The sequence below is a fragment of the Mustelus asterias genome, chromosome 18 (genome assembly GCF_964213995.1).
Source record: "Mustelus asterias chromosome 18, sMusAst1.hap1.1, whole genome shotgun sequence".
Taxonomy (NCBI): Eukaryota; Metazoa; Chordata; class Chondrichthyes; order Carcharhiniformes; family Triakidae; genus Mustelus; species Mustelus asterias.
The window spans coordinates 53,892,714-54,181,071 of record NC_135818.1 but is presented as its reverse complement, the minus strand read 5'-3'; the positions used below and the strand labels follow the sequence as shown (position 1 = coordinate 54,181,071).

At 42.6% G+C, this 288,358-nt stretch overlaps 3 protein-coding genes and 1 long non-coding RNA gene across 9 annotated transcripts; 1 reads left to right on the top strand and 3 right to left on the bottom strand.

Annotated features, from left to right (window-relative positions):
* The first annotated feature begins 37,926 nt into the window (after nucleotides 1-37,926).
* arf6b (ADP-ribosylation factor 6b) lies at nucleotides 37,927-43,258 on the top strand. The gene is made up of 2 exons (XM_078233969.1): nucleotides 37,927-38,064; nucleotides 38,163-43,258. The coding sequence occupies exon 2, from the start codon at nucleotides 38,448-38,450 to the stop codon at nucleotides 38,976-38,978; it is 531 nt and encodes a 176-aa protein (XP_078090095.1). The 5' UTR covers nucleotides 37,927-38,064; nucleotides 38,163-38,447; the 3' UTR covers nucleotides 38,979-43,258.
* Nucleotides 43,259-49,576: 6,318 nt separating this feature from the next.
* Nucleotides 49,577-160,667, bottom strand: LOC144507158 (uncharacterized). 3 transcript variants are annotated; one of them, XR_013500041.1, is made up of 4 exons: nucleotides 160,031-160,667; nucleotides 158,203-158,342; nucleotides 107,818-115,250; nucleotides 49,577-52,810 (listed from the first exon to the last, which is right to left on the bottom strand). It is a non-coding gene; the product is annotated as an uncharacterized LOC144507158 (long non-coding RNA). The 3 variants fall into 3 exon arrangements; XR_013500040.1 differs by lacking the exon at nucleotides 49,577-52,810 and adding an exon at nucleotides 102,352-104,490; XR_013500039.1 differs by lacking the exon at nucleotides 49,577-52,810 and having other exon boundaries at nucleotides 107,394-115,250.
* A 1,895-nt stretch (nucleotides 160,668-162,562) lies between these two features.
* Nucleotides 162,563-180,277, bottom strand: vcpkmt (valosin containing protein lysine (K) methyltransferase). 2 transcript variants are annotated; one of them, XM_078233967.1, is made up of 5 exons: nucleotides 179,841-180,277; nucleotides 175,537-175,647; nucleotides 170,033-170,105; nucleotides 167,483-167,602; nucleotides 162,563-165,383 (listed from the first exon to the last, which is right to left on the bottom strand). In XM_078233967.1, the coding sequence occupies exons 1-5, from the start codon at nucleotides 180,083-180,085 to the stop codon at nucleotides 165,273-165,275; spliced, it is 660 nt and encodes a 219-aa protein (XP_078090093.1). In that variant the 5' UTR covers nucleotides 180,086-180,277; the 3' UTR covers nucleotides 162,563-165,272. The 2 variants fall into 2 exon arrangements, with proteins under 2 accessions (XP_078090093.1, XP_078090094.1); XM_078233968.1 differs by lacking the exon at nucleotides 167,483-167,602 and having other exon boundaries at nucleotides 179,841-180,202.
* Nucleotides 180,278-187,289: 7,012 nt separating this feature from the next.
* On the bottom strand, nucleotides 187,290-287,313 carry sos2 (son of sevenless homolog 2 (Drosophila)). Of its 3 annotated transcripts, XM_078233966.1 has the most exons (25): nucleotides 286,755-287,297; nucleotides 259,595-259,720; nucleotides 250,913-250,997; nucleotides 248,298-248,429; nucleotides 245,340-245,504; nucleotides 242,027-242,230; nucleotides 232,135-232,278; nucleotides 229,294-229,404; nucleotides 226,888-226,986; nucleotides 220,768-220,895; nucleotides 219,123-219,778; nucleotides 216,452-216,533; nucleotides 216,083-216,205; nucleotides 214,981-215,084; nucleotides 213,970-214,192; nucleotides 209,627-209,746; nucleotides 203,806-203,968; nucleotides 200,168-200,285; nucleotides 199,700-199,872; nucleotides 199,468-199,584; nucleotides 196,651-196,894; nucleotides 196,076-196,129; nucleotides 194,285-194,326; nucleotides 192,252-192,355; nucleotides 187,290-189,718 (listed from the first exon to the last, which is right to left on the bottom strand). In XM_078233966.1, the coding sequence occupies exons 5-25, from the start codon at nucleotides 245,352-245,354 to the stop codon at nucleotides 189,236-189,238; spliced, it is 3,507 nt and encodes a 1,168-aa protein (XP_078090092.1). In that variant the 5' UTR covers nucleotides 245,355-245,504; nucleotides 248,298-248,429; nucleotides 250,913-250,997; nucleotides 259,595-259,720; nucleotides 286,755-287,297; the 3' UTR covers nucleotides 187,290-189,235. The 3 variants fall into 3 exon arrangements, with proteins under 3 accessions (XP_078090092.1, XP_078090090.1, XP_078090091.1); XM_078233964.1 differs by lacking the exon at nucleotides 250,913-250,997 and having other exon boundaries at nucleotides 286,755-287,313; XM_078233965.1 differs by lacking the exons at nucleotides 196,076-196,129; nucleotides 250,913-250,997 and having other exon boundaries at nucleotides 286,755-287,313.
* Nucleotides 287,314-288,358: the final 1,045 nt, after the last annotated feature.

Genomic DNA, 288,358 nt, shown 5'->3' with positions numbered 1-288,358 from the left:
GGAGATGGTGTCTGCTGTGGACCTGTTGTGGCGGTAAGCAAACTGTAGTTGATCCAGGAGGCTCCTCAGATATCCCTGTGCTCAATGATGGGGGTGCCAACACATCAGTGCAAAAAACAAGCATTCGCAACTATCTTCAGCCATAACTGTCAAGTGGATAATCCATCTGAGCCTCCTCCAGAGGTCTCCAGCATTACGGATGTCTGTCTTCAGCTTATTTGATTCACACCACTTGAAATCAAGCAATGAGATAATTACCAAATACAGTTTAGTGATGCTGATTGAGGGATAAATATTGGTGAGGACACAGGGAAAACTTCTCTGCTCTTCTTTCGGATCACGTCATGGGACCTTTTACGTCCACCTGAAAGAGCAGACTGGGCAGGGTTTAACATCTCGCCCGAAAGATGGCACTTCTAACATCTGTCCTCAGTACTGCACTTTAATATAACCCTTGATCTGTGTGCCCAAGTCCTAGAACACAGAACCTGTGACTCAGATAGATGGAAACATCTCAGGAGTATTTAAGTCTCAAAGTTTAGCTAGTGGAATTCTCGGTATACTACTGTAGTGTTACTTTTATAGAATCCCTACAGTGCAGAAGGAGGCCATTCAGCCCATCAAGCCAGCACTGACAACAATCCCACCCAGGCCCTATCCCCATAACCCCAGATATTTACCCTGCTAATCCCTCTGACACTGAGGGGCAATTTACCACGGCCAATCCATGAAACCCGCACATCTTTGGACTGGACTTTATTCTGGAGCAGCTCCCCACCACGTAGAAACTCAGCTTGTGCTTGAAAGACCTATAAAATCATGCGCCAGAATTCTACTGCTCCAATTCCGTGGCGGTCGATGGGGCCGGACAATGGAAATGTCCGTTCACAGATTTTCGGATGGGATTTTCCAGTCTCGGGTCAAGTGAGGCTGTAAAATCATTTAGTCTCCAGAAACAATTTTAGGCAAAAAGGTTTCAGTTTCTGATAAGTTTATTTGTTAATCACAAGTAAGCTTACATTAACACTGCAACGAAGTTACTGTGAAAATCCCATGGTCGCCACACTCTGGCGCCTGTTCAGGTACACTGAAGGAGAATTTAACATGGCCAATCCACCTAACTTGTACATCTTTGGACTGTGGGAGGAAACCAGAGCACCCGGAGGAAACCCATGCAGACACGGAGAGACCCAAGCTGGGAATCGAACCCAGGTCCCTGGCGCTGTGAAAGCAGCAGTGTTAACTACTATGCCACTGTGCCGTCTCGATAAATGGATAGGCTTCATATTAGATACAAGGAAATTTTGATAAGTCAAGTGCTACAGGAGATAAGAAATTCTGTAAAATTTATCTCCATTACTATTCATGCCTTGAATAGTCAAACATAAATGACCCCAATCTTCCATTCAGGGTTGCTACCCTCATTTCTGACCCTGATCAAACTACAAAATACACACTTACCTCCCTCCGATTTTTCAGGGCAATTGTCCGATGGAGAATCCTGCAGAACTCAGCACAGAAAACCTCAGAGGGAGCAGCTGAGAGAATCTGTGCAGAAGCCACGCACCCATTTTTACAACACAAGCTGCCATATTCTGGTAAATAGAGTTTAAATGTCCCAAATTTTCTTTGAAAAGCTACATAGAGAAGGTAAAGGGATAGGGTGGATGAGGGGGTAGGGTGGGTAAGGTAAGTGGGTAAGGCGTAGGGTGGATAAGGGGTAGGGTGAGTGAGGGGGTAGGGTGGGTAAGGTAAGTGGGTAAGGCGTAGGGTGGATAAGGGGTAGGGTGAGTGAGGGGGTAGGGTGGGTAGGGTAAGTGGGTAAAGCGAAGGATGGACGGGGGTAGGGTGAGTGAGGGGGTAGGGTGGGTAGGGTAAGTGGGTAAGGCGTAGGGTAGATAAGGGGTAGGGTGGGCAAGAGTTTTCTTTTATACTTTCACAGGATATGGGCATCACTGGCTCAGCCAGCACTGATTGTCAATCCCTAATTGCCCTTGAGGAGGTGGTGATGAGCTGCCTTCTTGAAACGCTGCAGTCCATATGGTGTAGGTACATAGTACTGTTAGGGAGTGTATGTCAGGATTTTGACCCAGCGACTGTAAAGGAATGACAAAATATTTCCAAGTCAAGTTGGGGAGTTCCTTAGATGGATACTTCCAAGTGGTGATGTTCCCATGTGTTTGCCCTTAGCCATTTAGATGACAGCAGTCAGGAGTTGGAAGGTGATGTATATGGAGCCTCAGTGAACTGCTGCAGTGCATCTTGTAGATGGTACACACTGCTGCTACTGTGTGACGGTGGTAAAGAGATTGAATGTTTATGGATAGGGAGTCAATCAAGTGGGCTGCTTTGTCCTGGATGGTGTCGAGCTTCCTAAATGTTGTTGGAGTTTCACTCATCCAGGCAAGTGAAGACCATTACATCACACTCCTGACTTGTACCATAGATGGCTTTGGGTGTGTGTGTTTGTTTGTTTGTGTGTGTGGGGGGGGGTTGCGGTTTGACAGGATTTACTTACACCAGGATTCCTAACCTCTGACCTGTTCTAGTAGCCACAGTATTTATATAGCTAGTCCAGTTCAGTTCTGATCAATGGTAACCCCCAGGATGTTGATAGTAGGGGATTCAACGATGGTAAGCCATTGAATGTCAAGGGGCGATGGTTAGATTCTCTCATATTTGAGATGGTCATTGCCTGGCAATGGTGACAAATGGTGCTAAATATTGTGCAATCATCAGCGAACACTCCCACTTTAGACCTTATGATAAAGGGAAGGTCATTGACGTAACTGCTGAAGATGGTAGGGCCCAGGACACTATCCTGAGGAACTCCCGGAGTGATGTCCTGGAGCTGAGATGATTGACCTCCAACAACCACAACAGTTTTCTTTTGTGCCAGGTATGACTCCAAACAGTGGAGAGCTTTGCCCCTGATTCCCATTGATTTCAGTATGGTGCACAGTGGTTAGCACTGCTGCCTCACAGCGCCAGGGACCCGGGTTCAATTCCCATTGGGTCACTGTCTGTACGGAGTCTGCACGTTCTCCCCGTCCCTGCATGGGTTTCCTCCGGGTGCTCCGGTTTCCTCCCACAGTCTGAAAAACGTGCTAGTTAGGTGCATTGACTATGCTAAATTCTCCCTCAGTGTACCCAATCAGCGCTGGAGTGTGGCCACTAGGGGATTTTCACAGTATCTTCATTGCAGTGTTAATGGAAGCCTACTTGTCACACTAATAAATAAACTTTAAACTTGATGTCAAGGACAGTCAAGCGGGTAAGGAGGCAGGGTGAATGATGAGGTATGATAGGTAAGGTAAGTAAGTAAGGGAATGGGGGGGTAAGAGGATAATTTTGTTTATTCATTCAAAGCATATGGGCATTGCTGGCTAGTCCAGCATTTATTGCTCATCGCAAATTACCCTTGATAAGGTGGTGGTGAGCTACTTTCTTAAACCACTGCAGCTCATGTGGTATGTATACCCACAGCGCTGTTAGGGAGGGGGTTCTCGGCTTTTGACCCAGCAACAATGAAGGAACAGTGATATATTTCCAAGTCAGGATGGTGAGTGATTTGGAGGGGATCTTCCTGTGGTGGTGTTCCCATGTGTCTGCTGCCCTTGTCCATTTAGTTGGTCTTAATTGGGAGTTTGGGAGATGCTGCTTAAGGAGGTTTGGTGAGTTTCTGCAGTGCATCTTGTAGATAAGGCTTTTTCAAAGTGGGGGTCGCAACCTTCAGATGTGTCATGGGATGTTGAAAATGAGTCACCGGGTAAATCTTCGCTGCCCTAAAAACTGATCCTGTTCAAAAAAAAACAGGATGTTTTGTTTGTAGCGTTCATTTTGTAGAAGACAGTATGACAAGGAGGACCTCTCAGATAATAATATAGCCAGCATGAGGGCGTTTGATGTGGAGGAAAAGCTTAGTATTGCCTGATACAATCCAAATTACGTGCACTTTATGAAAGGAAAGGTAAGAATTAGGAGAGAGGTGTATTTTTAAATATACAGTAAATCCCATTTAAATTGCAACTGTAGCAACAGCACTGCAGCTTACCTGGTCAGTGAACTCTGCCTGAGTCCTTAATTTCCATCCATGAAGACAGGCTATAACTTCAGATTTTGACGAGTATCATCATTATCTCACAATCCAACTCATTATTTTTCGTGTGCATAAAAATATTTTGCATGGAGGTTAACATTGCTGCCTCAAAGCGCCAGGGACTAGGCAGCTTGGGTCACTGTCTGTGTGGAATCTGCATGTTCACCCCGTGTCTGCGTGGGTTTCCTCCGGGTGCTCCAGTTTCCTCCCACAGTCTGAAAGAAGTCATAGAAATCCTACAGTACAGAAAGAAGCCATTCAGCCCATCGAGTCTGCACCGACCACAATCCCACCCAGGCCCTACCCCCATATCCCTACATATGTACCCACTAATCCCTCTAACCTACGCATCTCAGGACACGAAGGGCAATTTTTTAGCTTGGCCAATCAACCTAACCCGCACATCTTTGGACTGTGGGAGGAAACCGGAGCACCCGGAGGAAACCCACGCAGACACGAGGAGAATGTGCAAACTCCACACAGACAGTGACCCGAGCCGGGAATCGAACCCAGGTCCCTGGAGCTGTGAAGCAGCTGTGCTAACCACTGTGCTACCGTGCCGCCCTGTTGGTTAAGTGCATTGGCCATGCTAAATTCTGCCTCAGTGTACCCGAACCAGGCGCTGGAGTGTGACAACTGGGGGATTCTCACAGTAACTTTATTGCAGCATTAATGTAAGCCTGCTTGTGACACTAATAAATAAACGTTAAACTTTAACTTCAATTTCAAATTGAGATGACGTCTGAAAAATGGAAAAACCATTCAGACATTTTATTTTTTAAAATTATGGCAGTTTGTGAGAATGGAGAATCGACACATTAACCACAGACTTCATTGGATGCAGCAAAATATAATTATTGATGTGACATATCCCACCTACCAGGGATAATTGGCGACTGCCCTATTAAGTTTCCATCTAAAAGCAAAACGGTGACCAGTTTCCACCTAAAAGCAGAACATTGACCTGGAGAGCTCTGCATTCCAAAGATGCATCTTAAACAAGAAATCTGTCAAAAATAAACGGCAGTCAATTTTCTGTGGATGGCTGTTGCACAGTAAATGAGTGCATTGTCTGATTTCGTACATTTATTTTGAATGTATATGTTGACGAGAGGAGTTTGCAAAATACCAACATCAATTTCCTTTGTGCCAGAATTTGGCTCGAATAAATTGGAAAGTGGATCTGAAACTGACCTCTCCCCAACATCATTCTTCACAGTCAGTGCAGGGGGTGCTGGGGCGGCACGGTAGCACAGGGGGCGGCACGGTAGCACAGTGGTTAGCACTGCTGCTTCACAGCTCCAGGGTCCCGGGTTCGATTCTCGGGTCACTGTCTGTGTGGAGTTTGCACATTCTCCTCGTGTCTGCGTGGGTTTCCTCCGGGTGCTCCGGTTTCCTCCCACAGTCCAAAGATGTGCAGGTTAGGTTGATTGGCCAGGTTAAAAATTGCCCTGAGATGCGGAGGTTAGAGGGATTAGCGGGTAAAATATGTGGGGGTGGGGCCTGGGTGGGATTGTGGTCGGTGCAGACTCGAGGGGCCGAATGGCCTCCTTCTGCACTGTAGGGTTTCTATGATTTCTATTCTATGATCATTCATCGTGGACCCAAATGTATGGATTTCATTTTTGATGAGACTTTGTACTAACTATAATGTTAGTACAAAATGGAAAGGTCGTATTTCATTACACAGCCCACGGGACGTGGGTCATGAGGGATGACCTTTTGGTAAAAGTGGGTTGCCGGAAGAAAAGTTTGTAAAACACTGCTGTAGATGGTACACACTGCTGCTACTGTGTGATAATGGTGGAGGGTGCGATTGTTTATAAACGGGTGTCAATCAAGTGGGCTGCTTTGCCCTGCATGGTGTCAACCTTTTTGAGTGTTGTTGGAGTAGCACTCAGCTAGGCAAGCGGTGATTAAGATGACTAATGTAAGCTGCTAAGGGGTAGAATGAGTAAGCTAAGTGGGTAAGGTGATAGTGTGGGTAAGGTAAGCAGGGTAAGGGAGGAGGGTGGTAGATGGGTCAAGTCCGGTCAGGGGACTAGTCGGAGGGTTGGGGTGGGTGTTGGCAGGGTGAGGTTGAGTTGGAGGGTGGGGTGGAATTCTGATGGGTCAGGGCGGAATCAGAGTGTCGTGGAGTCAGACAGTCAGGGGGGAGTCAGTGCAGGGGGTGCTGGGTGGTCAGTGTGAGTGAGTGAATGGAGGATTATGTAGTAACCCAGGAACTAAACTAAGATTTTTCTAACATTTCCTGTGTAACTATCCAGGTAAATCAGAACTGTCTGAAGTCTCGAACTCTAATTCAGAGTCCTGGGAAGCAGGGAATTTGCCCATTGGAGGCTCAAATTTCCCAGGCAATTTCCACATTGCGCTGGGACTTCCAAGGGGTCCAGTAGTGCATCTTGGTGGCTATGTCGGTCTCTGACTATCCAGAGAACGGAGGATCTGGGCCTTTGTGTAACAAGGTCCGAACAGTACACTTGTATTATTCGCTATGTCAGCCCCACCTAGTGGAAATAAATGAATATTTTCATTGAACATTTCAGAATTCTATTTGCATGCATGTGCACAGCGTGAGGCCTGTATGGGGTGGAAGCAATGCTGTCCCAGATTGTTGAAGCTCTGTTAGTTTAACATGTGAAGCCAGTTTTATCATACTGTCTATAAATTGTAAGTGCTAAAATACCTGTATTTAAAAATGTAGTGGCTCTAACTACGTACATTAGGCCATAAAGGGTGAAAACAAAGTATAGGTTCATTTCTAGAGCAAAGGAAAACAAAAAACAGGGAAGCAATGTTAAATTGACACAGGGTCTTGGTTAGACCACATGTTTCTGGCCTCTATGCTCCATCATTTTGAAACACTGGAGAAAGCGCAGAAACATTTACAAAGGTGTTAAAGAGCGTTTTATTTTCACCTCCTTCAGTTTGGTCTACTGTATTCGCTGCTCCCATTGGGGTCCCTTCTACACAAGGGAGACTAAATGCAGACTGGGTGACCGCTTTGCGGATCACCTTAGCCTCCTCCACACTCTCAGACTGGATATCTAGGGCAGGATTTTTCTCCCTCTCTGCGGCGTGTTTGACTTTCTGCACTTTTTGCAGCACCAGAGGAAATCAATTAGCATTAATATAAAAGCAAGGTATTACAAAATACAGTATAAAGATGTGAAATTTGTCAGAATAGAAAGGAATGCACTTGCAACCACACATGATCAACTAGTTTGATAGCATTAGATCTGAGAATAATATAACAAGGAAATGCAAGAAGTTTGGCAACAGTTTCAGTGTTGCCTGCACATCTAATCCAATGCAATGTGTAAACTGAATAATACTTTGTTATTTTGTCTCCCCTGGATTGATAAAATCTGAACAAATTGAGAGATTTGATATTAATGGGTGCTTAATTAATCTAAACATTTGGTGTTGGAAGGCACTTAAGGCATTCCCCTACAGTCAAGCCATTTTACTTCTTCCTCCTGCTTACTTGATGAACTTCTGTGGGGGGAGCTTTCCCATCCTACCCACCACAGGAGTCGTAGCACGCAGGGGGCGGACTGTGCAAAGGTCCGTTGAGCTCGGGCAGGATTTTCCAGTTTTTTGGCGAGCGTGGCCGGAAAATCCTGCTTTGTGTCTCCATTACAAACACCCTCTCCACCCTGTGTTGCTCCAAACTTCCTTTGTATGGCTACCTGACATGTGTTTCTAACATTTAGGAGAGGCAGTGACATAGTGATTGTGGTAAACCACTGTTAGCTTATTGCCTGTGTGTGTGTGACATGCCTGGACATGCCCCTGCTGGCCCTGCCTGGGACTCCTCCCCCCCTGGTCCAGATATAAAGGTGACTGCTCCCCACCCCCTGCCTCAGTCTCTGGACCAGTTCATCGGCATGGGTGTGCTCCAAGTCTTTTGCTAATAAAAGCCTATTTGTTCTTGCATACAAACTAGTCTTTGCTTGATTGATAGTGCATCAGTGATAATGTTACTGGACTAGTAATCCAGAGACTCAGCCAATACTCTGGACCCATCACAGCAGCTGGTGGAATTTGAGTTCAGTTGCTAAACCTGGAACAAAAAGCCAATCTCAGTAATGGTGACCCTAAAACTATCATTCAAGTGTCATTAAAAAAAAAATCGAGTTCATTAATGTCCTTTAGGAGATGGTAATCTGCCATCCTTACCTGGTCAGACTAATGCAACTCCAAACCCACAGAAATATGGTTGACTTCTAACTGCCCTCCGAAATAGCAGGCCACTCAGTTCAAGGGCAATTAGCGATGGGCAACAAATGCCAGCCTTGCCAGGAGACCCATACCCCATAAGTAATAAAAAACGCGTTGCTGCTCTTGTTCCAAGAGATCAGAGTGATCTTACCAAAAAGTGCTCCTTAGTACTCTAAGACTAGTGTATAATTTATAAAGAATGACTTGTTGTTTAACAAAGCTTTAACATTTTTTTAAAAATTTCTAATTTAATTTTTTTAGCACTTAATATCCCAAGGAACTTAACAAGAGCAATGGCAGTGAAGGTTTGACACCAAGACACAAATGAGAGATATCAGTGCAAATGACTAGAAACTTGGTCAAAGAAGGTTTTAAGGATGATCTACAGGAGGAGAGAGTGGAGAGGCTTGGTGAGAGAATTTCACAGTTATCTTTATCATGTGAGCAGAGCTAATAAGGCAGCATTTGTTACCCATCCCAAATGCCCTTGAGAAGATGATGCCTTCTCTTACCCACCTGGAGTAGTTACACCTACAATGTTGTTAGGAAGAGAGTTCCAGCTGTTTGACGCATTGACACTGAAGGAACAGTGATATAGCTCCAAGTCAGGATGGTGTGTCGCTTGGGGGTAACTTGCAAATGGAGGTGTTCCCATGAATCTGCTGCCCTTGTCGTTCAAGGTGATACAAATCACAGATTTGCTTCAGCAAAAGGGCAGTTAAAAGTACAGTTGTCAATGGTGGGGGTGATTAATTCCCGAAAGCTTGTAGAGTTCGAGGGCATTACAAAAATAGGGAGGACTGAGGAGAATTTAGGGAATTTGGAAACAAGGATGAGGACTTTAAAATTGAGGCACTGTCAGATTGGGAGCCAGTGGAGGTCAGCAGCAATTGGGATGCTGTTTGAATAGGATCTAGTGCATGTTAAAATATTGGGAGCAGAGTTTTGATTAAGCACAATTGTACGTAGGGTGGAAAATGAGTGGTCAGCCTGGAGAGCATCGGAATTCTCAAGTCTAAAGATGACAAAGGCATGGATATGGGTTTCACAATCAAGTAAGTGGAGGCAAAGTGCGAGCGGGTTGAGGCTACGTTGAGGTGGTGCTGCTGATGGAGCGTATATGTGGTTGGAAGCTCATTTTGGCATCAAACACATTAGGTTTCTGAATGGTCAGGTTCAGTGTCAGACAGTTGCCAAGGAGAGGGATAGAAACAGTGGTCAGGGGACAGAGCTAGTGGTGGGGACCAAAGACAAACGTTTTAGCCTGTCCAATATTTAGTTGTAGGAAATTTCTGCTCATCCAATACTGGATGTTGGACAAGCAGTGTGAAAATCAAAGACTGTGGAGGAGTTAGAAGAGCTGGCAATGGGCTGGCTCTCAGTGTCATCATGGAACCTAGTGGAACCTTCTGGATGTTGCCAAGAAGCAACATGTTGACAAAAGACATGTTGAAAGACATCAAGAATTAATTTTGGGGGACTCCAGAGGTAACAGTACAGGAGTAGGAATAAAAGCCACTGGTTGATTCCCCAGCTATGATTTTATACATAAGGGCCACGATTTTCATGACCGTTTGTTGCAAGCGCAAATCCCATTATGGTCGCTAACTCTAACCCGTGAGGGCGGCGCAGTGGTTAGCACTGCTGCCTCACAGCGCCAGGGATCCGGGTTCGATTCCCGGGCTTGGGTCACTGTCTGTGCGGCGTCTGCATGTTGTCCCCGTGTCTGCGTGGGTTTCCTCTGGGTGCTCCAGTTTCCTCCCACAGTCCGAAAGACGTGCTGGTTAGCTGCATTGGCCATGCTAAATTCTCCCTCAGTGTACCCAAACAGGCACTGGAGTGTAGCGACTAGGGGATTTCACTGTGACTTCATTGCAGTGTTAATGTAAGCCTACTTGTGACCAATAAATAAATAAACTCTAGCAAGAGGCCAAAAACAGAATTTATGTCGGTGGGAACTCTGAACACAGTCTTCCCTGGACCTTCCCACTGACGTAATCATGTTCACACCCAGGAAGAGCGAGGACCTGATTTGAATGCATTTGAATCAATTTTTATCTTATTAGCGAGATTAAAGTCAGATTTCTGGCCTCACTGAATCTACCTGTCCACCAGCAGGATGTCACGCAGGTGCTAATTATTACTGCCCTTTCAATACGTGGACCAAGCACCATGGACTCTGAGGGAAGAAGGAGGGTCAGAGGCACATGCCTTTGTCCCACAGCTCCAAGAGGGGTAAGGTTAAGGGTTCAGTGAATGATGAAGGAGCCATTCCAGGATGTCTGTCGCTATAGGTCTCACGGGGGGGGGGTCTCTCTCTCTCTCTGTTGGGATTGCTTTGAGGGTCTGCGGGAGTATCTCAGTTTAAATGGGGAGATGACCCCTCCTTATGGGGGAAGGGTCAAAAACGCAGATGTTCAAGGCTTTGAGGAGCGACATTATTTAATACATTGAGTCGTTATAGTGTTATATTTTTAACATCCTTACTACCGGTGCCTAACTTCATTCATGCCCACCATGTGCACGCATAACTTCTTAATCTTCTATGGCCTGCTGTTACGTCTAGGTGTTTCCCCAGGATGCACCTCAGAAGGGAGGACGCCTGTATGTGGCCTGTGATGCCCTTGGCGGGCGTCCTCTGGAGGGCTTAGACCTGGAGGAACCTGGTGACCTTTGGGTGTCATTGATGTTGCCTCGTCACCTTGTTCTGCCCACTGCCCCTGAAATTTGCTGGTATCAGGAAGGGGGGTTCTGACGGGCTGGAGATGACCAGAGTCTCCTTGGTGGAGGGTGCCGGGATGGGCTTCAGTGCTCCCTCCTTCCTTGGGGTGCTCGTGGGCCCTGGGCTATTCCATGGAACGGAGGGGCAGCTGGAGAGAATTCCAGAAGCCTCTTCATACCTGACACTGCTAGTCCTGGAGATCCGACATTGTCTGTGCCATGGTGATGAAGCCCTTAGCCTTGGAGCTCTGTGTTTGGGCCAAGCTCTGGAGCCTCTCAGCACTGGCCCTCTGTACTGTCTGAGCCAAGCTCTAAAGGCCCTCAGCTCTGGTCCTCAGAGACTGATCCATGCCTTGGACTCCACCACTCATGACTTGGACATCCTACCCCAGGCCGTGGATGCCACCCTTGCAGTGTTGGCCTGGGAACCACGCAACACTGGCAACATCTCCTTCGACTGAAGGCTTTGGGGTCCTCTAATGTGTCTTGCAGTTGCAGCAATGTCATTGACAACCTCTTCTGGACCTCTCAGCTCTGCCTTTGCATCTCCAGCAGCTGAGGGAAGAACCTGTCCAGAGGCATGGCACCCAACTGAGGCTTGGCTGTGTCCTGGGATCCAGCAGACCCCTAACTGCCTGATCCCTGGGACATTTCTGCCTCCACCTGATGTGCATCAGAAGCAGTATGGTGCACCCAGCGGGGTGTTTGTCTCTGCGATGGTGGATGCTGCGGATGACAGATGTGACGCCTCTTCAGTGTTTTCCTCAGAGATCTCTGAGGTGCAGACAAGGGTTCCGGGGGGAGGGGGGCTGTGCCTCTTGCTGGAGCAGCCTCATCAGATGGTGACCCTGCAAGACAAGGGGCCTGGCTTCAGTAAATGGGAAGGACAAGGGTCTGGGAACTTAACAGCTCATTTGAGGCAGGTCATCTGATGAAGGTGCAGTGGATCATCACTTCTCTGACGCTGGCCAACCTCGTTGCCCGGAGCAGCTCACTGCTTCTCCTCCTCTGTGAGCTCCATTGTCCTTTCTTCTAAGGGGGTGAGAATTTTGAACTTGGACATCCCTCTGCCCATCTCCTCCCTCTTCATTTAATTGTGGGTTATCTTCTCCTGCAAGGACACAAAGAGGATGTTGAGGATGTTGTGAGCTGCACACCTGGCATATTGGTGGTCAGAACAACTGGTATGTGTGGGCACTGCACCTAGGCAGAAAAGGGTTGTAATGAGGAGTGCCGGGGGGTTTGGAAAAAGATGCTCGGAGGTCGTGTGTTTGGAGGCTGTGAGGTGGCAGCAAGTGGATTAACAGAGACATGCTGGGAGTGACGGACTGGAATGGTGGTCACTCACCCTTGCAGCAAGTATGAGGTAGGTCTCATGGACAAGATGAGCACGGAGAGAGCATGGCGGGAGTTGGGATGGAATCTAGAAAATGATATGAGTTCAGGGCTTGGGCAGTGTGGAAGATTAGGGGCCCTGGTGGGCTGAGGAAGGAAGGGAAGTGGCAGAAGGCGACCAAATGGATGGTCTTGAACTTTAGAACAAAAATGTCCATGAGTTCCTCTCGTTTGTTATTGGAGTTGAGGGTGGAGGAAGCAAGTGGGGCTTAGAAGATGTTTGTGGGTGAGGAGAATTTGGTTTTTTTCTTTGCATTCCTGGATGATCTTTAGCAAAGATGAGCAAGATCTGAGAGGTGCTTAATGAGGTCCAACCGGATCTGGCGATGAATAGTTTGATCAGTTCTCCCCCATAGACCTTCAAATCTATGGGAGAGTAATGGTTTTAATGGGGACTAGAGAATCAAAGTTGGGAGGTAAGGTTGATTTAGTAGTTAGCTATTGAAATGCCATTATGAATGGAGGGCCCTAATAATAATAAGCACGAAGAAGTGGAGCTCCAATAATGTGTCTTGGATCTCTGTCTCTAAAAGAGGATTTCATAAAGAGATTAAATGAGGCAATGGGGAGGGAGAGGACGCAGAGGTACAGATGTACATTGGTTACCTAGCTGGGAGAGGGACTTCAAAGCAAGCTGAATATATTGGAAATGGACTGAGAAATGTAAGCAGTTTCAGACACTGAAGAGGAATGAGGAGTACCAGAATCAAACAGAGACTTGTGTGCAGAAGAGGCATGCAACGCACTGGCCATCAGAGACTGGGATGGATCGAAAAATGACTGAATCATAAGCCAAGGACAATTGTGGGTCAGAGTGTGGCACACATGGAAAGGGAAAATTAATGAGTTAATATAATAGTTTACCATTTGTCAAATAATTACATTCTAAAATTCAAGTGTTGCCTTTTGTCACTATTACCGAGAATATATGGCACAGAAACAGGCGATTGGGCCCAACTAGTCTACGCCGGGATGTTATATGGAGATATTTACATTTCACACACTCTATGTTGCTACTTCAGGAAGCTATTTGAATTGAAGCATTTTAGCTAATTAAAATAATGCAATGCTTATCCTTCGCCCAATGTCTTTTCCACTTTGAATCCTTCGAATAAAAGATAATGGGGGTGATTCTCCCAGAAGCGCAGTGGGCAGGGAGACAGAAGCGGTGGCCATTTCACGGGATTCACGCTGGGCATCACAGCCTCCACACGTCTCCCAGCCGAAGATTTTTGGCGTCATCAGCTCTGCACCAGAAATTGGCACGGAGCTGATTATCATATGGAAATGTCACGGAAATTGACATTTTCATATGATTAGCAGGCCTGGGATGGAATTCTCTGGGCCCACTAGCGTCTCCCCACCACCCCCCCCCCCCACCCCCCCCGTCCCCCCACCCCACCCCCGCCGGGAGTAGTTCCCTCCAGTGGGGTTTACAACTTCTCTCCACTAACGTAATGAGTAACAGGCGGCCTGACCCCACTGAAAGGAAGAGAGGCCATTGAGGACCCCCTGGGAGGTCAGGAGTAAGGTGGAGGGGCGGTGCCACTTGCACAGTGTCAGTCTGGCAGTGCCAGCCTGGCACCCTAGCATTGCCCAAGGGGCATCTTGGCACCACCCACCAGGCATTGGGCAGTGCCAAGTAGGCGCAAACTCTTGGGAGCAGGGTATATTGGGGGAGGGGCAATCAATGGGGGGCCCTCTGCATTGGCATCACTGGAACAGGGAGCGAGTGAGGGCAATCGGGGCTGGCCATCCAGTTGGAGGGGGTCGGGCTGCTGGGGCGGATCAGGGCTGGTCATCGGGGGGGAGGAAATCATAAAAACCCTACAGTGCAGAAAGAGGCCACCTGGCCCATCGAGTCTGCACCGACCACAATCTCACCCAGACCCTACCCCCATATCCCTACATATTTACCAGCTAATCCCTCTAACCTACGCATCTCAGGACACTAAGGGGCAATTTTAGCATGGCCAATCAACCTAACCCGCACATCTTTGGATTGTGGGAGGAAACCGGAGAACCCGGAGGAAACCCACGCAGACACGAGGAGAATGTGCAAACTCCACACTGGCAGTGACCTAAGCCGGGAATCGAACCCAGGTTCCTGGAGCTGTAAAGCAGCAGTGCTAACAACTGTGCTATCGTGCCGCCCCAGGAGGGGGGGGGGGGGTGGCGGTTGGGACTCGTCATTGGGGGAGGGGGAGGGACTGTTTGGGGGGGATATAGGGACTGGCCCGGGGAGTTCCAGGAGGACAGCCACTGTGGAGTGGGGGATGGAAGGCCAGTGATGGGGGTTTGCAGGGCTGGCCAGTGATCTGTCTGGCCAGCTATTTGAAGGCTGGCAATGGGGGGGGGGCCACTGCGCATGCGCCAATCTCTGCACTGACAGATCGGCACATGCGCAGTAGTACGTTCAGCACTATGCTGCCGGCCTCTTGGGTGGGAATAGGCCCCACCACTTTTCAGAATGAATCACACTCGGGCACTCTGATGCACAGAGCGTTGGAGATCTATTCTGGAAATCACACTAAAAAAAACCCAGCAGGATTTACTTCCTTTTTCCCACACATTGGGAACTTTTTTGGGGGGAGAATCCCAGCCAATTGGTCTGAGGAAGGGAATATTCCAGTTTATAAACTAAATGTTTATAAGTTACAGAATAGGAGAGGGATCTGGATGGGATGGATAGGTCACTAAAACAACAATACACTTACTGGACCTTTTGGAGGCACAGCCACAGTGGTAGAGTGCAAATTCAAAAGACTACATTGAGTCTTTACTACCCAATGCACTGATACATGGTTTAGCTGAGAATAATGGCATCATAGCCACTTCCTGTGTGTTAAGCACATATGTGTGTAATGAGATGATTCATCACCAACTATTTAGATGCTCAGGAAATGAAATCTATTCCTGCTCATGAAGTTGTTGGGCTTTCAGATAGTCATAAATAAAAACAGAAAAGCTGGAAAAACTCAGCCGGTCTGGCAGCATCTGTGGGGAGAGAAACAGTTAATCGCCGGAATTCTACCGCCTTGCCCACTTGAGCGAGGCTGTAAATTCCCGCCCAATGTTTCAAGTCCATATGACTCTTCTTCAGAGTCACATGGGTGGCAAACAATGGGACCCTGCATTTATGGGAATCTAATTACCTGGAAGATCTTGATGTATCTCTCTGATTCTCTCCTCTTTGATGGGACCATGTGGAACTGAATGAGCTCGGAAGTTCTTGAGCTGGGCATGTGGTGTGACTAATGCAGCAATAAACACCGACTTGCTAACCAATACCATCAGATGTCACCTAGAGACATTTTGATAGATAGAAGTTAAGCAATGTTACCTTCACAGCCACTAACAAGGCAGTGCCACAATACAAAGAGTGTTCAAGTTAGGTTCCAAAAGGGGGGACATCTCTCCAGACTTTAGGAAAAATCCAGATACTCTGTGGTACTTTGACCTTGAGGCAACATTTTATGTTGATCACTGTTTTAATATCCTTTTAAAACAAGCTGTGGTGCCAGCCAGGCCACCTATTGTGGTCATTGTCACAACGCACTGGTCAATGCACTGTTAAAAAGCAGTTAAAGAAATGCAGATTACATACAATCCTCTGATAAATAAATATCAAAACAATGCAGAATTATCTTTTTAAGTGTTAAAGTCAATCGAGTGACTGTGTTTAATTTGTTCTGAGATGTAGTTGGAGGTAGAGTTGCGACAAATTAGCACAACAGTGGCAAATGCTACTGGATTTTAAAATGCACACAGAAATTAAATACAAATATTTTACAGTGGCAGAGCGGTTAGCACTGCTGCTTCACAGCGCCAGGGACCCAGGTTCGATTCCCAGCTTGGGTCACTGTCTGTGTGGAGTGTACACATTCTCCCCATGTCTGCGTGGGTTTCCTCCGGGTGCTCTGGTTTCCTCCCACAGTCTGAAAAACATGCTGGTTAGATGCATTGGCCATGCTAAATTCTCCCTCAGTGTACCCGAACAGACGCCGGAGTGTGGCAGCAAGAGGATTTCACAGTAACTTCATTGCAGTGTTAATGTAAGCCTATTTGTGACACTAATAAATAAACTTTAAAACCTTAAGTTAAGTTTTTGATGAATTCAAAGTCTAAAAACTGAACAGCAATATTTTAAGAATTATAACATTGAAGATGACTTTTCAATTTTGTGTGGTTATTATCTTAGTATCACGCTGATGGAACTTGGCAAGTCTGATACAATATTTTGATATCTATTAAATGGCTGTAAACCCTCTGTGCCATAATAATTAACTACATGAATTCATTAGGGTTGTAAAGAAAAAGATGATGATGCCTGAGAAATCATTGCCAGTGCAATGTGGGTTGTCTCAAAACACTGGTTTAAAAATATTTTAATCATCAACATCAGCCATGAGATTCTCTTCTTCCAAGAACTGAGGCCAAATTTCACCATCTGCCATGGTACGATTCAAACGCAAGTCCCCAGAGCATTACGCTGGGTCTCTAGGTGACTAGTCCAGTGACAATACCACTACACCACTGCCTCCCCAACATTTTCAGCTCATCCATGCCTGTAACAGGACAGTTTTACCATCTACTGTGATGGGATTCGAGCCTGGAACCCCAGAGCCTTGAATTACCAGTTCAGTGACCGATATCACTTAAAAGGCCGAGACATTTTCTTACACCACCAGCTCTAATTTGACCTGCTCAGTGATAAAACAGGTATCTGTCTATCAATTGTATATTTCAATGTCCCACATGAATTATACATATAATAAATCTCACCATTGCTTAGTACATCAGGACTTCTTCTAACATTTAAGTCATCATATATAATGAATGCAAAAATGTTAATTTGAAAGTTTGGGAACTTGCGTTTGACACTAAGGGGCAATTTGGCATGGCCAATCCACCTAACCCACACATCTTTGGGCTGTGGGAGGAAACCAGAGCACCCGGAGGAAACACACGCAGACATGGGGAGAATGTGCAAACTCCCAGACAGACAGTCACCCAAGGCCAGAATCAAACCTGGATCCCTGGTGCTGTGAGGCAGCCGTGCTAACCACTGTGCCACCGTGCTGCCCAAGTGCTGCTGATCATGCAGTCCCTGGAGACTTGAATGACCTAAACCCCTATATGGCTGATCCATCACAAAGCCAGGATCCACTTGAGAATACTGGTATGGATAAGGGGCTGAGAAAGTCACCTTGAGCAAATGCTGCGTATCATCCGAACCCTGACCATTTCCCCATGTTGGTGATGAACAAAACAATTGCTGCTATTAAAGTGGATTTCAATGTGTCAGCTGTTGTAGTTCAATCAAGCTTGTTGACTATGTAATTGCTTAGTAATTGGTCGCTGTGCTAAGTGTAATTACTGAGACAGCAACTCTCAAACAGGGAAGTATGTAGTTGGGAAAGTGAATGGGAACTTGGCGTCCTGACTTGTGACTTTGGCACAGACCAGGCCTGACCCACTCTGGGGAATTCTCGGCAGGGCCTCCTTTCCAAGGCATGGGTCCTGACCAGCGAGGGCCATTGGCCAGGAATGACACCAGGTATAGGAATAGGAATGATTGGCTCTGATGAAGGGTCATCCTGACTCGAAACGTTGGCTCTATTCTCTCTCACAGATGCTGTCAGACCTGCTGGGTTTTTCCAGCATTTTCTGTTTTTGTTTCAGATTCCAGCATCTGCAGTATTCGGCCTTCATGATTGGCCCTGTGGGCCCCCCTCGAAACAAGAGGCAGACTGGGGAGGGGACGGAAGTCCAGAATGTTGGCTGAAGGAAGAGGCAGAGCCTGAGCCCAAGCTAAACAAAGGACAGAGACAGAAGTGAGGGAGAAGGAGCAGAAACCTGGGACTTGAGAATTGCAGTGTGGTAAGAGCCAAGCCACAAATAGGGCAGCCTGCAACTTTGGACAGTGGCTAGAGAAGCAGGAAGGGAAATTGGGACTGGTACACTGCTGCCGTAGACTGATTCAGACTGCCTGGACAGTACCTCTGAGTCCATGGAGCTATGAGGAAAGGAAGATTTCTTTTGAGTCTGGATGACCAGGTAATCTGACTCTCACAGTTATGAGTAACTGAATTCTGCGACCTAGCTGATTAGAGATTAGGAGTTAAGCTCTCAACGGCATACTAGTGGATCTGAAGTGTCAGCTTGTGAAGAAGGTTCATTGCAAACAGCTTGTTTCTGAGTTAAGCTTTTCCATTAACGTTGACATAGATTTGATACCAGCGGAATAAATGATCCCGGTTTTACAACCTATGAGCAGTATATGTGCTTGGGTCTCACATTACAGACAGGCTGTGTCATAACAGACTCACGAGGGAGAAATCATGGCAATCATTTTTAGGGACAGAGTTTTGGCAGAGAGCGATTCTGGTCCATGTCACACATCAGTCTGCTTCTGCAGTAACCATTAATGGTCATATTTTTAAAGTAAATCCAGGCCAATATTTTAGTGTTGTATGTATCACCACTTGATGGCACCAAAGCAACTAAACGTGCAGGTTTTTCGGGTGAAAGAGCTGAATCAGTTTACATTAGCAATACTTGTCACGAGGCTATGACCTTCGTTTTTGAATTTTATTTTTCAATTTTCAACAGATTGGAAACTCTGCAATTTGAAATGAGACCAAACAAAGGACTTAAAAATAAATACTTCCAACAGAAGATGAAAAACCCAAACAATGGGCAATGTGAATTGAGGGATATTTCTTATAATTCAAAGATCCTTCCAAACCCGTCCCTGTCCAAGGAAGAGACATTAAAATGCAAAGTGCCTTGAAAATACACAATGGGTGAAGTATAACAGGGCAGACTGCAGCCATTGCAGAGGGATTGCAAGTCTCACAGGGAGTGCCAAGGAAGTTTTCAGCAGAGGAAGCAACTGAAAAGCTGCACACTCCCTTTTGGAAAAAGTGTGTCACTTGGTTCGAGAAGCCAATTATCAGGAACCTATCAGCAAACCCAGATTTCATGAAAATTGCAACATCTTCTCCATCTCACCGCGTCCAGCTAATCCAAATCAGCCGCAATGTATAAAAATCTGCGTATCTAGGAGAATCAAAGGACACTTAACTGCATATGATTTTGTGGTTTTTTTATTGGATTCTAACTTCCTTTATTTCTGATACCCGTGTGTGTGTGTATGACATTATTAAGGGGAGGCGGTGACATTGTGGTATTGTCGCTGGACTAGTAATCCAGAGACCCAGAGTAATGGTCTGGGGACCTGGGTTCGAATCTCACCGTAGCAGATGGTGAAATTTGAATTCAATAAAAATCTGGAATTAAAAGTCTAAAGATGACCATGAAGCCATTGTCAATTGTTGTAAAAACCCATCTGGTTCACTAATGCCCTTTAGGGAAGGAAATCTGCTGTCCTTACCTGGTCTGGGCTATATGTGACTCCAGAGCCACAGCAATGTGGTTGACTCTTCAATGCCCTCAGGGATGGGCAACAAATGCTGGCCCAGCCAGTGACACCCACATCTCATGGACAAGTAAACAAACAAAAACAAATTTTTACTTTTTTTCCACTGAGGATTAATAAATTTGCTCTTTCTTTAACTCCAGAAAACCTTGTCTGATTGACTCCTTATTGCTCACCTCATAAAAAGTTAAATACATTCGGATTCGGAAAAGGCACATCCTTGCGAAAAAGAAACTTAAACCTTTGTTGTGACAAACTGAAGAGGTTGAACAGAGGGAAGACCAGTTCATCCCTTCTCACCTGGTCATAACACACTGAGGAACTATATCTTGAATGCATACAGCTGGCAATAAAAATTCCTTGAGATTCTCATACTTTCTCATGGGATAAGATGCGTAAATGCCAAGAGGAGCAGGAGCACAAATGATAAATGGCTTTGGGAGATCATAGAAAGTATTGAGCACAGTAAACATTGCCACAATTTTTTTTTAAATCATATAAAGCAAAACTTTATTTTATTCTCATATGGGATGTGGGCATCGCTGGCTAGGCCAACAATTATTATCCATCCCTAATAACTATTGAGAAGGTAGTGGTGAGCTACCTTCTTGAACTGCTGCAGCCCATGTGCTGTAGGTACACCCACAGTGCTGTTCGGCAGTTCCAGGATTTTGACCGTCACGAATCACCCTTTATTTACAGTGTGTTCGAAATGCCATTCAGTGGCAACAGAGTACAGGTCAGCCCCAAGCCTATTGGCTGCCAGCCTGAGTGGAACCAGGCGTTTTTAAACCCTCTGCTGCTCCTTCCCTATTGGGCGAGCCTCCACTTGCCTAATACGGGAGCTCGTATTCTATGCGGCCCATGGTGAGTTGTATTGACGATCCCCTGTGGCCGTTGTAACAATCCAGCAACAGTGAAGGAACAGTGATATAGTTCCAAGTCAAGCTAGTGGGTGGTACCCACTGCTGCCACCCTGTGTCAGTGGTGGAGGGAGTGAATGTTGAAGGTGGTGGCTGGGGTATCAATCAAGCGGGCTGTTTTGTTCTGGATGGCCTCAAGCTTCTTAAGTGTTGTTGGAGCTGCACACATTCAGGTAAGTGCAGAGTATTCCATCACACTCTTTGACTTTTGTTAAAAGTTTTTTTTAAAGTTTATTTGTTAGTCACGAGTAAGGCTTACATTAACACTGCAATGAAGTTACTGTGAAATTCCAGTAGTCGCCACATTCCGGCGCCTGTTTGGGTCAATGCACCTAACCAGCACGCCTTTCAGACTGTGGGAGGAAACCGGAGCACCCGGAGGAAACCCACGCAGACACGGGGAGAACGTGCAAACTTCACACATACAGTGATCCAAGGCCGGAATTGAACCTGGGTCCCTGGAGCTGTGAGACAGCAGTACTAACCAGCCATGCTGCCTCTTGTGCCTTGTAGATGGTGGACAGGCTTTGGGGAGTCAAGTGGTGAGTTACTCACTGCAGAATTCCCAACATCTGACCTGCTCTTGTAGCAATAATATTTATATTACTTGCTCCAGTTCAGTTTCTGGTCAATGGTATCCGGCAGGAAGTTGATAGCGGGGGGATTCAGTGATCATAGAAATCATAGAAACCCTACAGTGCAGAAGGAGGCCATTCGGCCCATCGAGTCTGCACCGACCACAATTCCACCCAGGCCCTACCCCCACATATTTACCCGCTAATCCCGCTAACCTACGCATCTCAGGACTCTTAGGGGCAATTTGTAACCTGGCCAATCAACCTAACCCGCACATCTTTGGACTGTGGGAGGAAACCGGAGCACCCGGAGGAAACCCACGCAGACACGAGGAGAATGTGCAAACTCCACACAGACAGTGACCCGAGCCGGGAATCGAACCCGGAACCCTGGAGCTGTGAAGCAGCAGTGCTAACCACTGTGCTACCGTGCCGCCCCTTGGTAATGTCATTGAATGGCAAGGGATGAGGAACAGATTTTCTGTTGTTGGAGATGGTCATTGCCTGGCACTTGCGTGGCATGAATATTACTAGCCATTTATGAGCCCAAGCCTAAATGCGTATGGACACAGACTGTTTCAGTATCTGAGGAGTTGTGGATAGTGCTGAACATTGGTGCAATCATCAGTGAACATCCCTACTTTGGACCTTATGATAGACAGAAGGTCATCAATGGATCAGCTGATGTCTGCTGGGCTGCGGACAATATCCCAAGAACCTCCTGTAGTGATATTCCGGTATCGAGATATTGCCTCCAACAACCACAACTATCTCTCTTTGTATTAGGTATAACTGCAACCAGTGGAGAGCTTTCCTCTAAATTATACTGACTCCAATTTTGCCAGAGCGCCTTGATGAGACACTCAATCAAATCGGGCCTTGATGTCAACTACAGTCATTTTCACCCCAGCTCTTGAGTTTAGCTCTTTGGTCCATGTTTGGACCAAGGCTGTAATGAGATCAGGAACTTGGCTCTGGCTGAACCCAAATTGAGCATCAGTGAGCAGGTTATTTCTGAGTAAGTGCTGCTTAATTGCACGGTCAATGACACCTTCCATTACTTTGCTGGTAATTGAGAGCAGACTGATGGGGTTGGGTTGATTTGTCCTGCTTTTTATGGACAAGATGTGGAGATGCCAGCGTTGGACTGGGGTAAACACAGTAAGAAGTTTAACAACACCAGGTTGAAGTCCAACAGCTTGATTAAAGTCCTGTTGGACTTTAACCTGGTTTTATGGACAAAAGACATACTTGGCCAATTTTCCAAATTGTCAGGTAAATGCCAGTGTTGTAGCTGCACTGGAACAACTTGGTTAGAAGTAAGGCTAATTCTGGGGCACAAGTCTTCAGTACTATTGCCGGAATGTTATCAGGGCTCATAGCCTTTGCTGTATCAGTGCCTTCATTTTCTTGATATCACGTGGAGTGAATTGACTGAAGTCTGGTGTCCGTGATTTTTAAACTTGAGGGTGTTCTCCTAATAATTGAAGGCTGCAGTCTTTACAATACTTTTATAAAGTTATAAATCATTAGGTCTCAGAAAGAGCCTTCTTTAGCAGAATCAGTCACTCAATAACACAAAATAAACCAATAAAATCTAGATTAGATCAGAATCTAATCTATGCAGTAGTATAGGAGCAATTTCAGAAATGAGTACGGTATAAATTGAGGGAAGGCATGTCATTTTTTGACATTTCATTTGGTACATTTTCCAGTATTTTAGAATGGAATTTATTATGCGTGTGTTGCAATATTTTTTTGCGACATTGTTAGTTTCTGGACTCTTGAAAAAAGAGAATTTGAGAAATAGAGAAGAAACACTGAAGGAGACTGGAAGGGAGAATTCAGAACAGGTGAGCAGCCAGTATGTGGCTTACTTAGACTCAGATTTGGTTCCTCTGGTCCCATGCAGGACGATGGGCAGCAAAACTCCACTTGCAGCCTATTTCATCACAATCTCTTTCACTACAGCCCAGGTAGTGTCCCACTCTTGAAGGTTATCCTTAAATACACTTTACCAGGTTGTCTTTGGCCAGCCCCATCATCTTCTTTTCTCTGGTGGTGTCCATTCTCTTACCACTCTGGGGCATACGTCCAGAAGGTGAAGGCCATAAACCACCAGCCTCAGTGACCACTCTGTCACAATGTCCCACAGGCACCTCTGACCAGTCCTCTATGGTACGTTGCCAGATGCGCATTGGTGATGTTCTCTCTCCAATGTGATGACCAGGATCTTACGTGGGCAGCTCTGGTGAAAGACATTAGAATGTTGAATAAAATTAAAAGATCTGACAAACTTGTCCAAAATAGGAATTAACTTTTTGTGATGTCTCCTTCTCTGTGTTACATCTTCCCACAATACTTTTCTTCCCTGTCCCACATCCCAACCCACCATCACCCGAGTACACCCAACCCTCTTTCCACCTACTTCTGCTCTAATTAGAAATGGAATGTAGTCTACTTTCCTTCTCATTTCAGATGTATTATATAAGTAGCTGCTATTGTCACAGCTGCTTGTATAGCATATTGCTATCAGCTGGCTGTGTGGGAAAACATATACACTTTTGTACTTGCTCGCGAACATCATGCTCCTGCTGATTTGCTGCTGTGTAGTTCCTCCCCATCCTGTGCACACGAGGTCTCGAGGAGGCCCAACTGTGCGATGAGAGCCCGTCTGAGCGTACCCCTGCTCGGACGGAATTCCACATTGGCCCCAAGCCTAGGCCTCCCTTTCCGGGTCAGGCACCCCACAGCTTGAGCTGCCTCGAGGAAATGCCCTCCATGCCCTTTGTCACTGCACGGAGGCATTTCCTGTATGGGCTGCTGCTGCACACCTTCCACTACCGTATCCCACCCGTCACCCAGATACACCTTGGTGGGCCCTGTTGCCATCCGGCAGCGAAGGTTCCCAGTGAAGGTCCCTCCACAGAGGGATCCTCCCCCACTATCTTGGGGGCCTGGGGTGGAGGCTGGTGCATACAGCAGTACTGTGCAATTGTTCGGTTCACAGGCTCCCAAGAGACCTGTCCTTTTTGCAATCTTGTGGAGTGCGTAGATCATGTCTATGCTTCCTGTTATAGACTGCATAACTTTTTTTGTTTCCTCAAAAATCTTTTGTTGATGTTTTGTTTGCACTTCAGTCCCACGTTCCTGATCGACGGACACCCAGAGGACCTCCTCGTGAATCTGCCCATGGGCCTGGCAAAAGTCGCCATCAACCGGTTCAGGCAGCGGGCGACCGAGGGGGTCATCCGACCCGACTTTCTGCCCCTCTACCACGGCTATATTTGAGGCCGGGTGTCCCTGGAGAGGGAACATGCGGTATCCAAGGGCATTGTTAACACCTTCCATGCCCGCTGGGCACCTCAGGGGCTGGGGTGCATTATTGATCCCTTTAATCACATTTTAATTTGATGTTTTAAGTTCCCTTTCTACTTCATCCTTTGTTTCCCCTCCTTTTGGGAGCTGCCCCTTTTAATTTATCCCTTGTTAATTTGATTTAATTTATTTGGTTGGTCAAAGTGGTAGCCCTAACAGCTGGTGTGGATGTTTGGATGGTGTTACCATGTAAGTGTACCTCATTGGTAATTAATCATTATAATTAGACAAGCATATACGGACTGTAACTGGTTAACCATAGTCACCTGACATAAATGAAGTAATCAGAACTATTAGGTGTAATTGGATATCAATGATTTCAGAACAAATGTATACTTGTGTTTGGTATATGCAAATTGCCTGTAAGATAAGCAAAGTTATAATTGTTCATGCCATGTATCACTCAGCAAGTCTGTATGCCACCTTGTGGAAGGCAGACTTCCTCGCTATAGCATGAATAAGGGCTAATTTAAAACTCTGAAAGCTTTGTCTGGTCTATCAAGGGTGCAAACTTCACGTTCGCCGGATGGCGGCAAAATTCTGTATCCGAATTTGGCAACGAGGATGGGATCCACTCAGGCCACTTGTGACAGCAGGACTATGGTCTGGTGAATATTTGCTTTGATAATATTCCCGACTGAGTACTGTTGTAGATCAGCAACCCCTCAAAAGAACAGATCCAAGCCACGGTACACCAGACGAAGGGAGAAGTGGAGGTAATCAAAATACGTGTCAGTGAAGTTTCCCTTGAGCCGAAAGCAGTCAGTGAACTGTGGGGTGAGTCAAGAGTGGCAGGAGTATTGCCGGTGTAAGTAAAAGGAAAACTAAGTCCCTTCATTGTAAGACTTCCCTTGAGCCAGCGAGCCATAGCGTCAAATGCTGAAAAGGCAGAACTCAAGTTAATTACAGAATGGGGAGGAGTGAAGGGACTATGTCCCTCCACCTAGCCTGAGAATATCAAAATAAAGTAAAGTAAATAAAGTTTATTTAGTGTCACAAGTAGGTTTACATTAAACTGCAATGAAGTTACTGTGAAAATTCCCTAGTCGCCACACTCCGGCGCCTGTTCGGGTACACTGAGAGAAAATTTAGCATGGCCAATGCACCTAACCGGCATGTGTTTCGGACTGTGGGAGGAAACCGGAGCACCCGGGGGAAACCCACGCAGACACAGAGAGAATGTGCAGACTCCGCACAGACAGTGACCCAAGCCAGGAATTGAATCCAGGTCCCTGGCGCTGTGAGGCAGCTAATTGAGAAATGACTGTCTATTACTCAGTAAAAACCGATGGGAGGCTCAAGCAAGTGACAAGACAGTCAAAGCCATTGTCATAATTTTGAGCGTTAATTTTCAACAGATAAAATTGTTTGTATCAACAACAATCCTTAAACCCGCCCTGTGGCAGTCATAGCCCCTTACCCAACAATGGTGAAAGCACAACTCGACGAGCCCCAGATAGGGAGCATCATAACAGTGCCTTTTACTCCCACAGAGAGACAAATGTTCTTTTAGGAGGTACCCATTCCCAGTGAAATTAAAAAAACTACAGCTATAAATGAAATACAGGCCTGTGTTAAACACTTCTTGCATTCGGCTCTCTGAATCTGAGTCTTGTGAAAATTCATTTAGTTCAAACAGCTGTGAGTTTCTGTTCAAGTTGTCACGGTCAGAGAAAGCTTGCTGTTTGGCAGCGATCCAAGTTGAACTTTTCAAAACATTTGAATGAAGAAAAATGAACTGTTAAGATTTCTTTTAAACTCGGTTAAGTAACAAACATCAGAAATTGGTTCAAAGGAGAAAACTAAAATGAATTTGGGCAAAGTTGAGGAATATGACAAAGAATTTATTGTGCAAGTTTAAAATTGAGTTTTGTGGTTGGGGAGAAGTTTTTAAATCAGAGTCACGTAATTGTTTTCTCCGCCCATTCCCCGCCCCTTTAGGTTCTGTATGAAAGTTAACCATTTCAGCAGACAGCTATGTGTGTCCATGATATTGTGTGTGTCTATGCTAATTTGTTCTGGTTAATTGTGGATTTATGGGAACTCGATGATACTAGTTAAATATGGAAATTTTAAGCATTGTCTGGAGGCATTTGGATTAAGCGTGAGAATTTTATTGTGTTATCACGTCACCTCCAGATAAAGAACAGGTTTGGGATTTTGAATCAATAAAGAATAGGTGATGCCTATAAAATCAGGCCTTGGAAATCGGCTTAAATGGTGTTACGGATCAAATTAGAAACTCCAAGGTATATTGTGAAGTTAGCCTAGACCCCAAATTTTTGGTTTTGCATTAGTGCAAACATAAGGTGACCCACCAGTAAGTTTTTATTAAAACAAACTTTATTTAACTGTACAGTTTAACCATAACAAAAAAGAAGTAGCATAAATTTTACCAGTTGAAGTACTTCAACATGACAATGTATAATTCTTAACTGCTAGCTATCTCTATTAGTTCCAACTTAAGCAATATTCCCCATAGACGTAAACTCCTCTTCAGAATCAGTTAGCAAAAACACACAGACTTACGTGGGTTGCTGGTCTTCCAGCCTTTTAACACCTCTGGAGAGAGATACAGAGAGATGCCTGTCTTCTAACTCTCAAACAGCAGCCTCCGGAGAAAGACCTGTCATCCACAGCAGAACTCCAGAGAAAGACCTATTTTCTGGCAGGTTCTAGAGAGTGAGAGGGAGAAAGAGATGCAACTCCTTTTCAAACTCAAACTGCAACTGCCTGCTTGTCTCTCTGAAAGCCTAGCTCTGTCCATTCACATGACTCTTCTTGTCAATCAACCTAATCAAACCCTAGTCTGAAACCCCAGGGTACAACCCTAAAATAACAAAACTGCATTAACTCAGATTAAAACAAATACCCCAATAATTAGGAGCAATTATTCTTCTGCATGCTCAGCATGTGGATTGCTGGTTGTGGACAAATTGGCACCGTAATCACAGCTGAAGTATAAAATAGCCTCTCACAGGAAACATGACCCAAATACATTTCTTAGAGGCACAGTAACGTCACAATGGAGCCAAAAATGTGGAGTTATAATGAAGGAGGATGGAAGATCTTGTTTCTTATTTTAAGCAAGGGACTGTGAGCTCATTGTGTCTCTTTGGTGTCATTTGTTTTATGTCGATGTTCATAGATTTGTGTTATCATTGTGTTGGGCTACATTTGTTAAAGTTTATCTTTCAGGGGAATTAACCTCGTCTTAAGTTTTTAATTACAGGCATTTGGAAGTTTAACAACAGAACCACAGGAACGTTCACGTAATTAATTAATGGGCGGAACAGTGGTTAGCACTGCTGCCTCACAGCGCCAGGGACCTGGGTTCAATTCTGGCCTCGGGTCACTGTCTGTGTGGAGTTTGCACATTCTCCCCGTGTCTGCTTGGGTTTCCTCCGGGTGCTCTGGTTTCCTCCCACAGTCCAAAGATGTGTAGATTAGGTTGATCGGCCATGCTAAATTGACCCTAGCGTCAGGGGATTAGCAGGGTAAACATGTGGGGTTACGAAAATAGGACCTGGATGGGATTGCGGTCGGTGCAGACTCGATGGGCCGAATACCTCCTTCTGCACTGTAGGGGTTCAATGATTCTATAATTTTGGTTGTTGCTTTAAACACTTGCTATGTTTCTTTGCCTATGTATGGATGATGGTGTATGTTATATGTTTCAAGTTTTAATGTTTTCTGTCTGATCTTATGATTTTGTAATAGTAATTCAAGTGATTTAAGTCAAATCGCTAATAAAAGGGAAGTGTAATTAATAGTGTTTTTTTTATGAACCTGCGGTCATGTTTACTCACTAGAATCATGATTCCACGATATTTTGATAAACGTGTGGGAATTCTAATCCAGATACAAATTCACACATGTGAGAATGAGATAGTTTTAATTTGGGATATATAGAAATTATTACAACCTATCCCGTGTTGGATTGATTCTTGTCAAGTTCAAAGAGTTATTCCTGACACAACTGGCACAATGAAAAAGAAAAATTTTGAGATTGGATACTGAGAAAAATGTTCAAAGGGAGAAATTGTTAAATGAGCCCCGGACAGTGTTCTTGTTGGATTAAATCAAAAGGGATTGGCCATGCTAAAAATTACCCCTTAGTATCAGGAAGACTAGCTAGGGTAAGTGACTGGGGTTTTAGGGATAGGGCCTATTATGGTCGGTGCAGACTCGATGGGCCCAATGGCACTGTAGGATTCTATGAAAAGAAGGCTGGTGATGTAATGACGTGCATTTGAGAACTTTTACTCCACCCCTTTTCATACTAGCAGAGAATTAACTCTTGTCTGCAAACTGAAGCTCACCACAGCTGAGAATGCATTTATATTTCTGCAGGAATTGGCAATTACAAAACTTCAAGTTTTGAGTTGTCAGATAGGTTCAGATGAATTAATCCATTGTGCCCAAGAAGAATGGATCTTTTATATTTTGTGTTACAGGTAACTGCAAGTGGAGCAAGATATGCAGTAGCTTCAACAACAGGGAAAATTTATTTATAGACTCCTTATAATGCAGCAATATCCAAGTCGATTAGCAATCTAGTGAAGGGGGGTGGGGCAGGCATCTCGTGAGGAGTTACAACAGGCAGAATGGATGGAGGAGTGGGAGATTGCAATCACCAGTCTTAAACGATTCATGGCAGCAGCACCAGCTCTGGGACTGCCAGATTTGACTCGCCCATTTTACACGTACTACCATAATAATGGGAATTACTCCACTGATGTAGGGACCCAACAACATAGAATCATCGGTGACGTGTAGCTTATACCTATAGTTCTAGCTCATGAGGCCAAAGGGATCAAAGAAAGACGGGATCAGGGTATTGAATTTGATGATCAATAGGAATGGCGGAGCAGGTTCAAAGGGCTAAATGGCCTACTCCTGCATTTATTTTCTATGTTTATTACTTTAACAAGCAATCAGCTGTAGCTGCAGGGCTGACCAGACGCATCCAAACCTTGGATTGTGTAGGTTGGGTGGTTAAAGTGAACGAACCGATTACAATGTTGGGGGGAGTGATTCCACATACAGAACAAATCGTAGTACAGATTTTGAACATGGGAAGATTTCAGACGCAAGAAGGGCCCAGTGGGAAAGCCTACTGCTCCCAACACATGAGCAGGTTACTATAGTTAGAGATGAAGGGAAATAACCCAACGGGATACATAACATTGAGGGAAAGAACCCTGTATGTGAGATGCAAATGGGAGTGGAGAAAGTGAATAGGGTAAGAGAAGAGCCGTCAGAGAAGGCCGATGTGACCCCGTTTGTCAACAGGTTATGTTGAAGTAAATGGACAGCCAAGAACAGGTGCCATATCAAAGGTTATTGCAGAAGGTAAAAGTTCATGGTGTAGGGATAACATATTGACATGGATTGAGACAGTTGGCATAAATGGGTCTTTTTCTGGTTGGTAGGATGTGTCCGGTGGTCACAGGGATTATCAGTGCTGGGGCCTCAACCTTTTACAATTTATATAAATGACTTGGATGAAAGATCTGAAGGTATGGTTGCTACATTTGCTGATGACGCAAAGATAAGTAAATTGTGAAGAGGATGTAAGGAGGCTACAAAGGTACATAGGTTAAGTGAGTCGGCAAAATTCTGGCAAATGGAAGTATAATGTCAGCAAATGCAAAATTGTCCATTTTGGCAGGAAGAATAGAAAAGAAACTTACCTAAATGGTGAGAGATTTTCTGAAGGATTTGAATGTCCCAGTGTATGAATCATAAAGGGCTAGTATATAGGTACAGCAGATAAATTAGGAAAGCTAATAGAATGTTATTGTTTATTGTGAGGAGAATTGATTCCAAAGTAGGCAGGTTATGCTTCAATTGTACAGGGTGTTAGTGAGACCATATCTAGAGTATTGTGTACAATATTGGTCTTCTTATTTAAGGAAAGAAGTAAATGCGTTACAAGCAGTTCAGAGAAGGTTTACTGACTAATAACAGGAATGGATGGGTAGGTTGTCTTATGAGGGAAGATCGGATGGGTTAGGTTTATATCCAGTACAGAGCAAGAGGTGACTTGATCAAAACCACTTAAGAGCCTGAGGGGTATTGACAAGGTGGATGTGGAGATGATGTTTCCTCTTGACAGAGAATCTAGAACTAAGGGTCACTGTTTAAAAATAAGAGTTCACTCATTTAAGATGGAGATGAGGAGAAATTTTATCTCTCAGAAGGTCATGGGTTTCTGGAAGTCTCTTTCTCTAAAGGCAGTGGAAGCAGAATATTTGAATATTTTTAAGGCTAGATAGATTATTGATTAACAAGGGATGAAAGGTTATTGGTGGTAGGCACGGTCCTGGGGTTGAGGTTACAATAAGATCAGGCATGACCTTCTGATCGTGAAAAATGCTACATAAATCCAAGTTTTTCTTTTCTTCTAAAACACTTATTTTGTTAAACTAGTGCAAATGGGCAGAATAGCATTTCCAGGCATATTTGTTGAAGTGCCTACTCCAACATCCCCCATAATACTCATCTCAACAGGCAGACTAAATATTAAATCTTGGGTTTTTTTAGGTTCAGCCTCTCATTGAAATTTGCCAGCCTCTGTCTTAAATTTCCAGTTTAAGACTGAACCTCATTCCTGCTGTATTGGGCTGCCAACCCGTCAGGATCATCCTGGACTCTCCAGGATTGAAGATTAATCTCCTGGAGCTAAGTTGTGGAGCTATCAACAACCTCCAGCATCATGTTCTCAATGCTGGTGGTTGGTGGTGTGGCAACGCCCAGAACCACAAGATTTGTCTTCCTGATGCTGATGTTCAAACCACTCTTCAAGTGTCAGTGTCACTCCATTTCCTGCCGAAGGGCATCGCTCAGTATGGAATGCTAATTTTCTCGGCTGCTGTCATATGCCTTCAATCCATCTACAGACTCCAGATTCATAGAATCCCTACAGTGGAAAAGGAGGTCATGCCCATCAAACCTGCATCAACAACAATCCCACCCAGGCCCTATCCTTGTAACCTCAAGTATTTACCCTGCTAATCCCATTGACACTAAGGGGCAATTTAGCATGGCCTATCAACCTAACCTGCACATTTTTGGAGTATGTGAATGGGAGCACCTAGAGGAAACCCACGCAGATATGGGGAGAATGCGCAAACTCCACCCAAAGTCGGAATTGAACCTGGGTTCCTGAGAGGCAGTAATGCTAACCACTGTGCCACCGTACCCCTAGTACATTCACTTACACACCAGAGCCAATGGAAAGCTGCAGAGCCTTGCCTGCCTGAGATCCAAGACAGGGTGCGCAAAGTAAATCTCCACCATTTATTTTTTAATTTAATTTAATTTTTAATTTATTTTCATTTCTTCCATTGATTCATCTTTCAATTTGCCACTTTTTAAATCCCTCGTTTTGTCTTTTTCCCCTACCACTGTCTCCCTTCCCCTCACGCCACTAGGCTCAAAATGTTAGTTCTGTTCTCCCTCTGTCACTGGACGCGTAATCCAGAGACCCAGGACAAGATCCAGGGACCCGGGTTCAAATCCTTCCATGGCAGATGGTGAAATTTAAGTACAATAAAAATCTAGAATTAAAAGTCTACTGATGACCATGAAACCATTGTGGATTGTTGGGAAAACCCATCTGGTTCACTAATGTCCCTTAGGGAAGGAAATCTGCCATCCTTACCCGGTCTGGCCTACATGTCACCCCAGACCCACAGCAATGTGGTTGATTCTCAAATGCCCTCTGGAATGGGGGGCAGTTAGGGATGGACAATAAATGCTGGACTAGCCAGTGACGCCCACATCCCGTGTAATAAATAAAGAAAACAAAATGAGCAATATTGGTTGTAGTGCCTATGAGGGCATTTGGCCATGATTAGGATACAATTTAATTTGAAACAATTCTTTTTGGTCACAAATTGGTCACGAGAAGTTTTGTGTAATATAGGCTGGAAGAGAGCATTTTACCACCCAAACGAGACTCCCAAAGAAGACACAAAATAGGTGGAAGTGAGAGGCATGTCCATGCCATTGCTGTCTATTGGTGCTGGTCACTCAGACTGTTCATAGTGAATTAAGGTTATTCGCACTCTTCACACTGCTTCTGACACAAAAACAAAAAAAATGCCGCAAATAATCACCAGGTCAGACAGCCTCTGTGGAGAGAGGAAAATAGAGTGGATAATTTCTGATACAACTCATCCCGCACCCAAATAGAGAGAGCAAGAGGTTTAGGACCACACACAGCACAAAGATTGCAAAAGCATTTAACCGACTCAGTTTATGGGACCGATTGTATTTTATAATCACTGATGTCCCTGTCTGTAGTGGATGTTGTAAACTCTGAACATGAGCTGTAGCAGAGTTTCCAAATAATTAGCCCACAGGTTCTTCAATATCTGCGGCCCCTCCCCTCCCACTGTCAACCAAAACACCCCACCAACTATCAATCAAACCCCTCCCCATCCACTGTCAATTAAACCAGCCCCACCCACTGTCAATCAAAACACCCCACCCACTGTCAATCAAATCCCTCTCCACCCACTGTCAATCAAACCCACCCCAACCACTGCCAATCAAAACACCCCACCCACTGCCAATCAAACCAGCCCCACCCACTGCCAATCAAACAAGCCCCACCCCTGTCAATCAAACCCCTCCCCACCCACTGTCAATCAAATCCCTCCCCACCCACTGTCAATCAAACCTGCCCCTCCGACTGCCAATAAAAACACCCCACCCACTGCCAATCAAACCAGTTCCACCCACTGCCAAACAAGCCTCATGATGTGGAGATGCCGGCGTTGGACTGGGGTAAGCACAGTAAGAAGTCTCACAACACCAGGTTAAAGTCCAACAGGTTTATTTGGTAGCAAATACCATAAGCTTTTGGAGCGCTGCCCCTTCGTCAGATGGAGTGAAAATCTGTTCTCCAACAGTGCACAGAGACACAGAAATCAAGTTACAGAATACTAATTAGAATGCAAATCTCTACAGCCAGCCAGGTCTTAAAGGTACAGGTAATGTGGGTGGAGGGCACATTAAACACAGGTTAGAGAGATGTGTATTGTCTCCAGATAGAACAGCTAGTAAGATTCTGCAAGATCAGGAGGCAAGCTGTGGGGGTTACTGATAATGTGACATAAATCCAACATCCCGGTTTAGGCCGTCCTCATGTGTGTGGAACTTGGCTATCAGTTTCTGCTCAGCGACTCTGCGCTGTCGTGTGTCGTGAAGGCCGCCTTGGAGAACGCTTACCTGAAGATCCAAGGCTGAATGCCCGTGACTGCTGAAGTGCTCCCTAAACCGGCCTAAACCGGGATGTTGGATTTATGTCACATTATCAGTAACCCCCACAGCTTGCCTCCTGATCTTGCAGAATCTTACTAGCTGTTCTATCTGGAGACAATACACATCTCTCTAACCTGTGTTTAATGTGCCCTCCACCCACATTACCTGTACCTTTAAGACCTGGCTGGCTGTAGAGATTTGCATTCTAATTAGTATTCTGTAACTTGATTTCTGTGTCTCTGTGCACTGTTGGAGAACAGATTTTCACTCCATCTGACGAAGGGGCAGCGCTCCAAAAGCTTATGGTATTTGCTACCAAATAAACCTGTTGGACTTTAACCTGGTGTTGTGAGACTTCTTACTGAACAAGCCTCACCCATTGCCAATCAAACCAGCCCCGTCCACTGTCAATCAAAATGCCACACCCACTGCCAATCAACCAGCCCCACCCACTGTCAATCAAACCAACCCCACCCACTGTCAATCAAACCAACCCCACCCACTGTCAATCAAACCAACCCCACCCACTGTCAATCAAACCAACCCCACCTACTGCCATAGAAAATTACAGCTCAGAAACAGGCCTTTTGGCCCTTCTTGTCTGTGCCGAACCATTTTTTGCTTAGTCCCACTGATCTACACTTGGACCATATCCCTCCACACCCCTCTCATCTGTGAACCCGTCCAAGTTTTTCTTAAATGTTAAAAGTGACCCCGCATTTACCACTTTATCCGGCAGCTCATTCCACACTCCCACCACTCTCTGCGTGAAGAAGCCCCCACTAATATTCCCTTTAAACTTTTCTCCTTTCACCCTTAACCCATGCCCTCTGGTTTTTTTCTCCCCTAGCCTCAGTGGAAAAAGCCTGCTTGCACTCACTCTATCTATACCCATCAAAATCGTATACACCTCTATCAAATCTCCCCTCATTCTTCTATGCTCCAGGGAATAAAGTCCCAACCTATTCAATCTCTCTCTGTAACTCAGCTTCTCAAGTCCCGGCAGCATCCTTGTGGACCTTTCTCTGCACTCTTTCAACCTTATTTACATCCTTCCTGTAACTAGGTGACAAAAAATGTACACAATACTCCAAATTCGGCCTCACCAATGCCTTATATAACTTTACCATAACACTCCATATCGACCCCGATAATCACCTTTTGGTTTGACGTTTTAAGTTTCCTTTCGACTTTGTTTTTGGTTCGGGCTGTTCCCCCCTTCCTTTTGGGGAGCTGCCCCTTTTACTTTGTCCCTAAGTTAATTTGAGTTCGTTTACTTGATTGGTATCAAAAGAAATACCATAACACTCCAACTTTTATACTCGATACTCCGATTTATAAAGGCCAATGTACCAAAGGCACTCTTTACGACCCTATCCACCTGTGACGTCACTTTTAGGGAATTCTGTACCTGTATTCCCAGATTCCTCTGCTCAACTGCACTCTTCAGACTCCTACCATTTACCCTGTACGTTCTACTTTGGTTTGTCCTTCCAAAGTCCAAATCTCACACTTGTCTGCGTTAAATTCCATTTGCCATTTTTCAGCCCATTTTTCTAGTTGGTCCAAATCCCTCTGCAAGCTTTGGAAACCTTCCTCACTGTCCACTACACCTCCAATCTTTGTATCATCAGCAAATTTGCTGATCCAATTTACCACATTATCATCCAGATCATTGATATAGATGACAAACAACAATCGACCCAACACCGATCCCTGCGACCCACCACTAGTCGCAGGCCTCCACTCAAGAAGCAATCCTCCACAACCACTCTCTGGCTTCTTCCATTGATGTGGAGATGCCGGCGTTGGACTGGGGTAAACACAGTAAGAAGTTTAACAACACCAGGTTAAAGTCCAACAGGTTTATTTGGTAGCAAAAGCCACACAAGGTTTCAGAGCTCCAAGCCCCTTCTTCAGGTGAGTGGGAATTCTGTTCACAAACAGAGCTTATAAAGACACAGACTCAATTTACATGAATAATGGTTGGAATGCGAATACTTACAACTAATCAAGTCTTTAAGAAACAAAACAACGTGAGTGGAGAGAGCATCAAGACAGGCTAAAAAGATGTGTATTGTCTCCAGACAAGACAGCCAGTGAAACTCTGCAGGTCCAGGCAACTGTGGGGGTTACAAATAGTGTGACATGAACCCAAGATCCCGGTTGAGGCCGTCCTTGTGTGTGCGGAACTTGATAGCCATGTCACACTTATTTGTAACCCCCACAGTTGCCTGGACCTGCAGAGTTTCACTGGCTGTCTTGTCTGGAGACAATACACATCTTTTTAGCCTGTCTTGATGCTCTCTCCACTCAGTGTTTTGTTTCTTAAAGACTTGATTAGTTGTAAGTATTCATATTCCAACCATTATTCATGTAAATTGAGTTTGTGTCTTTATATGCCCTGTTTGTGAACAGAATTCCCACTCATCTGAAGAAGGGGCTTGGAGCTCCGAAAGTTTGTGTGGCTTTTGCTACCAAATAAACCTGTTGGACTTTAACCTGGTGTTGTTAAACTTCTTACTGTTCTTCCATTGAGCCAGTGTCTAATCCAATTTACTACCTCCCCATGTATACCCAGCGACTGAACCTTCCTAACTAACCTCCCATGATGGACCTTGTCAAAGGCCTTGCTGAAATCCAGGTAGACAACATCCACCGCCTTCCCTTCATCCATTTTCCTGGTAACCTCCTCGAAAAACTCTAATAGATTGGTCAAACATGACTGACCACACATAAAGCCATGTTGACTCTCCAATCAAACACGTCCCCTCCCACTGTCAATCAAAACACCCCACCCACTGCCAATCAAACCAGTTCCACACACTGCCAAACAAGCCCCATCCATTGCCAATCAAACCAGCCCCTCCCACTATCAATCAAAACACCCCACCCACTGCCAATCAAACCAACCCCACCCACTGCCAATCAAACCAGCCCCTCCCACTGTCAATCAAACCAACCCCACCCACTGCCAATCAAACCAGCCCCTCCCACTATCAATCAAAACACCCCACCCACTGCCAATCAAACCAACCCCACCCACTGCCAATCAAACCAGCCCCTCCCACTGTCAATCAAACCAACCCCACCCACTGCCAATCAAACCAGCCCCTCCCACTATCAATCAAAACACCCCACCCACTGCCAATCAAACCAACCCCACCCACTGCCAATCAAACCAGCCCCTCCCACTGTCAATCAAACCAACCCCACCCATTGCCAATCAAACCAACCCCTCCCACTGTCAATCAAAACACCCCACCCACTGCCAATCAAACCAACCCCACCCACTGCCAATCAAACCAGCCCCTCCCACTGTCAATCAAACCAACCCCACCCACTGCCAATCAAACCAACCCCTCCCACTGCCAATCAAACCAGCCCCTCCCACTGCCAATCAAACCAGCCCCTCCCAATGCCAATCACGTCTCGAGCCCCTCCCACTATCAACCGCCCGCGCTCCTCCCGCTGTCAATCAAATCACGCGCCCCCTCACACACTTCAACCTCCGCGCCCCTTCCCACTATCACTGAAACTTCCCGCGCGTCTTCTTACTTTGTCACCCCAACGACAAGAGCCGGGCAGTTATCTGCCGCTGTCAATCAAACTCCCTGCTGGCCCCATCCACCTGCTCTCAGTCGGCCCTCCCCTCGTCCCTTTCCCTCTCATTGTCAATCAAACCGCCCCCCCCCGGCGCCCCGCCCCGCCCCGCCCGCTGTCAATCAAAGCTCCGGCGCCCCGCCCCAATGTCAATCAAACCCCCTCCCCCGGCGCCCCGCCCCGATGTCAATCAAACCCCCCGGCGCCCCGCCCCGATGTCAGCCTGATCCCGCCCATCCCTTCGCTTTGTGACGTGTCGGCGCGAAGCCGGGAAGGTCACGTGTGCCCCGCATGCGCGGATGGGACGGGAAGTGGCGGGTCGCTCCGCGCCTTTTCCGGTGCTGCCGAGACCGGGCTGGAGCGGAGCGGACAGCAGAGGCCGGCCGGACCTGACCGACTCCCACCTCCCCCCCACCTCCCCCTCAGGTAACCAGTGGCACGATTAACAAAAAACAGGCAGGTGTTTACCGGGAGCCCGCTGGAGTTGTGTTGAATATAAACGGTCTCCTTGTGTCCTGATACAGAGGGAGGCAGCCTGAGTCAATGACCTTCGCTGGGGGTGTGGAGCCGGCGCTGTAGTTCGGCGGCAGGAGGGGGGAGTTCCCGACTCTTCGCCCCACCGTTACTGCTGCTGCTGCAGCAAAGGAGCTTACCACAGCCCGGACACCCCGCCCAGAACGGGCGGCCGGGGAGCCCTCGAGTCCGACTGAGAGGTCTTTCTGCGCCCCGCTCCAGGCCGGGCCCACTCGGTCGGTCAGCTCCGCCCGCCTCTCGCTGCCCCCGTGTGTCTCTTATGTACTTTCTGGAAGATGGGGAAGGTCCTGTCGAAGATATTCGGGAACAAGGAGATGCGCATATTGATGCTTGGACTTGACGCGGCCGGTAAGACCACCATCCTGTACAAACTCAAACTGGGCCAGTCTGTCACCACCATCCCCACGGTGGGCTTCAACGTGGAGACAGTGACTTACAAGAACGTCAAGTTCAATGTTTGGGACGTGGGTGGTCAGGACAAAATCCGGCCTCTGTGGCGGCACTACTACACCGGGACCCAGGGATTAATATTTGTGGTGGACTGTGCCGACAGGGACCGGATAGACGAGGCTCGGCAAGAGCTCCTGCGCATCATCAACGACCGGGAGATGAGAGAAGCCATCATCCTGATATTTGCAAATAAGCAAGATTTACCCGATGCCATGAAGCCGCACGAAATTCAAGAGAAATTGGGTTTGACCCGCATCCGGGATAGAAATTGGTATGTGCAGCCGTCCTGTGCCACTTCAGGAGATGGACTGTTTGAAGGTCTTACGTGGCTAACTTCCAATTACAAATCTAAATGAGCATCCAAAACTGTTTTAGACAAAAAAAAATGACAAACAATTGCCTCGGAAAAGCTACCGAAAGTAATTTTGACCCTTTACTAATCATCATATTTGCATTTCTTTGGCATTTAGTTTGGCTTTGCTTTAGAACGTTTCATATAAATTCGCTGAGCTAATCTTGTGCAAGAACTAAATGTTAAGTATTTTGAAAGGTCTTTTTTTTAAAAAAAATACTTTTTGCCATTATTTGAATAGCTTCCTCTTTCTGTATTCGATTTGGGTTTTTCAACACTTTAAACTCAGTTTCGAGTTCTTCCTTTTTAATGCCTTGCTGTAGATCGCTGATTTTACGTTCATGGAAAATTATGATGTTGGGTCTATTTCAATTAGTAAACTTGAAAGTTTATTTGAACAAATTTAGTCACTGTATAATTATTTGACTTTTGTGTTTTTGACTCATCGCAAGCAATATATTTGGGAGGCCCGTCATTTCTAAACTTGACTGGGGCTTTTTGTGGAGTCAGTTGAAATGTGTCATTTTGGTTTTGTGTAGGGTGTGTCCAAGTGAAACGTATGCTTTCTTTTTATGCTGGTGTTTTTGCCCCCCTCCCCCTCTGTCGCAATTTAGTCTTAACGAAACTCTTACTGGTGAGAAAATGTATACAAGGCAAAATGAATATTAGGGGAAAAAATGTTGTAGGCCAAGTACTTGGAGCCCTGTAAATGCTCTTCTGGCACGCAAGTTTTAACATTCACATTATCTTGCTGTGAGTGCATGTGTTCAAACCACTGCTGGCTAAGATAATACAGCACACCCAGAATTAATTTGCATTCTTTCCTCACTGAAGGGAAAAGAGATGAAGGGTAGGTAATTGGGATTAAGACTATTTGATCACCTGAATGGATAATACACTATGGATTAATGGAACCAAATGATCCGTTTCTATTGTAACTTCCATGTATTTCTATATGGTTCAGATCCCAAACAATGAATTTGGGTCAAGGTTAAATGACAGCAAGGCAAACAATGCTGCATATTAAAATAAAGCAATATATCAAACATCAGGTATGGGAAAATACACATCCTAAATGTGAATTAATTGAGTGATAGTCCTGCCTGCCAAAGCAGGCATCTATTGCATTCTTGTAATTGTGAAAATTAGCATATTTAAATTGTTTGACATTTTACCCTTTCATAGTAAACTGAATAGTTCAGTTGATACCTTAGCATTTTTGAGTGCTGGCATGCAACTTCCTGTGTCTGTGGCTTTCTGCAGAATAGAGAATAAAGGTCTTTGAGAGGTAAGGCCACCTTTATATCTGATATAAAACGATCATATGTTGAACCCAAATGAAAAGACATTAAAGCTCATATTTTGGAAGTTCAGTATTTTGAAAATTTTAAATCGACAGACGACAAACCATTCCTGTTGAAACACCATTGCCCAAAATTGATTTTTTTTTTACTAAGAAGTATTAGTAGCTTTTACAGTTAATTGTAAGTGCCAATTTTAAAATCATCTCTGAACTAGTTTGTTAAATCTAATATTTAAATATACTTGGCTATGTAGAAAGTTTTTTTAAGATGCCTAGTTGGAGAAGAAAGGTCTCAGTACAGTTCCTAAATACTGACTAGAAGCTCAAAACCCTCGGTTTTTAGAAGATTTAGGGTAACCAGCTCATTTTAACTTGCATTCAAATCGCAATTGAGTTGAGGGCTTTTTGGGTGGGGTGTTAATCTGTCTTGAAATTCAGAGTTTATAGTTTTGTATTAAAATAACTTCATTCATTTGAATGGTGATTTTAGTAAATGAAATTATAGTTTAATAAATACGATTTGAGTTTTTAGTAACATGCACTGCAACCAGGATGATGAGAATTTTCTGACTCAAATCTGCAAAGTTATTCAAATGGTACAAGAAACCACAAACCAATATACGTTAGCAAAGACTCCGTTTCTAACCAATGTGGAGAAATACTTTGTTTTGAAAAGCTATAACAGAAATGTTTGTTAACGTTGACTTCATACTTAGTGCAGCCATGACACGGGAAATTATTGTGAATTTGAGACACCAAATTAATAGAGCTCTAATAATAATAAAGCTGTCTTTTTACTTCCTGCAAGCTAACAAATGCAGTGGAAGTGAACTGTTTCAGGTTTGGGAAGTTTAAGTGAATTATACAGTGATAAGGTGGTTTTTCAACATAAGATAATTGTAATTTGATCAATTTTCAGTCCTAACATGATGTGGAAATATGTATGAACAAATTTACTGCCTAATTATGAAAATAAGGAAAAATGGTGGGTGGGGAGGGTATATTTTATAGATGAATGCAATTATAATACAATTCTGTTCAACACATTGGAAATTATTGTTGAAAAATCTATGCTTTATCACGCTTTGAGAAAAAAAAATTGGATTTTGTCCAAAGCACAGGACAGACAAAATGTGCCTGCCGAAAGGTACTAAAATAAACTTGATCCTCCTGAAGCTTAAGGCATGTCTTCGTTATTTCCAATTTGGTATAAGCTCTGTTGATGTCCAATTTCTTTTCTTTAAAGGCTGGCTTAAATTTCTTGTACTGAATTCTCTGTCTCAGTAGAATTTTAACATTTATTCTTGGGATGTGGACGGTGTGTGTAAGGCAAAATTTTACTACCTATTTCTTGTTGCTCCAATGGGCATTAAGAGTCGGCCATGTTGCCTCGATGAAAGCCACATAAAAGCAAGTCTAAGAAGGGGCGGGGTGGCATTTTGCCTTCCTTGTCGGATAATAATGAACAAATTGGAGTTTTGTAACAGTCGAACAGCTTTGGTTCTACTTAGCCAAAAATTAGCAAATGTATTGAAATAATTTTCCGTGGTGGGATTTGAACCTGTGCCCTTTGTCACAACCTCTATTCGTGCCACTGCATCTACACTAGTGTTTGTATAATCAACATTTCATGCAACTGGTGCTTTCTTTTGAATATTTGAAGTTCAAAAAGGTGTTGAAAATGAGTGGAACTGTCTCTGCAGACCGTACTGACCTAAACTTATATCTGTAAGTGTTAGAAATCTTGACCAGTTATCTTTTTAAGATGCTCTTTGAATGTAAGCAATCTGATTTAAACCAATTTACTTTGGAATATTTTGGCAGTCGAAACCACTGCACTGTTTCTTGAGGGGATCAGAATTTAACTTTTTCCGCATGAGGAGCTGCTGATTGACTATTGAGACATGTGACAATCTGGCTTGGTGTACTCTCGCAACCTCCTGTTGAAGTATCTCTAACTGTTCGCATTCTATTTTAATTTTTAATTCAGTAATTTCATCACAAGCATGGTTTGTTATGGGTTAAGACAGCATCTTGTTAAAACTTTGCTGTATTACAAAGAATTATGATTTTGTTTTCGTGTATTTCACAACTTGTTTCAAATATTTTAATTCAATGTTTCTTCCATTTCTAAATGGAGCTATTCACGAAGGTCACAGCAGTAATGGTAGGTTTTGCAATTAGAATTGATATTTGGAAACATTTGTGGAAAGAGATGTGAATAATTTTAACCTACCCATCCATTCCTGTTATTAGCCAAATACAGACATCTGAAATCTTTCAGAAATAATTGAACGTTTGTTAGAAAGCAGCTACGGTGTTCATAGCAGATAACTCTGCTCACCTGAAAATCATGCAAAAGTCCAAAATGAGCAAAGCATTGCATTTTGATTCCTTGAAAATGTGTTCAAAGTGCCTTATGCCATAATGTAGTTTAAATGTTTGCAAACACACAGCAGCAGTGTTTTGAAATTCAAACAATTTAGCAAGAAGTCACAGGAGCATAATCTTGACGTTCTGTATAATAGATTTAAATTTTACTTTTGAGTCATTGTGATAACAATCCTATGTTTACATTGATCTGTGCTGTTATCCATTCAAAATAATGGGCAGCTCCTACATTGCCCAAGTTTCTCTGGTAAGAATTTGATGTATTTAATACAGGTTGCGTCTGTGGCAAAGCTATCCATTGTGAAGCAGTTGCCATAATTAACACTCCAGCTCCAACCTTTTAGGGAAACTGCAAGTCTTGAGCTTTTGATGTCTGACTGATGTTAAATGAACCAAATATAAATCAATGTGATGACACAGGCTAGAATTAGAAAACACTCCAGTTCACAATTGAGAGACTGTTTTGCTGCATTCACCCTGCAAATGTAATAGCATTGCTGGGTATTGGAAAATATCTCACCTGAAGAAGGGGCTTGCAGCTCCGAAAGCTTGTGTGGCTTTTGCTACCAAATAAACCTGTTGGACTTTAACCTGGTGTTGTTAAACTTCTTACTGTATTGGAAAATATGGCATTATTAGCTTCGTCAAACGAAAGTACATGTATCCCAAAATGTTTTCTTGTCGAGCAGTAACCTTCTCCCCACTTAATTCATTAACAGACACTAACGGTCTTTCTGTAAATAAGCAGGGAAGTTGTATTACAATGTGGTGAGAAAACACTTCCTCTTGCTACCCAAAATGGATTCGCAATCTCAGCCCTGCGATTTGGAGCAGTCTATATAGAATCCTAAATGCTCAGACAGACACATGTCAACCTGACGCTGCACATTTGTCTCCCCTCCTTAACCACTGAATTAATTGTTGGGTGGGGATCTTGCTGAGAGAAATGGGGAAGCAGCAATATTGTGCTTTACTTTTATCTTTTGAAACAGCTTTGACCAGTTATTTAAAATTTTTAATGTTTCACTTATTGTGAGGCTTGAAGCTATTTATTCCCTAAACAGTGAGTCAGGGGAAGTCTGATAGTTTGTGCATGAAATATCTAGAGAAAAAGCACATGATCCATATTGTTACAGCAGACAAGTGTCCAGCTTATCCACAAAATACTCTTATTGCAGAGGCACATCAAGGCTTGTCAGCTACTCCTTGCTCAAGGACTACAGTTCTATTTGAAGAGGAGAAGTTGGTGTGTAGCAGGCATTAATGTAAGCTTGTTAAACTTTGATTTCTGCAATTCGAAAATCTTAGTTTTCCATTACATGTTGGTTATTTTGTGCCTGATTTATCATCATTTTTAAGTTAATGTTCAACAAGTGGGAACTTTTTGAGACAAAGGTCAGGGACTTGGTTTAAGGTGACTGTTAGCTTGACTTTTACCTAAAAGTTCTTATGTAATTTGGCATGAGTTGTATTAGTCATCAACACCTTGTATTTATATGGTACCTTGATCAAATGACATCCCAAGGTGCTTCACATCACCCGAGGTGTTAGATTATATAAAATGTGGTTGAAGGTAGGTTTTTTATGAAGTGGTTTGGGATGGGGATTTCGGAGCATTTGGGCTTAATAACTGAAGGTGTGGCTACCAAATGGTAGAATCATTAAAATTGGAATGCTTAAGGCAGAATTTAGATGAGCACAGATATCTGAAGGTTGTGGTGTTTGAAGAGATTAGAAGAGTGATTGAGAGGCAAGGCAAAGAGAGAATTTGGGGGAGAAAAGGGCAAGAATTTTTAAATGGCCGCAATGTAGGTCAGCAAATATAGTTGATGGGTGAGTAGGAAGGATCTGGTCTGAGTTAGGATGCAAGCAATGGAGTTTTGGTGACAAAGATTACAAAGGATTAGAAAGAGCCCAGGCAAGAGTGCATTAGAGTAGACATGCCTAGACACTGTGGTGTTAAATCTGCTGTAGGCCCAATTGTGTAAGCAGGCTTCTTACTGAATGGTGCTTTTGATTCATTGCCTTAAATTGTATCCTACCTGTGGGAGACTTATAACCATTAGTACTTCACTCTGGTATTCCAAACAAAACTGGTGCTTAGAATGACAGAACATAGTTGCAAAGTTCAAATGGAGGTATGCAAATTTTACACATTCCTTTGCACTTCATTGACATCTTGGTGACAATAGGAATGCAATTTAAAGAATTCTAGTTCATCATTTGTGACCACATTGAAGATACATAATTAGATCACTTAATTCCAAGCTTGTATGTATATGAGGTGTAGGGCATTGGTTGAGCTTTTATTAGTTTGGTAGTACTTCAATTGGTGGAGTGTTGGATGGCTGCCAGCACTTTTGAAACACAATTTTAAAAAAATGAAACTGTTCCTGTTGGAAGAAGTAAATATAACTTGTGTTGCGACATAAGCCCTTGTATGTTCAAGGGCAAATCATGAAGGTATTAATCTTCAACTGTCCTTGGCTTTAAAGGCAATGCACCTGTAGAGAAGGAGCAATTTATGGCTTTGCGTTAAATGACTAGTTTTCACTAAAGGGTAATTCAAGCAGTAGTTTGCTTTATATGAAGCTCTTTGGAGGATAAATGCTCCATGGGAATTGGCTAACTTACTACACCCTCCTCATCACCTGTTATCACACTTTGTTCTGTCTGATAAACTATAGCTCTTGAATTGTACATGAAGAATGAATTCTCCAGCGTACATCTAGGAAAATTACTATGATATTGCTAATGTATACCTGGTAAGGTTTGCAGTGGAAATGTTCTTTTCTCTCCATTTGCTTCCATTGCTGTTGCAATTATTTTACCTGCCTCCATTTACTGTCCATGTAAATTATATAATGACGTGACAGTGGCCTACGAAGTACCTCTCCTAGGTTTATGTTAGTGATACCTTGGTACACCTTTTGGTGATGAGCAACATCATAATGCCAACAACTGCACTCAAACTTGACACGATACAATACCAAGCAGCTGAATTGATTGGTGCACCTTAGAACCTTCACTCCACCTCCACCACTAGTGCACGCAGTGTGTACAATCTAAAATTGCATTGCATGAATTTGTCAAGCTTTCTTCAACAGTGTGTCTCTGACCTGCAACAGTCACCACCGAGGACAGAGAAGCCCTGCCACAACTGCAAATTCCCCTCCCAAGTAACACACCATCCTAATTTGGCAGTACATCATGCTCTTATTGTTGCTAGGTCAGTATCCCGAATTCCCATCTAACAGCACTGTGGGTGTACGCACACTATGCAGAAGCAACTCGTTTGCACTTTTTCAAGGACAGTCGGAGATGGGCCATAAATAACTGGCCTTGATAATGATGCACACTTTCCATGAATGAATTCAAAGATCAAGATCTTTCTAGTACTTTTGCTCTGTGTTTATTATGCCAACCACCAAGCAAGCATTTTGTTAGTGAGTAGAACAGCTGGTTATGGAGGCTGTTGGGAGCTTGAAGCTTGAAAGTTTGAACTTGTATATTGCTGTTTCGAATGACACCAGGGTTAAAATTACCCTGATAAATTCTTGTCAGTTCTGCAACTTGTGTAAGATAAGTACAGCATTACATATGTTGCAACTTCCCAAATTGATATGTTTAACTTTGTCAAGAACCTTCTGGTTATTTATTAAAGATCAGCTCTCTCTCTCTCAAACTACTCATTCAGCTACCAACTTCAGAATGAAAGCACATATATGGCTAATGGTTATTTCTAATGACTGCAGTTAAAGTGCAATGTTTGCCTTTTAACATGCTTGATTGTTTGAAATGTTTTGATGCCTGCCATAAATCTTGAACTTATTTTTGGAATGGGACAACCAATCTATAGGAACCAAACCTCCCAAATGGACAGAATGTACTAGTTACTGTGCAGAAGTGGACTTTGGGCAAGAATTTTACCTCTGCAATTCTAGTTTATAACACTAGAGAGAATGCAATATATCCACATCCCCCATATACTATAATCTCTCATTGTTACTTTGTACATGGTTTTGAGCTGGATTTATGTATTCTAGAATTCATTTTCAGAAAGGCTGTTGTTTGTTTAGAAGTAAATTCTATTTTGATCAGTAACGCAATCGATTGGAGAATAGGATGTCAATTTGAAAATAGTCCCCGTGTCACTTCCCAGTCATATCTCAATTTTTAATAAAAATCCCTCCTCCTGATTCCTGAATTTTGAAATGGAGAATATGATGTGATTGGGTGTAAACTTGGTTTATTAAACTTTGTTAGTAACTTCAATTGTTGATTTTTCCCAGTTGTCACTCTGAAAATACCGTCCCCTCTTGATTTTGCTAATGTTTCCACAATGCTTTCAAATAGGATTGGTAAGTGTAACACAAGTTAGTTTTTGCCTTTTGTTGGGTAGCTGTCTCTAAGCAAGTCACAATGCATTGAAACAGTTTTTTAAAAATTGCAATTCATATTCTTGTATCAAGCAGGTACAGAAAGTAATTAGGAAGGCAAATTGAATGGTAACATTTACTCCAAAGGAAAGTAGGTAAGTGTTGCCACAGCTGTACAAGGCCGCATATGGTGTACTGTTGTCTGTTTGATCATCTTACATAAAAGGATATTATTCCATTAGAATCAGTTCAGAGAAGGTTCACTCAGCTGATTCCTGGAATGAAAGGATTATCCTATGAGGAAAGATTGTGCTTGCACTCATTGGAGTTTAGAAGTTTAGTGGGGCACAGTGGTTAGCACAACTGTCTCAGTGCCAGGGACCTGGGTTTGATTCCAAACATGGGTGACTGTGTGGAGTTTGCACATTCTCCCCGTGTCTGCGTGGGTTTCCTTCCACAGTCCAAAGATGTATAAGTTAGGTGAATTGGCCATACTAAATTGCCCCTTTAAAGTCCCAAGATGCCTAGATTAGCAGGATAAATATGTGGGGTTACGGGGATAGGGCCTGGGTAAGATGCTCAGTCAGCGAGTCAGTGTAGGCTCAATGGGCCGAATGGCCGCCTCCTGCACTGTCGGGATTCTGTGATTCCTCTAAGAGTGAGAGGTGATCTTATTGAAACATATTCTGAGAGGATGTTCCCTTTGTGAAGGAGTCTAGAACTAGGAACTGTGGTTTAAAAATTGAGGGTCTCCCCATTTAAGACTGAGGCAAGATGAAAATTTTCTGACTGTCGTTAGTCTGTGGAATTCTGTTCCACCAAAAGGCAGTGGAGGCAGGATCATGGAATATATTCAAAGCTGTCTAAATTAGATTTTTGATCAACAAGGGAGTCGGGGGTTGTGGGAACAGGCGGGGAAATGGAATTAAGGCCACAATCAGATCAACCATAATCTTAGTGAATGGCAGAGATGGCTTTAGTTACAGAGCTAAATGGTCTACTAATTCTTGTGTTTTTGTTTGCAGTGTTGCAAGTTTTCAGCTGGAGGCTGGCAAGGGGATTAATTCAATGCTGTGGTTATTTGTACAAAGCAGCTCCATTTTAGACTTGTCAGATATTCAAAATCTGGGCCTGTGAAATAACGAAGAGCTACTTTGAAGCCTTAGAACATTTCACAAGTTTGAAACCACTGGGATGAAAAAATCTTTGAATTTCAATGAAACGTTAGTTTACTTATGTGTCCACAGTGGTAAGACACTTTCAAGAAGAAACAGTACATTAGCTTGGTTTCCTACAGCTGCAATCTTTCACGTACCACTTACTAGATGAGACTGCTTATACATATCATAAATTCCTAGAGTGGTTACAGCACAGAAGGAGGTTCGTTGCAAGAACAACTCACCAAGTCAACTCCTCCCACCACCATAACCCTGCAATTATTTTCTCTTTGGCCAATTATCTAATTCTCTTTTGAAAGCCTCAATTGAATTTGCCACCATACTCTCAGGCAGTGCATTACAGATCCTAAATCACTCCCTACATAATTAAAAAGTTCCTCATATTGCCTTTGCCCTGTTAGCTAATAACCTTAAATCAGTGTCTGCTGGTTTTTGATCTTTCTGACGACAAGAACTGGTTCTGCTTGTATACTCCGCCCAGAACCCTCATGATTTTGAATTTCTCCATCAAATACCCTCTTAATCATCATGTTCTCCAAGGTGAACAGCCTATACTTCAATCTATCCTCAGAAACTTGGGGTGGGAGTAGGCCATTCAAGTCTGCTGTACCATTCAATAAGACCATGGATGATTGGATCATCTCGATTCCACTTTCCTGCCTACGCTCTCAGAATCCTTGACTCCCTTGTCCATCAAGAATCTGTCTAACTCTGAATAAATTCAATGACCCAAACTTCACTATTTTCTGGGGAAGAGAATTCCACATACCAAGGACCCTCAGAAAAAAACTTCTCAACATCACAGAAACCATTCTCTAAAAACATGTATCCTTCCTGAAGCGCAGAATTAGATGTGGCCAAACCTCTGTTTTATGCAGGTTTATTATGACTTTCTTGCTCTTATACTCCATGCCCCTAATTATAAACCCCAGGATCCCATATGTTGCTTTAAATGCTTTCTCAACTTGCCCTGTCACCTTTGAGATTTGTGCGCAAGTACCACCCACCCCCACCGTACCTCAGTTCCTACAATCCCTTTAGAATTGTAACCTATATTTTATATTGCCTTGCTTCATGAATCAAATCACACTTCCCTGCATTAAATTTCATTTGCTGCTTGTTTACCCATTCCATCAGCCTGTCTGTCTGCATGAAGTTTATGTTCTCTTTCAATCTTGAATTGTTTTTTTTTAAATTTGACACCTGAAACCTAGTGTAAAGAGCTTGGAAGAAACCCAAAAATGTAATCATAGTTCTTTTCCCATTGTTAATCCATATCTTCTCTGCAGGGGCAAGAGTAGAATGACCCTGAAACAAAAACCATATACAAGTTAGAAGTATGTCTCAATTCTGTAGATACATACTGAATATATAGGCTTACATTTTGCAACACTTGGGAATGCTTCCATTTATAGTTTGCTTCATTACAAAGATTGAAAGTTTGACCCCAAATGGATAACATTATTAGTCATTTGACTTAATAAAACTTTGCTTTTGAAATGTTGGGAAAATCCCATCAGTGTTTCCTTGATTTTGGCATGTAGCTCCTCCCTCTATTGTTAAGTATAATTTCTAAATTCATGTGGATAGGTTTTACTGATGAATAGTCAAAGACAATCTATTTTTTAAAAATCCATGTTTTCATGTATTAACCTGTCATGAATAAAACGTGTTAGTGTTTATATCATGTTTAAATATTTACTGAAGTAATCACCATATAACCTGAGAACAATAGCATTTAGTTAAGTGGGTGATTCCATGTAGTGTACTTTGATTTTGTAATACTAAAAACGGAATTTTCCTCAATTTAGTTGTGATATACTGATTTGTTTTAACCAACATTGTCCAATAGTAACTTTTTTGTCTAAATAGTTATTTTCAAACAGCTGCAATGGAAAGAGTTAAATCAAGGGTCTTGGACCTTATTAAAAACTTGGTGGGATTAAGACAGTGAATTGTAACCTTTGACACACTATTTCTTCATAGACGAAGAGGAGTCTAAAGAAGATCATAAGGGCTTGAAGCATTAATTATTTCCCTCTCCCCAGATGCTGCCAGACCAACTGGGATTTTCCAGCACTCTTGTATGCATATTCAATGCTTTAGGAGTAATGTTCCATTTGTTTTTACTCTGGTGAATAATTATATATTCTTACCAAGCTTGGTTGGTTGCATCTAATATAGCAGTTATATTTGGACAAGTATTGAGATCTCTTATTATACACTGAATTTTAGAATGCTTTGATGTTGGGAATATTAAACCATTATTGAAAGATTACTCACTGCCTTCAGAGAAGAACTTGCATTCAAGAATGTTTAGACAGCACCCATGTGATGTTTAATTGGAGCTCAAGATGTCCTAGTTTGTATATATCTAGTACCGGCCTTCCTTGTAGCATCAAATATGGCAGCTTACCCTCATTCACTTGATTCAGAATACAGAATTGATGGATCTTTGGGACTTGGCACACTTGTATATTGGATTAAAAAGTACATGAAGTAGCCTATCACAACTACTAAACTTCTAAGTTACTAAACTACAGTTTCTGCACAATGGATTGCTGTTGAAGCAGTACATTTCACTAAATGAGAAGTGTTGTGGTAAGTGGTAAACGTCACTAATTTTCCATGCCAAGACTGCATTAATCTATTTCTGATAATGCAAATGAAAGCTTCTATTTTCCATTTTAAAGTGAAGGTAGAAACAAATTTTCAGTTACAAGAAACTTCCCCAGCAACCGAAATTACCATCAAAACTGACCTTAGAATAGAGCTGTCCCTTAATAGCATTGCATGATGTTAAGACCCTTGAGTGTCCATCCTAAGCAAGGCCATAGAGAAGCTGAGTAATTTCGTTAACACGTCGTCGTCTCAAATTGAAAGCAAATTTTGAGCGCTGTTTTCTGCACTGTCTCACATTACAAATATAGCAGTTGCCACATTTTCAAGTCTGTATTGAGTACTATAGCCTAGAAACAGTGACTGTGAATTTAAACTTCATGTGACTCTGGCACAGTACTTGTGGAGTATGGCATATCAGTCACATGGCAGATGAATTGCATTTTTTAAAATCTTCATTTAGAGTCACAGCTGAGGAGGTATTTTCTGTCTTATTTTAGTGCTATGCAGCAACGTTCCTTTAGTTTTGCTGTAACATTCACCAATAATTTTCAGGTTTTTCCTTTTTGCAAATTTGAGTACAGTCTCATTCAAATTCTGTTTTGTCCATGAGATAAATTAATTTGCCAGAACATTTCCTCCACTCTCCAAAAACACAGAATGGATCCATTTTGCTGAGTTCTAGCAATTTCGCGCTAGTTTAAAAACTGTTCTCGAGAATTATCAGATGACCGTTACTAGGATATGGTTTCATGAGCACAGATGGCCGCCTGCTATCTCTCCCAAGTGGCCATTATTTATAGCATTGGTGGTGCGTGACAGCAGGTATCATGGACTTGGGAGGTGCAAGACATTTTAGCAGTCATCTACACTTCTGGTAGAAGGTGCTTGATAGTGATTTGGGAGCGGTATCCTGGTTGGCTTTTCTCTTCCCCCTCCTTGCCACCCTGCTTAAAAAAAAAACCCCAAGGACACTGAAGCTAATAGTAAATTTTCTACTGCCCTGACTGAGATAAAATTGCTAGACATAAACCAGGAAGTGAACCCAGTGTGTTCCTGTAATGCTTCACTCCTCACTGAGCAATTGAGCATTTTTATATTTGCCAAACTTATCATTAATCTTGTAAAGAATGGTAATTTTACAAAAGAATAGTGCATCCCTATCTGTTGGTGAACATGATTTTTTTTTTCCCGGTTTGATCTATGGCAGAAATTCCAGATCTGAAGTATCCATTAAATTATATGAACATCAAGTAATCATCTATGATCCAGAAATTCAAATTGGCTCATTTTTAATTTTAAGAACTGGGAAGTAGCTCTGAGACGCTGGTAAGTTTTTAAAATTGGTCTTCCTAGGAGTAGTCTTTGTTAAAATAAAGCAAAAAGGATTGCATTTACATTTTCACAAACACCAGATGTCTTGAAGCATTTTCCAGCCAATTAAATACCTTTTTTGAAGTGTCGTGTTACGACCACATTGGAAGTGGGGGTGAAATTACTCCCTTATTCTCCCCCACAAGGTTTGACCATAACGGTTTTTTTGTGAATTTAGAGAGGATGTGCTTTGCCAATTCTATAGGAGTCCCACTATTTACAGTTTAAGTTGCAAGTAGTTAGACATATTTTCTTAAATAAAGAACAAAAGTTTATTGAAACTATTTCCTCAACAATAAAAAACACGATAAATTGCAACCACCATTGATTCATCTGGGACCACACAAACCAACACAGATGGCAGGGAATAGGATAGGCTTAAACGATTTTTACAAATCATGAAAAATAAAAATAGAATAAATGATTAGCTGTTCTTTGGCTGGTCCCAATGTGGCAATTCCACATTGCAGCCATTTTGTTCAGCTGTCTTCCTGGGTGTAGTTGCATGGAGCAGATTTCCGAGGGTTTTTTTTTTGCAATCTCTAAATTTCTCTTCTCCAGGTGGTTACTTTGAAAGCTGGACATAATGCATCTGAGAAACAGACAGAGGAAGTACACAGATTCAGACAGCGTATGTTCATTGCAACATTGTCTTTTGTTCTCCCTCTACTGCTTGGTAAGGTCTCCTTCAAGTACCTTGCCAGCTGTATATTCCAGAGTAATTCTATTCATGTATGCTGCAGTTATTGTTTCAGAACAGGTAATTGCATTTTGATGCCTTGTCTCAAGCATTTGAATGTTTCCGGATGGTGTGAAGCCAACAGGGAATGGGATCTCTCATGCGTGATCATCTGCTTTATCATCCCACTTGATGGAATGCAAAATTATTTGCATTGCAGCAGTCTGAGCAATTTTGTCATTCTCTTAGAGTTCCAGATTTTTTGAAAATCCAGCCAGAAAAATTAGAAATTGTATCTTTAAAGAATATATCTTTAACAGTAGTCACTGTTGTAATGTAGGAAATGCATAAATTTCCAACATTTTATATGCAATGAATCAAGCTTCTAAATTGCTGATTCCTTTAACGAAATATTGAACACAGGAATGATCTTGTGTTTGAATTAAGTTTGGCCGTCCACTATTCCCAGAAAAATAATGAACTCTTCAAATATTTTAATTTATTCTAGGCAATTTAATGGTTTGCTTATGAACAAGAGTTTCTTCCAATCAGTGTATTTCAATGATTTGAGGTGACCTTTCAACCAACTTGTTATGCATATACAATCTTGTGATCTATAGACAGTTCAAAAAAGCTTGTTCTGAGCTTATTTCTAAAAGGTGAGAATAAGATATCATCTTTAATACAACCCATGATTGGAAGTGTAGAATGTTCTTACTAAAAAATCTTTTAAGAGTGTCTGGTGAAGTAATTGGATACATTAATTGTAGGTTTGAATTAAAGTGTGAAAAGTTTTTTTCTCATTTAGCAGGGTGGTTATTTGCTTTTTTAGTATTTTTGGCATTGCTGCGTTTGTGTATTGAAGCAGATTGCATCCTGCGGGAGCTAATTACAAGATTCTATTATCTGCTTACAATGAATATTACCTGCTTACTGTGAGAAAAGCAGTGTGTAGGTAACACAATCCTGCTAAACTTTCAGTAGCACTGGAAAATTATGACTACATTCACAGTTGCATGTCTTGTTTTCATTGGGGAACATTAAATATAGAATTTATTTTTGAGTAAAGAATGCCAACTTGTTTGAACAGTCTTCATTGGCTTATTCCAGTTCCCTATTGCATATGCTTCTTACCTGCTTTGTTCAGGCCATTTTTCTATGTCCAACATTGCTTCTCTTTCTACTCAACGCGACTGCCAGAACCATCATCCCCTCCTTAATCAGTGAGTTTGGATTTCACAAATCTGCCGCCATCAACACATTGCATAAAACAAATAGGAGCAGGAGTAGGCCATTGTGCCCTTTCAGCCTGCCCCACGATTCAATAAAGTCATGGCTGATCTGGGTTGTGGCCTCAATCCCACTTTCCTGCTTGGCCCTCGGCCTTCAATCACTTGGCTCAAAAAAACTGTCTAACTCGGACTTGAATATATTCAGTGAACCAGCCCCACTGTCTGGGGTAAGAAAATTCTAAAGGCTAACAATCCATTGAAAGAAATTCCTCCCAGGAGATGCCTTATTTTGAAACTGTCTCCTAGTTCTAGATATCCCCAATTCTAGATTAACCCACCATGGGAAAACATCCTTCCAGCATCAAACCTGTCAAGCCCCATCAAAATGTTATTTTAGTACAGCCCCCCTCTGTCTTCTAAACTTCAATGAATATATGCCCAACTTGCTTAACCTTTCCTCATAAGACAACTCCTTCACTCCTGGAATCAACTAATAACCTTCTTTGAACTGCATCCATTGCAAGTGTATCCCTCATTAAATAAAGCAACCAAATTATACACAGTACTCCATGTGTGGTTTTGCCAATGCTGTTTACAATTGTAGCAAGATTTCCCTACTTTATTCTCCATCCCCCTTGCAATAAAGACCAATATTCCATTTGCTATCCTAATTACTTGCTGTACCTGCACGGTAACTTTGTGATTCCATGTAGGAGAACACCCAGATTCTTTTGAACTTCAGTATTCTGTAGCCCCCTTCCCACTTAATCTGTTTTTCTATTCTTCCATCCAAAGTGGACAACCTCACATTTTCCACATTATACTCCAAATGTCAAATTTACCTTCCTAATACACTTGATCCCTTCATCCAAGTCATTAATATGAATTGTAAATATTTGAGTCTCTAGCACTCAGCCCTGTAGCACCCCACAAGATATAGGTTGCCAACCTGAAAAAGAATTGATTTATTCCAACTCTGTTTCTTGTTAATCATCCTGTGGGTTAATATGTTATAGCCAATACCATGAACTCTTACCTTGTGTAGTAACCCACTCCTTACTCTGGCCCAGAGTCCTAATCTCCAATACCTCTATGTTCACCAAGTTCTGCTGACCTCTCTACCATGTGCTGGAGAATTAAATTTTACATAACGCATCCTTTGTTTCAAACCCCTGTATTGGCCTCACCTTAGCTGAAGAGAGTAAGGGGAAATAAACTTGGAGAGGAGGCGATACTGAAGTTAAACGTAGACAGGTGTGTAGTATGGAATTTTGGTTCGGATGCAGAAGGGCAAATTGTACATTGGCAAAGAAGGTCAAAAATAGAAGTAAAAATTGAAAAGGGAAGGCTCTTTATCTGCATGCACAAAGTATCTGCAACAGATGAATTAATGGTACAAATGATTTAGATCCAATCACCATTACAGAAACATTGTCACAAGGTGATCAAGGTTGGGAAATATTCCAGGATATAGAATATTTCTAAAAGATAATGACAAAAGAGAGGTAGCCCTGATGGTAAAGGATGACACAAGGACAGTAGTGAGGAAGGATCTAGCATTGGATGATCGTGAAGTAGAATCAGTACGGATGGAAATTAGGAATAGTGATAGTCAGAAAACACTGGTGGGAGTATGTTGTATGCCCCCTAATAGATTACTGTTGGACAGAGCATTAAACAAGAAATTATTGGAGCTTGTAACGAAGAATGTAGTAATTCTCGGATTTAATCTTCATTCAGATTGGGACAATCAAATTAGCAAGAGTCAACTAGAAGGTGAGTTTATGGAATGTTTTCATGACAGTTTCTGGAGCAACTCGTTTTGTGGAAAATCTTATCTTGGACCTAATGTGTAATGAAGCTGGGTTAATTAGTAATATTAGTAAAAGATCCACTGAGAAGTAGTGATCATAATACCATTGAATTAGATGTCAAGTTTGAAAGTGACGTGCCCCAATCATAAACAACAATCTTCAATTTAATGCCAATTATATAGGTATGAGGGGGAAACTGGCACATCTAGAATTCTGTGTGCAGTTTTAATCTCTGCATTTTAGTGAAGGTTCACTAAATTGATCCCTGGGGAAGAGGAGGGGGTTGTCCTATGGTGAGAGGTTAAGTAAATTGGGTTTGCATACTCTGGAGTTCAGGAAACTAAGGGGCAATCTCATTGAAACCTGCAAAATTCTGAAGGGGCCTGATAGATTTAGATACAGTTTGTTTTTGCTGGTCAGGGTGTCTAAAACATGGGGGCACAGTCTCAGGATAAGTATCAATCATTTAGGATTGAGATGAGAAATTTCTCAAAGGGTTGGGAATATTTGGAATTCTCCACCCCAGAGGGTGGTGGATACTCCATTGTTGAATAGATTTAAGGCTGGGATGGACAGATTTTTAACCTCGGAATTAAGGGATATGGGAGCAGGTGGGAAAATGGAGTTGAAGCCCACAATCATTTTGAATGGCAGAGGAGGCTTGACAGGCCACATAATCTACTCTTTCAAATGTACTCAGCAATCTTCAGCTGTAGCTCTCTGCGCCTGGCACCATCTTACATATCCTGTGCCCCACCTCTTATGGTCTGTACTTCTCTACCTTCAAAAGTCTCCTATATACTGACTTCATTGTTACTTGTGGTGAGCCTCTCTCTGCCCCTTTGCTGCTGTTTTATCCACTATCATCACTATTTACCCCCAAAGATTTCCATAATTGACAAAAACCCAACTTGGATCACACCTCCCCACACACAAACAGACACCTCCAACAATCTCTGTTCCAGTGCACTAATATTTACTTTCAAACCTTCCTAAAAGCTCATTCCTGGTATTCCAGTCAATCTTTGTGACCTCTGCCATATGTCTTTAGGATAATGGGGTGCCCATAGTTACATGCAGTAAACACTGGTTTAAGCAAAGTCACATCCAAATCCAAGACCACTTCCATGTTTTGTCATCCAGATTTCTGTTTACTTTTTAATGACTGTCTTTGTCTACACCAAGGCCTATCTTAACCGTGGCTCAGGGACAGCATTCTCACTTCTAAATTCTAAGGTTGAGAGTTCAAGCCCCACTGATGAGACTTGAATGCAAAATCCAGGTTAACGCTCGCTGCCCTGTCGGAGATGTAACATTTCCAATGAGTTGTTAAATCAAGGTCCTGTTACTCCCTCATGGCACTATGAAGAATAGATGGGTAGATAGTTAATGTTCTTGCCAATATGCATCGTTCAAACAACACCACCAAAACAGATGATCTGACCATTATTGCTACTTGTGAGATATTGCTGTTTGTGTTTCCACACTACAAAAGTAGCCTTAAATGATTTAATTGGCAGTGAAATTCCTTTTTGACATCCTAAGGTTGTGAAGAATACTATTTAAATGCAAGCTCTTTTCTTCCTTTCCATAGTTCCAATTTCTGCCAATGTAAGCGTACTTGGAGTAAATGCTGATGCTTAAAGAGAAATGACTAGATGTTAAATAAACATATGTTACTATATTTATGTCATTGGCTGTCCAGATTTTAGTTTCATCTTCACCTTCTCATCTTTGTCATCTGAGGCCCACAAAACATCAGAATAAAAATAGGAACAGGAATAGACCATCCAGCTCCTCAAGGCTGCTCCACCACTCAGTATGATCACGGCTGATCTTCAATCTCAGCAACACTTTCCTGCCCACTCCCCAAAGCTCTTGAGTCCCTGAGAGATGACTTTAGGGTATTTGTTCTCTTCACAAAGTCTGATCAGGTTAACCAGTACAATACCTCTTGGAGTGAATGTTTTTTGCTCTTTATAATATTGTGCACCAGTATCACGATTGAGATTCCGGTTTAATCCCTCCGTCTGCGAGAGTTTACAAGCTTCCCTATAAAGGGAATAAACCTTGGGGGAAAAGTCATTGCTGGTGTTCCTCCTAGCAACCACAGAAATATTAGTAAAAGCCTGAGAGAAGGTCATCCTCCAGGGCATGAACCAGCATTAACAGGAGGAAAAACAGGAATAAGCTGAGAGTATAATAGGCAGCGGATTAGAATTTTCAGTTTAAAACATGTCTATCATTACATTTACAAGTCATTATGATCAGTGCGCAAAAAAAGATTAAACCGATCCTTTAACTTTAAAATAGGTTCAGCATCAGTACTGTAAATGCAAAAAGCTAAGGTCATTTCCGTTGGATTTAAAAGTCACGCACACATCTCGAGCAAGTTAAGTGCCAGCCTGTTTAAAATTTAACAGTTGGTTGCTAAGATTCAAAATGTCCAATAGGTAATCTCTCCAGCCATCAGAATTACGTGTTACTCTATTGTAGTAATAGAGTACTCAAACTTGATTATCCTAACTTCCAATCTTCATAATGCTGTGATTATATTTCACTAAATTAAGTTGATGAACTTTTCGGTTACTAAATTCAGAAATGCGTGATGGTAACCATTATCTTTTGAATATTTCAAACATGAACACTTCACCTGGTCTCACAATCAGACACTGTAAATTAGAGATTGGATAAATATTAGTGTTAATCTTAATTTTGGATTATCATTTCATCAAAAAACCAAATGGCAATGTTTTTAGTTACAGTTTGCTTTGTATATTGTTTTCGGTCATGCATGTAAATGTTTCTATAACCTCTTGTAAATGCAAGCGCCCTAGTGTTTGGTAATATTAGTATACAGTGGACTCGATCTGCAACAGATTCTGTAGTTATCAGTATACAAAATCAAATGAGGGTCAGCTGTTTGTGTTGCAGTAATAGCTGAATACACTTAGTGCATTAAACATGCATTTTAAATGTTGAAGACTGCAATCATATTACATTAAGGGACTAAAAGCTATAGGACACCATACTATTTATTTTGCTGCTTAATCCTATAATTATTCTTTTTTTAGCCGCACCTAATATGAAGAACCAGAAAGGTCAGAAAAAAAATCTGGTTTTCATTTAGAAAATAAAAATTACATTTTGAAAATAATATCTCCACTCATAGTCAGAGGTTTACAGCATGGAAACAGGCCCTTTGGCTCAACTTGTCCATGCCATCCTTTTTTAAAAAAAAACCCTAAACTAATCCCAATTGCCCGCATTTGGCACATATCCCTCTATACCCATCGTACCCATGTAACTATCTAAATGCTTTTTAAAAGACAAAATTGTACCCGCCTCTACTACTACCTCTGGCAGCTTGTTCCAGACACTCACCACCCTCTGAAAAAATTGCCCCTCTGGACACTTTTGTATCTCTCCCCTCACCTTAAACCTATGCCTTCTAGTTTTAGACTCCCCTACCTTTGGGGAAAAGATATTGACTATCTACCTTGTCCATGACCCTCATTATTTTATAGACCTCTATAAGGTCACCCCTCAGCCTCCTACGCTCCAGAGAAAAAAGTCCCAGTCTATTCAGCCTCTCCTTATAACTCAATCCATCAAGTCCCAGTAGCATCCTAGTAAATCTTTTCTGCACTCTTTCTAGTTTAATAATATCCTTTCTATAATAGGATGACCAGAATTGCAAGCGTGGCTGTACCAATGTCTTGTACAACTTCAACAAGACGTCCCAACTCCTATATTCAGTGTTCTGACCGATGAAACCAAGCATGCCGAATGCTGCCTTCACCATTCTGTCCACCTGTGACTCCACTTTCAAGGAGCTATGAACATGTACCCCTAGATCTTTGTGCTGTAACTCTCCCCAACGCCCTACCATTAACTGAGTAAGTTCTGTCCTGGTTCAATCTACCAAAATGCCTTACCTCGCATTTGTCTAAATTAAACTCCATCTGCCATTCGTCAGCCCACTGGCCCAATTGATCAAGATCCTGCTGCAATTGGAGATAACCTTCCTCACTGTCCACCATGCCACGAATCTTGGTGTCATCTGCAAACTTACTAACCATGCCTCCTATATTCTCATCCAAATCATTAATATAAATGACAAATAACAGTGGGCCCAGCACTGATCCCTGAGGCACACCGCTGGGTAAGGTGTAAAGTGTTTGCGGCAGCATTGTCCGTAATTGCCAAATGAGCCAAGTATTTTAATACTGTACTGAGGGAGGTAGTGGTACAGGTATTTTCACTAGAGTAATCCAGAGACCCAGGGTAAGGCTGTCAGGATCTGGGTTCGAATCCCACCACAGTAGCTGGTGAAATTCAATAAAAATCTGGAATTAAATGTCTGATGATGACCATGAACTCACTGTTGTTAAAAAAAACCCTTTACCTGGTCTGGCCTGCACATGACTCCAGATTCACAACAATGTGATTGACATGCCCTCTGAAATAGCCACTCAGTTCAAGGGCAATCGGGGATGGACAATAAGTAATAGGCAATTAATCCCATTGATGAATAAAAATAAAATCACTTCAGTTTCACATCAATTGTTTCACAAGAATAACATTTCTGTCATGTTATGACAATGAATCAGTTTACATGATCATTGATTAGTGAAATTAGATGGAATCAATATTTTACAATGCATGTTCAATCTTGCTGTACATTTTAGTTTTGTAGAGCATGAACATTGACTTAAATATGTTCCAGACATTGCAATTGCGCCTTCTGAATTACAATATTTCATAACTTAGTTAAATGTAGGTTATTAACATGATTTTGTAATTTAATAAAGACTAATGGATGTGAATATAGAATAACCAAACCAGTGGTATTTAAAGGGATCATTGTAGGCTGCTCATTAAATGTGATTGAATTTTTAACCATTTTTATTTTGGGCTACACAAACTATTTATCCCACGGCAGGTTTGCCCTGCTATCACCAGCCCCTGCTCCCTGCCAGTGTAGTTAAGTTTCTGGTCAATGGTTGATGCTGGGGAATTTGGCAATGGCAATACCATTGAATGTTGGGGAGATGGTTACATTCTCTCATGTTGGCGCTGGTCATTGTCTGGCATTTGTGTGGTGCGAATGTTACCTACCACTTGTCAGCCCAAACCTGAATGCTGTTTAGACCTTGCTGCATATGGACACGAGCTGCTTCAGTATCTGAGGAGTTGCAACTGGAACAAGACACTGTTCGATCATCAATTAATATACTCTCATCTGACCTAATGATGAGAATGTCATTGATGAAGCATTTGAAGATGGATGGAAGCCTTAAAAGTTATGCGGATAAGAAATGAACAGAACAAGGAACTCAACAGAACTGGATGCTTGACAAAGACAAACACAAGCCAGTTCTGGCAAAGGCCTATTAGCCCTCATCCAACTCCACAATCCGCTCTGGTATGTCACTTAGAGGCAACGTAAGTGGGAACTTTTGGCTTGCAAAATGAAACGAAAATATCAAAGATGGCAACAACTGGGAGAGTCTGCTGTTACACTTTTCCATTTTTGTAGAATCATAGAATCCCTACAGTACAGAAGGAGGCCACTCAGCCCATTGAGTCTGTACTGACCGTAACTCCACACATTTGCCCTGCTAAACCCCCGACACACGGGTCAATTTATCATGGCCAATCAATCTAACCTGCACATCTTTGGCCTGTGGGAGGAAACCAGAGCACCCGCAGAAAATCCACGCAGACACGGGGAGAATGTGCAAACTCCACAGAGATAGTGACACTGTACTTTGAGATGTGACCATATCAGTGTTGATGTGGAGCTGCTGGCGTTGGACTGATGAAGGAGCAGCGCTCCGAAAGCTCGTGATTCCAAATAAACCTGTTGGACTTTAACCTGGTGTTGTGAGACTTCTTACCATATTAGTGTTGCCAGCTATGTCCAGTGAAACTACCTTTACTTTTCCACTTCCAATGTTAATAGATAATCAAAAATGTTCAAAGAAAATTAAATGAACAGTTTTTAAAATACCAAATGGGGTTTGTCTCCTGTTCTCTTCAATGTCTGTCGGTCCAGGGCAATCTTAGAGGATTGCTGACCCTTGATCTGATTTATATTAATTTGAAAATCAAGCCAAACTTGATTGTCATGGGTATTGTTCAGATACCAGAAATTAGCTCCCATTTACATGAAGGAATTTTGTCTTGGAACTTCGAGGGTTATGTGTATCAATTGTTATGACCATCCAGTGCTAATTTCAAATGGAAAAGTTATTCTTGATCAGCCTTATTGAATTATTTGAAGCAGTAATAAAGTAGATAATGGCAACACAGAGTAGAGCCAATATAATTTAGATTTGTAAAATGCCTTTGAGATACTGCAAAGCAGTCTCATAACTAAGGTCAATATGCAATTGGGGACAAGTGGCAGAACGGATGCCAAGCTGACTACAAAACAAAGGAATCTGTTAGAATTTTTTTTCCAGACTGAGTAACTGCTAAGTTGTATTCCACAATCTTGGAACCATTATTGAAAATAATAATAGTCTTGGGGCCATTATTGATCGATATTCACATTAACAATTTGGGCTTGGGATTTGGAAGTAAATTTCAAAATTTGCAGTCAACACAAAGTTGGCAGGACGGTAGGGGCTTGTCTTTAATGCAAAACAGGACTGTGACAAAATACAGGAAGACAATGACAAGTTTACAGAATGGGCATGTAATTGGCAAATGAACTTCATACCGTTGAGTGTGAGGATAACGAAGCTATGTAGTCCTTGGAACATAAATGTCTAAGTAGAGTAGAGCAGCGGTTCCCAACCTTTTCCTTTGTGGAACACCAGATTGTCATCAAAAGCTTTTGCGGACCACAACGTACACAAGCCGCTTTAAACTTTTTTTATATAATCTGTGGCTGACGGGAGTCAAATTTGTATATCAATGGTTATTAAAAATGCAGCTATTTCTAACAGTTTATGATGCACACAAACACGTTGCACTTGTCACAGCATGTTTACCTGCAGTAGGCCTACCAGTGGAAACGGATGATGCTTACCTAATGAGAAGGCTGACGTTTGGCAGATTGAATGTCAGATTCCAAGGATGACAGTCTCAATCGGAGATCTGGTTCAATGTTAAGTTTATTCGGATATTTGGTCTTCAATGTGACAAGCTTTGAAAATCTAGTGCCACATAAGTTGTAGGAAAAGGCATTGGGAACTTTACTGCCTTGTTGGACAGTTCTGGGTATTCGAAGCAACTTTAAGCCAGAGGTCAGTCAGGAAGTTCTGAGAGAAATCCAGTTTTAAGGCACTGTCACAGGACAGTTCCACACAGCTTGTCTTGCTCCCTCGAGGTCAGGCTTGTGAGGGTGTCAGGTCTCGCAAAGGGATTTCATATCCAGTTGGACTTTGTTAGGAACAGGCAACTACTCACAGGGCTATTTTCAAACTTTACAGGTGCTTCCTGATGTCATGTTTCATGCTGTTTGGAAGTTGCATTTCTGCCGTGGCCAAAAATCTGACTGATTCACAAACGAGTGGTAATTTGACTGATCAAGTCATTTGGCCCTCATCTCTATTTACTCAATCATTGTTTCTATTTTGTCCTGTACGTTAAAAAAAACTGTCAGATGGAGATCATTTTTAAGTGATTGAAAATATCTGTTATATATGCCAATTTCGCAAGTCACTGAAGTGTTGAGAGTTCAAACTTTGTCAGGCAAAAAAAATTCTCACTTCATCATGCTCAAAGATGTGAGTATCTTTCCTCGGGAGAGCCAGTGGACCTCAGTGTGCAGAAGTAGTTGATGGTGATCACTGCCCATCTCATCACGTGGAGCTGCAAATATTCACAAATACAGTGGAAAGACCTTGATAAAATTAACTCTCAACCCCTTTCTCCAAAATGGTCATGAGATCAGCAGGCTTTTTTTTGTTGCAACTAACGACCCTCCCCTGGATGTTTCTAGTGGAGCCACTTGCACGCATAACAGCCCCACCGTTTTGACCTAACATCACATGGGCCTCATCTGTGCTAGCTCCTCCACATTTTGACCAATCAATCCCATTGCAAATAATGTAACATTCATTATGATACAAGGTGCGTATAATTGTATTTTCTTTTCCACCCTCATGGACCTCCTGTGGCCTGTGGACCACAGGTTGGGAACTGCTGGGGTAGAGGATCAGAGGAAGTTTTGTCTTTGCACTGGATAAATTTCAAGTGATCACAATTTATACTACGGAAGAAAAGGGGGTGCTGATTTGTTGGCAAGTCAACTCTGGCCGAAACATTGCCATAGAGAAAGCAGCAGGGAGTTACAGACTCTCCAATACTCTGGGTAATTCAAACGGGGGACAACTGGACAGGTAAGAATGGAACTAAACAAGCTCAGTCCCATTGGATCTGGGCAATAGAGGAAATAATTTGGAGAAGCCAGTGTGGTCTAAGGTTGAGAGTGAATGTACCATGACCACAGTCACATCACATCAGTTCTGCATTTGGTTAAGGGATTTCAGTGACATGAGGGGGCTGGAAATCTGACTGGAGGGATTTAAACAGAAATGCAAGAGAAATGAACATGGATCTCAGACAAATGCTGTGTACAGCTGTTGTAGTCTTTAAAATTCCAAATCTGGAATAATTTTGGATTTTGTTTGACACCAGGAATGTTAGCAATGTGTGGTCACCTGATTCTGAGTGCAATTTCTGTACGGTGTTCGAGTACAATCACCACCTGTCACATATATCTTACATGCATGTTTCATTAGTGCTTCCTAATTCCCGCAGTTTAAATTTGTCTACATAATCAGCTAAAACACATCAAACATCCTTTCATGCTGATAGATTTGCTGATTTTTATGCAAACAGCTCGCTGCCACATTCTCAGAGCAATGAGCAATAAATGCTGGCCTTGCCAATAATGCCCACATCCTGAGAATGAAGTTTTACCAAGTCATAGCGATAGTGACCTCCTTGGACCTATCTCTTGTATGTATAATCGTTACCTGCAGAACTCTACCAAGTGCTTATCTTATTTCTTGGAGCCTTTATCTGAATGCTGTATCTGAACCTGCACGATATCACCTGCAGATATTGAATCAGGTTCCACATGTACACTAACGATACTCAGATCTACCTCTCCATCAGTTCTCTAGACCCTAAGTCATCAAACTGCTTGTCTAATATTCAGTTGTCAATAAAATGCAGTTTTCTAAAGTCATTGTCTGTGATGACTGCCACATGCCATACCCTTACCCATTGAATCCATGCTCAACCATGCCACCATCTCAAACTGAACCAATCTGTGTTCCAATTGACTGCAAGCTGAGCTTCCAACTCCTTTCCACCGTAAAGATTGCTGACTTCCATCTCCATAAAACTACCTGCCTCTCGCCTCGCCTCAGCCCACTTGCTACTATAGCTTTCATTGATAAATCTGTCACCTTGAGATTCAACTATTACAATGTGCCCTGGCTGGCCTTCCACTCTTCTGAAACTTCAACTCCTCCAAACCGCTGTCGGCAAGAAGTTGTGTTCCCATCGCCACCACCATAAATTTGGAGAAAAACCTTAAAAACAAGAGGTATAGTATAAAAATCATAAATTGCAAATGCTTGTCAAGCATAAACTGTGAATCCATATTCGTTTAGAACTGTTATTAGTGGTTTATTTAACCTTTTAACAAAATTTACTACTGTCCCATTTGGGTGTAATAAGGACCAAAGTCCTATGTACCAAGAATGCCAGATTTGAGATTGAGGCGGGGCATTTTTCAGCAGCCCAGGGTAGTTACCCAAGACTGGCATTTGACCCATTGCATTGACTAATGAGGGACCTAATGCCTGATTTGGTATTTACTCAGTAAAACTGAGGTGCCAAGGCACCAGGACTGCTCCCACGATTCATTGTAGATCACTTTGGGATATCCTTGTGAAAGGTGTAAATGCAAGTCTTTCATTCTGTTGAGCACTCAATGAAACTTTGCCAATGTCAGTGTGCCAAGCTGCTCGGTAACCATGAATGCAGGTTTGGAAGCTTGCTGCTGTTAGATGATATCCGACTCTTGCTGCTGATGCCACCAACAGATGCACTCGCGCAGTGCTCCCTGTCACTGCATGATGACCTCAAGGAAGGACAAGCAATCCAACCCCAACTAATGGTCAGAAGAAGGAGCAAGATGCACAGAAAACCTGGCTGCCAAATCCTTAGACTTTAGAGTCCTTTCACACAAGGTCTAATGAGGCTCAATTTTATGTTGAAGCCACAAATCTTGTGATTAAACCAGACTTGTTGGCGTGACTCTGTCACCCTTGTCCTCACTTTGTTATTCTAGGTCCACAATTATTAAAATTGAAAACTCTGATTTCCCTGTTTGAATTCTCCAGGACCTTATCACTCCCTACCTTAATGATCTCTTCCAGCCCGTACAAAATCCCTGAAAGAACTGTCCATGGCTCTGAATCCAGTCTCTCCTTCCTTTATTCTGGTGGCTGTATATTCTGGGCCATGTGCTCTGGAATTTCCTTTCTACCTCTTTGACTCTCCATTGATCCCGCAACCTTTAAGAATCTCCTTCAGGCCCAATTCTTCATCACTTCTAATATTTTCATCTTTGGCTCAGTATCCAATTTTTATTTCTGCCTCTGTTAAAGGTGCTATACAAATGCAGTTTATTGTTACATATTAAATATATATTCAGTCGTGCTTCTTAATTTCTTGTATGATTAAATTACAGCAGTTGCCATGCGGTAATTCAGTGAATACAAGGCTTTTGGCTCTTCCAAGGTGCATAGCTTTTCATTCGTGCTCAATACTATTCATTGGAATTGCTTTTCTTCTCTAAGTTACCATATTTATCATTTCATTAAGCTCAGAGAACTATATAATTTATTTATTATTGTCACAAGTAGGCTTACATTAACACTGCAATAAAGTTACTGTGAAAATCCCCTAGTCACCACACTCTGGTGCCTGTTCTGTTACACTGAGGGAGAATTTAGCATGGCCAAAGCACCTAACCAGCACGTCTTTCGGACTGTGGGAGGAAACAGGAGCACCCAGAGGAAACTCGAGCAGTCATGGAGAAGATGTGCAGACTCTGCGCAGACAGTGGCCCAAGCCGGGAATTGAACCCAGGTCCCTGGCACTGTGAGGCAGTAGTGCTAACCACTGTGCCGCCCGATATATGTTAATGATGAATACGTTTTCTGAATTAGTTTGTCAAGTCTGGATCAATTTTGATAAATTTGAAAACCAAGTTTTTTTTTGCTGTATCCTGCAACATAAAGTGAACCTTTTACGATTGTTATCTTTATATTTTTATGACACATGTACTGGGGTGGGGTTCAGTTAGCTTAGAATGTGGTGCACCAATTTACAGGTTCAATTCCATATGGGCTGCACTAGTTCATGAAGGCCTGCCTGCCTCCTTGCCTTGCCCCATGCTTGATGGGCAGTGGTGCCCCTCAAGCTGTATAGCTAATTGTCCATCCCTAGTGGAGAGAGATACCTATGGTCCTTTGTGGGCTACGGCTAATTAATCACCATGTACAGTGGAGCATTTATGGCATTAAATACATTCTCATTTTGTTAGTGGACTATTGCTGCTTGGCTACAGTAGTGCATTAATATTGTGCATAAAAGATTTTATCAACTGCTGGCTATTTCTTGTCTAAACCTTCCGGGGGTTTTAAGATCAGGGAGACTGTTTCTAATGCTTCATCACTTGAGGCAGGTGTGTGCTCTGAAACATCCTCCTGCTACAGAAATAAACAGACTCTGAGAGAAAGTTAATTCAGCATCTGGAAATGTTGGCTCGGAGCCTGAAAGTGACTTGTTCAGCAACTTGATTCTTGGCAAAACTCTTCATTAATCATTGTTTTTCTTTGTTCTTGGAGGCCCTGTAATACATTCAAACCTTTGACTTTTAAAAAATTTAATGCCCTGAACAATGGGGCCTACACAACCGGAATATTCCAGACAGCAGAATGTGTTTGGATCCAGGCAACAAAAACTGAAAGTTTGGGGTGGGTCACAACATACACCTGGAAAATAATCCATACAGATTTCTGTTGCTAAGTACGCACAGATGAACTAGTACATGAGCTTAGAGCCAGAAAAACTTCCCCTATCGCGCACAAAGTTTTTATAAGATTATTCTACTAACTAGCAAGGGAGCTTACATGACAAATTCTATAGCATATCGAAGATTATCATCCCTTCATTGCAATAAAACTGCTTATTCTATAGCATAAATTAACAACTGGTTATAGGTCTAGAGAAGTATTTTGATCAAAATTAGGAGACGTTATTTATTGGACTAAGTCCAATACTTTGCACCTGACACCCTGTTATTTCTCTGTTGCCTCAGGTTGAATGGTTGACTAACATGAACAAGTTTAGTGAGTGCATCCCTCAGCTCTTTGACTGTGAACTAAGGGAACAGTAAGTAAAATGACAAGTGGCCCCTTTGGAAGCAAATTGTGTGCGCGTCATGTTATCGGGTATGACAGATTAACGCCCAATGGCTTTGAGGTCCTGCAGAGTCAAAGTATAAGTAGCAACTATGCTGTCTCAAGAGGAAAAGAAGGAAACCAAAGCCATGTTCTGTTGACCGTCCTTAATCGAGATGAGGGTTACGCTCTTGCCCAACTTGTTCACATTAATCAACCTTTCAAAGTTATGAACTTACTTGTTGCCAGGGAGCAGAACTCCAAGTAGCTTTAATGGTAATTTACTATGACTTGCTGCTAAAGGCCTATTCTGCATCGTAAGTCAAGGATATTGAACCAATGACAGAGTTATGACTGTTTTCTCATCTGTAGGAAAGGGCCATAACTCATGAAATCTGCAAGCAAAGTGAACTATGCTGATATGGTAAAAGGGAAAACACCTGCAACCAATGACGCACTGATGAGATATTGGGGAGAGATAACGATGAACAATCTGTTAATCCAAGCAACAAATAAATTTGACTAGCAGCTAAAAGAATGATTTCCCCCACCCAATGAAGTTTCCGGTAGAGAGCACACGTAATGTACTATTTCAGGTTCAGGGCATTGTAATGACACCAAACTCTGGATTTGCAGGAATAGTGCTCCCAAAGAACGCTGGTCTTTATTTGAAGGATTTAAATAGTTCACTACTTATAATTCACGTTGGTGCAAGGGTAGCTTTGTACGGATGTAAAGTTCAACTTTTGGCAGATAAGTGCATGATATGGACTTTTGGGTTTCTGTACGGAACCCAGCTCAATTCTGCAAACAAACTGGTCCAAAGTGTTCAATCCTGGAAACTCTCCAGCTCCAATACCACACTTGGCTGAGTGAAGTGGAACGTATATTCATGATGCCTCAGCAAGGGAAGCAACTGACCACCTATGATTCATCTCTCGGTGCATCGGCTGTGGCATCCCTGCCTCTGTCACCTCTAAGCTTGATTTTTCCAATGCACTCTTAGATGATCTCTGAACCATCTGTAAATTTTAGATTATCCAGAACTCTGTTGTCCTTGTCCTTACTCATTCACCCACCATTCCATGCTCGTTGATCTACATCAGTTCCCAATTAAGCAAGGCTTTCGTTTCAAAATTTTTATCCTTGTTTTCTGGTCCCTCTGTGGCCTCACCCCTCCAAGCTCTGTTATCACCTCCAGTCCCACAACACTTCCAAATATCTGTGCTCATGTAAATCTGGCTTCATGAGCATCGCAGTGGCACTGTGGTTAGCAGTGCTGCCTCACAGTGTTAGAGACCCAGATTCAATTCCAACAATGTGCAACACGCTGCACATTCTCCTCATACCTGCGTGGGTTTCCTCCCACACTCCAAAGATGTGCCGGTTAGGATGATTGGCCACGCTAAATTGACCCTAGTGTCAGGGGAATTAGCAGGGTAAATACATTGGATTATGGGGGTAGGGCCTGGGTGGGATTGTGGTCGGTGCAGACTCGATGAGCCGAATGGCTTCCTTCTGCACTGTAGGAATTCTATGATTCTATCCCTGATTTTAACCATTCCACCATTAGCGGCTGTGCCTCCAAATGTCCTGATGCCTGGAATTCCCTCAGACCTCACTGCCTCTGCACCTCTCTCTCCTCCTTAAGATGCTCTTAACACTTACTCTTCAACTAAGCATTTGGTCCTCTGCTCTAATATCTCCTGATGTCATTTGGTATCAAAGTTTGCCATATTATGGTCCTGTGAAGGGCCTTGGGACAAAATACAAATAGACAATGCTGAAAATACTGAGTAAAAAGTATAAATGATTTTCTTTGTTATTATCAGTTGGATGAAGGGCATGTAATGGAACAGTTGAAGCAGCCAGTGTGAGTATCAAACCCTCCCATTCGGCTATGATAGAGCCTGATGCAGAGTAAAGCTCCTTCCAATACCTGCCTCAGCCTCAACTTCCAAACAACTTCCCCTAATCCACCGGTGAGACATCTTTTTCTGGTTCCTACACCAATCTTTCTAAAACCTGTGACTGAATGTGGACAATTGGTCTTCATAATCTTGTGCTGTAGGCCTACATAAGATCTTTGACTTGATTTATTATTGTCACATGTATTAGTATACAGTGAAAAGTATTGTTTCTTGTGCACTATACAGACAAAGCACAACGTTCATAGAGAAGGAAAGGAGAGAGTGCAGAATTTTAGTGTTATAGTCATAGCTAGGGTGTAGAGAAAGATCAACTTTAGTGCGAGGTAGGTCCATTCAAAAGTCTGATGGCAGCAGGGAAGAAGCTGTTCTTGAGTCGGTTGGTACATGACCTCGGACTTTTGTATCTTTTTCCCGACGGAAGAATGTGGAAGAGTGTGTGTCCGGGATGCGTGGGGTCCTTGATTATGCTGGCTGCTTTTCCGCGGCAGCGGGGAGTGTAGACAGAGTCAATGGATGGGAGGCTGGTTTGCGTGATGGACTGGGCTTCATTCACGACCTTTTGTAGTTTCTTGTGGCCTTGGGCAGAGCAGAACAGAAACAGCCCAAACGCATTTCTCCAGGCCAGCTGATAGAAGAGATTTCATCCTGCTGGTCATTTTAGCATTTTTCTTAATTGATTTTTTTTTTTAATGCCTTTTTAAATAATATGATTTTGTTTCGGAAGTATCTTACCAACTGAAATGAGACATGTTGCTACCTCTGAAGGAGCTTGGGCAACTCATGATGTATTGTTATCCATGAACATCTGTGATCCACCCTCTGCCCACATGTTCATGAAAGACTGGATTCCAGTAACTGTCAAAGTATTTCTGTCAGCAGTAGTGTTCCAGTTCTCTGCAAATGAATTTGTTCTGAGTACTCATCTATTACCACGAACACTGGGTATTATACTTTCCCAAGGTGCCCTTTAATTACAATTTGGAGTTTCTGCCAACAGGAAATAGGATTGCGTTAATTTTATTTTAGCTATTGTGTACCTCAGCGTATGATTCTTATGAAGTGCCTGAAAACTGGATATCAGGTTTCTAATTTTGTAGGTCATGTACTATGGGAAGATTAAAATGAATAGGAACACCTTTACAATATTTGTGCAATAGTACATTCATCCTCTCCGCACTCGCTGGTAGTAGAACTTGCTGGCTGCAACTGCAGTTGTTGGTATGGTTTGTTTGCTGTAACCAGACTTGTGTATAGTCACAACTGCTAGGCAGTTTGTGATCTCTATAAAGTAACCAGGGTGAACTTCGATCTTTGAAGGACTGAGTTCTGAGGAATAGCTCAAGTGACTGAATTTATTTTTCACCGAAGCAAAGAACATTGAGGTGTGATACAGGCCTTTTAAAATCACGAACAGACCAGATAAAGTTGAAGATCCTTGACCAATTCATGCCCAAGAGTGGAAAATTCCAGAGTTACCCAAATTCAACAGATTCAAAACAGAACTGTAATGGTTCTTGTAATTAAAAGTTCTCTGCTATAACACTCTCAGTGGCAGCATGTCTATAAATTAGAACCATTTCCCTGAACTAGTTAGGAGCTGTAAAAGCTTAGAACATATTTGTCAAGAAAAGTCAAGCAGTGAATGTTATAATTTATGACCTCTGCAGATCCTGAACTTCTTCAGGACTGAGCCTTAGTTGCTCTCTGAGAAATGTATGAATTTGAAGGCAAATTGATGTCTACATAACACCAGCTTTTTAAGGTTTATACAAATGTTCTTTCAGTTTGGTTTTGTCAGTAACGTGCTTTAGTTCCTATGTTTACTTGCTGTTCCCCTTGAAGTAAAAAGATTGAGCACCAGAGACCCTGGTTCGATTCCCAACTTGGGTCATTGTTTGTGCAAAGCCTGTATGTTCTCCCCGTGTCTGCATGGGTTTCCTCCCACAGTCCAAAGACGTGCTGGTTAGGTGCATTGGCCATGCTAAATTCTCCCTCAGTGTACCCGAACAGGCGCCGCAGTGTGACAACTAGGGGATTTTCACAGTAACTTCATTGCAGGGTTAATGTAAGCCTACTTGTGACATGAATAAATAAACTTTCAAAGTTTTTTAAAAAGGTATCAAACTCACCAGGAATGTTCTAATTGATGACACATCTATCTTGGAGATAATAATTATCTTTTGTTTGCCCCACCGTCACGTGCCAGCCTTCAGCTAATTTGGTTCTCCACATGTCATCAAAACATAACCACTCACACTGGATAACAACACTAGCATCAATATCATAGTAAAATAACCCCTGCATGAAGTGCCCTGGGATATCAAACAGAATATGGTGTCAAGTCACAAATAGATATTAAGGCAATTAACCCAACTTTGGTCAAAGATGCACATTTTAAAGAAGGACAGAGAGCTTGAGAAATTTAGGGAAGGAGTACGAGAGCTTGGGCCTATGCAATGGAAGGCAAAAGTCCGAATGATGGAACAATTAAATTGGAAAATACACAAGAAGCTTGAAGTGGAGGAGCCCAGAGATCTCTGAGGGTGGTGAGGCTGAAGGAGATTATACATGTGGGAAGGGGTGAAGCCAAGGAGGGATTTTTTAAAAAAAGAGAATTTTTACACCGCTGACATTGCTGGATTGAAAGCCAATACTGGTCAATAAGCATAGGGGTGAGAGACAAATTAAACTTGGTGCCAGTTGGAATACAGGTAGCAGAGATTTAGATGAGTTCACATTTATGGAGGGTGGAGGATTGGAAGTCAACCAGGGAATTACTATAATAGTCAGATCTAAGGTACCAAAAGCATGGAGGAGGGTTTCAGCAGCACAAGAGATGAGAAGTGGAGTTAGGAGATGTTACGGAGGGTAATGTTGGCAGTATTGGATATGGAGCAGACATGTGGCAGTAAGCTCAGCTTATGGTCAAATAGGACACTGACGTTGCAAATGATCTGGTTCAGTCTTAGATAGTTGCCAGGGAGAGCAATGGAATCATTGGCTAGGGAACAGATTTGAGGCAGGGACCAAAAGCAATGTCTTTGGTCTTCCAAGTATTTAGTTGGAGGAAATTCAACTCATAGTCTAGATGTTGAGCAAGGTGTGTCAATTTATATACAGTGCAGAAGTTGGGAGAGGTGCTGGTGAGGTGGAACTGGGTGTCATCAGAGTATATGTTGAACCTGATGTGTTTTTGAATGATGTTGCCAAGGGACAGCATGTAAATGAGAAATTGGAGAGGGCCATATGTAGATCCTTGGGGGTCTCTAAAGGTCATAGAATAAAGAACAAAGAACAATACAGCACAGGAACAGGCCCTTCGGCCCTCCAAGCCCGCGCCGCTCCCCGGTCCAGGATTGAATCCTGAATCCAGGATCCCCGCCCAATTTTCCAGCCTATCTACATACCAATATCCTATCCACCGAGCTATCCCCCACAGCTACGATGCTTTGTTCATTACAACCTATTAACTCACCCCCACCCCCCCCTTTTAGACCATGTGATCTCCAGGGAGAGGCGAAAACCCAGAGTGAAAAACCCCAGGGCCAATATGGGGAAAAAAAATCTGGGAAATTCCTCTCCGACCCCCTGAGGCGATCGAAACGAGTCCAGGAGATCACAATGGCCCTGATCGGAAAATGCTTCCCAACCCTAGTCATTTCCACTTCCACGAGAAACAAGGAACAATTAGCCCGCGCCGCTCCCTGGTCCAAACTAGACCACTCTTTTGTATCCCTCCATTCCCACTCCGTTCATATAGCTGTCTAGATAAGTCTTAAACGTTCCCAGTGTGTCCGCCTCCACCACCTTGCCCGGCAACACATTCCAGGCCCCCACGACCCTCTGTGTGAAATATGTCCTTCTGATATCTGTGTTAAACCTCCCCCCCTTCACCTTGAACCTATGACCCCTCGTGAACGTCACCACCGACCCGGGGAAAAGCTTCCCACCGTTCACCCTATCTATGCCTTTCATAATTTTATACACCTCTATTAAGTCTCCCCTCATCCTCCGTCTTTCCAAGGAGAACAACCCCAGTTTCCCCAATCTCTCCTCATAACCAAGCCCCTCCATACCAGGCAACATCCTGGTAAACCTCCTCTGTACTCTCTCCAAAGCCTCCACGTCCTTCTGGTAGTGTGGCGACCAGAACTGGACGCAGTATTCCAAATGCGGCCGAACCAACGTTCTATACATCTGCAACATCAGACCCCAACTTTTATACTCTATGCCCCGTCCTATAAAGGCAAGCATGCCATATGGGAGGGAGAAGCAAAGCCATTGTAGATGATACACTGGCTACAACTGGATACATAAAAATTGAATCAAGTGAGTGCAGACCTACCAAGATGCACAACAGTGGAGAGGCGTTGGAGGAGGATCATGTGGTTAACCATTTCAACCAGTGCAGAGTAGTCTAGAAGAATAAGGAATGCTGGCTTATCATGGTCACAGTCACATAGGATGTTATTTTTGACTTTGGTAAGGGTTGTTAGTGTACTGTGACAGAAGCAGAAACTTGATTGGAGGGAATTAGAGGGCGGCACAGTGGTTAGCACAGCTGCTTCACAGCGCCAGAGACCTGGGGTTCAGTTCCAGCTTTGGGTGACTGTGTGTGAAGTTTGCATGTTCTCCCCATGCCTGCATGGGTGTCCTTTGGGTGCTCCGGTTTCCTCCCACACTCCAAAGATGTGTGGGTTAGGTTGAATGCCCATGGTAAATTTCCCCCTAGTGTCAGGGAAATTAGCAGGGTAAATACATGGGGTTACGGAGAAGGGGCCTGGGTGGGATTGATGATGGTGAAGGCTCTTCTGCATTGTAGGGAATTCTATGAATCAAACATGGAGTTGTGGAAAGGTGGACACAATCTTTGCAGGCAGCAGAATGTTCAAGAGATTTGAAGAGGGGTAATTGAAAATACAGAGGGGGTAAAGGGTGGTTTTTATGAGGAGGGGGTGATGACAGCAGATTTGAAGGAACCCAGTTACAGCCAGCTGTGATGCTGAAGGTGTGCTCCAGAATTAGTTGTGCCTCCAGTTAATCCATTCCAATACATTGACATCCACCTGATTAAGTGGAAAATTACAGAAATCCAATTCGACACTCCCTGTGAGCTGTGCATGCACAACTCTGAAGATACTTTGCTGGTTGCCCACAAGTTGTCCTTTTTAAGATTTGTGCATGTCTACACAAATAATTTAGCACTCAACTGAACAGGCCAAACACAATAAGAAAAATTAAAGGAGCCATTAATCCTGTCCACAAAAAGCAGGACAAATATAATCCAACTAATTATCACCCCATCAGCCTATTCAACAATCATCAACAAAATGATGGAAGGTGTAATTGACGAGGCTATTGTTGGCATTTAATCACCAATAACTTGTTCAACAATGATCATATTTGGTTCCACCATAGCCATTTGGTCCAGACCGTGTTACAAACATGGGCAAAAGAGTTGTATTGTTGAGATGAGTGATTGCTCTTGACAGCAATTGATCAGATGTGGAATCAAGGATCCATAATAAAATTGAAGCAAGTGGGAAGCAGGCGAAAGTTCTTCATTGACTGGAGTCACATATAGCAGATAAAAGCTGGTTATAGTTGTTGCAACCCAGTTATCTCAATCCCAGGCTGTCGTTGGAAGAATTCCTAGGCCCGTCATCAATGACCTTTTCCCCCACTGTAAGGTGAAAAGTGGAGGTATTCAGTGATAGCATAGTGTTTAACTCTGTTCAAATACCTCAGCCAATTAAACTGTCTGTACCTGTATGCAGTTGGACTTGGGCTGCCAAGTGACATGTAGCATGCACACCATGCAAGTACCAGGTAATGGCCATCTCAAGTAAGAGTCTAACAACATCTCACAACCTTTAAAAAGTATGTGGATGAACACTTGAAATGTGATAACAGTCAAGGCTATGGGTCAAGGTCAAGGAAGTGGGATTAGTGTAGATTTAGGGTAGTTTAGTCTGTGCAGACTCGATAGACCGAAGGGCCTCTTCTATACAGTATAACTCTATGACTCCTTAATATTCAATAGCATTACAAACACTAAATCCCCCACTATCAATATCCTGCAGTCACCATTCACCAGAAACTTAATCAGTCGTTAAAATACTAGGGCCATAAGAATAGGTCAGAGGCTTGGAATTCTGTAGGTCAAAATCAGGAGTGTGATGGAGTACTTTCCTAGATGTGTCTTTTCAATAACATTAAAGAAACTCCAACAATAGGACAAAGCCATTGGTTGATTGACACCCAGTTTCCCACCTCATGTTCATTCTCTGCACAACTGGGGCAATATGGTTATACTGTGTAACATCTACAAAGAACCCTGCGGTAAGTCACCAAGGCTTCTTTGGCAGCACGTTCCAAATCTGCAAACTCCACCACCCAGACAGATAAGGGCAGCAGGTACATGGGGAAACCCAGTTCCAACTTCCCTTTCCAGTCACACACATCCCAACTTGGGCATGTATCACTGTTGCCTCATTGTCATTTTGTCAAAATCCTGGAGCTCCCTTCCTAACAGCACCGTGGGTGCACTTTGACCACACAAACTGTAGTGGTTCAAGAAGTCAACTCCACCACCATCTTCTCAAGGGCAATAAATGCTGGTCTTGCCGGTGATGCCCACATCCCATGAATGATTTTTTTTTTAAAAGATGAAAGGAAGTGGTGAATTCTGTCAATCCAGTGCAGAAGAAAGCAGCACATTAAAGTTAGTGCTGCCTCGTCAGCTCAATCAGTAGCAGTTATTGTTCTGTGCATCTGGGAACAGTGGAATAGATAAATGGGGTCAGAGGGTAAAGTACTAGCCAGGGTCAAAGGCCTAGCAAGGGACAAAAAGAAAAGGCTGGAAACACATAACAGATGACCCAGGATTACGACCAGGCTTTTGGGCTCTAACACATCAGAAGACGTGCTGAATGTTTCTAGTTTTTTCTCCATTTTTGTTCCATTTTCCAGTGTCTGCTTTTAAATAGCCAGTAAGCTAGACTTGCTGTGTAAATCAGAGTGCTCAACTCCTTACTGCCATCTCTGTCGTGTTTGTGGCTTAATTTTGATTTTGGTGCCTTTTTGGGTTCTTAACCTCTGTGATCCTGACAGCTCGAACTTAAGCGATAAACAATAGAATACAAACTGTTAAATTAAATTCCTTTGAAATTATTTTGTCTGCAGAGGTGTTGACATTTGTTTTCAGGGCGCTAAATGTTCTTTTCCAAAAACGAAAATAACCTCATTTAAAATTCCAGCATCTTCTGTCACCCTGAGAGCTCAGTTCTCTGACAGGATGAATCATACTCCTGAATCGTGGCCCTTTTCCAATATGTGAGTGCCTTCTAGGTGTATTGGTGATCAGAATGACTCATTTTGTCTTCTCGCCAGAACAAAGGAGAGTCTAACAACATTACCTCACAAACTTTAAAATGTACGTGGATGAGCACTTGAAATGTGATAACACTCGAGGCTGTGAGCCAAGAACTGGAAAGTGGGACAAGCGTAGATTTAGTGTAGTTTTGTCGGTACAGACCCAATGGACCAAAGGGCCTCTTCCATATTCTATAACTCTATTAATCTTTAATGTTCAATAGCTGGAGCATGACTCCTGCCTTGCCCCCGAGTGTTTTAGCTAAATAGTTAAAATATTTTCCTTGTTTGTTGTCCTCATTTTTACAATTCATTCTTTGTAGAATGTGTGTATTTATTTCCCTCCCATCGAACCCACATTAACTTTCATCTGCCATTAATCTGCACGATTTACACATTTTACAGCTTCTTTGGCAGCTTCCTTGGACTCGATGGTTCTGCCACCCCAAATTCCACTTCATCCCTGAATTTGATCAGTTTGCGCTAATCTGCTGAATCTAATAGTGTTTTCAGCATTGCCGTCTCAGCAACTTTCCCTGCCCTGGTATCATGTTGGGTTGGCTATTGTTCGTCAAGCTGTCCAAAACAGCCATTAATTTCTTTGTGTATGTTATAAGGAGCCTATCAGCAAATGTCAGCTGTTTGGGACAGAGCAGGGGTCAGCTATGTTCTGTTAACATTTTGGAGGCCTGGATGTGAGCTACAAATTACAGCCATTGCCACAAAGGTAAGTTTCTTCCTGAAGTTTAGTGATGGACCAGGAGACTTGACAAGAGCTTCTGACAATTATTACCAGTGTGTGATTGGTTACATTCCATTTTGTTTATTTCAGCTTCTGTTGTGTTGATATTCTTTTGAGTCTTTGCCTATCCTCTTACTGTTCCTACAGTGCAGAAGGAGGCCATTCAGCCCATCGAGTTTACACCAACTTGCTAACAGTACATTTTACCCAGGCTTTATCCCTCTAACCCCACATATTTACCCCAGTAATCCCCTAACCTACACATCTTGGGACAGCAAGGGGCAATTTAGCATAGCCAATGCACTTAACCTGCACATCTTTGGACTGTGGGAGGAAACCGGAGCACCCAGAGGAAACCCACACAGACACGGAGAGAGCGTGCAAACTCCACACACAGTCACCCAAGGCTGGAATTGAACCGGGTTCCTGGCGCTGTGAGGCAGCTAACCATTATGCTACTGTGCCACCCATTTTAAAAAGTCGTAGAATCATAGAATTCCTACAGTGCAGAAGGAGGCCATTCGAGTTGTGGACTGTTCATGTTCTTTGATACATGGAGAAAATGTTATCGTTACGACGATGGCTCCTTGGGTATCTTTAGAACGCATTGTGAATACAATGTGAAGCATAGAACTAACTTGTTACACCAACAGATAGAAAATTAATATTTCAACATCTTCTTTCCTTTCGCCAGCTTCCATTTAAAATCTCAACTATCCATTGGGTGTTTGAACATGATCGAATATGACTCTAACTAAAGCTGCTCCCACCTCTTCCTCTAGTTACCTTGGTGTGAGTTTGAACATTAATCCGTGTTTTAGTTTGACCTGTCCGATCATCAACTTCTAATTTTGTGGCACTGATCTGGTTGTGTTTATGACATTTGGTGAATAAAGTCATACAATGGTTAAATAGTGAATCTCAAACTCCAGAGCAACATGCTGAATCTTTACATTATGAACGCATAACTTAAATGTGTGTGTCAGTGTATGGATTTAACATTCATCTCATCAATAATAGGTGTGGTTTGCACTGAATAATAAAGGAACGTATGCCCCTCAATGAATTGTGATGCCAGTGAGCTGGAGATCCTGTTCAATTTTTAAAGATTGATTTCCTGTTATATGTTTGATACCAAGCAGACTTTTGCAAAATGGTGAACCATGGCAGGAAAGCCCTGGTGTTGCCTCAGTACAATTGCACTACAGTAATGAATCTGCAAGTAAAGCACAGACTGGAAAGCCTGACAACCACAGAGTAGAGTGAAAGACAAGTTCCAGTGAACTGAGTTCTAGGCTGATGTCTCATTTACTTGGTGGCGGGCTGTTTTGAACACAGGCTTTTGGCACACAACACATGACCAGAACAACAGCCATTGTACGAAATAGCAGAATGAGTTCACTGGTTATAATTAATTCCGAGTGCCAAACCATACAATCACATTGTGCCATAAAATGTTGACATGTTTCATTAACACAGTTCATGCATTCTTTTCAGTCAGTTCTTATCAAGATGGTTACTATACAACGCTGCATGGCACCCCTTGCTGATGTAAAGTTGTGCCTTGTGTGTTTACCAGTTGCTATGCAACAGGTTACTAACATTCCGTAATTGTAATAGTCTTCCTTCGAGCGAATGGTAACACTATGACTAATATATATGATGAATCTTTTTGTAGGTTGCCCAATGTGACTGAATCATAGAATCCTACAGTGCAGAAGGAGGCCATTTGGCCCCTTGAGTCTGCACCGACCACAATCCCACCCCATAACATCATGCATTTGCCCAGGCTAGTCCCCCTGACACTAAGGGGCAATTAAGCATGGCCAATGCACCTAACCCGCACATCTTTGGACTGTGGGAGCACCCGGGGGAAACCCATGAAGACACAGGGAGAATGTGCAAACTCCACACAGACAGTCACCCAAGTCAGGAATTGAACCCAGGTCCCTGGTGCTGTGAGGCAGCAGTGTCCCACCGTGCCCTGGTTGAATGGCAGATGGTATGCTACATATTCTGAATTGGGTTCACTAATGACCTGTATATAACATTTGAAATAAAAAATCCCCTCAGCCAGGCCATCACTGTGGGCTGTTGGGGAGAGCTGAGGGGATAAAATTGCTCCACAAGGCCACTTGCAGCTACACCTGAAGCCAGAAGGGTGGGGAGGGGTCTCGAAGCCTTTCTGGAGCACTGCGCCCACCACCTGCACCCCCACTCCAGGTCTGTTGCCAGGAGGCTGCCTCCGGTAATAGACTTTAAATTACTTAAACAGCTATCCACCTGGCACACTAGCTGGTGTGCCAAATTCCACACTCGCCTGTCTCTGTGTCCGCTTCCACTGGGGCCTAAAAATCCAGTCCTCCACCAAAACCATTGACTCCAAAGCTATCTTTCCATCTATTCCACATCAAGTCCCGAATTGCTCACAATTGTCTTCAGATTAGAATCATAGAATCTCAACAGGGCAGAAAGAAGTCATTAGGCGCAGCGAGAGCCTGCGCTGACAACAATCCTACCCAGGCCCTATCCCTATAACCCACGTATTTACCCAGCTATTCCCCCTGACACAAAGGGCCAATTGAGCATGGCCAATGAACCTAACCTGCACATCTTTGACTCACCTGAGGAAGGAGCAGTGCTCCGAAAGCTCGTGATTCCAAATAAACCTGTTGGACTTTAACCTGGTGTTGTGAGACTTCTTACTGTGCCCACCCCGGTCCAAAGCCGACATCTCCACATCATGACACACCTTTGGATTTTGGGAGTAAACCGGAGCACCGGAGGATTCTCATCAGTAAAACCAAAATGATTTATTCTGAGCGCTCACCAGCAATTTGTGTGGCTCTGTCTCTGACTCCATCAGCTTCCCTGGGAGCTTGGTCATGCATCATGATGTGGTACACAAGATTGGCATTCTGCCCAAATTTGAGTTGCGTTCTTCTACCATCAACAAAACAAAATTCTTGTATCCCTGAAGTATCAATTACACTGCTAGCTGCTGCTGAGTTCCTTATTTGCACTCTCAGAGTATTAACCATGCATCTCCCAAATGTCATTCATTTTTATTTAAAATTGCCCTGATGTATTGTCAGAAGTTTGCAGGCCTCAGGAGTGCTATTGCAGAGCTGGTGAGATGCAGGTAGCAGGACCACAGACCCTGCGAGTACTGGTGTGGAGTCAGGATTGCTAATGAGGGGACCAGGAGGTGGAGGTTTGAGGCAAGAAGGGACCTGGGGCTCCCAGTCTGAAATGAACTTGGAGATCTTGGGACTGGGATGGTGATGTTTATGATATCACACTTCATAGTCTTATAGAATCCCTTCAGTGCAGAAGGAGGTCATTAAGCCCATCGAGTCTGTACTGACTCTCTGACAGAGCATCCCACCCAGGCCATATCCCCGTGACCCCAAGTATTTACCACACTAATTTACCCAACCTACACATCCTGGACACTAAAGGCCAATTTAGTAGGGCCAATCCACCTGCACATCTTTCGGCCTGTGGGAGGAAATGGGAGCACTCAGGAAGAACGTGCAGACTCTGCACAGTCACCTGAGGCTGGAATTGAACCCGGGTCCCTGGCGCTGTGAGGAAGCAGTGCTAACCACTGCACCAAGTAAGTGAAATAAAAGGTTAAATTTCCCAGAGACTGGCACTCGCTGCCTCAAGCCAAACCAAACTTGCAGCTGTTAGGCCCCTTGTTTGCCCTATGCAAGTAGACTAACGTCTGCTTAATATGTTGATAGAGGATATTTCGCTCACAGTGGCATCCAGCCCAATGTTCAGCTGACGTGTAAGTGCACATGTGCATCTGACGTCATTTTGGCCCCAAACGGGACCTGTAGAACCCAAACACCAGGCGCTGCCAAACCCAATTTCATACTATACATCTTTTAACAGGTGTCGGAGACCTATTTGAGCCCATTGAACATGTTTGTTTCAGCTGTTAGTGCTGTGCTGGAGGTTGCCACTCAGCCAGTCAGCACTTTCTGTTAATCCAGTCTCTGCCTTTCATTTAAGTAAAGAGGAAACTGAAATAATCAACATCTTGTGTCAGTTCAGATCTGAACCAGAATAGTTTGAATGTGGAGGTCAGATAAATTGAAATGAAGGCAGCAAATGTTCCCCTACTGGAGAATCACAATGTGTTATGTACTTAGTCTAACACTAATAGTTCAAACAGCACCTGTGTTTTTCTTTTAACCACCTTGTACAATCTGCTACTTTACAGATGTAAGTTTCAAAAGACTCTGAAATTACTGCACAATATTCATTACGTTAATTTAGGTCATCCAACTATCTGCCAGATGTGTCCCCAAATCAAATCCAGTCTGAATTGCAAAAATAGAATATTACAAGACCTATTATGTGAATTTTCAGAGTCTACACTAATAGTTTTAAGTTTTAGAATTTATTTGTTAGTATCACAAGTAGGCTTATATTAACACTGCAATGAAGTTACTGTGAAAATCTTCCAGTCGCCACACTCCGGTGCCTGCTCGCATACACTGAGGGAGAATTTAGCATGGCCAATCAATGCAACTAACCAGCACGTCTTTCAGACTGTGGGAGGAAACAGGAGCACCCGGAGGAAACCCACGCAGGCACAGGGAGAACGTGCAGACTCTGCACAGACAGTCACGCAAGGCCGAGAATCGAACCCGGGTCCCTGGCGCTGTGAGGCAGCAGTGCTAGCCGCCGTGACGTTGTTTGGAACTGCTTACACATCGCTGGCTTCAGTCATTATACAAATATGATGAAATCTGTTTCACATAAATCAGGAATGACAGGCAAAATTGTATTTGACCGAATTTGCATATTGTTATACTATAATTAAGAATTTGGAATAAATCTATTGATCTGAGAAATCAACAGCCTCGGTCTTTGGGTGAAAGCGTTAATGTCATTAGCAGCCTTTCCCCTGGTTTCTGTGGCTATGACTCATCTTCCATTCTCTCACCTTGCAGTATAAATATCTCCCACTTTCTGTGTCTTTTAACTTTGACAAAGGGTCATCTGGACTCGGAACATCAGCGCTTTTCTCCCCTTACAGATGCTGCCAGATCTGCTGAGATTTTCCAGCATTTATCCAATTCCAATTATCTGCTGCTATAGATAGAATAGAATAGATAGAAACCCTACAGTGCAGAAGGAGGCCATTCAGCCCATCGAGTCTGCACCGACCACAATCCCACCCAGGCCCTACCCCCACATATTTACCCGCTAATCCCTCTATCCTACGCATCTCAGGACTCTAAGGGGCAATTTTTAACCTGGCCAATCAACCTAACCCGCACATCTTTGGACTGTGGGAGGAAACCGGAGCACCCAGAGGAAACCCACACAGACACGAGGAGAATGTGCAAACTCCACACAGACAGTGACCCGAGCCGGAAATCGAACCCGGGACCCTGGAGCTGTGAAGCAGCAGTGCTAACCACTGTGCTACCGTGCCGCCGCTACTTCCATTGGATAGCAGAGCTGTTCACTCAAAAAATGGAAAGATATTTAAATGATATGGTAATAATGTGTTAACACCGTACATCCCAATTTTAACCATCAGAGCCTCATTTATCTTGATTTGGTTTATTGTTACATGTATTGGGATACAGTGAAACGTATTGTTTCTTGTGTGCTATACAGGCAAAACAGACCGTTCATGAGATACATAAGGGAAGAGGAGAGGGTGCAGAATATAGTGTTGTAGTTGCAGGTAGGGTGAAGAGAAAGATCAGCTTAATAAATGATAGGACCATTCAAAAGTGGGATGACAGCAGGGAAGAAGCTGTTCTTGAGGCGGTTGGTACATGATCTCAGACTTTTGTATCTTTTTTCCGAAGGAAGAGAATATGTCCCGGGTGTGTGAGATCCTTGATTATGTTGGCTGCTTTTCTGAGGCAGCGGGAAGTGTAGACTGAGTCAATGGATGGGTGGCTGGTTTGCGTGATGGACTGGGTATGTTCACAAGACTTTGTAGTTTCTTGAAGTCTTGGGCAGAGCAGGAACCATACCAGCTTGTGATACATCCAGAAAGAATGCTTTCTATGGTGCATCTGTAAAAATTAGTGAGAGTCGTAGCGGACATGCCAAATTTCCTTAGTCTTCTGAGAAGGTAGAGGCATGGGTGAGCTCAGTTTCAGTCAGATTTATGTTAAAATGAATAGCCAGCTTTGTTAGGTAGTGATGACAGGGCACCAATTGATTTTAAAAGCCCAGTAAGTAGGTAATTTAAAAAGAGTTATAAAAGCTTATTTTCAATTGACTCTGATATATTTTCTGCTGCTGATAATTGCTTTATAAACTACTTTCGAGTCTTGTAACTCCCATTTTCTCTACATGACCCCATTCATCCTAACAAGGACATGGGGAGCTTATTTGCATCTTGCTACCAGCCCATTTATGTTATGGGAGGTAGAGGAATGGAAATCACAGAAAAAAATCACTGACACACCATCGGAGGTCCACATGTTCCAATATTCGGGCAGGTTTTGATTGAGCCAGTCAGTGTCTTGTTAAATACTTAAATGAGGGTAATGATGCTGTTAGTGATGTGATTTTGGTGTCAGTTATAACACATATATGCACAAACCATCCCAGAAGGAAAAAGCAGCTTGGACCATATTCTTATTTCTCCATTGTACTGCTGTTCCATTTTAATGTACATGAGATCGGTATTCTTATTTCCGTGTTTCTTTTCCTTCTGGACAGTTCTGGAGGCAGCCATTGCAGCTCTAGTTAAATCATAGAATCCCTACAGTACAGAAAGAGGCCCTTCGGCCCATCGAGTCTGCACCGACCACAATCTCACCCAGGCCCTACCCCCATATCCCTACATATTTAGCCACTAATCCCTCTAACCTACACATCTCAGGACGCTAAGGGCAATTTTAGCATGGCCAATCAACCTGACCCACACATCTTTGGACTGTGGGAGGAAACCGGAGCACCCGGAGGAAACCCACGCAGACACGAGGAGAATGTTCAAACTCCACACAGACAGTGACCCAAGCCGAGAATCGAACCCGGGTCCCTGGAGCTGTGAAGCAGCAGTGTTAACCACTGTGCTACCGTGCCGCCCTTAAAGAAATCATCAGCTGTAAATAAAGAACAAAATTGTATTTAAGATAGGCAAATGTCTAGGAACATGGTTTCCATTCCAATGTATTAAATAAGTGTAAACATCGCAGACACATTAGTCCTAACCATCCAAAGTTCTCTTCATTGAGGATATCTTTTGGTATAAATACTCTGTTATTTAAGAAGAGTGAGGGGGAGAAGTGAGATCACTAAAAACCTTTCATTTTAATTTCAAATTTGAAGTGATTCAGAAGGATCAGGGCATTTGGATAAGAGTGAACTGATTAGGATGTCAGCAAGGATTGGTGAAGGGTAGGTCATGTCTGACTATATTAGTTGAAAGAAATGAGATCACTAGCATTGGTGTGTCTATGGATATTGTCTATCATCACGAACACTGGATTTTCTAATACATTTATGTTTTAAACTATCTCCTTTTAATTCAAGATTAAATGTATCAGTTTGGAGAGGGGGAACGTGACCTATGAAATCTGCCCAGAGACAAGCCCATGTGATCTTTGACAAAGCTTTGAACTTTGACAAAGAGTCATGTGGACTCGAAACATCAGCTCTTTTCTCTCCTTACAGCTGCTGCCAGATCTGCTGAGATTATCCAGCATTTTCTCTTTTGGTTTCAGATTCCAGCATCCGCAGTAATTTGCTTTTACCCGTGTGATCTACTTGTTATGGAGACAGAAACTCAAATCCAAACTTACTGAATTGATAGATTCTTGTTCGGTGAGGTTGTTAAGGAAACCTTTTGGCAATATAACTTCAATGTGTTTTTCTTAATGTCTGTAAAGTATGGAGGAGGCTGAGAGACCTGTCTTAGGCCAGGAAGCTGGTGTTCTATACCAAATAAAGCAGAGAAAGATGGCACCATTTGGAAAAGAGAGACAATTATCTCAAAGGGAAAAAACACAGTGACAAAAGGAGTTTTCAGTTTATTTATTAGTGTCACAAGTAGGCTTACATTAACACTGCAATGAAGTTACTGTGAAAATCCATTAGTCTCCACACTCCGTCACCTGTTCGGGTACACTGAGGGAGAATTAAGCACGGCCAATGCACCCAACCAGCACGTCTTCTAGACTGTGGGCGAAAACCCAAGCAGAAATGGGGAGAATCTGCAAACAGTGACCCAAGCCAGGAATCAAACCCAGGTCTCTGGCAATGTGAGGTAGCAGTGCTAACCACTGTGCCACCGTGCCGCCTGTGAAACTGGTGCGCAGGACAGTTAGTGCTAATTATACCGCACTCCTTGAGGTTTTTGACCATGTGGGAAATCAAGGCTCATTGTTGTTTGTCTGAATCAGTTTTTCTCTACCTTGCCAATATTTTTTAATAGTATTCACTTTTGTTCTTCTGAAAACATTTCATATATTCCAATTTTACCAGCAAGTTTAAAAATCTGCACTTTGATCCCATGCCTGGGGAATAATTCTGTCTTCTGGAACACAGTTGTTTAACTAACTCACATAGTCACTTGACAACCATGGGGTGAATGCATTAGAATGTGGTCGGCTCTCTGCATGAGAACCAAGAGAATTTGGAACTGTGTAAGAAACCAAAAACTAGCCCAGAGGCCTAGAAAGTGAAATCATGCACTTGTAACAGCACACAGCTCCCATCAAAGTAAGTGCGTGATTTTTCTTTCCTCTTTGATCTCCACCATTTTTTTCTCTCATATATTTTATTGATTGTTTCTTTGTTTTTTAACATAATAGAAGTAATTAATTCCAGGGATTAAATAAATATAAACTCAATCCTTAAGATTGCAGACCGGTTGTGAGCTGGCAGGAATTCCATCCTGATCTTAAAACTACCCACAACTAAAGTTATTAATGCCGTGGAGAATGCTTCCTTTAAAAAAGAAATGACCCTCTTGTTCCATTACCATTGCTTCACCTTCCCTCCAGCATGTTCCAGACCTCTGTTCTGCTATTGGAGCTGCCTGGAACTGGTCCTATTTACTTGGCTGCGATTAACAAGCTTTCCTCTTTCGTTATTATCTTAGTGATTCCTTTCCCACAGGATTTGCAACCTTCTCCCATGAATGGCCAGAAGTTCTGCTGTCCTCTTCTGCCAGCAGAGTGGAACTGTGGAATCTTGGCCAGAAATGCAGATTTCTACTTGAACAGTATTGGAAAACTAGAGACACATTTAATGTAGTGAAACCTGCGAACTGTTTCAGTTTTCCTTAATTTTGCCGTTTTCTGTTTTTTCCTATTTCAGAACATTATTAATCTAGCTAAACACTGCTAGAATCTGATTACCTTCCCAACCTTGTCTATTGGTATATGCGTTTATTTTTTTTCCGTTATTCCACACGGTGAACCAGTGGCTAATTAATTTCATGTGAAACTCCTCTCATCTTGTGTGTTTGAAAAATCAAACTGTTCTTGGGGTATGGATGACGCCAACAAGTTGACATTTTGGGTCCGTCTCTTGTTGCCCTGAGGGTTTTGAGACTGGAGTCTGAGTTAGACTGAGTTTTTATAACAATCCAGCAACTTTTGTGGTAATTTTCCTGATGTCAAACTGTAAACGACTTTTTATTAATTGAACCTCAAGGCTACTCCCCTCAGTATTAAGGTCTTTTAGAATTGGGTCATCAGACACAGTCAATTAGATTATCTCTTTTGCATGGCAGATTGTCTATTGCATATAAATTAATAACTATAAAAAGATATCAACTACCCAGTGGATATGTAATTTAGTTCCACAGATTTTCAGGAGAAAGATGACAGTTATGTCGGGCTAGGTTAGTGTGAATGCCCACACACTATAGAATTTGAATAGCTGAGATATATTTGGTTAAATGCCGCCAAACTACAGCTTGAATGGAATTTGCTGTTCCGCCATTAAGCACAGTGAAGTCTCTTTCTGGTGCACGTAACCTGATACGTTTAAGTTCCGGGACTGCCTTATATACCATTCCACTCAGCTTTACCAAGCAGCTGTCTGTTTCTCCCTTTAATGTATCTGAACAAAACTGCAGTAAAGGGAAAGGCTTCCTTTCAGCAGAAACATAAGAAGTCAATTTAATTCAAACTCTATGCTACTTTCAATGAAGGCTGCCTCAGCAGAATACAAAATGAATCCCTTACAATGGAAATTCGAAAAATAAATGCAAGGTTAAGAATACGTGTGTTCAGAATTCTCTGCCATCAAACAAATTCGCTCTTCCAAATAAGCTGGTCAAAGTGTTTCAGAATTAGAAACAAAACAGCATTTCTTGGTGTCAGTTTACCCAGTTCACTCATGATACTGTCTTGAGCGATGGATGTGACTAGCATTAAACCATCTGTCAAATTTTGTTCTCTAATGTTTTAAGGGCCTATAATTACGACACCTCCTCTTGTCATCTAATTTGTTGAAAACTAGTAGCATATTAACAAAATGATTCTGCCACATGCAAAACAGACAGTTCTCAACCAACTAAAAGGGATAATGTCACATTTTAACCTGGAACTGATTTGGATGATTTGAGGCCAAGTTGTTTGAGTTGGTTGATCTTCTAGTCTTATTGGCTCATCACCAAACTTTAATAGCTGATACACTGTTAGGTTAAACTGCCGTTGAAACCACTGAGAGCCAGGAGGTATTTCTGACTTGCAAAGCAAGTGACAGTCATAAAAGAGTAAGGATGGTTTTGACCCTATTGATCTGCTGAATTGTGAGTGGGCAGTTAAACCTAACTGGGAATTTACCCACTGATGTCCTGCATTAATCAATATTTTCTTTTGTAATCTGCTCTGCAAGGGTGCTCGTGAAGCTGACAGGATATTTCTTTAAATATCTAATCAGTCTGTCGATGTCACCAGCCCTGATCACAATTGTAATTGGTGTCCTAACCGCAGAACCCATTATATTTTCTCACCAGATAAAGACAATGGGGAGCAGATTTGGGACCAACGTTTTTGTTTGAAGTAAACACAATTTTTATAAAAGCGCAATACTGCGGACATTGGAAATCTGAAATAAAAACAGAAAATACTGGAAATGCTCAACACTCCTGACTGTGTCTGTGGAGAGTGAAATACAGTTAACCATTTTGAGTTGGATATTCAACGCACTCTTCATTATCATTATCTTACTATTCTTCATCACTGGTTCAAAATGCAAAAATCTGCAATATTCTTTAGAGTTTCAATAGTTTTTCTTAAGAGGTTGGAAGTGTGACTCCTTCCTGAACCATACAGTTTGTGTGATGTTGGCAACACTACAGAGCTGTTTACTAGTGAGTTCCAGGCCTTTGATCCAACAACATAAATTACACTATATTACTAAGGGGCTAGTCATAAGAAAAGAACATAAGAACATAAGAAATAGGAGCAGGAGTAGGCCATCTAGCCCCTCGAGCCTGCCCCGCCATTCAATAAGATCATGGCTGATCAGTTCCACTTACCCGCATGATCCACATAACCCCTAATTCCCTTACCGATCAGGAATCCATCTATCCGTGATTTAAACATATTCAACAAGGTAGCCTCCACCACTTCAGTGGGCAGAGAATTCCAGAGATTCACCACCCTCTGAGAGAAGAAGTTCCTCCTCAACTCTGTCCTAAACTGACCCCCCTTTATTTTGAGGCTGTGCCCTCTAGTTCTAGCTTCCTTTCTAAGTGGAAAGAATCTCTCCACCTCTACCCTATCCAGCCCCTTCATTATGTTATAGGCCTCTATAAGATCCTCCCTCAGCCTTCTAAATTCCAACGAGTACAAACCCAATCTGCTCAGTCTCTCCTCATAATCAACACCCCTTATCTCTGGTATCAACCTGGTGAACCTTCTCTGCACTCCCTCCAAGGCCAATATATCCTTCCGCAAATAAGGGGACCAATACTGCACACAGTATTCCAGCTGCGGCCTCACCAATGCCCTGTACAGATGCAGCAAGACATCTCTGCTTTTATATTCTATCCCCCTTGCGATATAGGCCAACATCCCATTTGCCTTCTTGAATAGATGGCACCAGGAAGGTACCATCTATTCTAGTCAGAATAGATGGCACCTTCCTGGATACATTCCAGTACTGGCATCGCACATTAACTGGACAGTGATAGGGTAGAAACCTTTCCTAGTCATAAGATAGTGTATGGAAGGAACTTGCAGGTGATTGTGTATCCATGCGCCTGATTTGGTTGTCCTTTTAGGTGGTAGAGATCACAGCTTTGAAAAGTGCTGTTAAAGAAACAATGGCAAGTTGCTGCACGGACTGTGGGAAGCACACACTGTAGCTACATGCACCATGGTGGAGGGAATGGTTCTTTAAGATGGTTGATGGGCTGCTGATCAAAGGAATTGCTTTGTGCTGTATTGTGTTGAGTGTCTTGAGCTGCATCACCTCGACAAATAAAGAGTATTTCATACTGTTTATAGGCTTTGGGGATTTGGGAGGTGAATCACTGACCATAAGATACCCAACCTAAGACCTGCGAATCAGTGTTTATGGGCTAATCCAGTTGGTAAAGGCAATTCTTGTAATGATATCAGCCTTATTTAATCGCTTTCCCTCTCTGTGGGAGCTTTGCTCCAAGAGAACCATCAGGATATATGTCTCTAAGTCTTGAAGATTGATGTGCTAGATTGTCATATTAGGAAAGCAGACTGGTACCTTCCTGGATATCTTTCAATACTGGCATCGTACATTAGCTGGACAATAATAGGATAGAAACCTTTCCTAGTCATAAGATAGAGTATGTTGTCATATGGGGAATTTGAGTGTCTCCTTGCACTAGTGGGAACCTTGTTGGTCTGTATAACTGGGCATCTATTATTGTCTGCTTTCAATGGGAAAGTTATGAAATGCACAGATCTCTTGGATCAGTGTTTTTTTTAATGTATTGGTGATCAGCTGCCTGGCTAATGTGACAAAGCTCATCTGCTAACTGGAAGAATGCAGAAGCAAAGAAAGTAAGAAGTCTCACAACACCAGGTTAAAGTCCAACAGGTTTATTTGGTAGCAAATACCATAAGCTTTCAGAGCACTGCTCCTTCGTCAGATGGAGTGGAAATGTGCTCTCAAACAGTGCAAACAGACACAAAATCAAGTTGCAGAATACTGATTAGAATGCGAATCCTACAGCCAGCCAGGTCTTAAAGGTACAGACAATGTGGGTGGAGGGAACATTAAACACAGGTTAAAGAGAGGTTAAAGCTAGCTGTTCTGTCTGGAGACAATACACATCTCTTTAACCTGTGTTTAATGTCCCCTCCACCCAAATTGTCTGTACTTTTAAGACCTGGCTGGCTGTAGGATTCGCATTCTAATCAGTATTCTGCAACTTGATTTTGTGTCTATTTGCACTGTTTGAGAGCACATTTCCACTCCATCTGACGAAGGAGCAGTGCTCCGAAAGCTTATGGTATTTGCTACCAAATGAACCTGTTGGACTTTAACCTGGTGTTGTGAGACTTCTTACTGTGTTCACCCCAGTCCAACCCGGCATCTCCACATCGAAGCAAAGAAACACATGGTAGTGTTGACGGTTCTGTCCTCTTGATGGGCTGGAAGTCTTCAGCCAGTAGTTGCCATACTTTCCCATTAACCTTGGGGACATTGGGTTGGGCAGCGATAGAAACATTCCCTTGTGACACACTGCTGGTCAGAAAAACCTCCTTTGTCCGTAGTAAGGCAGAAATGTGTTTGTGAGGCCTGATTGACAATTTGTTTTTTAATAACAGAGTAGAGGTTTCCCATTGTAAGATCCATGATCTCAGTGCAAAATAATACATTGAGGAGAACTTAGTGGAACTCAGTTTGACTAAACCTCCAGAGTAATATTAATCTTCAGTAATAGGACACAAGTGGCTTGTGTATACCTTTCTGCAGATGTGGACACCTGAGGAAATTGGATCAAAGAGATTGGCCATTGACTCAATTTATATCAGGTGGATCAGGCTGTCTCTAGGCCTCAAAGAAGCCTGGGAGAATAACTCAGCTGCAGATGTTTTGCTTTACATTTGACATATTAGTTTCTAAGAACCCACTTTGCTCTATTAACAACAAAAATCCACACACCCTTCCAGATGGGCAATAATTTAGGAGAAAATCCAGGCCACGATGCTCTAAAGTACTCCCCATGGACCTGCCCTGTAAAAGAAAATTCCAAGAAGCTGCAAATAAGAAATATGTTAGTGATTAACATATTAACAATGTGGTCTGTGTGCACACATTTGTATGACTTTTTTGCTGAACTGATTACGACAGAATCATTAATGAACATAGCATTTTATTTTGCTGAATTGTTAAGCTTACCCAGGTAATAGTGCAAAGAATAGAAGGCTTCTCCTTTGGGTGTCAGAAGCAAAGCTGTAACTACAGCCATGTTGGAGAGACTGCTCAAATGCATTTCACTTGAGATGTTCGTGACTGGAAGGGAAAGGAGATTTTTAAATCCAATTTGGGCTGGATTTGAACTAATCCATTGTGTAACCCTGTCCGATATGCAGTGAATTATACCTTGTTGCAGAGTAGATAATAGATCATTATATTTTTACTGAGGTCATTGTGTAATTACTTTATTATTTCTTGTCCTCCACATTTGTAACATAAGAATAGAAAGTGTCAGAGCTTTTTATGTGTCTGATTTGAGTTGTTTCTTACCAGTATTGGATGTAGTTTCAGCCAGAGCTCCAACAACAGAAAACAGGTGTGTATGTTTTGGGGGCGTGTGAGTGGTGCAATGAGAAAACCTCACAGCTCAGGGAACTGGTGGGTGACATAATCCTTCCCAAAACTCACATAACTTCCCACATCCACTCCAATAGTTACACCTATACTGCCAGTGCACATATAAAAGAACAGATTTAATATTCATTTACATGAGCTGACAGGGGACTTGAGTTGGTGCTGAAAGATTCATGCCTGATGTTCCCCAATTTCCACACTACAGGGGATAAAATCTGCTCCCAGACCTTCCCCACCTCCATATATGGCAGTCAGCAGGCTCCAGAATTGTTCAAGGGTAAATCCCTTCTCATGTTTTCTCCTCCCACTTGGCTGGGATATGATGCCATTGGGAGAAGTGCCAAGTGTAGTCTAGACACTTGCATACTTCACCCGATAGTAGGTTATAGATTAATGTTGGAGAGGCCTGAAGCAGGGTAACCTGCTCACTCTCTCAGGCAAGAGTCCCAGAGAGGAGAAAATACTACCAATGTAAAATGCCTACACCAGAAATAACGTAACTCAAGTTATATTTCTTGTATAAAACTTAAATGAACCAAATATTTTTTTTAAATAATCTGCTGAGACCTCAAACATCATTTTTATTCCTATAAACTTTCTTGAGACCAGTGTCTGTAGCAATTCTCCAAAGATTTCATCCCAAACCAGATGTAGTTCAGCAACCCTAGGAACACATACGCACATGTCTTATCTTCTGTTCCTAACCAAGATAAAAATGAGTTAACATGAAAAAAAATGTGCAATGTTTTTCTACAACCTCGTATTCTGACTTAAATTCTTCATAAAACCTGTTTTGTCTGAATCAAATCACCCGCGGTCTGTCAATTTTGTCTGTGTCTAATTATATGAAAAGGTATCACAAATTATTGAAATGCATAATTATTGTTCCATCAGAATTTTGCTTATTGACTTGGCAAAGCCCTGGCAGTAATCTCAGCAGCTGGCATTGTCAGTTCTCAGTTTCGTTTATGCTTACTGAAGCAACACAGACAAGGTCACAGTCAGAGTGTTTAATTGTTCTGTCTGTATATTGAGGCTAGAAACCTGAACAGCTCCAGGAGACCAGAGGAAAGGGCATTTTTCTATTCCCTTGTTAGTTCACACTGTTGTTTATTCAAACGAAAAACACTACCAGGGTGAAGATCTGCTTCACTAAACTCCTATTCTGGAACATGTATGTCAGATAGATGCTCGTCGAAGATGCACCAGCTCCAAGCTAAAGGAGAGAAAATTTAGAAGGCAATATGTTTAAATAATCTCCAGCACCTCAAATATGATGGCAATACTGGCAATGTGAGAACAAATCATGTTCCTATCTACCCAGGTGGCCTGGTGGCACAGTGGTTAGCACTGCTGCCTCGCAGCGCCAGGGATGCCGGTTAATTCCCAGCTTGGATCACTGTGCGGAATCTGCACGTTCTCCCCGTGTCTGCATGGGTTTCCTCCGGGTGATCCGGTTTCCTCTCACAGTCTGAAAGACGTGCTGGTTAGGTGCATTGGCCATGCTAAATTCTGCCTCAGTGTACCCGAACAGGTGCCGGAGTGTGGCGATTTTCACAGTAACTTCATTGCAGTGTTAATGTAAGCCTACTTGTGACACTAATAAATAAAGACTTGAAACAGGCATCAGACCAAACAGGGAAAACAATAAAATTAGCAGGGTGAGTCAGTGATGAATTTCCATTAGGGTTCTTCTGCTCGTATTCTGGGACTTCAGTGGAAAGAGCTGGGATTCCCCAGCAAAAACATTGTTGACATTGTTTTTCCAGGGTTTCTGCTGAAGATATAGTGGTTGAGCAGGAAACCACACAAATTCACCCTTATGAATCCGAATCACAAAGTCATGTCCCAGACACTGCAATGTCTTTACCACAGGAGAGTAAACTTCATTCTACCTCACACATCATTGAGTTCAGAAGAGAGTCGATACAAGGATCTGAATTTTCAATCTGGCATGGGGCACCTGACACCCAAATCATCCCTGGATCATCGCCTTGCACCAAGCCAATGTTAGTAATGTCACGTGGTTTTAAAATGCAAAGAGCCTAATTGGCCTGGAGGAGAGGTCAAGGTCAGCAGCCAATCAGCAACACCCGCAACAGCCTGGAGGCTGGGCCTAGTAGAGAGCCAGTTGAAAAGGTGAATGGCAAACATGACTCAGCTTGCTACAGGTGGAGGTTATGGAACAGCAGAGAGCTGAACCAGCGCTGGCAGTAGGCACCTGCTGATGGTCCCACACTTTTCAGATACCTCCTTTGGGTTTCCTCTGTCTGGAAGATGAAATCTGCCAAGTGAGACAAAGAGGCAATGGATGGAGGTGGCCATGGAGGTCAGCAACAAGGGAGTCACTAGGAGGATGTGGGTGGAGTGCGGAAAGTACTTCAAAGTTCTGGATAGGTGAGTGGTAAGTGATCTCTGCTCGACTGCCCTCTGAATCTGTATACATGCATGCACATAGCTGAGCAGTTTTCCTTAACATTGTCAGATCAGGTGGCCAGTTGCATAATTGAGGCATCAGCAACCTCCAAACTTGGGGCACTATTGAGAAAGGGGTATCACTGAGGAATGCAACATCTCATTTGTATCACCTGCTGTGATGGATGAGGGTGGCTAGCCTACTTATAAATCTTTTTCTCTGAAGAAGGAATATATTTGCATTGGAGGCATTTCAGAGAAGATTCACTCGGTAGATTCCTGGGACAAAGGGTTTGCCTCATGAGGAAAGGTTGAGAAGAATGAGAAGTAATCATATTGAAACATATCAGGTTCTGAGGGAGGTTGACAGAGTCGATGGTGAGAGGATGTTTATTCTCGTGGGGGAATCTGGAATTAAGAGGTAAAGGTTTAAAATGAGGGGCCTCCCTTTTACGATGGAGATGAGGAATTTCTTCTCTCGGAGGGTTGTTAATTTTTGGATTTCATTACACCAGAGCAAACTAGAATATACCTCCGAACAAATAATCGATCTTGAATATGAGTCAACACTTAAATTTTGGCTAGAGGTTCCTCACTAGAATTACCATCCACTTGCCACTTTTCCCGCAGGCGAAATCCCTCTTTCTTGCTGACTTTCACTCACTGCATCCCCCCACCATCCTCGTCGCTCCCACCGACTCTCCCACTCACCCCTCCCCCCTGACTCTCCCACTCACCGCTCCCCCCCACTCACCCCTCCCCCCTGACTCTCCCACTCACCCCTCCCCCCTGACTCTCCCACTCACCACTCCCCCCCACTCACCCCTCCCCCCCGACTCTCCCACTCACCCCTCCCCCATGACTCTCCCACTCCCCCCTCCCCCTGACACTCCCACTCACCCCTCCCCCCGACTCTCCCACTTGCCCCTTTCCCCGACTCGCCCACTCGCCCCATCCCCCGACTCTCCAATTGCCCCTTTCCCCGACTCTCCCACTCACCCCTCCCCCCGACTCTCCCACTCACCCCTCCCCCCGACTCTCCCACTCACCCCTTTCCCCGACTTTCCCACTCACCCCTCCCCCCGACTCTCCGACTCGCCCCTTTCCCCGACTCTCCCACTCATCCCTCCCCCCGACTTTCCCACTCGCCCCTTTCCCCGACTCTCCCACTCACCCCTCCCCCCGACTCTCCCACTCGCCCCTTTCCCCGACTCTCCCACTCACCCCTTTCCCCGACTCTCCCACTCACCCCTTTCCCCGACTCTCCCACTCGCCCCTTTCCCCGACTCTCCCACTCGCCCCTTTCCCCGACTCTCCCACTCGCCCCTTTCCCCGACTCTCCCACTCGCCCCTTTCCCTGACTCTCCCACTCGCCCCTTTCCCCGACTCTCCCACTCACCCCTTTCCCCGACTCTCCCACTCACCCCTCCCCCCGACTCTCCCACTCACCCCTCCCCCCGACTCTCCCACTCACCCCTTTCCCCGACTTTCCCACTCACCCCTCCCCCCGACTCTCCGACTCGCCCCTTTCCCCGACTCTCCCACTCACCCCTTTCCCCGACTTTCCCACTCGCCCCTTTCCCCGACTCTCCCACTCGCCCCTTTCCCCGACTCTCCCACTCGCCCCTTTCCCCGACTCTCCCACTCCCCCCTTTCCCCGACTCTCCCACTCACCCCTTTCCCCGACTCTCCCACTCACCCCTCCCCCCGACTCTCCCACTCACCCCTCCCCCCGACTCTCCCACTCACCCCTTTCCCCGACTTTCCCACTCACCCCTCCCCCCGACTCTCCGACTCGCCCCTTTCCCCGACTCTCCCACTCGCCCCTTTCCCCGACTCTCCCACTCGCCCCTTTCCCCGACTCTCCCACTCGCCCCTTTCCCCGACTCTCCCATTCGCCCCTTTCCCCGACTCTCCCACTCGCCCCTTTCCCCGACTCTCCCATTCGCCCCTTTCCCCGAATCTCCCACTCGCCCCTTTCCCCGACTCTCCCATTCGCCCCTTTCCCCGAATCTCCCACTCACCCCTTTCCCCGACTCTCCCACTCGCCCCTCCCCCCGACTCCCCCACTCGCCCCTTTCCCCGACTCTCCCACTCGCCCCTCCCCCCGACTCTCCCACTCACCCCTTTCCCCGACTCTCCCACTCGCCCCTCCCCCGACTCTCCCACTCGCCCCTTTCCCCGACTCTCCCACTCGCCCCTCCCCCCGACTCTCCCACTCGCCCCTCCCCCCAACTCTCCCACTCGCCCCTTTCCCCGACTCTCCCACTCGCCCCTCCCCCCGACTCTCCCACTCGCCCCTTTCCCCGACTTTCCCACTCACCCCTCCCCCCGACTCTCCCATTCGCCCCTTTCCCCGACTCTCCCACTCGCCCCTTTCCCCGACTCTCCCACTCACCCCTCCCCCCGACTCTCCCATTCGCCCCTTTCCCCGACTCTCCCACTCGCCCCTTTCCCCGACTCTCCCACTCACCCCTCCCCCCGACTCTCCCATTCGCCCCTTTCCCCGACTCTCCCATTCGCTCCTTTCCCCGACTCTCCCACTCGCCCCTTTCCCCGACTCTCCCACTCACCCCTCCCCCCGACTCTCCCACTCGCCCCTTTCCCCGACTCTCCCACTCGCCCCTTTCCCCGACTCTCCCACTCGCCCCTTTCCCCGACTCTCCCACTCGCCCCTTTCCCCGACTCTCCCACTCGCCCCTTTCCCCGACTCTCCCACTCGCCCCTTTCCCCGACTCTCCCACTCACCCCTTTCCCCGACTCTCCCACTCACCCCTCCCCCCGACTCTCCCACTCACCCCTCCCTCCGACTCTCCCACTCACCCCTTTCCCCGACTTTCCCACTCACCCCTCCCCCGACTCTCCGACTCGCCCCTTTCCCCGACTCTCCCACTCATCCCTCCCCCCGACTTTCCCACTCGCCCCTTTCCCCGACTCTCCCATTCGCCCCTTTCCCCGACTCTCCCATTCGCCCCTTTCCCCGACTCTCCCATTCGCCCCTTTCCCCGACTCTCCCACTCGCCCCTTTCCCCGACTCTCCCATTCGCCCCTTTCCCCGACTCTCCCACTCGCCCCTTTCCCCGACTCTCCCACTCGCCCCTCCCCCCGACTCTCCCATTCGCCCCTTTCCCCGACTCTCCCATTCGCCCCTCCCCCCGACTCTCCCACTCGCCCCTTTCCCCGACTCTCCCACTCGCCCCTCCCCCCGACTCTCCCATTCGCCCCTTTCCCCGACTCTCCCACTCGCCCCTCCCCCGACTCTCCCACTCGCCCCTTTCCCCGACTCTACCACTCGCCCCTTTCCCCGACTCTCCCATTCGCCCCTTTCCCCGACTCTCCCATTCGCCCCTTTCCCCGACTCTCCCACTTGCCCCTTTCCCCGACTCTCCCACTCGCCCCTTTCCCCGACTCTCCCATTCGCCCCTTTCCCCGACTCTCCCACTCGCCCCTTTCCCCGACTCTCCCATTCGCCCCTCCCCCGACTCTCCCACTCGCCCCTTTCCCCGACTCTCCCATTCGCCCCTTTCCCCGACTCTCCCATTCGCCCCTCCCCCGACTCTCCCACTCGCCCCTTTCCCCGACTCTCCCACTCGCCCCTTTCCCCGACTCTCCCACTCACCCCTTTCCCCGACTCTCCCACTCACCCCTTTCTCCGACTCTCCCACTCACCCCTTCCCCCGACTCTCTCACTCGCCCCTTTCTCCGACTCTCCCACTCGCCCCTTTCTTCGACTCTCCCACTCGCCCCTTTCCCCGACTCTCCCATTCGCCCCTTTCCCCGACTCTCCCACTCGTCCCTTTCCCCGACTCTCCCACTCGCCCCTTTCCCCGACTCTCCCACTCGTCCCTCCCCCCGACTCTCCCACTCGCCCCTCCCCCGACTCTCCTACTTGCCCCTTTCCCTGACTCTCCCACTCGCCCCCTTTCCCCGACTCTCCCACTCGCCCCTTCCCCCGACTCTCCCACTCGCCCCTTTCCCCGACTCTACCACTCGCCCCTTTCCCCGACTCTCCCATTCGCCCCTTTCCCCGACTCTCCCATTCGCCCCTTTCCCCGACTCTCCCACTTGCCCCTTTCCCCGACTCTCCCACTCGCCCCTTTCCCCGACTCTCCCATTCGCCCCTTTCCCCGACTCTCCCACTCGCCCCTTTCCCCGACTCTCCCATTCGCCCCTCCCCCGACTCTCCCACTCGCCCCTTTCCCCGACTCTCCCATTCGCCCCTTTCCCCGACTCTCCCATTCGCCCCTCCCCCGACTCTCCCACTCGCCCCTTTCCCCGACTCTCCCACTCGCCCCTTTCCCCGACTCTCCCACTCACCCCTTTCCCCGACTCTCCCACTCACCCCTTTCTCCGACTCTCCTACTCACCCCTTCCCCCGACTCTCTCACTCGCCCCTTTCTCCGACTCTCCCACTCGCCCCTTTCTTCGACTCTCCCACTCGCCCCTTTCCCCGACTCTCCCATTCGCCCCTTTCCCCGACTCTCCCACTCGTCCCTTTCCCCGACTCTCCCACTCGCCCCTTTCCCCGACTCTCCCACTCGTCCCTCCCCCCGACTCTCCCACTCGCCCCTCCCCCGACTCTCCTACTCGCCCCTTTCCCTGACTCTCCCACTCGCCCCCTTTCCCCGACTCTCCCACTCGCCCCTTCCCCCGACTCTCCCACTCACCCCTTTCCCCGACTCTCCCACTCGCCCCTTTCCCCGACTCTCCCACTCGCCCCTTTCCCCGACTCTTCCACTCGCCCCTTTCCCCGACTCTGCACAAACCACACAGCAGAGAGTGGGAAGGCTCAAGACAGCAGCAGCAAAGGGGGAGTAAACATGTGAAAGGAATTCACAATTTTTATTGCCATGTTTAGTTTTTAGTTGCCTAGGCCCTAAGCTGTGGCATTCCCCTCTCTACCTTTCTTCTTCCCTTAAGTTAGTTCTTAAAACCTACCTCTCTGATCAAGCTATTAATCATCTGACCTAATATCTGCTTGTATGGCTCAGTGCCATGCTAAGTTTTATAATCCTGCAAAGTGCTTGGGAGCTGGCACTGTGTCACTTGCAGGTAGATGACTCTTGGGCAGTATGACACGGTGAGCTATAGCGCCTTCTTCCCATACAGCCCTTCACTGTGCTCCTCCTCCTGGCCAGGAGTGTGCATCTGCTGAACCTCCTCCTCCATGTCCAACATCAATGTCCAATGTCCTGCTCCTATCTCAACTCCCTTGTTCACTCGCCAGGGTTTCCCCTGCCAACCTCTACTGCACAAGTGATACCAGCAACCACTCAAAGGCCCAGCCCCTCAATGTTCTCAAATGCCAGCTGCAGTGTGCCATTGCCTGAGTGGCTGAATTTAAACCTCCATTGTTCACAACTGTTGAACAACGCATCCCTTAGCAATGGCTCCCTGCTGTGGTCACAACAGCTGCATCTAGTCCTGTGTGTTTCATCTGCGGTAATAACTGGCAGTAAAAGATATCTGCTAATCACAGAGAAATATCAAATTGACATTCATTTTTTTTTCTTGCTTGTCAGGATGAAGGATGACAGAGCTGCTGAACTGAATAGTTTCCACATTTTACACCCACTGTTTGCATTAGACATTGCCAGATTTGATGAGTCCCAGGTTGGATGTCGTTCACAGCATCATTAACATTTGACTAAGAACAATGTAATGGGAAAACAAACCATCTCGTCAATTAATGTGAAATTATGGACAGATTTTGTGTTGTGGTCTATTAGGAATGAGTTGAGAGTGTTAAGTTATTTTCACGCTAGACCTAAAAAGATCTCTCGAAAGAAGCTGTCTAGCACATCTGGGATGGATTTTGGCATGTGTCCCAAAGGACGGTTGAATCTCTGCAAAGACTCTCTTGACCTTTCCTCGTAAAATTGGAAGAAAAGCTGCAGAAGGCTGAAAAATGAAGTTATCGTGTGTGGTGGACCTCAGTTGTGCCTTTGTCCTATATGGACCACCGTTGTGTGTGTTTGTCATACCTGGACACATCCCCTTCCAGTTTGGTTCCTCCCCTCAGCACCTAGTATAAAGGTGGCTGTCTCCTCCCCCTTGTTCAGTCCAGGTCGGTTAATTGTTGGGATCTGCTCCTGATTCTGTTGTGAATAAAAGCCTACACTTATATTGGCATATCGGTAGTCTTTCGCCTTATTGATAGTGCATCATCGTGTACGAGTGGACTCTACAGAAATTCACTCCGTTCCCTCCCCCCTCCCATCTCCCCCAACCCAGAACCCATACAGTGTCATTAAAGGCGTTTCTGAAGGAATCAGTGGTTTTGGCTGTTCTGTTTTTGCAGCTGTTTACGGCCTGGATGGCCAGAAGTGCGCAAGGCAAGAAACTCAATTATTTTTAACTTGCCGTTAGTTAAGTCAGCCTGCACACCACGTCATGACCAATAGGGCAGATGGGATAGGAAGCCTCCCGGAATTTGATACTGCTCTGCGAACTAGTCATTGTGCAAGGCCAGCCCATGTTTGCTCAGCCCTGGATTCCCCCCCCCCCCCCCCCCCCCGCTCCCCCCGCCCCCTGCCCCCACCTCCACCCTATGGTTTCTCCTCGGCCCCGCGCCCTCAAGACAATCGTGCTGGGTGCAAAACGAGCTGCTGTATCATTATTGCCCACTTTGCACAAACTGCCTCAGACCAATTTCACCCCCGTTGATGTTTCAACTTTGCTTCAAAATGTTTTTCAGAGTTTTAAAATAAATTTCCAGCCGAGGACAGTTCAGGATCATACAAAAATTTCAATAGGAATGGCTTTTAATGGCTCATTAAAAATATATTACAAAGACACATGGAACATATCAGGAAAACTCTAGTTCAGTAAAAGCCATGGACTCATGGATTTGATTTGTTGCTTTATTGAACCACAGCCAGGCAAAGCTGGTCGGGAGGAACCTCTTTAACAATCTTTCATGCATGAACAGACTTTATTTTTTGGAAAGAACTGAACTGAAATGTATTTTTCGGAAATATTGACTTATTTTTCTTGGAATGTTTTTGGAAAAATCTGAATGCTGTCTGTGAATCTTTGGTGCCAACGCTCTTTTGTGTAAAACACACGCCCATATTTCAGATTTTGAATGGAGGAAAAACATACTATCTGAGAGTAGTATGCTCTCTCTGCCCTACTCCCACGGCACACATGGCTTTCAAATGTACATGAAGAAGTTGGCTATGTGCCCATGCAAGAGCTACAATACAGCCTAAAAGCTAAAGATGTTTGGCTTGCATGGTTCCTGGAGTTGCTGGGGAGGTGTTCGAGGTGAGCGAAGCATTAGAGTGACTTCAGGTGCGTTTCGAAAAACAAAGAGCATTCAATTTCTGGGATCTTTGAAAAATGATTTTCAGCTTAGCACCATGTGTGTATAATACAGCTCCTCCCCCGTCCCAATTCTGAACAATTTTAAGAGGCAAAGGATGAATAAATATACTCAAAGGTTTACGCAAATAAGTAAAAATCTACAAGAAAATCACTTGGAGTTAGATAATTTTAGGGAAGGCAAGGAAATTCTCATAGGAACAGGAGGAGGCCATTCAGCTCCTCGAGTCTGCTTTGCCATTCAATAAGATCATGGCTGATCTGTGGCCTAAACTCCATGTACCTGCCCTAGGCCCATATATCCCTTGATACCCCTGCTCAATTTAAATTTGTCTATCTCAGACTTAAACCTAACAACTTAACCAGCACATACCGCCGTTTGAAGAAGAGAGTTCTAAACCTCCACCACTCTCTGCGCGTAGAAGTGTTTTCTAACATCTCTCCTGAATGACTTTAGGTGGCACAGTGGTTAGCACTGCTGCCTCACGGCTCCAGGGGCCCGGGTTCGATTCCCGGCCTGGGTCACTGCCTATGCGGAGTCTGCATGTTCTCCTTGTTTTTCCTCCGGGTGCTCTGGTTTCCTCCCACAGTCCAAAGATCATAGGATCCTACAGTGCAGAAAGAGGCCATTCAGCCCATTGAGTCTGCACCGCAATCCCATAACTCCATGTATTTACCCTAGCTAGTCCCCTGACACAAAGTGGCAATTTAGCACGGCCAATACACCTAATCGTCACATCTTTGGACTGTGGGAGGACACCAGAGCATCCGGAGGAAACCCACACAGACACGGGGAGAATGTGCAAACTCCACACAGACAGTGGCCCATGCAGGGAATTGAACCCAGGTCCCTGGCGCTGCGAGGCAGCAGTGCTAACCACTGTGCCACCGTGCCGCCCATATGGCCTGCTCAATTGCCCGTTGGTGTCCCAGGAATCATGGGTTAGGGGATTACAGGGATAGGGCCTAGGATGGATTGTTGCCGGTGCAGATTCATTGGCCAAGTGGCCTCCTTCTGTACTATAGGGTCTCTATGATTTCTATGACTTGGCCATAATTTTTAGGTTATGGTCCCTGGTTCTAGAGCCTTCAAATATTTGCACATGTTAACTCCCGATCTTGATCACCCTCTGGTGATAATCCAGAGATTTTTGAAATCATTAATTGGTTTAAGTGGGTTTTTTTTCAGCTCTGCTTTGCCCTGTCTTGCTTTGTGTGGAATGTAAAGCATACTTTAATCCAGAGCCTAGAATCTCAGATTTATTTTAATAACAAGGTGTTTCTGAAACTCAACATTAAAGCATTGCATATTCCACTGTGCATGTTCAAAGAGATTTGGCACAAAAATATAGATCAAATGGCACTTCTAAATGTAAATAAGCTTTTGAACTCTATGTACAATAGATAAGAACCATTCCTGTCCTTGGCTTGCATCCATTAACTAACGATATTTTCTTTTTTAGAGCAATTCAAAAAGAATTCCAGTGACTTGTTCTCTTCCCCAAAGCCCTATGTTGTCCCACTCTTCTCTTTACATGTTCCTGGGAAAATAAGGGTTTAAATTAAGTGAAGGAGCAAAGGGATCGAGACATATAGATACACAAATCACTTAAATGACGCAGGTTAATTAAGGCTTTTGAAAAAAATAGTTGGCAGAGCACTTGGATTCATTCCTAGGGGGACAGAATTGAGAAGCTGCGAAGTTATGTTAAATTGACATAGTGCGATCAGATTTGGAGTACAGTGCACAGTTCTCATCTCTATATATTATAAATAAAGTATAGAGGCACTGGTGCACATGCAAGGAAGATTTACGCAAGGTTACCAGAACTAAGATGCGTGATATATGTCTATATATTGTATGTTGGGATTTGGGGTGCAGACTGCCCCTTTAAGAGTAGGGATCAGGTGACCTCTGGGCAATTATCTCCTGGTTAAAGTCCAACAGGTTTATTTGGTAGCAAAAGCCACTAGCTTTCGGAACAGGCTGTTCCTTCGTCAGGTGGGTGGGAGTTCTGATCACAAACAGGGCACAAAGACACAAACTCAATTTACATGAATAATGATTGGAATGTGAGTCTTTAGAGCTAATCAAGTCTTAAAGGTACAGACAATGTGAGTGGAGGGAGCATTAAGCACAGGTTAAAGAGATGTGTATTGTCTCCAGACAGGACAGCCAGTGAGATTTTGTACATCCAGGCACGTTGTGGGGATTACAGATAGTGTGACATGAACCCAATATCCCGGTTGAGGCTGTCCTCATGTGTGCGGAGCCTGGCTATCAGTCTCTGCTCAGCGACTCTACGCTGTCGTGTGTCGTGAAGGCCGCCTTGGAGAACGCTTACCCGGAGATCAGAGGCTGATGAGGCATTCGGCCTCTGATCTCTGGGTAAGCGTTCTCCAAGGCTGCCTTCACAACACATGACAGCGCAGAGTCGCTGAGCAGAGACTGATAGCCAGGTTCCGCACACATGAGGACGGCCTCAACCGGGATATTGGGTTCATGTCACACTATCTGTAACCCCCACAACTTGCCTGGATGTGCAAAATCTCACTAGCTGTCCTGTCTGGAGACAATACACATCTCTTTAACCTGTGCTTAATGCTCCCTCCACTCACATTGTCTGTACCTTTAAGACTTGATCAGCTGTAAAGACTCACATTCCAATCATTATTCATGTAAATTGAGTTTGTATCTTTGTGCCTTGTTTGTGATCAGAACTCCTACCCACCTGACGAAGGAACAGCCTGTTCTGAAAGCTAGTGGATTTTGCTACCAAATAAACCTATTGGACTTTAACCTGGTGTTGTTAGACTTCTTACTGTGTTTACCCTAGTCCAACGCCGGCATCTCCACATCACAATTATCTCCTCCCAGTGTGGGACCCTGTTGGGCAGTTTTAGACTTGACTGTGAATCAGTGCACGCCTTAAATAAAGAGCTCCCAGTGTTCAAGTTATCAAGCCTATCTCGTGATTCTTTAAGTTTATTTATTAGTGTCGCAAGTAGGCTTACATTAACACTGCAATGAAGTTACTGTGAAAATCCCCTAGTCCTCACACTCCGGCGCCTGTTCGAGTACACTGAGGGAGAATTTAGCATGGCCAATGCACCTAACCAGCACGTCTTTCGGACTGTGGGAGGAAACCAGAGCACCCGGAGGAAACCCACGCAGACACGGGGAGAACATGTAGACTCCGGACAAACAGTTAACCCAAGCTGGGAATCAAACTCAGGTCCCTGGCGCTGCGAGGCAGCAGCGTTAACCACTTAGTCCATCAGGCCATACATAATAGGAGGTTATACAGTTCGGGGAATATTGAACAGGCATTTTGTAGCACTTTTCTCCAGAAAAAGAGAAGGTTGAGGGATAATCTGATTGAGTTCACTGGGATTATGAAAGGCTTTTGGCAAGAAAGATATTGATATGTTTCCACTTAGCGGGTGAAGCAAAATCAAAAGTGAATAGGAAATTTAGGAAAACCCTTTTTCCCCAGTAGTAGCAAGCCCCTTCAAGGGGTGAGTACCCAGATGGTCATGTGACCCGATTGCCCAGTGGGACTGGAGCTTGTGAATGCCAAGGCTGAGTGCAGACTTTTAACATCAGAATCAATCCCAGAGCTAATGGAGAAGACACATATTGAAGCACTCTGTACATAATTTGAGTGAGTTCATAAATAGTTGCTGTTAACTTGGTGATCACCAATTATTACGATTATCACACCCAGAAAGGTGTTGGGATGTAAATTGTGCTCCCTCAAGGAGTAGTTGGTGTGAATAGAATGGAGGCGTTTAAGGGCAAGCCAGATATGTACATTAGGCAGAAATGAATATAAGGTTATGCTGATAGGGTTAGATGAAGAGGGGTGGGCGGATCGGCTCATCAGGAGCTTAAACATTGACAGAGATCAGTGGGGCTGAATGGTCTGTTTCTGTGCTGCATATTCAGTTCAATTCTATGGAAATGATGCAATTGTCTCTGTTTTAACCATTCTCAGTAACCAAGCATTCCGCAACCTCAAATCTCAAGGAAAGAAACTTCTCTTCCTAATCTCTCACTTCACTTTCTTAATGACCATTTTAAAGTGATGATTCCTTAGCACTCACTGTCACCCCCTGCCCCCCCGATAACATTTCCCTATTCATCCAATCACAACCCTTGCAATTTGGAAAAACCTTTATGAATCTCCTCCTGCCCTTCTCGGCTCCAATGGAAATAATGGCAGCAAGACTGATGATGCAAGAAGACTACATGGAAGTTATGACGCTAACGTACTCGATGCAACAGTCACCCCAAGCGAAATGCGCTGTGCCTCATGAGGATGAAGCTCAGCCATCAGGAATAGCGGCACCAAAGCCCATGGTAAGTCTGGAGGGTGGTTGGGAGAGGGGGAGTGGGGGGGGGGGGGGGGGGGGGAGGAGGAAGAGTGGGGGAGTGGGGGGGGGGGGGGAGGAAGAGTGGGGGAGTGGGGACGGAGTGAGGTGCTGGGGGTGCAGTGGAAAAAGCCTTCAGCTGGCAAACTCAAAAGACAGGAGGAGCACTCCTGCTCATTCTAGCTGCACATTTAGGTAACGAACATCCTTTAGGTAGCAGCCTCCATTGTCTCTGTGAAGTATCACCCTACATTCTGCCGTCAGACACAATCCAATCTAGCAAGGAGACCTGAAATCAATGTAGGTCTTTCATTTGGACAGAGTCTAACCCTTGTATCTGACAGGTCCTGTGTGATGACTAATCAAAATGGCTACCAGAGCACCTGCCGCCCTTTTTGGTTACATGCAATCAGCACCTTTATCTTTTCAACCAATTTTGTTAGAAAATCACGTGCAGCAAGGCCCAATCCTGCCTCCTGAAGCATCCTGAGTACCTTACTGATGATAGCATCCTGATATGTTGGATGTTATGTAGCTTTAATGGACTTTGGATGATTGAGCATCCATCGTTCTTCACCTTGTACCCCCTGGGAGCAGTTTTTAACTGCCAACCACCTGTTCATTGCCTGAAAAAGAAGTGAAGATCAATTGAATATTGTGGGGGGAGGAGAGGTGCAGATAGCCAGCCCTTTGATAAAAGTGGACAAGTAATCCCCCTGCCTGAAACTAGCTACTCGGCCTCCCATCTTACATCCTCTGTGAACAGAAGCTCATCAAAACTCTGCTGTCCATGTCCGAACTCACAGCAAGTCCGGTTCACATATCACCCGAGTTCTCACTGGTCCCATAAATGATGCCACTATTTTCATAATCTTGTTTTCATATCCGTCCATGGGTTTCTCCTTTCCTATTTCTGTAATCTCCCTCTCAACCCTCTGAGATATTTGCACTTCTCTAATCCTGACTTCTTGAGCAGCCTGACTCTAGTCACTCCACAATTAGTCACTGTGCCTTCACTGCCTGCGCCTTAATCTCAGGCCTTCCCTCCGTAAACCTCACCACGTTTTGTTTCTTCTTTAAGATGCTCCTTAAAACCTACTTCATTGAATCTCTACAGTTCAGAGGAAGGCCATTCAGCCCATTGAGTCAGCAACAACTCTCCAGCAGAGGATCCCACGTAGGCCCTTTCCCATAACCCCACGTATTTACCCCGCTAATCCCCCTATCCTACACATCTTGGGACATAAGGGATAATTTAGCATAGCCAATCCACTTAACCCACACATCTTTGGACTGTGGGAGGAAACCGGAGCACCTGGAAGAAACCTACACAGACACGAGGAGAACGTATAAACTGCACACAGACAGCTACCCAAGGCCTGAATTGAACCCTGCTCCCTGGCACCATGAGGCAGCAGTGCGAACCATTGTGCCACTGTGCCGCCCACTTCCTTGACTACGGTTTTGGTCATCTATCCTAATATCTTCTCCTGGTCCAAATTTTGTTCAGTAAAGCTCTGTGAAGCACCTTGCAATGTTTTACCATGATTAAGGTACTGTATAAATGCAAGTTGTTGTTGTTTAAATATGTCAATCAGGATTCTCCGTGAGTGGAGTGACGTTGAAATCCAATGCTCAGGTAGAAACAGGGGAACATTAGTCATGCTCCTTGCTGTACTGGGCACTGAGCAGCCTAATTGAGGGCACCAGAGAGGCTCTGATCCTCCTACAGATGGCTTACTACAGCAGGTATGCCCACATGGCAGCCACAGCTCATGAGGTCCAGGCTCTTTCCAGTTACAATTGAAAGGCACTATTTATAAAATACAGCCATGGTCAACAGTAGAAATGACTAATCTGCATATAAGTGAGTGGCCCAGTGTGCCCAGCTGCAGCATGTGTCAAATGTTGAAAGAACTAACATTCCATCTGCCTTATTCCATTAACATGTGCACTCAGCCAGCAGAGCCTGGTTATTGACATTGTAAACAAAGGACGGGGCTGGGAGACTGAATGCCCAGTGGGGCAAGACTGAGAGAAGGAAAAGCTCAGCAAGTGCAGCACAAGAACAACGTTATATAAAAGCGGTTGCATGTTTTACTGTCATAAAGGCCACAAATATAAATCAGAATGAAGCCTGCACGTTGAGGAGGTCATCAAAATTCTACTGCTTTGTCGGCTTTCAAGCCTGAGTAATGCAAACACTGGGGGTGATTCTCCCAGCTCGATGCCCTGCTCTAGCAGCGGGCCAGGAAACTCAAGCGGAGGCCATTTAGTGGGCTCCCCGCTGGGCGCCACGGCCTCCAGCCGCCGGATTTCCGGTGCCCTCAGCCACGCACCAGAAATTGGCGCAGAGCTGTATAAATTATCCAATTATTGATTTCCATGTAATTAGTGGGCTCGGGACTGAAATCTCCGCGCCCACTAGCCTCTCCCACCCCGCCAGGAGTGGTTCACTCCAGCGGGGTTTACAGTAGCTCCCTACTAGCGGGGAGCTTGCGGCCCGATCCCGCTGGAGTAAAGAGAGGCCATGGAAGCCTGTATAGGGTCGGGGGTAAAGGGGGATTGCCCCCTGGGCATTGCCAGTTTGGCAGTGCCAGCCTGGCCCCCTGGCACTGCCTAATGCGCACCTTGACACTGCTCACCAGGCATCGTGCAGTGCCAAGGGGGCAGGGGCCAGAGTGGGTGGGCCAGAGAGGGGCGGGGCCTATGTGGGGGAGATTGGTGGTGGTGGGGGTCCCACTGCCACTCTGCACTCAGTGGTGACAGAGGGAGGGAGGCCAGCAATTGGGGCTGGCCATTGAGGTGGGGAAGGGGGTGTCAGGGCTGCGAGGGGGGGCGTGACTGTGGGGCGGAGTCATGACTGTGGGGGAGGGGGGAGAATTGCAGGGGGTAGGGTCGGGGTTGCAGATGGGGTGGGGATCGGGATTGCCGGGGGGAGATCAAGGCGGGCCGGGAGAGTGTTGGGGCTGGCCTGAACACATCTGGGAGCCCAGTGATCGGGGAGTCGGAGAGGCAGCGATAGGGGGTTGCTGTGCAGGCCAGCGATCGAGAGGCTGGCAGTGCAGGGCTACTGTGCATGCGCTGATCTCAGCGCTGACAGATCGGTGTATGCGCAGTGACCCACTCAGCGCTATGCTGCCGCCCTCTCCAGCAGGTATAGGCCCCGCCAACTGATTTTCAATGGGATTCACGCTAGTGCACTCTGCAGCGCACAGAGTGTGGGAGATTCATTTTGAAAATCCCGCTGAAAAAACCAGCAGGATTTACTCCAGTTTTTACACAAATTCGGCACGTCTAATTTTTTTGGGAGAATCCCACCCCGTTTCTCATCCCAAGACAGTCATTCCTGAAACCCGGGCTGTGGAGGGTGGCAGGGGGAATCCGATGGATGGCGCATTGGGGTGAGTTGGAATCCCACCTAACCTTGGGTGAGCAAACACCCAGATTTCTTGTTAATATAGTGAGTGTGCGCCTGCCCGTTGCTTTGGCACGGGGAAGCAGGCAGGCTGCCAATTATCATGGCACAATTTCTGGCAGGTCTGCCATGGCCTAAACTGGATTGGTGCCGCTCAGGGTTGGGGTTTCCCAGTGCCATTCTCCTTTTGAACAGTTGGTGAAGAGTTATCTCCACAGTAATGAACCATAGGGCAACCTTCAGACTTTCAGGTGATTCACTGGAGCTCTTTGTAGGGAAGGGAAGGACTTGAGGAGGGCACTGCCAAAGCTGCAGGACATTCCTAAGGCCACGACCAAGCAGGTCGGGACAGAGCAGCACAGGCCCAGGACACAGCTTCACTGTAAGAAATGGTACAGCAAGGGGAGTCTCACTCTTCATTGTTCCAGTTTCCTCCACAAAACTTGCCAACATTCCTTACGTTAAAGCATTAATGTAACGTTGTTGTTGTTTAAATATGCAAATCAGGATTCTCCATAAGTGGCGTGGCGTTGAAATCCAATTCTCAGGTAGAAACGGGGGAGCATTAGCCATGCTCCTCGCTGTACCGAGCACTGAGCAGCCTAATCGATGGCCCGTCACTGGCAGCTACTCACAAAACAGCCCAGAAAACTTTGAATTTACTTTTCAAAGGGACTAGATCTGTTATTGTCCTGTTAGAGACCCCCAGCACCCAGAGAGGCTCCAATCCTCCTACAGATGGCTTACAATAGCAGGTATGCCCACGTGGCGGCCACAGCTCATGGACCTACATGAGTGTCTAGAATGGCATTCATCCCCACTCTCTTAAGTCCAGCGACACAAACCTGAACAGTTATAGGGGACAACTGGTTTAGCCATTCACAGCCACATCAGGACGGATCACCATAAGCACCATTGGCTCAGCCTCACCTCCAACAATATGTGTGAGGAGCACATGGACTACTTTGTCACCAAAATTGAGACCATCTGATCATCTCTTGTCCCTCACTTCCACAAGTCCACTAGGTCAAGCTTCCTCTAAGGGTTCCCCTGCACAAAGCCAACACTGGAATCTCCCTATCTCCCCTCTTGCCCTCTCTGGGCTTAGCTTGTCCATAACTCCTACCCTTTCAACCCTATCAAGCGGCACAGTGGTTAGCACTGCTGCCTCACAGCGCCAGGGACCTGGGTTCGATTCCCAGCTTGGATCACTGGTCTGTGTGGAATTTGCACGTTCTCCTTGTGTCTGCGTGGGTTTCCTCTGGATGCTCTGGTTTCCTCCCACAGTCCAAAGATGTGCGGGTTAGGTTATTTGGCCATGCTAAATTGCCCTTTGTTATCAGGGGGATTAGCAGGGTGGTAACGGCGATAGGGCCTGGGTGGGATTGCTGTCGGCGCAGGTCAATGGGCTGAATGGCCTCCTTCTGTATTGTAGGGATTCTATGATTCTATTCTCATTAAACTACTGACTGCCCAACCTCCCTGTCTCTTATGTGAGCTGACATTACTAAATGTTCACTCTCTTAAGGCTCTGTCCCTCTCTCTTTCAAATCTGCTGCCATCACCACTCTCCTCAAAAAAAAACTTACTCCCTCAATCCTTGCAAACTACTGCTCCATCTCCAAACTGTCTTTCCTCTCAAGTCTTTGAATGTGCTTCACCTCCCAATCTCATGCCCAATTCCATGCTTGAATCCCTCCAATCAACTTTCTGCTTTCACCACTTACAACAGAGGTCCTTTTCAAAACCACTGATGTCGTCCTATGTGACCATGAACATGATAAACTATAATTCCTTGACCTTCTTGACTTAGTCTGCATTCAGTACTAGATGTGCAGAAACTATTGTCTTCGGTCTCCACCACAAACTCTCATCACTGACTCCATCCAGTTCCCCAGCAACTGCCAGGGAGTTGACCCTGACTCATGGCGTGGTCACCCTTGCTACTCACAAGTTCAGCTGGCTGCCTTTCTGACATCCTAATGGCAACATGAATACAGTCAATGGTGTCCTGAACATGGAGCTGGATTTCGCGGCCCTCCTGCTGGCAATGTTTTTGGCAGGGTGAGGCATGTAAAGTATGAAGGATGGCAAGCCCACCACCTTCATGCCCACCTCCCAGCTGTCCCCCCTATAACAAGGTAAGTGGGAGGGCGCTAAAAGAAGGAACCTGCTTGCCATTTACGAATAATTGACAGTCAATTGAGCTTGTTTCCAAGCTATTTCACTGGAATAATATGCTATCTGTGCCATAATAATAGCTGGCATGAGCAGGAAGGCAAGAGTGGGCAGATCTTTTTTGTTAAGGAAATTGCTTAAAAGGAGGGTAGGAAAGGGAGGTGGGTAATCATCAACAGGGGTGCCCTGTGCAAGTTAATGTGTTCCTCCCTGCCTGACCTCTAAAACTCGCACTCCCAATTCCCTTCCATCCCTTCCTGGGTTCTCTAATTCCTCCCTGTCCATTACCCCCGCTTGCCACTCTCAAGATTCCATGTCCGCTTCATCCATGGGCCTCCTTGTAGTCCCAGCAGTGCCCATTGCTGAGTTCTGCTTAGACTGCTGGAGTTGCTGAGGCCAATCGGTCCAATGCACTGCTCTTCAGGTAAATCCAACTAGGTGACTCATGGCACAATCACCCTATGTATGACCTCCTAAGAGCAATCCCAATAGTCTGCTATCTTCTTAAATGTCCCATGCTACTAATGTTTGCTAAAGTTGTTGCTATTTTTTACTCTCATCCAAAAAACTGATAATAATCACCAATGATAAGCAGATAATTGAAGGTAATCTTATTTTTTTTAAAGAAAACAAAACAGTTCATGATATCCTCTTTTTTCCACATTGTATCACAATGATTCCTTATAAGATTTCATTTGATTTGTGACAGTAATTTACCTTTACCTTCATTTAGCAGAATTCCTGCATTCAACCTCTCATGGTTTTAAAACACAGCAAGTTGTGCTTTCCAAAGCATCTTTATTCCACTCGATCTGTTCAGTTTCTTCACTCACCATTTACTTCCTGTGCTGTGTGTGCGGTAAAAGGGGAGTTACCACGACAAATTGATTGAATCATCGGAAACGCTATTATTGAACTCTAGTGGAATTTGTATATGTCAAGAGTTTGACTGCAAAAAAAGTTCCCCAGAAATAATCTTCATTCAATATTTTAAAAATGGAATTTGAATTCTAGATGCCTGTTCATAAGTTGACATTTGAAGCCTTAAAAAAAACTCCTTTAAAAAAAAACTCCTTCAAAAAAAACCAATCATTAATATGAACCGTGTGGCACGGGTGTGTATGTGGTTCGCCATTTTGAAATGCCATTGGCAACTGATGCAGAGTGGGCATGTCCTGAACTTGCATGCATTGCTGTAACATAGCCTGTTTAATCCCTTGCACCCAGTTATAAGGTACTGGCATATAAAACATTGAGGCTGGCTACTAATGGGGACACGAAGACAGAAGGCCCCAAATAGTTTTGTTTAACGACCCTGTGGCTTTCCTGCCGCTATTGAGACTGAGGCGGAGGCTGTCACACCTAGTTTGTTTTTTCTCATTGTTTATGGGATGTGGGAGTCGCTGGTTATTGTCCATCCCTGAGGATGTTAATCACATCGCTGTGGATCTGGAGTCACATGTAGGCCAGGCCAGGTAAGGACAGCAGGTTTCCTTACATTAGTGAACCAGATGGGTATTTACGACAATCGCCAATGGTTTCATGGTCACTTTTTCATTCCAGATATTTTATTGAATTCAAATTTCACCATCTGCCATGGTGGGATTTGAACCCAGGTCCCCAGACCATTACCCTGGGTGATCTGGACACCTGAAAACTTGAAGCTCTCGACCCTTTCTACTTCATCCCCATTGATGTAGACAGGGGCGTGTTCTCCTTTACGCTTCCTGAAGTCGATGACAATCTTCTTCGTTTTGTTGACATTGAGGGAGAGATTATTGTTGCCGCACCAGTTCACCAGATTCTCTATCTCATTCCTGTACTCTGTCTCATCATTGTTTGAGATCCGACCCACTACGGTGGTGTCGTCAGCAAACTTGAAAATCGAATTGGAGGGGAATTTGGCCGCACAGTCATAGGTGTATAAGGTGTATAATAGGGGGCTGGGAACACAGCCTTGTGGGGCACTGGTGTTGAGGATGATCGTGGAGGAGGTGTTGATGCCTATTCTTACTGATTGTGGTCTGTGAGTTAGGAAGTTCAGGATCTAGTCGCAGAGGGAGGTGCCGAGGCCCAGGCCACAGTGTTTGGAGATGAGTTTCGTGGGAATAATAGTGTTGAAGGCTGAGCTGTAGTCAATAAATAGGAGTCTGACATAGATGTCCTTGTTATCTAGGTGTTCCAGGGTTGAGTGCAGGGCCGGGGAAATGGCATCTGCTGTGGACCTGTTGCGGCGGTAGGCAAACTGTAGTGGATCCAGGTAGTCCGGGAGGCTGGAATTGATTCGTGCCGTGACTAACCTTTCGAAGCACTTCATCATGATGGATGGAACTTGGAAAGAGAAGAAAAACCACAAAATCACATCCTAAATTCCACTGAGAGCAAAGCTGGGGAAGAAAATATTGACCGAGAAGCTCGTTTTCTAAAATATTGGACCTGGGTCAGAAACAGTATGAGATACAACTTGTATTATAAGCCTAAACCTGCTCTCTGCCAGGTATGATTCCAGACACAGAACGTATCTCCACTGATTCCAATTTTACTAGAGCTTCTTCATCCTCAATAAAATGTCTCGATATCAAGGACTTTCACTTCCACCTCACCCCTGGGATATCAGGTCTTGTGTTAATGATTGCACTAAGGTTGCAATGAATGTGCAAAGTTACTAAAAGACATTATGGTTATCATGAATTCTAAGGTTTACACTGCCATATATAGAAACTTGGAAGAGTACTTCGTTAGCTGACAAATTTACACTAATGTATGCAACAGTACATTTCACAACACCTTCCATGTTTTTAAATTTAATCTACCAGATTGCAAAACAGTTCCTTGACATTCTATAATCACAATGTCACTTTGGAGCTTCATCAGCTGAATCGGAAAGTGAAAGAAGCAATTGCACAGCACAGCCTACAAAAATATGAAATTACTTTTACCGCCTTCACTAAGAAATATTGTCACCTTGCAGCACGGGCTCTTAAACCTGCAAACCTCAAGCTGGGTGGTGCTGGTTGCAACCAATCTCAGTATCATCGGAGTGGTATTAGTGAGTAGGTGCCAGTTATTTGAACTGTTGACAACTCCTTCCATCACTTTACCGATGATTGAGAGTAGGCTAATAACTACCTGTAAAAATATCTGAGTTATGTTGTCTACATTAGTGTAAATTTGTCAGCTAGTGAAGTACTCTTCCAGGTTTCTATATATGGCAGTGTAACCCTTAGAATTCATGATAACCACAATGTCTTTTAGTAACTTTGCACATTCATTAATTGACCAATAGTCAATCATACAAAGGCTAAAATATAAGTGCAACAAGTTCAGATTCACCACGTCCTCCAGCCTACTCTCTACTGTTAAGTCATTCAGTTCTTATTTCCTATATTGGGTGCATCTTAGTCATGTGGTTACACAAAAATATATATTTGCATCACCCTTAAGGGGAAAACTGTGTGAGCGACACTTATGGGCGTAAACCCAAATATAAAGAGGAACTATTTGGAGAGTGGTTGTAAATCTTTTGGGAATAAACTTACTTTAGCTGCTTATTGGGTTAGGTTATCTTAAGCTTGAGGTTTGCAGGTTTAAGAGCCTGTGCTGTGAGGTGATAATATTTCTTAGTGAAGGAAGGAAAAGCAATTTCATATTTTTGTAGGTTATCTTCTGCGCTGTACAATTCTTCTTTCACTTTCTGATTCAGCATGAATAACCTCCAAAGTGACATTGTGATTATAGAATCATAGAATCCCTACAGTGCAGAAGGAGGCCATTCGGCCCATCAAGTCTGTACTGACCATAATCCCACCCAGGCCCTATTCCCGTAACCCAATGCATTTACCCTGCTATTACCCCTGACATTAAGGGTCAATTTAGCATGGCCAATCCACCTAACCCGCATATCTTTGGACTGTGGGAGGAAACCGGAGCATACGGGGAGAATGTGCAAACTCCACACAGACAGTGACCCGAGACCGGAATTGAACCTAGGACCCTGGCACTGTGAGGCAACAGTGCTAACCACTGTGCCGTCCCCTTAGATCTACTCTTCGCTTCCTGTTAGCTGACCAATACTTTATCATGCTAATATATTACCCCCCTACACCATGTAGTCTTATCTTGAGTAGTAACCTTTGTTAGCATGGTTCAAGATACCATTACGAAGTGTCAACTTCTCTCAGTGACAACATTCTCAACTCTGAAGGTCAGAAGGCTGCAGATTCAATCCCCAATGTCAAATGTCAAAGAACTGTTATGAAATCTAGTAGATTCAACTTAAAAACATGTAAGGTGTTGTGATATGTACTGCATGCATTGTAACATAAAGGTGTTTGACAGAGCAAAGGTTAACATGGGACTGGGGAATAGCACCACCCATGGTATGATGCACAGAGCCACATGGTAAGACACTCTGACGGAACAGTTTGGAAACGGAGTTCTGCAAACAGCTTACCTGCATGAAAAAGCTCCTTGCATGACTATACCTCGGATCTGTGACTAGTTAAAGACTAGCAATAAAAGGTTCATATTTAAACATACAAGTCTCAGGATCTTACATTAACACTGGGTGGCAAGGTGGCACATTGGTTAGCACTGCTGCCTCACAGTGCCAGGGACCTGGGTTCGATTCGCGGCTTGGGTCACATAGAAATCATAGAAATCATAGAAACCCTACAGTGCAGAAGGAGGCCATTCGGCCCATCGAGTCTGCACCGACCACAATCCCACCCAGGCCCTACCCCCACATATCTACCCGCTAATCCCTCTAACCTACGCATTTTAGGACTCTAAGGAGCAATTTTTAACCTAGCCAATCAACCTAGCCCGCACATCTTTGGACTGTGGGAGGAAACCGGAGCACCCGGAGGAAACCCACGCAGACACGAGGAGAATGTGCAAACTCCACACAGACAGTGACCCGAGCCGGGAATCGAACCCGGGACCCTGGAGCTGTGAAGCAGCAGTGCTAACCACTGTGCTACCGTGCCGTCACTGTCTGTGCAGAGTCTGCACATTCTCCCCTTGTCTGCGTGGGTTTCCTCTGGGTGCTCCGATTTCCTCCCACAATCTTACAGACGTGCTGGCTAGTACATTTACCCGAACAGATGCCGGAGTGTGGCGACTCGGGAAATTTCACAATAACTTAATTGCAGTGTAATGTAAGCCTTACTTGTGACTAATAAATAAACTTTAACTTAACTTTTTATCTGGTGTGGCATGATGGCACAGTAGTTAGCACAGCGCCAGGGACCCGGGTTCAATTTTGGCCTTGGGTGACAGTGTGGAGTTTGCACGTTCTCCCCGTGTTTCCTCCGAGTGCTCTGGTTTGCTCCCACACTCCAAAAATGTGCTGGTTTGGTGGATTGGCCATGCTAAATTGCCCCTTAGTGTCAGGGGGATTAAGAGGGTAAATATGTGGGGTTGTGGGGATAGGGATGGGGAAAGAGATTGTTGTCGGTGCAGGCTCGATGGGCCGAATATCCTCCTTCTGTAAGGATTCTATGATTCTATGAAGATTTCCTCATTGAGTCATCTAAAAAAACCTATAATACAACATACAGTAGCGGTGAACAGCACCTTATTACAACATGATTGGCATTGGTGGGACATTCTAAAATATATCACAGCAACAACAGTAACATAAAGCAGTGATCAGCAATGATATAAAATAAGGCATTTTAAACGATGAACCAAGAACAGTAACCAAAGGTATAACAAACTGAAACTAGAATAGAGAGACATTCACTTAAAAAGAAAACTTGAAGAAAAAGTAAGAAGCTTCACCACAGAAAATTGCAAAAACCTGGGAGACACAGTTCACGAGGCATGGAGCAAAAAAATCACTAAAAAGAAGCAGGATTTACATTGTAGAATAGATAGCGGTCCCACAAGCTCAGTAGTTGGCAAAAGCTGAAAGACAGTCGCATTTTTAAAAAAACATGCGAAATAAAGGCAGGTAAAGAAGAGGAAAACCTGTAGAAAAAACGGCTGACAGTGTTAAATACAGATGCCTGCAGAGTTTAAGAGAAAGAGAACCCTTATTTCAATTGGAAAGTAAAGAACAAAGAAAATTACAGTACAGGAACAGGCCCTTTGTCCCTCCAAGTCTGCACCGACCATGCTGCCTGACAGAACTAAAACCCCCTAAAAGAACAAAGAAAATTACAGCTTCCCAGTCAAAAAATTAATTAATGCTGTTCCATAACAGAAGAGGCACTGGGAGTAAAGAAAAGTTTAAATAAAATCATGGAAATTATGAAATCTTAACTTTAGATGCACTCTAATCTGAAATAAATTAGCTTCAAAGACTGGAGAGCCTATGTAGGTTCAAGCCCAGTTTGGTACAATAGAGAAGGTGGAACGCTCTCTGCCATCATTGATACATTTGCTGCAAAATACAACTGCTAGGCTTATTTTTCAAAGGTCTGCCCAGCAACAAGACCTCACTAAAGACAGAGAGAAGTCTACTGTATCCTAACAACTATAGCCTGTGTGAAAAAAAAGTTACTACGCCCAGCATTTAAAGCAGCACAAACAAGAACAAAAACAGCTATGGATAGAAAATTAAAAGTGACCCCGGAGAGAGGGCAACTCCAAATAAAGGCCCATAGGCAACAAGAGACTCCAGAGAGAGGACAACCCTGCCGAAGGCAACAAGAGACTCCAGAGAGAGGGCAGCGAGTAAATAAACAGTTGGAAGAACAATTGATTGTCCTTCACAACCAAAAGCTAAAGGAATGCATGAACATTCAGCAACATGAAGCAATGAAGACTGTCTTAAACAGCAGAAAGGAAGCAGAACAGAAGACACTCTAGGAGACTCTACTCAACTACAGAAAAGCTCAAGATGATGTAAGTAAACTTTGCAAGGAAAAAGAAAAAAAAACCCATTGAAAGACCTGCACACACTACAATAATTCCTGAGGTCAAAGATTATGGAGAGAAGCAAAATGAGTTTTACGTCACACTGAACAAACTGCAGAACCAGTTGGCAGAGAAGACTCAGCAGGAGGAAACCAATAGCTAGAAGAAACAGGCTGAAGAGCTGCAGAAGCAGTTGAATGAAATGGGGAGACATTGAAAGGAAAAGCCATCGCCCTTCCCAAGCTGTGAACAGATAGTGCAGCCACGAGTAGCACAATTCCAGAAACAAGTTGGGACTTCACTGGTGACAGACCTGACTGACAGTGAAGCCAAAATAAAGGACAGTGAAGAAAGTTATGTCCGATTGCAACGGGATCTTGATCAATTGGGCCAGTGGGCTGACGAATGGCGGATGGAGTTTTAATTTAGATAAATGCGAGGTGATGCATTTTGGTAGATTGAACCAGAGCAGGACTTACTCAGCTAATGGTAGGGCGTTGGGGAGAGTTACAGAACAAAGAGATCTAGGGGTACATGTTCATAGCCCCTTGAAAGTGGAGTCACACAGCTGGACAGAGTGGTGAAGAAGGCATTCGGCAGGTTTGGTTTCATTGGTTAGAACATTGAATACAGGAGTTGGGAAGTCTTGTTGAAGTTGTACAAGACATTGGTAAGGCCACACTTGGAATACTGTGTACAGTTCTGGTCACCCTATTATAGAAAGGATAATATTAAACTAGAAAGAGTACAGAAAAGATTTATTAGGAAGCTACAGGGACTTGATGGTTTGAGTTATAAGGAGAGGCTGAATAGACTGGAACTTTTTTTCTGGAGCGTAGGAGGCTGAGGGGAGATCTTTTGGAGGTCTATAAAATAATGAGGGGCACAGATCAGCTAGATAGTCAATATCTTTTCCCAAAGGTAGGGGAGTCTAAAACTAGAGGGCATAGGTTTAAGGTAAGAGGGGAGAGATACAAAAGTGTCCAGAGGGGCAATTTTTTCACACAGAGGGTGGTGAGTGTCTGGAACATGCTGCCAACGGTAGTAGTAGAGGCGGATACAATTTTGTCTTTTAAAAAGCATTTATGAAGTTACATGGGTAAAATGGGTATAGAGGGATGTGGGCCAAATGCGTGCAATTGGGATTAGCTTAGGGGTTTAAAAAAAAAGGTGGCATGGACAAGTTGGGCCGAAGGGCCTGTTTCCATGCTGTAAACCTCTATGACAAGGAAAATTCTACTGCGGCCAGAGAAACAAAAGACAGAAATAAGATTGGAAAATGTAAATTTGAAACTGAGGCACAAGGCAGTGGAATCAACTTTAACCCACACTGCCTGGCAGAGACAGAGCAGCGAGATGGTTAAAATCAAACAGTTTGGCAATCATTGTTTGATGGGCGTGCTGGAAGCAGGCTGATGCCTCATGAACAGATTGCAGGAGGGGGGATCCTATGATGTCTTTAGGATCCTGACACAATTCTAACAATTCTAACCTTGCAGGGTTGTCTTCAATACTATGAAGAAGGACACTCTGCAACTACATGTATTTAGATCGTAGCAATCTGTGTCTCAGCAAGCCTAGTGGACTGCCTAGGTGTTTTGAACTTGGAGATTGCATGCTTCTCTGGGGAATTTTGTCACCTTGTTCACAACTAACGCAAGAACAGCTTCTTCCTTGCTACCACCAGACTTTTGAATGGACATACCTTATAATAAGTTGATCTTCCTCTACATCCTAGCTATGTCTGTAACACTATATTCTGCATCCTCTCATTTCCTTCTCCCCTATGTACTCTATGAATGGTATGCTTTGTCTGTATATCGTGCAAGAATCAGTATTTTTCCCTGTATCCCAATACATGTGACAATAATAAATCAAATCAAAATGCTGATTAGTTATCATTTAGATGTTTGCTATTTTTGCTTTGGAAAGAAGAAGAGGAACAGCTTCAACAACCAGAAAAAGAAACAGCAGCTGGGCCTATAAGAAGATGGCAGATGGAGGGTGGTGGAAGGAGCGGTGTGTGGGGTGGATACTGCTCATACTAACACTAAAGGAGGAGAACTGTGAAGGCATTGAGAGATGGGTGTGGTGTTAGAAATATTGGATGTGTGTGGCACAGTAGCACAGTGGTTAGCACTGCTGCTTCACAGCACTGGGGACCCGGGTTCGATTCCCTGCTTGGGTCACTGTCTGTGTGGAGTTTGTACGTTCTCCCCGTGTCTGCGTGGGTTTCCTCCGGGTGCTCCGGTTTCCTCCGACATTCTGAAAGACGTGCTGGTTAGATGCATTGACTTGAACAGGCACCGGACTGTGGCGACTAGGGGAATTTCTCAGTGTGTGGGTGAGGCACAGTGTGTGAATGATAGGCACGAATCTTGCGTTCCAGGGAATGATGCTGGGTGAGTAATGGGAGTATATTGAGCGGAGTGAGAGATGGTTGATGTGTGTAGGATTCGTACAGGGCGGATGCTTTCATTCACCTTGACCACCTGTGTGAGATATCATAAGTGCGATCTTACCGTGTCATCCCAGTGAAGAGTACAGAGGCCGCAGGCAATGTTAGGAGATGAAAGCGATGCTGAAGCCATTGGAGCCAGTGTTACAATCATTCAGATTGGATGCATTCAACAATATCATACAATGCCCACTGCCCATCCATACAGACATGTGCAGGTCACGAGTCACAATTTCTAAACCTCAGATTTACCTCAGATTTGGTATGTTTTCTTTTAAAACTTAAGTACTCAATTCTGCCTAAGTGATTTGGAAACTTGAGGACGGAGTGAACTAAACATCAAAAGATATCTCGAGGCGTGTTTGCTAAAATAGGAGCCTTTCACATATCACAGGTGCTAAGTTTGGGAGGGTAATGGTTGCCCAACCAGGATACCAAATAAAGAATTGCCATTGTGGTGGTGGGGTGGGGCAGGAGAGAGGGAAATTGGCACAAAACAGGCTGTAGTCAAAATGAAAATCAGCCACTGTGTAAAACAGGCCAACAGTCCATTATCAGACCGTTCTGTACCACTGCCAATGATCAATTTCACTCCCAACGTCTCTGTCCCTTTCTCTCGGTTGCAAACTTGTACAAAATGAAGAGTGCCACAAATGGTAGGTCATGTCTAATGAACTTTAAAATTTTGAGGAAACAAAATAAGGCAGCATGGTGGCAGAGTGGTTATATGGAAATATATAACATGTGAATGACATATTTATAATATGCGTTACAATTATGAGGCTTGAAAGATATTTTGGGACTGTAGCTTTAAATTTAGGGTGAATGGAGGGGATCATGCGACCTGTTGTGCAGTCTGCCTGACAGTAAGCCTGGGTGGTTTCATTGTTGGAGATCAAAGGAAGGCTCAGATTCTTTTCCTAAGAAGAATGTGCAAAGTATTTATGCTTGGAACTAGTGGCAGCAGTCTCTGAGTTTACCATGAGTAGATTCTGAGTCTTCTAAAGTTCCAGAGAGGTTTTGCTGGTATCATTTACTCTAAATTTAAAGTTACATTGACCTCCAGCGGGAATTTCCAGTCTTGGGGTGAGCGCGGCCGGAAAATCCCGCCCTGAATCTTCTGTCAGCTCCATACTGGAGTGTCAACCTAATTGCGGGCTCAAGTATTGTGGTGGGCTTTGAATTTGGTTCAGAGGCAAGAATGTTATTGATGGAGTCAAAATGGAGTCCAAAGACTCTGCGGAAAAAGTTGTGCAGGGGAAAATTAAGTTAATGGGTATCACGGTGGCACAGTGGTTAGCATTGCTGCCTCACAGTGCCAGGGACCCAGGTTCAATTCCAACTCCACCCGGGTTCAATTGGGTGATTGTCTGTGTGCAGTTTGCATGTTTACCCAGTGTCTGCGTGGGTTTCCTCTGGATTCTCCGGGTTTCCTCCCACAATCCAAAGATATGCGGTTAGGTGAATGGCCAGGCTAAATTGGCCCTTAGTGTCCCAAAATTAGGGTACAAAATGTGGATTAGGGGGATTAGTGGGGTAAATACGTAGGGTTATCAGGGTAGGGGCGGTGGGTGGGCCTGGTAAGATGCTCTACTGGGGAGTTGGTGCAGACTCAGTGGACCAAATGGCCTCCTTCTGCACTGCAAGGATTCAATGATTCTATGATTGTACACATGGTGAAAATATCAAGCTCATCCTCACATATAATAATTCTAGAAGGGCAAGAGCAGCAGATACCTGGGAACACCACGACTTAGAAGTTCCTCTCCAAGCTACTCAACATCCTGATTTGGAAATATATCACTATTCCTTTACTGTCGCTGGGTCAAAATTATGAAACACCCTTCCTAACAGCACCTTGGGTGTACCTACACCAGAAGGTAGCTCCTCACCATCTTCTCAATGACAATTAAGGATGGGCAATAAATGTTAGCGTAACCAGCGAAGTTCATATCCTGTAACTGGATTTTAAAAATTTGTAAGAAAATATGATAAACCTACTCTAGATAGACATGAGATTAAAAATAAGCCTTAAAGCTATGGAATGTGAAGTCATAGAGGTTTACAGCGTGGAAACAGGCCCTTCGGCTCAACCTGTCCGTGCTGTCCTTTTTTTAACCATTAAGCTAGTCACTTAGTGAAGTCTAATATTTAGAATTCAAATTCTTGTGATGTTCTGACTAATGCAAAGGTTCTTATAGTCGGTGCTAGAATATAACCATTTAATTGAATCCGGTGTCAAACATGTCTCCTTTAAGAATTAGATTGTGGAACTCAACGTGGTCCTCACTAGAAACAGTATGAATTTAATCAATAGTTTTGTCGCAAAATTGCCTTCCGCCATTTTCTCTCTACACACTCTCTCCTGTATAAAAAAACAATTAGTGTCGTAGATACTGAGAAATGGGTTTCTCCCCACCCCGCCTCATCCTCCCCACCCCGCCTCATCCTCCCCACCCCACCTCATCCTCCTCGCCCCGCCTCATCCTCCCCGCCCCGCCTCATCCTCCCCACCCCGCCTCATCCTCCCCGCCCCGCCTCATCCTCCCCGCCCCGCCTCATCCTCCCCACCCCGCCTCATCCTCCCCACCCCACCTCATCCTCCCCACCCCACCTCATCCTCCCCGCCCCGCCTCATCCTCCCCGCCCCGCCTCATCCTCCCCACCCCACCTCATCCTCCCCGCCCCGCCTCATCCTCCCCGCCCCACCTCATCCTCCCCGCCCCGCCTCATCCTCCCCGCCCCGCCTCATCCTCCCCACCCCGCCTCATCCTCCCCGCCCCGCCTCATCCTCCCCACCCCGCCTCATCCTCCCCACCCCGCCTCACCCTCCCCGCCCCGCCTCATCCTCCCCACCCCGCCTCATCCTCCCCGCCGCCTCATCCTCCCCGCCCCCTCCCATTTCTTTTGGTCACAAGAAAATCAAGTAGCAATTCGCCCCCAGCCATGCACAGAAGTTTGTCCAGATTTGCTACATTAAATCTGAGTGATGCCTACAAAGGTACTCGGTATTAAAATTACAGGTTTTATTTAAGGAGGTGGATTGCAGCACCGATACTTAGAACAAAATAAACTTCCCAAAATGTCAGAGGCAAACTAAAGCTTACAGAGGCTGAAGAGGAAATTAGAAGTGTTGCTAAATAAATGTGTTCCTGTCTGAGGAAGTAAAGCTCACCACAGATAGTAACCAAGAATTACAAAAAAATGGCAGCTGACAAACAGAGAGGCAGCCTGCGTGTTTCCTGCAAGTGCAACAGACAGGCTGAATGAAATTGAGCTGTGGTCAACTCACTACTTTTGATAGTTGGAAAATTTCTTGGTGCTAAAATAATTCTTGATTCCACATTAGAACAATGTCTGTGATACCACGTTTTATCATTACTACCTACTTGTACACACTTCAGGTACTGCACCGAGTTCTATTTGTGGACCCTTTAAGATACAGAAGTACCATGTTGCATTGTGATCAGTGGGAATGAGGCCTTGTTGGTATGTTCGTGTGAGAACAGCTCACTTTGAAATAATGTTAATGACTTGAAGCCACAATCTACCAGTGACTCAAACTTACATATCTCAGTCAGCTAAGTTCACTAGTCAACCCATTAGATGAAACATCACTCAGTAGGTCAGGGCGGGGTAGAAGGGAGATGTGGTTTGCTATTACCTGTCACTGACACTGTTTTCAACTCTTTTGCAGCAATGAAGAAGTTCTTTCTTTCAAGGCCTTATCAAAACCATTTTTTAAAAAAATGCTGAACTCAGGTTTCCAGTCACATATTTCACATTGCTGCGTTGAGTTCACTTAAAGTAATTGGTAAATTTGCAGAATACACCAATGAGAAACACGCTGTGGGTAATCTTCTTGTGAGCGGTACTGTGGGCAGGTGGTGGGTGGACATTCACTTCACCCATTCTGTGATGTCAGTGGGAGACCTGACTGATTTCCACGATTGTGCCTCGTTTGAATTTGATTAACAAGATACCAGTGCTAATCAAACTGCTTACGGTACAGTCAACAAATATTGTGATGTTTCTTCAGACCAGGTTGAGGCTCTGAAAGGGGCTCGGGCTGCAGGCTGATGCTGCTGTTCTCTTGCTTTATCACCGACCACACTGTCACCTACCATCTCCACCCATTGGCCATCCAATGCTAACTATGACTGGAATTTTACCGTCCCGCCCGCCACAGGAATCGGAGTGGGCGAGGTCCGTTGACCTCGGGTGGGATTTTATGGTTTTGGGATGAGCGAGGCTATAAAATCCCACCCTATGTGTGTTGTTCCGGAGAGGAGGCAATGATCAAACGTGCCAGCCCTTATGAGGTGAAGCTAATTAACAGTAATTAACTATCACAAATACTTTAACCCACTTCCTCAGGCCAAAGCAATAAATGCTTTTGCAATTAGTCGAGTCTTTTAATGTGACATTAGCACTTTGCACCATGAAGGTTCATCTGATCTTTGGAAGGCGGGGACCATTTGTTAAAACTATGGGATGAGGACACAGTGAAAGGTTGTCATGGATATACCATGTCCAGGTAATTTCCAACACTTAAGCGGGTCTGAATGTATCTTGTATATTTGCAGAGTCCAAAATGAATGTCATGAAATAGATTTTGGCTTTGCGGCATTCCATTCCAGAAGTGTACACAAGGCCCGATAGGTATTCATGACATCATTTAACCATAAGGATTCTGCACCAAAATCAGGGTTATTTGGTTAAATTGGTGCCTGAAGAATAATTTCCTTTATCCAACCAGCATATCAAGATGGCAGCAAACGATAATCAACTTTCATTCTCTGCTCACAGTGTCTTCATTTCATTGTTTCAACAATTTGCCTCCATGGGTTCTGTGGTGAGATGAGGCTCTGTGGAACAAAGTCATATTAATCTGAGTTCATAGAATCCCTTCGGTGCAGACGGAGGCCATTCAGCCCATCAGGTCTGCCCCGACTATCTTACCCGGGCCTTGCTCTCTCCCCGTAACCCCACACATTTACTATGGCTCATTCATCTAACCTACACATCGTGGGACACTAAGGGGCAACTTATCATGGCCAATCCACCTAACCTGCATATCTTTGGAGTGTGGGAGGAAACCGGAGCACCCGGAGGAAACCCACGCAGATACGGGGAGAATGTGCAACCCCCACACATACAGTCACCCAAGGTTGGAATCGAACCTGGGACCCTGGCGCTGTGAGGCAGCAATGGTGCCTGCTGTGCCACCGTACTACCCATGATCAAAGGATTCTGGCTTCATTTATTTAGCTTTCTTTGCACAATTTGCCCTTAATCTTGTTTTTTCCCCAATTTTTGCGTTCAGTCAGTAACTGTTAATTCAATCCTCCTCTGGATACATCTTTTGATTCTTTACCTTTTCCATTACCCCCACTCCCTTTGACCCTACCTCAGCCAGCAGCCTTTTGGCATTTAACATCTCCCCTCTTCTGCCCTATCACAGCCATTCCCCTCGCCCTCTGCTATTCCACCTGCTGATAACATTTCTAACCTTACCGAGTTATATTAAAGATCATCCACCTGACCCTGTTAACTCTGTTCTTCTTTCCGTAAACGCTGCCTGACCTGCTGAGCATATCCAGCATTTTCCCATTTAGTTTTTTTTTAACAGGTTGCCAGTGCAATTTTGGACCAGGTTTCTGGCTGTCTTTGCAAGTAGTTGGCTGTTTACTACTTGTGCAGAATGAGTTTGCAGAGGGCAAGAACTATTTCACAGAATTCTGAATTGCTGGACATTGGAATGCTGCCAGGCTTATCATGAAAGTAATCTTATCAGGCAGAGGAACAACAGTAAAAGAAGACAGCATAAAGCTAGCATAGGCTACAAGAAGATATACATGTTTAATGGGCTGCAACAAAGACTGATTCCTGGGATGAGAGAGCTGTGCTGTGAAGTGACATTGAGTAGAATGGGCCTATGTTGTCTGGAGTTTAGAAGAATGAGAGAAGTTCCCATTTAAGCACAGACAGTTCTCAGGAGGTTGACACAGTAGATGCTCAGATGATGCTTCCCCTGATAAGTCTAGAACTAAGGGTTGGCCATTTATGACTGAGATAAGAAGAAATTTCTTCACTTAACGTTGGTTAGCCCACATTTGGAATATTGTGTACAATTCTGGTCACCACACTACCAGAAGGACGTGGAGGCTTTGGAGAGACGGCAGAAAAGGTTTACCAGGATGTTGCCTGGCATGGAAGGTATTAGCTATGAGGAGAGATTGAGCAAACTGGGATTGTTCTCCCTGGAAAGATGGTTGCTGAGGGGGTGACCTGATGGAAGTTTATAAAGTTTTGAGGGATATAGATAGGGTGAACAGTTGGAAGCTTTTTCCCATGGCAGAAATGACAATTACAAGGGGGCACAAGTTCATGATAAGGGGGGAAAGGTTCAGTGGAGTTGTGCGGGGCAGTTTGTTACACACAAGGTGGTGGGGGCCTGGAATGCACTACCAAGTGAGGTGGTTGAGGCAGATACGTTAGCAACAGTTACCTGGAATGATACATGAACACACTGTTGGTCTGGATAGGACAATGTGATCGGCGCAGGCTTGGAGAGCCAAAGGGCCTGTTCCTGTGCTGTACTGTTCTTTGTTCTTTTTCTTTGTTTACCTCTGAAGGGCTGTGGATGGTAAGTCAGTGAGTAAATTTTCCTCTGCCACTGAAGGTGGGCAGAGATAACACTTCTTCCCCTGTTTGTGAGTTTGTTTGTAAACAATGTTTCAAAAACCAGTCCTCGATTTCAATAAAACTTGGAACACAGATAGGGTATGGCCCAATGAGGAATTGATTAGTGGGGTGAATTCACTGGCCTCGGGGGAATCCTGATTGCCTGCTGAATTGGGCGTCGAGGCTAAAATCAGGATTCCCACTGGACATGGGGGCTATCGGGATTCACCTAACTTGCCCCGCCAACCCTGATTGGGTTTCTGCCAAGAAACACCCCCCACCCCCAACGTGGACCTGGCATACAGGACCCTGAGGGTCCAGGGGAGCATCAGCCTTAAAGGATGTGAGGTCTATGGTGATCTGGGACTATGGCAACTTTGCCTATTCATTAGCAGAACAGTAACACTCAAGGTCACCATGACCCTAAGCCTTTATGCCTCCGGCAATTTCTAAATGGCTTCTAAAGACCTCAGAATATCAGTCAATCAGTTGTGTGCATGGTGGTGTGTTACTAATGCACTGTTTGTATCAACAGTTCATTATCTTGCCCCTAGAGGCTGACAAGTAGGAAGAGCGAGCACTAATGTTTGTCAGCATTGCTGGATTACTGCAGGTGCACGGCATCTACGTTGCACACATGAAGCCTTGCATGCTCTCCATCAGGAACCACATTGTTACTCAACACTAAAGGTTTCCATTCACTCAACGTGCAACTTGTTTCTGACCACAGGCAGTGAATCATGCAACTCTGTGCTCAGTTTCCCGGCAGTAACAGAGACATTGACTTACTGCACTCGTCCCCTCAATACCCAACTCTGTTCCACCCAAACCATTGGTTGACAGCCTGACTGCTGGGGTACAGGATCTAGCCCTCACCAACTGGTGTATGTTTCTGACAAGGACCCGGGACAGACATAGAGTGCTGATATATCGAGACCCATGCATCAACAAGGTTCCTGACTGAGAAAACCATTGATGTCCTGAAACAACAGTTTTGCTATCTGGACTGGATTTTTGAAAATATGTTTTTTCATGAGGTGTTTGTGTCGCTGGCTAGACCAGCATTTATTGCCCATTCCTAATTACCCTTGAGGAGGTGGCCACCTTGAACACCCACAATGTTGCTGGGGAGGGAGAGAAATCTGCTGTCCTTACCTGATCTGGCTTACATGTGACTCCAGACTCACAGCAATGTGATTGGCTCTCAACTGCCCTCGGGCAAGTAGGGATGAGCAATAAATGCTGGCCAGCCAGCGGAGCCCATGTCCCATGAATGAATTTTTTAAAAAGTTCCAGGATTTTGATCCAGTCACAGTGAAGGAACAGCAATACGTTTCCAAGTCAGAATGGCGAGTGGCTTGGAGGGGTACTTCCAGGTGATGGTGTTCCCATGTGTCTGCTGACCTTGTCCTTCTAGATGGTAGTGGTCATTAGTTTGGAAGGTGCTGTCTAAAGATCTTTGGTGAGTTCCTGCAGTGCATCTTGTAGATGGTACACATTGCGACCACTATGTGGTGGTGGTGGAGGGATTGAATGTTTGTGGATGGGGTGCCAATCAAATGGATGGTGTCAGGTTTCTTGGGTGGTTGTTGGAGCAACTTGCTTCAGTCAGGCAAGGGGAGTGTATACCATCACACTCCTAACTTGTGCCTTGTTGATGATGGATAGACTGTGGGGAGTCAGGAGGCAAGTTACTCTGTGCAAAATTACCAACTTCTGACCTGCTCTTGTAGCTACTGTATTTATATGGCTAGTCCAGCTCAGTTTCTGGTCAACGGTAACTCCCAGGATATTGATACTAGGGAATCAGTAGTGCCATAGGGGAAGTGGTTAAATTCTCTCTTGTTGGAAATGGTCATTACCTGGCACTTGTGTGGTACGAATGTTACTTGCCACTGGTTAGCTCAAGTGTGGATGTTGTTCAGGTCTTGCTGCATATGAACATGGACTGCTTCAGTATCTGAGGAGTCACAAATGGTACTGAGCATTGTGCAATCATCTACAAACATCCCACGTTTGACCTTATGATGGAGGGACGCTCATTGATGAAGCAGCTAGGATTCTACCCGGAGGAACTCCTGCAGTGATGGCCTGGGGCTGAGATAATCAACCTCCAACACCCACAACCACCTTCCTGGGTATGACTCCAACCAGTGGAGAGTTTTCCCCCTGATTCCCACTGACTTCAGTTTTGCTGGGGCTCCTGGATGTCACACTCAGTCAAATGTTGCTTGATGTCAAGGGCTGTCACTCTCACCTCACCTCTTGAGTTCAGCTCTTTTGCCCATGTTTGGACCAAGGCTGTAATGTGAGGAGTTAAGTGGCCCTGACAGAACCCAAATCAAGCTTTATTGAGCAGGTTATTGCTGGTAGCACAGTCAACAACCCCTTGCATCACTTTGCTGATGATCGAGAGTAGATTAATGGGACAGTAATTGACTGGGTTGGATTTGTCCTGCTTTTTGTGTACAGGATATAACTGGACAATTTTCCATACTGCCGGGTCGATGCCAGTGTTGTAGCTGTATTGGAACGACTTGATTAGGGGCACAGCCAGCTTTGGGGCACAAGTCTTCAGTACTGTTGCTGGAATGTTATGAGGGCCCATAATCTTTACTGTATCCAGTGCCTTCAGCTGTGATGCGCGATTAAATCACTCGGGAGGCTAGATTGTACCCGGGAAATAAAGGCTTTTATTACTGACAAGAATGGAGCACACTATATACAATACAATCCCAGACTAAAGGGTCTCCAGGCAGTGCAGTGACCTTTATACTTCCCCTGGTAGGCGGAGCCAACTGGAGTGTACCACAGAACAATATCAACAGGTAGAACAGCCCAACCCTAACACCAACAGTAATTACAGTAACATATCTACAAACCCCATAGTGCTGACCATCCATGGCTCAGCACTCATAGTGGTAACCAACTATGGTTCACCACAAGCTGCTTCTCGATTTCAGGTGGGGTGAATCAAATTGGCTGAAGCCTAGTATCTGTGATGCTGGAGACCCCGGAGGAGCCCGAGATAGATCATCCACTCAGCACTTCTGGCTTAAACCCCTCAAACAGTTCATCTCAAACTTAAAGGTCAAATTTACACCCCTTAAAACATAATCTTTTTGGTCCTGTTATGCTACCATCTTCTTCTGTCTCTTTATTGTGTGGAGTTTCTTGAGCGGAAATGATAGAAAGGGAAAGGGTCGCACAGAGACATACTGGTCAGCTTCGAAGACAGTGGGAACTTGCCATGCATCGTGTGTAAGGAGCAAATGTGCCTCGCTGGACCCCACATCCTTAACATGACCATGATGTTGTGGCCATTACAGAGACATGGTTAGAACAGGGACAGGAATGGTCGTTGGACGTTCCGGGGTATAGATGTTTCAGTAAGAGTGGGGAAGGTGGTAAAAGAGGTGGAGGAGTAGCATTGTTAATCAAGGATAGTGTAACGGCTGCTGAAAGGCAGTTCGAGGGGGATCTGCCTACTGAGGTAATATGGGCTGAAGCTAGAAATAGGAAAGGAGCGGTCACGTCGTTGGGGGTTTTCTATAGGCCCCCAAATAGTTATAGAGATGTGGAGGAGGAAATTGCAAAGCAGATTATGGATAGATGTGGAGGTCACAGGGTAGTTGTCATGGGTGACTTTAACTTTCCAAATATTGATTGGAACCTTTATAGGTCGAATAGTTCGGATGGGGCAGTTTTTGTACAGTGTGTGCAGGAGGGTTTCCTGACACAATATGTGGATAGGCCGACAAGAGGTGGGGCCACATTGGACTTGGTACTGGGTAATGAATCGGGCCAAGTGTTAGATTTGGTTGTGGGAGAGCACTTTGGAGATAGTGACCACAATTTGGTGTCTTTCATTATTGCAATGGAGAGGGACAGGGCCTTATGGCAGGGCAAGGTTTATAATTGGGGAGGGGTAATTATGATGTGATTAGGCAAGAACGAGGAAGCATAAGATGGGAACAGAAACTGTCAGGGAAAGGCACAAATGAAAAGTGGAGCTTGTTCAAGGAACAAATACTGCATGTCCTTGATAGGCATGTCCCTGTCAGGCAGGGAGGAAATGGCCGAGTGAGGGAACCATGGTTCACAAAAGAGGTTGAATGTCTTGTCAAGAGGAAAAAGGAAGCGTATCTAAGGATGAGAAAACAAGTCACTTGAGGGTTACAAGGTAGCAAGGAATGAGCTAAAAATAGGGCTTAGGAGGGGGCATGAGAAGTCCTTGGCAGGTCGGATCAAGGAAAACCCCAAGGCTTTTTACTCTTATGTGAGAAATAAAAAGAATGACCAGGGTGAGGCTAGGGCCGGTCAAGGATAGTAGTGGGAACTTGTGCATGGAGTCAGAAGAGATAGGAAGGGCGATGAATGAATACTTTTCTTCAGTGTTCACCAAGGAGAGGGACCATGTTTTTGAGGATGAGAGTGGGATCCAGGCTGATAGGCTGGAGGAGGTAGATGTTCTGAGGGAAGGTGTATTAGCAATTTTGAAAAACCTGAGGGTCGATAAATCCCCTGGGCCAGATGGGATATATCCTAGGATTCTTTGGGAGGCAAGGGATGAGATTGCAGAGCCTTTGGCTTTGATCTTTGGGTCCTCACTTTCCACGGGGATTGTGCCAGAGGACTGGAGAGTGGTGAATGTTGTTCCTCTGTTCAAGAAAGGAAATAGGGATGACCCTGGTAATTATAGGCCGGTTAGTCATACTTCGGTGGTCGGTAAGTTAGTGGAAAAGGTCCTGAGGGATAGGATTTATGACCATTTGGAAAGATGCAGCTTAATCCATGATAGTCAGCACGGATTCGTCTTGCGTCACAAATTTGATTGAATTCTTTGAGGAGGTAACTAAGTGTGTAGATGAAGGTAGAGCAGTTGATGTCGTATACATGGATTTTAGTAAGGCGTTTGATAAGGTTCCCCGTGGTAGGCTCATGAAGAAAGTAAGGAGGTGTGGGATAGAGGGAAATTTGGCCGATTGGATAAGTAACTGGCTATCTCATAGAAGACAGAGGGTGGTGGTGGATGGAAAATTTTCAGACTGGAGACCAGTTACCAGCGGTGTACCACAGGGATCAGTGCTGGGTCCTCTGCTATTTGTGATTTTTATCAATGACTTGGAGGAGGGGACTGAAGGGTGGGTCAATAAATTTGCTGATGCCACCAAGATTGGTGGAGTAGTGGATGAGGTGGAGGGCTGTTGTAGGCTGCAAAGAGACATTGATAGGATGCAGAGCTGGGCCGAAAAATGGCAGATGGAGTTTAACACTGATAAGTGCGAGGTGATTCATTTTGGTAGGACAAATTTGAATGCGAATTACAGGGTCAACGGCAGGGTTCTGAGGAATGTGGAGGAACAGAGAGATCTTGGGGTTCATATCCACAGATCTCTGAAGGTTGCCACTCAAGTGGATAGAGCCGTGAAGAAGGCCTATAGTGCGTTAGCGTTTATTAACAGGGGGTTTGAGTTTAAGAGCCGTTGGGTTATGCTGTAACTGTACAGGACCTTGGTGAGACCACATTTGGAATATTGTGTGCCGTTCTGGTCACCTCACTATAAGAAGGATGTGGAAGCATTGGAGAGAGTGCAGAGGAGATTTACCAGGATGCTGCCTGGTTTGGAGGGTAGGTCTTATGAGGAAAGGTTGAGGGAGCTAGGGCTTTTCTCTTTAGAGCGGAGGAGGATGAGAGGCGACTTAATAAAGGTTTATAAGATGATGAGGGGGATAGATAGAGTGGACGTTCAGAGACTATTTCCTCGGGTGAATGTAGCTGTTACTAGGGGGCATAACTATAAGGTTCATGGTGGGAGATATAGGAGGGGTGTCCGAGGTAGGTTCTTTACTCAGAGAGTGGTTGGGGTCTGGAATGGACTGCCTGCTGTGATAGTGGAGTCGGACACTTTAGGAACTTTCAAGCGGTTATTAGATAGGCACATGGAGCACACCAGAGTGATAGGGAGTGGGATAGCTTGATCTTGGTTTCGGACAAAGCTTGGCACAACATCGAGGGCCGAAGGGCCTGTACTGTGCTGTACTGTTCTATGTTCTATGACAGCCCCCACCCTCCATGATGTCCATCACCTACTCGTCACATTGGGAAGCACATGGAAGAATCACAGCCCCTTGTGGCTGACAACTCCTTATGTTACTGTCTGCAGACTCAGCCTACAAGAGAGAAAGAAGTTAATCGGCGTTTAAATAGTGACATTTTGAGAATGGGCTTGACAGGTAGAACAGTGAGACAGGTGTGTGAAATGTGACAGAAATGCAATGGAGAAAAGTGAGGAGAGCAGCACATGGAGAGTGCTGCAGTAGGAGCTGAAGAAAGTGCAATAAAGGGCGCACTAGGGATTGGAGGAATGTGCTGGGATTGGCTGAGAGAAGGGTTGTGAATGTCATGGCAACAGGTAGTGTACTTAGTGATGGGCAAAGGGTGAGGGGGTTACCTCAGCTGACCTTAATAGGCCAGTCAACTATTTTTCAAATCAACTTTACAACCGCAACCTGGGACAATGCTATTGTTGGGCCATGTTCTGCCACCGTTTCCCATCTGTTTGCTTGGATATCTTCCTGTCAGCTGGTAGCTAGAAGGCAACTCTGCTCCTGTTGATCTCCACCACTGAAGCCTCTAGATCAGCATCAGAAAAACCAGGGTGGAGTAGGTGCCATTTTACAGCATCTTCAGATGTCTGCAGCCAAAGTGCACCTCCTCTTCGAGAGGCACAGTCTATCTTCAGAAGGTGTCACCCACCTGCATAACTGACACCCTAAATTTGTCAAACTATTAACAAACAACGCAAATAACTTTGGCTGCCCACTTACTCCATATCATTAAAAATGAGAGCAAATTTGGAGCATTCTTTATTAAGCGCCCACTTCCCATTCTGTGCATAAAAATGGACCTCAAGTAATTTTTACCCTTTAAGGTCAAAGTAGGCCTTTCACAATAGACAATGGGAGAAACGATCCTTTTTCTCAGTAGCCAGTTAATGCAATCATCTTAATTATTCAGATCATTTGAATAGGAGAAGTGAAAAGAATCAGCTCTCCTTGCTATCTGAGGTATCACTTACTGTGTCAGACATGCTGCTCCCTGCCTCACCCCCTCCACTCTGACACATTACACAAGGCATCAAATGTCACTTGGGCCAGAAGGAATTTGTGTGTCATTGAATTGTAATGCTGCCAAACAAAATTGTACGTTTGCTCTATCTATAAACTCAGAATAGAACAGCAAAGATTAAAAGGGAAGAACAATTATTAATCATCCTGTAGTAACTGGTCGGGTAGCTTAGTTGGCAAGCGAGTGGTACAGAATTATTGATACCTAGGCATACTGTTTCACGTACACTGGAGTAATCAGCAGCAATTCAGGATTATTTCAAAGGTTTTAACCTTAAAGACCTTTACATTTGAAACAGACCACCAACAAATAAAGCTAATCCTACCATTCTCAATGATTAAGATTGAAAGCTCTCAAATAATGCATATTTACCACTTCCCCTCACACTGGAAACAAGCATGGAGATATATTGGGCCACATTTCCTGAACCCAATGCCAGGCTGAATTTCAGGTGGGGAACCCAGGGGAGATTTGAGGTGGTGACCAATTAAAAGACTGCTTTTGGGAGACTGGTCCAGTGAAGGGTGGGTGGGCAAGCTTCACAGCGCAACGGGAGAATCTGGCAGCCCAACCAGGATAATTGGACACTGCCAATATAGAGAGGGGCTTGCAAATTGTGCAAAATATACTGTGGCCACGTCTGCCGGGCCATCATTGTGGAGGGGTAACCCTTCTACAGAATGGCCTGAGGCAGCGACTATACTTTTGTAACCCAGTCACTCTATGCAGGACTGCTTTGCAGGATGTACCGCTGGCTCCCCTACCCCTGGGAAACTGCCACCATCTCGTCAATGGGTTCCAGTCATGTCGGGGGCCCATCTGGCTGGGTGGAAAATCCAGATGGCTTGTGAAGAGTGATCTCAATCAGTAGTTTCATTGGTCTAATTGGCTGGCAGATGGGTAACCGTCACACCCCAGAAGTCACCTCGATGAAAATTATTCAGGAGGCAGGAACATGCTGACAGAGTGGTGGCTGGTAGCCCATCAGTCAGCAAGTCCCCTCTCATTGAAAATTCTTCCCATTGTGTCACCAATCCAACTGTATTAGGAATGCTCTCTCCTGCAAATCAGTAGGGCGTTACATGAAAAGGCGTCCCCTTTATATAAGGAATGTACATTTATTCTACCCATGGAAGGAGGGAAATTTATGCTTCCTTTTCTCACCAACCTGTATCACAGATCAAACATCTCCAAAGATATGTGGCATAGTGGTTAGGTTGTTGCAGTACAATCCTGAAATTTGAACTAATACACTGGAGAACTGCAAAAGGTCATGAATGTAGCCCAATCCATCACGCAAACCAGCCTCCCATCCATTGACTCTGTCTACACTTCCCGCTGCCTCAGCAAAACAGCCAGCATAATTAAGGACCCCATGCACTCCAGACATTCTCTCTTCCACCTTCTTCCTTCAGGATAAAGATACAAAAGTCTGAGGTCACGTACCAACCGACTCAAGAACAGCTTCTCCCCTGCTGCTGTCAGACTGTTGAATGGACTTACCTTGCATTAAGTTGGTCTTTCTCTATACCCTAGCTATGACTGTAACACTACATTTCCTTCTCCATGAATGGTATGTTTTGTCTGTATAGCGTGCAAGAAACAATACTTTTCACTGTGTTAATACATGTGACAATAATAAATCAAATCAAATCAAAATCAAAATTTAAGAATTCAAATTCAAAATGTTGAAATAAAAATCTGACATTAGCAAACATGACCATGAAACTGGATAAAAGCAAATTACTGCGAATGCTGGAAGAAAATGCTGGAACCTTCCTTGGAAATGTATGCTTTGCTTTGACAAAGGGTCATCTGGACTCGAAACGTCAGCTCTTTTCTCTCCTTATAGATGCTGCCAGACCTGCTGAGATTTTCCAGCATTTTCTCTTTTGGTTTCATGACCATGAAACTGCCGGAAAAAGCCCAACTGGCCTTAAGGGAAGGAAAGCTATCACCCTTACCCTTTTTGGCCAATGTGTGACCCTTGTCCCATACTAGCAAACTGCTCAGTTTATCAAGCTGTGTTTTTTTTAAAGAGTTGGGCTATAAATGTTGGCCGTGTCAGCAATATCCACACCCCGGGAATTAATTCCTGAAATAATTCAGCAAATATTGAAACTAAAACAGCACAATTAAAATATCTCACTGGTGTGCCTGCAACTTCAGGCGTCAGCAGCTCACTCACTGACTACCACTATCATTAGAAATTCATGACAGCAGTCTCAAAATAGCACCTGCCACACACAAGTAGGGATATCGTGTCTCTCTGCTTCTCTTCCAATTTATATGCAAGTCATTCTGGAGATAATGATGAATAAAATTAAGTGTAAGGTGCCAATTATCTTGTTATGCTGAGTTGAAACAAGTTTTCAAAATAGCTCAGTTAAGGCGCATCGTGATAATCCAAACATCAGAGCATTAATTATGAATTATCTAAACATCAGTAAATACGAAAAAATCTAAACAAAGCTTTCCACCTCCTTCATCGCACCCCATACAAAGAACATTTCACACAAACTATTTGTACTGGACACTGTTTAGGGTGAGCAATACCTGACGACAGACGATGTTTTATTTTTTTTGCAGCCAGTACCAATGAGCATGCATTTCCAAGGAAGATTACAGCCTAGGTAGCTTTAGTGTGGAGTACCAGCTAAACTAAAGTAATACAGTATCTAAAACCCAATTGCAGTAGATGAGTCGAATTTACTGTATTACTTTTTAAATTCATTCGTGGGGCATGGGCGTCGCTGGCTGGCCAGCATTTATTGCCCATCCCTAGTTGCCCTTGAGGAGGTGGTGGTGAGCTGCCTTCTTGAATCGCTGCTGTCCATGTTCTGTGGGTTGACCCACAATGCCGTTAGGGAGGGAATTCCAGGATTTTGACCCAGCGACTGCGAAGGAACGGTGATATATTTCCAAGTCAGGATGGTAAGTGGCTTAGAGGGAAACTTGCAGGTGGAGGTGTTCCCATGTATCTGCTGATAGAATCATTTCTGTCTCCTTATTATCTTTCCTTGGAAGATTGTTTAATTATGTCTATTATAGCATAAGTGTCAGCGAGGTTCAATTTGTAGCACAACTGCCTGTCACAAAGTTGTGGTTTCAAGACCCACTCCAGGATTTGAGCACACAATCAAGGCAGATGCTCCAGTTACAGTACAAAGTATTGCTTCAGGAATGACATCTTTTGACTGAGGTGTTAAACTTAGACCCTGAAGGCTAATATTCGTTTATTCGTCCATGAGATATGGATGTCGCTGGCTGGACCAACATTGTTGCCCATTCCTGAGGGCGTTTAAGAGTCAACCACATTGCTGTGGCTCTGGAGTCACAAGTAGGCCGGACCAGGTAAGGGTGACAGATTTCCTTCCCTAAAGGACATTCGTGAACCAGATGGGTTTTTACAACAATCGACAATGGTTTCATGGTCATTATTTAGACCTTTAGTTCCAGATTTTTATTGAATTCAAATTTTATCATCTGCAGTGGGTCCCCAGAGCGTTACCCTGGATCTCTGGATTACTAATCCGGTGATAATATCACTATGCTACTGTCTCCCAAAACGCATGATCACAATACACAGTTAACCCAGCATGTTGTGCTGCCTTCTGTTTTAAATTATTTCAGCATCCAATTGCACTGTTGACTGGCTTTGATGGTAGTCTTTTTATGGTGCTGTCACCAGCCATCCAGCTTCCACTTCCGAGCAGTTCTGAGTGGGAAACTGACTATTTCGATGGAGATGAGGCAAGAGAGTTAAAATCTCCTGTATCTTGCTGCTGACACTGAAACAGTTTGCCAGCTACCTCAGTCAGCCCCACCTACGTGAACCCCAAGTCAAAATTAAGGCCTCAGTGCATGGTTCTGCTTCTTCCTAAGGCAAGTTGAACAAATGATGCTGTGATTGAATGAGCAAGGAAACAGGAAGAGCGTGTGAATGACCAAGCAAGACAGAAAGAGATGTGCTTGAGCTGTCGATATATATTCCTGTAAAATGATTGTAGATTCTGTTTTCCTGTTTGCATGAAACTGAGGTCTGTGGGAGAGCCATGGGCTATTGCAATCTGGTCAAGGCAGTGTACTGAGTCCTGCTGTAAGTAGGGCACAATGAACCAAGGAGATTTCCTCTGCGTTTAACCAGCACAAAAGGTCACTCACTCAAACTGGGTGAGACAAGATCAAGGAAGCGGGGAAAACACAGACTAAGCAGGAACTACTCAGCTGTTGTCAGAGTTTGTTGTACATCTGCACAATTCTTTAATGAAAATGTATTATTAGCTGCTTTGGTCAGGTGTTGCTATTTGTAACATCGATATAGGAAACATTCCTGTTTAGATATACAATTAAGTAACTGGTCAACTGGTAATCACCATTACTGAAACATTTCTGTCAAACTTCTATAAAGTTTGTACTGTTGTATCTTCAAATGTTACATTTTGACAGCAGTTTTCACCACTCCCAATACATGAACCACAATGAACAATGCAACAATATTCAGCAAAAACACAAGAACCCTGTAACCCACTGGGAGTTTCAATTGATGATAAGTATCATAACTTTGTCAAAGCAACAGATAGTTCTTTGTGTATATCTTGTTGCCCTAACTGCGGATTAAGTGTAAGTGTCATTATATAAATCCTGAGCTATGAATATGCCATTACACATTTACAGATAATTTTAGCTTTATTTACTGGCACAGTGAGGGAGGAGTGTTAGTCAAGACACTGGAAAAATGGCAAAATGTAATGTAATGTCTCATCAAAAATGCTAGCACATCTGGCACTGTCACATTGCTGCAGCATTTTACTGAAGTGTTAGTTTAGACATTTGTTTAATATACTTTGCATAGGGTGTGGCATCGCTGGCAAGGCCTCATTTGTTGCCCATGTCTAATTGCCCTCGAGAAGGTGACGTTGAACCGCCACCTTGAACCACTGCAGTCCAAGTGGTGCAGGTACACCCAAGGTGCTATGAGGAAGGGATTTCCAGGCTTTTGACCCAGCAACAATGAAGGAATGGAGATTTAGTCCCAAGTCAGGATTGTGTGGGGCTTGGGGTGGAACTTGCAGGTGGTCGAGATGTCTGCTGCCCTTGTTCTTTTAGGTGGTAGAGGTTGAGTGCTTGGAAGGTGCTGTCAAAGGAAGTTTGGCAAATTGCTGTAGTGCAGTGTGTATATGATACACACTGCTGTGGTGGAGGGAATGAATGTTTAAGATGGTGGATGGACTGATGCTTTTGTCCTAAATGGTGTCCAGCTTTTGAGTGTTGTTGGAGGCACACTTGTCCTGGCACGGAGAGTATTCCATCATACTCCAATCTTGTGCCTTCTAAATGGTGGATTAACTTTGGGAGACAGGGGAGGAATTACTCGCTGCAGAATTCCCAGTCTCTAACCTAGTCTGGTAGCTGCGATATTTACATGGCTGGTCCAGTTCAGTTTCTGGTCAATGGTAACCCCCAGGATGTTGACAGTGGGGGATTCAGTGATGGCAATGCCATTCAATGTCAAAGGAAGATGCTTGGTTTTTCTCTTGTTGGTGTCATTGCCTAGTGTGGCACAAATGTTAATTGCTACAGCAGACATCTCCACCACCTGCAAGTTCCAGCCCAAGCCTGAATATTGTCCGGGTCTTGTGGTATATGTACACAGACTATTTTAGTATCTAAGAAGTCATGAATTGCACTGAACATTGTGGAATCATCAGTGAACATCCCCACTTCTGACCTTCCGATGGAGAGAGGGTCAATAATGAAGCAGCTGAAGATTGTTGGGCCTAAGACACTATCCCGCGGAATATGTGCAGCAATGTTCTGGGACCATCTTCCTTTATGCTACATATGATTCCAACCAGTGAAGAGCATTACACCCTAATTTGCATTGACATCCTAGGGCTCTTTGATGCCACACACAGTTGAATGCTAACTTGATGTCAAGGGCAGTCACTCTCAACTCATCTCTAGTTCAATCCTTATATCCATGTTTAGACCAAGGCTATAATGAGATCAGGAACCGAGTGGCCCTGGCAGAAGCCAAACTGGGCATCAGACGTGGGTTATTGCTGTGTAAATGCCATTTGATAGCACACTGTCAATGATAGCACTTTTCTGTTGATCGAGAGTAGACTGATAGGGCAGTAATCGAATGGATTGGATTTGCCCTGCCTTTTTGTGGACAGGACATAGCTGGGGAATTTTCCATATTGCCAGGTAGATGCCAGTATTGTAGCTACACTGGAACAGCTTGGCTAGGGACGCAGCCAAAAAGTTAGTACGACTGCCAGGACTTTCAGGGTCCATAAACTTTGGAATATCTTGCATCTGTGATGTTGAGGACCTCAGGAGGGAGCCAAGATGGATCTTCAACTCTGCACATCTGGTTTCAAGATGGTTGCAAATGCTTCAACCTTGTCCTTTGTCTTGTTGTGCTGGGTTCCCCCATGATTTGGGATGGGGATATTTGCGGAGGCTGCTCCTTCAGTTAGTTATTTAAGTGTCCAACAATATTCAAGACTGGATGTAGTAGGAGTCATTGGCAGCTTCTGTCTCATAAGGCATTGATAAGCCCCAGGGTCACCATCTGGGGTGGAGCCCCACTCTGACAGGGCAGTCTCTGCTGTAGTTGCTGCAAAGGAAGACAATGGACTGAGAAAGTGCAGGATTCGCTGGTCTCTGTTTTCTCTTGACTCTCTTCTCAGCCAGCTGAGCTTTCCCTTCCTGCTCACCTCTTCCAATACGCGACCAGTCAGCCTCCACAACTCATTGCTATCAGCAGCTGTCTCCCTTTTGTCAGCATCAAGATTCACTATCTTCAAATCTTGGTGCCAACCTCTGTTTAACGGAGGAGTGAGGGCACAGGAAGTTGTGGCCAGTGGCAATTTCACCCTGCAGAAAGCCTTTGGGTATATGGCCGTTATCCATTCAATGAAATTGCCAAGCCAGCACAGACATTGTCGGCTTAGCAATGAGTATATGCCGATAGAGTTAGCACGCTCCAGGACCTCTGAGTTGGTGACCTTTGTCCTGTCTGAGACATTGAAGGTGGAAACTGTGCAGCCTTTTCTCCTGCCCAGCATAAAAACTGTCCAAGTCTCACAACCAAAGCAGGGATGTGCTGAGGACTCAGGCTGGGTAGACTCATAGTTTGGTGTCCTCATACAGGTTGCTGTTGTTCCACACACTCTTAGTCAGGTTGGACATAACAGCTGCAGCTTTTGCAATACATGTGTTGACTTCAGCATCAAGTGACAGATTGCTGGTGATTATGGAGTCTAGATATGTGAAGCTATCAATAACCCCTAGCATCATAATGCTAATACTGATAGATGGCAATATGGAATGTCCTGGACCATGGGATTTGTCTTCCTGACGCTGATGGTCAAACCAAACTCTTTACAGATGTGAGTGAGTCTGTCCATTTGCCGCTATAGATGCTGCTTCAATGTGGAATTTCAGTGTGGCAATTCTCTGCTCTTTCTTCACAGTGTGATACTGTAGAAAGTGTCCTGAAGTATTTCCATTTCGTTTTTGCGCTCTGTGGGGGAATGCCGGGGAGCACTTATCCATCGAGTTAATGAACTGTTGGCAGTACGGCTGACATTGATACACGGACAGTGTTTCTGCTTTAAATGAAAAAAACCCTTGTACACCAGGGAGGGACCTGCACTGTGGTAACACTGCAGCCCTTTGATTTGATGACTGTGGGATTACTTAGCTCAGTCTATCACATGCTTCTTCTGTTGAAATCTATGGTGGAGTTTGAACTCGGAGGCAAGAACGAAATTGCCTGTACTAATTTAGTAACTGAACTAAACAACCTACAATACAGGGCTGACAATTCTACCAACTGATTCAGCTTTTACTGATCAAGCAAATAGATATGGCAACTGAAATGATGACAGCAAATACAGGACATAAACCCTCAAAGGGCAAATAAGAGTGAGGTTAGTTGCAGCGAGAGAGATGCAATTTTTTTGTCCACAATGCAATGGATTCTAAACATTTAGGGCATTTTATCTTTTAATCACTTTGCACCGATGAAAATTAATCAAATTTTCTTACCCTGTCTTCAAAGATTAATCATCTAAAAACAAGAGATTTCCTTGTTGCCTTTTTCTGAATCCTTTCCACCATCTCTATTTAATATCTAATTTTCATCAGTATGGATCATTGCATTGCCAGAATCGAACAGTCATCATACTGGACTCCAACACTCCACCCGCCATGGGAATCGGAGCGGGCGAGCGGCAGACTATGGAAAAGTCCGTTGACCTCGGGTGGGATTTTACAGTTTCAGGATGAGCGAGGCTGTAAAATCTCACCCCATAAGACTAGTCAAAAAATTTCATATCGTCAAATCACTTCAAGCACAATGTCCAATTTTTAAAATAAAATTGCTTTGTTTCCTAAAAAGATGAATCATACAATCTTGGTTTCTTGAAGACTTAAGATGGCCATGACTTAAAAAACAGGGTGGTAGCAGGACTGGCCATTTTTGGCAGTGTAAACAACTATATTGATGAGCTTTTACGTGCCAATTTTCTATAAGCACATACACTTTTCATTATGCTAGTTCTGAGGCTTTTGCACAAATTACAAATGGCCAACACTACTTGAAGCAACAGAGTAAAAGGTGAAAAGTAGTTCTATGAAAAAGTAATTTATCTTCATCCACATAAACCCCAAATCACACACTACTACATGATTTCACAATTTATCACACACAACAGCATCTGAATGAGACTTGGTTGGGTACAAACATCATAACTTGACTTTACGGTTGAATAACTGAGGATGACAATAAATGGATGTATGTGTAATGTTAACTCTATTTCTCTCTCTACAGATGCTGCCAGATCTGAACAAACAAAGAACAAAGAACAATACAGCACAGGAACAGGCCCTTCGGCCCCCCAAGCCTGCGCCGCTCATGTGCCCAACTAGACCATTCGTTTGTATCCCTCTATTCTCAGTCTGTTCATGTGGCTATCTAGATAAGTCTTAAACGATCCCAGCATGTCCGCCTCAATCACCTTGCTTGGGAGTGCATTCCAGGCCCCCACCACCCTCTGTGTAAAATACGTCCCCCTGACATCTGTGTTGAACCTTGCCCCCCTCACCTTGAACCTGTGACCCCTTGTGTTCGTCACCTCCGACCTGGGAAAAAGCTTCCCACTGTTCACTCTATCTATGCCCTTCATAATTTTATACACCTCTATTAGGTCACCCCTCATCCTCCGTCTTTCCAGAGAGAACATCCCCAGTTTGCCCAATCTTTCCTCATAGCTAAGACCCTCCATACCAGGCAACATCCTGGTAAAGCTTTTCTGTATTCCCTCCAAAGCCTCCACGTCCTTCTGGTCGTGTGGCGACCAGAACTGGACGCAGTATTCCAAATTCTGTTGAGTTTTTCCAGCACTTTTTATTTATTTCAGGTCTCCAGCTTCTGCATTATTTTGCATTTACTTTATTCAATGTTTTATTTATAACTTTGTTACTGTATTTTTAATATGTATGCCCTGACATTTTTTAATAGTAAGTACCATATGTAATTCACAAGACTCTGCAGACACAGCTGTTGAATTCAAACCACCACTTTCGACACTGACATTTTCTCTCTGATTTAGTCAATTTATTTTCTAATTTCTCTTTCATTCCAGAAGCTCCCACCTTAGCCATAAATCTCTTAGTTGCATTTACTGAATGAATCCTGGATGTCACAATGTACATCGTGTCCCATTACTACAACGTACCAAAATTACAGCTTCCTCAAACAATTACAAATATTAGTTTAATATGAACCTGCTTTTCGTAAACATGAATTACATTTAAATTATTGATTGAGACTGGCCGGGATGCTAACCTAGCCTAGTGTTACTGAATATTTTTGTTTGCCCGTATTTCTGAACCTTTTGACCTGATTCATAAGACTATTCAAAAAATTTCACATCTTCAAATCACTTCAAGCCCAATTTTTAAAATAAAATTGTTTTGTTTCCTAAAAAGATGAATCATACAATCTTGGTTTCTTGAAGACTTAAGATGGCCATGACTCAAAAAGGAACAGGGTGGTAGCAGGACTGGCCATTTTTGGCAGTGTAAACAATTATATTGATGAGCTTTTACGTGCCAAATTTCTATAAGCACATACACTTTTCATTATGCTAGTTCTGAGGCTTTTGCACAAATTACAAATGGCCAACACTACTTGAAGCAACAGAGTAAAAGGTGAAAAGTAGTTCTATGAAAAAGTAATTTATCTTCATCCACATAAACCCCAAATCACACACTACTACATGATTTCACAATTTATCACACACAACAGCATCTGAATGAGACTTGGTGGGGTACAAACATCATAACTTGACTTTACGATTGAATAACTGAGGGTGACAATAAATGGATGGATGTTTAAGCTCCAGTGACATGCCTCAGGATTTTAAGATTTCTTCTCCTTCATGGAGAGGATTTGAGATTGGCTTATATTTAAGCGTGGTATTTAGAAATAGTGATTTCACACAGTTTAAATAAAAAGCTACTCAAATCAAATATTGAAAATGAAGCAGCATATGGCAACTTGCAGAAGATCGAACTGAAAGTGATAGAATTGTCTCATCATAGATTCAATACCCTTAACAGATGGCACAGTGGTTAGCACTCCTGCTTCACAGCGCCAGGGATCCAGGTTCAATTCCAGGTGACCGTCAGTGTGGAGTTTACACATTCGTCTGTGTGGGTTTTCTCCGGGTGCTCCGGTTTCCTCCCACAGTCCAAAGATGTGCGGGTTAGGTTGATTGGACACACTAAATTGCCCCTTTGTGTCAGGGGGATTAGCAGGATAAATACGTGGAGTTATGGGGATAAAGCCTGGGTGGGATTGTTGTCAGTGCAGGCTTGATGGGCCGAATGGCCTCCTTCTGCACAGTAGGGATTCTATGATGATTGGCAAGCAAATATTCACGGGGGGGGGGGGGGGGGAGAAAGAGTGGTGCAGGGGTGTTGTTCATTCTATTCATGTTTTCTACAACAACAATGTTAGAAGTGATATTAGAAGTTGTCCAGAAACAAATGTCTATTGAAAAATACAGAGCACCTGGCTTTATTATTTTGCCCATATTTCAAGGACAGACCTCAAGTGGAGCAAGCTTTGCGTGATACTTTGGACTCGACTTGGTGACTGTGAAATTAAGCAGCCTAATAATTATATCTGGTTTTTACTGATTAAGTATTCTCAGTCTGTCTTTGAATATATTGGAGAAATGCACGTGAGCGGTAAAAGATGCATCTAGTTCAGATTATGTTATCTGATAATTAGACATTGGGACTGTGAGCACAAACTGTGGACAACAAAGTGCCCAGATTACTGATGCAAGTGACTAGCACCACTCTAACTGAGATAATACTGACTGCATTTAGCCACTGAGTTCATGCAAAGCTCAAGATTTTGTATTTGCTTTTTCATGCTGTCCCTCGGTTTGATGACACTACAGTTGTTTGGTTTTATTTTTAGACTCTTAAGAAATCAATCAAATGAAAACCTCAGCTATGACAGGAAATTAAACTATTAGTTTAATCTAATATTCAATGTTCAAAATACCATCTAATTAAAAGTCCTAACCCAATGGATGTAAGAATCCATTAGCAAACTTCAAATCTGATGGAATTTTAAGTAATAGTAAAGTTATACTGCAAGTGGCAAAATGACACAGGTATCACTTATAAAGCACTGGAACTGCTCTGGAGTTAAACTACTGCCTCTCGCAATATTCTAACAAGGCAAAGCAGACTTTGATAAATGGAAATTTAAGTAATTGCAGAGAAAACACTCCTGTGGAGAACCTTGGGATGTTTCATTCAATTAGAAGAAGCGATATAAATACAGGCTGTTAGTACTGCTGCAGTACCATTTAAAAACTTGGCCAAGAGTCAACTCTGCCAGTTCTTCCCAAATGTCATAAACCTAGGGGATGCCATTCGTCAACTTAAATGCAGACAGTGAGATCAATGGCAATTATTTTTATTTCCCCTTCAGATGCATCACCAGCGCTGCACAGAGGCTGAATTTCCGTTCAGGAGCATTCTGCAGCAATGCTGCTGAATTGGCTAAACAGTCCAGCAGCTAACGTAAATCGTGCACAATGGGTGCATTCAGTTGTAATGGGTGCACTCAGTTGTGAAATGCATGGTGTTGGAGAAAATTGAAGGGAAGTGTAGAAGGTGACAACCCACATTTATTGAAAAACCCTCTCCTGGTGATAATTGAGGGCACGACTGAAGGTATCACCAGTGAGACAATTACACAACAGATCCAGTGGACCGTTGGAAAAAGACATTCTCCTGGAACAAAAGTGTAGTAAGGATGAATTGTATATGAAGCAAATCTTAGACATCAGACACATTGGCCTGTGCACCTCAAGACAGATTGATCAAATAATTCACTGGAATTGCAATATATTAGGGAACAAATTAAAATTGTTGTTAACTTGTACAGCAAACCAAAAAAAGGGGAAACACAAAAGAGCCATATGGAAAAGCACGATTTCTCTAATGTTTCACATATTAATCTGTTAGTCCCAATGCACTAAATCACGTCCTGTAAATTCAGTAGAGTAATTTAGATTCAAGCAAACTATGCTGAAGATTAGTAAGTGTTGTGAAGACAGCACAAAATGAAGCTCATTCAGTGCATTTGATTTGATTTGATTTATTATTGACACATGTATTAGTATACAGTGAAAAGTATTGTTTCTTGCATGCTATACAAAGCATACTGTACATTGAGAAGGAAAGGAAAAAGTGCAGAATGTACTGTGACAGTTATAGCTAGAGTATAGAGAAAGATCAACTTAATGCAGGGTAGGTCCATTCAAAAGTCTGACAGCAGCAGGGAAGAAGCTGTTCTTAGGTCGGTTGGTACATGACCTCAGACTTTAGTATCTTTTTCCCAAAGGAAGAAGGTGGAAGAGAGTGTGTCCAGGGTGCATGGGATCCTTAATTATGCTGGCTGCTTTTCCAAGGCAGCGAGAAGTGTAGACAGTGTTACTGTATGGGAGGCTGGTTTGAGTGATGGACTGGGCTTCATGCACGACTCTTTGTAGTTTCTTGCAGTCTTGGACAGAGCAGGAGCCATACCAAGCTGTGATATAACCGGAAAGAATGCTCTCTATGGTGCATCTTTAGAAGTTGGTGAGAGGCATGTTGTATTTGCAACCTATCAGTGCACTTGCCTGCTTTATGGGGGTCAATCATGGAGATCAATAGGTGGGAGGATGTAACAAGTGAATAACACCCAAGCTAAAGAAGATACTTCTTCCACTAATTTGCACAATTATAATTGGGTACCTCAATTGTCCAAATATGTTTCAACAAATGTAAAATGTGGAACACTGTGAAACATGCCGTGTCTGTACAGCAACATGCCATTTTCTTATTTTTGCAGGTATCCATGATCTTGAATAAAAGCAAATCTAATATGTCTGACCAATTAGGGTAACACTCAGCACCATCATTATTTTGTGAAGCAAGCACCAGCTCAGGCACACTCTGGCTGGTTAAGGCACGTGGAAAGGGGCATTAATAGTGGCTGAAGAAATGCTAGCTACAAAGACCTAGCAAGGACCATAGTCCATGTTGAAACGCCATGCTGGTAAATGAAACAGATCATATTCCAAGACAACAACAGTAATTGGAGCAGAAAACATTAAGGGGAATTTTAACACTGGTTATAATAGAAATTGAGAGGTCTGGAGTGAGAAAACCTTTTGCACTGACTGGTGACTTTGTAACAAGGAGGCATAAAGTCAGTATTAGAATTAGAAGCACAAGGAGGAAGGTTTGAAGGATGTTTTTCCACATAGGTTGTGGGATACTTCATTACAAGTAACTATTAAAGCTGAGTCAATCATGGCATTTACGTGATTAAATATTAAGTTATTAGTTGAGCACTTGAAGAAAATTATTTAAAAGTTTTGATTTGATTTATTATTGTCACAGGTACTGGGATGCAGTGAAAAATATTGTTTCTTGAGCTATACAGGCAAAACATACCTTTCATAGGGTACATAGGGGAGAAGGAAAAGGATAGGGTGCAGAATATAGTGTTTTAGTTACAAATAGGGCGAAGAGAAAGATCAGCTTCATGTGTGAAAGGACCATTCAAAAGTTTGATGACAGCAGGAAAGAAGCTGTACAGTGAAGTGGCATTAGAATAGATTCTCCCAGTTTAGTAATGGGCTGATAGTTGCATTATGAGTCATCTTGCCTATTTTTGTTGCATCATTTATCTTCTTGCAATATATATTGCATACCAGTGGATTTTAAGATTGTTCTGCAAGCTCCCAGGAAGCAGCACGAAGATCACTGGCATCGACAAGGGAGATTTCAGACATGAAGCAATTTAGGAAGAGATTCAGATATCTCACCATAGTCTCCGGTTACAGGATCAGTGGTCACTTCAGGATTTAGTACCCATAAAGAAACTTAAATGCAGAATTATTAGAATGGACAGCGATTCTCAAGTAACTGCCAGCAGAGTGCAGCAACTTCGCCTGGACCAATGCAGGCAGAAATTCACCAAAGCAACTCATTGCAAGGATAAAATGCTTTAAACCCAGTAACAGGCAGGATCAACTTGGTCTGCAGTATGTTGATCTGGGAAGCTAGATCACCCACACCTACTCCAAGCAGGATTGCATCATACATAGAAGGAAAGAACTAGGTCACAAAGTGTGAAATGTGCACTATATAATCTACCATACCTGCAGCCACTATGTCTGTTTCTACTTTACTCTATTTTCCCTGGATTCTCTCATTCACCTCTTGGTTTCAATCATGGTATAATAAATCTTCTTCTGCCATTCTCCTTTTCCTCCACAAGCATTTCGAGAATGGCTAGATAATTTTGTTCCTGATAAGCCATATGTGAAATTATTATTGATATTGGTGTGTCTTTTCTCTGTCTGATTGGTCGAAGTGAGAAATAGTTTGCAAAAATGTTCCATTCCCTAGAAGTGATATCTTCACTTAGATGAACTCATACTCTCACAAAACTATAAATAGGAAAGTAACAGAATAATCACGTTTGGCTCTGTTGTCTTGTAACTCAGTCTGTTGCCATGTACGTTGGGAATTGTCATCTCATAGGAAGTGGGTGAAAATAAAACTTGCATATACAGTTTCACACATACATGAGTACACTTAACTGCCCAGAAGTGATAAAACTATGTACAGTTGCTCAAATGTTAAGATTTTTTATCAAATTTAATTTCCACTGGGAGGCTTTGTGGCACCACTACCACTAGACCAGAAGTTCCGGATTCGAGTCCAACACCAGGACTTGTTGGCCAGAGAAGGAATGTTCAACGCAGTTCAACAGGCTGAATATCAGCTCAGAAATCCTTCCACCACTTCCCCCACTATTCCCCAAAGAGTATAAAAGCAGCATGGATGTGAGGGGAAGCTAACAACATTTGCACTCTACATAGGTAAAGGTTTTTACTCATTATTCTCACTGATGGTGTGTTTGTCTTTTAAGTGCTGCAATATTGAACACTGGACAAGTTAATGAATCCAGGGATAAACAGCAAATTACTGGCTTTAGAGATGGATCAGCAAAAGTTAATCCACTGGCAATGAAATTCTATTTTAAATGCACAAGAAGCCTAAGTCCAAGAGAGAGAAGCAACATCATATGGAGGCCCCTACTCAAAAGCATAAAGAGTATAAAGTTATAAATATATATTCATGTTAAAGATCTGTTGCGGGTTGATGAGGTGAATGAGAAAGCTACATGGCCACCAGAAGAACATTTTTGTTGAGCGATGTCTGTTGGGTGCTGACCAATATTCTTGTATTATTTCTCAAGAAACAAAAATGTAGAAGTTTCTCATCTTGCACTCATCAGGACATTTCGTAAGAATACCAGTACAAGGGGAAAGCAGCAATTTATACTCTGAGAAGAGAGTGCTTATTGGTCGGCAAGTAGACTCAAATTGATACAGGCATTGCCATGGAGAATGCACTAGTTGATGGTGACTGACAGATAACTGCCAAGCATTGTTTGAAATTTAAATCAGGCAGCTTGACACTAATTGGTCAAGGCATTGGACTGAGGATTGAATCAGCGAATGGCTGTCACTGATTTTATTTAGCTGAAACAAATGCAATGTGTGTACATATTTTTTCTGTTCGCAAAGAACAGGACCTTGTGTATTAATATGTGTAGATGCCAGTACAGGCAAAGGCACCACACTGCGAGCCTGACTGAAAATCTTAAATTGGTTGTTAGTGTGATTCTTAACAGGCTGAGGATTATTTAGTAAATGTTATCCAATCATGGAATCACACCTAATGTTGGACAGTGTATGTTGAGTTTTGCCAATGTGGTTGGGTACAGTGTGTACCTGCAAATAACAGAGGGAAATGCTGTTTGATAAAATCCACAAGTCCTTGAGATGTATGGCCTACAAACCCAGCATCACATTGGCATAAATGACATTACTCATTTGTGTGATAGATAGAATGTGCTTTTGGCTTGATGGCAGTGTCCCGTTAGTGGTGAATACCACTCATGTTGCTACTACATAGTAACAGTGTAAAACAGCTAGCTTCATCTGTTGCCCAATTCTTTGAGATAGCCTTGCCCCTCCAAGGTAATCGGAGATGGACTGGGCACTCTCATGGTCTTAGGTCTGTTCATGAGTTTGCATGCTATACAATGCAAAATTATTTGATCAGGATATCCATTATCCTGCAGGATGTCTTTGATGTGCCCTATTTCCGCATCAAGGTTGCATGGTGAGTAACTGGCTTGGGCCCTATTGACAAGGTTGCCGATAAGACCCATCTATTAGAATCCCAATGCCTATATTGGCCAATGAAGATAGGCTTTTGGTAGATTGTGGTAGAGAATCCCCTGGCGGATTTCTCCACTAGTACGTCAAGGAAAGGGAGTTCATTTGCCTCCTTCATTTCAAATATGGATTTGAACACAGGATGGAGTCCATTAAGATGTGTAAGGAAATTATTACATGCAGCTGTGGATTTAAATATAGCAAACATATCATCCACATATCAGAAATTTCAAACATTGCTTGGCAGTTATCAGTGAGTCACCGTCAACTGGTGCATTGTCTATGATAATGCCTCTTCTTTCCAGAGTCCACTTGCCAACCTATCAGCATTCCCTTCTCTCAGTATAAATTGTCGTTTTGCCCTTATATGGGTAATCTTGCAAAGTGTCCTGATGAGTACAAGACAAAAAGCTTCAACATCTTTTTTGTTTCAGCAGTTCTCAAGTTCTGTATTAGCAATGACTTTTCCTATGCTAACTATTTGAAAAATAATTAAGTGACTTAATTGGTTGGTTTTGTGAGGTTATACTTTCCTGCCCATATTTAATCAAATCAGTGTAGTTAATTTGAGATGTGGAGATGCCGGCGTTGGACCGGGGTAAACACAGTAAGAAGTTTAACAACACCAGGTTAAAGTCCAACAGGATATACCAAATAAACCTGTTGGACTTTAACCTGGTGTTGTTAAACTTCTTACTGTTAATTTGAGACACAGGAAGATTGATTTTCACAACTGGAGTACTTTGAACAAACTTGACCAGCCCATCTGTTTGATTATATCAGTAGAGGTGTAATCATCATTCATGGTTGGCCTTCATTTATGTAGTACAGGCAAGCTGTTAGCAAGGAGCTCACAGTTTAGCAGCACCAGAACCTTGCCGCACATAGATGTAGATCAAAAAATAGAACCTTAAAACGGATAGGCTTAAAATGATCAAGGTCAACAGAGCAGTGTCTTTAAGTGACAGAGAGTTGTAAGCAGCACAACAAGCTGGAAGGAGTTAAAGTTAATGGATCTTTGAAGGCCCGAAGGAATGACTAAAATGCCTGTTCCTTTTACGTAGAGCTGCAAATGGCATCATCCCGATACCACCCATGGTTTGTGGGTGGGTTGAGGAAGTAATGGTGGCAGTGCTGATAGAACTCCATTGCAATTTTGGTGTCAAAGTGTCATCAGATCCTAATTTAGATATATTAATAAGGTCCACATCTGTTTTTAAACAATGCTCTGACCTCCTTGAATATGTCCAGAAATCAGTAATTAAAAAAAGTTATGATCCTTTGCTGCTTTGTTTACCTCCGGAGCGCTCGTGAAGTGAACATCTGCCCCAGTGATTATATAAACCAATCAAACAAGCGTGACATCCTAAATACACTTCTGCAATGTGAAATTGTGCAGTCATTTGTTAGACACAAGACTGGAGATAGACGTTCAGGACAGTGCAAGCAAAATCAAAGTTAAAAACTTTAATTTACAGTGCCAGAACAAATTAAACATTAATTTTATATTGTTGCAAATTGCCACAAGTTAAGCTAAATAATTTGAACACCTCACATTAAGAAAAAAAGCCCATACATCATTTGAAAATACTTGAATTCTTTTGACTTGAGTCATCAATACTTTCTAATAACAGTTTAAACATTAACAAAAAAAAAAGAACAATAATGCTGTTGTCCCATGTAAAAATCTCTGCTATCAGCTAATTATCAGCCTCACAATCAATTCTGGTTTTGGTAAGCGTTTCTGAAGCCAGATATTTTACTTATTGATATGTTGTGAACTTACAGCTGTGATGTTTTAAGAAATATTAGTATAAGTGTCCCATTTGATAAGAGTGAAAATAGTGATCTTGGGAATGTGACCACCTGAAGGTTCCCCTCCAAGTGACACACCATCCTGACTTGGAAATATATCACTGTTCCTTTATTGGGTCAAAATCCTGGAACTCCCTCCCTAACAGCACTGGGGGTGTACCTACACTCCAGGGTCTGCAGTGGCTCAAGGAAGCAGCTCACTACCACCTTCTGAAGGGCAACTAGGGGTGGACAATAAATGCTGGTCTAGACTGCAGCGCCCACCTCCCGTAAATGAATAAAAAGAAATGAGTTCAATTCTGTGAAAGGGATGTAATACAAATGATACATTATATTGCAATATAAAAATGTTGCTAAATTGCATTGTTATTCAGTTAATTTGGAACATTATATGACAATGTACTTTTACAACACACTCCACAGCCTCCCACATTCTTCCCTCTATAAGTTTGAGCTTATTCAAAACTGCTGCCTTACTTACACAAAGTCCTATTCGCTGATCACCCCCACCCCCGTGCTGATCTACGATGTCTTCTACTTAAGCAGTTCCTCAATTTTAAAATTCTCCATCTTCTTTCCAGGTCTCACCGTGGCTGTGCCCCTCCCATCTGTGATCTCCTCCAAACGCACAACTCTCCAAGATATCGGCACTCATCTCGAGCCTACCTTAATTTTTTGATTCACTCACTACTAACAACCCTGTCTTCCGGGTGGTTCAGTGGCACAGTGGTTAGCACTGCTGCCTCACAACACCAGGGACCTAGGTTTGATTCCCAGCCTGGTCACTGTCTGTGTGGAGTCTGCATGTTCTCCCCACGTCTGCGTGGGTTTCTTCCGGGTGTTCCTGTTTCCTTCCACAGTCCGAAAGATGCGTTGGTTAGGTGTATTGGCTATGCTAAATTCTCCTTCAGTGTACCCGAACAGGCACTGGAGTGTGGCCACTCGGGGATTTTCACAATAACTTCATTGCTGTGTTAATGTAAGCCTACTTCTGACACTAATAAATAAACTTTAACTGTTGAGGCCAAAACTCTGGAATTCCCTCTTGAAACCTCTCTGTCTTCCTTTACTCTTCTGTGACCCTTTAAAAGCACCTCTTTGATTCAGCATTTGACCACCTGCCTTATGTAGGTCATTATCAAATTTTGCTTATAACACACCTGTGAAATATCTTGGGATGTAATTTGCTTTTAAAGAGCTTTCTAATATAAACTGCTGCTGCTTGCAATGCCACACTTGGAAACAATGCAACTCTTAAAAGGGAATCACCCAAAAAAACCCTAAAGTCATCCGAATAGACTGTTCTGCGTTTCTGATTATTGGACATTACATTGAAATGTTTTTATAAAACAGTGCACGCTGTCATTTTTATATTGCTACATACTTAACTGCCCCAGTCTCAATAGAAGTTATTTTGTTTATATAATTGGACAAATACCAGTACACCAGTTCAACTAGAAAACAGTGCAAGGTCTAGGAAGTCCAGTGATATTTCCCGTGATTTACATTTTATTCCAAATGCACCCTATAACAGTGTAAGTAAAAAAGGTCCAATACTCCACCAATTAATTGCTGATGAGCCCTTCCCCCTTTTTATTGGTCTGGTCATTAGCTGATCTCCGCAGATTATTCAGCATCATAATTTTCAGATGGAAACTAAATTGTTACAACTCGATGAGACGTTCCAAATGTTACTTTGACTGAAAAAAAGCCCGAAATCCCAGCAGTCGAAACTTAAGGCTGAGAAGCACCAGCTTCACAAAACAACACGTTTTTATGTCATTTGTAAAAGCACACCCTGTAAATATATTCCTCGAATTCATTCGATTTATTTCATACCCACAGCTGAGCAACAACCCAGAGAGGTGATTTAGTGAATGAGGCAAATATTCAGTTTTTTTTTAATAAACCACTGATTCAATTACTTTCAACTGTAGGTTTTTGGTAGAGTTTTGGTTAATGAATGTCCAATGATACTTCTCTAAAACAAAAGTCAAAATGGTGTAATATAAGGCAGCATTTTCTTTTTAGTTCACTGTTTTGCAATGTAGAGGCTCAAGGAGTACAAGTAGTGAATGCTATCAACCAGGTTCTTTTAGCTGGTGAGAGGTAGAGGCATTGCAACTTAAAATTTCAGGAGTTTGTTTTGCAATTGTTTTGCAGGTTTTAATTGCCAGACTGAAGTGCTGCCATCTATAGGAAATGCCTAACAACTGAATCGCAAATTAATTGTGTTTGGAAGTATTGAGTATATACACGGTGTACATTGAAATACCATGGCAAACATGAACGTTTTTGTACACCAAGAACACACAAGCAGCAAGAGGAATGAGTTGTTTTTGGAATATTAGAACACCCAACCTCCCCCCCCCTTTACTTTAAAGATTAGGTGAATTTTAAAGATCCTATGTACCACAAGATGATTTAATGTCTTGTCTGGAAGGACTGCAACGTCTGCATGCATTTCTGGAGTGTAAGTTACGATTGAGTGACAGCAACATAAGCAAATTGACAGCTAAGCTGTTGTTCATGGGCAAACAGAATAAAAGCAAAATAAAAACTCAATATGTTTACCGTAGGTCAGTGCATTTTTCTACAATTTTCAAGTGCATTAAAACTCTTTCTCAACCCCTACAGTCTTTTATTCAAAAGAGAATGTGGGGGGTGGAGAAAGGACTAGATTTTAAACCACTTTATGTCCAAGAGCAGGGTTGAGTGGATAGAGATACAGGTGAGGCAATGATTAGGGTCAATATAAAAATAACCTTAGAGAACAACTAATGACTTTAGAAAAACAGAATCAGAATTTGAAAACGCTGATTAGCTTAAAGGTGCTAAAAAGCATTATGTGCACCTTAAGTTTAAAAACCAAATTGGCCGGTTCTTGGAGATTACTGTTTCACTTAATGGTCAGATTACTCTCATTTTAGGAATCTTTGGCACTCTTGTCTGCTAATGTTAACAACTGAGTTTAATTGAGAAGTGATCCTGACTGTAGTTTGAAGGGGGCGGCACGGTGGTCAGCACTGCTGCCTCTCAGCGCCAGGGTCCCATGTTCGATTCCTGGCTTGGGTCACTGTCTGTCTGTGTGGAGTTCACACATTCTCCCCGTGTCTGCGCGGGTTTCCTTCGGGTATCCAGTTTCCTCCCACAGTCCAAAGATGTGCGGGTTAGGTGGATTGGCCATGCTAAATTGCTCCTTAGTGTCAGAGGGACTAGCTAGGGTAAATGCATGGGTTGTGGGGATAGGGTCTGGGTGGGATTGTGGTCGGTGCGGACTCGATGGGCCGAATGGCCTCCTTCTGCACTGTAGGATTCTATGATTCTATGTTAATAGTTAAATGCAATCCCTACACGAGATTCTAGAATGAGGGGTTAAATCCCAAAACTCCTGAAATCACAGTGAAAATCCAGGACTACAAATTCTGTGTACATTGTGCCTGGATTTCAACATGGTGGGGATAATATACTCACCTGATGAAGGAGCAGCGCTCCGAAACCTCGTGATTCCAAATAAACCTGTTGGACTTTAACCTGGTGTTGTGAGACTTCTTACCGAGCCCACCCCAGTCCAATGCTGGCATCTCCACATCAGGGATAATGATAAGGGAGGGCTATGGGATGGAGAAAGAATATGTCAGATGAATTTGAGACTTATAACAAAAACACGATGGTTAATGTGAAATTAAATGGAAGCCATTAACAGAAGGACTTTACACCCTGGCATTAAACAGCCCTTCACCATACCCAGGACATTAAACTACTTATGCACTGACAAAATGTAAATTACCAATTAATTAGATCTGTACGGGAAAAGACAGGGGAATGGCACCATATCTGATGCTTGTTTGGAGATCTGGTGCAGACACAATGGCCTCCTTCTACACCGTAACAATTCTGTCCTTCTGATTCCTACTTTACCAACATTCTAGATTCTAATGATTGTATTAGCAAGTGATGATCTACTCCTATTGATTTTAGGAAGAATTTACAGATTTCTGAAGTGTGTGTTCTGTAAACAAAAAATGGATTCCAGTTTTTTTTTAAATGTACTGCCTTTTGTTTGACTTAGGGTAAATACAATGGGTGCAATTTTCCCGGCCCACTGCACTGTTCAAGTAGCGCAGCGAGCTGGTAAATACTGGCGGGAGGGCCAGTCGCGACTTTCTCGGGCTATTTTTTAAGGCTTAATCAGCCTCACGTCGGGAAACAGCATGAGGCTGATTACAATATTATGGTCAGTATTAGAATCTCATTAGCAAACCTGGGACAGTTTTGTCCGAGCTTACTAATATTTCCAACCTCACTGGGGGAGGTGCTCACCAGCGAGGATTGAAACTGGTCCCCAGCACCAGGGACCAGGCGTGATGGCCTCGCTGGTGGGGGAAGCGACCATGGAGGCCTCCACCCACCCCACCCCCCAGAGGTCAGGGGCAGGGGGTGCCCTTTGGGCTCCGCCCACTGAGCACCAGACAGTGCCAAGGGGACAGGGCCTGAGGGGGCAGGCCAATTGGTTGTGGTGGTGGGGGGGCGGGGGCACTGTTGCACACTCTGCACCGTAATCGGGAGAGGGGGTCCAGCCAGATCGGGAGGCCGGGGATGGAGATGGGGGCAGTAAGGAGATCAGTGCATGTGGAGTGGCCCGCTCAGCACTCTGATGCCGGCCTCCAGGATGGGATTAGGACCTGCCCACCCCACCACTGGCGTGAATCCACCAGCGGACTCTGTGAAGCAGTGTGTGTGCCGGAAATTCAACCAACTAAGTTCGCCCAAAAAACAGACAGGAAAATCTCCCGTTTTCCCACCAATTGGGCACTTAAGTTTTCTTTGGGAAAATAGCCCCCTATTTGTCTAGTGATAATCATGTGCATTTTACTCTAGTCTTATTCTTATTCATTTTGGATAAAGATGACTCAATCTGTCTCAACCTTCAAGTTTCTAAGGGTAAATCCAAACCAGTTCTTGATACAAGAGACATTAACTTGCCTGCATTTCTTATTTTACTCGTTTTAAACTAGATTTACAGCAGACTATTTATACCAACTCAGAGTGCCTCTTGGTTTAAACCCAAGGTGAAGAGATGGGGAGATTTTACTGCAGCAACCCTGAATATTCAGATTTTTTTGTCGAAGTTCATCATGAAGAAACAATGGGACAATAAAAGACTTGTTGGCCTTTGTGCACAATTCTTCCACAACAGAATCCAATCATTTACTTCAATCTAATCTAGAGAGAAGTGCTTTGTGTAAACATTTTCTGATACTTAAAAAGATAATGGACAAAGAACGAACTTGTTACTTACATAGTGCCCTTCATTATGGATTTCCTCAAAATACTTCCCAGACATTAAAGCACTTGCAAGATATAGTCATTGTTGTACTTTATATAGGCAAAAATAAGTCAATGTGTTCAGCAGAATCCCACAAATAATAAATGACAAGATAATCCATAGTAAAGATGATGCTTGAATGATTAAATATTAGGATGACACAGTGGTTAGCACTGCTGCCTCACAGCGCCAGGGGCCCAGGTTCAATTCCCAGCTTGGGTCACTGTCTGTTTGGAGTTTGCATGTTCTCCTGGTGTCTGCGTGGGTTTCTTCTGGGTGCTCCGCTTTCCTCCCAGTCCGAAAGATGTGCTGGGTAGGTGCATTGGCTATGCTAAACTCTCCCTCAGCGTACCTGAACAGGCGCTGGAGAAGGAACGACACTCCGAAAGCTTGTGCTATCAAATAAACCTGTTGGACTTTAACCTGGTGTTGTGAGACTTCTTGCTGTGCTTACTCCAGTCCAACACCGGCATCTCCTCTTCCTGTACACCCACAGAGGGGGTCTTGTTTTAATATGTTGTCTGAAATATAGTATCTCGGAATATGCAGCATTCTCATTCAGTGCTGCACTGAAATACCAGCCTTGATTTGGTGCTGAAGTCCCTGGAGTGGAACTTGAACCCACAATCTGACTCCAAGACAAAAATGCTACTACTGAACTAGGGTCATTACGTAATGTTCCAAATACATCCAAGTTTTTATTATAACTCGAGTGGTTGCCTAATACAGTCAACCCCTGACTGTCCAACGCCACCCAACTCCACACCCAGAACAAGTTGTCAACATCTATTGTGCAATGGGGTTCTGATGAAGGGTCATCCAGATTCGAAACATTGGATCTATTCTCTCTCCACAGATGCTGTCAGGCCTGCTGAGATTTTCCAGCATCTCCTGTTTTTGTTGTCTGTTGTGCAATACTTGATCTGTTGATTCACATCCCTGTCAAGTTGCAGATGCGAATTTGCAGTTGAACTCTCTCCACATTCTTTTAACTAGCGTCCCACTGAAATGGATCAGTTGATGGAACAACATAAATTGCAGCAAAAAAAAACCTGATTAACATACTCAGGGTTTTGAAATTTATGTAATTTTTAAAAACTTGTCAAGTTTAAAGGTCTTTTAGTAACAAATGGCGAAAGAGAATGGCAAATGTGTGGAATTCACTACCACAGAAAGTAGCTGAGGCCAAAACATTATGTGAATTCAAGAAGTAGATATATTAGATATAGCTCTTGGGGCTAAAGGGATATTGAATATGATCAGCCATGATCATAATAATGAATGGCAGAGCAGGCTCAAAGGCCGAATGGCCTACTTTTCTAGTTTCTTTATAATTCATATAAAGCTTGAATACATGTTCCATTTTTAGCTTTTAATAAATATTCTGAATATAATGTATTTCAATGTCCATTACAACTTCACTTACTCACTGTCTTTTCACACTTCAGTCTTTAATCAATGTTACCTTTAATGAGAGCATTAGCCACCCATATATTTGACAACTCCAACCTCACTGGAAGTCTTAATCTCCGACAGGACAAATCACTGACCGTATTCTTCTCTCTTCTACAGCAATATCAATATAACCAAAATGAAGAGTCACTCCGACAGGCTGAAGGATAGTTAATCTGGGCCATGGAAAAAGTGTTACATTATGGGATGGTTTTAATGTTCAGAGAAAGGCACACTGTTCGAGAACAGGCCGAGCTCTGCCACGCCCAGAGCAAACTGCGCCCTGCCTTGCCCAGAGCAGGCCGAGCTCCACTTCACAATTGGTTATGCTGAACCTCACCAAGAAGTGCTTTGCAGCAAGTGCCTAAAATGGAAAGAGACACAAGAGGGCAGCACAGTGGTTAGCACTGCTGCCTCACAGCGCAGGGACCCAAGTTCGATTCCTGGTTTGGATCACTGTCTGTGCGGAGTCTGCACGTTCTCACCACGTCTGCGTGGGTTTCCTTCCACAGTCTGAAAGACATGCTGATTAAATGCATCGGCCATGCTAAATTGCCCCTCAGTGTACCCGCACAGGCACCGGAGTGTGGCGACTCGGGGATTTCCACAGTAACTTCATTGCAGTGTTAATTTGTGACACTAATAAATAAACTTTAAACATTGCCGAAGCTTTTCATTATGCACTGATCAGGACAATTTCAAGAATGAACCAGCACACTTTTCTCCAATAGAATAAATTGCTGTTAACGTTTGAAATTTGGCATTCTTGCATTTGTCCTGATGAGAGCAAGATGGAAAACATCAGCAGTATGTTTCTCAATTTAGCAATATTCAAAATGGAGGGGGCTTTTTTTTAAAATACCCATCATATTTTTCAACTTCATTTAAATTTATACAAAATTAACCACAACTCTCAGATCATATGGTGGAAATATCCAGTATGAACAGATTGTTTGCAATGTTATCCCAACAAGTAATTTTAGCTGTGAGCACTGAACCATTTTGCTTTGATCCTGCAACAAAATTGGACAAACGAGGCACACCAAAAACCAATTGAGTTCCGATCATTTAATGCATGGAATAAATTAAGATTCAAACATTCATAACTTATCACACATTGTCATATTATCAACCATATCAAAGTTGTATTGCTGGCATCCTCAACCTGACAGATAACTCGTAAACCAGATAAGACAAGTGCAAAAGTCAATGAATTGCTGCAGTCAGATGTTTTTAACTCCAACCAGTACTCAATGAAAAATATTGGACAACTCCATTACAATAACTGCAAGCTGTGCATCTTCAGACAAAACAAGGAATTTCAGAAACGTTTTCATAATGAATCTTAACACACCTGATCATTTGTATTAAACTGCAATAATTCATTATACACATTTGAAATATTCTACAGTTCAATTGCTGTGTGGATATATTCATTTAACATCAGCATGGAGTGCATACAAGTATTGTTTACTCAAGTCTCTGGAGTGGAGAACCAGTGTCAGAATAAGGGACAAGCCATTTAGGACGGAGATGAGGAGAAATTTCTTTACAGGGTAGTGAATCTTTGGAATCCTCTATCCCAGGGGGCTGTGGAGGCTCGGCCATTGAGTATGTTCAGGACAGAGATTAATGGCATCAAGGGAAAATTAATTCCGCCATGATCTAGTTGAATGGCACAGCTGCTGAGGGGCTGAATGGCCTATTCCCGCTCCAAAGTTCCCATTGTAAGAATATGGCAAATTAAGTTTGCTACTGTAAATTAATTTCTATGGTGATATTTAATCAATTTTTCAAACAAAATATTGGACTAAAGGTACAGGAACATCTGTCATAGTGGAGATCAGTGCATGCGCAGTGGCCCCGCATTTCCGGCCTCCCGATTGCTGGCAAGCCCTGCAACCTCCCATCTCTGGCTCCCCCTCCCCCACCATTGCGGGCCTCCTGATACCCGGGACAAGCCCCGATATGCAAGGGAAGGGGCACCCCCCCCCCCTTTACCCCTGACCTCCTGGGGGGCCTCAGTTCCCTCCAGCAGGGTCGGGCCACCTGTTCCCGTTAGGAGTAAACCCCGCTGGAGTGAACCACTCCCGGTGGGGTAGGGCAAGACGCTAGTGGGCCCGGAAACTCCAGTCCCGGGTCCACTAATTGGATACAAATGCCGATTTCCTTATTGAAATCAGCTCCGCGCTGATTACATTGGAAATCTTAATCAGAGACCTGGAGGCCATGACACCCAGCGGGAAGCCAACGAAATGGCCCCTGCTGATGTCTCGAGCTACTTGAAGCAGCGAGCGGATTGGGAGAATTGCCCTCTATATCTTTCTCTTTGATGTTATACATTAATTTCCTCTTAGTCTTTGTTTATTGTTCATGTCTCAGGCACTTTTTTATATTCTTTCACAGGATATGGGTGTTGTTGGCAAGCCCGCATTCGTTGCTCACTCCTAGTACATTTGTACAGAATGGCTTGTTTGGCCATTTCAGGAGGTCAGCCAAGAGTCAACCACATTGCTGCGGATCTGCATCCAAGCCAGGTAAGGACATCAGAATAAACCAAAATACTGCGGATGCTGGAATCTGAAACAAAAACAGAAAATGCTGGAAAAATCTCAGCAGGTCTGACAGCATCTGTGGAGAGAGAATAGAGCCAACTGCTCTGACGAAGGGTCATCCAGACTCGAAACGTTGGCTCTATTCTCTCTCCACAGATGCTGTCAGACCTGCTGAGATTTTCCAGCATTTTCTGTTGAAGGACGTCAGATTTCTTTGCCTAAAGGACATTAGCGAACCAGTTGGGTTTTAATGACAATCAATGGTTTCATGGTCATCATCATACTTTTGATTTCAGATTTTTATTGAATTCAAACGTCACGATCTGCTATGGTTAGTCACAGGAGTGAATCACATCATTCTTTTCCTAAGATTCGGGTTCAGGTGTGTTGCAGCTATTTAACTAATACCTTCATCTCAAAGGTTCATAGCTCAAAAGGATTAAAGGGCAGCATAAATTTGTGTAATTATTAAACAATTACAAAATTCTAGAAATTAATGAGATTCTCAGGTCATTTTTAAACTTATGCTCAATACACTGAACATTAACATTTCAAAAAGGTTCATCTAACATGAAAACCACTGAACCAAAAATCACTTAAAAACCAACCAATACTTTTAGTCTGATTTGCTTTCAGAAAAAAACCAATGAGAACAATGTTGTAGAAAAGTACCAGTAGTCTGTCTGAACGTTCACAGTGATAATAAACCCAATATCAAAAAAATGCTGTGTCGTGTCATAAACCATGACAACAAAACTCAGGATGTTAATGAACAACAGCGGAAATCAGAGGCTGAACACCTTCGTATAAAGGAATAGGAGCTGGAGTAAGCCAGCCGGTTACCTCTCTCTCCCTGACAGCATCTGGTATTTATAGCTTTTGTACAAATTAAATACAGATTCAAACAAAAGAAATCGGTAACATAAGTCATACAGCTTGCCTTACTGCCAAGAATAAAAGCCAGAAAAAGATAATATTTGTGACATCTGAAAAATAACAGTGTTACGACATCCTATAAAGAACAGAATAGCTGACATCCACTGGATTGAATATCACTTCATGGGCTATAAAAATGGTTTATATCTGCTTCTGTCGTGGTTATATATAATAAAACTAGTATGAATTACCCCCTTCTTACATCCAGGTTGAATCCTTTTGTGGGGTAATCTGAAAACAAGCAGAAGTCTTTATTTCAAGGTGAAAAAACCTCAATGATGCTTTTTTCTCTTCATGTGCAATATATGAATGTCTTCACTTCGGTATTCCTCATCATGGTTGTCCACGGGAATCTCTTCTATTTCAAAATCAGACTGTAAAAGCTGATATAAAACAAGGGCCATTAGAAGTAAATATTTACCACAAATCTCACTTCATCTTTTTACAGCTAAGCTGAGTAAAGTAGTTACTAAAGCCCATCCTCTGCATACCCTTGAATCCAGACAGTATCACCATCAACTCTCAACTGATGAAAAGTTTCCTTTTAAAAAATACTTCAAATCAATATTAGATCCAAGCTAACCAATAAGGAAAAGACACTCAAATCATCTGTACATAACTACTGCTGTCTTTCTTACTTCATTTTATAAAGAGTTCAGATGGTTACACACCACAGAAGCACACCCTTTTCTCTGCCATTTTTCTCCCCACAAGCCTACAAATCAAATTTTAATTACTGGCTTCTTCTCTATAACCTTCAATACTTATTTTTCAACCAACTGGCTAATGTAATTTTCAATAATTTAGACAGTGCTTCAACGATAGCTTGCGACAGAGTGTTCTACACTCTGGTCATGCATCGTAACGATTTCTTTCTGGCCTCTGATTAGATGAACATTTTAGCTTCTCCTAATTCTTCCATCAAGTCACCCTTTAACCTGTTCAGCTAAAGTGAAAAAGCCTAACTCAACAAAAAAAATGCTGCAAATATTCCAGATCAGGCGGCATTTATGGAGAGAAGGGGAAAGGGTGCAAGAGAAGCAAAGGAAAGGGAGTAGCAAAGATGAACTAAAAATTAAAAAGAATTAATGATGTAAAATGACAAAAACAGTGGCAATGGGTACAGCAAAGAAACAAAGATGAGGCATGAATGGCTACATAGAAGCTATATAGCAGCTAATCTGAATTCAACATAAAAGATAAAGAATTGAACAAGCCTGCAAAAGAAAAAAAACTTTAAAAAAGTCATGATCTCAAGTTGTTGAACTCAATATTGAGCTTAAAAGGCTAGATGAAAGTTGAGGCTATGATTGTTTTACATGTAGTTAATTTAGAGTTTAAGCAGTATAAATTTTGTAAGAAATGAAAATGTATAATCTTCAACTGTGCATTGATGTAATATCAAATTGGGTGCAAGGCTAATATATGTATTGTCTGCATTCAGCTTCAATGGAACATTGCAGCAGGCCATGGACAGAAAGGTCAGAGTGGGAGCAAGGTGGAGAATTAAAATGACAAGCATCAGGAAGCCCAGGATGATGTTTGCAAACTGAATGGAGGTGTTCTATAAAGCGCCCCTCCAGTTTGCATTTGGTCTCCCCAATGTGGAGATCACATCGTGGGCAACAAGTACGGGAAACAAAATTGAAAGTAGTACAAGTAAATAATTGTTTCACTTGGAAGGAATATTGGGGCCTTAAATGGTGAGAAGGGAAGTGGTGAAGGTCAGGTCTTGAATTGCCAGTGTGTGCATAGATAGGTGCTGTAGGGGAAGGAGAGGATGTTAGGGGCAACTGAGGAGCTGTCGCGGAGGAAATGCTGGAGAGAAGGCAGGTGAAGATGTGCTTGGTGGTAACATCACTCTGAAGCTGGCAAAAATGGTGGAGGATGAACCGTTTAATATGGAGGCTGGTGGGTGAAAAGCGAAGACAGCAAAATTCAATCATGGCTCCAGGAGCGAAGTGAAGGGATTGGAAAAGTGTGTGAAATGGATTGGATTGAACCATAACTCAAGCCTGACTTCCTAACTATAATCTGTTACAGTTGCTAAGATGAATCACCATTGCATCTTTTCCATTCTCTCGAAAATGATTAAGCAAAACTGCAGATCATGGTCTGATCTCCGAGTTGGAAGCATTGGATTAAGTTTGATCTGCTTCACATTAGAAACATACATTTGACAAATAATCAGTGGTTGCTGACAAATTCCTCAGGTTTGAAGCAAATTTATTTGTTATGCAACAGCTAAAGTGTATAACCAATTTTCAAATACCGAGATTTGATCTCTCAAAATCCTGGCTACAATTCGATTGGAGATTAAGAAAACACCTTCCATTGTGTGACAACAGATTTTAAATGAATATGGTGAACAACTAATTTCAGTTTGTCAATATCTCATTCCTTATCAAGCTAAACACTAACCATGGAACTACAGTTAATCCAATACAAAAAATGTGGCCATCGGTTTAATGAAAAACATTACCTCAAAAAAACGATGCTCTATTTTAGGGTTGTTTCCCATTGTCCTCTCTTCATAGCAACACAAGATACAGCTATTGCTTCCTGCAAGCTCCTTCATAGTCCTCAGCAAGGGCTCTAACGACTGCAAGACCAATATATTGTTGAAACAACATATTCATATTTTGAACATGACAAATGTTATCTCATTTCAAACCTATATTTATACAATGTAGTAGAAGCTGAACGGTCACATGGTACAATTTATTGTTTCTTAGAATAAAATGGTTAACCATCCAAAATATTAAAGTAGGAATTTAAACACACAAAACTGAAAATCTATGGTCTTCAAACAAGAAATGCATGTGGAAACAAAGGGCAATTTGATGTGAAATTAAAATCACTATTTTACTAAAATGTCAGTGGCAAACCAATTACAATACGAGATCTTCTCAACCTGTCAATTACACATTTTAATAATGAGTAGCGAGGACTAATGATTAGTGAGAACATAAGAAATTGGAGCAGTAAGCCATTCAGCCCTTCAAGTCCACTGCATCATTCAATGAGACCATGGCTGATCTTCTGCATACATATCATTTTCCTGCACTATCCCCATCCCTGGATATTTTTAAATGTATAGAAATCTATCAATCTAAGCCCTGAACATACTCAATGACTGAGCCTCCACATCCCTCTAGGGCAGAAAATGCCAAAGATTCATTACCCTCTGAAAGAAGAAATTCCTTCTCATCTCAGTCCTAAATGGCCTGCCCCTTATTCTGACCCCGATTCTAGGTGGGGACTCCCCAGCCAAGGGAAACATCTTTCCCGCATCTACCCAGTCAATTCCTGTAAGAATTTTGTACGTTTGATTGAGATCACCTCTCATTCTTCCAAACTCCAGAGTATAAAGGTGTAGTCTATTTAATCTTTCCTCATACGACAATCCCTTCATCCCAGGAATTAATCTAGTGAACCTTTGTTTGTATCATTGCTTCAATGGGAGTAAATCTTGCCTTACACAAGTAGACCAAAACTGTACACAATATTCCAGATGCAGTCCCATCAAGGCTCTATACAACTGCAGTAAGATAACTTTACCTTATACTCAAATCCTCTTGTAGTAAAGGCCAATATACCATGTGCCTTAATTGTTTGCTGCACCTGCATGTTAGCTTCCAGTGATGAACAAAGACACCCACGTTTCTTTGAAGTTCAACACTTTCCAGCCTCTCGCTGTTTAAAAAAAATAATCTTAAAAATAGTTGGCTCTCTTCCATACAGTAAGGAAAAGCGATACTGTAATCTTAATGCTTTGAGTTTCCATATCTCAACACATTATCTAGTATGCCAATAATAAATATAATAATCTGTCAGTTCTACCCATCTGAGATGTTTTATGTATTGACCATCAGTCAAACCGCTGTGTGGCCTTTCAATTAGCAAAAACATGTTTGCAGTTAATTTTCAATAATGAAAATTAATTTTGAGAGCTTCTCATTCTCAAAAGGCTGGAAACTGAAGAATTTAGTTTGAAAAAATAAATAAAGTTGGATTATATAAAAATGGCAGTTCAAGTAAAAATAAAATTAGAACTAGGAATGGGAATGACAAAAATTAAAGTGAACATTTAAAATGTCGCGTAGGGTTAAAGATATTCCTTACAAGTGTAGCTTTACTGCTGTAATAAGCAGCATGTAAACTGAAATTTTATAAATACCAGCCAACACTTTGTTGGGATCACCCTCAGTCCAAATGTTAAAATACAGCACAAAGTGAAATACTATGGATGTAGAAATTTGAAATTACCAGAAAATGTTGGAAATACATTTTCCAACATTTACATTTTACAGGTCAGGCAACATCTGTGAGAAAGGAAGTGTTCTGACAAAACATCACTGATCTGAAACATTAACTCTACCTTCCTTTCTCTACAGATTCTGCCTGATCCACTGACTATTTTCTTCATACAGATATTCTGAAGCTTCAAAAGCTATACAGGTGAACATTCTGCACAATCTGGCTACATTTCATTCTATGAAGACATTTTTAAATACTACAATTAAAGATTAGCTCGATGATTTTCAACCTCATCTTAGCCAAACAGTGTTAGGATGCACCTAAATACTGTAAATACGCGCAAACAGTTCAAAAGGTGGAATTTTAGAAATAGCGTACAGGACAATATAGGGCAGGGCATTTAGTTTTGGGTTGCTTTAGCGGAGAACCGTACAAAGCACACTGGACTAAATGGTCTCAAATGCAGCATCTACACTTTAAATGTGACAACAAACAGAGTTAATGCACGCATACATACGCTAGCCTTGCACTCAATTCGATGTTACATCAATGCTAATTGAAAATTATATATTTCAAGTTCAAGAATATATTTATACTGCATAAACACTAAATTAACTACATGTACATGCCATCTGCTGGTCTTTATATCTGATGAGAAAAGGCACAATTTGAATTTTTCTGTAAGAATAATTAAAGAACAATGTTCAGGAACAACTGTACAAAGTGTATGTTAGTTCAGGAAACTGCCCTTTAAAATCTCAGGTATACACACCTGCTCATAGTAAATACAGTCTGCCACAAGAATGTAGTCCGGCTCAGGTGGAAGGTCTTTCACACTTTCACCCCTGAAAAATAGCACAGTACAGAAACATTAAGGGCACAATTATGTTACATTTAGGGAAAATGGAGAGGTCATTCAGCCCCTCACCCCAGTTCCAGCATTCAATTAGATTTTAGGTGATTTGTACCTCAACTTCATGTATTCACCTTTAATCACTATCCTTTGACACAGTTTAGCAAAAATCACTCAAGGGCAAGTTCCAGATGTTCACAACGGTGTGCAGAAATGCTTCTTGATTTCAGTCCAAAACAGCATTGCTCTAATATTATTATAGCTGCATGCTCTGGATTGTTTCAGGGAACACAGTTTCTCTATCAAACCCAAAAGGGAATACAAGCCAGTGCTACACAACCTATCCTCCTAATTTAAAGCATTAATCCCTGGATCATCCTGGAGAATCTGCACTGCACTCCCTCGAGAAGTCAGTTTCTTTAAGGTTCCACGCCCAAAACTGAACACGGCTTTTCCAGATAGAATTTGAACCCAAAACTCTGCACAACGAAAGCATCATTTCCTCACTTTTGTATTCCAACTTACTTGAAATAAAGGCCAACATTCAATTAGCCTCGTTGATTACATTTTGTGTGTGTAAATCAGGACCTGAATGTGTGAGAATCACAGCTGGCAAGACTGAAGTTCCACACCAAGCTATAACTTTCATGGATGTGGATATGTGCTCCCTATGGAGCCATTTTATAACTTTAGGAGATACAGCAATGCCAGGCGCTGAAAGAATCAACACCTCATTTAAAAAAAGAACCCAGGGTACACTTCCAAATCCGTTTTACATCAAACGAGAGCAAGTTGCACAGTTCAACCCAAGACTGGCATGCTACTAAATACCACTGCTATCCTGTCACTTCTGCACAAAACATGTCGATGAAAATAAAAACAGCCATTATGCACTCTGCTAAGTGATGGCTATTTGTAACACCCACCGTGGAATTCTCCCAAACCCCCTGCTGGTGGGTTCGACAGCAGGCATGGTGGGCAAATATGGCGGGAGGCCCAGAAATCAGTTTCACACCAGTGTGAATTTACAGCGAGATCTTTCACCAGTGCTTACCATGGCAGCTTGGAAAACCCACCAGCAACTGGCATGAACCTTATTTGCAACCCGTTTATCGGATGCAAATGGGCCCGATGCCCATGCCAGGTTTTCCTCAGTGCTGGCAGGAAAACACACTGGCAGGATGGCAGGATTCCAGGGCTGTCCCCTGGAATTCAGGATGAAGGCTTCCCACAATCCTGGTAAAACACAGCAGTGGGTCAGGGGTGCATCTGAAGGCACCCTTCAGATTAGGTGCCCTGGAGGAGGTCTATCTTCCAGTCTCAGAATGCTTCTGGAGATCCAGCATTGTTTTCAGAAGGTTCCATCTTCTAGTCTTGGATCTCGTGGAGATCTATCTTCATTGTCAAGAGGTAGATCTTTCTCTTTATTTAAATTAAAAAACACAAACTCCCAAAGTACAGCAGGATCAATTTCAAACAAATACAAGTAGAGAGAGAAAATAAACCCAACACAGTTGATTCGGATTATTCCTTGTATTCAGAGCCTCCCACCATACAAGTAACAAAAGGATATATGGAAGGATGGGGGAATAACAGGATACAACCACAACTGGCTCAGCAGTGCACAACCAAGAAAATGGTGGTTAAACCGCCATGGATTTTCGCATCACACTTGGGCATGCACCAAAGACAACTTCCCCATCCCTAGTGGAGGCGCCCTTGAAACAAAAAAATAAGATAGCGCTTCCCAGGATATATAGTCTGTCTGTACCATAACAGGAGTTAAGCAAGGATTCTATAACCCCAAAACAACGGAAATGCTAAAAAAAATACACAAGCTCATAAATTCCAGGGGGAGTTTTCCTCACCTGCTGTGAGGGCTTGTTGGGTCCCACCCACCACCTTCATATTAAACCACATGCCCATCTCCCTGCAATGGCGCTATTTATTTTAATCATAATTGCAATAAAGGATATCTGGTGAAAAAGTCCACCACTTTACACCGGGATTATAAGACAAGGAAATGGATGAAAGTCGCGCAGCTGTAATACCACACAACCTACACAATACACAAGAGCAAGTAGTATATTGTGAGATGCATTCCATTAAAGATAAATTAATGCTCTCGGGTACATCAACATAACAAGCAAAAATTCACTATCACGTACATTCACAGGATTTCCCCAATGTGATGAATCATGTCACAGGATCAATCAATATATGGAATTACAGGGAATACATTCAATGATTCACAAGGATCGATAAACAACTACAGAATATGACTCTTAAAGGACAGCTGGTGAAATTCGCATCAGGATCTCACAGGATTTCCTCTGTCAATGTGATAACTCACATATCAAGATCAATTAAGAGATGAAATGACAGGGATAAGGATGAGTGTCCTTGGACTCATGTTCACTCAGGATTGTACCTATCGATGTGATAAATCATGTCACAGAATCAAGTGAGATGCAATTCCAAGGGATATATTCAAGGACTAACGACGATGAACTGCAGAACATGATGCTAAACAGGATAGCCGGCTAAACTCGGCCTCACGGTTCAGTCACAGGACTGCCCTCCTCGCCAATATGAAAAAGCCCCGAACAGGATCAACACGAGAAAATAATTACAGGGAGTACAGTCCAGGGTTCACAAGGCTGATCACAATTCCGAATTATTTCAACAGTTTCTAAAAAAGTCAAAGCCTCAACAGGATTGTCCAAAAGTCTTTTCGGGGGTGACCCTCAGAGCAACAGGATAGTACAGGGCATTCTGAATTCCAAAAAAGACTTTTAAACCTTTCCTACCACTTCGAAGCCTCAGTGTCTTTGCTGCATCGCCGTCAGGAAATCCTGGAAGAACGTTCACGCCATCATAGAGCCAAGTCCCAACACATCCTCCAAAATTCTCCAGCGGCCTGAAGCCATGGAAATACACAATAACAGGCCATGGATGTTGGCTGCCCTTGGGCCTCGGGGATAAGGCACGGTGTGCCTCTTTGAGCTTGATCTACCCTGCCCTGGCATTCAGTCTCCAAAAGGCCCAACAGGAACTTGCTTTCAGCTCTCTCCGGAAAACCAATCACATGGACACCCCTCCTCTGGCGCCAATCCTCTAGATCCATCAGGATATCTGACGCACCACGCAACTGATTCGCTAAGGATTGCAGCCAAGTCTTGACTGAAGAAGCAGCACTTTAAGGATTCTATCTTCCACCTGACTGAGTCTCTTGCTGGTATCCTTGAGTTCATCCAAGTTTGTCATCTATAACTTTGATAATGTTTAGTTGTCTCCTTCAACAGCACTGGGCCCAGAGCCTGCTCCCCAGCCAGGTCACCATGCTGATAGCCCAGATTTGCCTTGGGTGTCTTGACTGCTCCCTTTTAAAGCAAGATTTCCCTGTCACTCCTCAGCATCTTGTCATCAGCACGCCCCCAAAAATGTTCCAAGGACCTAAGCACAGAGTCTATATTCCAGGATAAAGCAATTATGAACCGTACAGGATTTTAAAAAGGATTAAAAAATGAGCAATGCCAGAGCTCACAGAAATATGAATATTCCCATGCTCGCATCATGTGACACTCCCATCTTCTTTCTTTAATGGTGGAATAGTGATGTTTGACGCCTAATATGGCACCCGGACAAGATGGCAGACTACACATCCTCCAGGCCTGCCCTGCCACCGAACACAACAAAAAACACCCAGTGCATATTGATGAGGTCAGGGCCAGAAGATTTAGCGTGTCTTCCTGCCAGCTCTTCATCTGCCATGGCATCTAGTCTCAAAATAGGAGAATTTTGCCATGAGCTTCTCCACTGGCAAAATCTTGCCCATTCTTTTGACTGCAGTCATCAACTACATATCATTCCATTAACAAAGCTCAATGATAGAAACAAAATACACTCAAGATGCTTGCAAAACATTTTGATACCAAATTCTTTTCTGCATTGATTGTTTAAATTGTAATTGACATTCTGTATTAGCTTTGCTCAGCTGGCAGCAACAACATTGCACCTTCAAGCCCAATTTTAGGACTTGATTCCATGACCCAAAGCTCAGTGCATTATTGAAAGCATCACCAGCATAGCCTATCTTTCAACTGAATCATACACCCCTCGGGGCTGTTTCAGATAAATAGCTCATGGAATGTCATCATTATGAACAAAGCTGTCTCCCTTTGCTCTGACCACTCAACCACCAAAACTCACATTTATTTAATTTGCTGTTGGATTTTCATATATGCAAACTGTTATATTTTCCTATGGAATAGCGACTGCACTTCAAAAGCTTTTATGAAATAAAGTACTTCACAACTAAAGGGCACAAGATGCTAATATGTTCAAGTTAATTCTTCCTCCATCGTTACTGCCCATTTTTCAATAAGACTTCTTGAACAAAAGACATTAACTTCCTGATCAGACATGGGAATTTACTATGTGGAAAAGGACATGACCAAAAGACTGTATCTAGATATACGAGTTACCTTTGCTAGTACACATTTATTCATTTTTAAACCACAGAACTCTAAATATAAAGGTATTACTGAGGAAATGTGCCTTTAAATCTGATTTTTGGACCAGCATCTAAATGCAACATATCCAAACAGTGTTGCATGAATCAGATATAGCCATTCACCAAACATTAGGGCAAGTAACTTATTATAAGTAACAGCTTTCAGCTCCCTTTCCAAGTTTCAAAACTCACTTTTGTTTACAGATTTCTCAGGTATTGCAACTATTTACATTAATGATTTACTCCTTCTTCAGTATCCACGTAATGAAAACCAAGTTCATTTTCAGATGAATGCATAATGGAATAGTAACTACTGGAGAAAAACAAAGCTCACAATACTATTTGGGTTCAAGTTTCACCATGTTACAGCTTGCTCTCACCTTGATTACAGGTGGTTCTTCAAGCCTTAACAGTTAAAGTTCCCCTTCCTGAAACCAATGTCAATGCCATCGGGTATCAGTAGAAAGATATCACAGCTTGGTACTAAAGGACAGATGAATTGCTCATCTAAAGATGCTGCACTGATAAAAAAGTGAATGGAAGTTATCCATGGAACTGATGGACGAAATTGAAGTATTTCTGTACCTTCACAGATAAGCAATTAAAGGTTTCAAGAGAAATCTGAAATATTTTGACAGACTAATGTGATGGTTTCCATTTAGTGATAGTTTCTTCTCTTCCCAGTTATGGTTTCTCCTTTCACAAGCTATATTTATCCTTTGGTATGTAGAGAAAGATCACCCCTCCCCATTTCTGCCACCCCCAAAGAAACCGGTATCCACTCGAAAAAAATTCAGTGAAGCTGACGTAAAGATGATCTGGATTCCCAAGCTTCTGTTCTGAGTATGAAAACTGCAAACAGTTGAAAACTTTTGCTGCAAAATTTTAAAGTCAAATAAGTACAAACCATTTAAGTACCTTGGCTTGGATAGAACCAGTAACCAGGTGCTTGTTATCATTGATGTTTATGTTAAGTAAATCTTGCAACTCTTCAAGATCCGTGACTATGACATGTGCCCTGGAAAACAAAAAGAAAAACGTTAACTTTGAATTAAAATCAAACATAAAACATCTTATTTGATTTTGCACAGTCAGAGGTTCCAAGTTGATGACCAATCTCAGTCTCATTCTGAGGTCTTTGTCACAAATGTCAGTCTTCAGCCAATTCAATTCATGCCCACTGGATCAAGAAACAACTGAGCACACTAAATACAGCAAAGACCAACGGCCCAGTCAATATCTGGTTGTCGTGCTAAAGTCTTGTGCTTCAGAACTATCTGCATTCCTAGCCAAGCTGCTCCCAGTGGCATCCGACCAACAAATGGAAAATTATCCAGATATGTCCCACCAACAAAAGGCTGGACAAATCTGAGCTAATTACTGTCATACCAGTTACTCAATAACTGGCAGACCAATGGAAGGTGTTGTTGACAGTGCTATCAAGAGACTGCTCACAGATGCTCTGTTGGGGTTCTGCTAGGGCCACTTCTATTTAGCATCACAGGATCCCTACAATGCAGAAGGAGGCCATTCAGTCCATTAAGTCTGCACCAACTTTCCAACAGATCATCCCACCCAAACCCATAAAAGATGGTTGTCATTGTTAGACGTCAATCATCAAGTCACAGGACATCGCTTCAGGAGTTCCTCAGGATAGTTTCCACGGCCCATCCATCTTCAGCCTCATGACCTTCCTTCCATCAGAACGCAAGTACCATCGGCAACTCCTCAGATACTGGAGCAGACTGTGTCCATATGCAGCAAGAACTGGACAGTATCCAGGCTTGGGCTGATAAGTGACAAGTAACATACACACCACACAAAGGCCAGGCAATTAACATATCTAACAAGAGAGAATCTAATCATGCCCCCTTGACATTCAATGGCAATACTATCACTGAAGCCCTCACGATCAACATCCTGGGGGTTACCACTGACCAGAAACTGAACCAGTGGCCATAAAAGCAGGTAAGACACTAAATTTAAGTTTATTTATTAGTGTCACAAGTAGGCTTTCATTAACACTGCAATGAAATTACTGTGAAAATCCCCTGGACACCACACCCCGGCACCTGTTCGGGTACACCAAGGGACAATTTAGCATGGTCAATGCACCCCTAACCAGTCCGTCTTTCGGACTGTGGAGAGCACCCAGAGGAAACCCACGCAGACACAGGGAAAATGTCTGTGCGGAGTCTACACGGTGACCCAAGCTGGGAATCGAACTCGGGTCCACTAGTGCGGTGGAATGCTCCCCATTTCCTGATGAGTACAGCCCCAGCCAAAAGCCAAGAACTTCACTGCGATCCAAGGCAAAGCAGAGAGTTTGACTAGCATCCCATTTATCAAATTAACATTCACTACCTCCACCCCAGGTGCACCAAGGCTGTAATGCCATCCACAGGGGGCACTACAGCAACTTGCCAAGGCTCCTTTGACGGCACCTTCAAAACCCATGACCTCCATTATTTTGAATAAACAACGGGAGCATGGGAACACCATCAGCCACCAATCCCTCCGAATCACACGCCATTCTGACTTGAACTGTATCGCTACTGTCACTTGATCAAATCCGGGAATTCCCTTCCTAACAGCACTGGGGGCATACCTACACCAGCTGGACTGCAGTGGATCAGGTAGGTAGCTTATCAACAGCTTCTCAAGGGCCATTAGGGATGGGAAATAAAACATTCGCCTAGCCAGTGATGCTTCCATCCAATGAATTAATTTTTAAAAATATTAAATTACTAACAGAGAGGTTCTGTGGTATGATAAATTACTACATGGTTTGCCTCAGCTAGCTAATAGTTGAAAGTCATTGCATTCTCTTGGCTTAATGGATCCTAACAATTTATACTTGCATAGTACCTTTACATAGAGCAAGACAGACCAGGCGATACAGCAGTTCGAGCACTTGACTGCAGGCAGTCAAAAAGATAGGCTTTTAAATATCGGGATGGAAATAATAAAACAGCAATAAAAGTTAAGGTAGGGAGTTCTATAAAGTAGGACCAAGACAGCAAAGCAATGAATATAAAAAATAATTTCATGCAAATATTTTGCTTCAAGCCTCCCGTTTGGCCACAACACAACAATCAGAGAAAAGCACAGAGAGGGTGACACGAACAATGATACCTGACCAGCCCAAAATATATGGCTCAAATTTTGTGGCACCCCAACAACAATTCCCATTTACACAGAATTTTTAAACACAGGAAAATGGCTTCAGGCATTTCACAGCATGATAAGAAAGCGACAGAGCCAAGGGAACCAATGCTTGGACAGCTGACTAAAAGCTCAGAGGGATTTGGCCCAGAACTGAGCCTCCAACCCCATATTATCCTCATCACAAACGACACATCCACAACATTGGATAAAAGCAAATTACTCCAGATGCTGGAATCTGAAACCAAAAGAGAAAATGCTGGAAAATTACTGCAGGAATCCATTAATTAGGATTAGTTAGGATCCATTAAGTGCACATCCATAACATTGCCTGTCCCTGCCTCAGTTTATCTGAAGTTAAAACCTTTGCCCTTTTATCACCTGACTTGACTATTCAAAAGCACCACTGCATCTTCCACTCCCCACAAGTTTGAGTTCATCCAAAACTCTGCTGCCCATGTCCCAACACACTAAATACCATTCAGCCATAGTGATGGCCTTGTAACCTCCTCCAGCCATACAACCCTCTCAGATCTTTGTACTAATCAGTTCTAGCCTCTTGTCCATCCCCAACTGTCATCACCCACTAATAGTAGCCCTATCGGCTGCTGCCTATGTTCCAAATTCTGGAGTTGCAGAACTCCCAAAATTCTCAGTTTTCCCACACCTCCCCAAGCCCACTTCAAAACACTCCTTAAAACCAGACTCTTTGAGAAAGCTTTTCATCCCAGCCCCAATATCTCATTTGTGAATTGGTGGCAATTTTTGTCTGATAATACTCCTTTGAACTATATTAAAGGCATTATAAATGCAAGTTTTTGATATTTTCCTATTTTCTATATACAGTCACAAAACATTAGTAAGCTTGCCAAAGTGTTGCCACTCATCCAGTGGCTTGCAGAACAAACTGGGGCAGAGAGGCGGAGATGAACATGGGGGTTGTAACATCCAGTACTTGGAAGTAAAATGATATCTGGAAGCAGCAGCCTGTAGAAAGCAATTTAACTCAGCTCATTGTTAGGTCTTCTTTCTCCAATCAGTCACCTCTCATTCTCTCAGGTTCTTGGAGAGAAGTACAATTTAGAATGATTTCAAGAAGTGCCAATTTGGGAACGAATAGGATTTTGGCCTGATTTTGCAAATACATCCAGAAAAATCCACAAAGGGATATTTCCAGTGCCACTGAACTGGCCAGGGCTTCTTTCTATATGTGGAGATGCCGGCGTTGGACTGGGGTAAACACAGTAAGAAGTTTAACAACATCAGGTTAAAGTCCAACAGGTTTATTTGGTAGCAAAAGCCACACAAGCTTTCGGAGCCTTAAGCCCCTTCTTCAGGTGACTCACAGGTTAAGGCTCCGAAAGCTAGTGGCTTTTGCTACCAAATAAACCTGTTGGACTTTAACCTAGTGTTGTTAAACTTCTTACTACCTTATTTCTATAGGCTACGGGTGACCAGATAGAGATCTTTAAGATGAAAGGGGTCTGATAAGGCACATGGAGCCTCTTTTGTTCAAAGACCAAAACTAGGGGCCGTAAATATAGTCACAAACAAAACCAATAGGAAAATCAACATGGCTAGAATGCGGAAAACATTATGAAGGGGAGTTGATGCAAACAGTGCAGATGAATTTAAGATGAAGCTGGATGAACACGAGGACATGTTGGTTCCCATGCGGGTTAGATGATTTTATTAGAGAATGAAAACCAATTTGGCTTATTTCAGTGTTATAAATTCAGAAATCACCATCTTAAGGGATAGAATCCCTACAGTGCAGAAGGAGGCCATTCGGCCCATCACGTCTGCTCCAACCACAATCCCACCCAGGCTCTATCCCCATAACTCCATGCACTTATCCTAGCCAGTCCCCCTGACATTAAGGGGCAATTTAGCATGGCCAATCCACCCAACCCGCACATCTTTGGAGTGAATGGATGAATGCCGGATGCTGAAAACACCAAAGCTCTAACTCGACCTGTAATTATTTCCCCTCAGCATCGTCTCTAACACCTTCTTATTGACGAATACAAACGAGGTTATCTTTACCCCAGAATTGAAGCCATCAGTCCCACCACTCCGGTCCCTGAGCCCAACTCCACCACGCTCTTCCCGGCAAAGGCGTGGTGGCCGTCCCGGTAGAAAGCGCTGGTCTCCAGGTACTTGGCCAACACCAGCGCCGCGTCCCACACCACACAGCCCACATCGCCGGCGCTGCGCTGCTTAATGCGCAGCTCCGCGCCGGACCGCCGCTCCACCGCCCGCACAAAATAATCGGGCTCAAGCCTCGCCATGAGCGGGGAGAAGGAATCTCCACCCCTCCGATACGAACTGAAGCACCGGCCCGGACAAGAGGCCCCAGCAGCTCCAAAGCCTAACCAGGCCAAGAGCCAGAACCAACTGGGCCCGGTTCCAACGGCGACCGCTCACTATAAATGATCACGTGGTGAGGCGGCTGTGACGCGCGGGCTCTGCAGCCAATCCCTGCCCCGTTTACATTCAAACGGATGGACGCTGCCCAGCTGCCGCCGCTCATTGGCTCAATTCTGACCAATGACGGCGTTCGGGTGGGCGGGCCGCTCAGTGAGAGGCTGGGAGGTCTTGTTTGTGAACAGATCTCCCGCTCACCTGATGAAGGAGCAGCGCTCCGAAAGCTAGTGGCTAGTTGAGTCCAGACCCTTTGTTAGAATCCAGCATCCGCAGTAATTTGCTTTTATCCAAATCAAAAGTAAATCGGGAAGAGGATGTAAGGATGCTACAAAGGCACATCAATAGTCATAGAGGTTTACAGCATGGAAAAAGGCCCTTCGGCCCAACTTGTCCATGCCGGCCCTTTTTTTAAACCACTAAACTAGTCCCAATTGCCCGCCTTTGGCCCATATCCCTCTATACCCATCTTACCCACGTAACTGTCTAAACGCTTATTAAAAAACAAAATTGTACCCGTCTCAACTACTACCTCTGGCAGCTTGTTCCAGACACTCACCACCCTCTGTGTCAAAAAATTGCCCCTCTGGACCCTTTTGTATATCTCCCCTCTCACCTATGCCCTCTAGTTTTAGACTCCCCTACCTTTGGGAAAATATGTTGAATATCTAGCTGACCCTATGCCCCCCATTATTTTATAGACCTCTATAAGATCACCCCTCAGCCTCCTACGCTCCAGAGAAAAAAATTCCCAGTCTATTCAGACTCACCTTATAACTCAAACCATCAAGTCCTGGTAGCATCCTAGTAAATCTTTTCTGCACTCTTTCTAGCTTTCTACGATAGGGTGGCCAGAACAGTGCTCCTTCCTAAAGGTGGCTTTAAGTGAATAATTAACAACTTATTTTATTCAACCAACCGGGAACTTTAACTAAACCAGTAACAATTTTAATTAAAGGATGGTTCGACTGAAATGCTGTTCAAATAAAGATAAGGATCATCAATAGGTGAAAAGAGTGGGCAAAAATATGGCAAATAGAGTATAATGTGGGCAAATGTGAAATTATTCATTTTGGCAGGAAGAATAATAAACCTGTTGGACTTTAATCTGGTGTTGTGAGACTTCTTACGAGTCTCCTCCCTCCAGAACGTGTGAGCCTTAGTCAGGTTGGAGGCACCTAAACATGTCATATCATAATTCCTGATCTGTTTAATATGAATCTCATGGTAGAAAGATTGGAGAAATTGGGACAGTCTTCCTGGGAGGAGGGGAGAGATTGAGAGGAGATTACTGTTGGCCTCAGACTTTTGAATGGACCCACCTTATATAAAGCTGATCTTTCTCCGCACCCTAGCTGTGACTGTAACACTATATTCTGCACCCTCTCCTTTCCTTCCCCCCTATGTACTCAATGCACAGTATGCTTTGTCTGTACAGCACACAGCAAACAGTACTTTTCACTGTATACCAATACATGTGACAATAATAAGTCAAATCAAATCAAAAGTAACCAAAAGAGAAAATGCTAGGAAATCTCAGCATCTGTAAGGGGAGAAAAGAGCTACATCGAGTCCAGATGACCCTTTGATAGCTTCCAGCATCCGCAGTAATGTGCTTTTATCCAAATCAAAAGTAAATCGGGAAGAGGATGTAAGGATGCTACAAAGGCACATCGATAGGTGAAATGAGTGGGCAAAAATATGGCAAATAGAGTATAATGTGGGCAAACGTGAAATTATTCATTTTGGCAGGAAGAATGATATCTAAATGATAAGATTGCAGAGCTGAAGTGCAGAGGGATCTGGGTGTCCTAGTGCAAAAGGGTACTACAGTATTATGTTTGAGGTTTGATATTGACAATAATAAGAGACCACAAGGTCAGTGGTAGTAAACTTACTGGAACAGTTTATTAACACATCATTATCCTCACACAGTCAGCACAAGACTGGTTGGGAAGCTCTACCCAGGGTGGAGCACTTGATCCATTCTCTTAAAGGGGCGGCACGGTAGCACAGTGGTCAGCACTGCTGCTTCACAGCTCCAGGGACCTGGGTTTGATTCCCGGCTTGGGTCACTGTCTGTGTGGAGTTTGCACATTCTCCTCGTGTCTGCATGGGTTTCCTCCTACAGTCCAAAGATGTGCAGGTTAGGTTGATTGGCCAGGCTATAAATTGCCCCTTAGAGTCCTGAGATGCGTAGATTAGAGGGATTAGCGGGTAAATATGTAGGGATATGGGGGTAGGGCCTGGGTGGGATTGTGGTCGGTGCAGACTCGATGGGCCGAATGGCCTCCTTCTGCACTGTAGGGTTTCTATGATTTCTATGAACATGCTTCAACATACAGGTACAGCAAGTATTTAGGAAAGCCAATAGAAAGTTATAACTTAGTGTGAGGGAAATTGATTACAAAAGTAGTGAGGTAATGCTTCAGTTGTACAGGGCACTGAGAGACCACATAGAGTCATAGTGCTTTACAGAACAGAAATTGGCCTTTCGGCACATCATGATGCATAAGGTTAACTCTCACGGGATCCAGGGTGAGGTAGCTAAATGGATACAAAACTGGCTTGATGACAGAAGCCAGAGGGTGGTTGTAGAAAGTTGTTTTTTAAACTGGAGACCCGTGACCATAGGTATGCCTCAGGGATCGGTGCTGGGTCTACTGTTATTTGTCATTTATATCAATGATTTGGATGAGAATATAGGAGGCATGCTTCATAAGTTTGCAGATGACACCAAGATTGGTGGCATAGTGGACAGTGAAGAAGGTTATCTTGGATTGCAACGGGATCTTGATCAATTGGGCCAGTGGGCAGACGAATGGCAGATGGAGTTTAATTTAGATAAATGCGAGGTGATGCATTTTGGTAGTCTGAACCAGGGCAGGACTTACTCAGTTAATGGTAGGGCGTTGGGCAGAGTTACAGAACAAAGAGATCTCGGGGTACAGGTTCATAGCTCCTTGAAAGTGGACAGGTGGACAGAGTGGTGAAGAAGGCATTCAGCATACTTGGTTTCTTGGTCAGAACATTGAATACAGGATTTGGCACGTCTTGTTGAAGTTGTACAAGACATTGGTAAGGCCACACTTGGAATACTGTGTACAGTTCTGGACACCCTATTATAGAAAGGATATTATTAAACTAGAAAGAGAGTGCAGAAAAGATTTACTGGGATGCTACGGGGACTTGATGGTTTGAGTTATAAGGAGAGGCTTGATAGACTGGGACTTGTTTCTCTGGAGCATAGAAGGCTGAGGGATGATCTTATAGAGGCCTATAAAATAATGAGGGGCATAGATCAGCTAGAAAGTCAATATCTTTTCCTAAAGGAAGGGGAGTCTAAAACTAGAGGGCATAGGTTTAAGGTAAGAGGGGAGAGATACAAAAGGGTCTAGAGGGGCAATTTCTTCACAGAGGATGATGAGTGTCTGGAACAAGCTGCCAGAGATAGTCGTAGAGACGGGTACAATTTTGTCTTTTAAAAAGCATTTAGACAGTTACATGGGTCAAATGTGGGCAATTGGGATAGCTTAGGGATTTTTTAAAAAAGGATAGCATGGACAAGTTGGGCCAAAGGGCCTGTTTCCATGCTGTAAACCTCTATGACTCTATGTCTGCACCGGTGATCAAGCACTTATCTATTCTAATCCCGTTTTCCAGCACTTGGTCCACAGCATCGTATGCTATGGTATTTCAAGTGCTCAACTAAATGCTTCTTAAATGTTGTGAGGCAGAGAGTTCCAGATTCCCACCACCCTCTGGGTTAAAACATTTTTGTTTAAATCTCCTCCTATCGCCTACTCCTGTCAAATCTAGGTCCCCTATTATTGACCCCTATAGTAAGCGGAAAAGTTTCTTCCTATCTATGTCCATCTCAATCAGGTCCCCCCTCAGCCTTCTCTGCTCTAAGGAACACAACCCCAGCCTAACCAGCCTCTCTTCATAGCCAAAATGCTCCAGCCCAGGCAAGATTGTGAGAAATCTTCACTGCACCCACTCTAATGCAATCACATCCTTCCTATAGTTGGACGACTGGCACCACACACACTATTCTCGCTGTGGCCTAGTGAATGTTTTAGACAGCTCCCATCATAACCTCCCTGCTCTTACATTCTATTCCTCAGCTAATGTACAGTATTGTGTTGCAGAGAAGAGTAGGAAATGCCAGAAGGTTGGGGGAGTGGGGGCAGGATTGGGGGAACATAAGAACTAGGAGCAATTCAGACCCTCGAGCCTGCTCTGTCATTCAATATGATCATGGCTGATCTCATCTTGGCCTCAACTCCAACTTCCTGTCCATTATCCATAACTCTTCATCCCATTACTAATTAAAAATCTGTCTATCTCCTCCTTTATTCAATGTCCCAGCATCCACCGCACTGAGAGGTAGTGAATTCTACAGATTTTTGACTCTTTGACAGAAGTAGCTTTTCCTCTTCTGTTTTAAATTTGCTATGCCATATCCTAAAACTCTGACCTAGTTTTAAATTGCCCCACAAGATGAAGCATCCACCCTATGCATACTTTGTCAATACCTTTTATCATTTTATATACCTCAATTAGATTCCCCCTCCCCCACCCCATTCTTCTGAACTCTAGAGTGTAACGGCCTAAACTGCTCAATCTATCTTCATAAGACAAACCCCTCATCTCTGGGACCAATAATGAACCTCTGAACAGCCTCTAATGCCACTACATCCTTCCTCAAATACAGGAACCAAAACTGTACACAGTACTCCAGGTGCAGTCTCACCAATGCCTTGTATAGTTGCAGCAACACTTCCTTACTTTTATATTCTATTCCTTTAGCTACAAATGCCAAAATTCTATTTTCTTTCCTTATTACCTGCTGTAGCTGCATACCAGTTTTCTGTCACTCACGCATGAGGACATCCAGATTCCTGTGCACTTAAGTGCCCCAAAGTCTCCCTCCATTTAGATAACAAGTTGCCTTTCCATTTTTCCAAGCAAAGTGAATAAGCTCACACTTATCCATGTTTAACTCCATCTGCCACATTTTGGCCCACTCACCTAGGAAGGATTCAGGCTTTGGATAGGCACATGTGGGTGAGAGAGGGAGGGGTTGAGTCTCAGAGAGATGTGTGTGTGTGTGTGGCAGGGGCGTTGGAGCCCCAAGAAAGGCATGCATGAAAGAGGAAGTGGTTTGGGCGTCAGAGATGAGTGTGTGAGAGAGCAGGGCTGGGAGTGGTCAGGCCTTAGAGAGGCATGCATGAGGGGGGTGGGGGGGGGAGGTTTGGGCCTCGGAGAGAAATGTATGAGAGTGGGGGGGGGGGGGGCATGTGTGAGAGGAGGGGGCAGTGAATGTGTGTGAGAGAGGGGGTTGAGTGTGTCTGTGAAAGAGCGATGGGTATGTGAGAGAGCGAGGGTGAATGTGTGTGAGAGAGGGGAGTGTGTGTGTGCGTGAGAGAGGAAAGTGAGTTTGTGTGTGAAAGAGGGAAGTGAGTGTGAGAGAGGGAAGTGAGTTTTTTGTGTGTCGGGGGGGGGGGGGGTATGTGTGAGCGAGTAGTGAGTGTTTGAGAAAGAGGGGAATGTGTGTGAGAGCTGTGTGTGACAGAGAGATGTGAGTGAGTGTGTGTGTGAGGGAGTGAAGTGAGTGTATGCATGCTCTTTGTGATTTTTATTAATGACTTGGAGGAGGGGGCTGAAGGGTGGATCAGTAAATTTGCTGATGACACCAAGATTGGTGGAGTAGTGGATGAGGTGGAGGGCTGTTGTAGGCTGCAAAGAGACATAGATAGGATGCAAAGCTGGGCTGAAAAATGGCAAATGGAGTTTAACCCTGATAAATGTGAGGTGATTCATTTTGGTAGGATAATTTAAATGTGGATTACAGGGTCAGAGGTAGGGTTCTGAAGACTGTGGAGGAACAGAGAGATCTTGGGGTCCATATCCACAGATCTCTAAAGGTTGCCACTCAAGTGGATAGAGCTGTGAAGAAGGCCTATGGTGTGTTGGCTTTTATTAACGGGGGTTGGAGTTTAAGAGCCGTGGGGTTATGCTGCAACTGTACAGGACCTTGTTGAGACCATATTTGGAATATTGTGTGCAGTTCTGGTCACCTCACTATAAGAAGGATGTGGAAGCGCTGGAAAGAGTGCAGAGGAGATTTACCAGGATGCTGCCTGGTTTGGAGGGTAGGTCTTATGAGGAAAGGTTGAGGGAGTTAGGGCTATTCTCTCTGGAGCGGAGGAGGCTGAGGGGATTCTTAATAGAGGTTTATAAAATGACGAAGGGGATAGATAGAGTGAACGTTCAAAGACTATTTCCTCGGGTGGATGGAGCTATTACAAGGGGGCATAACTATAGGGTTTGTGGTGGGAGATAAAGGAAGGATATCAGAGGTAGGTTCTTTACGCAGAGACTGGTTGGGGGGTGGAATGGACTGCCTGCAGTGATGGTGGAGTCAGACACTTTAGGAACATTTAAGCAGTTATTGGATAGGCACATGGAGCACACCAGGATGATCAGGAGTGGGATAGCTTGATCTTGGTTTCAGATAAAGCTCGGCACAACATCGTGGGCCGAAGGGCCTGTTCTGTGCTGTACTGTTCTATATGTGTGAGAGAGAAGTATATGTCCATTCCAGCATCATTAAAAATGGCAAAAAGACTTAAGTTTTTTTAATAAGAGAACTTTTTAATTATTGAGATTATCCATTTCTAAGAGACTAATGTTAAGAAGCCAGGGGTTAGTGTGAGGGGGTCAAGAAGATGGCAAATGTATTTGTGACTGTGCCCCTTCCTAATATATGCATAGATATAAATAGAAAATTCTTGCTTACCTTTGTGTGTTCACATCTATTTCGCAGCAAAAAATGGGACATCAACATTGAGAATACATGGGGTTCCCCAATGCTCTTGGGAGGTCACTGTGAATTCCATGGCTCAAAAAGTTTGGGAAATCTGTTCTCAGAACCTCTTTTAAAAGGTGATGACTGCTCTTTTCAGCACAAATTTTGCATGATAAAGTTGCCTTTTTCAATGATATTGCTCTCACCATGAAAACTCTCAAACAACTTTGACTCATGGATAAATGAAAGCCTACATCCATAGCAAATGTCAGTTTATTCGTTCAGAACATTAAAAATGTACAATTGAAAAAAGTTATTTTTGTAGCCACATTATCTTTCATTATTTATCTGTATTCCAGACTTACCTCTTCCTTCTTTACCAAATAGTTCCCATCTTTAGTTCTGATTCTAACAGAAAGATCACTATCCATTTTTCTGTCAGAAATCTCATCCTACAAGGCCCAATTTTAACAGGCATTTTTAGGTACTTTCTTGAGTCTGAAGATGTTTGAATGCACAATCATTCATATTTAAATGATGTACACCCTTTAAAGCCAAATACCAAATAGTGATGTAAACAACAATAATGTTGGTTGGCTGCAGACTTGTTCAAAGAGCCTTTTAAGATTTCCAGCTACATGTTTTGTAAATGAACTCAATTTACAAAACAGCAAGGAGAATTCCTGCAGCAGGACTTAACTCAGCATAATGTAGCTTTTCTTACACTCTGGTCCTCACTGAAATTAATATCCAAAAGGTGAGAGCCACTGCACTGTCCAGAAAAATACGAAAATGCAATTTCAGACACAGGTATTTTAAAACATTAACAAATTAAGAAATACATATGCATGTAAATGATTGTTTTGTTAGAAGTGACACAGACAATTCTAAAAGTTTAAGTAAAAATTAAGACTGGGTAATTTATTGATCTTATTAAGGACACAGATACAAAGTACATTCGAAAGGCCACATAACATTAAGTGAAAAGACCATCATAACTGTCACTTCAGAAAAGCAGCTACAACACTACTAGTAAACAACAAATTCCTTCACCTTTTCATACACCACCAGTTATAATGGCAAGTAGGCAATTTTAGATCAGAGCTACTATATTTTTTTAGTAAAGCTTTGAAGTGTATGTTGGTTGAAATACAATACTGAAAGAAGTCTATAGAAGATTTAACAAAATGCTACAGCAGAGCCAGTTTAGCACTGAGATTTGCATCAGAAGGATTTTTCTGTTTGTTCTTGATCCACAGCAGTTAAGATTCTGACTTGACATACAGGCAGCAGACAGTTCATATTATTCAGTTCAGTCTATACAAAACAGCTGTCATTATCCGTGTGTATACAGTATAAACAAAACTGTACATTCATAATTTCTTTTTCCTCATTTTTGAGCGCTTAGGTGACTTGATAATTGAAATCTTGTTTACAAATGAAATCAAAAGGCACATCTGAAAAAGATGCATGCTTACAACAATTAGTGAGAGAAATTCTGATCTTTAGTTACTCCCGCTTGTTTTTCACACACTGACTACAGTCTCCTACATCCTAGTGCAGGTTAGACAACTTTACCCATTGAAAAATTCCAAATTAGTGTTATAATTTCTTCTCTAAAATTTGCAGCAGCCAACCAATACAACTTGATTAAAGAAACAACAATTTGTAAAAAGCGCCATATTTCAAAGTTTCAGTCCTTCGGCGATCTGCATCAAATATTTAATGTATCAGTAAAACATCTGTAAAGCTCATTCCAACAAATGAATAGTCACACATTATAATAACCTTCCTGATGTCTGTAAAATTCCATCATTTAACAAGGCCACTGGAGTTCAAATATGTCTCAAGGATTTATCTCGTTGGCTCAGTGCAATGATTGGTTCAAATAATTTAATTCATTTGTACAGTGCAAATGCAAACTTGTGTTACACTTCAAGGTAATTATGTTGGCACTGCAAGTCTGAGGAAAGAAAATGCTGCTGATCACCTGAGAGGAGATCACAGCAATGAATTGTTCTGTAGTCTGAATGAAAGAAACATGAAGATTTAGTTTTACTCCAATATCAGTTTCTCAACTGCAGTCTTCTTGGGTGCAAAGTTTCTAACAAGCTGACAAAAAAGGTTAAAAACAGCAACACATTTTCTTGCCCCAGTGCCTTAACACAGATGCCTGATTCCCACAGTGCTTGAAAATTTAGTGTCAGTGAGGAATTTCTGCATTTTCCAGCAATGGCAGTCCACTCCTGTGCAAAGGAGGATGCGATATTTCTCGTTTGTAAGTCTTTGGTGGAAGTTTTGGCAGCTGCAGACTAGAGTTCTGTCTGGGAGGTATGGGTGGAGCAGAAGAGTAAATAGGGTTGTTGTGGTTTGAACAACGCCGTATAACCCTAGGAGAAGGTGTTGGAGGAGGAGTACTGGGGGAATTGAGGTTTGTGCTAGATTCTCTGTACCAATCTTGATCCCGATGAAGGTGGCTCTTTGGTGCTGGCTGGAGATGAAAAGGATCATTCATGAAGATCTCAGGAGGCCTTACTGGTATGGGTGGAGGTGTATCAGGCAGTGGATCCCTTGGAGGAAGTGGAGGTGGACTGTGTAGTAGCCCATCTGAGGAAACATATAATCCAGGAATCCTTGGCAGTCTAGGTGGAATAGCAGGAGGGCAATCTGGCATATTTGAAGCTGTCTGTAAATAAAGAGATGAAATTCTAGTCAAAATTTCTTCCAATTTATTAAGTTAGAAATGACAACAATAACAAATTAAGAATTCAACACAAAATAACATCAGTATCTGTAAGGGTAACAATGATGAACCAAGCTTCATTTTATTCAGTATTCATACAGGGCACCCACCAAGCAAGTAACAGTTTAATGCATGTAGGTGTTTCCTACACAAATCGTATGACACCAATAACCTGAGACTATTCATTTGTTGCAATGAGCTTTACAGATATTTTACTGAAACATTAAGGGGCGATTCTCTCACCCCGCCGTGCTAGTTTTCTAGCACAGTGAGGTGGGAGAATCTCACGTTTCCGCCGCGCGTGCATCTCCCAGCCCCGGATTTCCGGCGCAGTCAGATCCACACCGGAAACCAGTGGGAAGACAGGTAAGTTATTTTAATGTCATTTAAATGTAATTAGCAGGCCTGGGACTGAATTCTCCGGGCCCACTAACCTCTCCCACCCCGACAGAATATTTCACTCTTTACAGGAGCTCCCCACTTTCAGGGAACTTTCAGGATGACCCTGTTGGAGTGAAGGGGGTGATGCAATCGAGCCCCCCCCCCAGGGGTTCAGGCAGGGGTGGGTGCCCCCTGGGCATGGGCACCCTGGCAGTGCCAGCCTGTGCCCCCGGCACTGCCCAAGGGACAAAATGCCAATGCCCAGGGGGCACCTTGGCATTGCCCACCAGGCATGGGGCAGTGCCAAGGGGGCAGGGCCTATGGGACGAGGTTTAATGGGGGTAGGGGTCCCACTGCCACTCTGCAGGAGGGAGGGCAGGAGGGAGGCCAGAGGGCTTGCCCGGGAATGGTCAGGGGGGCCGGGAGCTTTTTACAAATTGTTTTTAAAATCAAGTTATATTGGTTGGCTGCTGAAAAATTGTAAGAAATCATAACACCAATTTGGAATTTTTGAAAAAGTTGTCTAACCTGCACTAGCATGCAGGAGCCTAGTCAGTTTGTGAAAAACAGGCAGTAAAAACTAAAGATCAGAATTAATTTCACTAATTGTTGTAATATGCATCTTATTTTGATTAGGAACAAACTGAAAAACAAGAGGAAAACCAACAGCACAGATCTACACGCAAACTATCTGACCATGGTGGAGGGAGTGAATGTTTAAGGTGGTGGATGGGCTGCTAATCAAGTGGGTTGCTTTGTCCTGGATGGTGTCAATGTTCTCGAGTGTTATTAAAGCTGCACATATCCAGGAAAGTGGAGAATATTTCACTGAACACCTGACTTGTGCTGTGGACAGGACTTGGGGAGTCATAAGATGAGTCACCCAGTGCAGAAATCCCAGCCTCTGCCCCACTCTTGTAGCCACACTATTTATGTAACTGATCCAGTTAAGTTTCTGGTCACTGAAACCCCCAGGATGCTGATGGTGGGTGATTTAATGACGGTAATATCATTGAACATCAAGGAGAGATTGCTAAGATTCTCTCCTATTGATCATTGCCTGGCACTAGTTTTGTATCCCTTTTACAAAACTAAAAACTCACCAGTTTGACAAACTGGTTTGGTACTTTACACAATGACAACTTGCAATTATGTAGCAGCATTTAACATATCCCAAAGCAACTGAAGGTGGCACAAACAGATATTGATACAAGAGAATTGCTTTAAGCACAACTGAAACAGGAGGCACGAGTATCCTGAAGCGCTAACTTAATCTTGAAGGTAGGACTTAATTTGAAATTTAACTTAATGTGTATTCATGGGATCCAATTGCATGTAAAAGAGATAACTGCCAACGGATGGTGTGAGGCCTGATCCATTGCCAAAATGTGACCAACTTAATTTCAAAAAGTGGCATTCTAGCTGGGAAAAAGCTGCCACTATGATTTCAACCCAGAGCCTTATACAATGTGCAAGTCAGAGATCACATGTGGTGTTTCTGTTACATTATGATGGCAATTTGATGGGCACAGAATTTCATCAGAAACAACATTTTAATAAAATGTCCGAATGCATTTCACAGGAACATTTTAAAGCAAAACTTGACATCAAGCCACATGAGGAGATATTAGGACACCTGAACACAAACCTGGCCAAAAAGGTAAGTAAGGTTTTAAGGAGCATCTAAAAGAAGAAAGGAAGGTAGAGAGTTGGAGAAGTTTTAGGGAGTGAATTGTGCCGAAGAGGCCAGAGTTAGATGATCATAGATATTTCAGAGGGTTGTGGTGCTGGAGCAGATTACAGAGGATGGAGGGCCGAGACTGTGCAGGGATTTGGAAACAAGGATGAATCCTAAAAATTGAGTTGTTTCTTAACCAGAGGCTAATGTAGGTCCGCAAGCACAGGGGTGATGTCTGAACAGGACTTACTGTGAATAAGGACGTGGGCCGGAGAGTGTTGAATGACCTCATGTTTATCTAACTTTTATCAGTCAAACTCTACTTGATCCTATACCGCGTTGAGGAAATTTAAAAGAAATGAAAGAAAATGTTATTGCAGTATTATTTTACACTATACCATGAGACATTTCCTTTACCTTAGAATTTACCAAATCTAGACCAGGCTTCCTTCGCTGAGGAAGGGGTGGAGGAGTAGGTGAGTCTTCACTTGACTGATGATGACTTGAAATTGAGTGAGGTTCTGGAAACAGATGGTGAAAGGAGAGATTATATTTATATTTTAGTATTTTAAGCTATATTTTAGAAGCTCAAAACCCCAACAATAATTTACATTTATATAACCCCCTATAACTTGGAAAAACGGCAACAGAAAACAGCTTGACAAAAAAATCTGCTAAAAGTTGATGTGGACCCAAAGGAGGAGTTATTAGAAAGAGTGAAGAAGCTGGATTTCAGTTAGGGTCTTCAAGGAGGAAAGGAAGATCACCGCAAAGGCGTTTAGGCAAGAATTCCACGGGGTGGTGGTTAGATAGCTGAAAGCACCATCTTCAATGCCGAGGTTAAGGGACTGGGGGATGCATGAAGGTCAGCATCAGAGAAATGGTAAGTTTGAGGAAGTTTCTTGGACTAGAAACGGTAAACTTAGAGGCAAGGCCATGGAGGGATCTAAACACAAGGATGAGAACTTTAAATTAGTGACGTTCAGGGACCATACATCAATTCAGGTCATCAAGGACAGGCATAATAGGTGAGTGAATTGTGATGCTGAGTTTTGAATGAGCTGAAGTTTAGACAGTGGAGAATGGGAGACTGTAGAAGAGCATTGGAATCAGTGGCAGGTGTTCTTTAGGCACGGGGTGAAGGTAAACAATATCCCAGTCTTTGTGATGGGGAGCAAATGGGGTAAAATAAACCTCGACTTGACTCAAATAGGGTGCAAACAGTCTGGCACATTTTGAGACAAGGGCCAAGAAGGAAGGGCGGAATAGTGAAAGTACAAATTCTGACTGTGCCGAAGTTAATGGCTTTGATCTTCCCAATATTTCACTAGAGAAAATTGTGGCTCATTAACAACAAAAAACAGTCTGACAATACAGGTGCAGAGGGGGTTAGGAGAGATAGTGGAGAGTTGAGTGGATGTGGTCAGGAGACATTTGTCTGTGGACCATGTTGCTAAAGGACAGCATCTAGATGAGGAAGAGGACAGGACCAAGGATAGCTGCAGAGATTCAGATATCAATGATGCAGGGGCAGGAAGAGATACCATTGCAAGACATGCACCAACTACAATTAGATAAATGGAACAACATGAGCGAAATCCTACCAAACTGGAAACTGAAGGAAATGGAGTTGGAAGAGAATTGTGTGGTCAGCGTCAAATGCCGCAGAGAAGTTAAGGCACATGGTGGGGGGAAAGAGTGGGGTCAGGATATTGAATTCGATGTTCAGCCATGATCAAAATGAATGGCAGAGCAGGCTTAAAGGGCCGAATGGCCTACTCCTGCTTCTAGTTTCTAGTCACAGTTATTGACAATGTCATTTACGACTTTGTTTAGATTGTTTTGGTCCTATGGTAGGAATAGAACATAAATGGAGAGATTCAAACATGACATTGTGGAAAAGGTGGGCATGGATTTGGGAGGGGACAACACCATCAAGGATTTGAAGAAAGGGAGGTTGGAGATGGGAGTAATAGTTTGTAAGAATGAAAGACTGAGCATGGGTATTTTTGAGGAGGTGGGCGATGACGGCAGTTTTGATTGGCTGGAGTAAAGGAACTACTTAAAATGCAGCAGCATGGAAAGAGAGAAAAGAAAATTAGTTGGCCAGCAATGTAGTGAGAATGGGGTCCAGGGAACAAGTCTGATGGACAAAATGAACTTGAGATGAAATGAGGGAACAGGGGAGAGATACCAGAGAGAAAGATTCAGGGGCAGGGGAGGCTGGGGAAGTGGTTCTATTTACCAGGCAAGGGAAAAAGAAAGCATCATCAGTGGCTAAATGTATTTTCAATCTTAGTGACAAAGAAATCCACGAGAACATTAAGGGAACGCAATTACTCCGTGCTTGGCTTTCAATAGATTAACCAATGGAGTAAATGCTCAATGTAGTTTTAAATTTCATCAGCAACTGATGATGAAAACAGTGATGGTAAATATGCTCAACCTACTTGATGGTGGCAGCAAGACAGGTGCAAAAATGCTGTTACCACCTGTAAAAGAAAATGACAAATGGTTTAGAAATGGTAAATAAGTTACCATAATATGCAAATTATGGAAGAACTGTGCAAATCAGTACTTAGCCATGTTTCAGAATACAGTGCATACAAACGGAATGCCATGCACTTTACAATTTTACTCTATTCTAAATAACCCAATTAAATTATTATGTTCAATGGAGTTACATATGTAATTTACATCAAACTTAATGAATGCCAAATGTTTCGGCATCAAACCAGTATTACTATTAAATTGTAGCTGATTTTCTACAGCAGTGCTCACACTCAGTCTGGAGACAGCAGTGCATCCCCCACACTCTCATTCTGAACCAGGGAGGGAAGCACACTAAGGACTGGAAAGTGGAGCAGAGCAGGATAAGATAAACAGAGAATTAAGTTTCAGAAATGCGAAGTTTATACCCACTGGACCTTGATGATACAAGGGCTGACCTGTTGAAGAATACTGAAAATTGTGACTGAAACTCGAGTAATTTTTTAAAACAAGAGTTGGTTTTACAGATAGGTTTAGCATTATTTATCTGAATTTTTCATATTCTTTTTAGTGGTTTTTATTGTGTTATTTATGGAAAGTTATATTTATTTGGGTAAAAGTTATTTGGATGACAAACCAATTTGAAAAACTAAACTAGCCGAGTGCTTCAGCATTGATTTTCCTGTGGCATTGTTTCTGTTGCCATCGCTGCTTTGGGGCTACATTGATGTTGATCACAGAGTGGATTAGATGGTGGCCCATCCAGCAATCATTGTCGGCTCTTGTCATGGCACGGGTCATACGGACGTCCTTGTGGTCCATTGTTCGGATGGTGACATTGTCGAGCAGATGCCAGTGCATGGAGCGAGGGTGTTTCTATGAAGTCTCATACTTGTCTCTCTGATGGAAGGTGGTATTGGTTATGACAAGGCTGTGTTCTAGATATTTTGTCAGCAGCAATGTACCATTAGTGTTGGATTTCCCTACTCCCTGCCTGCCGGTTACACCTCCCAGATGTCTGTGTCCTTTCCAACTCTGGCACTGAAGTCAACAAGAACGATTAACTTGTTGCCCAATGGGACTCAGAGTCCTCTTAGAACTCATATGTAGTTTCCAGTGTTGGGACGTTCACACTGAGGATTGCAGTGCACTGGTTCTGGGTTAGGGTGAGCCATGGTTAGTACCTTTCCAAATGCACATTTGAGCAAATCAGTCCGATTCATTTAATACGTGAGCCAAACAGAAAATGGTGTCACATTGTTACGTCGTAAACACATTTAACGAGTGATGAGCAATACTTTCAATTTGATGTATAGTCCTTACTAAAGCACAGTATTGCAACACTGGACATGACATAAATCCATGTTTTGCAATAGGATTCAATATACAGTTAGTAATGCAACAAAATGAACAGGAGCAATATGCTGTCATATCACTGAGCAAATGCAATTAAATGAAGGAAGCTTTGTGAAGATTGCAAGATAAATTCACTTTAGTGGCATTTCATTGCGACCATAACAACAAATGATAAGAATGTTCACAAATAGTAGCAATCATCTTTTTAGATGCAAAATCATGAAAAACAGTATTCAAATTTGTTATTCAGATGAGTAGAATTATCTGTTAATTAACCACAGTAAGACATAAGCAGCAAATTAATAACATTCATGTGAACAGACTACGAAGAGGCCAGTCAAAAAGAAAGCCAACAGCGTGAGTGGACATTTAAAATCCAGCAAGGGCTGGCATACCGGCAGCAATGTGAACAGGAGCAAAGATTGCAGAGCAGATTGAACTTGAACTACCTGGAAAAAACACAGGAATAAATGGAAATAACAGGCACAGCAGCCAGCAAATCAGTCACAGTCTGAGTCTCTATTGTTTCTACCATGCATTTGTCCGACTGTTTACTAATCATGGTCATTTCCAGCAAGGCAATGTTCAATTTTAAAATTAATTTTAAGCTTAATTTTCTCCTTAAAAACCAACTTTAGCTGAGGAGGAAACAGACAGGCACCCTCCTGTCTTCCAGTGCCTCATTCAATTGATGCCTTCTTGTGAATAAAAATAAGCTGCATGTGCCAGCATACATTGCAAATCAAACCTGGTGACCTGGCTTTTTGTTAAACCAGTCAAGATCATTACTCACGAGACTGCTGTGCAGCTCTGAAAAACTCACTCAAGTATCCCCAAATATCCTAACAAAAAGAAACATGAATGACAAAAACTCCACTTGAAATGTTATACTTTTAAGGGAGCAACATACATATGTTAATTAACCCAGTGATAATATCAATGACATTATATAGTACAAAATTACACTCACTGCTAGAACTGGAAAAGTCTCCATCAAAAACACTGAGCTCAGACGCAGATACAGGTGGGGTTGATGGTGTATTTGGAGAGTTAGGAACAGACATTGTTGATTCGTTCTCAGTTTCAGGAATTCTACTGAAGCTAATCTTACGTGTCTCCTGCATGGGATTCTTTAAGGTTCCAGAGGTAGAGGTATGTCTTGTGGGGTTAGGTCTTATTCCAGGAGATTTTAAGGAAAATGAGGTTTTTCTCGGCTATTGATAAAGAAAGATTTATTGTTACTTCCAGAAGTTATCAATTCTTGCAGCATATAAAGTATGAGCAATGTCTAATTGAATAATATGAATATTTTAGATGGCATAAAAGAATGATAATGGAGTATACCCAGCAACAATTTGATTATTTCATTCAGCAACTCCTAATTTCTAAAATACTGCTTTATTTTTTGTGCTTTCTCAGTTTATATAGGTAATACAAGTGATACAAGGTTCTGATAGGTTTGCTCATTAGTTGAGCACCACAGGCAAGTTTTACTGTACCATTTTCATCATATTAAACTCTCAAAGCTAACTATTTTTAACCAGAACGACTCCATTAATAACATTTAAAACTAAAGAACAGAAAATGTCTTCCTCAAGTTCTCAAGCTTCATCCACTTCCAGGTCCTTTGCTGCAACAATGTCAGACATACCTAGGGTAAATGTTTGTTTTCAATATTTGAGGATAATCTGGCGGTGGGTTGCCCTGCCCATTGTTGAGCGGACTTAATTGAGTCGGTCCCACTTTGGGCACATGATTTACTCCTCCTGGATAGCTACTAGTATGGATAAAAGATAAAATAACATTCTCTTTGGATGGAATTATGAGCTGGGTAAGAGGAAACTATTTATATACTTGTACAAAATACAAGGGAAATTTACACTTTGTTTGTCAGTCAGCAACATTGGTAATATTGAGCACATTCATGCTGGGCGCTGAGAAGAATCACTTTTCTGGTAGACTGTTTCCATTTTGTAAAGGTATGATTTTAGCACTCACTAGAAAGCCTTATGAATTTTGTTTCAAGCCTAGCTGTTTTGTTGTGAAGAAGCCATTCTTATAGAATGTATTCTTATGAAATAGTTTAAATTTACTGAGGCAAAGGTTATTATAAATGGTTGGACACATTAAATTACTATATTCTATTAACTTCACATAATTTTAACCACTGAAGAAATGCTAATTTGTTGCAATATTAAACAATCTCAACAATCATCATAAAAGAGGAGATGGTTAAGATACTGGATGCACTAAAATTAAGAGGTACTGTAAAATCTGACTGTACTTAACATTGGTAAGTCACAAGGGTATTTGGGATGCATCCGAGGATGTCAAGCCAAAGGGTGGAAATTGGCCATAACCTTCTAATCCTCTTTAGATACAGGGGTGGTGCCAGAGAATTGCAAATGTTACGCCCTTGTTCAACAAAAGGCATAAGGAAAACCCCAGCAACTACAAGACAGTCAATTTAGACTCGGTGGTGGGAAAGCTTTTAGAAACAATAATCCAGGACAAAATTATAGTCACTTGGACAAGTGTAGATTACTTAAGAAAAGCCAACACAGATTTGTTAAAAGCAAATTGCGTTCAACTAATTTGATTGAGTTTTTTGATGAAGTAGCAGAGAAAGTTGATGAGGGTAAAGCAGCTGATGTGCTTATGGACTTCCAAAAGGCATTTGATAAAGTGCCATGTAATAGGCTTGCCTGCATAGTTGTAGGCCTTGGAATAAAAGGGGCAGTGGCAACATGGATACAAAATAGGCTAAATGACAGGAAACAAAGAACAGTGAATGGTTGTTTTTTGAAATTCGGGAAGGTACACTGTGGTTGATAACAGGGCCATTGTTTTCTCTGTTGCATATTAATAACTTGGGTATACAGGGCACAATTTCAAAATTTACTACTGACACAAACTTGGAAATATAGTGAACTGTGAAGAAGATAGTGAAAGACTTCAAGTGGACAAGGATAAGCTTGTGGAAAGGGAAGAAATATGACTTAATAGAGAAGTGATACATTTTGGTGGAAAGAGTGACAATATAAAATAGAGTGAAATTCTAAAAGGATGCAGTAATAGAGATCTGGGGTATTAGTGCACAAATCATTGAAGGTGGCAGGGCAGTTGAAAAAGTGGTTAGAAAGGTATATTGGATCCTGAGCTTCAAAGCAAGGAAGTTATGATGAACCTGCATAAAACACTTGTTCGGCCTCAACTGGAGTATTTGGTCCAATTCTGGGCACCATACTTTAAAAAGGATGTGAAGGAGTGTGAGGAGCTTCAGTTAGGTGGATGTATAGAGAAGTTGGGGTTGTTCTCTTTAGAGAGGTTGAGAGAAGATTTGATTGAGGTGTTTAAAATCATGAGGAATCTAGACAGACCAGAGACAGAGAAACTCATTGATGGAAGAGTTGAGAACTAGAGGTAACAGATTTAAGGTGATTGGCAAAATTTAATCATGGGTTTCAAAAGGGATTTGGATAAGCACCTCAATATTTAAAAATTGCATGGAGTGAGACTAGCTAAATTGATCTTTTAGAAAGCAACCACTGCCTCTAAGGATCAAAAGTCCTACCATCAGTGATGTAACCATTCTATAATTTATTCTTTACTTGACAATCTTATTTCAATTCTGTTACTCTTTTAAAAAAGTTAACTAAATAATGATTTTAATGGGACACTTAACAACTCTTAACACTTATACCTTCAATTGACTTTAAACTGATTGCCCCTTTTCTCCTCAAGTAACAAGAATAGTAAAATTAAATTGAACTTTAGGACAACTTACAAAACGTGGTGGTTGTTTGCAGTTTCGTGGTTCAATTAACAAGGATTTGTTGAACAAATAGTCTGTAAATTCTTTTTCATTCCTATTTTCCATTGGATTCAGATTTTCAAAGAATTTCTATACATCAACACAAAAAGATCTTCAATATGACTTCTGGTGAACGGTAAAGACATTTTTCTCAAAATGGCTATAGAATGTGAACTTTATATTTAAAAAGTATCACAATTGTTACCTTGATATCAGTTTCCACTTGTAGGCAGTAGGGCTGGTTTTGATACTGTTGGATTTCTCCTGTGATTTCGGCTACTTTTCTTCGTTTGCTAAAATTTATTAGTTCTTTCCCACATCTTTTTAGGAAATCTGGGTTCCCTACTTCAGTCTTGAGAATATTTGTCAAATAAATACCTTTGAACAGAAATAATCAAAAGCACTAGTGTAAAAAGTTAACTCTAATATACTTAACCAATAGTAAAGCAAAAAATTAAATTAATTCTTTCAATTTTATTAGTTGCTGCTGAAAAGCAGGAAAAAACTTAGTGAGAGAAAGACTTTGGTTAAAAACCAACTTGACATGCTGAATAAGTAGCTTATGGAAATAATGTACCACTAATTTATGAACACACAGGAGAAACTGGTATGATGCACAATTCATTCTTAAATCACATCAAGGTACCAATTAATAAGTAGTTGAATTGCCTACCAAAGAAAGGCACACAAGGTGGATTTATTGACTTAAGTTTAGCTAGGTACTTCTTGAAGTGGTCTTGACTTAGGTCCACTGCTTCTTCTAAAACTTTTTTCTTCCTCTCAGGCAATGCCTGTGTAAAATATATAATAAAAAGTGCTATAGAGTAGTTTAAACAAATTGAGTGCTAGATGACCAAAATACATCCCTATAAATCAATTTACAATGACATGGTTATGATAGAAATTCAACATTTATTGGGATTAAAAATTTGGGTTTTTTTGCATTTTCTTATTAATGATACGTCTGATTTTGCACTCTGTTTTTTTCATATAGGAATCACATTTGTCAAACAAGAAAAGTGGATATGTGAGACTTTGTTCATAAAAGAAAGCAAGGGATGGACCAACTAACTGCAGGCCAATCAGTTTAACCTCAATGGTAGAAAGGTTTTTGGAAACAATGATCTGTGATTAAATAAACAAAAACTTGGACAAATGTGGGCCAATTAAGGAAAGCTAACATGTATTTATTGAAGTCAAATCATGTTAATCACGTTTAACTAATTTTGTTGAGCTTTTTGGTGAGGTAATACAGAGGGTTGACGAGGGTAATGCAATTAATGTGGTGCACAGGGACTTCCAAAAGGCATTAGATAAATTGCAACATAATAGACCTGCAGGCAAAACTGAAGCCCAGGGAATAAAAGGGACAATGCCAACATGGGTAGGAGGTTGGGTGAGGGACAGGAAACAGAGTAATGAATGGTTGTTTTTCAGATTGGAGGACTGGGTTCCCTATTTGGTACCAGGATCACTGCTTGAACTATATTGCACATATAGACAACTATAGACAGATTTTTAATTTCTCAGGGAATGAAAGGAAGCGGGTCGGTTAGTGAGGTTGAAGCCAAATGTCAACGATGATTGTACTGAATGTTGGAACAAACTTAATGGGCCGTATGATTTACTCCTGCTCCTAATACCGGTGTTCTCATTAATGACCTTGACTTGACTGTACAGTGCACAACAAAATTTACAGATGACACAAAGCTTGGAAGTAATGTCAACTGTGAAGAGAATGGTGATAGACTTCAAATGGAAATAAGTAGGCTGGTGGAATGGGCAGGCATATGGCAGATAAAATTTAATGCAGAAAAGTTTTAAAGTTTATTTATTATTGTCATAAGTAACTTACATTAACATTGCAATTAAGTTACTGTGAAAATCTCCGAGTCGCCACACTCCGACTCCTGTTCTGATGCACTGAGGGAGAATTTAGCATGGCCAATGTAGGAAGAACGAGGAGTGGCAATGTAAAGGGTACAATTCTGCCTGAGAGCGTGGTGGAGGCAGGTTCAATCCTAGTTCTTAAAAGGGTATTTTAAAAGGGATAAACCCCTGAAGAGAAAAACAATTGCTTGACTAGCGGAAAAGGGCAGGGCAGTAAACCAGCTGTGTGGCACTTACAGAAAGTCACCGTGGATACAAGAAACCGATTCGCCTCATTCTAATGATTCTTTCATCATTCCGAACAGTGAAGAACAGAAGGAAAATACAAAACTAAATACAATGATCTCCCCTCCCACCAGAATGAAATAAGTACCTCAAAATTACGCATTAATATGCAATTTTTTGGATCAGAGCATGTGGAGTCAGGGACAAATGTCAGAATGGATTATTAACTGGCTTCAAAACAGAAAGCAGAGAGTTGAAGTAAAAGGTGGTTATTCAGAATGGCAGAAAGTGGGAAGTAGCGTTCCACAATGATCAGTGTTGGGACCACTGCTGTTCAATTTACAGTAATGATTTGGATTTTGGAACCAAAAAAACAATTTCTAAATTTGCAGGATGACAGCAAATTGGGGAGATAGTCAATGCTGAGGAGGACTGTAACAAATTCCAGGAAGACATTAATAGGCTAGCAAAAGAGGCAAATAATTGGCAAATGAAGTTCAACACATAAGCGTGAAGTTGTACAGTTTAGTGGGAAGAATTGGGAAATCACTTATTACTTGGAAGGTGCAAGTCCAGATGGGGTAGAGGAATGAAGTGATCTTGGACTACAAATGCACCAATTATAAAGTGGTGCCACAGGTCAGCAAGGGCAAAAGAAATCAAGCACTCAGCTTTATTTGTAGAGGGATAGAATTGAAAAGTAGGGAAGTTACATTAACTCTGTATTGAGCCGTGGTTAAACCAGACAGCATGCAGGTGTGGTTTCCAAATTCTAAAAAGGAAATAGAGGCACTTGGAGAGCTTGCAGAGAGGATTTACAAGGACAATATCAAAAGTACGTGGATAGAGAGAGAGAGAGAGGGGGGGATAGAGAGAGAGGGGGGGGGGGAGAGATAGAGATGGGGGAAATAGAGGGGGGGGGAGATACAGAGAGGGGGAGAGATACAGAGAGAGGGGGAAAGCATTGACAGGCTGGTCTCTTTTCTCTTGAAAAAATAAAGCCGAGGGATGACCTAATAGAGGTCTTCAACATTATGAAAGGTTTTGGTAGAGCAGATAGAGAGAGACTGTTTCCTTTTGTGGAGAACAGCATTGCTAGAAGCCATTAATACAAAATAGTCACCAAGATATCCAATAGGGAATTTTACCCAGAGCGGTGAGAATGTAAAACTCGCTATCAGAGTCGTTGAGGCAAATAACATAGATTCATTTAGGGAATCAGCAGACAAGTTTATAAGGGAAAAGGGAATTGAGGGTTACAATGATAGTTTAGATGAGGAAATACAGGAGGATGCTCGAGTGGAGGGTATAAACCAGCGTGAACTGGTGGTGCTAAATAGTATGTTTTGGTGCTGTATACATGGTGTGATAGCTCAGTCAGCACAAACTCCACAAATTGCACTACATTCTGATAAACACATACTTACTCACAAGTTTATAAACATATATAGTTCATAAACACATAACTACACCTAAGTTTACATGCATTGTAAAGACAGAAAGAGGAATAGAAAACAGGGACAACGTATGACCACAAACTACAAATAGACTCTATATTTGCATATCAGACACCAAAAATTGATGCTAGCAATGAGACAGAAGTGACAGGTAACAGACTACATGGGCCTTTTATATTATACATGAAGGAGAACCAAATGACAAACAACACAATCCCAGTTTAAATTGACGAATTGTAAATGCCACACCCTCCTCCTCCCTCACCTCAAAATTGTTATAGGATTTGGATCAATGCTTAATTGTATCTGGAGGGAGTGAGAAGGAAAGGAGGAAGATTTTTTTTTCAGTGAAGTACAATTTAAAAAATCATTGGGAGCATCACAGTCTTTTAAATCATTGACAAGTTTATTAGGTAACCTAGAAAGAACAAAACCAACATGTAACATTTTCTGAATTGTGGAACTTTTCTCGAGTAATTGTTTATTGATCTGGTTGGTATTAAAATGAAGCTTAAATGAAACTGAAAATCAGATTTGTTTTAAACAGGTCAATGACAAATGCTGTGACTGATCGTCACATACATGGAGTAGAATATTCAAAAAACAGCAGCTAATAAATTGATTTAAACAATTTATCTAGTTGTGAACAGTACTTTTTACTTGCAATATGTACAAACAACTGCAAATATTCATTGATCAGTAGGGGATGCAAAACAAACTATCCAAGAAAAATATTCACCTCAAAAGTATGATCCAGCCTATAAACTGGCACAGAGTTTACTGTGCTGACAATCTCCAGCACACCATTAAAATTGTTGAGCTCCTGAAAAACCTGCAAAATCTCAATAACTCGACTTAAAACAGCCACTCTCTCCTCAAAGTTTTCTGCTTCCACAATGCACCTGGGGAAAAACATTAACAAATCCATATTCACAAGCAGAAAATCTTATAAGTGTTATACATCAGAAAAATATTGCCAATTTTAGAATAGTCTTTGCCTCCCTCGCTGAAAACAGGGCAATCTCATCTATTTTCTGGTTTGCATTGCAGATGCAGTTAGCTATCAAAACCAGACGTGCCTGATTAAGTCAATTGACTGAGACCTTTACACAAAGTCTCCGTGCTGTTCCAATTCAACATATTTCAGTTCAGCACTTTAATTTTGAATTCTCTGTTTATCAGTTTCCAATTCCAAACTAATTAGGCTATTATCACTAGTTACCTTCATGGAGCTTACTTGTCCTGCTTCGTTATCAGATCTTGTACAACATCTTTCCTCATAGGAAGACCCTGCTCGTGGACAGTTTCATCTACATTCCAAAATGATTTTTCCCATTTTGACTATAAAACTTGTCAATGCAGAGGTAAAGGCAGTGCAAAGGCAGCTCTGACAAAGGGTCATCCTGACTCAAAACGTTGGCTCTATTCTCTCTCCACAGATACTGTCAGATCTGCTTATTTCTCCAACATTTTATGTTTTTGTTGTTAATGCAAAGGTGAAGTTGCTTCGTGAAAATGTGTACTAATTAATATATTTGAAATCTTATGTCAGTACTCAATCCCCATCAACCTTTCTGCTATGAATTCTGATATCCATATTGTAATTACACCACCTTCCCAGGAGAGGGCACTGGTCTTGAACCCTGCTTCACATGACCTTCACTCAACACCTCAGGCGACCAACTCGTGCTTTAGATAGAAATTTGCTGCATACTAATGTCCGGAATGCATCATCTACACAATGTTTGTAATTGTAACCAGTTTAACAAATCAGCCAAGTTCATCTGAAATCTAAAAGGGGATAAAGGATACTCATTTTTTCTTAATTATTTTTGGCACAATAAGTAAATATGAGTAAAACTTGGCATTTAATGCTTAGGGGTAGAAATGGATGGCCCCTAAATTTAGTTGGTTATTTACTTTGCATGCTGAAGTCATGATCTGAAGAATCACTTCCCCAACAAAATAAGGCTGAAAGCTGGGAATGAAATGCTAATTAAAGAAGACTGACTGCCAATATGGCCCACAAATATAAGGTCACTTTTTTCAGCCTGCTACGGATTTTCACAAAAGGTAGCCACACAATGGAGTCAGAAGTGGGCTAAGGTGGAGGAACAGAATCCCGTCTCTCAAGCCCTCAGAAAAGAAGAGCCTGAGTAGAAAAAGTTGGTGATAAAATGCTTAATTTTTCTTAATGCTCCAATGTTATTCATGTGCCTGACAATAGACTCCTACTTGGAACTTGGTCATGGCATGAGGAGGGAAATGCTTTAGAGATGTCCTTAAAGCATCCCTGAAGAGATCAAACATGCTCACTGGCTCATGGGAGCCCCTGGCTTGTGACTAAACAAAATGGAAAAGGTTAATTCCGGAAGGCAGTAAACACATCAAGAGACTTCTTTGGGAATATGGAGAAACAGCATTGAGGCTTTAGGGAGAGAACACAAGTATCCAAACAACTCTTTTAACCAACCCTCCAAGTACCAAGCCCCTGCCTGTGGCAGAGTCTGCTGCTCACGTATTGGACATCAGCCATTTCATAACCCATCAAACCGAGTGGAAGCAAGACAGCCCAAAGGAGAATTCTGGCCTCAGAAGCAGAATTCTCCTGTATACTTCAAAAGAGCTATGGAAATCGACGCAGTTTAAAGTGATCAATATAATTTGACTCCTATGCCTCTTTTCTGCCTTATTCCTAACCCTTTGGAAATTATATTTAGAGGCAGCCAACATTATTTCCAATCGTTGACCAAAACACTTTTTCCATTAACCAAAAACTATATCAGTTGCTGTTGCAATGGCAAAAAAGACATAACTAGACATTATGATGGAACAAAATTTTACAAAAGTTATCTAATCAACCAAGTTAACATTACACCACTCTTATAAACGCCATATTGTTTAAAAAGTCTTAGTTGAATATAGTATATGAGAAGGATGAACAGAAAGGAAAAGGAGGTGGTATAGTTTTGTTAATGAAGAAAGGAATCAGTGCTGTCGTGAGAAATGACACAGGCACTGGAGATCAAGGTGTAGAATAAGTCTGGGTAGAAATAAGAAATATCATAGCAATTAAGTCCCTGGTGGGAGTAATATATAGGTCCCTGAACAGTGAGATATAGTATAAATGAAGAAATATTGGGGGCTTGGAAGAAAGGCACGGCAATAATCATGGGTGATTTAAAAACACAGACTGGATTAATCAAACTCCTCGCGGGAGAGTTCACTGAATGTATTAGGGATTGTTTACATTGTGTAGCGTCCCAGGGAGCAGGCTATTCTGGATTTGGTGTTGTGTAATGAGGAGGGATTATTTAATGATCTCATAGTTAAGGATCCTCTGGGGAAGAGTTATCATAGCACACCCGAGTTTCAAATTCAGATTGAGGGCGAGAAACCGGAGTCCCACATTAGTGTTCTGGAGTGAAACAAAGGTAATTGCATAGGCACGAGCATAGAGTTGGCCCTAGTGGACTGCGCAGGAAGACTAAAAGGTAGGACAGTTGACGATCAGTGACAAATGTTTAAGGAGCTAGTCAACTCCTCCCAACTAAAATACAAGTAAGAGGGGGAAGAAACATCCATGGCTACGCAAGGAGTTAAGGATAACATAAAGACAAATACTAATGCATACCATATTGCAAAGGCCAGGGACAGGGTGGAAGTTTGGAAAACTTCTGAAGATCAACAAAAGGTTACTAAAAAAAGTAATAATAAATTATGGAAGAAAACTAGCACAAAATATTAAAAAGGATGGCAAAAGCTTCTATAAGTATATAATAGGGAAGACAGTAGCTAAAGTGAATGCTGGATCTTTGGAGGATGAGACTGGGGAGTTAATAGTGGGGAACACAAAAATGACAGACACTAAATCAGTATTTTGCCTCAGCTTACATGGTGGAGGACACTAGTATCAACCCAATAGTAAAAGGTAATGTAGAGATAATAGAAAGGAAAGAACTTAGAAGAATCATCAATAGGGTGGCCTACATCCTATTAAAGGAAGCAGCAGCAGGGATAGTAGATCCATTAGCTTTAATATTCCAAAATTCCCTGGATGTGGAAAAAGTTCCAGTGGATTGGAAAAATGCTAATATATTATATATTTAAAAAGGGAGAGAGGCAGAAAGTAAGAAATTATAGACCAGTTAGTTTAACATCTATTGTTAGGAAATTGTTAAGAATCCATTATTAAGGAAATAATAACAGACTTTTGGAAAGTCAAAACGCAATCCATCAGAATCAGCATGTTTTTATGAAGGGTAAATTGTGTTTCACTGATTTGCTAGAGTTCATCGAAGATGTAGCAAGCAAAATGAATAATGGGGATCCTGTAGTTGTAGTATATCAGGACTTCCAAGAGGCATTTGATAAGGTGCCGCACAAAATGTTAATACACAAGGTAAGATCACATGGGATAAGGGTAATTTATTAGCTTGGATAGAGGACAGGCTAACCAACTGAAGTCTCACAACACCAGGTTAAAGTCCAACAGGTTTATTTGGTGGCACAAGCCACAAGCTTTCGGAGCGCTGTCCCTTCATCAGGTGAGTGGGAGTTCTGTTCACAAACAGGGCAAATAAAGCCACAAACTCAATTTACAAAATAATGGTTGGAATGCGAGTCTTTACATGAGAGGACGGCCTCAACCGGGGATCTTGGGTTCATGTCACACTATCTGTAATCTCCACGACTTGCCTGGCTTGCAAGATCTAACTGTACTAACTGTCCTGGCTGGAGATAATACACATCTCTTTAACCTGTGCTTAACCCTCTCTCCACTCACATTGTCTGTACCTTTAAGACTTGATTACTTGTAACGACTCACATTCCAACCATTATTTTGTAAATTGAGTTTGTGTCTTTATATGCCCTGTTTGTGAACAGAACTCCCATTCACCTGATGAAGGAGCAGCGCTCCGAAAGCTTGTGGCTTGTGCAACCAAATAAACCTGTTGGACTTTAACTTGGTGTTGTGAGACTTCTTACTGTGTTTACCCTAGTCCAACGCCGGCATCTCCACATCATAATCAACTGAAAGCAGAGACTTAGGATAAATGGGTCTTTTTCTGGTTGGCAAGATGTAACAAGTGGGGTGCCACAGGGTTTGGTCTTTTGGTCACAACTATTTACAATCTATATTAATGACTTGGATAAAGGGGTAGAATGTACTATAGCTAAATTTGCAGATGATACTGAAATAGGTGGGATAGTAAGTCGCAATAAAGAAATAAGCAATTTACAAATGTATATGAGTAGGTTAGATGAGTGGGCCAAATTTTGGCAGATGGAGTTAAACGTAGTTAAGTGTGAGGTTATCTATTTTGGTCAGAAAAAAAGAAAACTTATTATCGAAATACAGAGAAATTTCAGAGTGTTTCGGTGGAGGGGGATCTGAGCGTCCTCGTGCATGAATCGCAGAAAATTAGTATGCAGTCACAGCAGGTAATAAGGAAGCCAAATGAAATTTTGGCATTTTTGTGAACGAAATAGAGTATAAAAGTAGGGAAGTGTGGCTGCAACTGTGCAAGGCATTAATGAGACCACACTCAGACTATTGTCCCCTTACTTAAGGAGAGATACCGTTGCATTGGAGACAGTTCAGTGGAAGTTCACTAGATTGATTCCAGAGATGAGACATGTCTTATAAGACAGGTTGAAAAGTTTAGGCCGATATTCTCTCGAGTTTTGAAGAATAAGGAGATCTAACTGAGGTATATAAGATGCTAAAGGAGATTGACAGGATAGACGTGGAAAGGATGTTTTCTCTTATGGGACAATCTAGAACAAGAGGTCATAGTTTTAGGATCAAGGTGCTGAGATAAGGAGAAATTACTTCTCTCAAAGGGTCACAAATCTGTGGAATTTACTACCTCAGAGTGCAATGGATGCCAGGACATTGAGTAAATTTGAGGATATAGACAGATTTTTAATTAGCAATCAGTTGATGGGTTATGGAGAACGGGCATGAAAGTGGAGTTGGGGCCAAGGCAAGATCAGCAATGATCATACTGAATGGCAGAGCAGGCTCAAGGGGTTGGATTGCCTACTCCTGCTCTTAGTTCTTATAGCCATGGACTGAAACTGAAATAATCGAAATTACAGGGCTGTATACATACGGTAGGACCCTTGCACTTAAACTCTGCACCAAAAAACATCCATATATTCGTACTTTCATTCAGTTGGTTCAGGATGATCCTCTCAAGCAAAGTGCCATCTGTCACAAGAGGAGACTTAAAGAATGACTGCAGAGTCAAGGTACTCCATTTGATTTAGACAATCTATTGAATGATTCAACCACTCTCGCCAAAAGGTGTATCTAAAAAGCTTCCTAATATAGACCATACTCCTGTAGCATTTACCCAAAGTGGTAAAGGCATAAAATAAATCAAATGTTATCACTTGAGCTTATTAAAGACAGGCTCTATGTGGGGATTAATGGAACTGTGGGAGAAACTGCAGTAAACCCCCAGCTTTGAAGGCAATATTAACAAGTATGTGATTTTAAACAGTTACATTCCAGGAACAGAGATCCTCACATAGGTCGGCATTGTGCTTACTTTTCAAACCACAGAGTAAGGTTTGTTGTATGACGAATCATTTTCAGTAAATTTGGGGAATTTAACTCTTTGTTTTCTTTTGTCCAGACACTTCCCACAAGTTCTGATGGCTGAACGGCCCTGTTAAAAAATAAACGTAGAATGTGTTAAATTGGAGTTTTATCCACTATTATAAAAACAAAGTTACAATTAACTAGGAGGACAGTAAACAAAAGGTAACTAGTTCAAATTTTATTCTGGGAGATTGTGACATTTATGTTTGGCTATATTGATTTTGGAAATAAATCATATTTTTCAATTTTGGAGATTGTAAAATTAGACATCCAGAAAGCACTTGAATACTAAACAGCAAATATTTTCTATTAGCCAGAGAGGTGTCAAGTTTCAGTTCTGATATTTTAAAAAAACTTTTATAACGAATTGTGCTTTCATGAAGTTCCTAAAATTATTACCCTTTACGCACTGCACAACTGAAAATAACAATTAAAACAAATAATGAGGTGGCTCATCCCAATAGATTTACCTGCAGTTTGTTGCCTAGGCCACTTCTGCATTTGTACTAATCTTGTTTCTCACATTCTAATGTCATACTTCCCTCTTCACCTATGACTTCCTTAAGTAGTCTCAATCATACGTTTCACTATTTTACTTTTATATCCATCTGCTCCATTTAGAATTCACGCACACCTCTTTGACTAAGTCTTCACTATTTCTAACATAAAGCGCATCTCTGTCTCTCAACCCCCTTCTTCTTAAATAAAAACAAAAAAAATCTGATTCAAAAATAAAAATCAAGATGAGAAGGGGAGTTTTTTTCTTAAAATAGCATTTGTAAATTATTATGCAAAATTGTAAGCACTTTGATATTTCAAATGGATTATCACCTTTCACTATGGAATCAATTAACATTGTAAGGTACATTACATTCAAGTGCCTGCTGATCTTCCACGAAGTTAACATTGTGCAAAAGCCACCAAAGCTTAATGGCAATGCAGAATGTTCATTATTGAATTAGCAGAAATTACTATTTTCAGAAAGAAAGACAAATAAAAAAGCAATTATGATTAAATAAACTATACATAAACAGGCATTCGATTTTACTTAATATTTCTTAAATATTATCATTTTTGATGTAAATATGTGAGCCAATAAGTGCATCAAAGTACGTTTATACAAGTTTAGAATTCTCTCTTCATGAATGTTATAACTGTTAAGACAAAGAGGAATTTATTTGTTTGTGGACCAGGCATTTAAGATGCATAAGATGGCCAAGACTCAATATCTGCTCTAAGAAACTATTGACTTATTTCAGACTCGTTAAGACAGGATGGTCCTGTCATTTTGAGAATAGCAGATGTTGTCTGGGTCTTGAGGAACCACAGGTTGCGAGGTGAAAGGGGCTAGCAGGTGGAGATAGCTATTTTATTGAAAAGCTTACTGAAAAGTCAGTGAATGGGTAAGAAGTCAGTAAGACAACCCTGCACTTCCTGGGAAGGGAGAGAAAAAATACAAGGTGTGAAGGTCAATCTTGTCGAGAAACAGAGATTAGCCTGGTGAGGCAAGATCAGTTTATTACCACTAATAGGTTGAACTGCTAAACTTAAAAGAACAAACTTGAATTTATAAAGCACCTTTCACAATCTCAGGATGCCTCAAAATGCTTCACTGCCAGCAAAATAAAGTATAACCACTGCTGTGATTTGGTATGCCCACAAATGGAATGAATAACCAATGCACTCATATTAGTTGAGGGACAATTGGCAGCCAAGATACTGGAAAAAATTCTTTGCATTTGAATAATGCCGTAGGATCTTTTAATCCATCCAAGTTAAATGATTCATATGAAAGTAAGCTGGCTAATAAGGGTAACATGACATTTTTTATTCTTTTTCTTGGACACCACAAGAGATTTCAAGTTAGTTGAAGTGATATTTGATCCCAACTATTACTAGTTACAACTATAAGTTGCTACCTGAAAAATAAAGCAGCTAATAATTCAAATCAAGCTCTATTTCACCAAATTATTTTAGTCTGCCTATTGAAAAATTGGAGAAGTTTATAGTTTAAATCAATTACGGGCCCTATCATTAATCACAGGGTTATTCTGTACTTTTGTTTTATGGTGGCACATTTTATGGCGGCATAGTGGTTAGCACTGCTCTCTCACAGCGCCAGGGACCCCGGTTCAATTCTGGCCTTGGGCGACTGTGTGGAGTTTGCACGTTCTCCCCATGTCTGCATGGATTTCCTCCGGGTGCTCTGGTTTCCTCCAGTCTAAAAATGTGCGGGTTACATGGATTGGCCATGCTAATTTGCCCCTTAGTGTCCAAAGATGTTTGGGTTAGGCAGAAGAAGCCACGGTAAACCCGCAGGGTTACGGGGATAGGGCCGAGGGGAGGGCCTGTGTGGGACACTCTTTTGGAGAGTTAGTGCAGACTCGATGGGCCGAATAGCCTCTTTCTGCACTGCAGGGATTCTATGGTTCTATTTTGGGCATGCTCCTAAAATCCCAAGCCATTTGCGCTACTTTATGAAGAATGAATAGCATAGAAAGACTTAAATGACAAATCAAAAATTTGTAATTATTGTGTCAAAATCTATATTTTTTGTCTGTCTGTGTTAGTTAGATGCGCAGCCATGGGAATTTCACAAAGTGGGGTTACCTCTAGTTGTCTCAAGATCGAAACATTTAAGGTGCAGAATGTAGCCAACCTGGATACATCAAATTCTGTCTGGGAAACAGAAAATAGGAGCAAGAGTAGACCATTTGGTCCTTTGAGCCTGTTCTGCCATTCATTATGATCACGGCTGATCATCCAACTCAATAGCCTGTTCCCATCTTCCCCCCCGCCCCCCCCCGTATCCTTTGATCCCTTTCGGCCCAAGATTATATTTAATTTCTTCTTGAAAACATACAATGTTTTGGCCTCAACTACTTTCTGTGGTAGCGAATTCCACTCTCTGGATGAAGATATTTCTCCTCATCTCAGTCCTCAATGGTCAACCCCATATCCTCAGACTGTGACCCTGGTTCTGGACTCCCCCACCATTGGGAACATCCTTCCTGCATTTACCCTGTCGAGTCCTGTTAGAATTTTATAGGTTTCTATGAGATTCCGCCTCATTCTTCTGAACTCCAGCAAACATAACCCTAACTGACTCAATCTCTCCTCATACGGCGGTCCCACCATCCCAGGAATCAGTCTGGTAACCCTTCCATGCACTCTGTTGGGAAATATTAACAGGATATATCAGTTCAAGGGTCAGTGAGTTGGGAGCAGATCAAGAGGAATATCAGATCTATGCAGCTGAAGTGCTGTTGTTAGCTCTATGCTGCTGAGGGGGCTGAGATTCTGAGAGAAGCCCAAGAACTGCTGGTAGCTCCGTGCTGCTGGAAGTTGGGGCTTTAGGGAAGCCTAGGAGTAGTATGTGCTCAGTGCAGCTGGGGAGATTGGAGCTCAGAAAGCCTAGGGGCAGTGCAAGCTGTACGAAGCTGGATGTTGTGGCAAAGGAAAGCCCAGGAGGAGTTGTTGGCATGGTCCCAGCTTCTCAGCCACATGGCTGCCTATATTTAGATGCTGGGGCATAGCTTGGTCATCACAGGGGGATGCAGCCTCAGTAGTCGGTCAGCTCAAGACCATGAAGGTTGGAATTGGAAACAAATCTGAGAGAAATCTGGAACAGTGTGCCTTTTGGATTAAGATTATACTAAAGGAACACGGGTACGATAGAGCTGTTGTCGGCTGGGAAACAGACTTGCTCTTTGAAAAAGAGGAACTGAAGTCCCTCAGGAAGGAGAGAGTTTATGACTCATTGATGTCTGGGTGTGTTGCTGAAAATGTATTGCTTGTAACTTCCATTTAATGTGCAGTTTGTAACCACAGTTTGCCTGTTAATTCATGTTTACCTCATGTTAATTATGTATGTTAGAGTATGAGTATTGATTGCTTTGTTGATTTTTGTACAGTAAAAGTTCTCCTGTTTGTTTAAAATTGTGGAATCTTCTGGGTTTACTCTCTTAGTATGTAACTGGGATTTCAATGTTGACTGCTTTAAAAAAAAAAGAACCAGGACAAAATTAGGGGTCTGATCTTGGATCTTAACAGCGTGTCTTGGGATCAACTGTATAACGGTTTAGTTAAATTTGTTAGAGAAAATACATCATCAATAGCTTACTCCAGTGCCAGAATGCAGGAAATTTAGTTGCAGTTATTTTAACTGTTGTAGAAATTAGTCGGTAATATTTATCTTTTGAAGGTCAGATTGCAACCTTAAAAACTGATTGTGCTGAACTTAAAGTCTAAAGCTACATACTATTTACATTAGCTATGTTACTATTTTACCTGTAAAGGTCAGATTCTAAAAGTGTAAGTTGCCGTGCTATTTCAATTGGATGAAGAGTCATAAGGTCAAATGCCTCAATTTGTCCAGATCGACAAATGTGCCATTCAATGTGAGGTGGTGGGTCCGGAAAAGTAATAGCATGGCTGATTCCATTCACTTGAGTTTGTCTCTTGCGATTGATAATTTTTGTAATGGATTCTACCCACTTTTTCATGGCTTTCCCTGCAAAGATAAAATATTAACTTGTGTTATTCACATTACAGGTTTGCAAATCGGGCAGAAATTAGCCAGGGATGAATGCTGTCCGCAAACCCTTAGAATCACATGGCTTAATTTTCTCACTTTAGTATAATCAGGCTGCTAGCACTACAACTTCTTAAACTTGAAGTTGAGTTTGCATCAAGTCAAAAGTTCATAGCTGTGATTATTTTTTTTTAATTCATTGGATGTGGGCATCCGCTGGCCATGCCAGCATTTATTGCCAATCCTTAACTGCCCTACATTTCAGTGGGCATTTAAAAGTCAACCACAGTGCTGTGGATCTGGAGTCACATGAAGGCCAGATCAGGTGAGGACTTCCTTCCCTGAAGGACATTAGTGAATTAGATCAGTTTTACGACAATCAACAATAGTTTCTTGGTCAACATTAGACTTTTAATTCCAGATTTTTAGTGAATTCAAGGGCATGCAGGAGAGGGCACTGTTGTAAATAACATCTAAAACAAGTACTTTAAATAGATTTTTAAAATGGGAAGTATACAAATAAAAGTACGACAAGAAAGAGAAAGAAAGTAAAATTGCAATTAACGTGAAAGTCCTGTCAGAAAAGAGAATGGGAAATTGACAGGAACTTGAGCAAAAGTTGAGTTTTTAATGTAGCATTGTTTAAGTTGAATAAAGTTGATACTGAAGTAATAAATCTACTTCCGCGATATAAAATATCACAGTCTGAAACACTTTTTACAAAGTCAACCCCGGACCTGATAGATCTAGTTTTTCTTAATACACACCTCTCACACTTGAAATAAAGCCTTCCAACCTATTAAGTAGCATATTATCTCTCTCAAAGTCATAGAAGTGATGTTCTACCCAATGTCGAAAAACATTTAGTACCCTAAAAAAGAAAACAGGTTGTTACATTGAGGAACAAAACATCACAAAACCTTTTTAATTTAGATGTCTTTCATCCATGATAACCTTTAAAATGCTTACATTTAGTATAAAACTTTCACACATTGGACAGGATTTGCCAGCCCTTCCCGCCGGCAGGATCGTCCACCAAAGTCGATCCCTGACGTGGGTTCCCCGGCAGCGGGACAGGTGAGCCATGCAGATTGTCATTGATTTCAGCGGGACCAGTGGTGGGCCACCTCCATCAAAGGAAATCCTGACGGAAATTCTGGCCATTGTTTTACAACTGTCTAATGACCTTTTCAAAGAGTTTACCTTAGAAAATGACACCTACAACTATAAACTAGCCAAACATTGCAGCTTTAAGTAGCTATCACCTTGGCTTTCCCCATTTGGAGCATCAGCTTTAATGGCAAGTCGGTAAATACTACAATCATATTCTGTGAAGGGACGACCTATCAACATCGAGAAATCCATCGGTTAACTGTAAAATTCAGTTGCTTTACTCTTTTATAACATGCTGATAGAATGACTGAGAAAATACATTGTACAGTTACCGTCTTTGGGTGTTGCCATATGTGAGAGGTAGGGAAAAAAACATTTTTACTGACCCTTGCTGTCCAGAATATTTTCCTGGGACAAAGTCTCACTATTCAAATTGAAATTGGATCCTTGACTGGCATACCGAAAATTAGACACATTATCTGTTGCGTTTGAACTCAATTAGAAATCCTGAAACAACTCTCAAGCATTTTTCTGAATCAATTTCATGTACCTTTCAACGTGCTCACCAAACAAGTAAAACACATCTAAGGATATTATCTTGAATTGGCATTCCAGGTCACCTGTCAGATAGAATACCAGCAGTGTAACGCACGAGTAGCTACTGACTTTTGCCTTCACTTTACTCTGACTCTAGGGATGGTATGAGTAGTATCGTTACCAATGTGACTATATTTCTGTTAAAAATATTTTTAAAACCTGAGTTGCACTGGCTGGATATACTCCTTACGAAACCGTTTCAATTCTGCACTGATTGGCTGTTCACCCTTCTCTCGGGCAAGCCTATCTGCCTCAGTGGGCTCTGGATCAGGTATTTCAAACCTACACAAAATAAAAATGTACAATTTTAGCAAAATAATATTTAATACACATGGAAAACTCCAAAAGCCAAAGTATACAGCCTGACAAAAAAGTACAGCAAATTATATACATCAACCTTTATGTTTCACCAAAATCCAATTGATAAACACTACACCATTTTCAAAAAATCTTTCATGACAACGTTTTGCAGGGCATCTAACAGTAATTTTTTTCACTATCTAGTTAGAACCTTAATTGCTGATTTACCTTTCTATTAACAAGCTCAGCAAATCTTGGGGCTTGCAGAATGAACGATATGTTGTCAGAAAAGTGCGCACAAAATTTGGATCTGTAAATAAATATTAAATGACATATTGACAATACAATAGCAACACATTTATCAAAAAGTTCTAATACAAAATACTGATTCATTGTGGACAAATAAACTGTTTAATTAAAGAGACAACTTTTCAATGTTGCACAGTACTGGTCTTTTAACTGGTGGAATCAGAATTTGAATCCAGCCAACACTGACTGAAGAAGTCGCGTCTTTCAATAGTGCTTAGGTAATTCAAACAAATAAAATATATAATCAAACTGTAATTGAAATGCTGCAAAACAAGTTTTTAAAAAATGATAATGGTCTAAGTAGAGGTGCGCTCCAAAGGTTCTAAACAAAGCCTAATCGATGAGACAGTGAAAAATGAATTCCACCTTGAATTTGAACTAATTCTAAATTTGACAGAGAGCAAGGAAGGTGCCAAAACAAGGGGACTGAGAGAGGGTGTGGTGGGATGAGGAGGTGAGCAGTGAGAAGGGAGCAGCAAGCAGGGGTTGAGCTGCAAGTGGGGGAGGTGAGAAGAAAAGGAAGAGAGGAGCTTGAGGCAGAGAAGAGTATGGCAAGGACAGGGTGAAGACTGGGTCCACAGCAAGCCTGGTGAAAGTGAGACAAACTGAACAAAAGAGAAGACCAAACAAAAATGGATAGGCAAGAACAATAAAGAACATGATGAGAGAAAAAGAGCAGAACAGGAGAGGAAAAGAACCATTAAGGACAAGAACCAAAAAGGAATCAACAGTGAAAAGGAAAAAGTCATTGGGTGCCTTACATTGAATCCATCGAAATAATAGGGCAAGTGCAGCAGATACATGGGAACACTACCACCTTCACGTTTCTTTCCAAGTCACGTGCGATCCTGATTTTTTTAATTCATGCATGGGACATGGGAGTAGCTGGCTGCCCAGCATTTATTGCCCATCCTTAGTTGCCCTTGAGAAAGTGGAACTATATCATTGTTCCTTCACTATCGCTGGGTCAAAATCCTGAAACTCTCCCACACCAACAACAGTGAGGGTGTGCCTACACCACAAGGACTGCAATGTTTCACCTCCACCTTCTCAAAGGTAATTAGGGATGAGGAATAAATGCTGACCAACACACAATGCCTACATCCTGTGAACAAATAAAGAATATTACAGCACAGAGCAGACTTCTATTTTCCAGCCTTTCTTGGTTCCTAGCCTTGGATATGGAATTTAAGTGCTGCAATCCACAGGTACTTTTTAAATGTTAGGAGGGTTTCTGCTTCTACCAACCTTTTAGGCAATGAATTCCAGATCCCATCCGCCTCTGGGTGCAAAAGAAACCCCTCAAGTGCTCTCTAATCCTCTTACTTCCCACCCTAAAATCTATGCCCCCTGGCTATGGACCCCTCAGGCAACAGGCATAGGGCCTTCTGACTGACCATCCAGACCCTACATGATTTTATACTCTGCAAATAGATCTCCCCTTAGCCTCCGCTGCTCCAATAGTCTTACTTTTCTTTGTTTAAGGTGAGAAAATCATTATTTGTGCAAATGAGATTGACAATTTTTGTGTATGTCAATGACATCATTTCATAAATCTTATGCATCTGTGAATCTTACTGCAAACCCCATTGTTAAAACTTAAAACTTTTGACAATTACTTATATATTATCCTTTGTACATACATCAACTCAATTGCTTAATTCTCAGTTCTCTAAATTACTTGTGATTCCTATCAAAACCTGTGTTATTCCTTCTCCAATATCAGCATATACACTAAAATATGATAGATGCAAAGGTCGATTTAGGTTTGAGAATTCTTTTTGACAAATGTACCAGACTAGATTTTAATTTTATTTTACATAACTGTCTAAAACTTTAACAATTTCTTTTGTCATGTTTGCAACAATTAAGATGCCTTCGGACAATTAAAAAAGAATTCAAGGTGTGGTTTAAAATTATCAACTGAGTTGCGTACAGGGTGACCCAAATAACACCACCATGACACAAATTAAGTCAATAAACAGTATCCCCAGCTAACTACCCTGTTCAGAGAACTTCAATATCCAGATATTGAACAAATACATTCTTCCTTATTTCACTTTGATGTACAACTCAATGCTTTGAATTAGTGAGTCAAAACACCTGATATAATGTACAATATAAAGTCTCCTATCCATTGACTCGGTCGACATTTCCCACTGCCTCGGCAAAGCAGCCAGCATAATTAAGGACCCCACGCACCCCAGACATTCTCTCTTCCACCTTCTTCTGTCGGGAAAAAGATACAAAAGTCTGAGGTCACATACCAACCGACACAAGAACAGCTTCTTCCCTGCTGCTGTCAGACTTTTGAATGGACCTACCTTGCATTAAGTTGACCTTTCTCTAGACCTTAGCTATAACTGTAACACTACATTCTGCACTCTCTCGTTTCCTTCACCAAGAACGGTGTGCTTTGTCTGTATAGTGCGCAAGAAACAATACTTTTCACTATATAAATACATGTGACAATAATAAATCAAATCAAAGTCTCAAGTGTTGATTTGTGGACAAATTATTAAAAGGGTAACATTAAATCCATTAAAATTTTAATGAGAAATTCCACCTGCCCCAACAACAAGACATTTACCTGCATACATGTGATATGTGAGCCTCTCAATTAATTTTAGCACAGTTCCTCCTTTTATGATCGGTATTCCAGATTTAGCTTGTACATTTTCTTCAAATACTATGTTTTCTTCAGAATCTTCTTCTGCAAAGTTATAGACATTTGGACTGGGCAGTCTCAGTGGCTGCTCCTTCTCTTCATGTAAAAGAACTGTGTCCAACATGCGCTCCAGTGTACTCCGATACTGAAGTGAAATCAAAGCCGCCATCCAATTGTTTTTATCTTCTGAAGATTTGGCTGCAAATATTACACTGTTCTCGTCCTTGGAGAGGATTTCAAATGCATGTTTGTATTCACAAGAGTCATCTTTGTCAATAATTTTTACTTTGCGCATTAGAAATTTTTCTTTGAGTCTGTACTCAACATTGCTACAGCCTGGGAGCCTGGACTGTCCATGATTGGTCCTGCAACTGATCATTAAACCATCAAAAAGGAAAATATGTCGCTCGTGCTTTGCTCCAACCTGTATTAGTGTTCCTTCCATTATAAATTCATTACAACATTGTCCAATATCTTTCCCCTCCCATCCATCAATGTTTTTCTGAATTTCGTTCATTTTCTTGATGGCAAGGTGTTTACTTCTTATCTGATGGTTGTAGAGACGAGGTAAAGGTTCACTACAATACAGAGAAAGTCAAATTTTATTACATTTCATGACATAATGAACTGTCCAACAAGAAAACAAGGCAATATAATTTTACCGTGTTGTTATGGAAGTGGAAGAATTCAAAGATTAAACCGATCTTTAAAAACATTATAAAAGAAATCATCCAAAAAATACATTCATCAATATACAGGACTGCTGGAGATTAGAACAGGTTTTCCACTTGAATAAATATTAAGCACTTCAAAAGAAGAGTACAGCTTAATGCAGAGAAAAACCCATTCTACTCTGTTTTAGCAATGTGCTTTTATTCCGCCTCAAACTACAACAGTGACTTCTCCCACATCCCACACTAGCCATCCTATGGACTGAATAGACTACAGATTTAGTCGTAGTTAATGTTGATCATGGGGCTCTTCTTGCTAGAAGCATGTGTCCACTAACAATGATCTTAAGATAATCTAAAAGCCACTTTATTTAAAACATTTACAACCTCTTTCATTTCATCAATCTGTGCTGAATTCAAATCCAAGCTTTAAAGGTAAATTGCATAACTGCTTTTTATCTTTTACCTCTTACAATTCAACTTGGCTAAGGCCTTGAGCACCATTAACCCACAGAAAGATCTAAATAGTATTAGCTTTTGTTTCCAATTTCTCGATAAGGCTCTCTTATTTTGGCCGCACTAATGTTAATATTGACATAAATTCAAGGGACAGCTTCTGCAATTGGCATTTCTGTTCATGTAGCTAAAATGTCCTATTCATATGGAGATCTGAAACAACATGTTCAACAATAAAGATAAGATTGACAACTCGGCCATAAAATATTTCTTAAATTTAAATATATGCTTCTTTAATGTATTCCAAAGTATTCTGAATAAAGATAATTTTCACTTCACAGCAATTGTTTTGTATTTATAGCTGATCCGATGAAATGCATCAAAAGTGGTCAACCACTTGTTCCCACAAGAAGAGAAAATGCTAAAGTAATGTAGCTTACCCTGGCTTGCGTTTAGGTAGGTGCTTATTGCAGATACGTTCCATACTGCATTGAAGGTTCAGCAAGGTAGTAATGGCTTGTTTCAAACACTCCCTGTCTTCTTCGTCTTCACTTCGCTCTTGTAGTTGCTACAATTGTACACAAAATAATTAAATGCTTGGTATAAAACTAACACCACAGGGGGACGCCCAGGTTTCCCATTGTAGAACAAAAATCAACATGGAAATAATCCTGTTAAAGGGATTTTTAATATTTTACCAAGACAGTGACCATATGACTTTCCTTTCTTCTACTAAAAAACACTTTGCCATGGAGTGAAATTAGTTATGAAAAATTGGAAGAAAAAGACATTAAGATAAAAGTCCAATAAAACCTGGTCATATGGACACTCACAAGCAATAGATAATTGTAAATTGGAAAGTTCTTGATAGTGCACAATATTTTACATTATAAAAGATACAAAAGGCATGCTAAAACAATGCAAAATACAACTATGGGCTTTCAATGTAACAAGTCCTTTTTACAAGTGTATTTTACACCATAAAACAAAGGATACAGGTCACTGTAAAACAGAATCATAGAATCCCTACAGTACAGAAGGAGGCCCATTGAGTCTGTACCGGCCACATTCCCACCCTTGGCCTATTCCCGTAACCTCATAAATTTATTTCCATGAACAATATCACTAATGCCCAAACACAAAAGGTTGGCTAAAATTGAGTTGCTCCATAAAATGTGAGGCAATTAGGGGAAATATTTGAAAATATGGATATTAAGCCCATGCAAAATGAGTTACATAAGTTATCAAAAGGACCAAAATATCAAACTCATTACTCAGTCTGGATAACCAGGCAATCTCCAATTCCCGGTCCATCAGCCTCCCACTGCCCCACTTCAAATTAGTAAGTGCCCCATACACTTCCCCCTGTTCCGATAGCTGAGTCTGCCCCTTACAGATGCAGCAGATTTTGCCCCGACGCAGTGCCAGAGACATTGCCCAGAAAAGGCGGGGGGAGGGAATTTTTATTTCTATCTCCCTAGTAATACAGCGGAGAAAACCTTTCAATGCCACTCTTCCTGCCCACTGCCAAACACTGCAAGAAAATGGTAAAATTCTGTCCATGAAATAGGCTCTGTGTCTTGCCCAAATCACAGGTGCAAAGTGGAAATCAGGCACACAAACCTCCCAAGATGTGAAAGTCACCTCCTGAGGTGGTAGAAATCACCTCAGAAATCAGTAAACTCTCCGAACAAGCATTTTTGTCTTTCATACAATGGAATTTTTGCCTGTTGTTTCTTCAGCCCCCTCAGTTACTGCTGAGCTTTCACTTTGCTTTCATTGGCGAGTTCCAGGAAGCCTGTGCACACACCACTAAATCTGAAAACTCCCATTAAATTAATCTCGGTGAGCTATTAACATAAATAAATTGCTATCCCACCTCTCCCGAGGGAGTTGCTCACATGCAGACTAACATATTGCAGTTAAATGCAGAGGTCAGCAAGTTGGAGCTTGCTTCCCAACATACTGTCAATTTCAGACTTTTTAAACCCCTACCCTCTCCCACACCCACTCGCTGTTGGAAGTTAAGATTCTTCCCCATGGAGTCAGAAGTTCATATTGTCTGGGCATCATCAATCAGGGCCTGGCTCTTTAAGTGCCTTTAGACAATGGATGAATGAACATCTCTTATCCGTATGAATGGATAATTGATTGCACTTATTGATTGATGATTTTATGAAAAGAAAAATACCATTTAATAAGAGATTTGTTTGCAAGAATAGATGAATATTACTTGATAAAATTAATCAACTGATGACTATTAACGTATGATTAAAACTGCATACAATAAAATGGCCATTTGGACAGTGCGCAAAAATACCTGCAAAAAAAAAGACAGTTGATGCCAATCCACTGGGAAAACTTCATGGTTCCCCAGCAACCAAGAAGCTGCTGTGCAGGTCACACACAAGTCATCTCCTTTCAGATACTGCACATGCATGGCTGCACAAAAGATATAAAAGTGCTGCGAACATTAAGCGCTGTGCGCAACAGGAAATAGCATTAGGGTGAACGTTGCTCCTCAATTCGTAGTTCATTTGTTTCACTATAGTTGCAAATAGGCCTTTAAAGAGAAGAACAGAAAGGAGCTCAATACAAATGGAAAACTTCAACAGCCAAACTGGAGCTTGAGCAAAAACGTCAATGAGAATCAGTGAGAAAATCCTCTAATGGTTGGAGTGATACCTGGCACAAAGGAAAATGGTTGTGATTGTTGGAGGTAAATCATCTCGTTTGCAGGACATCACTGCAGGGTTCCTCAGGGTACTGTCCTGGGCCCAACCACCTTTCAGCTTCTATATCAATGACCTTCCTTCCATCATCAGGTAAGAGTAGGGATATTTACTGATGATTGCACAATGTTCAGCACCATTCGCACCTTCTCAGGTACTAAAGCAGTCTGTGTCCTAATGTAGCAAGCCCTGGACAACATTCAGGCAACAGCTGATAAACGGCAAGAAACATTTGGACTACACAATTCCCAGCAATAACCATTTCCAACAAGACAGAATCTAACCATCTCCCCATGACAATCAATAGCATTACCATTGCCCAAACTGAACGAGCATAAAAAGGTTGTGGCTACAAGGCTGGAAACTCTGCAGAGAGTAACTCACCTCCTGACTTCCCAAAACCTGTCAACAAATCAGGAGTGTGATGGAATGTTCTTCACTTGCCTGGATTAGTGCAACTCCAACAACAGCATTCAAGAAGCTCTGCATTATTTAGGACAAAGCAACCTATTTGATTGGCACTCCTTCCATCGCCTTCAACATTTACTCCCTCCACTAACAACGAACTGTGGCAGCAGTGTACACCAAATATATGATGCACTGTAGCAATTCACCAAGGTTCCTTTGACAGTTCCTTCTGTTAGAATGTAACCAGTGACAAATTTGTGTTGGATGTAATGTGACGAATGGGAACAAGATGTAAGGGTCAGCTGACCCAGTAAATCATGGAACCAATCACAGAGTGATGTAATAGTAGCTGACCAACGGATTCACTATAAATAAGGAACTATCTAGAATTGTAGGGAGCTTGGAGTGGCCCAGGATGAGGCTCCAAGTTTGGAGTGGCCCAGGATGAGGCTCCAAGTTTGGAGTGATGATGTCTCTTTATTAATCCCTTTCTTTAATTTATAAATTGGAGTAAGTTTTGTTGTTGTTTCATTTGCTGCATTTTGAAGAGTTCCTTCTGAAGAAACACCTTCCAAATCCAAAACCTGTATCAGCTAGAAGGACAAGAGCAGCAGATACATGGGAATATATCACCAGTACGTTCCATACTAAGCCACAAAGCATCCTGACTTAGAACTATATTGCCGTTCCTTCAGTGTCACTGGTTCAAAATCCTGGAACCATCTCCTGTAAAGCATTGAGTGTACCTATACCACATGGATTGCAGCAATTTAAGACAGTGGTTTCCCACTGGGAGGGGCAACAAATGCTGGCCTAGCTAGCGATGCCCACATCGTGAGCAAGAATTTAAAAAATGCATCCCGACAATGTAAATGTTGAAAACATCAAAATTAGAGGGTATTTGCAAAACAATGAATTCAAGTGATTAGTTCCATACCAGTTAACAAAGCATGAATGCAAATATACCCTTTGTCAGTTCATGCAATTTTAGTCCTTTTAATCCCTCACTCTTTTGGCTCTGTTCTTTACTTTCCTATTTTTCTTTCTCATAGCTTTTAATCTCTTCGCTATTCTTTCTTCCTCGTCATCTTGTTTATATCCACCTACAAATCCTGAGTGCAATATGGTGATAGAGTGTTCCCAGAATAGATCTTCAATGACATATCCCTGGCACAGGGTGGTGTTGGCTAGTCCACAAAACCGAAGGTTGCTCCTAAATTCTTATCAACACTACTCAGAGTGAACCATTTTTACACTCTTCAGGGTTTTAATTTTGCTGTCAACAATGTGAAACAAATGGATCAAGCACCCCTTAAGGATCTTCTGGAGAACTTAAAGCAATATGACAGGCAGCTGCTGCATCATATTTTAAAAAAGGAACTTAATACATATGAAGCCTATTAGCAATCTTGAATGGTTGAGGTTCACAAATAACCCCATATTTCACATATTCCAGCATGGAGATGACTGCCCTTTTTATCAAGAGATCATTTTACAGAATGTGCCATGAAGGCGCTCTAGCACAACAGGAGTCAATGGGAAAACACTCCATGGGCTGGAGTCAAACCTAGCGCAAAGGAAGATGGTTATGGTTCTTGGAAGCCTATCACCTCAGCCTCAGGACATTGCTGCAGGAATTCCTGGGTTGTGACCTAGGCCCAACCATCTTCAGCTGCTTCATCGTGACCTATTCTCCATCATAAGGTCAGAAGTGGGGATGTTTGCTGGTATTTGCATAACGTGCAGCATCATTCACAACTCCTCAGATACTGAAGCAATTCATGTTCATGTGCAGCAAGACCTGGACACTATTGAGGCATAGGCTGATTAGTGGCAAGTAACATTCATGCCACAGAAGTGCCAGGCAATGACCATCTCCAACAAGAGAATATCTAACCACCTTGCCTTGATATTTAACACCATTTCCTTCACCAAATCCCCCAGCATCAAAATCCTAGGGCTTACCTTTAATCCGAAACTGAACTGGTCTAGCCATATAAATACTGTGGCTACCAGAGTAGGTGAGAAACTGGGAACTCACTTCGAGTCCCCAAAATCTGGAAGGCACAAGTCAGAGGTGTGATGGAATACACTCCACTCGCCTGGATGAGTGCAACTCCAACAAAGAAACTCAATATAATTCAGGACAAAGCCGCCTGCTTAATTGGCAACCCATCCATCACTGTAAAAATTCACTCCCTCCTCCACCACCAGTGGATAATATCATCATGAAGATTCACTACAGCAATTTGCAAATCTTCCTTTGACAGCACCTTCCAAATCCACAGCCTAGTAGATTTGCCGACTAGCAAGACAATGAGAACACTATGTTCTACTCCAAGTTGCACATTATCCCGACTTGGAACTGCATTGATCTTCCTTCACTGTCACTGGAACAAAATCCTGAAACTCTGTTCCTTACAGAATTTTGGGTGTATCTACACCAGAAGGGCTGCAGCAATTCAAGAAGGAGGCTCATCACCACTTTTTCGAGGAAATTAAGAATGGGCAATAAATGGTGACCTTGCCAGTAATGCTTACATCCCAAGAACAAATAAAAAACTGAGCAAGTGCTTCTTTAGTCTCTGCAGTTAAAATCTACTTAATCACTTCAATTTTCCAATTCAGTAATTTAGCAGATTAACAGCACTACAACCTACATCTCCTACTAATTAAAATCTCAATTATAACGTTTATCATAGAAATTTATTTTTTTTAAACTGGGAACAAAAGTATTTGTAAATAAAGAGCATTCATCTTCTAGGAAGCCCCAAAATGGAAATTACATCAGGGTTGAAACTGTAGATTGTCAGAAGATGGCAGCACTGATCACTGATTGTTAGTGATCATTTTAAGCCAAGCCCAGCTTCACATTGAGTCTTCATGAAACAACATCGTTGCTGTTGTTTCTCTTCCCACACCTATGGGTGCACAAGGCAGATTTTTGTCTGTTCCCATAGCGAGGTTTTACCTGGTACAAGTCGCTTACCTGTCGCCAGAGGCTTATAGCTTGAGGGGCACCTACCGCATCAAGCATAGCTGACCAGGAGTCTCCTCTGCTCTTACCACCCACCACTGATGTGTTGGGAGAACTCTGCAAATTGATAAACAACCTGTTTGGCTGCGTTATGAACATACCTTCTTTGGCCATCAAGTCCTGCGTTAGGACTTGATCCCGGAGCTTCCGGCCCAGAGGGAGGGAAGCTACCTACTGCGCCACAAGACCTCCTCATGAAACAACATAGCATTGCATATAAAAACTACACTACAATAATGGCATAAAAGGAAATAAAAATCAATTTCCATTTCAAGACAACTGAACAATTTAACAAGCATTTCATGGGAAAAAAATCATTCACTTTTCTACTTGGTAACATTGTAATTCAACATACTAACTCAAATTATTGCAGAATGTCTTACCTGCAACAGTTCGAAGTAATGCAAACAATGATAAATTGGGACTAAAAGTAGTTGTGGAAGTACATACTGAACAGCTTCTTTGAATCCTTCAGCAATAGACTAGAAAGTAAAAATGATAATTAGCAAAAAACAGTTCTGCAACTTATTTGCATTACATTGTAAAATATGACAAAAGAACCATGAAACATTACAATATGAATGTTAGATCTGTGGAAATAATCATTGTTAAAATAAATTTATTTGCAGGCTTTTAAAAAGATGTAATATACCTGTAATGCTAGCGAAATTAAATATTTAAGACAATCTTTTCAATATTACACCCTTTTACCCAGTATTGAAATGGAAAGTTAATCAGGTTATCTCACTAATAAGTCAATTCTTGCACAGAATATAGCAACATAAGAACAGCAAAGTATCTGGTCATTGCATCAGTTACAATGCTAGACTTCCACAAGAGACAACAAATCAACAGATTGTTTCTGCTTGTACGTCAATGGCAACAACATTTTAAAAAAAGCCAAGCAGTATTGAACTACTTTGATCTCTGATCATGACGAGGACCTAATACCAATGATGAGAACATTTACTCTTTAGAGTTTCCTTGGGTTGTGTAGTTGGCAGTCAGAAGCTCAACAGAGATTGCATTTTCTTAGACAAAAGACAACAGGAAGGGCGATTCTCCGATCCCATTGTACTGATTTTTTAGTGCAGAGGGCTGGGAGATACTAGCGTCAGGCAATTCACGCTGGGTGTTCGAGCCTGAGGATGTGCATCGGAAATTGGCATGGAGCTGTATTATATATTCAGACCCTGATTTTAATACAATTCTAATATTAGCCCCCCCCACTCCACTCGGCCATTTCACTCCTCCAGTGGGGTTTACTATAGCTCCCCGTTAGGGTGACCCAACCCTGCTGAAGTGAAGAGGGGGGAGCAATTGAGGCTCCCCCAAATGGTTGGACCTTTACGGGGAATTTTTCTACTGTAAGTTTGGTCATTGCACCATTGTCATTGGTTTTACCTTTTGGGCTTGTTTATTTCTTAGTATGTGCAAGTACTACTCGAAGTAAAGTCATGCAGATTGCTCATATTTTGGAAACATACAAAATGATACTTCCCATTCTATACGTGTGAAAACTGCACATTGGCAAAGGAGGAACTACAAGTAAATGTGGGAGAGCCCAAAGGAGTAGGTTAGTAAAAAATTAAATGTCAGCTGTTGATCGTCAGTTGTAGAACGAAGAATAGTCTTCGAGATAAAAGACCAAACTCAGATGTAAGAATACCTCATAAATTTTAAGTGTTACTTCAGAAAAGGGATACAAAAAGCAATACCAGAAAATCTGCAGCAACATTACATGGCATACAAAGAAAATTTACCCAACATCAAACCATCATTCAGATATAGGAATGGACTTTATATGGATGCAGTGTACCCACCCTGCCTTAAAAATCAGAGGTGAGCCTGATTCCTGTCCCCCTTAAAATCAGAGGTGAGCCTGATCTCCCCCCCACACTCCCTCCCTCCACCATCTGCAAGACAGTCCCACCTGCAAGATATGCCAGCCAATAAGTAGCTGCCAACTCTCTTGTCCCAGCAGCACAGGAGTGGTGTCCACTGGTGGAACTGCAGGCAGCCACAATACCAAGGAACCATTAATGCAGATTCAAAGGTCAGTGGGGTGTTTCACCAGGGCAATGCTGTCAAGCTCTGCCAAGTAGTGTGGAGTGCAGGGTTTGGGGAATAGGGGAGAGTCTCCATTTGTCAAAGGGTTCCCAAACCAGAAGGAGATCACCCCATCGCAGACCCTGCCCTCAGCCCACAAAAAGTATACCTAGTTTCACTTACCATTAATTTGCTACTCAACTGGCCTAAGGATGGGCAAACTGTCCAATGCCTCCCTGCTTCTGGTAAAATACCACCCATTGAAGATTATCCAAATTTAGAATAATTATGACTGACAATAGAGGAGCCCTGTTTTTGCATCAAACTTTCTCATTCAGTTATGAAGGAGCAAAACTTGCTGCTATGAGGACAGCTAAACCACCTGAAGGTACCTCAGCATATTTCAAATTCAATTTTTTTGGCAAAGGTATTATTAAAATGGCACAGGAAAATTATGAGGACCAAAACATTTCATTTGCTGAATTAGCACAGATTAATACTTTCACTACAATTAATCTGGACACTGACTTCAGCAGTAATTAAACATGGAGGTTTCATTAGACCAGTATATATGTGGGTCTTTTCCAATGATTTTACAAAATCCATACAAAAATGTTAATTTTCCCCTAGAACCTCTAATTACTTTAGAAGTTAGCTGTTCCTTTCTATTTCAGTATTATGCCTTTCAACTGGGAATTCCATTCCTCTTTCAGTTTCCATAGCAGAACAAAACAGCTTACCTGAAAGTAAAAGGCTACTGGTGACCTTGACATCAAATTGTTGAAATGCTCATGAAACTGTAGCGAAAGAATGTCTTGCGCACATACTTCATATGGGTCAAATACTTGTTCCTGTACACAAGAAAATAGTTTAACTTTGTTTCACTTTTACTACATTTTGATTTTGCTTAATTATAAGCATAGTACAATAAATATACAGTTTGTTGCAAATATTTTGCTGTTAAGGTTTGTATTTTAAAAAAATGACAAATTCAATTTCAAAAGTTACAATGGACACATTTACTTTGAAATTCTCATTTCCTCAAATAGCAAATTAGTTGTGCCATGGAGAGGTGTAAAACATGGATTTAGAATTTCCCCAGAGAGGAAGAGAACAAAAAATACAGGACGAAGATTTCCACTTGTCATTTATAGCAAAACTGTAAGTGTTCTTCACATTCATGTTTATGATTTTGCTATTCTACTCCAAGGCAAATAACAGAGATTGCAGTTTTGGGCACCATTTTACTGATGTAAATTTTGATTCAAGCCCTGAGACAGATTTGCCTGCTTACATTCTTCAATGGGCCATGATGTATGTCAGCCTTTAGGTGAGTGAAGGAAAGGACAAAGCAAATAGTAACAGAAATGCACAGGACTGCAGTTCAATGAGCCAATTCCAAGACAGAAAAAAATCAGATAATTTTTCTCAATAAATTTGAAAAATATCATTACCCTCTTGAGCTGGCCAAGATTTTCCAGCTACAGAGTCCTTGGATATTAATTGTTGGTTGTGTTAAGTAGTTAAATTTAAACTGTTTAAATGCCGTCCTCATTCTAAACTTCCCTGTGTACACCTGGTACCAAGGTTTGTAATTATATTATAAATTTTCTCAAAAGTTCTAAATTCTTTAGGATTTTAAACTAACATTTTCCCTAGCTCTTCTAGTCCCAGCTCCTTTACTCTCTTTTCCCAAGCACTAACTAATTTGTCCTCTTCTGTACTATGTTATTGGGCAGAATGTTTGTACTTCAATACAGTGACCAGATAGCATACAGTACTTCAGGTAGAGCTCAGTGCCCCTTCCAGGAAATGCAAAGGATGATTTACAGTTTGCTAGAACAATGCACATTAGGGTGTGACATGATAAAAATGTTTAAAGTTATGAAAGAACAGGACAGGATAGCTAGAAGCAGACCATTTCCAGAACAAGCATCAAGAACAAAGGTACATAAGTACAAGATTTAATGAAAGAGATGTAGAACAAAGGGCAGGAATAACTTCTTCACGCAGAAGGTTATGAAGCTGTGGAGTTTATTTTTAGAATCAGTGGTTGAAATACAAGCTTGTGTCAATATTCAACAGATAATCTGGATAGGTAGATTAAAGGGATCAAAGAGATACAGGAACAGGATAGATAAATAGGGTACTTTTTCTCATAACCTAGACCCCCTCATACTAGTAAATCTGTACTACTTTAGCACCAGAATTATAATGTCCCTAATATAGTGAGGAACCCAGGAGTGCACACAATATTAAGATGCATCATTATTCTAATAGAAATAGCTGCTTTTTAATACCATTGATACGCAAGTTTAACTCCTGTCAGCCATAGGCTATGTAAAAAAAATGATTAAACGGCTTATGTACATTGTGGTCCACAAAAGCATTGATGACGATGTTGTGGTCTGCATAAAGGAAAAGGTTGCAAACCACTGCTCTAGTGAACACAAATTTAACCTGGCCAACTTTTCCTCATAAGGCAACCCAGCCATTCTTGGTATGTTTAGTAAACCTCTGAACTGCTGCAAATACATTTACATGTTTCCTTAAATAAGGAAACTAATACAGTACAAATAACAATTATCATTTCACAGAGAAAGTTATAATAGTGTTTAGTTTGCAGTAATGCTAAGTGAAACCAAAGGCAGAATTTTGGTAATCAAGTTGGAGTCCTGACAATGGGTGGAAATACATTTCGGTAACATGCTGAGCCAACCAGTGGTACTTTTCCCTTGATTTAGCATCAGCAGTTTACAAATAAGCTGCCGCTGGGTAACCCCTTTGAGCCAAGTGTTGGTTGCCTTCTCTGCCCCACAACCCTCTCTTTGAATTAGAGAACACCCCCCGCCCCACCTCCAAGGGCTGCCGCTTGGGAATGCGCATGCGCAATTCATCATAGAATCATGGCCTCCTTCTGCACCGTAGGGATTCTATTCGGCCCATCGAGCCTGCACCGACCACAATCCCACCCAGGTCCTATCTCTGTAACCCTATTTACCCTGCTAGTCCCCCTGACACGAAGGGGCAATTTAGCATGGCCAATCAACCTAACCTGCACATCTTTGGATTGTGGGAGGAAACCGGAGCACACAGAGGAAACCCATGCAGATATGGGGAGAACATACAAACTCCACACAGACACTGACGCTGGCCGGGAATTGAACCCGGGTCCCTGGCACTGTGAGGCAGCAGTGCTAACCACTGTGCCACCATCTTGAGGAACAATGAAGAATGTAATTTTTAATCTTAGTAATATTCCATTCACCCAAAATAAATCAAAACAATAGAATTCCTGTCCATGAAGAAAGTGATATTAAAAATATATTGGATATAGGAAAATAATGAAAAATATCATCCAAAATCCAGAATGAACGACATGTAGTGTAGATACTATTTTGTTTAGGGGCAAATGTACAACAATATCTGAGCGGAGAGATCAAGTGCTGATGTATAAGCTAAATAATTAAAACGTGTTCAAAGTACATCAGAGAAAAAGCTTTATTTTCCTGTTGGATGATAAAAACAAAATAGTCAAACATTACTGTGTGCCAAAACACAAAATCATTATTGTACTGCACCTCTGCCAGATCTTCAAAGCAGCTGCCAACAAATGGATGAGGACTGCTTTCATCTGTCATCTCAACAGTATCCTCCATCAATCCAAGTATCTTCACTGTCAGCTCATGAATATCTAAGATATTACTGAAGATTATTTCAATGTCCTACCAGAAAACAGAGATGCATAGACTTAACATTACTTACAAATTTAGCCTGGAGATGTAATAAACTAAACAAAAATATTTCAAGTCAATTGTGAATAATGAAGAGCAATAAACCACGCAGTTTCCCTTCCCAGATCTCTATCCAGCCATTCTCAAAAAGCAATCACTGGGAAGAATAGTGGGTGAGAAGTAATATCCTTTTGACATTTCTTTCTCCCACTGAAAAGAATATATTGACACACAGCAGCTGCCTCCTATGCACAGGTCATAAATTTCACATGTGGAAAATCAACGGGGGCAATCTCTCAGTGTTCTCAGTGAGAATCCAAAGAGCTTTGACAAATACATAAAGGGCAAAAGAGTAACAAGGGAGAGAGTACGGCCTCTTATGGATCAACAAGGTCATCTATGTGCGGATCCACACGAGATGGTTGAGATCCTAAATGAATATTTCTCATCAGTATTTACTATTGAGAAAAGCATGGATGTTAGGGAACTTGGGGAAATAAATAGTGATGTCTTGAGGAGTGTACATATTACAGAGAAGGAGGTGCTGGAAGTCTTAAAGCGCATCAAGGTAGATAAATCCCCGGAACCTGATGAAGTATATCCTAGGACATTGTGGGAGGCAAAGGAGGAAATTGCAGGTCCCCTAGCCAAGATATTTGAATCATCGATAGTCACAGGTGAGGTGCCTGAAGATTAGAGAGTGGCAAACGTTATGCCTTTGTTTAAAAAGGGCTGCAGGGAAAAGCCTGGGAACTACAGGCCAGTGAGCCTCACATCTGTGGTGGGTAAATTGTTGGAAGGTATTTTGAGAGACAGGATCTACAGGCATTTTGAGATGCAAGTACTGATTAGAGAGAGTCAGCATGGCTTGGTGAGTGGAAAATCATGTCTCACAAATTTGATTGAGTTTTTTGAAGGGGGAACCAAGAAGGTAGATGAGGGCAGTGCAGTTGATGTTGTCTACATGGACTTTAGCAAGGCCTTTGACAAGGTACTGCATGGTAGGTTGTTGCACAAGGTTAAATCTCACAGGATCCCGGGTGAGGTATCTAAATGGATACAAAATTGGCTTCTGAGAGGGTGGTTGTAGAGAGTTGCTTTTCAAACTGGAGGCCTGTGACCAGCGGTGTGCCTCAGGGATCAGTGCTGGTTCCACTGTTATTTGTCATTGATATTAATGATTTGGATGAGAATATAGGAGGCATGGTTAGTGGTTGGTGGCATAGAGGACAGTGAAGAAAGTTATCTCCAATTGCAACGGGATCTTGATCAATTTGGCCAGTGGGCTGACGAATGGTAGATGGAGTTTAATTTAGACAAATGCAAGGTGATGCATTTTGGTAGACTGAACCAGGGCAGGACTTACTCAGTTAATGGTAGGGCGTTGGGGAGAGTTACAGAACAACAAGATCTAGGGGTACATGTTCATAGCTCCTTGAAAGTGGAGTCACAGGTGGACAGAGTGGTGAAGAAGGCATTCGGCATGCTTGGTTTCATCGGTCAGGACATTGAATACAGGAGTTGAAATGTCTTGTTGAAGTTGTACAAGACATTGGTAAGGCCACACTTGAAATACTGTGTGCAATTCTGGTCACCCTATTATAGAAAGGATATTACTAAACTAGAAAGAGTGCAGAAAAGATTTACTAGGATGCTACCAGGACTTGATGGATTGAGTTATAAGGAGAGGCTGGATAGACTGGGACTTTTTTCTCTGGAACGTAGGAGGCTGAGGGATGATCTTATAGAGGTCTATAAAATAATGAGGGGCACAGATCAGCTAGTCAATATCTTTTCCCAAAGGTAGGGGAGTCTAAAACTAGAGGGCACAGGTTTAAGGTGAGAGGGGAGATATACAAAAGGGTCCAGAGGGGCAATTTTTTCACACAGAGGGTGGTGAGTATCTGGAACAAGCTGCCAGAGGTAGTAGTAGAGACGGGTACAATTTTGTCTTTTAAAAAGCATTTAGATAGTTACATGGGTACGATGGGTATAGAGAGATATGGCAATTGGGATTAGCTTAGGGGTTTTTTAAAAAAAAGGACGGCATGGACAAGTTGGGCCGAAGGGCCTGTTTCCATGCTGTAAACCTCTATGACGCTATTCTATATGCACTTGTACACAGAACACCGGGAGATTGGCGCATACGCAATGGCGTCCTTTAGCCGTCAGCAGCCAGCTTCCCAGCAAGAATAGACTCCGTCTACTCCCTCTACTGGCGTGGATCATACTTTGCCTTCTTTATTGCACTAAATGGCATAATATCGTGTCTGAGAGCTCACCAAAAAAATGTGCGCGATTCTCTCCCGTTTTCAATCTCGTTTGGCACTTTGAATTTTTTTTGGTAAGATCACCCCCCAAAGTGTTGATTTTGGCATCCATAAGCAGATGAACTGGGAATGCGTCAGAGGTTAAAATTTCAAAAATCTCAAACTTGCCCCCAACCACTCACTTCCAGATTCAATGGAGGTGGGACAAGATCAGGCAGCAAATCCACTCCCAGAAGTGGTTTAAAATGTCTTTGAATAATATAATGAGACTGGCTTCCTCCAATTTAACCTATTTCCCAAGTTTAACTGTGGCCTGCTGAGTTTCCCTGGCCATGCCTTCCAACTGAGGAATGGCAAGGACAGCATCAGGGAGAAATTGTGCCTTTACAGCACTGTTAAAGGCCTGAAAGGGGTACTTTACCGCGGATTCCCTCACCCCTCAAAGACTCCTGGGATCAAGTCCACCTCCCTCTCCTGCATGGATTATGGATCGGACCTACCTGATCCTGCAACCTGCTGTGGAGTTCTCCCCGCCCAACTGGAAGCTAATCTTGTCAATCAGGCTGACTTTCAACAAGGAACCTTTCAAATACAATATCCACCACACATGCAGGAAAACCCAGGTTTCCTGTTGAAGACAATGGCTTCAATTTTCCCAATAATTAACTGGAGGTAATTTCTGCTCAAAAAGCAGTGCGGGGGCAGCCAGAATTTCCCATCCAAAATTCTCAGCCTTCTTTACAAATCCCTCCATGACTTTTCCCCTTATTTTCTCTGTAAACTCCTCCAGCCCCACAACACTCCAAGATATCTGAATTCCTATAATTCTGGCCTCTTGGATATCCCCTTAACAAGCTCCATTCCCTAGCCACCCACTCCATCCCAGCTCTTGGCAACTGCCCAAGGTTGAGAAAGTCTGTTTCTAACCTTGCCTTCATATTTGAACCCGAGATAAGCTTCTAACCACATATTTATGCCATCACCAAGACCACCTACTTCTATCTCCATCACAGTGTCCAGCCCCATCCCTGCCTCAGTTTATTTGCTGCTGAAATCCTCATCCATGCCTTTTGTTACCTCTAAACTTGACTATTCTAATGTAACTTGCTGGATTCCTGCATTCTACCCTCTCTAAATTTGAGGCCGTTCAAAATTTTGCTGCCTGTACACTTACAACATCCTGTTCACCCATCACCCTGTACTCACTGACCTACATTTTCTCCTAGTTGGGCAATTACTCCATTTTAAAATTCTCAATCTTCTTTTCAAATCTTGGGCTTTCCCCATTTCTGTAATTACCTCCCACAATCCTCAGATATCGGTGATTCTCGAATTCCAGCCTCCTGCACATACCAGATTTCAAACAGTCCACTGGTGGCCACACCTTCAGCTGCCAAGATCCTAATCTCTGAAATTCTCCCCCTCAACCACGCTGCCACTTTATTTATTTCTCTTTCCTCCTTAAAAACCTTACTTGTTTGGCTGTGCCTTAATGTCTCCTTTTATGGCTCAGTATCAAAGTTGGCTTTATACATTCCTGTGAAGCAGCTTGGGACATTTTATCACATTAAAGCACTATGTATATATATTGTCGTTTATATTGTTATCAACCCCTGTTAATATCCAGGCTAAAGACACTGAAGCACATTTTACAATACAGCACCTTGTAGCCATTGTTGATTGTTGTAAAAACCCATCTGGTTCACTACTGCCATTCAGGAAAGGAAGCTCGGCATCCCTACCTGGTCAGGCCTGTGACTCCAGAACTACAGCAATGTGATCAACTCTTAAATGCCCTCGGAAATGGCCCACAAACTCTACAAAGTCAAAAGGAATGAAACCAGACAGCTCACTCAGCATCGACCTAGACATCAGAAACACAGTGGCACACCCAGCCATGTCAACCCTGCAAAGTTCTGCTTACTAACATCTGGAGGCTTGTGCTAAAATTGGCAGAACTGACACACAAATGAGTCAAGCAACAGCCCGATATTGTATCTTCAGTATGATTCTGAGTGTGATTATACTCCCAACATCAACATCATTCTCACTGGCCAACGAGACCCACCAGAGGTGGTGACAGTAGTAGGGAGTTGGGAGGAAGTTGCCTAGGGAGTTCTTAACACTGAGTCTCATGGCATCAGGTTAAAAAATGGGTATGGAAACTTTGCTGATTACCACCAACCGCACACACCCCTCCTCAGCTGATGAATCTGTACTCCTCTATGTTGAACGCTGCTTGGATGAAGTACCGAGTGTGGCAAGGGCACAGAATGTACTCTGGGTGGGGGACTTCAGTGTCCATCACCAAGATTGGCTCAGTAGCATGACTACTGACTGAGCTGGTCAAGTTCTAAAGGACATAGCTGCTAGGCGGTCTGCGGCAGGTGGAGGGGGAAAAACGTGCTTGAACACGTCCTCGCCAATTTACCTGTTACAGATGCATCTGTCCATTAGAGTATTGGTAAGAATGACCACCACGTATTCCAGGAGAAAACAAAGGCCTATCTTGACACTGACTATACCTTCCATCATGTCGTGTAGCACTACTATGGTGCTAAATGAGATAGATTTAGAATAGATCAAGCAACTCAAGACTGTGCATCCATGAGGCGTTGTGGGCCATTAGCAGCAAAATTGTATTCAACTACAATTTCCCTACTCTACCATTGCCACCAAACCGGGACATCAACCCTGGTTCAAAGAAGAGTACAGGAGAGCAAACCAAGAGCAGCACCAGGCATACCTAAAACTGAGGTGTCAACCTGGTGAAGCTACAACACAGGACTACTTGCATGCCGAACAGTGGAAGTAGCATGCAATAGACAGAGCAAAGCAATCCCACAACAAACAGATCAGAGCTAAGCTCTGCAATCCTGCCATATTGAGTCATGAATGGTGGTGGACAATTAAACAAAGAACTACTGGAGCAGGAGACTCCATAAATAGTCACATCCTCAGTGATGGGGAGCCCAGCACATCAGCACAAAAGAAAAGGCTGAGACACTTGCAACCATCAACCAGAAATGCCGAGTGGATGATCCATCTCAGCCTTCTGCTGAGGTCCCCAGCATCACAGATCCCAGTCTTCAGCCAATTCTATTCACTCCATGTGATATCAAGAAACAGCCGAAGGCTGTAGGTTATGGAGGAATCTGATGGATGTGCTCAAAATTGAGAGGTTTTGATCATATAAAATCAAGAAAAGCAATTTCCGGTATCAGTGAGTTAGTGACCAGAGGATAAAATAAAAAAATGAGGTTAGAACATTTTTTTAAAAAACTGCAGTGGGTTGTTAGCATATGATAACAATTTGTAAAAGTGGTCCAGACAGAATCCTTGATAGATTTTAGGAAGGAAATGAACAAATACATTTGCAGGCTGGGATTCACCCATCTCGTTCACCCCATCATTGCTGCCAGCGAGAATGGAGAATTTGGCATTCAGCCAAAACTCCATTCACTGCAATGGGACCGGAGAATCCCAGCCGTGGGCAAGGTCTGAGAATTCCAGCGGTTAAGTATTTTTCCATTAAGGGTATGAGACTATGTGGATATCACTTTCAGTGAGCTGGTGTTGGCATAATCAGTTGAATGGCTTCCTTCTGCCTTTCCTAAAATTCCATGTTTCCACATCAATCTAAAACAGTGGTCTCCAAATAGTCGATCACGATTGACAGGTCGATTCTGGAGTCTCAAAATCAACTGCCGTACCACTACTGAAAATCTGCAGGACTCAGACTTCTCGTGATGATGAGTGAATCAACTCAATATCTGCCGAACTATGTCAAAAATGCATGGAACTCAGGCATCTCATGATAACAAACAAATCAGCTCATTGCCAAAACACATGCACCAAAACGTGGACAAAGCTGGGTGAAGGCAAAATGATGAGTGAGGAGCTAGGGACCTCCAAGAGGGCAAAAACCTACCATTTCCACCAGGTATGGGAAAGTCAATTTCTTTTTATGAATGTCAAAGGCAAAATCGTTTGTAACAGAGTGTAACCTTCAGTAAAAGATGTAATTTGGAGCAGCATCACAAGGCAAAGTGTGCAAAATTTCAAGAAAATTTCCCTTTAAACAACGCCATTCAGACAAAAAGGTTGGAGAGTTAAAGGGAATGTTGCAAGCTCAAAAGTCACTCTTTTCAAAACCTGTGGCTAAAGGCAAGGCTAGCAAAAAGGTGTCTTTTTGCATTAACCATCTTCTGGCAAAACTGTTCACCGATGGCGAAGTTATCATGGAGGCTATGATGGTTGCTGCCGACACCTTCTTCAAAGACTTTAAAAATAAAGATGAAATTATGACAGCCATCAAGAGCATGCCACTTGGTGCTTTAATAGTAGCCATAAGGGTGGAATCATTGTCCGAGGATGTCTCAGCAAATACACCAAGACCGATCAGGCTGTGAATGTTGCTCACTGCAGTTTGATGAGGCAGTAAACATGACGGATGCGGCCCAGCTGATTGCATCCTTGAACGCCTGCGAATGAAAACAACAACAAAGAGGACTTCCTCACTCTTCTGCCACTCAAAGAAAGGACAAGGGGCGAGGATGTCTACTACAAATTTAAAAAGTTATGCGACTGGGAAAAACATTCCAATCAAGAAACTGGTTTCAATCACATCTGATGGTGCTCCGTCAAAGCTGGGTGTCAGTGCAGGCTTTGTTGCACTTTGCAGAAATGATCCTGAACTCCCCTCCTTTGTAAATTACCACTGTGTTATCCACCAACAAACGCTAGCGAGCAAGGTTATTAACTTTTCTCATGACATTTCTCAACTCAATTCATGTTATGTTCGAATTGTTCAAATCGCTTGTTCAAATCGTCACTTGATGAGCTTGATGCTACCTATGGTGACCTAATCCTTCATGCAGATGTGAGGTGGTTAAGTCGACAAGAAGTGCTCCAGGCATCTTTAGACCTGCTCCCTGAAATTATTACCTTTCTCAAAATCAAGAAATGAGGTGTACAGCGAGCTGTCAGATAATGCATGGTTGCTCGACTTGCCATTTCTTAGACATAATAAGTGCAAAATTGAATGAGCTGAACCGTGAACTGCAGAGGAAGGACATAGACTTGCCACACGGTCAGGACAATGAACGTGTTCAAACTGAAACTGGGCCTGTGGTCCTCCCAGTTAAAGAACAATATTACCGAACATTTCCCAAATCTGGAGAAAATCAAACAACAGGTCAAACAGAAAGGGTTTCATCCAAATAAATCCTGTAACCACCTGAACAAATTGGAAAAGGAATTCATCAGACAATTTCAGGAGCTGATTTCAATATTGAAATCGGCATTTACATCTGATTAGCGGGCCTGGGGCTGAAGTCTCCGGGCTCACTAGCATCTCCCCTCTGCCCCCGCCTGGAGTGGTTCACTCCAGCAGGATTTACTCCTGTTCCCCACTACTGGGGAACTGGGGAACAGGCGGCCCAACCCTGCTGGAGGGAAGAAAGGCCATTGAGGCCCTCCCTGGAGGTTGGTGGTAAGGAGGGTGGGGGTTGCCCTTGGGCAGTGCCAGTCTGGCCTAAAAGGCAAACTGGCACTGCCTTAGATCTGACAGATCGACACATGTGCGGTGGCCCACTCAGTGCTATGCTGTTGGCCTCTCGGGTGGGAATAGACTCTGACCCCTTGATTTTCAAAGTGAATCCCACTCGGGGCACTGTGTAATGCACAGGTGTTGGAGATTCATTCTGGAAATCACACCAAGAAAACTAGCAGGATTTACTCCCATTTTCCCCCCACGTCTCAAAGAACAAAGAACAGTACAGCACAGGAAACAGGCCCTTCGGCCCTCCAAGCCTGTGCCGCTCCTTGGTCCAACTAGACCAATCGTTTGTATCCCTCCATTCCCAGGCTGCTCATGTGACTATCCAGGTAAGTCTTAAACGATGTCAGCGTGCCTGCCTCCACCACCTTACTTGGCAGCGCATTCCAGGCCCCCACCACCCTCTGTGTAAAAAACATCCCTCTAATATCTGAGTTATACTTCGCCCCTCTCACCTTGAGCCCGTGACCCCTCGTGATCGTCACTTCTGATCTGGGAAAAAGCTTCCCACCGTTAACCCTATCTATTCCCTTCATAATCTTGTACACCTCTATTAGATCTCCCCTCATTCTCCATCTTTCCAGGGAGAACAACCCCAGTTTACCCAATCTCTCCTCATAGCTAAGACCCTCCATACCAGGCAACATCCTGGTAAACCTTCTCTGCACTCTCTCTAACGCCTCCACGTCCTTCTGGTAGTGCGGCGACCAGAACTGGACGCAGTACTCCAAATGTGGCCTAACCAGCGTTCTATACAGCTGCATCATCAGACTCCAGCTTTTATACTCTATACCCCGTCCTATAAAGGCAAGCATACCATATGCCTTCTTCACCACCTTCTCCACCTGTGTTGCCTCCTTCAAGGATTTGTGGACTTGCACACCTAGGTCCCTCTGTGTTTCTATACTCCTGATGACTCTGCCATTTATTGTATAACTCCTCCCTACATTATTTCTTCCAAAATGCATCACTTCGCATTTATCCGGATTAAACTCCATCTGCCACCTCTCCGCCCAATTTTCCAGCCTATCTATATCCTGCTGTATTGCCCGACAATGCTCTTCGCTATCCGCAAGTCCAGCCATCTTCGTGTCATCCGCAAACTTGCTGATTACACCAGTTACACCTTCTTCCAAATCATTTATATATATCACAAATAGCAGAGGTCCCAGTACAGAGCCCTGCGGAACACCACTGGTCACAGGCCTCCAGCCGGAAAAAGACCCTTCGACCACTACCCTCTGTCTCCTATGGCCAAGCCAGTTCTCCACCCATCTAGCCACTTCTCCTTGTATCCCATGAGCCTTAATCTTCTTAACCAACCTGCCATGTGGGACTTTGTCAAATGCCTTACTGAAATTCAAATGCCACGTCTCAAATCCTTTCCTTCAAGTAGTCATTGGAAAACAGACACCAAACTTTCAAACAGGTGTTTCAACAAAGCAATGGACTTGACATGGAAATAATCACCATACAAAATGACAGAGCTGAAAGCTAGGTCAAGGGAAAAGACTTTTGGGGATCTTGTCCTTAAAAAGGTTGGAGACCATTGATCTAAAATAATGCAGAAAATTTCCTTATGGACAACTGTGAAATATTTGACTATGTCATATGGTGCTGCATGTGCTAAATCACAGCAATAACATAACATACAATTTATATCTGTAGCACATCAAATAGAAATAATGCACTACAGTAACAATAGTAAATTTATTCATCATTCTGTGAATTACAAAACAACATGAGCAAAACAATGTCAGAATATAAACATTCAAATAAGACAGTTCTATATTCTTATTTCATACAGAAATGTTTAAAAATATTTCCAGTATCTTTGAAATGAACCTAAAGTGGTCTAATATTTCAATGCAAATTAATTTTGACAAGGTATCAACACATTAAAACTTACGCGAGCGGTAAACAACTTGTTGTTGGATGTAAATGGCTCTCTAAAGACTTTTAAAATCAGGTTCAGTTCCCGTAGATATTGCCTTTCCTCTGCAATTTCAGCTTTCACCAGGTCATAGTAATGCTGTTCACCTGTGGCATTTGGTCCATCATCTCCCAGTGAAGACAGACCAATATCATCCTGATCAAACATGTCCATAAGAACCTGAAAATAAAATCGAGACCAACATTTGAGTTATATATTTTCTGTAAGAAAAAAAAATTAACTGTCTTATCTACAAATTTTCAAAAATACATGCAAAGAATTAAGCTCAAGTATATCTGGACCAGAAGAATGTCATGTGGGCAGAGAAAGAACGGCTACAATGATTTAACAACAATAATGGCAATATTGGCTTTAAAATGGCTTTTCTGGCTGAGAGTTAAGCATGCTGGGATTTTTGGTCAATTTATAATTAAAACCAGATGCAGAGCGTAAAGTTGCTCTGGTCTGGGAGCTGTGCTCTGAAGCTTCCTGTGTTGGTCAAATAAGGGAAGCTGTTTACATTTGACTTAGAGATTGTGGCTTTGATTTATTACTGTTATATCTGTGGAACATGCCAAATGAACTAAGCATAATGGTGTTGTTCACAAGCAATTTCATTGGATGTAATTTCATTGGCTGGATGACAGAGAATCTTCTGGAGGCAAGTGGAAGATTTGTAGATAAATGGCATTGCAGCCTTTTGTTTGACAGCGATAACTCGATTGAGAATAACTATTGCATGACATGTATCCTGAAGAAATTTCCCTCAGAGAAGAAAATGGATTCTACATTGAGGACATTTCTTGGCCAAGGCTTTTCCCCCCATTTATTTTCAGTTAAACAATTAAAGTTGATGGTCAGTTAAAGTTAATGTGCAGTTAAGAGTTAAAGTTCAGTTGAGAATTGATGTTCAGTTAGAGTTAAAGTTCAGTAAAGAGTTAATGAGTTGCAACTGTTTATGTTTGAGCTGGTACCAGAAGTATTAAATAAAGAAATAGGTGAATTACTGTCTTTGTTTGTCTCATTAAACTGGAATGCTTGCAGGGTGTTTTAATTAAAAGCTGTATAACAGTCACCAGAATGCTTAAGTAACCAGGAGACTTGGATTAATATGTTCAGGAATTATATAAACACATCCACTCTCTAAAAAGACTGAAAAATAGCAAACATAAAGCTGATATTCAAAACTATAAATCCAGAAACTGTAGCTAAGAAAGCTTAACATTAGCTGTGGTGAATTGTGGTGAAAATGTTGTCAATGTTCATCTACAGTGCAGAGGTTATACAGATTCAGGTTGGATTTAGAACTCATCTGCCCAGCCTGTTAACTTAATTTTCTGAGAAACTTAGCACTGAAAATTAACCAACATATATAATACACTCAGCTATTCGGAAAACATCGGATAGAACCATAGAATCCCAACACTTGCAGGAGGCCTTTTTCCCATCGAGGCTGCACCGATTCTCGAAAGAGCATCTTACCCAGGCCTGGTCTGGTCTGCCCGATCCCAGTAATCCCACACATTTCGCATGGCTAATCCACCTAACCGGCACATCTTTGGACTGTGGAAGAAAACCGGAGGAAACCCTAGCAGACACAGGGAGAATGTGCAAACTCCACACACATACCCAAGACTGGGATCAAACCCCTGTCCCTGCCACTATATTGGAACACATTCCATTGCTACCAATCAGGTGCCTTGTTCAAGGAAAGCTACTCTTTACCAAAAAAACCTGGGTTAAAAATGTTTTATTTAAACTGTGGAATGGTCACCACATAGACAACCTCGGGCTTGTCCTAAGATGATATCAACACATGCACTTCCCAGCAGGAACTGACGAATTGTAATCAAGAACAGGAAAATTGATGACTTTCTATTATTATCCATGAGCCAGATTTACAGTCATAAAGCTCTCCGTTCAAGTCTATTATAATAAAATGTTTATGAATCTAGAAATAGTTGCATCATCAACTTTGGCATTGAACCGGTTCAGTCTCTCTCTGAAGTGTTAATGGCACTTAAGTTACGACTTCAGCATTAACCTTGGCCGAAATTCTCCGACCTTGCCTGTGGCTGGGATTCTCCAGTCTCGCTGCAGCGAATGGAGATTTGGCTGAGTGCCAAATTCTCTGCTCTCACTGGCAGTGGTGGTAGGCGTACAACATCAGAGAATTCTGGCTCCTATATCTTCTTTTGCTTCTGATTCACAATAATTTATTGCAGATCCTTCTTTACCCATGCACATCCTTATCATTTTACTTAAAACTTAAAAACTTATTACTAGAAAAATGTTATAAAGGCTGCTGAAGTTATCTAAACTAAACAGCGTTCTATTGATTTTTCCAAGCACGTTACTTTCCCTCCTGAAAGCAATCCGTTCCTTTTATTTTTGTTCTAATTTAACTGATGGAAAACCTTCAACTCCTATAGTACTGTATGCTACTGCTGCCAGGCATCTGTGTTAGTATTTCATTTCCATGGACCATTGAGGCAATGCTGTGCAGGATGTTTCTAGATGGATCTGTATATAAAGGTTTATCATGGATCGAAAGCAGCAAATTAGCTTTTGGAAAAGATTTTTCAGGAATTATATCAATTAAAAGAAATGTTCCGTGGTTGAATAGTTAAAGATGATTATTATTTTTAAGTATGTTTTCTATGCCACTTGTATATTATGGCTCCTAGCTTGATCCTGCTTTCAATAAAACCAAGTACATTATAAATATTACCCAATGGGCTTAATTCTCCATTTTCTTAGTTAGAAATTATAAAACATTTTAAAATACTCCAATAAATATTGCAGTATGTCCAAAAATTGGTTATTAGAAATGACTGGAAATACCTGCCAAATTGTGTCCGTGTGCATGTCCAAGTATCCGTATGTGCTTAGCAATATAGCAAGATTCCACAAACAGCAAATCATTGAACAAAACCAAGATAATAAAAAAGGAAATAGAACTTCTAAGGCAGCACTGTCCAAGTGCTTGTGCGCTATAAGCACCGATCTTCTCCTGTATTAAAAGTATTCAATCTTTGAACAATCTTTTATTAAACGTACTGAAAATGCAATGGAGTTTGAGCTCTTTAAAATAGTGAGAAAACAAATGCCACAAGTTTCTATGAATAGAAGATAGCACAGCAACAAAACATTGAATTAAAATGAGGATAACAGACAAAATTACCCTCCATGTAGGTTATTTATCAGCCGTGATAATGGTTATTAAAATTTTTAATGTTCTACTGGGATTATTTTAATCTACAGAATTGGGATAGAAATCAATGCTCACCTTATCTGCACACATGGACACTTTAATGTCCTGTTGTGAAATTTCATAGTGTCGAATATTACCCACATAGTTTCCAGCCAGTTTTAGAATGTCGGCTGAAATGTACTCCAGCACAGCTACAACGTAGAGGGAAACCTGATATTCTGCTTTGTAACCTAGCACATCCTGCAAACAAAAAAGTTACATAAAATTTAAACAGAGCAATCAATTATAAGTGGAAATAAAATTAAGATAATGAGGACTGTTGTTATTTTTAACTGTCAGAGATTATTAGGGAGAGGTTGGGAGGGGGGAAATTGTAGCTGAAAAATTGATTTAAAAAAAAACTTACTTTGCATTTGGATCTCGAAACTTAAAAAAAACCAAGAAACTAACAAGAATGCGCTGTTAAACTGACAACCTACAATTATTTATGCAATAATTTGCATCAACTCCCTGAAATAGTAATCCATTCATGCTGCTTCCCTTAAACCTAATTTTTTCTTTCAAATGTTTATCAAATTCCCATTTTAAAGACAAATGATTCTACTTCCATTCCAGAAGGCTAACATGGAAAGCTCGCTTTCCAAACTATCGGACTTCTCCCATCACTATTTTCAGAGAATCCCTACTGTGCAGGAGGCCATTTGGCCAATCAAGCCTGCACCAACAACAATCCCATCCATGCTCTATTCTTGTAACCCCATGTATTTACCCTGCTATTCTCTCTGACACAAAGGTGCAATTTAGCATGGCCAATCCATCTAACCTGCATATCTTTGGAGTGTAGAGGAAACTGGAGCACCCAGAGGAAACCCACGCAGACACGGGGAGAACGTGCAAACTCCACACAGACGGTCACCTGAGGCTGGAATTGAACCGAGGTCCTAGATGCTTGTGAGGCAGCAGTGCTAACCACTATGCCAGGTGGCCATCTTAAATATATGCTCTCTAATCACCAACTCATCAGTTATTAGAGGCATCTTGATTTTTGCACTAACACAGCCAAGTTTAAACAGATGCAGTTAGGGTCCATTAGTTGATCCTTATTTACTCCTAAAAATCCTTTCATAGTTTTGAAAATCTCAATTAGATTCACCCTTAAATTTCTCTGATTAGTGAAGAAGCATCAATCTTTTCATTCCTTCGTGCCACAGCCTTTCATTCCAGGTATAATTCTTGTGAACTTTTTCCATGCTAATATCTTTCATATAATGGATACCCAAGAGATGTAGGCATTGCTCTAATTGAGGCTTTACCAATGTCTTGAATAGATTTAACATAACTGCCTTACTTTTATATTCAAAGCTTCTGTGTATACATTTACTAAGAATCATTCCTGGAACGTGGGAATCACTGGCACCACAGGCCTTTATTGTCCATCTCTAATCCACACTAAAAATTGTGTGAAATTCATTCCTAATTCTCATCATATGATTCTATCTTAATATAATTTCATGACAGAAAATTTTACCAACATCACTATCTATCTATATATTTTTCTTCCCACTCCCATCTCACTTGATAATGTTAGAACTAGGAATATTAAGTTCACAGTTTTGTTCAAATGCAAGTAAAATCGCCATTATAATTTCTACATCCAAACTATAATTATTAATGGTTTAATTTTGATTTGAACATTTTGTGCATTCACATACCACTCAAACCCAACTCCATTATTTTTAAAACAATTACCCTGGTTCAAAATTTTTCTTTTTAATCATTCATGGGATATGGATATCACTGGCAAGTCCAGCAATTACTACCCATTCCTAATTGCCGTCTAGAAAGTGGTGGTTAGCCACGTTTCTGGCAAATTAGTGGTTTGCCAAATCAATCGTGGGTGGCACGGTAGCACAGTGGTTAGCACTGCTGCTTCACAGCTCCAGGGACCTGGGTTCGATTCTCGGCTTGGGTCACTATCTGTGTGGAGTTTGCACATTCTCCTTGTGTCTGCGTGGGTTTCCTCCGGGTGCTCCGGTTTCCTCTCACAGTCCAAAGATGTGCGGGTTAGGTTGATTGGCCATGTTAAAATTGCCCCTTAGTGTCCGGAGATGCATAGGTTAGAGGGATTAGTGGGTAAGTGTGTAGGGATATGGGGGTAGGGCCTGGGTGGGATTGTGGTCGATGCAGACTCGATGGGCCAGATGGCCTCTTTCTGCACTGTAGGGATTCTATGATTTCAGAGGGCAGTTAAAAATCAGTCACATTGACATGGGCTTGGTATGCCAGACTGGGTAAATAAATTTCATTCCCTAAAAGAGCATCAATGAACCAGATGCTTTTGAAAACAAATGACAATCTGGGAGTTGCATGGTCTCCATTATTGGTACTAGCTTTGCTATTCAAGATTTATTTAGTTCACCTAGTCAGCCCCTGCTAACATGAAAATGACTCCCCAAAATTCTTCAACTCCACATGAAAAACCGAATGAATTCCTGCTGGTCATATAGCCGGGTGCTTTGCTAATCGGAGACTGCTTTTAAACTATACATAATGATGTCAATAATGCATGCTTATATGTTCTTACCCACCATAATATGGGCACAGTAATATCATGAGATGGTCATTGTGTATCTGAAGTCCAATTTAAAGCTGCTACTATGATTCCAGCAATACAACATAGAAAATAACAGATAAGGCTTCCGACAGACTGATCGGCAGGGCAGCCTGAAAATGCTATTTATTAGACTCAACTGAGGAGCATACATACCGCTGATAAGTATTCAGTGAGAAAATAAATTTCTGTCAAAACCAAATCCACCTATTTACCTTCTATGGAGCAAAGCAATGTCAGATTGTGGAGTTAATTCACGTTTAACAAACAAGATTAAAAACATTTCCAGTTGATCAAACATTTCATAACCCCAAACTATTCCTAAATTCAGTCATTTGCCAACCAAAGTAAGCATTTAAGCAATATTTTACAGTACAACTCATTTTCAATTACATAAGCACAGGATCAAAACAAACTTCCACCTTTAATAAAGGATGTATTTTATCCACTGGTAGAAGAAGAGGATTCCGCCGTCTACGTTTTTCAATAGCAGACTGTGCATCAGCAATAGCCCATTTGTCAATTGGGTGTGGGAAAGTTTTTTGAACACGCTCCTAAGAGGAAAAGGAAAATAAATGTATCCATCTTGAATAACACAAGAAGAATGTCAGCTTAAATATTACAGGTCAAATTCTACTGCTCATGATTAAAATTCCAAAATATATTTTAAAACTTTCACCAATGTTTATCCTACTGCAATAAATCTCAATGTTCCCCAAAAATTAAATAAATAATGTCCACATACTCTAGAACCAGAATATAAAACTGAGCAACCTTACTAGGTGTTTACAAAGTACAGTGGAACCCCGATTTAACGCGCCCCGATTTAGCACGAATTCGGATATAACGCGATGAATCATTGGACTCTTTTTTTCCCGCTCATGATTGGCAAATTTAGCACGACCCTGATTTAGCGCGACCCCGCTTTTTCGCGATAACATTTTATAGACCCCAACCATCGCGTTATAACGGGGCCGCACTGTACAAACAAATCTCAGCATTAAGTTTTGATAGAGGACATTTGGTCATTAGTACCTTTACAGAAATCAAACTGCTAAACTAATTAGTGAATTCCAGTTAGCCAAGTCTCAGTTACTTGTCAGAGCTTTTGCAGAATAATGCTCCGTGTTTGACATCTCCTTATTACTTAGTTTGCTGATATAGTTTGCCTCTCACCCAACATAAATTAAACTTCATCCCTAGAGAAATTGAAAGTTAATGTATTCTACTTGTCTTTATTCCTATGCTTAAAATATTGCTTTAGGATTGTGCAAAATTTCATGAGCCGCATGTTTTACCTATTTCCGTTAACCATCAGGCAGGTCCCCTCCATTATGGTAAAGAATACTGGTGGCAAATAGGATCAAATTAATTAATTCTGCCACTGATACTTAAATTAGTGAGTGCAGGTACATTAGAAATGTAACTTCAGAAGAGTTCCTAATACTCAACTCAATAAAATGTACCATGTAAGCAAAGGTAGTCTGCTACAAGGGCGGCACGGTGACACAGTGGTTAACACTGCTGCCAGGGACCCAGGACAGAAACACAGCTGCCAGGGATCTGGGTTCGATTCCAGCTTGGGTCACCTTCTGTGTGGAGTCTGCACTTGGTGCTCCAGTTACCTCCCACAGTCCGAGAGACATGCTGGTTAGGTGCATTGGCCATGTCAAATTCTTCCTCAGTGTACCCGAACATGCGCCAGAGTGTGGTGACTTGGGGATTTTCACAGTAACTTTATTGAACTGTTAATGTAAGCCTACTTGTGACACTAATAAATAAACTTCAAAACCACAGGGTTTCTCAACCCTTTTGCTACTGAGGCCCCTCACTCCTGAGTTTTAGGGCTGTGTATTCACCCTCAGTTGAGAATGACGTCAGGCCACCTTCTGACACCGTGGTTCCAACTTCTAAATGTCAGCCCACTCAATCGGTATTTTCATCTGTGGGTGTTAGGAGTGAGTCTGTCACTTCCTAAAGTAGGCCTGAGATGGGCACGGAGGTAGACAGTTGGAGAAGCCAGCAGATTAGGAGGACCAACTACATTTACTGGAATATCATCCCAGTCCGGTACATGATTATTAGGCCTCTAGGCCTCACTCCTCAATTCCCCCTTGAATCCTCCATGATTCCTTATTCCCTTCATACCCCAATCCCCCTCGACCCCCGTGCCCGTTCCATAATCACCATGCCCCTTCCATATTCTATGGTGGCACGGTGACACAGCAGTTAGCATTGCTGCCTCACAGCTCCAGGGACCCGGGTTCAATTCCAGCCTTGGGTAACTGTCTGTGTGGAGTCTGCACGTTCTCCCCATGTCTACATCAGTTTCCTCCCACAGTCCAAAGATGTGCAGGTTAGATGGATTTGCCATGCTAAATTGCCCCTCAGTGGCCCAAGATGGATTAGTCATGGTAAATTTGTGGGGTTATAGGGATAGGGTGGGAAGAGGGCCTGTGTAAGATACTCTCTCTCAGAGTCAGTGCAAATTCGATGGGTCGAATGGTTTCTTCTGCACTGGAGGTATTCTATGATTCCTTTACTCTCATGCATACTTCATACCCACTGTTTCAGTATCCACTGCGCACAAAACCAAAGAGCCATTGGCCAGTTTTTGAAATGATCTTGAAATTGACATAATAACCATAAAGGCTTTAAAAATTTCCTTTGAAAAAAATAAGTGCTTCTTACAACTCATTAAAGTGTCACTCAAACACAGCCAATCATAATTTCACCAACAAAAGCTTTAACCTTCTTAACACATTAATATTGTCCAAATAAACAAACGGGCATTGAAAAACCACAAAGAATAACTTAGTACAACCTCACAAAGCTGTCAACCAGATAAAGCTAGCACTCTCATTCAAGGTGTGTAAACTGGCCCTGCTGAGCTGAATCTATGAGTTAGACCTCCTTACGAATGCTTGGCTGAACTCCAAGAAGGGCGATACAACGTGCATCTAAGCTGGAAGTTCACTTCCGAATATAAAAAAAGGCAACACCATGGCTAGCCACACACTGAAGAACTAAGACTCACAACAAAGAATGAGAGATCTTGGCAATGGGCAGTCTGATCAGTCTCATACTCAACTTTGTAAATAACTGCCACAAACACCAGCCATCTGAATAAAGAGAGAATAGTGAAGTCAGCTGAACATGCACTAACACTGATTAATCTCACAAAACAGACATCAAACTCCACTGACCTAATGATCTACTTACCAGGTGTAAACACAGGCGTGGGAGAGCCTAAACCATGCATTTTGCTAGGAAAAAAGCTTGCTGCCAACTGTCAAGAAAAGGGTGGGATCTCCTCTCCACCAACATCAGCTCTGGTGGCAGCAGCACGTCGATCTAACTTGACCCAAATCGGTGTATTGAATCAAACTCTACTCATTTTTTGGATGTGAATTAATAAAAGCCGATTTTGTGATCTCACTTCTTGTAATAAATAGGGCACCACTGACCCTTGCTGTGATCAGTCTCACTTCTTTGTTGCAGAGTGGGATTTTTTTTTTAAAAAGGGTTTATTCTTGAAAGATACTTAATAAGCAGAACTTTTAAAAATGTTTTGCAGACCCTGATCAAGAACCCCTATTCTAGTAAAAGAGGTTTAACAAACAAACCTACTGCTGTTTAGTAAACATGGTTGTACCATTGACTGAGGAAAAGCAGAATATAAAGAGGATTGGCAGAAATCATTACATTTTTGGCGACAGTCTATACTTGCTGGATAATATTTGTTAGCGCAGGAACAAAATCCAGCTTGTTACCAGGCTAAAAGATTTATTAAAAATCTATTCTTTCATAGAACTAGTTTCTAAACTTTAACAGCCACTTGATCATCATAGGCAGCTTTGTCGGAAAGGGCAAGTAATTCCATCACACCCTTATGGAAACCATGCCTAACCATGGAGGATAATGCCTGAACAACAATCCTATTCAGAGCATTCTGTTAATTGCTACAGTAGCCTGGCTATCTGGGCAATGTTTCCGATCTTGGTATATTACTCCAGGAGATGGAAGCATGGTAAGCTTAGGATAATATGAATACTAGTATCCTGAGGCTATTTGCTCAAAAGTGTCTGCATCTGGAGATTCCTTCCACCATGATCCAATTACCCTTATTCCTACTCAAGAGCTTACTTCAGTTATGAAGATAGATTGGAGAAGTTGGGTTTGGTTTCCTAGAGAGGAGACACAAAGTGAGTGTTAAGGTCTGGAATGCACGGCCTAACAATGTGGTGGAGGCAAGTTCAAGCAAAGTATTAAAAAGGGGATTAGACTATTAGCTGAAAAGGAAGAATGTGCAGGGTTACAGAGAGAAGTGGGAGAATGGCACCAAGTGAATTGCTCATTCAGCAAGCTGGTGCAGACACAATGGGTCAAATGGCCTTGTGTGTGATAATGATTCTGTGAAGTAGATGTATAGAAACCCTATATCATTAACGTGAGACTAGTTAGCTCAACACAGATAAGGGGCTGAACCAGGGACCCTGATCATTTACATGGCTCCAATTTACAAATTACAGCTTATTTACCAAATGCCTCCACCACCAACTCAGGCAGCGAATTCCAGACACCAACTATCCTCTGCATAAAAAGTTCTTCCTCATGTCCCCTGGTTCTAGAATTCTCCGACAAGGGAAATTATTTTATCCTGACAACTCTATCTCTTCTCCTCATACTTTTGTACACTTCAATCAAGTCATCCCTCAGCCTTCTTTGTTCCAAGGTAAATAACCTCAATTTATCCATCCTCTCCTCATAGCTACACTTTTCTAGCCTTGGCAACATTCTTGGAAATATCCTCTGCACTCTCTCCAAAGAAAAAGGGCGGCATGGGGCGACACAGTGGTTAGCACTACCGCCTCACAGAGCCAGGGACCCAGGTTTGATTCCGGCTTGGGTCACTGTCTGTGCGGAGTCTGCACGTTCTCCCCGTGTCTGTGTGGGTTTCCTCCTGGTGCTCCGGTTTCCTCCTACAGTCCAAAAGATGTGCTGGTTAGTTGCATTAGCCATGCTAAATTCTCCCTCAGGCACCAGGGTGTGGCGATTAGGGGATTTTCACATAACTTCATTGCAGTGTTAATGTAAGCCTACTTGTGACACTAATAAATAAACTTTAAACTTTACATCCTTCCTGTAATATGGTGACAAGAACTGCACACAATACTCCAATTGTGGCCTCATCAGTGTTTTACACAATTCCAACATCATATCCTTACTTTTATATTCTATACCTCTGCCAATGAAGGACAGCATTCCATACGGCATGGAGAAGATAGCATGGTAGCACAGTGGTTAGCACTGCTGCCACACAGTGGCAGGGGCCAGAGTTCAATTCCAGCCTCGGGTCACTGTCTGTGTGGAGTTTTACACATTCTCCCTATGTCTGTGTGGGTTTCCTCTGGGTGCTCTGGTTTCCTCCCACAATACAAAGATGTGCAGGTTAGGTTGATTGGCCATGCTAAATTGGCCCTACTGTCAGGGGGATTAGCAGGGTAAATATGTGGGGTTATGGGAACAGGGCCTGGGTGGGACTGTGGTCGGTGTAAACTCGATGGACTGAATGGCTTCCTTCTGCACTGTAGGGATTCTATGATAAAATGTGCCTTCTTTACAATCTTGTCTACTTGAACAGATGTCTTTAGGGACCTGTGTACTTGTACGCCAAGATCTCTCAGTTCACCTACCCCTCTCAGTATATTCCCATTTATTGTGTACTCCCTATAACTGTTTGAACATCCTAAATGCATTACCTTACACTTCTTTATGTTAAAATCCATCTGCCACTTTCCCACCCACTCCACGAACTCATCTATATCATTTTGGAGATTATAGCTATCCTCTACACTATCCACTACTCGGCCAATCTTTGTGTATTCTGCAAATTTCCCAATCACGCCCGCCCTCCCCCCCCCCCCATGTTCACTTCCAAAATCATTAATATATAACATCCATAAGGATCCCAACCCCAAGACCTGTGGAACATCACTTGAAACAACTTTACATTGGCAAGGGCATCCATTGACCATTACTCTTTGTCTCCTGTTACTAAGCCTACATTTTATTCAGTTTCCCATATTACCCTGTATCCCATGGGCTTTTACTTTTTTGACCAATCTACTATGTGGAACCTTGTCAAAGGCCTTGCTAAAATCCATGTACAACATCCACTTCACTACCTTCATCGACCCTGCGTGTCACTTCCTCAAAGAATGCAATCAAATTTGTGATGCAAGACCTTCCTTTAACAAATCTATGCTGACCATCCCTTACTAGTCCATGCCTTTATGTGACAGTTAATCCTATCTCTCAGGACTGATTCTACTAATTTGCCCACCACCAACATAAGACAAACTGGCCTGTAATTGTTTGGCATTTCAATTTAAACAATGGAACTACATTTGTATTTCTCCAGTCCTCTGGTACCTTCCCTGTATCTAGTGAGGATTGGAAAATCCTCAGAATACCTGCTATCTCTTCCCTGACGTTCTTCAGCAGCATTGGAATCAATCCATCCGGCCGTGGCGACTTATCAACTTTCAAGGATTCCAACCCTCGAGTACTTCCTCTCTCTTTATGATTATCCCATCCAAAATCTTATAGTGTTCTACCTGGACTACTACATCTGCATTATCCCTTTCTTTTGCAAACACAGAGTCAAAATATTAATTTAAAACCCTTCCCACAGCCTCTACACACAAGTTGCCTTATTCATCTCTGATAGATCCTACTTTTTCCTTAATTAACCTTTTACCATTAATATATTGGTAAAACATCTTTGTGTTTTTTTTAAACTTTACTTGCTAATCTTTTTTCATGCCCTCTCTTTGATTTCCTTATTTACTTCGTCCCTGCACTTCCTATATTCGTCTTGGCTATCTGCAGTGCTTAGTTCTTTGTACCTATCGTGTGCTTTCTTCTTCTATTTGATCTTCCCCTGTATTCCTCTAGACATGATATGGAGATGTCAGCGTTGGACTTGGGTGGGCACAGTAAGAAGTCTCACAACACCAGGTTAAAGTCCAACAGATTTATTTGGTAGCACAAGCTTTTGGAGCGTTGCTCCTCAGAATGCCCTGCAGCTGCTCCATGGTATCCCAGACCCTTGCTCCACGGAAGCAACATACCATCCTTGGTTCATGTTTGTAGCCACAGAAGCATCTGTCTGTGTCACCTGAAGAAGGAGCAACGCTCCGGAAGCTTGTGCTACCAAATAAACCTGTTGGGCTTTAACCTGGTGTTGTGAGACTTCTTACTATTCCTCTAGCCAACCAGGGGAGACTAGATTTGACAGGAGCACTCTTATTTTTGGAGAAGACATGTCTACTTTGTACATTTAGGATCTCGCTTTTTAGTGATCCCACTGGTTTTCTATTGATTTACCCTCTAGTAATGCTATCCAGTCGACCTCGGCCAAGTCCCTTCTCATTCCTACAAAATTTGCCTTTCCCCAATTCAAAACTTTTACTCCTGCTTTATCACTTTCCATGATAATGCTAAATGTAACTGAATTGTGATGACTATCCACAGTTTGTACAGGTTCCAACTTCCCCAGAACCGGGCCCAGTGCCTCAAGAATCTGAATCCCTCCAGGCTACACCATCACTCCAGCCGTGTGTGCATTTGTTCTATCCTCTTATTCCTGTTCTCGCTAGCACGTGTTACTGGGAGTAATCACGAGATTACTACATTTGAGGTCCTGCATTTTAATTTATCTCCTAACTTCCTGTACTCAGCTTGCAGGTCCTCATCCTTTGGTTTACCTATGTCATCGGTACCAATGTGTACCACGACCACTGACTGTTCATCTTCCTGCCCCAGAATGCCTTGCAGCTGCTCCATGGTATCTAAGACCCTTGCTCCATGGAAGCAACATACCATCCTTAGTTTATGTTTGCAGCCACAGAAGTGTCTGTCTGTGTCCTTAACTATAGAATCCCCTATCACTATAGCCCTGCCATTCAGTTTCCTCCCACCCCTCTGAGCAGCAGAGCAACCCACGATGCTGTGAACATAGCTGCTGCTGCTTTCCCCTGAAAGGCCATCCCTCACAACAGTACCCAAAGCAGTATATCTGTTTGAACGGGAGATGACCACAGGGGGCTACTGCACTACCTTCTTTTGCTGTCCCTGATAGTCACCCATTCCCTTTCTGCCTGTACAATCCTCACCTGTGGTGTGACCACCTCACTAAACGTGCTATCCACAATTTTTTGTGGCACAGTGGTTAGCACTACTGCCTCACAGCGCCCGAGACCCAGGTTCGATTCCTGGCTTGGGTCACTGTCTGTCTGTGCGGAGTTTGCAGGTTATCCCCATGTCTACGTGAGTTTTCTCCAGGTACTCTGGTTTCCTCCCACAGATGAAAGGACGTGTTGGCTAGGTGCATTGGCCATGCAAAAATAAATTCTCCCTCAGTGTACCCAAACAAATGCCTGAGTGTGGCGACTAAGGGATTTTCACAGTAACTCCATTGCAGTGTTAATGTAAGCCTACTTGTGACACTAATAAACAAACTTTACACTAATAGTTTTTTTCCAGTTTTTAAAGTTAAAAAACTAAAAAAAAACTTTTTCAGCATCATGGGTGCTGCACAGTGCGTCTACCTGCAGCTTAAGCTCCGAAATCTGGTTAGCTAGAAGCTGAGTATGGACACCTTCTACACACATGGTCACATTCCTCATTTCCCACATCGTGCAGGAGGAGCATATCACTGGTCTGAGGTCTCCTGCCATGATGTCCCTCTTGATTAAGCTAGTTACTCACTTTTAAAAAAATTACGTTAACGAAGGGCCTTATTTACGTTAGTTATGAACCTTGTTTTTTTAATCAACACTTCTATTATAATTGTACAGTACAATTCTATACTCTTTTTTAGTCCCTACCTCAGTACTAAGCAATGAATTACTTCATTGGATTGAAAATACTCACCAGGTCTTACTCGCCAATCAGCTGCTTGGTTGGTCCCACGTCACTTTCTGAACTGGCATTTGTTCACTGCTCTTCCTCCGGTTAAACACAGGGTCCTCTCAATCCCCTCCGCAGTAATGTTTTGCCAGATGATCTTTGGTTGGTCCTACGTCACATTCTGAACTGGCATTTGTTGACTGCCCTTCCTCTGGTTGAGCACCAGGTCCTCTGCAATCCACTCTATGGTTATGAAGCCAAGTTTTCCCAAATGCTCCTCCGTGACTCCTCACCAATGATGCTCTTTTATCCACGCTCAGTCTCATTCTCTTTTTTTTCTCCCGACTCCACTCTTTCTCGCGCTCTCTTATCTGCCCTCAGTCTCATCCTTTCTCGTGCTCTTTTACATCCCGGCTCTGCTCGCAGTCTCGCTCTTTCTCGCGCTCTTTTTTTCTCCTAGCTCCGCAGGAAGCCATCGATTTTATGTTCTTTGTTTTGCTCTGGGGCCATTACAAATCTAAATACTACTTTTTTGTTCTGCTACCCAGTTAATATCCAAATTAGTCTTCTGAAGTTATAATTGAGGGTAATTCAAGTAATATTACTTGCAATCCTCAATCTATTTATTTCTTTTCTTAATCAATCCTTAAAGAAATATCACATTCTTTAATCTCATTTTTTAAGGTTACATCGAGATTGTTTCAATTATTCATCAAGTAGTTCTAAGTTATTTTACTAACCTCTGTGGATGGCATTTTTATATGGAATTTTTCAAAACTGATATGAACAGGAAGCTATGTATCAGAAATTTGCAGGTATCAGAATTGAAAAATACAATGGAATCCTGGAGTCCTAAATTGTTTAATTTGAGCTTGAGCTTGATCTTAAGATAAATTTGCGAATGACACAAAGATATTTAGAGGGACGGGTAGTGTTGAGGAAGTGGGGAGGCTGCAGAATGACTTGAACAGGCTAGGAGAGTGGGCAAAGCAGTGGCAGATGGAATACAATGTGGGAGTGTGTGAGGTTATGCACTTTGGTAGGAAGAATAGAGGCATAGACTATTTTCTAAATGGGGAAAGGCTTCTCAATCAGAAGCACAAAGGGACTTGGGAGTCCTGGTTCAGGACTCTCTTAAGGTTGACATGCAGGTTCAGAGAGGGGCGCCCGCCCGACAAGGTGCGGGGCAGGGGACAGTGTTGGGTGTGATGGTGGAGTGGGGGGAGTCTATGCGAAAAGGTGCAGGTGAGTCTGTGAGAACCATAGAAACCCTACAGTGTAGAAGGAGGCCCTTTGGCCCATCGAGTCTGCACCAACTCTTCCAAAGAGCATATTACCCAGGCCTACCACCCCACCCTATCCCTGTATCCCCGCACGTTTACCATGGCTTATCCATCAAACCTTCATCTTTGGACAGTAAGGGACAATCTTCACATGGCTAACCCACCTAACCTGTGGGAAGAAACGTGCAAACTCCTCACAGACAGTCACCCAAGGAATTGAACCTGGATCCCTGGCACTGAGAGGCAGCAGTGCAAACCACTGTGCCATGCTGCCCCGCGAGAAGGTGGCATAGTGGTTAGCACTGGTGAGTGTGTCAGGGTGAATCTGTCAGAGTGTGCGGGTGAGAGCGAGAACCCGGAAACTGAAAGTGAGCCAGACACATACCCTTGCTCTCCTCCTCCCTCCCCCAAAACCTATCCACAAAGTAGGCCATTAGAGGAGGAAACCCTTGCTGAAAGGCAACGTGCTTCCGATCCCCTTTTCCATATGAATTCTGCCACGGCCACACTAGAGATGAACGGAAGGTCAGTGTTAGTTGAACCCAAATTCTTAGTTCAGCCTCAGACCCCACCCCTTCCCTGATGACCAGGACTTTGCACCTAGTCGACTCTGGTCCCTAGTCCATCCCTGTTGACCAGGACTTTGCGCCTAGTCTATCCAACTCGATTTCTTAAACAAATAAGATGGCATTTTTTAAAGTCATTTTTATTAATTGCTCTTTGCAAATTACTTTCCTGCTTTGTCATTGATTTTTTAAAAATAATTTTTAATGCTGTGCCAAACTTTATCTTGTCGAAATTTGCTCATCTGTTTGAGTGAGAAAAAGTGAAATGTGCCTCCCACCCCCATATGTAAAGGTTGGACGAGCCTCTAAATTCATACTAGAATGAAATTTGCCTTAACATTCAATACCAATGTGAAATTAGAGTACCCAATTCAGAACACACTAATACTACATAGAGTCTATTGAGAATTCAGTCTGACAGCGTAAATGTTCTATTAGCCACTAATAGATGAAAAGAATTAGAGACAAAGATCAATTAGCATCGTATTAGAGTACTATACTTCTAAAGATGCAAGTCACTGCACCCTTCAGATACATATGCCGGTTCTGCAGATCTTAATTGAAACAAGAGCAATGCTGCACCCCACTTAATATGAGAAATACTCAAGGAGAGGTGACATGCATCATCTTCCATTGCCATAAACTAGTATGCATCAATCACTGCCAAATAAAACCAAGCCAAGGAAGGTTATATTTTACATTGGAAGTCATATTGCAGCAGATCTTCGAATCAATTTAGCTGTCATGTACAAGCCTTACCCAAGAAGGGCAATTATTTTGTTTCACATATCAATTTTATCACTTGGCAAAAATCAATTGCCCTTTTTTTAATATGACAAATTAATCATGTTAAATTAGTCATTAAAATGAACTCAAAATTGTGCAAAACACAAACACTATTGATTGATGTAGTTCCTTTTTAATATAGAAAAATACAAATACCATCATTCTTACCTCTACATCTTGAACAGTCCGTGGTTGTGCAACACAGAGCATATTTAATAACTGGAGAATCAATTCTTCTATGTAAAAGAGAGCATCTTCTTTTGCTGAAAGGGTTGGATGCACCTGCCTCTGAACCTGTATCAAGAAACAAAACTGTAAATATCCATCAGAAAAATATTTATTTTGAACAAAGATTTGAACTGTCAGTAATCTCACCCTCTTCTCACAACTGAAGCCTCAATCCCTTTCTTTCTTGGGGTGAAGCCCAGAATTTCTGGCTTTCTTTCATTTGCAACAAATTCAGTGGGCGCAATCTTCCCAAAAAAATTTTAAGGGGGCGATCTTACCGTTGCATCCTGCAGGCAGATGGGCGGGGCAATCCAGTAAGATTGCGCAAGAATCGAGAAATCTGGCGGAAACCTGCTAAAAGAACATTTATGCTGTTGGACTGCATTAGGGATCAGTGAGGGAGGAGGGGGACGGTCGGTCGCGATAGGCTGCGGGCCCTTGCGGTAGCTGAGGGTTGTTGTACGGAGACTGGCCACTCTGCAGCTCGTCCCCTTTGCCAATCACCTTCCCCTGTTGCTGATCACGTCCCTTGCCTCTTCCCTATTGCCGGTCACCCTTCCTTACCTCCCCACCCCTGCAAAGCTCCCTCCCTTCACTGCGGAGTTCCACCCCACCTCAGCCCCACCTCTCTAAGCCCCAACCCCTTGGCACTGCCCCAGCACAGTTACATTTCCCAGTGGGCGGTACCAGGGTGCCTGGTGGGCACTGCCCACCATGCCCCTGACCACCTGAGGGCTTCAATAGCCTCCGATTTCCCCCCTGGCATGAACATCGCATCTGTTCCCAGTTGGTGTGGGTCAGCAGTGACTCTTGTTGGCAAGACCTCTCAAATGATGAGGGGGGAAATGTCTGAGAGGTCGGAAACATCTGGCATTTGGTCGGTGATATCTCCACATCAGGTCGGAAACAGACAGGCCGGGCTTAATTTTAAATCGGCTTCGCACCCAATAAGTGTGGGAAGCCCAGTGCACCGACAAAACAGTGCCAGAAAGATGGCTCTCAGCGCAAGATTGGTTTGTGCCCAGCATAAAAGCCTCGCACCATCCACTTCTAAAGGCAGAATTGCAAATTCTATAAACTTCTCCAACCATAACTTCACTCTATCCATTATTATTTTGCATGTTCAATGTTTTGAGTGCTGCTAATCATGATTTTGGGGTTGATTATATTATTGTTTCATGACTGTCCGCCTTCTTCATGAAACAAGGTTTAACAAAAGATTAATTCCTCAGCTGCTTGCGAGTATCCTAATGGGAAGTTCAAAGTCTAACTGCTAAAATAATTCAACTGGTTCATACAAGACATTGCAGTGAGTCAAATTTAGGTATCAATTACTCTTTGGTTATGGACTGGGTGCAATACCTAGATAGCTCTCTGCTGAAATGTTGAGATGATAGTTAAGGGATTTGTCTGCAGCTCTTGATATATACTCTCATCATGGTAACAGCCCTAACTAATATCCTTAAAATGCACGGGTGCTGAGGTTGGAAGAGAACTTGGTGAGGGCAAAAAGCGAGTTATGGATAGAATTGGCAATTTTTAATTTTATTCATTGGGTGGTGGGCAGCAAAAGCAAATCAGGCAAATTGAAGGTGAGGGTTGAGAATGACAGGATATGCGTACAAAGCTTCGGACAGGTTGGAGTTTATGAGGGTGATGTCCGGGTTAGGTGGATTGGCCATGCTAAATTGCCCCTTAGTGTCGGAGAGACTAGCTAGGGTAAAGGCATGGGGTTATGGGGATAGGGCCTGGGCGGAATTGTGGTTGGTGCAGACTTGATGGGCCGAGTGGCCTCCTTCAGCACTGTAGGGATTCTATGATTCTATGAAGGATGGAAGTCTAGAAAGGACAGCATTAGAGTAGTCAAACCTGGATATGACAAAGTTGTGCATGACAGTTTCAGAAGTTTATAATGAGACTTTGATAACATAGTGGCGGCTTCTATGACAGAGAAGATGACTGTCGCTTTGAATTCCAAATAAATGACAAATTTGAAGTGTCAATCATCCATCTTCCTTTCGCTCATATAATTTAATTCATTGAGCAAAAGTCAATTCAAATATTGCTCATTTAAAATATCCCTGCATCTCCATGTCAGACATGTTGTCTTGAGGCAATATAGCAATATAAACACGGCAGCCAATCTGCACACAAGATATGCAACTTAACATTCAAATAACCTGTGAGCTTGGAGAATAATGGTAAATCACTGAGTAGGTTCAGTTAAGGAAGTTAAACCATCCACATTTAGTCTCTCACCCAAACCTCAAAAACCATTCCTTTGCAAATACTACTTTCTTCGCTGATCTCTGTGAATAGAGGACGTCATGGATACCACACGGTCACTTCAAAAGACAACCAACAGGAAATGCATTCCTCATCATTCAATGATCGACAAAGCAATTTTACAAAAATGTGTAACTGTCCTATTTAAAAGCATTGAATGCCACATTAGTGCTTCTTGCAGACTTAAAAATATTCCAGCCAGCCAACGGCCAAAATGCAAACATTCAACAGATGAGTAGGGTATTTACTAGATTCAAACAATGATTTTTTTAAAACTCTCCTTCAACGGTTGTTAGAACAGCCAGACCCATGCTTTGCAAGGTCCAATTGATCTGGAATGGCTCCACAGCCAGTTTAAAATTGCAGTTCCTATTATTATGAATGAAGCCAATCTGGAAAGCAGGCAGCTCTATTTCATCAGTAATATCAGAGTAGCTCTGTTGTCAAGGATACCCAAAACAGCAAGTTTGTGTGAATGAGTTAAATCAAGGAAAGCTGGTCAATAGCAAGCACTAAATTATTTTCATTTTAATGGAATATGTTTTAATGAAACATTCCTTATTCATTAAAGGATCATTAACATCCATTCATCATTTACAAAACAGAATCTTGGACTACAGAAACAGAACTCAAGTTAATTATGTGGCAATAATCACCAGCTACTGCTATTAGGGAATTTTCAAAGTAACTTCATTGCAGTGTGGATGTAAGCCTACTTTTGACTAATAAATAAACTTTACTTTTACTTTTTTATTATTGTATACAGAAAGCAGAGGAACATTATGCGTAACCAATAAGTTTGCCCCAGTAGTGATATTAGGGAGAATCTAATCATATCCAAATGGCCTCATACCAATGACATACAGCATCTGAAATATGCTGCTAGAGAAATTAAGATAGCCCTTTACATGAAATCTGACACATAAACAGAGGATGGAAAAGTGATGAATAATACCAAATGAGTGTAAAACACTTTCTCGAATGTACTTCTCCCTTGGACATTGGTAAAAATGACAAATATTAAATATCTGGAGAATCTTGTTGCATGATTAGATGCATAGGTGACATGTTAACCATTATATATAAAACATTAAGAAGAAACTGCACTTAAACCCTCTTCCTCCACCCATCTGGTGAGTGAGACATGCAAGATGAAAGGTAGAATTCCAGACAGAGTTTGCATACAATAGGAATCAGTGAGAAAGCTCTTGACTGGTTGAAGTCCCATCTATCACAAAGGAAGATGGTTGTTGGAGGTCAATCACCACAATCCCAGGACATCACTGCAGGAATTCCTGTGTCCTAGGCCCAATCATCTTCAGCTGGTTCATCAATTACTTTCCCTCCTTTATAAGGTCAGATAGTAGGGATGTTCGCCGATAATTGCACAATGTTCAGCACCATTCACGACTCCTCAGATTCAGATGGTGAAACAATCAGTGTTCAGATGCAGCAGGACCTGGACAATATTCAGACTAGGACTGATAAATAACATTCATGCTACACAAGTGCCAGGCACTGACCATCTCCAGCAAGAGAGAATCTAACCAACACCCACTGATATTCAATGGCATTACCACTGTTGCATACCCCATCCTGAGGGTTACCCTTAACTAGACCAGCTGTATAAATACTAACTACAAGAGGTCAGAGGGTAAGAATTCTGCAGCAAGTAATTCTCCTCCTGACTCCACAAAGCCTGTCATCATCTACTTGACACAAGCAAGGAGTGTGTTGGAATACTCTCCACTTGCCTGGATGAGTGCAGTTCCAACAACACTCAAGAAGCTTGACACCATCCAGGACAAAGCTTGATTGGCATCCGACTCACCACCTTCAACATTCACTTCCTCCAGCACCAAGTAGCACTGTGGCACAGTGGCAGCAGTATGTACCATCTACAAGATGCACTGCAGCAACTCATCAAGGCTCCTTAAACAGCTCCTTCCAAACTCATAACCTCTACCTCTGAATAGGACAAGGGGAGCAGATGCAAGAGAATACAACCACTTGTAAATTCCCCTCCAAGCCACACACCATTCTAACTTGGAATTATATCACCGTTCCTTCACTTTTGCTGGGTCAAAGTCCTGAACCTCCCGACCTAACACACTGTGGGTGCACTTGCACCAATGGACTGTGGCTGTTCAAGAATGAAAGAAGATGATATCATAGCAGGCTACTCAATTGCAGCCATATGGGTGGAACCTAAAAACAAAATGTTCCTGGGAGTGTACTACAGACCCTCATGAAGAGATAAAAGAGCAGATATGTAAACAAATTTCAAAGTGTGAAAATAATGCTATAATAGTAGGAGATTTCAATTTCTCCACTATTAATTGAGATAGGCAAAGTCTGAATGGGGGAGCATTTTAGTGGTAGTGACTATAAGTCGGTACGATGTAAGGTAGATACGTAACAAGACAACGATGGACTGGAAATAGGGTTGCTGAATTTGCCGGGGGGGGGGGGGGGGGGGGGGGGGGAAGAGAAAGAGAGAGAGAGAGAGAGAGAGAGAGAGAGGAGGAGGGGGGGCTTATGCAGATCCAGGGGACTTGAAAACAATTCAGAGAGCAAAGAGGGGGCATGAATAAAACACTGCCGGGTAAAATAAAGGAAAGTCCCACGGTGTTTTACAAATATATTAAGGACAAGAGGATAACCAGGAAAGAATATGGCCTATCAGGGACCAAAGTGGCAACTTCTGTGTGGAGCCGAAAGACGTAGGTGAGGTATTAAATGAGTATTTTGCATCTGTTGACAATGGAGAAGGACAATATAGGTACCACTCAGTCCAGTGGTGCAGGTACACCCACATAGGTCAGAAGGTTCAGGATTTCGTCAGAGCAGAGGGGAGTCATCCAGACTCAAAATATTAGCTCTGTTCTCTCTCCACAGATGCTGTCAGACATGCGGAGATGTTCCTGCATTTTCTGTTACAGATAGATGACACTGGATGATTTTACTCATCGATTGGATGTGGGCACTGAACTTATATTCTGGAGGTGTTTTTTGTGGATGAAATCAATTCAAGGAGCACAAGAAGGGGAGGCAGCATAGATAGTTGATTAAATTATCCCCTTTTTAGTGACAAAGAAGTCAATGACTCCTTAAACTTGTTAGATGTGATGGTAAATGGTGGAAAATTGCAGCGCAGAGCAAGGCCACAGAGGGATTTAAATACAGGACTGGAATTTAGGACATCTATTGCTTCTAGTCTGCACCTGCAGAATATCTGTTTGATGGTAAATCCATGTCCGCCAAGTGGGAGTCTTTTAAAAGTTTGTTAACAATTCAGGACAACTATGTCTCTGTAAAAATGGAGGATAAAAATGGCAAGATTCGGGAACCTTGGATGACAAGCGAGATTGAGCTTAGTGAAAAAGAAGATGGGGGCATACATAAATTTCAGGAAATTGAAAACGGATAAGGCTCTTAAGTAATACAAAGATAATAGGAAAGAACTTAAACAGGGACTTAGGAGGGCAAAGAAGGGGCCATGAAATGTCCTTGGCAAGCAGGATTAAGGAGAATCCCAAGTTTTTTATGCTTATGTAAGGAGGAAGAGGGTAGCTAAGGAAAAGGTAGGTCCACTCAAGATCAGTGGAGGAAATTTGTGTGGGACAGATGAGGTGGCTGGGGTCCGTAACGAGTACCCTTGCATCAGTATTCACAAAGGAGAAGAATGTGGTGGATGGTGAGTATAGAAAGGAGGGTGTTGACATTCTAGGACATGTTGAGATAAAAAGGTAGGAGGTATTGGAGGTTTTGAAAAACATTAAAGTGGACAAGTTCCCAGGGTCAGATAGAGTTTATCCCAGAATACTGAGAGAGGTGAGGGAATAAATTACGGAGGCCTTGGCCAAAATCTTTGTATCCTCTTGAGCCACAGGCAAGGTACCAGAGGATTGGAGAGTAGTTAGCATTGTTCCTCTGTTTAAGAAGGGCAGAAGAGACAATCCGGGAAATGACAGGCCTGTGAGCCTGACATCAGTAGTGGGGAAAATTATTGGAGAAGATTCTTAAGGACAGATGTACTCACATCTGGAAGAGGATGGGCTTATTAGCGATAGGCAGCATGGTTTTGTGAAGGGGCAGTCATGTCGCACAAACTTGATTGAGCTCTTTGAGGAAGTGACAAGAAAAATTGACCAGGGCAGGGCAGTGAATGTTGTATACATGGACATTAGTAAAGCCTTTGATAAGGTTCCTCATGGCAGGCTGATACAGAAGGTGAAGTCATATGGGATCAGAGGTGAGCTGGTAAGATGGATACAAAATTGGCTTGGGCATAGAAAGTAGAGGGTAGAAGTGGAAGGGTACTTTTCTAACTAGAAGTCTGTGACAAGTGGTGTTCCATAAGGATCAGTGCTGGGGCCTCTGTTGTTTGTAATAAGTGATTTGGAGGAAATGTAGCGGTCCGATTAGTAAATTTGCAGATGATCCAAAAATTGGGGGAGAAGCAGCAGATAGTGAGGAGAATTGTCAGAGGATACAGCAGGATATAAATCGGCTGGAGACATGGCCAGAAGGAATTTAACCCAGACAAATGTGAGGTGATGCAATTTGGAAGGTCAACTGCAGGAGGAAAGTATACAGCAAATGGTAAAGCCCTTAGAAATATTAGCAGTGGCACAGTGGTTAGCACTGTTGCCTCACAATGCCAGGATCCCAGGTTCAATTCTGGGCTTGGGTCACTATTTGTGGAGTTTGCACATTCTCCCCATGTCTGCGTGGGTTTCCTCCGGTGCTCCAGTTTCCTCCCACAGTCCGTAGGCAGGGAATAGAGGGATATGAACCACATTGAGGCAAGAATTTATTAGATTAGAGAGGCATCTGTGTCGGCACAGACTTGGTGGGCCGAAGGGCCTGTTCCTGTGCTGTACTGCTTTGTTCTGTCTCCTGCAGCAAAATCAATTTCCATATCTATCCAACTCTTTTAAATTAAAGGGGACTAGGTGGTTGAAATCCAACAAGACCAATCTGATAAAATTACTCTCTCTTGAATTGTTGCATGGACCTACATGAAATTAGTTTGACAGTTGGATTCAGGCTTTTAGTATGTTGTATTTCCTTTCACTTCAATTAACAATCTAATTCAAAGACCTCTGATTTGATTTATTGTCACATGTATTAGTATACAGTGAAAAGTATTATTTCTTGTGCACTATACAGACAAAGCATACTGTTCATAGAGAAGGAAATGAGAGAGTGCAGAATGTAGTGTTACAGTCATGGTTAGGGTGTAGACTTAATGTGAGGCAAGTCTATTCAAAAGTCTGATGGCAGCAGGGAAGAAGCTGTTCTTGAGTCGGTTGGCACGTGATCTCAGACTTTTGTATCTTTTTCCCGAAGGAAGAAGGTGGAAGAGAGAATGTCCAGGGTGCGTGGGGTCCTTAATTATGCTGGCTGCTTTGCCGAAGCAGTGGGAAGTGTAGACAGAGCCAATAGATGGGAGGCCAATTTGCATGATGGATTGAGCTACATTCATGACCTTTTGTAATTTCTTGCGGTCTTGGGCAGAGCAGGAGCCTAACCAAGCTGTGATAGAACCAGAAAGGATGCTTTCTATGGTGCATCTGTAAAAGTTGGAGAGAGTCATATTGACATGCCAAATTTCCTTAGTCTTCTGAGAAAGTAGAGTCGTTGGTGGGCTTTCTTAACTATAGTATTGGCATGGTGGGACCAGGACAGGTTGTTAGTGATCTGGACACCTAAAAACTTGAAGCTCGCGACCATTTCTACTTTGTCCCCATTGATGTAGACAGGGGCATGTTCTCCACTACACTTCGATTGTCGATGACGATCTCCTTCATTTTGTTGACATTGAGGGAGAGATTATTGTCGTCGCACCAGTTCACCAGATTCTCTATCTCATTCCTGTACTCTGTTGCGTCGTTTGAGATTCGACCCACTACGGTGATGTCGTCAACAAACTTGAAAATCGAGTTAGAGGGGAATCTGGCCACACAGTCATAGGTGTATAAAGGAGTATAGTAGGGAGCTGAGAACACAGCCTTGTGGGGCACCAGTGTGGAGGGTGAGCGTGGAGGAAGTGTTGTTGCCTATCCTTACTGATTGTGTCTGTGGGTTAGGAAGTTCAGGATCCAGTCACAGAAGGAGGAGACGAGGCCCAGGCCACAGATTTGGAGATGAGTTTTGTAGGAATAATGGCGTTGAAGGCTGAGCTGTAGTCAATAAACCTGACATAGGTGTCTTTGTTATCTCGGTGTTCCAGGGTTGAGTGTAGGGCCAGGGCGATGGCGTCTGCTTTGGAACTGCTGCGGCAGTAGGCGAATTGTAGTGGATCCAGGCAGTCGGGGAGGCTGGAATTGATTTGTGCCTTAACTAACCTTTCGAAGCATTTCGTAATGATGGATGTCAGAGCCACCGGATGATAGTCATTAAGGCACGCTGCTTGGCTTTCCGTTGGTACTGGAATATTTAGCTTGGAAGTGGAAAATGCTGTACTGTCAACATAGGAGAGGAAAAGGCTGAGATACATTGCTGTCACAGAGCAACGGTCAGAGGCTAGGAATTGAGCTGAGTAATTCACCTCCTGACTCCCCAAAACCTGTTCTCCATCTACAAGGCACAAGTGTGATGGAATACCCGCCACTAGCCTGAAAGGGTGCAGCTTTAACAGCACTCAAGAAGCAAGACAACATTCAGTATAAAGCAGCCCAATAAGCACCTATCCACCAACTTAAACATTCGCTTTCTCTTCTATAAATGTACAGTGGCAGCAGTGTGGTTAGCACTGCTGCCTCAAAGCACCAAGCCCTGGGTTCAATTCTAGCCTTGGGTGACTGTGCAAACTTTACATGTTCATTCTCCCCATTTCTGCATGGGTTTCCTCCAGATGCTCCGGTTTCCTCCCACAGTGCAAAGATGTGCAGGTTAGGTGAATTAGCCATGCTAAATTGCCCCTTAGTATCCAAAGGTGTGTAGGTTAGGCAGATTAGCCATGGTAAATGCACAGGGTTGTGGGGATAGGTCTGGATGGTGGGCCTGGGTAAGATGCTCTTTTGGAGAGTCAGTGCAGACGCAATGGGCCGAATGGCCTCCTTCTGCACTGGAGCGATTCTATAGTTTATATCACCTACAAGATACAGTACTCACCAAGGCCCTTTTAACAACACCTTCTAGCCCAGCAAACTCTACCACGTAAAACAACATGGGCAGCAAATACATGGGAAAACCACCACCCGCAAGCTTTCCTCCAAGCCATGCACAATTCTGACTTGGAAGCACACCGCTTTCATAGGCTCATAGAATCCCTACAGTACATAAGGAGGCTATTCGGCCCATCAAGTCTGCACTGACTCTCTGACAGAGCATCCCACCCAGGCCCCATCCCCGTAACCCAACATATTTACCCCGCTAATCCTGCTAACCTACACATCTTTGGACATAAGGGGCAATTTAGCATGGCCAATCCACCTAACCTGCACATCTTTGGACTGTGGGAGGAAACCAGAGCACCCAGAGGAAACCAATGCAGACACGGGGAGAACGTGGAAACTCCACACAGTCACCCAAGGCTGGGATTGAACCCAAGTCTCTAGCACTGAGTGGCAGCAGTGCTAACCACTTCATTGTCACTACATTAAAATCCTGGAACTTCATTCATAACAGCACTATGGATGCACCTGCATCACATGGATTGCAGCGGTTTAAAAAGACAGCTCACCATCATCTTCTCAAGGGCAATTAAGGATGAGCAACAAATGCTGGCTTGCTGGCAACATCTACATCTGATGAAAGAATTAAAGAAAATGGAGCTTCGATTCTAACCACGTTCTACCTAATCTGAAGTACTTGGCGCTGACGTATGATGCCCGAACTCAGGAATGGAAAGCGTTTCCCAGCACAAATATTTATCAACCCGATATGCACAAAGGTTTATACACAAAAGCTTGCATTTATGTAATGCCTTTCATGCTCTCAGGGTATTCCAAAGCACTCCACAGCCTTTTAACTACTTTTGCAATCTGAAAAAAAAAGGCATGCAATTTTTGTACAGCAGGTTCCAATAAATAGCAGTAAGATACGTGACTAGATTGACCGTTTTAGTTATGCTGGGTGATGGATAAAAACTGTTTGATATCAGCAGAACTCCTGTACAGTGGGACCTGTACCATCCACTTCAGAGAACAGATGAAACCTCAATTTAAAGCTTCAAGTGAAAAGTGCCACCTCAAGCAATGCAGCATCATCTTAATAGTACATGATATCTTAGCCTAGATTGTGAGCTTCCCTCAAGGCATTCAGAATTATATTTAGCAGATTTAGTTGCTGACTGCAAAAACCTCCCTTCACAAACTCAACTATAAGAGCATTTCCTTCTGCACCACAAAAATTGCTCTTCATCCACTGTGGAATACCAGCAACTCTTCAAGGTCTATCATCCTCTATTGTAACATAGATCCTCAGCTTTAAAGCTTCTCTTCCTGTCTGGGGTGGCAGACAAGAAAGAGTACTCTTTCAGTAAACATACAAAATTGAATGTGCATGTACCTAATGTCTGTTGCATACTAAAGACATCCCAAGGTGCTTTATAGCCAAGTTATATCTGAAATGTAGTTTTGTGGACAAATGCAAAGAGGAAATGATGTTATTTCTATAAGTTGCAAACACAAGAGTATCCATTCAAAGCAGGCATCATGTATTGTCCTCGAAAACCTCTGTAAATACAGAACTGAATCAAACGTAAAAAAGAGAAAAGCTGGAAATACTCAGGTGAGACGGCATCTGTGGAAAGGGAGACAGAGTTAATGCTTCATAAATAACCTTGCACTAGAAAGTTCTGTTGAGTTAAAATTTGTGCTTTTCCTTTCAATTAAGCTCAAGGCTTCAACCTCAAAAGTATGATTCATCACAACTTTGTGATGAACGGTTACTGACCTGAAACATTCCTTTTGTTTTTTTCCACATATGCTACCTGACGTGCTGAGTATTGCCAGCATTTTCTATTCTTATTTCAGATTTCCAACATTTTGCTTTTGAATCAGTCATAAACTAGCTACAGCTAAGCAACAAACATTACAAAATTAACCTTTTTAGATATTTCCAGCTCCACCAAATGGAAAACTTTAATTTTGTCAAAGAAACATCAATATGCAGCATTTCATCATTAGCATTTCAGAAACTTAACTAGTCCCAGAGCACAGTAGGGTAGAGAATCATATCAAATCGTAATGAGATCAGGCATCCTCAAAGTAATTTCAGAACTGCTGAAATTCTGAAGAACTCATATTTGACTGGAAATCTTGACCAGGATTTTCCAACCCTTCCCGCCTGCCGGCCCTGCCAAAGACGACCTCCAACAGTGGGCTCCCTGGTGGCATAGCCAGTGAGCAATGCAAATGGAGAGAGGGGGGGGAGCTGTTTTATACTTAGAGACAACAGCTAACCCAGTTAGTGGTCAAAGAAACAGCCAGGTCAAGAAAGCCTTCCCATCAAATAAGGTTGAGAATTAGACTTCATAAGACTATCTTATAGTTGATAATGGATTATGGTTTCAGACTAATTAACCCAAATCCCAAACCTTTAACAAAACCAAAATACTGCAGATGCTGGAAATCTGAAATATAAACAGAAAATACTGAGCAGGTCAGTATGGACTGGATGATAGCTTCGCTGAACACCTCTGTTCAGTCAACAAACACGACATTAACCTTCTGCTTTCTAACCATTTTAATTTGCCACAACAAACTGAACAACCTACACTGTTCCAATGAAGTTAGAAAGACAGTGCTTCACCCCTCAAATACTGTGGCTATCATGCAGATCATAGTCCAAGAATCCTGCAGCGAGTAGCTCACCTCCTGACCCCACAAAGCACATTATCTGGATGAGTGCAGCTCCAACCACACTCAAGAAGCTTTACACCATCCACAACAAAGCAACCTGCTTGGTTGCTACCCCTTCCACAATCATTCAATCCCTCCACCACTGACGAACAGTGGCATTTATATGTACCATCCACAAGATGCACAGCAGGAACTCACCAAGGTTTCTTAGGCAGCACTTTCTGACCCACAACCACTACTATCTAGAAGGACAAGAGCAACAGATACCTGGGAACACCAACACCTGGAGGTTCCTCTCCAAGTCACTCACCATCCTGACTTGGAAATATATCGCCATTCCTTCATTGTTGCTGGGTCAAAGTCCTGGAATTCCCTTCCCAACAGCACCGTGGGTGTACCTACATTTCGAGGACTGTAGCGGTTCAAGAAAGCAGCTCACCACCATCTTCTCAAGGGCAACTAGGGATGAGCAATAAATGCTGGCCTGGCCAGCAACACCACATCCCATAAGTGAAATTAAAGGAAAAATTAGGCACTTTGCAACCTTCTGGACTCAACATAAAGTTCAACAATTTCAGATCATACCTACCGCTCCTGTTCTTTTGGATAGCAGGTGCTAACAAAGATTTTGCTGTTTATTTAATTATTCCTACCTTCCATCTTCTCACAGGCCTTCCCTTTTCTTCTCTCATTCCTCCTCCCCCTCTTTGCCTCTGCATTTGCTTAAAACCTGTTGTCTGTGTAACATGTTCTACTTCTAATGAAAAGATACCAACCAGAAATATTAACTCTGTTTCTCTTTTCATTGATGTTGCTTAGCCTGCTGAGTATTTCCAGCATTTTCTGTTTATATCCCAAAAGAAATGAAGCACTGTTTAATTGGATTCTTGATGTGGAGATGCCGGCGTTGGACTGGGGTAAACACAGTAAGAAGTTTAACAACACCAGGTTAAAGTCCAACAGGTTTATTTGGTAGCAAAAGCCACACAAGCTTTCGGAGCTCTTAGCCCCTTCTTCAGGTGAGTGGGAATTTGCATTCCAACCATTATTCATGTAAATTGAGTCTGTGTCTTTATAAGCTCTGTTTGTGAACAGAATTCCCACTCACCTGAAGAAGGGGCTAAGAGCTCCGAAATCTTGTGTGGCTTTTGCTACCAAATAAACCTGTTGGACTTTAACCTGGTGTTGTTAAACTTCTTACTGTAATTGGATTCTTACCAGAGAGTAGTGAAGTCTTCTACAGAATATACCTTTTAATAAAAAAAAACAACTTTCAAGATATAAACCGCTCTTTTCCTGATCTGTGTTCTTGGAGCGAAAAATTCCACAACATATACAGTGACTGTTTTAATAATTGGTGCTAAACAGAAGCCGAAGCTGTGTCAAACGTGTATTTTTAAAAACACTGATGTTGAGCTAAGTACAGATTGTAGAATGATTACAGCACAGGAGGCCATTCAGCCCTTTTGATCCCTGCTGCTCTCTAAAAGCAACTCATCTAGTTTCTCCTGCAAATGTTTTTGTCTTCAGATAAAGCCATGATCGACTCTGCCTCCATTACAACTCTAAAGCACTGCATTCCAGATCCTATGATGTGGCGACGCCAGCGTTGGACTTGGGATTAACACAGTAAGAAGTCTCACAACACCAGGTTAAAGTCCAACAGGTTTATTTGGTAGCACACGCCACGAGCTTTCGGAGCATTGCCCCTTCATCAGGTGAGTGGAGGTCCTCCCTATTCAGCCCCGGAAGATCCATTCTTCTCAAAGAATCTTTCTTTCTCACTAGAAAAATCTTTGCTGGGTGTTGTTAAACATCTCCTTAAAAGTCTGCCCCTGCATCTCTTCCGTCCTACCTTTTATCCGAATTTCCCAGTTCACTTTAATTAGCTCTGCTTTCATACTCTTATAGCATAGTCTTATACTTTCATATTCTTATAGTTCCAGATCCTAACCACACTCTGCGTAAAAAGAGATTCTCCTCATGTCACCTTTGTTCTTTTGCCAATCGCCTTAAATCGGTTTCCTCTGATTCTCGACCTTTCGAGAAACAGGTTCTCTCTATTTACTCTGTCCAGACTCCTCACAATTTTGAACAGCTCCATCAAGTTTCCTCTTAACCATGTCTTCTCAAAGCATGATTTCCATAATTCTGTCAGCAAATAAATGATCTGACTGCATTTGCAGAATAACAGCATGGCCTTCCCAAGACCAGGGCTTCAACATAAAAGGAGTCCTAAATCACTTGTAATTTTTCATCAGGTACAATTCTTTCTTCTGACTATGCTTGAAAGGTTGGCCACCCCTGATCTTCATTGTTAACATAGTTTGGTGTGGTCATAGAAAGCATGTACAAAACTGCAAATATTTCCACTTCATTTCTGTACAATCACTGCCTTTATATTGGCAAAATGCCATGGCTGCTATGGGAAAATTACAAACATTGAACAAAACAAAGTTATCCTTGAGCACAAAAATCAAGGCTGTAGTGAGGGAGCCCTGCACTGTCTGAAGTGCTGTCTTTTGGATACGATGTTAAACTCCAGTGAATATATGAGATTCCATAGCACCACTTCAAAGAAAAGCAGCAGAATTAACCCTGGTGCCCTGACCAATATTTATCCCTAATTAATATGTGGTCATTACCACATTGCTGTTTGTGGAAGTTCACTGCGTGCAGATTTGGCTGCTCCGCTTCCTTCTGTGTGGAGTCTGCACGTTCTCCCCGTGTCTGTGTGGGTTTCCTCCGGGTGCTCCGGTTTCCTCCCACAGTCCAAAGATGTACGGGTTAGGTGGATTGGCTATGCCAAATTGCCCCTTAGTGTCAGGGGGACAAACTATGGTAAATGTATAGGGTTATGGGGATAGGGCCTGGGTGGGATTGTGGTCAGTGGAGACTTGATAGGCCGAATGGCCTCCATCTGCACTGTAGGATTCTATGATTACAACTGTGACAACACTTCACAAGTGCTTCAGTGACTGTAAAACATTTTGAGATGTCCGGTGGTCATAAAAAGTGCTAAATAAATGCAAGTTTTTCCTTTATCCAATGATAATAAAACTGAGTAGTGTGTTTGCTACAAGTTAGCATTCAATATCAACTTTAAGTAAATATCTATCATAAGTGGAATAATCAAATCAATACCTACCTTGGAATATAAAGTTTAAATTATCAGCTCCCTAGTAATATTTATAAAGTACTCAATGCTTCATAGCTGATACAAGTGAAGTGGGCACTCAGTAGAGCACATACTGTGTTAACTCTAGTTGGTTGGCAGTCTGTAACTACAAAGCTGAAAAGTATTTTTTTCTCTATTAGGAGCTATCATCTCACTGAGGAGCTTTCAGACCAATCCACATCCATCAATCTACTCCGAAAATTCTGTTCACATCTTGACAGCTTTGGCATCTTCTCAAGGATAATTAGGGATAGGCAATAAATGCTGGCCTAGCCAGTGACCCACATCCCACAAACAAATAATATCACCACATTAGCCAAAACAATCCACAACATTCTAAATCAATCAACAACATTCTAAATAAAACAATCTACACGATTCTAAAAAAGTCAGTTCACTATATCTCCCAATGTTAACTGATCCTTTAAATAAAATTCCAAGATCCGGACCTGCATTTTCGCCAAAAACTAATCAGTTCGTCCTTGGTCTGTACCCTATCAGTGTACCAGGTTATGTTGAAATCTGTTTAATAGATTTTGAGATATATTGCTTACAGTCAAACAGACTAACAAAATGACTAAAACATTACCTCTGCCCACCTTCAGTGGCGGAGGTAAGTATGAAGTAAGTACAAGCAACTAATGCAAAACAAATCTTAAGAGGATAAGAATCCTCCAGAAGCTCCAATTTTATAGTTTTATAGTCAATGTCCCATACTATTGCACACAAGGTGATAAGACCAGGCAGGTAACCAAGTCAGGCAGGATTAGGAGAGGGGATTACCTGGAAGGGCGAGCAAAGAAGATGGGGCACAAGGTAGAAAGGAGAGAGAAAAAAAAAGAGGAGAGCCAATGAATCTCAACAATGCAGAAAGAAGCCATTCGGTCTATCAAGTCTGCACGGTCTCTCAAAGAGCATCCTACCCAGGCCCTCCCCACTGCCCTATCCCGATAACCCCGCGCATTTACCATGGCTAATCCACCTAACCTACACATCTATGGACATTAAGGGGCAATTTAGCATGGCCAATCCACATAACCTGCACATCTTTGAACTGTGGGAGGAAATCAAAGCACTTAGGGGAAACTCAAACTCTGTACACACAGTCACCCAAGACCGGAATCGAACCCTGTGAGCCAGCAGTGTTAACCATTGTGCCATCATGTCGCCCTTAAGTGGTTGATGTGGAGAAAAGCACTAGAACTGACTTAATTAGCTGAATGGTCTTTTTCTGTTCAGCAACTTGTCATAATTCTATAAAGTTGTTTACTTTTATAATTATCTACAAGAAGATCACCCCTCCTTCCCCGATACCACCCCAAGTGGGCCTGCCCTTCTGACAAAGGCCCAGGGAGTTGGGAGCGGGAAACTTCATCTTGGCTTTGGTTGCTGGGGATTTCCAGCTGCTGTGGACAAAGTATGTGTGGAGAAATGCATCATGGGAACTGCACCACAAAAACCCAGGTCACCTGACAAAGACAGAATTAGGACTGGGAAGTTCTCACTTCTTGTTGCAAAAATATGTATGTGAAAAATATATGCATCATTCCAGTTTAGTTTTAATTTGCTCCTGTTGAACTACAGTATCCCAGAGTGTACTGCAATAACCCCAGGAAGAAAAATCATAAATAACTATGACAGGAAAAAAATTTAATAAATTTAAGCCAATCTGAGCTGAAGCTTTTTCTGTATTAGTCTAGAAAATTTATGTTTACATCAAGTTCAAAAGGTATAATGATTAAGATTCTTTGATCCTTGCCTCTAACAGCCAAAATTAATCACAGAAAGCAACCAGTTTGTTTCAGTGTTTGTCACTGGAAGTAACGGCATTAATGACAGTTTCAGTAAGAATTAAAATTGTAAGGGAAATACTGAAAACAGTATTTTAACTTTGCAGTTCTTCATGGAGAGATCTAGATATCTTCTGGGGCAAAAATTCCACTTCCAATTATAGAAGCTGATTTGTTAGTTAGGTGAGACAAATGATGGGGAATAAGATATGGTAGTCTCCTAGAACTTAACCTGACTGGCATGAACGTTGCAAAGGCAGTGGTGTTGTCACTGGACTAGAATGCCAGAGACCCAGAGTAATGCTCTGGGGACCCAGGTTCAAATCACACTGCAGCAGATAGTGAAATTTGAATTTAATAAAAATCTGGAATTAAAAGTGTAATGGTAATCATGAAACCATTGTCGATCGTCGTAAAAACTCATCTGGTTCACCAATATCCTCTAGGGAAAGAAATTTGCTATCCTCATCCATCTAGTCTATATGCAAACAGATCCACAGCAATCTGAAATGACCTCGCAAACCACAATTCTAGAAGGCAATTAGGAATGGAGAATAAGTGCTGGCCAAGCCAGCAACTGCCACAATGAATAATAAAATATTCTGGTATGATACAATGATGGAGTTGTTAACTAATCATATCTAATTCACATTCCCAAGTGCTGAAATAGCTTTACATCCTAAAAATCACCAACACCATTGTGGTTGGCAAGCACTGTACAAAAAATACCAAGATATTTTTAAAATGTTCATTGACTATTTGCAGGAATTAGTTTAACTGTTCTCTTTCTGGGCCTTCAAGACACAGTAAGTCAGGATCTCAATTAGTATTATTAGGGTTCTGGCGATATAAATTACCAGCCCTAAATATCAGTGATGAGAATAATTCAAATGAAGGATGCAAGTCCAGCAATTTGTTGAAATGCAATGAACTTCAATGGAGAGCCTCATGTCAAGTGTGCAATGTTTAGATTTGGACAAGGTAAAAAGGTGGAGCAAATTGTCCAATCTGTTGAGAATTGATACTCATGCCATACCTTTCTACCATCACAAATTTGCAGAGTTTATCATGAACTAATAAAGTTTAGTACAATGAGCTCACATTTATTCTTAATCGCAATTTCTGAGCCAAATAGGTATGCAAAGAGAAAAAGATTGACAAAAATAAATGTAGGCCCCTTAAAGTCAGAAACAGGAAAATTCATAATGGGAAATAAAGAAATGGCCAAGGAATTAAATTTGTATTTTGCTTCAGTCTTCACAAAGGAAGACATGAATAATGTACCAAAAGTTCTGAGAGAAACAAGTTTTAGTCAGGAGCTGAAGGAAATCAGCATTAATAGAGAAATGGTTTTGGGGAAATTGATGGGATTGAAGGTGGATAAATCTCCGGGTCCTGATAATCTTCATCCCAGAATACTTAAGGAAGTGGCCCTGGAAATGGTGGATCCATTGGTGGTTATTTTCCAAAATTCTTTGGATTCTGAACTGGTTCCTACAGATTGGAGGGGAGCTAATGTAAGCCCACTATTCAAAAAAGGGAGGTAGAGAGAATTTAGGGAACTACAGACCAGTGAGTCTAGTGGGGAAGTTGCTCGAGTCCATTATCAAGGATTTGATAACTCAGCATTTGGAAGGCAGTGGTATAATCAGACAAAGTCTGCATGATTTACAAAAGGGAAATCATGCTTGACAAATCTATTGGAATTCTTTGAGAATGTGACCAGTTGAGTTGACCAAGGAGAACCAATAGATGTGGTTTATTTAGACTTTCAGAAGGCTTCATAGAACAGAGTATTATGCAAAATTAAAGCACATGGGATTGCAGGTAATGTCTTGAGATGGATAGAAAACTGGTTAGCAGATAGGAAGCAAAGAGTTGGCATAAATTGGTCTTTTTCTGATTGGCAGTCAGTGACTAATGGGGTTCCGCAGGGATCTGTGCTAGAACCCCAACTGCCCACATTATATACGAATGATCTAGAAGAGGGAACTGAATGTATTATCTCCAAATTTGCAGATGATACAAAGTTGGGTGGGAGGGTGAGCTGTGAGGAGGACGCTTCATGTGATTTGGACAGGCTGAGTGTGTGGGCATATACATGGCAGATGAAATATAACATGGATAAATGTGAGGCTATCCACTTTGGTAGCAATAATAGGAAGACAGATTATTACTTGAGTGGGTATAAATTGAGAGGTGGACACTCAGCAAGGCATTGGTGTCCTTGTGCATCAGTCGCTGAAAGTAAACATGCAGGTACAGCATGCAGTAAAGAAGGCAAATGGTATGTTGATCTTCATAGTGAGAGGACTTGAGTATAGGGATAGGGATGTTTTGCTGCAATTGTATAGGGTGATAGTGAGGCCACACCTGGGAGTATCGTGATTAATAGGGTAGATTCAGAAACAATGGTCCCAATGGAAGGGGAGTCCAGAACTAGGGGGTCATAGTTTGAGGATAAGGGGTAAACCTTTTAGAACTGAGGGGAGAAGAAATTTCTTCACCCAGAGGGTGGTGAATGTGCAGAATTCACTACCACAGAATGTAGAAGAGGTCAAAGCATTGTTTGATTTCAAGAAAAAAAATTAGATGTAGCTCTGGAGGCTAAAGGGATCAAGGGATATGAGGGGATGGGGTGGATCAGGATATTGAATTCGATGATCAGCCATGATCAAAATGAATGGTGGAGCAGATTTGAAGGGCTGAATGGCCTACTCCTGCTTCTAGTTTCCATGTAAATCAATGACAATTATTTCTGAGGTTTTAGTAGATTTATTGTAGTATTAGCATTTTTATTGTGTGCAATTATTGGGTTGAGTAGATCAGAAGTTCCCTGAAACTACTGGCCTTCTCTCCTAAACATCTGTTCACATTAGCTACAGAGTAGAAAATAAACTTAAAGTAGTACTCTTAAATTTGGAATACATATGGATACCATGTGAAATAATGAAACAGGCTTTCCAGGTGATGCAAAAAAAGTTACAAGCATATTATCAAAATGTCCACCAAGGCCCATCAGCCCTGGACCTATTCCAAAAATGGAAAGAGAAGCTGAAGTCCAGAGGTGAGGTGAGAGTGACTGCCCTTCACATCAAGGAGCCCTAACAAAATTGGAAATCAGAAGAAAAACTCGCTGGTTGGAGTCATATCTAACACAAGAGGAAGATGGTGGTGGTTGCTGGAGGTCAGTCATCCCAGTCCCACCATCACTGCAGGAGTTTCACAGGTTGTGCCCTAGGTCTATCCATTTTCAGTTGCTTATTAATAACCTTCCCTCCATCATAAGGTCAGAAATAAGGATGTTTGTTAATAATTGCAGTGTTCAGTACCATTCACAATATATAACGAAGCAGTCTGCACCTACATACAGAAAAAGCTGGACAGCACTCAGGCTTGGATTGATAAGGGTCAGGCAACAGTTATCTTCAACAACAGATGCAGTAGTATCACCATTGCTGAATCCCCATCAGCATCCTGGGGGAGGTCATCGCCGACCAGAATCTCAACTTACTCAGCCATATCAACAGTCTTGCTACAAGAACAAGTCAGACACTGGGTATTCTGCAGTGAGTGACTCACCTCCCGATTCCCCAAAGCTTGTCCACCTTCCAAAAGGCACAGGTCAGGAGTGTGATGGAATTCTCTCCACTTGTCTGGCTAACTGCAGCACCAGCAACACTCAAAGAAGCTTAATACTATCTAGTACAAAGAAACCCACTTGATTGGGACCCTATCATTCACACACCTTAAATATTCTCTCCCCTCTGTCACTAGCACACCTTAGTAACTTTGTGTACCATTTACAAGAGACACTGCAGCAATTCACCATGACTTCTTCAATAGCTCCTCCCAAACCAGTGACCTCCACCACATCTAGAAGGGCAGTAAGTGCATGAAAACAGGACCACCTCCAGATTTCCCTCCAACTTATAAACCATCCTAACTTGGAAACATATTACTGTTCCTTCATCACCAGGGTCTGAACTTCCTCCCTAACAGCCCAGTAGAGTACTTGAACCACTGGAGACTGGGTGGTACTGCCTGCACTAAGGCAATTCAGATTGGGCAATAAACGTTGGCCTTGCCAATAATGTTCACATCCCTTAATGAAAAAAAACCTCATTCTTTTTCTTAATTCTGTTGCCAAAGAGCATGTGAAGATGTGCCAATTTTCTTCCCTCAATAGATCAGAAACAATCCGAAGGTTTTAAGTGTTCATTGTTTACAAGGAAATGTAGACATGGCTATCAACAGACAGTAATGTCACTATGGTTTCAATAAAATGTAATAGTTCTGTGATATTCTTTTTGGTCTATGTCCACTTACAACTAATAGATCTTTGTTTTTTTAATCTTTATTTATATTTGGTTTGAGCACTCAGTTGTGGAATGTCACCCTAAAATAACAGGTGGTAACAGGTTTATCACTTATAGTGGAAAGACCAATTTAAGGTGATGGATGAAAAAAACATACAATATGCATATTGACATATTAAAGTTTACTGGATTAAGTGAGACATGTTTTTCTGCAGTATACCAGTGCCAGTACGCAAAATAAGCCTAATGCTATCATTAATGCACAAATTAGAATTACAGAATTGATACAGCACAGAAGGAGTCCATTTGGCCCATTGTGTCTGCGCCAGTTCCCAGGATGAACATGTCAACTTGTGCCATTCTCCTGCCTTCTCCCTTTAACCATGCACAATTTCTTTTCAAATTATCTAATTCCCTCTTGAATGTCTCAATTGAACCTGCTTCCATCACACTCCCAAGCAGTGCATTCCAGACCCAAATCACTCACTGTGTGAAAAGTTTCTCATATCATCTTTGCTTCTTTTACAGTTACCTTCAATCTGTGCTCTCTGGTTCTTGATCCTTCTGCCAATGGAAACAGTTTCTCCCTCAATACTCTGTCCAGGCCCATGATTTTGAAAACCTCTATCAAATCTCCTCTCAGCATTCTTTTAAGTAGGTAATGTGAGCATTAGAGATATCATAGTTTAACCTGACCTATCCTCTCATGACACAGACATAGATTATATTCACACATAAGTAGTGGTTTTCTGATTATGATTACAAATGAGAACATTGCCAGTACCATTTCCCTTCTTCCCCAAGACTAGTGTCATTTTTAAAAGTTTGTTCTCAGGATGATGTTGACCAGGTCACATTTAATATCCACCCTTCGTGATTATCATGTTGGGAGCCATTCCTGGAGCTCCTGCAATTCTTGTGATGATAGTGCACCGACAGTAATGTTAGATGGACAATTACTGGAGTCTGCCCATCTGACAATAAATGAGTGACAGTATTTGTCCACATCAAGGTGGTACAGGGCTTGGATGGTAGCTTTGGTGTGATGATGTTCGTGACCTTCTCATTGATAGAGGTCCCAAGAAAGGTAGATACAATCAAAGGAGCCTTGATGAGCTGTAATGTTTTCTGTAAATCATGCATACAGTGCACTAGTGGAGATAGATATTAAGTCCAGTAAATTGCTCTGTCCTGGATGGTATCAAATTTATTGACTGCTGTAACTGTATCAATGATTATTCCCTCACACTCCTTAATTAAGAATTTGTATCTAGAGAGGTTTTGATTGGTTACAAAGTGCATCATTCATGAAGGCACCGCCTTCTCGACCTTGCCAGAGATGTGACGATCCATCATACATCAGCTGTCCCTCTCAAAGGGGTGAGCAGCCTATGGTCATCAGGGACTATGGAGACTTTACCTTTTACTTGGCTTCTGTCCTATTCTTGTAGCCTGAATTAACAGTTTGCCCAATTCAGCTTCTCATCAGTGGTGACTGCTTTGGTATTGGTTTTAGGAAACTCACCAATAGTGATTTTGCTGATATTCCAAGTGGGAAGGTTTTGCTTATCCTGATTCATGGTGGTCATTAGCTGGCACTTATGCAGTATAAGTGTTACCTGCCATTGTTTAGCCCAAGCTTGGTTACCTTCCTGATCCTGTCAGCTGGCATGGACAGCTTCTTTACTGGAGAAGTTATGAATGGAGTGTATACTAATGAACAGTGCAACACCCAATGGTGTAGGGAAGATATAGCTGAAGCAACTGAAGATGGTTGAGCTGAAGACATTGTTGAAGCAGAATTTAATCTGGCTGAGGACACTTACCTGAGGAACTCGTGCAGCAATAGTTTGGAGTTACAATTGGTCGTTTGACAATCTTGCTTTGTGTCGAATATGATTCGAGCAACTGGATGGTTTGCTCTTTGAACAACTGCTCTCCCCATTACCCCACCAGCCTCCATCCAGATCAAGGCTGTGATAAGTTTTGCTGGATCCAAACTACCATCTGCAAGCAAGTTATTTGTAAACCCCTTTTTATGGCACCATTGATGGCTTGTTCCTTCAGTTTACTGATGACCGGGTGGAGGCAGATAAGCTAGGAATTGGCTAGGTTAGAATGTTCATATTGTGTGGTTAATCTTACACATTATTAGGGTAGATGCCAACATCATAGCTGTACTGGAACAGCTAGTGAAGCAGCCAGCTCTGGTACACAGGGGTCTTCAGCACTGAAATCAGGATGTTGTTTAGGCTATAGGCTTCGTCATGTATACAGTGAAATCAGCTTTGCACTTCACATGATTTTCCTGACTAAGTTCAGTCAATACATAACAGACCAAACTTAGACCCTTGGTAGGTTAACTATAGCTTTTCTTATAACAGCGATCTTGTCAGCAGAGCTTGTCAGCAAATGTCAGCATTTGTTGCAGCAATCCAGACACAGTGCATTGTAACGATAGTCTCCGAGAAGGCAGCAATTGACAATAAATTGAAATAGCTTGCCCTTGATTACATTTCACAAATAGGCACTGATTAACAGTTTTAAGTACCCCCATTCTCCATCTATAATGCAAGGAAGGATTTTCTCATTTTAAAAAAAGACAGTTAATTCAGAGGAACACAAACTAAAGTACATAATTGGAAAGTTGGTGGTGTTTACAGCAGCCTACAACTTTGCTTTTAATTAACAAAAATTGAATTAGCTGGAGTGTTGTGTTAGAAATTCCAATTGCTTCCTTTATTTTATATTTGTATTAAATGCAGTATTCCAAGTACATCCCTGGCTACAAAGTGCTTTTGGGCAACCTGTGACCATGAAAGGCGCTAAGTAAATGTAAACATCAATATGAATTATAGGAATCAAGTAATTAACAGCAGCACAATTCTCAGACACAATATTGTACTGTTTGAGTTTTGCATCAGGCGTAGAGTAACTGCAGTCCAAAGTGAAGTCAACCCTGAGTTGCTCAGCAAACCACTGGGTCACAAGCATTTTTAAAAAAAAATTAAGTTGCAATCTTTGTCAATCAATCCTTCATTCATTACCAGACAAACACTCTTAATACTAGAGTATGACTGGGAGCCCAAAGGTATGCATGGACCTATGTGGTAATGAGTCAAAAATAATTTATGTCTGACTGGTCCATGTCATATTTTACAGGTGCAAGATCAGTGTGCTGTGTCTTTATTTTTTCTATAGAGCAGAATTAAACAAAATTGCACAGCTATATTTGGAATGCACTTTATTAAAATGCATATCATAAAGATGACTGCATATTTTACTTCCTTCACAAGAAGGAAGTCCCTTCGGAGACAGAAATGACTGCAATATCTGGTGGAGCAGTACTCAAATAGAAACATAGAAACCCAACAGTGCAGAAGGAGGCCATTCGGCCCATCGAGTCTGCACCGACCACAACCCCACCCAGGCCCTACCCCCACATATTTACCCGCTAACTACTCATCTCAGGGACATTTTTTTTAACCTGGCCAATCAACCTAACCCGCACATCTTTGGACTGTGGGAGGAAACCGGAGTACCCGGAGGAAACCCACGCAGACACAAGGAGAATGTGCAAACTCCACACAGACAGTGACCCGAGCCGGGAATCGAACCCAGGACCCTGGAGCTGTGAAGCAGCAGTGCTAACCACTGTGCTACCGTGCCGCCCTAGTATTTAAAAATATTCCAAATGGGTTGAAATAATAAAAAATATCCTGTTGGAACACTAAACATGCTGGAATTTACATTCTTACATAATTTCTCAAAAATTAGCTTAAATTGCACCTTCAAGTATTTCCCAAATAATCAGCAGAGATGAAAAGTGAATTTTGGTATTTTTTGTGACATCACACAGGCATTAGTAGGCTTGTATCTATAAAATTAGTTCTTGCGTACCCATAAAAGACACAGAGTAAGATCCTAATCATCTTCATAGACTGCTAAAGCGCATCCACATAAAATGGAAAATATATGTTGGGTACAATGGGCGACTTAATATAAATCCCCTCTCATGCAACAAGATACAAACCCTCAATATATATTATGTTTTATATATAGAATGCTAAATTTATGAATTCTCAGACAGGCCATGTTACAAAAGCTAGTTTTCTATGGCACAGATTACAATTATAAATTATATAGGATATTTCTGCTGCTGCTACCATGAAATATGATCTATGTACGGTCAGCAACAATATTGCAATTCTATTGATTACTCCTGAGATGTTGGTCTTCAAGCACTCTGGAACATCAATCGTATTGTTCATTTTACTGGTACAGAAATAGAAAGCTCTAAAGCATCTGCCATGTAATAAATACTTTTATGTTTTTAAACCAAGACCATATCCTGGAGAAAAATATATAAAACTTAATATTTTCACTATAAACCCTTCAGCAAAGGAAATGTAATAAGAATTTTATCAATTTTGAAGTAATTATTTTTGGTCTCAAGTGGCCCAACAGAAATGCTGGTCAACTTGTTCAACACAGGTTAATCTTTGATCAAGTGGTATTGCATTGTTAACAAAGAATTATGATTTCCAGTGTTAAAGTTGCTAAAGAGGCGGCATGGAAACAGTGGTTAGCACTGCTGCCTCTCAGCGCCAGGGACCCAGGTTCGATTCCCGGTTTGGGTCACTGTCTGTGTGGAGTTTGCATGGCTTTCCTCTGGGTTCTCCGGTTTCCTCCCACATTCAGAAAGATGTGCTGGTTAGGTGCATTGACCCAAACAGACGCCAGACTGTGGCGACTAGGGGAATTTCACAGTAACTTCATTGCAGTATTAATATAAGCCTTACTTGTGACTAATAAATACTTTAACATTAATACACAGTTCAACTGCCTACAACATATTGAAAAATTGTTATACGTGACTCCAATAATTAAAACTGAATAGTCTATCTATACTAGTTCTACTTACAAATGATGAGTAGACTATTTATGAAATTATATTCAAAATAAAAGGTATCATCATAGTCCCAGATTACCATAGGCTGCTCTCCCTTTTGAGGGGGAGAGCTGACTGGTGGTGATTTAATCTGAGGGTCACCACACCTCAGCAGAAGGGTACGGTTGAAAAGGCGGACCTTCATGAATAACCTCAGCTGGTACAGGAATTGGCACAAATCAGCCAACTGAGCTAAACCGACGAAGCCAGACAAAAATGTAAGGTTGGTATGTCTGCAATGTTCTCACGGGGAAAATCAAGTTAAAAAAAACAAGTACAGTAAATCAATTACTGTATCTGGATTCTTTTGATTTATATCAGAAATCAAGTGAAACCCAGGAACCCGTCCAATACAACTTCAATGTATCCAACAACTCAATTTTAGCACTAGATTTTCACATCATGGTGAATGTGGATTACAAACGTCAATATTAAATCACAAAGATGACTTTGAGCGATCAGCTGATCACTCATTAAACAACCCAGAAGATTGCAGTACAGAAACACATAATAATGAGCAATAATAATTTGGCAGGGGAGCCAAAAACATTCTTACACAATTCCACTTCAAAAATGTAAATATTTCATTTGTACCTGCTGCAAATTCAGACGATGTGATCACACTGGAGACCACTGACGCCAACCGAATCTGCAGCGCACAACAAGTTGCACTCACCCCAGTGTACAGCTCTGCCACCATTATCTCTCTCCCAAGACCGATGCTGCGTTTTTTAAAAAAAACTTAATTACAAAAGGATTACCTTGTGCAAAGCTGGCACAAACAAGCCCCGCCATTTCGGACTGTTCTCCTCGCTGAAGAAATCATAAGGCTGCTGCATGGCTCTTGGGACGCGGCGCTCAGCATCGGCCTCGGCTCCAACCCGGCGACGACCACCACACTCAGGAATCTCAAAACACTATTTTTTACACCAGGTAGTGATGCATAATCAAGTCCAAAGCCTCACAGTCGGCGCGTTATTCAGCATGGCAGCCGCGGGCAGAGAGGAGAGGAGGAAAAGGAGAAATGATTGATCAGGTGGCCGAGTTCACAGACATCCCTGGATAATAATTCCCCTCAACGCCGCGCGCCTCGAACTCCACCGATCTTGGCTTTTTATTTTCTCCTCTCCCCGGCCGGAGTGAGGGTCTCGGTTGGGGGGGGTGGGTGGGGGCAGACGGTGACCTTTAATGTTTACAACACGAGCGACCGTTGAAGCGGCGCCCTGCGCGCGTGCCCCCTGCCAGGACCCGGCTGCTGGCAGCGCAGCTCCCCGGACTCGGGCCCCATCATCCTCCCCTCTCTCAGCGAATAAAGCGTCCAACTGTCAATCACCCATCCCGGGACATTCCATCTGCCGCCAGAAGAGGGGGTGTGTGTGTGGGGGGGAGGGAGGAGGGTGTCTGCCTTTTTCCCCCCATCGCAGCGAATGGAGGTTCCAGCTGTCAGTCACCTATCCCGGGACATTCCATCTGCCACTGAAGGGGGGGGGGGGGGTGTGTGGAAGCAGGCACGCGAGCCTTGGCAATCGTTCCATCGCGCTCCGCTTGACAAATACGCTGCAGACACGCACACACACGCAGAGGGGACGGGCGCTGGTTTTGCGCCGAACTCAAATCATTGTTCAACTCCCGCCGCTTTATTTTGTTGCTCAGACACGTTGGGGTTTGGCAGGCGAACGCTCTTTGGCCTTTTAGCTGAGCCCAAAATGGGGTGCATAACCTCATCTTTGTCAACTTGGACATTGTATGTCTCTCTTGTGGGGACCTTGAATTGGATCCAATTGGATAAAAGCAAATTCATGCGGATGCTGGAATCTGAAACCAAAAGAGTAAAATGCTGGAAAACCTCAGCAAGGTCTGACAGCATCTGTTGGGAGAGAAAAGAGCTGTCCACATGACCCTTTGTCAAAGCTAAAAGGCATAGAAAATGGGAGGTATTTATATTGCAGGGTGAGGGCGTGAAAGATGAGTCACAGCCGCAGAAACAAGGGGAAAGGCTGCTAATGGCAGTCCAAACGAGAATAAAAGGTGTGAATGGCCAAACGGCAGAGAAGCTGAAATCAGAGGGTAAACTGTGACAGATGAAGATGGGGGGGGGGGGGGGGAATTGGTGGGAGAGAGATCAAATAGAGAAAAAGAGGAAAAGGTAAGGAAAGGGGGATAAAATGTGGGGAAGAAAAATAAAGGCAATAAAGAAGTAGAGGTAGAGCACAGTTAAAAATTAAATGAAATGAAAACAAAGGGGTCGAGGTGGGATAGAGCTAATTATCTGAAGTTGTTGAATTCGATGTTGAGACCGGAAGGCTGCAATGTGCCCAGCCAGAAGATGAGGTGCTGTTCCTTCAGTTTGCGTTGAGCTTCACTG

Bases quoted from the DNA above. Each gene is read 5' to 3' on its own strand.
- arf6b (XM_078233969.1), top strand. From the start codon at position 38,448: ATGGGGAAGGTCCTGTCGAAGATATTCGGGAACAAGGAGATGCGCATA.
- vcpkmt (XM_078233967.1), bottom strand. From the start codon at position 180,085: ATGGCGAGGCTTGAGCCCGATTATTTTGTGCGGGCGGTGGAGCGGCGG. The intron at 167,603-170,032 runs GTGTGTATACCT...TTGGTCTTGCAG, and splicing joins ACTGTATTTACTATGAGCAG to TCGTTAGAGCCCTTGCTGAG. The intron at 165,384-167,482 runs GTAATGTTTTTC...GTTTTATATCAG, and splicing joins TAGAGCATCGTTTTTTTGAG to CTTTTACAGTCTGATTTTGA.
- sos2 (XM_078233964.1), bottom strand. From the start codon at position 286,832: ATGCAGCAGCCTTATGATTTCTTCAGCGAGGAGAACAGTCCGAAATGG. The intron at 242,231-245,339 runs GTGAGCATTGAT...TTTTATTTTCAG, and splicing joins TGTCCATGTGTGCAGATAAG to GTTCTTATGGACATGTTTGA. The intron at 189,719-192,251 runs GTAAAGGAAATG...CTTTATTTACAG, and splicing joins TAGATTTGGTAAATTCTAAG to ACAGCTTCAAATATGCCAGA.